Source organism: Lissotriton helveticus, chromosome 6, assembly GCF_964261635.1.
Source record: "Lissotriton helveticus chromosome 6, aLisHel1.1, whole genome shotgun sequence".
NCBI lineage: Eukaryota > Metazoa > Chordata > Amphibia > Caudata > Salamandridae > Lissotriton > Lissotriton helveticus.
Genome location: NC_136067.1, coordinates 671,253,614 through 671,541,971, shown reverse-complemented (window position 1 = coordinate 671,541,971; position 288,358 = coordinate 671,253,614).

Genomic DNA, 288,358 nt, shown 5'->3' with positions numbered 1-288,358 from the left:
GCAGTCGCCATCATGGGTGTACTTGTATGTGGTGATAACACATGCACAGTGACCATTATGACATAATAAAAGAAAACATTTCTGGAATCTTTCAATTTTACAATTATTTGCTGGGCGCTTTGTTCAGAGTCTCTACAGCATTGCTGTGTCAAATCAGATTAGGGCAGTCCATTCCTCCTGCAGTCGCCATCATGGGTGTACTTGTATGTGGTGATAACACATGCACAGTGACCATTATGACATAATAAAATAAAACATTTCTGGAATCTTTCAATTTTACAATTATTTGCTGGGCTCTTTGTTCAGAGTCTCTACAGCATTGCTGTGTCAAATCAGATTAGGGCAGTCCATTCCTCCTGCAGGTTCAATCCTGAGTTCAAGCTGTCAGTCTTCAGAATCCATTTTAATTCTTCTCTGTTTAGCATACGGGTTAGGTCGCCTCCTCTTGGTGGTATGATGATTTGTGTAATAACAGTCCAACGGATCTCATTTTCAGTATGCCCTTTGCATAAAAAATGTTCAACCAGGGGTGCGTTTGGTGTTTTGCACCTAATGCGACTGCGATGCTGTGATATTCGCAGCTTAATTTTCTGCTTTGTCTGGCCAACATATATAAGATTGCACGGACAGAAGATTGCATAAATGAGATTACAACTATTACAATTTGTGAATGTATGCAATTCATTCTTCACATTATTGAATACAAATTCTTTACTGTCAATCGAGTACTGACATACCACACTAGAGCCACACTTGGAATGACCATGTAGGGGGGGTAATGACCAATGATCATGTAGAGTAGTATTTCTAACAATTACCGGTGGCAATGCTGCCCTGACCAGTTGATCCTTCAGATTTTTGCTTTTCTTGAAAGCAAAGAGGGGAGTTTCCCAGTTGAGAAGACCAGAATTCAGAATGTGCCAGTTCTTCTTAATACATTGTTTTACACGATTAGATATGGTGGAGAAGGTGGTTACACATACTGTCTTCCCACTGGTTTCTTTAGGTTTGGGTTCAAGGAGAGTGTCACGAGGACAGTACCAGGCTCTCTTCATAGAGTTTTTTATCAGACGTCTAGGATAACCTCTAAACCTGAGCTTCTCAGATAAGGTATTCGTCTCAATAAAATAATCCTCTTTCTTAAAGCAATTTCTTGTTAGCCTGAGGAATTGCGAATAAGGGAGACTGTCCCTTAGTGCCCTAGGGTGACAGCTGTTATAACTGAGAAGAGTATTCCTTTCTGTAGGTTTGCGAAACAAGGATGTGTATAGAATCCCATCATGATGCTGGATGGTCAAATCTAAGAAGGGAATACTATCCTTGTTATGGGATAAAGTAAAGGTAAGGCCATTGCAATTGTTATTCAGCCAATGTGTTAATCCTGGAAAGTCCTCACTTGAGCCCCCCCAAATCAAAAAGATATTGTCTATGTAGCGCTTCCATGTGTGTATGCCCTGATGAAATGGGTTACTGCTAGACAGAATGATATTAGTTTCCAGTCAGTCCATATATAAAATGGCTAGGGTAGGGGCAAAAATAGCCCCCATGGAGCAGCCATGTACCTGCTGGTAATATTGGGAGTCATAGAGAAAGAACTTCTGAGTGAGGCAGATCTCTAAGAGTTGTATTATGAATAGAGTAGGCACCCTATGGGGACGCATCCTTGTGTCTAGTATACTCTCCATTACAAGTAACGAGTCTCTTTGAGGAATATTCGTGTATAGAGACTCTACGTCCAATGTGCATAGAGTCTCGTGTTCAGGGTCAAAAGAGTAGTTTTCAATAAAATTGATCATATGCATGCTATCTCTGATATAGCACGCAGTGTTAGGCACAAAGTTTTTCAAAAAGAAGTTAACATAATGGCCCAAAGGTTCCAAAACCGAACCGCAACCAGATAGTATTGGTCTGCCCGGGGGATTATCCATCCTTTTGTGTATTTTCGGCAAAGTATAAAGAACAGGAGTTCTTGGGTTTGTAATGTTTAGAAAGTTGTATTCATGTTTGCTTATAATGTCATTCTCCAACGCTTCCGTTGTAATGGCTTTGATGAGCTTTTGAATATCCTTGGTGGGGTTACAAGGTAGTCTGCAGTAGTGGTCAGTGTTAGATATCTGATGTACAAGCTCATTTCTATAATTTTCAATATCCTGGAGAACTATACCACCTCCCTTGTCTGCTGATTTGATAATCAAATTAGTGTTAGTCTTAAGGGAGTTGATTGCTAACTTTTCATCCAGCGAGATGTTGTAGGGTACAAAGAGATGGGATTTCTCTATATTAGAGATTTCCTTGAGAATTACTTTCTCAAAAGTGATGATTTCTTTTGGAATCATCCAATATGATTCCAAAAGAAATCATCACTTTCATCAAATCAGCAATTTGTATTCAATAATGTGAAGAATGAATTGCATACATTCACAAATTGTAATAGTTGTAATCTCATTTATGCAATCTTCTGTCCGTGCAATCTTATATATGTTGGCCAGACAAAGCAGAAAATTAAGCTGCGAATATCACAGCATCGCAGTCGCATTAGGTGCAAAACACCAAACGCACCCCTGGTTGAACATTTTTTATGCAAAGGGCATACTGAAAATGAGATCCGTTGGACTGTTATTACACAAATCATCATACCACCAAGAGGAGGCGACCTAACCCGTATGCTAAACAGAGAAGAATTAAAATGGATTCTGAAGACTGACAGCTTGAACTCAGGATTGAACTTGCAGGAGGAATGGACTGCCCTAATCTGATTTGACACAGCAATGCTGTAGAGACTCTGAACAAAGCGCCCAGCAAATAATTGTAAAATTGAAAGATTCCAGAAATGTTTTATTTTATTATGTCATAATGGTCACTGTGCATGTGTTATCACCACATACAAGTACACCCATGATGGCGACTGCAGGAGGAATGGACTGCCCTAATCTGATTTGACACAGCAATGCTGTAGAGACTCTGAACAAAGCGCCCAGCAAATAATTGTAAAATTGAAAGATTCCAGAAATGTTTTATTTTATTATGTCATAATGGTCACTGTGCATGTGTTATCACCACATACAAGTACACCCATGATGGCGACTGCACCCGGCACCCCTCTTCTATGTTCATGACGAAAACCACGTGTGCACTGACCTATCACTGAGCACCTGTCTCCTCTTTACTTCCTGGTTCGACTGCACGAGCACGCCAGGGAACATCCTCATGACCGTCAATACCGGTGAGTCAAGCCCGCAGTAATAGGGTCCATGCCTTGTATTTCCGATATGATCAAAGCCCTAACAATTACCTCCTGTTCCAATAGGCTTACCCTGGCGTCGCCCGGTTACGATTCAGTAACGCGGCACCCCTCGCCTCGACTGGGTAAGCTTCCTTGCATGGCACAAATTGTGCGCTGCCACGGGGATGTTATTCTCTTTTTTTTTTAAATGGCTCTTTTATTTAGGGCTGCTGATCCGGGCTATTCTGAGCATTAACTCCTTTTGATAATTATTGAACGCTGCCTCAGCAAGCGGTATGTATTCTTCAATCCGCGTTAAAAGCATGCACAAACTCCACCTTCGAGTGTATGCCTAGCCCTTTGGCACTACCGTTTCAGTTGTTCAAGTACCTGCACTGAGCCCCCGTTTCAAAACCAAGGTTATATATGCACTACTTTAATAGGCACCTAGCAACCCTCGCGGCACACACATGAATTTGTCGACGAGCCTGTCCATCCGCGTCTTCCTCATTCGTGTGAAGCATGCAACTGCGGGTATATTAGACACAATCAACAACCGTGACACAAGTCCAAAACACTGACTGGCCTGTCCCTTCGCGCCGCCGCCACCTCGTCACTTATGGTAACCATGCCTCGGTAACGTTTTCAAACACTTTGCACAAAAAGTCACTTGTTTAATAGTTAAATGGTGCATCGTTTTCAATAAGTATATATGTTTTTCTCCCTGTTCCTTTTCTTTCAGGCAAATTGAGGTTTAGCTAATAAGGCAATTATTTATTTGTCCTGATGATGGTCCCCAAGACCCTGTAGGGGGACCGAAACGCCGTCGACTTGCTTATGCACTTTATACGAATATTTGATTGCTAAATTATTGTAATGGTGCTACCTGATAATTTCTGTGAAATGAACATGTAAACAGAAGAACGCTTGTTTGCCTTACAAACCTTTCCTTTCTATCACCAACTGTTAACACCCCGCAAGTGTTGGGCAGAGGCTTGTGTACCACACAGGGTGTGCGGAAGGTATCCTTGTTTAAATTTTGGAATTCTGTTTATTGAGTAAACGTGAAGGACCTCTGTCCGGCTGGACATGTCATTCTGAAATATAGAATTGATTCTGTCTGTATTTATTGATAGTGTACTAAGACTGTACATGGGACCACTGTTGTTTGAAAAAAATATTTAACCTAAAAACATTTTGTTTTTAAAGTTAAATAAACTTTTTACATTTTGTCTTTACTTTATCATAGGGTGATATTTGCCTTCATGGCTGAGAACTCTGTTAACATGTGGAAAGTTGCTAGTGGTAACTTTACACTAAAAACTTAATTTCGAATTGCATATTTAATTAATTAAAATATATTAAATTATATAAAAATACATTTTAAATGGCACCTTAATTAAAATGTTTGTATTTACTTATTATGAAGTACAATCTACAAAATGTTAGGCATAGAATTAATTAAAAATAATGCAATACATTTTTAAACTATAAAGTTGCATTTAATTTCCGGGTTAATAAAAGAAAATATCTATTTTTAAACGAAATATGTATATATTTCTTAAGTCAAAATTGAAATAATTTATTTTAACATTACTTCCTATGGGATTCTATTTCTTTCTCTCACTTCATTATTTTATAATGGGTGCTGCAGTACCACTTGTTGGTCATGAAAATACATTATGAAACATGAAATAACTTTCTTTACACATTAATTAGGAACACAGAAGACAAACGATTTCGTCAGAGAAGTACATTTTTACTTTTTCTCTGGATCATATATTCAAGATAAGGCTGTCAAAGGTTGAGGGACATAAGTGACAGGGTGATCATAGAATTGGACAAGCCCCCCTAGTGCTATATGTATATATCTTTGTGTATTGTTGATTCACCTATGTCACTTAGTCAACCTTCGACAGCCTTAAGATTGAGACAGAAATAGACAAAGAACGATAGAGATATACAAATAGACAGAGACAGATAGAGACAGAGAGAGAACGAGACGGAGACAGAGAGAGACGGACAGAGAGAAACAGATAGACAGAGACAGACAAGAGATAGAGACAACAGATAGAGACAGAGATAGATAGAGTATAGAAAGGGAGAGGGGCCCCTTCAATCACCCAGTGGGACTGGGGCACTATGACAGTGAAAGATAGAGAAAATCCCAATGGGTATATCACTCATCCATCATTTGTATCTCATAAATTTGAGAATTTCATTCATTCCATTCACTCCGCAAAGATGTACTACAGCAATTTATACAGTGTATAACAGAGACCAATAACTTTACTTATTACACATTTTATTTGGTTGACAAAATTTCATTAAAATTATAGCATAAAAGACTGAAAATCAGCTAGATAGATAAAAACAATCTCAACATACTAATAATCACAGGTAAATACAGAAAAGAGATTTTTTGGGACAAACATAAAGAGAGTGTTTTACCAGACCTTAACAATTAGTCTTGGAAAGCTACACAAACCCTATTGGACTATATACTTAGGGGCAGATTTATGTCGGACTTGCGCCACGTTTACGCCGCCGTTGCGTCACGCAATGATGCGGAAACGTGGCGCATCCCTGCGACCTTTTTACAACGTGACGCATCTAGGCAGATGCGTCACGTTGTAAAGCCCTGCGCCACATGAAACCTGCGTCAGGTTTCATGTGGGCGTTCTGTCGCAGGGTGGGCGTTCCCTCGTAGGAAAGCCCCGTAAAACTGACGCAGTGAAATCTACAAGATTTCACGGAGTCAGTTTTACGATGCTGCTGGGCCAAATCCTTACGCCTGCTTGAAGCAGGCGTAAGGAGTGACACACCATGTTATGTATGGGTGGCCTCTGTACATTGCAGGAGTTGCGTCGCACTTGCGACGCTACTCCAGCAATGCGCCACCCGTACACCACAAGATGCGTCACGCATCTGCCCTTCCTTGCACCATGGTGCGCCGCATTGTAAATGCGGCGCATCTGTGGTGCCGCAAGGAGGGAATTGCGTGACGCATCAGTTCTGGCGCATCCCTGCTGATTTGCAGAGATGCGCCAGAACTCATAAATCTGCCCCTTAGTACATTACTTGACCTCATTTGTATATTTTTGCCGTTCAAGTAGTGTCGACTCAGGGGATTGTGTATTAGTTGATCTGCGTCTATGCGTTTCGATGGGCTCATAATTTTAAACCATCTTTATCAATACCAGGGGATCACTCTCATTTAAGCTGGATACAGTTGGATATTACATATGCACCTTATAAATTACAGGATGTAAATATTATGTTGATACCACAGCTTCTATAGCCCAAATCAGTCTGGCTATCGATTTGAAGTAAGGCTCTGAAGGTTTATTTTAGAGGGCAGCTCTATAGACCCAAGAACCATATGGTCTTCACTGCTGCTTTTCTTTTGGCACAAAATTTCTATTTGATAGTTCGACCTGTAAATATGTGTACGGCGGGCCTCCTTCTATAAAAGTGCCATCAGAGTCCTCCTTTTATATTTTGGGGGATTTTCCGGGATTGGTTGGTTCACCGCTTGTTTTTTAAAGTCAGTATCTGTATCGAGAAATCTCGTTCCTGCGTGCCGTCCTTATTTTTTTCGGGTACAGAGATAGATAGAGACAGAGACAGATAAAGACAGGGACAGAAACAGGGACAGGTAGAGATTGAGATAGAGAGATAGACAGATAGAGACAACAAACAGAGACAACAAACAGAGGCAGAGATAGATACAGAGACAGATAGAGACAATTACAGATAGAGACAAATACAGATAGAGGCAAATACAGATAGAGGCAGAGACAGACAGGGCCAAATACTGATAGAGACAGAGAAAGATAGTGACAGCAATAGACAGAGACCAATAGAGATATACAGACAGACAGAGAGAGATAGAGTCAGAGAGACAGAGGCAATACATAGAGACAGACAGAGACAGATAGAGACAGAGAGAGACGGAGACAGAGAAAGATAGACAGAGAGGGACAGAGAGACAGAGACAGAGACAGACAACAGATAGAGACAACAGTAGAGACAGAGACAGATAAAGACAGGGACAGAGACAGGAACAGATAGAGATAGAGATAGACAGATAGACAGATAGAGACAACAGACAGAGCCACAAACAGTGGCAGAGATAGATACAGAGACAGATAGAAACAATTACAGATAGAGACAAATACAGATAGAGGCAAATACAGATAGAAACAGAGACAGACAGATACAAATACAGATAGAGGCAGAGACAGACAGAAACATATAGAGATAGATTGAGACAGACACAGATAGAGACAGAGAAAGATAGAGACAGAGAAAGATAGAGACAGAAACAGACAGAGACCGATAGAGATAGACAGACAGCCAGAGATAGAGCCAGAGACACAGAGGCAACATATTGAGACAGATAGAGAGAGAGATGGAGACAGAGAGACAAAGACATGGATAGACAGAGACAAAGAGATGGAGACAGACAACAGATAGAGACAGAGACAGATAGAGACAGGGACAGATAGAGACAGGGACAGATAGAGACAGAGGCAGAGACAGATACAGAGACAGGGATAATCAGAGACAAATACAGATAGAGGCAAATACAGATAGAGGCAGACAGAGACAGACAGAGACAGATAGAGACAGGGACAGATAGAGATAGAGAGATAGACAGATAGTGACAACAGACAGAGACAACAGACAGAGGCAGAGATAGATACAGAGGCAGAGATAGATACATAGTCAGAGATAGAGACAGGGACAGACAGAGACTAATACAGATAGAGACACATACAGATAGAGGCAAATACAGATAGAGACAGAGACAGACAGAGACAAATACAGATAGAGACAGAGACAGACATAAACAGATGGAGACAGAGACAGACATAAAGAGATGGAGACAGATACAGAAAGACACAGATAGAGACAAAGAAGGATACAGACAGAGAAAGATAGAGACAGAGAAATAGACCCAGACAGACAGGGAACGATAGAGCTAGACAGATAGTCAGACAGAGATAGAGACAGAGGGAACATATAGAGACAGATAAGGACAGATAGAGTCAGAGAGGGACACCGATAGAAAGAGAGACAGAGAGATGGAGACAGAAGACAGATAGAGACAGAGACAGAGACAGATAGAGACAGGGGCAGATAGAGACAGGGACAGATAGAGATAGACAGATAGAGACAACAGACAGAGACAGATAGAGGCAGAGATAGATATAGAGACAGAGAGAGACAGAGGCAGAGATAGATCAAGAGACAGGGACAGACAGGGCCAAATACTGATAGAGACAGAGAAAGATAGTGACAGAAATAGACAGAGACCAATAGAGATATACAGACAGACAGAGAGAGATAGAGTCAGAGAGACCTCCTTTTATATTTTGGGGGATTTTCCGGGATTGGTTGGTTCACCGCTTGTTTTTTAAAGTCAGTGTCTGTATCGAGAAATCTCGTTCCTGCGTGCCGTCCTTATTTTTTTCGGGTACAGAGATAGATAGAGACAGAGACAGATAAAGACAGGGACAGAAACAGGGACAGGTAGAGATTGAGATAGAGAGATAGACAGATAGAGACAACAAACAGAGACAACAAACAGAGGCAGAGATAGATACAGAGACAGATAGAGACAATTACAGATAGAGACAAATACAGATAGAGGCAAATACAGATAGAGGCAGAGACAGACAGGGCCAAATACTGATAGAGACAGAGAAAGATAGTGACAGCAATAGACAGAGACCAATAGAGATATACAGACAGACAGAGAGAGATAGAGTCAGAGAGACAGAGGCAATACATAGAGACAGACAGAGACAGATAGAGACAGAGAGAGACGGAGACAGAGAAAGATAGACAGAGAGGGACAGAGAGACAGAGACAGAGACAGACAACAGATAGAGACAACAGTAGAGACAGAGACAGATAAAGACAGGGACAGAGACAGGAACAGATAGAGATAGAGATAGACAGATAGACAGATAGAGACAACAGACAGAGCCACAAACAGTGGCAGAGATAGATACAGAGACAGATAGAAACAATTACAGATAGAGACAAATACAGATAGAGGCAAATACAGATAGAAACAGAGACAGACAGATACAAATACAGATAGAGGCAGAGACAGACAGAAACATATAGAGATAGATTGAGACAGACACAGATAGAGACAGAGAAAGATAGAGACAGAGAAAGATAGAGACAGAAACAGACAGAGACCGATAGAGATAGACAGACAGCCAGAGATAGAGCCAGAGACACAGAGGCAACATATTGAGACAGATAGAGAGAGAGATGGAGACAGAGAGACAAAGACATGGATAGACAGAGACAAAGAGATGGAGACAGACAACAGATAGAGACAGAGACAGATAGAGACAGGGACAGATAGAGACAGGGACAGATAGAGACAGAGGCAGAGACAGATACAGAGACAGGGATAATCAGAGACAAATACAGATAGAGGCAAATACAGATAGAGGCAGACAGAGACAGACAGAGACAGATAGAGACAGGGACAGATAGAGATAGAGAGATAGACAGATAGTGACAACAGACAGAGACAACAGACAGAGGCAGAGATAGATACAGAGGCAGAGATAGATACATAGTCAGAGATAGAGACAGGGACAGACAGAGACTAATACAGATAGAGACACATACAGATAGAGGCAAATACAGATAGAGACAGAGACAGACAGAGACAAATACAGATAGAGACAGAGACAGACATAAACAGATGGAGACAGAGACAGACATAAACAGATGGAGACAGATACAGAAAGACACAGATAGAGACAAAGAAGGATACAGACAGAGAAAGATAGAGACAGAGAAATAGAAACAGACAGACAGGGAACGATAGAGCTAGACAGATAGTCAGACAGAGATAGAGACAGAGGGAACATATAGAGACAGATAAGGACAGATAGAGTCAGAGAGGGACACCGATAGAAAGAGAGACAGAGAGATGGAGACAGAAGACAGATAGAGACAGAGACAGAGACAGATAGAGACAGGGGCAGATAGAGACAGGGACAGATAGAGATAGACAGATAGAGACAACAGACAGAGACAGATAGAGGCAGAGATAGATATAGAGACAGAGAGAGACAGAGGCAGAGATAGATCAAGAGACAGGGACAGACAGGGCCAAATACTGATAGAGACAGAGAAAGATAGTGACAGAAATAGACAGAGACCAATAGAGATATACAGACAGACAGAGAGAGATAGAGTCAGAGAGACAGAGGCAATACATAGAGACAGACAGAGACAGATAGAGACAGAGAGAGAGACGGAGACAGAGAAAGATAGACAGAGAGAGACAGAGAGACAGAGACAGACAACAGATAGAGACAACAGTAGAGACAGAGACAGATAAAGACAGGGACAGAGACAGGAACAGATAGAGATAGAGATAGACAGATAGACAGATAGAGACAACAGACAGAGCCACAAACAGTGGCAGAGATAGATACAGAGACAGATAGAGACAATTACAGATAGAGACAAATACAGATAGAGGCAAATACAGATAGAAACAGAGACAGACAGATACAAATACAGATAGAGGCAGAGACAGACAGAAACATATAGAGATAGATTGAGACAGACACAGATAGAGACAGAGAAAGATAGAGACAGAAACAGACAGAGACCGATAGAGATAGACAGACAGACAGAGATAGAGACAGAGACACAGAGGCAACATATTGAGACAGATAGAGAGAGAGATGGAGACAGAGAGACAAAGACATGGATAGACAGAGACAAAGAGATGGAGACAGACAACAGATAGAGACAGAGACAGATAGAGACAGGGACAGATAGAGACAGGGACAGATAGAGACAGAGGCAGAGATAGATACAGAGACAGGGATAATCAGAGATAAATACAGATAGAGGCAAATACAGATAGAGGCAGACAGAGACAGACAGAGACAGATAGAGACAGGGACAGATAGAGATAGAGAGATAGACAGATAGTGACAACAGACAGAGACAACAGACAGAGACAACAGACAGAGGCAGAGATAGATACAGAGGCAGAGATAGATACATAGTCAGAGATAGAGACAGGGACAGACAGAGACTAATACAGCTAGAGACACATACAGATAGAGGCAAATACAGATAGAGACAGAGACAAATACAGATAGAGACAGAGACAGACATAAACAGATGGAGACAGATACAGAAAGACACAGATAGAGACAAAGAAGGATACAGACAGAGAAAGATAGAGACAGAGAAATAGAAACAGACAGACAGGGAACGATAGAGCTAGACAGATAGTCAGACAGAGATAGAGACAGAGGGAACATATAGAGACAGATAAGGACAGATAGAGTCAGAGAGGGACACAGATACAAAGAGAGACAGAGAGATGGAGACAGAAGACAGATAGAGACAGAGACAGATAGAGACAGGGGCAGATAGAGACAGGGACAGATAGAGATAGACAGATAGAGACAACAGACAGAGACAGATAGAGGCAGAGATAAATATAGAGACAGAGAGAGACAGAGGCAGAGATAGATCAAGAGACAGAGACAGGGACAGACAGAGACAAATACAGATAGAGACAAATACAGATAGAGGCAAATACAGATTGAGACAGACGGAGACAGACAAAGACAGATAGAGACAGAACAGAGTCAGATAGAGACAGAGATAGAGACAGAGAGATGGAGACAGAGACAGATATTGACAGATAGAGACAGAGAGATGGAGACAGAGCCATACAGATTGAGAGAGATAGAGAGAAAGATAGAGAGATAGAGATAGAGGGATAGAGAGATAGAGAGAGATAGATGTGTGCATGCTGGGTCGAGTGGCTCAGTGGACTAATGCGTCCGCTGCAGGGGTCTGTGTTCAACCTCATGGTCAGGTCACAGTTTTTTGTTTTTTTTGCTATGCCACCCCCCCACCCCACTGACCCCACCCCCACCGGTGTGGCCCTCGGCCACAAACCACACTGTAAATGTGGCCCCCGAGAGAAAGTTTGTGAGTACCCATGCTCTATTATTAAATTTAGTGGAGTGTTATTTTTGTAAACTATATTTAGGTCACAATATTTCTGCAAGAAAATATTTTGTTTATGGTATTCTGGTGCCTTATGCGTAATCATACACATTTTTGTGACACTGAACTAGGAATTGAACTGGTTAAAATATCCTCCTGTTCAGCATGAGCAGTAGACTAAAGTGACAGGATACTTAATAGATAGGATTTCCAAGTTTAGAGGGCACGCCGGTAGATCTCCTCAGTCCCACAAGAAAATAATAGGTTTCATACTCTTTTCAGAGAAATGGAGACTTAACAGGTATAATTCAACCCGGTCTGTAATTAGTTATGCTCCATTAGATAGGGAGTGATGGGAATCAGACAAAAATTGTCAGAGGGTTTCTTCCCTAGGAGTGTCATAGCTAAAGCCTTACCGTGGTGCCCAGAAACTAACACTCACAACAGTTGGAATTTTGCAATGATCAGTTATTATTATGCATAATTCATAAGTATGAGAATAATAATAATTATTATTATTATATAACCCTTAGCAATGGTATCTAAACTTACGGAAAACCAAAAACATGCCCAAACATATTTCATCACACATTGCTGCTCTATTAGTATTAAACCTACCTAAATTGCATTTGCATTCTGTAGATTAAACAGTTATCTAACTAAGCTTTGCTATGACCAGTCATTTATTATGCTGGGACAGCAGCCAGAAATACATCTCTAAGTATGTCACCTTTATGCAATCTGAAAAGGTGCACTGTCCATCCCTTATTCTAGAATATGTCCATCCTCTTATCTCAAAGGTTGACTATGGAAAGTAGGACGGACAATCCTGCACATCTCATATGTCGCTGCTTCGGAATATTGACAATGTCCGTTTTGCAAAAGCGCACAAAATGCAAGGAATTGTTACTATTTCTGCTTCCTTCCAAGTTAGAACCATCCAAAGCAGGATGGCCTTGGCTGTAATCACTACGTGTTGCTCTGCAGTTTTCAGAGAGCAGAACGTTTCCAATTTCTAAATCTTGTTAACGTGACCCATATCAAAATGCTGATCTAAATAAGCTATTGTAATTGAGCACATATTTGTTCGCATTACCATTATGCTGAGGTGAAATTTAAATGGCGTCGGCGATTATTAAGCATAATTCCCAAAAGTATGCCATTACGCAATGTTTCGTAATTAATAATAATAATAATAATAATAATAATAATAATACATAACTACTCAGGGCAAAATTAGAGTGTAGGAGTGCGAGAACAAAACAAGCAATAAGAATGCGAGCAGTTGTTGTTTATCTGCCATTTTTTTAAAGTGAGAAAAACGTCCTGGTGTAAAAAATTCACACTGGGACACATGTCACTGAAAAATATAGCACTAAATCATTGCTATGCATTTTGAAGATTTTGCATATTTATTTTGCAAAATGTTGATTAATTATGCAAAAACAAATTAAGCAAATCTCTTACATCCCTAATTCCTATTCAAACAGTTGGATTTCTAGGCCCTAAACCGTATCACACACACTCTAAGAAATTAGGGGCATATTACCAAGGGCATTATCGCCCTATTACCCAGCTGTCGTTAACACCAGTTAGCGACAGCTAATAGGCGATAGCGGGCATTTAGGGGCCCACTCTGCAAGTCAGCGATGATTATCGCTAATGACATGCAAAGTGGGCGTGCCAAGATGTTAGCAACTGGAAACAGTCGCTAACATCACTATCCCCTATTACCAACTTTTGGAAATAATCGCGCTAAGCGCGATTATCTCCAAAAGCTAACGCCTGCCCAGAGCAGTTCTTAGCCATGTTATCCAATGAAAGGTGGATAACATGGCTAAGAGCATTGTCATGATAATGCATGAATATTGCTGATTTTACAGCGATATTCATGCATTTCCCACGATTGTTACCACTTTTGAGATAAACCTTGATAATATCAAGGTATCTCAGCGGTAAAAATCGTTGGAGCGCGGCGATATTTTAATGCCCGCTAACCAAGCTTAGCGATAATTATCGCTATAGCTTGGTAATATGCCCCTTAGTGTGCTCATGTTGTAATACAGTTAAGCTTGGTTTGCGTTTAAGATGCATGCATTGCACGGAAAACCCTGCCACACACGAAAATGTATATCTTGGGTGATGATCATCAGATTGACAATAATTTGCCCTCATCTTTTATGCAATCTAACAATTACAAGTTACTTCTATAATCTTCAGTAATCCATTACCCCCAGGTCCCTCCTGACCTCGTCCCATTCCTTAAAATATGGAGATGACCATCTCCACGACAGAAAAAAGAAAAGGAGCATGCTGGGATACCCTACCTGCTCCCTCCCACTGGGAGTACATAAGCGGTACCAGCCCAGCATGCAGCCTGTTCTTTTTTCTGTCTTCCGACAGAATGGATGTGGAGTTTTGCTGTCTCTTACCTGCGGTGGCTTCAGGGTCGTTTCGTCAGGCTGCAGGGCTGTCCTCTCCGTCCCTGAAGTCCTCCTCTCTGTGGCACACGTCGTGCTGCTGGGCTTCTCGACGTCCTGCTGCTGCTCCGCGTTCTCCTGGCCTCCCGGGCTTGCCAGGAGCCGCGTTGGATGCCGCCCGGCCCTTTGCGGCTGGGGCGCTGGTTCTCCCGGTCCTCTTCCGGGTTGCTGTGCGCGTCTCCCTGGGGCTTGGCCGGTTGTGGGAGGCGCGCTGCTATGGGTGTTGGAGGGTCCTGGGGGCTCTGCCGGGCTTTGCTCCCTGGATTCCGACCCTCCGTGGAGTTTGCTGCAAAGTGGGAGGGAGCATCCTGCCATCACTCCCCGGCGTCTCCGGACGTTTGCCATGCTTGTCTTGGATTTTGGCATGTGGCTGGCTGGCTCTCAGGATTCTGGATGGGGTGTGCCTTGCCACAGGGATGCGATCCCCTCTTGCTGTGGGGCCTCTGCCTTGGCAGTTGCCATTTGTTTGGGGCTGTCTCTTTGCGGCCTTCCTCCGGTTGGTGCCCCATCTTGCTCCGGTGGTTCTGGTTCCTTCGGTGCTGTGGTCTCGGAGGTGTGGTCTGCTCTGCCTGGCGCTGATGTCCTGGAGGGCGCCTGGGCAGTCTCTTGGAGGGCGGTGGGCTATTGGGGCGCTCCTCCTGCCCTCCTGGTGAGTACCGCATAGCGGTCCCAGTTTCTTTCTTTTTTTACTGTGTGCCTGGGTTTCCTGCTGTCTTTCTTTTGCAGGTTCCTCCTGGGCCTGGTCCTTGGCTCCCTGCCTGAGGCCTGTGTGGATCTTGCTGTGGCCTCGGCAGGGCGGACTTCTCTGCCCGGCGCTGGTGTTATGGTGGGCGCCTGGGGGGTCTGTTGGGGGTGGTGCTGTTGGGGCCCTCTTCCTGCCCCCCTGGTGAGTTACGTGTGGCGTAAATAAAAGATGTCCCTGTTTCTTTCCTGTTCACTGTCCTTGTGTGCTGTATGGCGGTTAAGGCTGTGTATGGGCGGGTTGGCCTTGCTGGACATGGTTCTGTCTCTTGACCTGCTGTTGTCCGTGTCTATTGCTGGTGGGTGTCGTCCTCTGGGCGTCTCCCTGCCGGTTGAGTGGGGTGTGTGCTGTTTTCCTCAGTTTCATCCGCTCGTATACGCATGTCACTTGGTCTCCTGTGCTGCCTTGGCTTTACTGCTGCTGGGGTTCCTGTTCCGTGCTTGCTGCCTTGGTTTGCCCTGTTGGTCAGGCGGTGGGCTGGTGGTGCGTTCTTCCTGCCACCTTGGAGTCCTTTCTCCTCCTCTGAGGTTACGGCTTTGGGGGGGTTCTGGATTGTTTCTCCTGTTGTGGGGGCCCCCTCCTTTTGGCTCTCTAAGGAGTTCTCCGGCCTGACATTGTTGCTGGGGTGGTCCCCTGTTGCTCAGGCCCCCCTGCTCTGCGGTTGTTCCGCCCCTGGTGTGGTGCGCTTGTGCCCTTGGAGTGGTGTGCATTCCCCCCTTTTTTTTTTGGGGGGGTTGGGCTGTTCTCGCTTCCTGCGCCCTGGTCCCCTGTGTTCTTTTGTGTTCCGGGGTCGAATCTGTTTTATCCTGTGTGCCATTGGCATGCCCCTTTGGTTGACTTGCCCTTGCGTCGTGGATTGGGCTTTTTCTTCTTGTTCCCCTGGCCTGAGTGCTGTTTTAGGGGTTCCGGTTGGGCCTTGTCGGGCTCGTGTTCTGCCCTTCTCCTGCTGCTGCGGCTCCCTGTGCTTTCTGGTTCCGGGGTTCTTGCTGGCTTTCTTTGTTGTTTCCGTCTGGCCTTTCCCTCTGGTGCTTGCCGCTTGGAGTAGGTCGATTGCCACTTGTGCTGTGCTCTGCGGCTGTGTTGCCCTGTGGCTTTGGCCTCTGGTCCTCCTTCTGCCTGGCCGTTCCTGGTGGGGTGTCTTCCTGCTGGGCCGTGGCTCGCTTTCTGCGGCCTTCTGCCCTTTGGTGCCTGGCGTTCCTGTGGGTTCGGTCCTGGTGCGTGCCTGTCGGGTTCCTGCGGTTTCCGCTGCTGGTCGCATCTTGCTTCCTCTCGGGTGCTTTGCTTGGGCCCTGCTCTGGGCTTCTGGTTTTCGGCGGGTTCCTGTGTCCTCCCCTTGTTTCCTTGTTGGGGGGGCTGTTGGGCCCTTCCTATGTCCTGGTGGCGACTTGTCCTTGTTCAGCTGTTGGCTCCGGGCCGGACTGGTTGTGCTCCTGGTGGGTCCTGTTGTTGTCGGCTTTGCTTCTCGCCTTCTGCCTGGTGGGGTTTGGTTTCCTGTTGCGGTTTCCTTCTCCCCTCTTGTTTCTCTGGATGGTGGTTTGTGCTTTGGGGCTTTGCTTCACTGGCCGCTGTTGCCTCCGGTGGTGGCTGGGTCGTTGGCTCTGCCTTGGGTGGGCGCTTATTCTTCGTGTGCCTGGCTCCTGTGCCCCACCCTGTCTGCCGGTCCTGGCTGGGCTGTGCCCTTTCCCTGCTGGGGGGTTTTGGGTGTCGGTCTCCCCGGGTGTGTGGCCTCTCTGTGGCTTCCTTTGGCCCCTTGGTTCCTGCCCTTCTGTTGGTTCGAGCGGGGTGGGTGCCTGTCTGGGTGCCGGCCTGCCTGCCTACGGTTTTCGCTGTTGGGCGCCTCTTGCTCCCTTCGGGTGCTTTTGCTTGCCCCGTGCTCGGGTGTCTACCTTCTGGTGGTGTCTCCCCCTGGTTTCCGGGGGGGGGGGAGGGGGGGTTCTTGTGCCCTTCCTCTGTGCTGGTGGGCCTTGGCCTTTTTGGTGGTGTTGGCTCGGGTTTCTCCTCGCCTGCCGCCCTGTTTCCCTCCGGTGGTGGCTGGGATTTGTTGGTCTTCCTTGGCCTTTGCTTTGGGTGGCCTCTTGTTCTTGGGTTGTTCGGCTCTTCTGCCCTGCCCTGTTGGCCGTGCCTTTTCCCTGCTTGTGGGGTTTGGGTGTCTGCCTCCCCTGGTGTGGGGCCGGGTTTCTGCTTCCCACCCCTCTCGCTCAGCCTTGGGTTGCGGTTGGCTTTGCTTCGGGTCTGGGGCTTTGGGGACCTGTAGTTGACCCTGTGCTCCCGCACGGGCTGTTTTCGGCCTGTGCCCTTTGCTCTCTCGTTGGTGCTGGGGTGTTCCTTCCCGCTCCCTTGTTGAGTGGTGCGCCTTTTACTTCTTCGAGCTCCTCTCCTTTGCTTTCGGTGCCGGGGTTTTTCCCGTGTGCTCTGGGGGCCGGGGCTCTGCCTCTGTTGGTTTTGCCTTTCTGGTCCCTTTTTTGGCATCCCGTTCGCTGGTGCGCCTCTTGGCTTGGTTGTGTTGGGCTTTGTGCTGTGGGGCCCTTCTTTGCTTCGGGTACTTTTTTGGTCCCTGCTGGGGTTCTTTCCTGGCTGCTCCTTCTCTGGGGCTTTGTCGCGGTCCTGGGTTGGTCTTCGGTCCTTTCCGGGTCCGCTTCCTTCGGTTGGCTGTGGCGCTGGGTCCCTTGTGTGGGCTCTGGGCTTCCTCCCTCTGGTTCTCCTTTCTCGGGGATGTCTGGCTATGGTTGGCTTTTGTGCCTTTCCTGTGCCCCTTCCTGGTTGGGGGTTCCTTTTTGCCTCTCCTTCTGGGTCCTGGTGGTGCGATGTTGTGTGCCTCCTAGCTGGCTGGCCTGCCTGTTCTGCGGCTGGTTTCTTGGAGTTGGGCTGTGGGCCTTGTTGTCGGCCTTCTGCCTTTGGGGTTTCGCCTTCGGTGGTTCCGTGGTGTCTCCCTTTCTCCTCCTCGGGGTCGGTTCCTCCTTTGCCGGTTCTGGGGCTTTGGTTTCCCCCGGTTCCGTGTGGGCCTTTGTTGTCTTTCTTGGTTGTGCCTTGGTTTTTCCCGGGTCTGTTTTTGGGTTGGGCTTTTTGCTATCCCTGCCCTCTGTTGTGGAGGTTGCTGGTTTTTTGTCCAGGTGCCTCCTGCTTTGGGGGTTTGCCCCGGTCTTGGTTGTTTCTGGGGCGCCGGGATCTTCTGCCGGTTGGTTGGCCTTTTGGGTGCTGCTGCTCTTCGGAGTCTCTGCAGGGGTTGGCCTTTGGTCGGTCCTGCCCTGTGGCCAGGTTCCTCTGTGGTTCCCTGTTGATGCTCTCTTTTCGGGTCTGCTGGGGGCTTCCCCTGCTGTGTTGGGATCGTTCCACTGCTTTGTTCCTTCCTGTCCTTCGGCTTGTCCGGCCTGTGCGGGCTGTTCTTTTCTGCCCTTGTCCTTTGGGCTGGGTTGGCCTGTTGGTCCCTGGTTGTTTGGCGGCCTGGTGGGTCCGGGGGCTTCGCCCTTGAGGGTTTCTCGCTGGTTGGTTGCCCTTTCCTGCCTCCGTTCTCTGTTTGGGGCACGCGCGTTTCTCCTGGGCTTCCTTTGGTCGGGGGCGGGGGGTGGGGGGGAGTGGGCTTGATTTTGGCCCTTCTGCTTGCTCCCTTGGGGGCTTGGCTATGCTTCTGTGCCTCCCTTCTGGCTTGCCTGGTTGGTGGTTCTTGTTTCCGTGGCAGTCCCCTTCTGGCTTTTGGGGTCTTGGTTGGGGCCTGTGGGGTGCTGTTTTTTGGTCTGATGTCCTTGTTGGTGGGGTTCCAGAAGGCCGGGTCCTCTGCTTTGGTATTCTCCATATTTTAAGGAATGGGACGAGGTCAGGAGGGACCTGGGGGTAATGTCCTATTACTTACCGGTAATCTTCATTACTCCTGGTCCCGTTGACCTCGTCCCATTCCTTACTTCCCTCCCTCCCTCCCTTGCGGCCGGCTTTCCTGTTGTTGGCTTGGTGTTTTTAGGCTGCATGCTGGGCTGGTACCGCTTATGTACTCTCAGTGGGAGGGAGCAGGTAGGGTATCCCAGCATGCTCCTTTTCTTTTTTCTGTCGTGGAGATAGTCATCTCCATATTTTAAGGAATGGGACGAGGTCAACGGGACCAGGAGTAATGAAGATTACCAGTAAGTAATAGGACATTAATCCTATATATATCTATATGTAGTATAATGTGATATAACTTTATGTAAAGGCACTATAAACAAAAACGAGAAGCTCAGTGGGTTTAAACTGATACTCAGTGCTTCAGACCTTATGTTTTCATGTGATTATTCTTCAATAGAGTGCTGAGTCATATCCTTCACATGTTCCACAGGTCAAAAAGTCCCAGGTTAGAAGTGCTCTAATGATTGTGAACTCTGTATCAGTCACCGACGGATTAACTCTGACCAATTCTTCCACTCAACTGATCCACACTTGCACTACATTTCAGTGTACTGAGTGCGATTCATCGATTCATTCATGTTTTAGTTACTTCTCAAAAGTTTTTGAGGAGACATCTAAGGGTTCCTTTATTTGTGGGGAACTCCAGTGGGAGGAGTGAATATGACTTTTGAAATATAGAGCCTTTACGCTGTGTTTGTTGTCCCAGTCAATTTACTCCTTCACACAATATATGCCCACTCCAACAGCTCTACGCCCTCTCTCTCACTCCGTGCCCCCTTTTGCATGCTCTTACAAATGTGTCATTGAGTAACCAGACTGGAATCAGCCTTGCTTGAAGGCATGATTTCCACTGAAAGATTCACCACATCTTGTAAAAATATGATGTACCCTGGTTGCATTTGATTGATCTCTCAATCTGCAATGTTTGAATTTGGGTTAATAATGGAATAAGATATGAATCCTTCCCAAGTAATAAGTCCAAAATATTGCCAGACCCAACAAACAAATTTGATAAATAAACCTGTCTTAACCACTTGCAGTTAATGCACAGAGCAGTAGGTAAAGTATTTACCAGTACTAAGAAAATGAAAAAGTGGATGTATGACATTACAACGCATGCTTTTACCACGCATGCCTTTACATCGCAGGTTTTACAACACATGCTGTTACAACGCATAGCGTTAAGGGGTGCTGGATAGTGAATAGTTTAATTTACTATTCCAACTCCAGTCCCCGTGGATAGTAGGGAAGGTGTTGGATAGTAAATTAAATCTATTCCCTATCCTAGAGCGCCCCCCAGCGCTATGCGTTGTAATGACATGCGTTGTAATAGTTGCGTCATAAAGGCACTGCGTGGTAAAAGTTGCGTTGAAAAGGATGTTTCCCTGAAAACGTAAAGACACAGCATGATAGAAACACCACAGCCAATTTCTAAAAACAGAGAACAACTCAATATGAAAGATTATACCAAAATGACTGAAATCTCACCAAGGCAACCGAAGATATATATATTTTTTAAAGTTTTAGGGCAGAACACGGTATGCCTAACACTGGATTTTAGCAGACGTTAAAATCCAGGGTTAATGGCTGTTTAGCGCGATTTTGTTTATCGCTACGCCAGCCTGGGCATTGTTGTAAATATCGCGAAGCTGCCTTTGCGATATTTCCCCATGTAGTCTATTGAGGCATGCCTACGTTGCATCTCATTAACGATGCAATGCAAAGCAGGTGCTAAATCACGGAAACACATACTAGCGTGACCTTAATAATATTGCAATAAAATTATTGCCCCTTTTCGGCTGAAAACGGACGCTAAAGCGGCAATAATTTTATTCCGGCCTATTGATAATATGCCCCAGTGTTCATGAAATCAGTCACCTTTGCAGTCAAATCTTGCTGTAGCTCTTGAGGTCTTGGAAGTCAAAAAATCCTTGCTGTAGCTCTTGAGGTCTTGGAAGTCAAAAAATCCCAGCTTTTTTTTAGATGTTCTTGATCAGTTCTTCTTGTTCACTTTTAATGCTCCCAGGACCCCAGAGACAGTGCACTTGGGACAGGACCCACTCTAAAAAAGGTCACAAGCCGGGCAGGTTCAGCTACTACTGGTCAGCTGGCCACTCAAGTAAAAGGCCTGTTGCAGCTTGTTGTGTCCCTTTAGTCAATCAGGAGATCCACTTTTCACTCTTAGGTACAAGTGGGATCAGATCCATACCTTCAAGTCTCCACACTGATCACAGAGAGCAGGTCCAGTCCTTGTCTGTTCTTCCACAAAAGTAGGGGTCTTTCCTATTCAAAATGGATTATGTTGACAGGCTGACCAGCAGGATACGAAACCGCTGCAGTCAGACTTTACAGGAAAGATGTAGCCTTACGGCTAGAGCGGTCTACCTCGTAAGCTGGGGAACCGGGTTTGAGTCTCGACATCGACGCTAAACATTCTGTGATTCTGGGCAAATCACTTAATCTTCCTATGCCTAACAAAAATGAATGTGTCCTTCTGTAACGAAACTGGTACTGTGTAAAGCGCTCTGATACCCAAGGTCTCGGGTCTAGTTCGCGCTATATAAAACTTTAACAAAACAAAATGACTGAAGCCATGAGTTCTTTGTTAGCGTATTGAGTGGCGCAACATGTGCTGCAGTTCACTGGTGACATTTAACTTTCCATGCCATTGGTCTCAAATCAATCAACATTTTTATTTGGTTTATAATAATCAAAAAACACAATGCAACAAGATTAAAGTTATAAACACAATCAATATAGTTTAAAAACAATAAATACCATCAATCACATACAAGGTGTTAGGGCCACAGTCATAGAAACTCATGATAAATAATAATAAAAGAAACCCCTGTCATTGTTAAAAACAGCATTCAGCATGGATACAGATAAATTATATCTATAATAAAAGAATTCATATCAGAAAAAGGAAAAGGGAAAAAGATATTAAAGCTTATCACCATGAGTACGGATGAGCCAAACAGCATGCAAAACTGTTGTCATTCCAACATTAATCACCTCTCTAGTGTCAGTGTTAAGTGCATAGTGCAGGCACATAAGGACTACAACCGAATAGTTTCCATACAGGCTTTAGCCATTGTTTGCAGGGCCTAGCATATGCGGGACAAAAAAGGCAAAGTGATGATTTATTTTCTCCGATGAGTTATAAGAGAGGCACTTGCCGGAGCTACAGTACTTGATGCCGCATTTCATACAAAAGCTATTTACCAGTAGGACCCCGTACCTCGATTTTAAGAAAGGTTGCAATGAGTTGGATCCTGGGAGAATGTCAAAGTAGGATTCATTAGCAGGAGTAAGCTTTATTTCTAGAAAAAGGTCTGTTAAGTTTCCCATTTTAACATATTTCAGTTCCATCAACCACAAATGCTCCTTTACATGATTGTTAATCAAGGACCGAGGGACTAGCTTTTCTCTGTCCAGGGTACCCACAGTAAAGGCACGCCTATTTCATATACCAAAGACCTAATATAGGCGAACCAGGCAATGTTTACACAGCCCTGAAATTTTAAATGTGCCTTAATCAAGACTCTATTGAGTTCAAATTCGTCTGTTGTCCAAAGTATATGCCAATATATAATAGGGCAAGACATAATGTGATAGTTAATCAGGATACACACATCCAAAAGTTTTAGGAGGTGGGGGCACCCCGTGAGTGATTAAGAATGCTCCTCACAAACCTGTTTTGGGTTTTACAGAGATCACCAGTCCTGGCATGTCCCCACAATTCTGCACCGTACATAGCTGTACTTTTCGCTTTGCGATTATATATCTCCACCACTGGTTCAAGGGAACATGCAGGAGCCTTCTTATGCAATTTGGAAACAACACCAGCTTTTTGTTGAAGATTCAATATGCACTTCCTGATGTGCAAGGTCAAACTCAATTTGTGAGTTAAGCAGATCACCAAATACGCAAACACCTGCACATGTTCAAGAGGAACACCCTGCACTGGAATATTTGCTCTTACAGATTTGTAGGGGTTAAACGCCATACATTTAGTTTTATTGATGCTAAGCTAAGGCCTGAGCAAAAAATTAGAAAGAGGTGTAGTATTGCCTGCAAGCTACGCAGAGTTTTGGAACTTAAGACTGTCATCTGCAAAGAGCAGCGTTGCTATTTTGCGAGGGTCTAGTTTAGGGGCGTCACTTCCAGAGAAATCAAGTGCTTTGACTTAGGGCCTGATTATGAGTTTGGTGGTCAGTGGACTGTCAAACCTAGAGTGGCACACTATTACGACTCTAGCGGTGGACCTCCATGGGATCACCATAACCGCCAGGGAACCACGATCCCTGGCAGTGGAGCTGCAATATGTCTGGTGGTGCCGCTGCATCACCCCCAGGCATATTACGAGTTTCCTCACCACCAGCGCTCTCATGGCAGTACTCATGCCATGAAAATGCTAGCAGTGAGGAAATTAAGGCATGTTGCCTCTTGACCTGGGGATAAATGCGGGGGGGCACATGTCCATGCCCTGCAGTAACAGGCTATGGTGCTCTCATTGCTGTGCCTTTCTAATAGGCACCACCATGAGACTGCTGTGGGACCATCCTCCAGACCTCATCTGGGGCTTGGTGGTTCAGGAGGAATGCTGGGTAGAGTACGGTTATGTACTCCCTGTAGAGGGGGGATGTACCAGCATTCCTTCTTTTCTTTTTTCTGTTGGTAAGATAGATTATCTCACGTGTTGTATGAAGGGGACGAGGACAATGGGACCTGGAGTAATGAAGATTACCGGTAAGTAATAGAACATGACTCAAGAACTGGCTAATTCTCTGTGGTTTTATGACTGGAAAATCGGTCCCACAAGGTAATTCCTTACACAATGGGGTTTTAACCGTAATTACACAGACTAGTGTGACATTACTGTGCTATAGTAATGCTAGCGCAGTGCAACTTACAATTTGGACCGTTGTTACTAATTTTTTAGCCAGGTTTCAAACGCAGTTTTTCCTACTCTAATATCTAGTTTATTGACAATTGCGCTTAAAAACACTGGACTCTGGTGTCAAGAATTGCCGCTATGCCGCTACACCTACCTTTCCTTTCCTTCCAGGCTGTGAGGGGAATGGCAAGTCCACAGCCTTCACCTCTGCCATGAAGCCATGAGGGGAACGGCCAGCAGCAGGACTTCACTTCCCAGCGGCCCCTGGACACCGGGCGCATGGTGACGTGGAGACGGCGACATCGGGGCAATAAAGCCGCGCCGGTTCTCCGCAACGCAGGCACGCGCGGGCGCGCGCCTGGCTAAGCACGGGCCAAGGGAGGGCCCGTCTAAACCCGCCCGAGCCAGGCAGAGGCTGGGCTGGGCCACCCCCCTTATTGCTTCTGTTTCGGAGCGGACCTTTGTGCAGGTACTTTCTATGTAGGAAATCTTTCAGGATCTCCTACGAGCCATTTTTCAGGATAAGGAGTAATCGAGTTCATGTATACTCCAGCACTGTGCTTAAACTGATTTGGGAATAAGTTGTATTGTCTTCACAAATAGGTATTTACCTTACTCGTAATTACTGTGTTAGGACAGTACTGTTTTCCTTCTTCTGCTTATCTTTCACGGAAACAAATGCACAGTTGAGAAGATAACCAGTTTCAGCTTTAGCATAACTATTTTAACATTGCCTTGAGGATTATCTTATAACAAGGTTGTGATGTGTTTTCCTTTGTAACATTCTTGTGTATTGTTACGCACATATTTTAAAAGTGTGTTAGTTTTCTTATTTGTTGATCGCCAATTTGCATTAGATCAGTGTGTAGACCTTGTGCTTATAAACTGCTTAAATTATCAGTAGAATGAGTAGGCGGAAAGTAACTGCGAGAAAGGCGTAGTGGGAACTTTAGACGCCTTCCTAACCAGGGCCAAATCTGTCCTTAACAATTAAGTTCTGTTAACGGCGCATGGGCTATCTTTGGAGCCCTTTATTCCACATGGCAGGCTTTCCCTCACCCCTGCTATTCCTGTTGTTTTGCCTGCCTCCAATCAGGAGATGCCTTTAGAACAGAGTAGCCAATCTCCAATTGCTGATACATCACAGTTGCATGAAACAGTCCCTTCTATAATCGTGGAGCAGGAATCTAGTCCAGTAAAACAAAAACTGAGAACTAGAGCACAAAAAACAAAAGCAAAGTCCTCCCGCCCTACCAACCTCCCAGTTGTAAGTAAGGGAAATCGAGGGACGAGGCAGACAAAGAAATCCATGAATGGTCGCAAGTGACCCCAGACATAATCTTCGATAGAATGAAAATTGATTGTGCTGACGAACTATCTCTTTGCACAACGGAACGGTCCTCGCCGAAGGGGGTTTTGGCTGCCTTTAAATTTATCTCAGCTCAGCTAAGGTTGAGGGCCTGTTATCTGCCCCAGCAAAAGGTCAAACCTTAAGATTTGAGAGGGGTGAGATTCAGGAAGGCATAACAGGTTTAACTGCTGGAAAAGCACCTGGCCCTGACGGGATTCCCCCAGATCTTTTTAAGTGAGACCCCTCCTTTTGGGTGCCGATATTGGAGCCCGTTTTTAACGCAGCAGAACAGTATGGATGCCCCCGTCTTGTGCAACCTCCACAATAGTCGCTGTTTTTACAAAAGGCGATAGAGGCAGCTCTAATTGTTATAGACCCATCTCACTTATAGACTCAGTGGTAAAAGTGGTGGGTAGGGTCCTCCTTCAAAGACTATCATCCTGAGCAGAGGATAAGAGGATACTGTCGGAAGCTCAGTATGGGTTTCGACAGGGACGGTCCACAGTTGCTCAGTGTTTTAATCTCTTTTTAATACTGAGTAAATATACCGTTGCTCGCCCCGGGACCATTCACCTTGCCTTCATTGATTGTGTCAATAGGAATAAGCTCTGGCAGTCCATGAGGGCAATGGGCATGGAGACCAGTATTGTAAATTGTTTGGAGGACTTACATAAGTCAACCAAAGCCAATGTTAGGTTTTCACAAGACCTGCGTGTTACGAGGGATTTTACCATTAAGAAGGGAGTCCAGCAAGGCTTTATACTGGCTCCTTTCTTATTCAACTTTTATATTAATGAACTGGATAACGTTTTACAGGCATCTGGGGCTGACAGTCCAAGGGTAGGAAGGCGAGGGATCCCTGTCCTGTTATATGCGGATTATGCTGTCCTCATATCCAGGACTGAAAGGGGTTTACAATTACTGTTATCCGCCTTCGCAGGATTTATGTCAGATAGGGATCTGGCAATTAATAACACCAAATCCTATGTCATGCAAGTGGGGCAGCCGCAAAGAAGAACTTTCAATTTAGAGTGGGAGACTCAAAAATTCCCCACACAAACGTGTTTATGAATTTCCTCGTAAACGTTACCTGAGAGATAAAAGTATCTCCCTATTACCTAGCTGTCGCTAACACCAGTTAGCGACAGCTAGTAGGAGATAGCGACCATCTTGGGCCCCACTTTGCATGTCAGAGAAATGTATCACTAATGACATGCAAAGTGGGCGTGCCAAGATGTTAGCGACTGGAAACAGTCGCTAACATCGCTATCTCCTATTACCAACTGCTAACACCTGCCCTGAGCAGTTCTTAGCCATGTTATCCAATGGGAGGTGGATAACATGGCTAAGAGCATTAGCTCGGTAATGCCTGAATATCGCTGACTTTTCAGCGATATTCATGCATTGCGGCCGATTTTTATGCATTTGCGATAAACCTTGGTAATACAAATCGCCGCAGGTCGGAGATACATTTTTGTCTCTTACCAAGCAATAGCGATAATTATCGCTATTGCTTGGTAATATGCCCCTGAATTTTAGACAGATCCGACCAGCATTGGTGTATCTCCAATTATTGAAAGAGAACTGTATATTTTTTATTGCGGCTTTGTTTATAAGCAACTGTCAACTGTAGACATTATATGGACCAGTAATGAGTGTCTTCCAGGTTTTTAAATTATTTATTCACTCATTTTGCTGTTCTGGATATCTTTTTAATACACTGTCACTTATATTGTATGTTGTTGTGTAACTTTTATGGCTTACATTTTTAAACCGAATAAAGTTTTATTGAATTGACAATTGCCCATCCCCGTGGCTATGGCTTACGTTGTAATTATTATCTGACAGTATGTCCAGCAATAACACAAAAGGCAAAAAGACAATGATAAAGGAGCATAACAAGTAAGAAGTAAGAAGGTGCCCTTGGAAGTGAATTGCCTTATTCTAGCCTGCTACATGTTTTGTAGCAAAGCTGCTCTTGTATTCACACTGGTTTAAAAAAAACTCCAGACCCTGCGTTGTGCATTAACAAGACATGACGTAATAAACAAGTATGGGCCGCACCATCTTGTATGAGTAAATCCAAGTTAATACACATTGCAAACATTTTGTGGAAACTGATATCAAACCGTTTGTCATTTCTTACATGTGCCTCATTACGGACCTGTCGCAGAAGAATGTTTTGATTCAGCCTGAGATACCACATCTTATCCACACGCCAAGGGAGCCTGCTTATTTGCTTATTGTCCTCCTTTATGAATGGACCTTTTCACGTTCATATTAAGCGATGTATTCCACAAGCATTGACAACGTAGCTAAGTAAACGCAATATGTAGATTACCACGCAGGATGGAAACAACATATTGGCAAATTACGATGAGTATGACTAGCGCTCCAAACGACTAATATGGAGCTTTCTCTGGTTGACACCGAGGGACTTCCAAAATTAGAAAAGTGCGTCATTTATTCCGTGTGTCCGTTCTCTGTGCGTAAAGGTGATTACTGGTGAGATGGCAGGCTGCCTCATCTGTTCTGCTGATCAATTATTGTAGATGAATGCAAAGGTAAATGTAACCTTTCTCAGGGACACTCTAACTTAGAAGGCACTTTGGGGACCATAACTCTAGCCAATTAGTGTTCGCTTTGCTGCTTAAAGGCAAGAAGAGGCGACTAATGTGTGCTTTTCCCACTGTGTGGTTCAATATGACAGATCATAAGGAAGAGTTACTGCCAGCACAAAAGGAGATTTCCTTTTGTTTAAGGAAACAAAGAGCCAGAGGAGGCTGCCTGGACGGCAGAAATGGCCCGACAGAAAACCCAGCATCTAGTTCCAGAGACTCATTTGTCACCGATTGTTCTAATCTGGGCTCAGTGTTTCAGCAGCCTCATTTTAAGGTGGAGCAAAAACTGAAGTTGGAGCCAGCAGGCTTAAGTTTCTGTCCAAAGAAAGCAATATAAATATGCTGAAAATGTTCTTTTGCATAAAATGGCGGATGAAGACAGATGTTTATATAGTGAATTTTGGAAATAACTGTTGCAACTCAATATGCAAGTGATTATAAATGATCAATAGATTATTTACAACTCAAATTAATTGCTCAAAATATTTCTTGATTGATGACTTATTAAATGCACTCACGTCGAACAAGGATCTGAGGCTGTATGTTGTATGATATTGCATTACATCATTTGTGTAGTTGGGGCATTTGTGAGGATTGAACTGCGATTGATGCTAATAAAAACTTGGACAACCAAGTGTCTGGTTGCTATGAGTAATTGATATGAAGACATTGTTGCTGTTTCGAAGAAGTCAGTTATTTCAGGCAAATATTCTGGGCCTCATTTATGAGGCCCTGCGCCACTTTTACGCCACCGGTGCGTCACCTTTTGTGACGCACCAGCAGCGTAAAAAATGTGCCTTGTTGCACCATATTTACAAAGTGACGCATCTAGGTAGATGCGTCACTTTGTAAACCCCTGCGCTACATTATACCTGCGCCAGGTATAATGTATGCAGGGGGGCGTTCTGACGTTCTGACAATCTATAAGATTTCACAGCGTCACTTCTAGGACGCAAATGCGTCAATTTCTTACGCCTGCCTCACAGCAGGCATAAGACTGACGCAGGCCATGTGAAAGGACACATTGCTGGAGTTGCGTCAATTTTGTGACACACCCCAGCAATGCATCACTTTTGCGCCATACAGCTATGTCAAAAATACTGACGTATCTGTAACTCCTTGCGCAATGATGCGTCATACTGTAAATATGACGCATCATTGGTGTCGCAAGGAGGGCGCAATGAAAAGTGACGCATCGCTGTTTTCTCGCAGCGATGCGTCACTTTTCCTAAATGAGGCCCTCAATATTCAGACATTTAGAGACGTACTTACGAGAAAATGTCGGAGAGTGTCTCTTCCTGTATATATACAATGCCTAATGGCGATTTGTTCCTTCTACGTGTGCTGCAGACATAGAAGTAGCAAAGTGTCATTATTTAATAATTGTTTATGTGCAAGAAGGGACAGTTTCCTGCACATGAACAATCTTTAACCGCATCGATGCGGCGCATTTTCCCGCTGTGCGCTAAGAAATGCAGAATCCCGCGGTTCATGACGAGCTCAGCTCGTCATGAGCGTACAAAAGGTGTACTTCATGACGAGCTCAGCTCGTCATGAGCGTCGAAGGGGTTAATGGTGTTTTTTCTCTTTCGATGTGTGCTGCAGCCCTATTTGAAAGGTGGCGTTAAGCCATAAAAAGTAACAACCCTGCTTTGTAAATATGGAGAGGTGCATATTAACACCAGAACGTCACTAAAAGTGAAGTTCTGGTGTCGATGTCTCCTTGTAAATTTGCCCCTTGCTGTTTGCACTTTCTCATCTGTCAAACAATGTAACACTATACTGAAGCTATGCCAGTAGGAACAAACATGATGGAGACCTTTACCCTAAAGTGTGCAAGGCACCATGCAAGTATCACACATTTCTAACTTTCACAGCCCTTCCATAAGCATACGCGTGACTGTAAAAGTGAGCTATGCATCAGGACTGCTGCAGTAGAATGAAGTTCACAGATTTATATAATTGTGGATTTTTGGATATTGCACAACTTTGCTGGCAAATGACCTTTCCATCAAAACGCTTTTAGCAGAGAAATTATCAACTAATTTATTTGTTTGGGAATTCTGCTGCAAAACTTCTTGTGTCCAAAATTTTCCTTGATAAAAGCCTTTTTTTCTGGATTTTTACCCTTCGTTTTTTCATACTTTTCCATCTTGTTATATTTTAAATGTTGTTTGAAAAATACTTCATGAAGTAGAAGGTAGTGAATTTGTCCAAGAGCCATGACAATTCACAGAATGCATAGAGAAATAATTTCCTAGCCACACATAAAACACTTATGTGGAGCAAAGGACATCAATCACACAACATTTCACTAATTATAGCACTGTTACGACTTCTACCACTGCTGACCCTTGACCCTGCCTCCAGGCAGATCACTCCCCACACTGCGCAGCTCCACCTGACTACGCCGGTGCTCCCAGCCAAGCTGCTGCCGCTGTGACCAGGGCTCTACACCCGCCATAGGCTCTGCTCGTTTTCCCCTACTTGTTTCATTGCACTGTATTGCCTCTCTGTGCCATTGTATTGTGCCTATCTTTTTCTGCCTTGCATTTATAACGTTTTTCTGCCCCCACTGTTTGCCCCTTGCCTCTGCCCATCACTCACCGTTCTCCCCCATTCCCGGCTCCCGCGGCTGCATCCCCTGCGACCCCACCCCCTCGTCCTCCATTGGCCTCCCCGCTCCCGCCTCCCAGCTGCACCTCACTCCCACTTCCCCTCATATAGCGGGCGCTGCGCGGCAGTGAGAAGCAACTCTTGACCCTGCCTCCAGACAGGTCGCTCCCACCACCGCGCAGCTCCACCTGACTACGCCGTTGCTCCCAGCCCAGCTGCTGCCGCTGTGACCAGGGTTCTACACCCGCCGTAGGCTCTGCTCATTTTCCCCTACTTGTTTGCCCCTTGCCACTGCCCATCACTCGCCGTTCTCCCCCATTCCCAGCTCCCGCTACTGCGTCCCCTGCGTCCCCGCCCCCTCATCCTCCATTGGCCTCCCCGCTCCGGCTCCCAGCTGCACCTCCCTCCCTCCTTCCCTCATATAGTGGGCATTGCGCGGCAGTGAGAAGCGACCCTTGACCCTGCCTCCAGGCAGGTCGCTCCCCACACTGTGCAGCTCCACCTGACTACGCCGGGCTCTGCTTGTTTTCCCCTACTTGTTTCATTGTGCTGTATTGCCTCTCTGTGCCATTGTATTGTGCCTGTCTTTTTCTGCCTTGCATTTATAACGCTTTTCTGCCCCCACTCTTGGCCCCTTGCCTCTGCCCATCACTCGCCAGTCTCCCCCGATCCCCGGCTCCCGCCGCTGCGTCCCATGCAGCCCCGCCCCCTCGTCCTCCATTGGCCACCCTGCTTCCGCCTCCCAGCTGCACCTCCCTCCCACCTCCCCTCATATGGCGGCCAATGTGCGGCCGCGCCGCTGGCACGCCTAAGGCAAGCCCATCTGCGCCCATCCGCGCCTGGACTGCGCCCAGCACTAGAACCCTTGGCCCCAGCAAACATCACAACGCCCGACTCCGCTACGATACCTACACCCTCCATGCACTCGACCCCGGACGAGAACACACCTGCTACCAGGCCACCCCGAAGTGCACCCAAGGACCCTTCACCTACTGGAACTGCAGCTACACTAGCATCCAGCCTACCAAACCACCAACCAAAGAACCCAACTACCTCAGATGCATTCTTCTCAACACTTGTTCCGCCCACAAACACACTGACAAACTCTGGTACCTTCTCGACTCCACCTACCCAGACGTCGCCTTCCTGACGGAGACCTATATGAACCCTGCCTCAGCTCATCGCCATAGCCATCCCGGAAGTCTACAAGATCACCCGCAGGGACCACCCCAACGGCGTAGGAGGAGGTATCACCATCGTCCACAGGAACACCATCAGAGTCTCAACCAACACCAACGACACCCTCAGCACCGCCGAACACATGCACTTCCAGATCCACACCGATCCCAACACCACCCTCAGAGGAACCCTCGTCTACAGAACTCCCACACCCTGACCACAGTTCAGCGACTCCATCGCCGACTACATCAGCACACACGCCCTCGCCTCCATGGACTACATCCTCCTCGGGGACCTGAACTTCCACCGCGAGAACAACAACAACACCAACTCCACCACCCTGACCGACAACCTCCCCAACCTCGGACTCAGACAGCTCATGACAACACCAACCCACGCCACTGGCTACAAGCTCGACCCCATCTTCAGCGCAAGCCCCCACGTCTCCTTCAGTGCAAGCCCCCACGTCTCCTTCAACCTCAACACCGAACCCCACTGGACCGACCACCACTGCATCCACTTCACCTTCAGGAAGTCCACCACACACCACCGCACCCAATAGATGCCTCGAGGCTGCTGGAGCAAGGTCACAGAAGACCAGCTAACCAACACCCTCACCCAGAGCCCACCCACCGACTCCACCGACCCAGACAACGCCGCCCGCAAACTCAGACAATGGATCAACGACTGCGCCAACACCCTCGCCCCACTCAAGACACCCTCCAACAGCCACACTGACAAGAAAGCCACCTGGTTCACCGAAGACCTCCAGGCCTCCGAACGAACATGCCGAAAACAGGAGAAGAACTGGCTCTGCGAACCAACACTGGACAGCTACGCAGCCCACAAGAATGCCACTTGCAGACACTATCAACTCATCAGAGCCGCAAAATGGGCCTCATTCAAAGACCGTCTGGATAACAACACACACAACAGCAAAGAGCTCTTCAACATTGTGAAGGAACACTCCAACCCCAGCTCCAACACCAACGACATCCCGCCTTCGCAAGACCGGTGCGACTCACTGGCCACCTTCTTCCACCGCAAGATCGCCGACATCTATGACAGCTTCAACGCGACGACCGCACCGACATCCACCATCCCCATGACCACCACCTATACCAACCGCCTGCTCTCCTGGACCAGCATCAACGACAAGGACACCAGGGAGATCATGAACACATCCACTCCGGATCACCGCTGGACCCATGCCCTCACCACAACTTCAACAAAGCCAGCACAGCCATCGCACCCCATCTCTGGAAAGTAATCAACATCTCATTCGAGACAGCATCCTTCCCGGAAAGCTGGAAGCACGCCCAGATCAACGCCTTACTCAAGAAACCCGAGGCGGACCCCAAGGACCTCAAGAACTTCCGACCCATCTCCCTGCTCCCGTTCCCGGTGAAGGTCACCGAGAAAATCGTCAACAACTACCTGACCCGCTTCCTCGAGGAGAACAGAATCCTGGACCCATCCCAGTCCGAGTTCTGCAGCAACGACAGCACATAAACCGCCCTCATCGCCGCCACTGATGACATCAGGACCCTGCTTGACAATGGAGAAACAGCAGCCCTCATCCTCCTGGACCTGTCAGCCGCCTTCAACACGGTCTGCCATCGCACACTACTAACACGCCTACATGCCGCCGGGATCCAAGAGAAGGCCCTCGACTGGACCACATCCTTCCTCTCTGGCAGAACTCAGAGCGTCCACCCGCCCCTTTCACTCCACTGCCACCAAAATCATCTGCGGCATACCCCAGGGCTCTTCCCTCAGCCCGACGCTGTTCAGCATCTACATGGCACCCCTCGCTCACGTCGCTTGACAGCACGACCTCAACATCATCTCCTATGACGACGACACCCAGCTGATCATCTCCCTCACCAAAGACCCTCACACTGCCAAGACCAACCTCCACAAAGGAATGAAGGCCATCGCTGAATGGATGAGGAACAGCCGACTGAAGCCGAACTCGGACAAGACGGAGGTCCTCATCCTCGGCTCCACCCCTTCAGCATGGGACGACTCCTGGTGGCTGACAACACTAGGAACAGCCCCGACACCCACCGACTGCGCACGCAACCTAGGGGGTCATCCTCGACTCCACCCTCTCCATGACCAAGCAGGTCACGCCGTCTCCTCATCCTGCTTCAACACCCACCGAATGCTCCGCAGGATCTTCAAATGGATCCCCACCAAGACGAGAAGAACAGTCACCCAGGCCCTTGTCACCAGCAGGCTGGACTACGGAAACGCCCTCTACGCAGGAACATCGGCCAAGCTCCTGGGGCAATTGCAATGCATCCAGAACGTGTCGGCACGTCTGATCCTCGAAATCCCCCGCCGCAGTCACGCCACACCCCAACTGAGAGACCTGCACTGGCTCCCCGTCAACAAGAGGATAACCTTCAAACTCCTCATCCACGCACACAAAGCTCCCCACAAGACAAGCCCAGCATACCTCAACAATTGACTTAACTTCTACACCCCCACCCGCCAGCTTCGCTCCGCCAGCCTTGCCCTCGCCACAGTCCCTCGCATCCGAAGAACGACTGCCAGCGGCAGATCCTTCTGCCACCTCCCCGCTAGGACCTGGAACACCCTCCCACCAACCTACGACAGACCCAAGACCTACTGGCCTTCAGAAGACTCCTCAAGACCTGGCTCTTCGATCACTAGCAGCACCCTCTCAGCGCCTTGAGACCCTCACTGGTACATAGTGCGCTTTATAAGTGTCATGATTGATTGATTGATTGATTGATTGACCAGTGCTAAAGTGCTTGTGCTCACTCCCCTGAACACAGTTATCCACACCTGTTATGTTTAATTTACATAGAAGTCCCTAGTAAAGTGCACTTAATGTGCCCAGGGCCGGTTAAATTTTACTAGTGGGCATGCAGCACTGACTATGCCACCCACTTGAGTAGCCATTTGGACGTTATTCAGGCCTGCCACTGCCACACCATTTTTGCATTTTAAATCCCTTGTCAAGCCTTAAACTCCCCTTTTTTACAAGTAGGTCATAGGTAGTCCATTGGGCAGGGTGCTGTGTAATTAAAAAGTAGGAGATGCACTTTTAAGGTTTAAAATCTCCTGTAATTCCCAATTGGAAGGAGGTAGAGCTGTTATGTTTAGTACCTATGGAATTGTAATGATAAATCATCTTTAAAGCTAGAGTCAAATTTATCTTTACAATTTTAAAACTGCCACTTTTAAAAAGATGGCTTTTTTCTGCTCTTAGCCCTGTGCGCCTGCAGCCTGTCTCCAATACACGTCCTGGGTGGGTGACAACTGGGCTTTGTGCACTTCCTCTAGCCAGCCACACATAGAGTTTAGTTGTGGCTTGATGGGCCATCCAAATCCAGATGGGTCATTCTGGGCAGGATGGGAGATAGGAGCTGTACACAGCCTCACACTTACACCTGAATAGGCTGTGTCTTGTTCCCACACAAGGGGCTGCATACCTTCATGTAGTGAATCTGGAGCCAGGGAAGGAGGGGACCTCTGTGTATTTCAGAGCTTTTCTTTGAAGTCTACCCTACTTCAAAGTAGGTATAAGAACTGGACTTCTGACCCTACCACTTCAGTACACTTTTGGACCTGTGGGTACTCCACCAGGAAGAATGACTTATGTGCTGCTGAAAGACTGCCACTCTGCTGGGCTACTGCTCTGGAAGAACTTGCTGTGCTGACCTGCTGCCTGTTGTCCTCTTTGCCTGAGTGGGAAGGACTGGACCCACATCAATTAAACCCAGAACTGGAATGACTCCAGGGCTTGCTGGCTTGCCTCCTGATTGAAGGCTTAAGGACATAAAAGGCTTCCAACTCACCTGTTGCAGCACCTGATCTCTGCCATCTGTGAGTCTGCTCTGCCAAATTGTGTAACCCAGTCCTGGACCCTTGGAAGTGGGCTTAAAGTGCTACTACAACAGAACCCATGCATCGCCGTCAACGCAAGGACTCGGAACTAGCTCATTTCCTCCATTGCAGTCACATCACCACCATTGTGAGGATCGCAAAACTGCGCGATGCATCGACTCCATTCTCAATGCATCTTCACTGTTGCGCAACTCGGAACTGACGCATCGCCTACCTGTCTGGATCGATGAGAAAGCATAGCCTCACCTGCATCTGCACCTTGCATCTTGTCTTCTATGAGTGACACAACCGAGGTACTTTGCAGCAGGCCAAAGCTGGTTCCTGTATGCGACCTTCACACCATCTCATTTGGCCGGAACCAGATATCCTCTTTTGGCACTTTATGCCTTTAAGCACTACATTTCAGTTTAGTCTTTAAAAAAAAATTTCTCTGGTTTTACTTATTGGATTTCTGATGTTTCGGTCTTGTTTTGTTCCTTAAATTAGGCGCTATTCTGCTAACCAGATGTGGTATCTTTCTGTGTGGTGTTTTCACTTATTCCTGTTTGAAGTGTTGTACAAATACTTTACACATTGCCTCTTAATTCAAGCCTGACTAATCTGTGCCAAGCTACCAGGGAGTGAGTGCAGGTTAAATTAGGGTGTGTTTGTGACTTACCCTGACTAGGACTGTGGTTCCTGCTTGGACAAGGTATATACCTCTGCCAACTAGAAACCAATTTCAAACACCACTAAAACTTCAAAACTAGAGGTGTTTATGAACATTTTATGCAAAAACTGCAGATTCAGCATCACATGATCATGGTTAGATTGCATTATCAAATCAGAAGCAGCTTCTTAATGTTTGAAGCTCTTAGCAATAATCCATTTCTTAAGGGTATTAAAAATAGTATTTTGTTGGTACCCTGCATTATACGAAATCTTTGAAAGGGTTGTTGGAATGCCCATTCAAAAGTATTTCTGATTCTGCATATTCGGGTCTGAAATCTACATATTACTGGTCTGTGTTTGTGGAATTTGTTCAGAATTTACCTGAATTTTATTAGGGTTTTGTCTACATTCTCTCTTCTAGTGTACGATCCTCCCACAAAGATGGCATGCTATATTCTTTTTCAACATTTCAACAATCACATTAGTCAAATCTCTCTTACAACTTTCCATCATCTGATTCATTTCTTTCACTCCCCTCTGTACAAAATTTGTATTTGAAAACATTTGATTCCATAGCCCTTTCTCAAACTATCTTGTCTGAGCCTCATCTTCTCTTTTCACTTATTCTGCTTTCCCTCAAAGTAATCACTACTATTTTTCACCAACATCAAGATCTCATCTGCTAAAACAATTCACTCTTTTGAATATGATTACTGATCTCCGACCTCAATCTCTTCACAAAAGCAGAAATGAAACCTCGAACTCTGTCTTTCTCTGGATTTTTGACTCCACTGTGTGTTTCGTATATATGCATTAACCTTTCATTAAAAGAATTGTTTGATTCCTTGGGTTACTGTATTGCTCTCAAAATCTTATGCAATCTTATGCCAATTTACATCCTTTTCAGGAACTCGCTTTTTTCAAATACTCAATTGCTGCTTTGTATTTTTCTGCTATTACCATAGCTGGCACAATATTTGGACCATTGCTAATCATCTCTTGTGTTGGCTATCCAACAACAACCTTACATTCTAACCACAAAACTCCTGGGCTTACATTTCAAATAACAAATGTGAATCAGTCCATAACATCAGGGAACTGTGGGGCATATTACCATGCAATAGCGATAATTATCGCTATTGCTTGGTTAGAGAGAATATTTTACCGCTGAGCTGCGGCGATTTTTATCACAGATAAACCTTGGTATTACCAAGGTTTATCGCAAATGCGATAAAAAACGGCCGTAATGCATGAATATCGCTGAAAAGTCAGCGATATTCATGCATTACCGAGCTAATGCTCTTAGCCATGTTATCCACCTCCCATTGGATAACATGGCTAAGAACTGCTCAGGGCAGGTGTTAGCTTTTGGAGATATTCGCGCTTAGCGCGAATATCTCCAAAAGTTGGTAATAGGAGATAGCGATGTTAGCGACTGTTTCCAGTCGCTAACATCTTGGCACACCCACTTTGCATGTCATTAGTGATAAATATCACTGACATGCAAAGTGGGGCCCAAGAAGGTCGCTATCTCCTACTAGCTGTCGCTAACTGGTGTTAGCGACAGCTAGGTAATAGGGAGATAATTTTATCTCCACTTTCTTGGCTTTTAAAGCCAAAAAAAGCGGAGATAAACCCCCTTGATAATATGCCCCTGTGTGTACCTATTCTGGGTCCTCTTGCAAATGGCATACAAACCGGCCCTTGTCCGTGGGTTATGCACAACATTCTCTCCATGAATTTCACTTAAAGGAAATGCCAAAAGCAAGTTGATCGCTACCTCTGAATTGCTTGTGACATTTCTTGCCTTTCCCTCAATCCTTTTCATTTTCTTTTTATTTGCCTGCCCTTCTTCCATCTCTCTCAATATTTCTTCAAGTTACTCCAGTTTCATGTTTTCTCAACTGAGCCTAATTTGAATCCTTACAGTAAATACACCTATTTCTCTAATTTCATCATGTGTTAATTTCATTTTATTACTTTCTTTTACGTTTTTCATTTTGCCAATGTCAATTTCTAACTCATCAGCTTATATCCTGTTTGCCATGTGCTTCATTAGCACATCTTGCAGCTTCTTTTCGCAAACACCTCATTTCATCAGCATTGAGTCAATTGCCTATTAAAATCCATATTCCCTTGCAACATTTTGACAAGTTTTAATTTCATGATTCCAATACAAAATTCTTTAGGTGGCAGCTCTACTAACCATGTTCACACAGGAGTAAGCTGTGTTTGAATTTCTGGCAAACCACTTCCACTAGTACCAGGCATTGCTGCTGTCACTGTAACTTCTGCTGGTGCACTCAATGCCACTCCAATACAATATGGTAGTATCTCCCCAAGAACCTGTTTTGAACCTCTACAGTAGTATGAGTAGTCTGATCAATCTATATTTGGAGGAGGTCTAAAATCCAAAAGCTCACTTATAAATGTATCATCATCTGACTCCACAGCCTTCTTTTTTATTTTCTCTTTACCCTACTCTTCCTCAGTAACTAACAGGGAAGGACTTTACACATTCAATCATGTTCTCTCTCCATCTCTTCTCCTGCCTATCGAATTTGATGGAGAAGCCAATGTCTAAATTAACCCTGTACCTCTTTGGAGGTTTTCTCTTTCTCAGTAGCCATGTTATCTCATTTATTAAGCACCTCAAACTGTGCAGGTCTGGGAAATGGTTTCAGATCATTCATGATTTGTCTAAATAAATTTGACTTACTAATATTAAAAGTACCCTCTAATGAAACCTGGATATTCTTATTATGATGAATGCATTTATTTAATTCTAAAATCCAGATAAATGTATAGTAACCAACCCAGGCGGGCAACCAGAGAGAAACTTCGGGGGGGGGGGGGCTGAAAAATATTTTGGGGGGGGAGGGGGGCTAATTCTTCCAACCATAGACAGAGTGACTGAAAGAAGGGGTGAAAACACAACAAAAGTCTAATTTACAAGTAAATGGTCTTTTAAAGACCTGTTAAGTACTCAGGTGAGGCTGCAATCAGATGGTCGCCAGCCCGCAAAGCTGTGTCAGCCCAGGCTGACACACACGACGGGGGGGGGGGGCTGAAGCCCCGTGAGCCCAATGGGTGTTGCGCGCCTGAACCAACCTATCTCATCATTTCATAGGATGGCATTCCTTCGACTGACATTTACTGACCTTCTCTATGCATATCTGTTACTTTAAGCTTAGTCAACAAACTTCCCCTTGTTCATTCTCAAAACGAACACACGATAAACTCCAAAAAATACTTTAAATCCACAAGAAACTTTTTAGCTAACAAAAACCTATTGCAGCATGGTTCTTTCAAATGTCAACCTATCACATGCTAGCTTCTTCAGAAGCCAACCAATCAGAGCACTGCTATGTGAAGACGCATCATGATTCCCAGCTCATATCTCTGCCTGTGTAATCAATCACCACTCGACTTATCAGTGAAATAATTGTAAAACTTCCAGGACTGCTCCAAGCAAGCAATCCTCCTCCCCCTTCATGCACTCCCCGCTATGAAACATCAGAAACTTCATCGATTCTAATAAAATTGAAAATGTGGTATAACTATAACTATATTACATTAGCAATCACACTTTAAACCCACCTAATTAAATTGTTTTAAGGCATCTTCTTTAGTTCATCATTTACGACAATATGCATGATTAAAACCACAAATTCGCTCAAGTAATTTGTCACTAGAATTTGCACATAAGAAAACACTTTACCAGTAGCTGCAGCTGGCATTTCTCTTTTTCCAGGTATAACAGTATCATACATATGACTTAAATTGATCTTTCCACATAAGTAAAAAATACAACTTTTTTCCATGCACATATAATCTCATTCTACAAATACAATAAATATGATAAATAAAGTTAATACTCATGACATCACCTCTCATACACCAAACTATCATTGAAAATGCAGTGGCCTTAAATTCCCATAAAAGGCACAGCTATATAAATAAAATTTTAAAACGCCACCGAGTAGAACAAAGGGACATCACAATTCTTGTAATCCATTTTCAAACTGCACGAGTTTCTTCCGGTTGGAAATATTCTCCCCAGAGCTTCTCAAACTTTCTTACTCCCCCAGTTCGAATTGCATATTGTTGCTTGCTTACTCTAACTCGCCTCATCTTTTGTAGCCAATAATTTCATGAGGGAATTATCTGGTTTCGCCAACTTATACTATACTATCTTTACCCATTTATCAGAGAGGCCCAATTCAGGGTCAAACTCCAGGGCTGTCAACCAAATAGTTGGACCCTCATTAACTTTGCTGACATTAACCAGATACTGGCATATTTCGGTCCAAAATCCCTGTATTAATGAGCACTAGCTAATCATATGAGTCCAGTTTGCCGGGGAGTGTCTTACGCAGTGGGGACAAATATCTGGGACAGTGGGATTGATACGCTCTAAGAAGGCTGTTGTTCTATATAAAAGCCATTTCGAAAAGAAGAGCATCCGTCGCCAATTGGCAAAACAGAGAAATTCAATATATTGCCCTCTTTCCAGATTTTTTATGTCATATCGAGACTTTTGTCTTTCTTCCGTTTTGTAACCACCTTTTGTGAGGACTCCTGGGGGCATATTACCAACCAATAGAGATAATTTTCGTCTCTAACTTGTTTAGAGACAAAAATTATCGCCGCACATCGGCGATTTTTATCGCAGATAAACCTTGCTATTAGCAAGGTTTATCGCAAATGCGATAAAAAACGGCCGCAATGCATGAATATCGCTGAAAAGTCAGCGATATTCATGCATTATCGAGCAAATGCTCTTAGCCATGTTATCCACCTCCCATTGGTTAACATGGCTAAGAACTGCTCAGGGCAGGTGTTAGCTTTTGGAGATATTCGCGCTTAGCGCGAATATCTCCAAAAGTTTGTAATAGGAGATAGCGATGTTAGCGACTGTTTTCAGTCGCTAACATCTTGGCACGCCCACTTTGCATGTCATTAGTGATAAATATCACTGACATGCAAAGCGGGGCCCAAGATGGTCGCTATCTCCTATTAGCTGTCGCTAACTGGTGTTAGCGACAGCTTGGTAATAGGGAGATAATTTTATCTCCGCTTTCTTGGCTTTTAAAGCCAAAAATGCGGAGATAAACCTCCTTGATAATATGCCCCCTGGTCCTTACAATTAGAGAGGATTCTCCTCCATTCCCCAGGCCGTTCAAAGCCACACTACTACTTAGTGCTAATATCACCTCCTTAGTTAAAAGGATTAATCCTAGGTCTAGATCCTGTAAAACGTTCTTAAGCCGGCTAAAAGACCTGGAAAGTGGGATATCCTCTTGTGTACACTGTCTTACTTCACAAAGAGTTTGCCATCTATCTCCCCTCAGGAACACACCGACTGTCCAATGACCCGCTCGCCCCCACCTTTGAACAATTTCCGAAGCTAGCCTTATCTCTAAACCTGTAACCATCGCCACCAGAGATGTTGCTGCATGTACATGAGGGATGGAGTATTTACTGTAAAAAATCCTTCAGTTTCTTGAAGAGCCACTTCAGGCTCTCGTACCGTACTTTTTTAGGCAATTTGGTTATTTTTAACACATCCAAGATTTTAAATTCCTTAAAAATTAACTGCATGAAAATATTTATGAAAAGCCCTCCAAGAGCATTTAATTTAAATCTAGAGAAATATTGTGCAAAATAGTCATTATAATAATCTCTAAGAGTAGGATGGGCCATTCCTCCATTCTCACAAATATCATATAAAGTGCTAAGTGCTATTCTAGGTGCTTTTTTTGCCAGATAAAAGATGAAAACATCGACTCAACCTTTTTTTAAAAGGGGGTTGCTAAAGACAAATGGAATGGCAGAAATTAGGAAATTGTAAAGAGGGAGCACTGACATTTTGATTAGGGAGACTCTCCCTAGAAAAGTCAAAGGGAGGGAGATCCATCTGGAGAATAACCGCTGATCCTTCGTGAGAAGGGGAACAAAATTGAGATCAAACAAATTCTCAATTCTCGAAGAGAACTTTAAACCTAAATATCTCTTTGAAAGGGAATTAGCACACCCGACCAAGTCTGGCAAAAAGGCCTCTGGAGTGCATCCACAGAGTATAACTTCCGTGTTCCTCCGATTGATTTTATATCCTCCATGTGTCTCGTATTGAGCAAAAATCTCAGAAAGCTTTATTTGCGAAACTAGCTGACTATCTATGATCAGCATAATGTCATCCTCATATAATTGTATCTTATACATTTGAGGAATTGGTGGTTAAATGATCTTGTTTGCTCAGATTGCTCTGGACAGGGCCTCCATGAAAAAGGCAAAAAGAATCGGGGAGAGGGAACACCCCTGTCTTGTGCCTCGGAGTACCTTTATTTGGCCCACTTCAACTGAATTAATGTTAATACCTGCTTCAGCCTTACAATACAATTTATGTATAAACCCCGTGATCTGTGGTGGAATGCCAAATCTAGAGAAAATGTAGAATAATGTTACCAAGACCATGAGGTCAAAGGCCTTTTCTGCATCTCATAAAAACACTAAGGCTCGTATATTATTCGCCTCGAAGTAATCCAGAGCTTCAGCCAGTGTGCATTAGTACCAAGCTGTTTCCCTGCTAAAAAAACATTTTGGTCTGGGTGAATCAAACCCGAGGCTATTGAAATTAATCCATTTGTAAGCAGTTTAAATATAATTTTATAATCAGAATTTAATAAGGTTATAGGTCGGTATGAATTGGGGTCTTCGGAATCCTTATCTTTTTTCAGAAAACTCACTATGTTCCCTTTACAAAAAGAAGATGGTATGTCATCGCCCTGCAGCATTTTATTAGCTAACAATAAGAGACGGTAAGTTAAAAAATCCGAGAAGGCTTTAAAAAATTCCCGTTGGGAAGGTTCTTGATAACCTCCATCAATTCATCTCTAGAAAAATGTTGGCTTAAATTAGATCCCTCTTCTATGGATAAAACCGGAATATCACAATCCGATAAAAACAATTCTAAAAGGGCTTTATCTATTTTCTGACTCTTTGAGTAGATCTTCGCATAATGGTATAGCATAATTTCTTCTAATTTAACAGAGTCCTGCCTTCCTACTCCCGTAGTCGGGCATTTCAGGGCCTCCATTCGGTACTTGGTCGCTTGTTCTCATGCCTGCCATGCTAAAAATTTAACCCATTGTCCAAACAGTCCAACTCATTTTATTTCTCAGTGTCTGTGCAGAGGCCAATCTACCATTAGTCCCCTGTGGCACCTCTGGGAGAGGAGGTAGGCACCCCATAGCCACTCAACAAGATACAGCCCCAGCTCTGGGCAAAACAATAACATATTCAGCTCACCGTATGTGGAGGAAAGTGTTCTAATCATATAATGGAAAAAAACAGTAATGAAAAACAAGGGTTAGAAACCATTAAAAGAATAATCAGATCAGTAGCAAACAGAGGAGTTTGTCAGCTACACTAGGCATCACTTTGGGTAAGTGGAGACTTGCATCTTATCCAGTGGCGCTGTCAGCGACCAAGTGTGCATCATCATCAGTACTGATGGGGCCCCCAGAGCCACCTTCAGAAAGTGCAAGCATCTCCACCACTGACACAGCTCCCATTCTGCCCTCACAAGCCTGCTGCTCAGTGGGGCACACTCTAGTATGCCTAGACTCACCGTTGGGAGGTCCGGGCACCTTCTGTCTGAGAGTCATAAATATCCAGCCAGAGCCATACCTACTCTGCCATACTAAATAAGGTAGTCTACCCATCCAGGTGGATACACAGTTTGGCCAAGAGTAATAATGCATATTTTATGCCCAGCACTCGCATCTGTCAGTTTTTTGCCGTCGCACTGCTTCTGCGAAATTGGGGAAAACGTGTTGTCCACACGGAAGGGCCCATTGGTAAAAAAAACTCTTGTCTAGATATATAGTCACAGTTCCTATAGTGCTGGAGGTGGGCAATTACTAGGTGAGGGGGCACCCTTATGGCGAGTGGTCTTGCATACACCCTATGCTCGCTTTCCAGAGCATAGTGTTTAGAAAGGCCCTCGGGTGAGACAACCTCTTACAACCAGTCCCTCAAGTAGGTGAGTATGGAGAAACCCTCTATGTGCTCCCAGCAGCCAACCACTCTTAAGTTGTCCCACCTAGCTCTGCCCTTCTGATCCTTAATCTGGGTTTCTAATCATCTAATCCTGCCCATTGAAGAGTTCAGTTCTGTGATATCTACCAAGGTCAACCTCAACCAATTTTAAGCAATCTGCTACCATGCTCTGGTCATCCCACAAGAGGCCGAATCCACCACTGAGGATTACATTTTTCTCCCAAGAGAATCAGGCTTGGAGCTTATGGCAGCCAATATTGCATCCAACTTGTCCCTCAATGTGTCACACCACTCATTATGTTGTTCCTATTGCAATGAGATCCACCCATCATAACAAAAGAAGTAAGGCTTGGTTAGTAAAGTCAGGCACCAGTTCTCCAGATACACCAGGCACCTGTAAACACTCAGGAGTCATCTACTGTTTCCATGGAGAAGTGGGCATAGCCCGCACTCCCCTGAAGCAAATAGGATGTGGTGACAAGTTTCCTCAATGGACTCCTGAAGTGGGCCCTCAAAGAAATGCAGGGAGTACATCCAAATTCTTGCCCCCTATTTATGTGAAATTGACCCCTCTTTGCATGCAGTCAGCAGATATGCTGGGGGTACTCAGAGGTGGTCTGTAGGTTGTAGAGGGTAGAAGGGTTGAGAAGCAGTCATTCAATTCAGTGTCAGAAGCACCACTGGACTCTCTATACACACACAGCACTCTCTATACTTAGGGGTTATCCGCATGAGTCTCAAGTCCCTGCCTCTCTGTATCAAGGAATCAGCGGATCCTGTGCCATTCAGGCCCTTACTGCTCAGTACCCGTGGATTTTACAAGGCAGCTCCTGGAAGTCAGGTATGAAGGAAGGCTCTGCGCTACTACTTGGGTCTAACCCAGTGGAACACCATGGCCCCAGCAGTACTCAATGCTGTGTAGGGATTTCTCCGTGGCAGCTGCCACACGGAGAAATCCCTACACAGCGTTGAGTGCTGCCGCAGGAATAAATCCCCAGCTCAACATTGAGTGCTGCCACGCGCCACGTTTTCTTCAATTGGAGTGGATTACACCAAGTGCATTGAATTTGCACAAATAACACCTACCACGGTGGTAATGCGTAGGTGCTGCGTTGTGAATTCCCACCATAACTAGACCCCTGATTCTATCCAACGTCAGGATTCCAATGTGCTCACTTTTACGTCCTGATGATGATCTCAACTAATTGAGATCGAAACGTCATCGACCAGCTTGCAACAAAAAACTTCCTTAAATTGTTTTAATTTACCTATGGAGTTTTTACAATGTTGTCAATGCGATGTTTTCTTTTAACTTCACTATCACCTTCTCACCACACACTATACACTTGTTTGTTGAGCACCGGAACTAGCACATTATTCATGATATATAATTTATGAAGCTAATCAATGTTATATTGCATCTATCGTGTCTTCAAGCATCTGTCGCACAAACACTTGACCCCCATTTTTTGGTGTATCTGGACTCAACCCTAACACAAGTTGCTTCAGGTACACACCTCCCTTAGGACCCCTAGGGCCACTTTAGACCATTGTTACCTATCTTAAGCATTCACTACCCCAGGTCTTATTATTGGGGTGCCCTTGTCCATCATACATAACTTCAACTATTTAAGACATTGGTCAGCCAAAATAGCAACAACGGTCGGCGTTAAATTAGCGCTTCCAGGGCGTCATCAAGTATAAAGGTAACTTTGAGTGCTAAATTAAGACTCAGTATCTGCCACAGATTTGGACTGGCTCCTGTCTTGAATAGTTGAAAGGCTCAAACAATGCTACTTTGCCATCTTAGACAGTGGTGAAAGGTTGCTTGTCAGAGGAACATTCACAAAACATACTGTTTTTGGCAGGAAAAGCAGCAGCATTTATTTACATCTCTTAGTTAAAAAAAGGAACACTTTTGCTGTCTGGAAATGGACTATAAGAACGGGAATTTGACACAGCAAATGTTGTACTCTACCAAGCAGAGAGATGAGCTGTGTGTGGAGGGCAAGCTCTGAAACATTTCTGCCTGTGACCAGGACTGGGGGCGGGATCAAGGCCTGCTAGTCTCCCTGAAGCACCAGCACCTGCCTGCCTGCTAAGACCTGTGTACCCTGTAAGGAAGAAGAGAGCATTGGAGGCAGCAAGGTCCATTAGGGACCCTGTTGAGTGAACTCCCTGCGCGAGTTGTGAGGAAACAGCTGCTGCACCAATCAGGTTATTTCCTTCATCCAGTGTTGTGAATCTATCTAGGACCCTAATCAAGATATCCCCGATTCATGCCCTTATATGGTTATAACAAAACATATCCTTATAAAGGCATAGGAATCATGTCCATATCTAGTCATAGCCCATGCAGTCCAAATACGGCAAGGCTACTCCCATAGACTCCTAGAAAGTACAACGCGTTCTTTAAACAAACCAAGCCTCCAGCAGCCCCGGAATTCCCCCTGCTTTTGTTTTGATTTGCACAAGAACTCCTGGAGTCCAGAAAGAACTGTTATTTCTAAGTGACATCTTAGGTCCAACCTTACGTCAAACCCGGCACCTTTCAGGTATAAATATACCAATGTTGCCTTAAGCAAAGACACAGTGGTTTGGAGCAGAGCGGCTATCTACTTGCCCGACGCCCAGCTGATGCGAGTGCCGAAGGAAGCCGACCCTCCCATTTGACGCACTGAGAGAGACACTGTCTTTTCTCCTGCCGAGAAATTCCAGCTCCAGTGTTTCCAGTCACCCTTGCGGGTTGCTGGGAGATCGAGTCCTGAGAGAGAGATACAAGACCTCCTACATTCTATTACCAATGTACGGAGCTGACTAAATCCTTAAGAGAATTCTTGATTCAGATTCTTGGCAAAAAAACAACTTAACTTAAGCTGCAACTTACTTACTCCTTCCCACGTATTAGGCTTAGGTCAGGTACACCGGGGTAGGCGTATATTAGAAGCACCAGTTGAGTACGTTAGTCAATGTTTTTATGTATGTATATATTTTATCCGTTTTAAAGTATCATATGGCTAAGAAACCATATCAATGCTTTTACAGTATTATTTCATAATACTACTTTTACTGTACGCACTTTACTTCATGATAAGTATTGCAATTGTGGCAACTCATTTCTCTTGCATGAGAAAGAAGACTGCTCAATAAATAACACCTTTTATTGAAAACGCCCGTCTCTCTATTTCTCTGCACTCTGGTGAAACTAAGTATGCACGATTGACTAAGTGAAATAACTGTCTATTGTTTTCACACGACTCTAGCGATATACTCTTTATTCTGAGGGAGCAAAGTTGTCATGTTTATGCGGTTGTCAGAAGCTAATCCCTTCTTGTCTATTCAGGGAAATTAACACCTCCTTGTTTACTCGAGAACGTTTCTAGTGACCTCTGAGCTAGCTGGCAAAACTTATTAAGTCTAATATAGTAAGTAGAGACCTATATGACCTCAGTCCTACGTCTACACTGCTGTTTATATTATTCCAATGCGCAGAGCCTATTGGGAATATAGGAAATACACTACACCAGGACTAAGTCGTAGACCTCCATATGCCAGTAGAGGGCCACCATGAAGATAGTCATGCAGTAATGGCTGAAGCCTTGCGTGGGAGCGGTGAAGCTCACCCATAGGCCGAGAGGGGCTTTCGTTTTGAAACACTGCCATGCGATAAGAGCTGAAGCCTTGTGGGAAATAGTGCAGAACCCCATATGTCAGGAGGAGCTGCCAAGGATAACTTTGCCATGTTAACCGGACCAGGGCCTGCAAATATCAAGCAGTTGTGACCAGTAGATCACTGGAAGCAACAAGTGCTGTAACTGGTTTGACCCCGTTCAATGAATTCAATGAGTGAGGATGCTATGGGAGCAGCATCACCCAAGATTAGGACCATGAACGGGCTCATCATAGTCATTCCCTCCACCAAAGCCTGTAAAGACCAACCCCACAGGAGAAGCAGCAGGAACTTCCTATTGCTACAGAAGCACTGTGCCGGATGTATGACGTTACAACGCATGCTTTTACAACGCATGCCATTACGACGCAGGTTTTACAACGCAAGTCGTTACAACGACTTGCGTTGGGGGGCGCTGGATAGTGAATAGTTTAATTTACTATTCCAACTCCAGTCCCCATGGATAGTAGGGAAGGTGTTGGATAGTAATTAAACTATTCCCTATCCTAGAGCGCCCTCGAGCGCAATTCGTTGTAATGACTTGCGTTGTAAAAGTTGCGTCGCAAAGGTAGTGCGTTGTAAAAGTTGCGTTGTAAAGTATGTTTCCCACTGTGCACGCTGTGTGCATCTGCTGAGTCCTCATGTGGCTGACTAACCTCACATGGACTGGAGCCACTGAGAGTGCCCACGGTAGTGGTGTGGTCCAGGACTCTGAATGCTTCCCTTCTGCTGGTGCAGGTAAGAATTTTTATTGCCTTGAAAGTCCCAGGGAAACTTATTGGTAAATCAAGCATGTGTGTGCTGGAACGCTCTTGATTGAAATCAGAGTGGTAGTGGACTCTTGGGGAATAACCATGCTCGCTAAAAGCGAGAAGTGAGTGAGACAGGGAACCACCAGAGAGACAGTAGAGTCTCAGCCTCAGGGGAGAACTGTGTAGTTGTGTGTGTCTGTCGTATTTTTCGTTTGTATGGGTAAAGGTAGAAATAACATACTTCTCTTTTGTTTAAAAGTGAATATTTGGTTGACCCATGATTTGTTGATGCTCTTGCTTGCATTTAGAGATGTGAGCCTCTGTTCACTAACCTGTATCCACACATCCCACCCCGAGGGAGCCTTGGACTGCATATCTATCACTGAACATCAAGTACAGAAGGGGTACTTGACCCAGGTGCTCAGAATCCATAGTAGACCAGGCCCTGGAACGTAAGGAGTGAAAGGCCTCATGGTTGGGTCCAGTAGCCTAAGCGTGGCTCATCGCTCTCTGAAAGGGGTTCTGACAAATGTAATGGGAAAGTCATAATTTTACGCCATGGAAATTAATAGCACTTTAAATTCCACTCAATAACATGCAGCATTTTTTCCATTTACGACTTACGAAATTTAACTAAATTGTAAGTTCTGGGACTCATACTTTTAGACTTTTTTACAGGAATATTCTACTTCATTGTTGCATTGTTTCATTTACAAAAATGTGTTAAAACATTGCAACAAATATTCAGATAATGTTAGCTAACCAGAAATGAGGTGATTTTCATGCTGGCTCTTTTTATTCATGTTATGCAGTATTAAATGCAGAACAAGTTTAACTAAGTCTCAGACGCGAACTAAAATTCCTAGCTGGGACTTAGCTGAATAATATATCTCAGCCAGTGATGGACATTCTTACCCTAAATCGTAGAAGTCCAATCCATCTAGCACCCTCTGGGGAACAGAGTAACATGTAGAACAATTCACAGAGTTTATCATAGAAGAAACTATTTTCTCTGCTAAAACGATTATGGGAGACTTTAACTTATTTTGGAACAATATGAAATACTCTGCTCTTTTCACCTCTCTCTAATGCCAGCTATCAAGTCTGGGGACTAACCTGTTAGGGTGTGCAGTCCAAAGGTAGTGAGGTAGAGTTGCAGGAGGCTTTACTCTCCTCTGCATATCAGCCACACCCCCAATGCCATACTTGGGATTGAACCAGTCCTACACGGGGAGAGAGAGCTATCTGCTGGGTCTATCTTGTTTGCCTCAACTGTTCTGCCTCAGCCATTGTGAATGATGATTTTCCAGTGACGTTTTGTTCATCCTATATGAAGGATTGTGTCTGTTAGTCTTGCTGTGATGCAAAGGACAGGTTAGTGTGTGTAAGGGGGATATCCTGTACTCCCCTGTATCTCTTACTATACTTTGAATGTTATCCTAATTTTACCTGAGCATTAACTGCTCCCCACTTAAGTCATAGCAGCTTTAGTTTTGATTTTCAGGTCTCATACGTAGGGTGGGATTCTGGAAGGGAAACACATAGTTGTCTCCACTGTACCACACAACAACAACCCCTTCCCCAGTGTCTTTCTATGAATACCTGTTCTCCCTGCTGGAACTTCTCTTGTGTTCAATTTCAGGAATTGTCCTCATTCCTTGGAAATCTCGTTTAGAAGTGGTTTTAGAATTAATCACAGAGGAGGGGGCACACAAACCGCCCGCATGATGGCCACTGGACAGTAGTGCTCTATCAACCACCAGAGACTTGTTACAGATCAAACAACCACCGCCTGTTGGGACCACACGTCTGACACTGGCTTAAAGCAATAACGCGGGGAGGGCACGTCTCTATTTAGGCCGTATTTAGGGTCAAGCTCCCCCGCGTTGCCCTATTTACTTCAGAGTCAGAGGTTGCGGCCGCACTTTTCTGCATTTGGAGATGAGGCAAACGACAGGCTTTCCTTCGCTTGGCACCTCCCATAAACGGCTTTTACCGCTTCTTGACTCAGGTATATCCTCAGAAGTAGAACAGATAAGGCTATGCTGTTAGAACAGAGATTTACAGAATGGCCTTTCTAAAAAAGGTAGATTTGTTTCTTTGGTCCTTACTTGTATAATAAAAGTTAACAAATCGGAAAGCTAATTCCTCAGAATATTTTGGGACAATGGTTTTGGTCCCTCTGACAAGATGTTGTGATAAAGTCATACAACAGATAATTCTTTTTTCTTTCAAGAACCCTGATAAAATGCGCTATCCTCTCCTAACTTTGTGCAGTCTTCAGAATCAAGTGCCCCTACAAAATGACAGAAACAAGATCCTAGTTCTCCCACAAAGGCTCCTCTACCTCTGACCTTAGAGGATCTCATGGAAGAAATTAAACATTTGAAACGTTTTGTTATAGAGACCAATGTCACTCTCCAGCGTATTGGAGAAAAGTGATCAACCCTAGGGTCTAGAGTGTCAAATGTGGAGCAGCAGATTACTGAGGTGCAGGATGCGGCTACCAAGATTGATTGCATGGTTAAGTAGATCAAGCTTTTGAAACAACAAGCAGAAGACTTAGAAAATCGCAAAATGCGCAATAATCTCCGAGTTTACGGCATTCCGGTAGAAGTGGAGGAGTCTGACATGCTTGCATTTCTTGGCATGCATAACCCTAAATTGGGTGGCCTAAAGGATGGAACACATCTTAATCTACAACTAACTCACCGAATTGCCCAAAACGTGTTGGTACTATAAATTCTGACCGCCCCAGAGGAATATTTGTTCTTTTTCTGGAATACACTGAGCGGCAAATGGTCTTATCAGCGGCCAAGGAAAGGAAACAAATGTTGTGGTCGGGTCGGAGGGTATTTATATCCGTAGATATCGCACGGGCGACTGCGGTTCCCCAAAAGGAGTTCTTATCCTTCCGTCCTACGCTGCGAACCATGAATGCGAGATATGGTTTGGTACAGCCATGCTTTTTCAAGGTCACTTGCAAAGAACAAACTTTCTCATTTGAATATCCAGAAGACTTGAGAACATTTATACTTACGCACAAAGGCAAATCCATGGACTTCGGGAAGGCCTGAATTTCATTTTCAGGGGTGTTAGTTTACATAGTGCCTCTACTTAGGTTCCCTTCATTTGGACCATTAACTATCTCTATTTTAATATGTCTACATACTTAATCTTCTTATTTATTCTACGTTTTCATGCAAACTATTAGGGGTCTAACATGCAGTCTCTTCCTCTTGTATTGTTCCCAAGAGCCTCCCTTCATAGACCTATTGTTTCTATAACATCCAGTGTCTTATTTAAATTGGTCTTGTTGTTTTTTTGCTCTTATTTGTTTGTATATATATGCATTGCTATATTGTTGTTTACTTGATTGTATTATGGATAATAATTGTTGTCTCCATTTCTATTTTTCTTTTGCTTTTTTTCTCAATGTTTATGACTGTCTCCTTGGTCATTGCTACCCACTATCGACTGATTTTGGGCTTGTTGCTGTCTTCAATGTATTCGCTTCTCCACCCTTCCACTACATTTTCTCCATATTGGATGTGCTTAATTTTCTTATTGACTGAAGCCCTTTGGCTTTTTGTCACCCCCTCTGTCTCTATCAGACTAATTGATCCTTTCTTTATTTTTATTCCTTCTTCCTTTTTTCATTCTGTTTTTGTTTTTCTCTCTCTTTTTCTTTGTTTATCTCTTTCTCTATTCTTACTATGACACTTGGATCTTCAATTAATATAAATGTAAGACTATTGTTTGAGATATTTGTGTTGATATGGTTGACTGTTTGGGTCCCTTTATATATTTCATTGTAATTTAATAGGTATATTAACACATTGCAATGGTAAATAATCTGAAATGTTATTACTGGAATGTCAAAAGTTGTACAGAGTCCTATTAAGAAGCAATGATTGGTTACCCATTTATCCTGTCTTAAATGTAATATTGCTTTACTACAGGAAACGCACTTGGTCGAAGAAAAACAAAATTTGTTGTGTAGAAACTGTGTTGGTCAGTTATTTGGCTCTCCAGCCCTTGATCATAAAAATGGGGATGTTGTTCTGGTACATACATCTCTTCCTTCTGTAGTAGAGAGTGAGGAAAAGGACGCATAGGGGCGATGGATTATATTACCTGCTACTATTCATGAAACACCTATCTCTATTCTGAGTATTTATGGTCCTACTGGCATATATGTACAATTTTGGGTCCCAATGTCAACTATGTTATGCTCTTGCCCGAATGCAAATCTTATAGTTGGGGGGGGGGTAATCAGCTTGTAAACATCTTTTTTTAGATAGAAGATCACAGGTTAAATATGTTCTAAACAGGATGCAGAAAACATTTACCAGATTTGTTTACAGGGTTGGTTGATACCTGGAGACTTTATTCTCCGGATACACTGGAATACACCTTCTTTTCACCTACTCATAAATCACAATCCAGAATTGACTATGTATTCCTTTCCCCTCCTTTAGTTCCTACACTTGCCCATGCTGAAACTGGATCAATACTAATTTCATATCATGCTCTAGTTATAATTGCTCTTGATTTATCACCAGAAACTTCGAAACCAAGTTGATGGCGATTTAATAATAGCCTTCTAAAGGACAAATAATTTGTTAACATTTTTGAATGTTTTCCTCAAGAATATTTTTTACATACCTCACATCTGATATTCCATTCCATGGGGCAGATTTATGAAGGCCTTGCGCCACGTTTACGCCGCTGTTGCGTCACGCAAGGCGGCGTAAACGTGGCGCATCCCTACGAACGATTTACAACATGACGCATCTAGGCAGATGCGTCACGTTGTAAAGCCCTGCGCCGCTTGTGGGCGTTCCGGCGCAGGGTGGGCATTCCGGGGCAGGTGCGCCTCGCAAAAGTGGCTGAGTGAAATCTTTGAGATTTCACTCAGTCACTTTCAGGCCAATGCTGCGTCAAAAGCCTGCGCCTGCTTGAAGCAGGCGTAGGTCTTGATGCAGCATTGGTCAGATAGGGCACCCCCGAGCCTTGCTGGAGCTGCGTCGCGCTTGCGACACAACTCCAGCAATGCGCCGCCTTTACGGCACAGATGCGTCACGCATCTGTGCCGTTTTTGCCCCAGTTAACATAAATCTGCCCCCATTTACTTTGGGATGCATTTAAGGCAGCTGGCTGTGGATATATAATTAATTATCTTACGGCCAAAAAGAAGAAAGCCATTAAAGAAACTTCCCTATTACTCCATTCGATTAAACAATTAGAACTAAAAAGCATGATGAGTGACGGCGTTTAATGAGTGTTAAATTTGATTTCAACAGGAGATGAACAGAAGAAACTACAGAGGGTGTACTAATGCAGGCAAATTACTTGCTAATTATCTGAAAATCAAATCTCAGAAGTCAAAAATAGTAAAGATTACAATGAAAGTGGAACTTCTCATTTTAAAAACACTGAAATCCTAAAATGTTTAGTCTCACTTTTATACAAATCTATATACACTAGATCACTCTCCGACGGACGAGGAATTGGATACCTATTTCCATTCTCTCTCACCCGAACAATAACAGGTACAGGTTCTCTCCTTTTTAGATGAGCCCATTTAAATTTCTGAGATAAAATCCACTCTTAACATTCTACGAAAAAAAGATAAACCACCTGTTCCTAAAGGCTTTTTGGTTGAGTTCTATTCTTGTTTTTCACATTTTCTTCTCCCGCATGTAGTTACTCTATATGAATATTTTCTCTCACAAAACGATGCCGGGGTACCTTTTTGGAGGCTATGATCTTCTCAATTCCCCAAAAATATAAGCATCCCTCCTCATGTGCCAACTGAAGACCCATTTCCCCTATTAGACTATAAACTCTTTGCTAAGATTTTATCTATTAGGATTTCTCCTCTTATCTCTGATATGGTTGGGTTTAACCAAACTTGATTTATTAAAGGCACATGACTGATAATTCTAGATTGTTTTTGGATATTTTACACATGGCCTCCACTAGTAACATGCCTACGGCTGCTGTAACTTTAGATGCAGAGAAAGCATTTGACCGTGTCAATTGGAACCTTATAATGCAGGGTCTCAAATGGCATGGGTTTAATTAAACTTTCCTTAAATACATTGCTATATTATATTCTTCTCTGATGACTTCTGTTTTTTAAATGGTATTCCTCCTCTTATTTTCCACTTTTACAGGGTACCAGACAAGGATGCCATTTATCTCCGATGCTCTTTGTTTTAACTTTAGAATCTTTTTTGCATACATTGCAAAACTCCTCTGCATTTCATGGCTTCCGATGTAACGATACTGAGTTTAAATTCACAGCTTATGCTGATGATGTGATCCTATATGTTTCTGATCCAGAATCATCAATACCGGTCTTTGCTAATCTCTTATCATCCTATTTGAAATTATCTGGATATAAACAGAACTTCTCCAAATTTGAGGTACTTCCCTTAATAAATATTGTTTGAAAGACATGTTTAATGACACTGGACTTAAATGGTCTCCACAATTTATTAAATGTTTGGGAATTTAATATAATATTTTCTTGGCTAAGACTATTCTGATTAATTTAGATGATGTTCAGAATAAAATTAGTCAAATGAGGGAAAAATAGTCTCCTCTATATTTGTCTTGGTGAGGCGGGTTAGCCACACGAAAGATGAAGTTTCTGCATATCATTAATTTGTATTCGTCCATGTTACCTAACTTCCTCAAAAAACATTTACGTTTCCAAGTAGACTGAATTCTGGGTTTTTATAGAATGGGAAAAGACCTCACAGTTCCTTAGCATTTCTCTGTAAACCTAAAGAGTTGGGTGGTATAGGTTTTCCAAATGTTTAACAATATCATACTGCCTTTGTTCTGAAGCAGGTTCTGCCTTGCATCGGGGATGTAGATTCCATACCTAACAAAATTTGGCATAAATTTGAGGACTCGCTTGTCACCCTTTCCCCTATCATTCTTTAATATACTTTCCAAACCCTCCTCGGGCATTTTCTGCTCTGACTATTCAGCACTCTAGTATGCTAGCCTCCCTGGTTCTCAAAAGTTATGCATCTTCAGTGCAAGATGTTTTGAATCTCCGATCACGCATAATAAACTCATTAAAATTTTGAATTGTACTATCTTTTGGAAACATTGGGTAATTAAAGATATAATTCAAGTTAAGCATGTAATGTGTTCTATGACTCCTCTATCTTTTTCTGAAATTCAATCTAAATTTTCTATTTGCTCCACCTATGCCATTAGATACGAATCCCTTAAAGGAGTGCCTTTGCAAACTATTACCATACTTAATCAATTGCAACCCCTCCCCCTGGTTCTTCAGCTCCTGACCCAATTTCTTTGTCCACCTTACTTAAGGCATCATATATATATAAATATTTGCATTACACCATGCCTTCTAATTCCAAATCTAAAATTTAATTAATGTGGGAATCTGATTTTCATCATCCCTTTTCTTTAAAGGTCTGGCGTATGGTCTGGAACAAGATACGCCATACCTCATGTAATGCCAGTACTACACAAACTCTTTATTATGTTTATAATAGATTATATATCACCCCACTCTCTCTGCAAAAATACAACCCTACTCTTTCAAATATGTGCTGGTCTTGAATTACTCACCCCAGCACACATCTACATATGTTTTTTCATTGACCACCAATTAAGGCCTTTTAGGTTCAGTTTCCACTATTTGCTCTATTACCTTTCCCTTTGATATTAAATGTATTTTTGGGACGCTTCTCACCCCTATGGACAGCTCATTCAAAACTAGGTAAGTTATTGGATATGTTACTTGCTATTAGCATTTCAAGCTATTGGATCCAATTGGAAGAATTCCCAAAATGTCACAGTTACTGGCTGGTGGAATCTTCTTTGTTCTCATTATAGACCTGATACTGCATCAGCCACTTCTATGTTACAAATGGTTAATAAAGACCTCTTTTGGTTCCCACTCACTGGTTATTTAAAAAAAAATGTAAACTTCCAAGTATTCCACAACAGTTTTTCAATCCCCATGATTGTTTTTTTCTTTTTTCTTCCCCTTTGTTAGATAATACATACAGTTTATTAAACAATTGTCATTATGCAAGAAAAGTAATTATATGACTTGAAATTGATAGATGAAATACGTTATTATCAGACGTCAATGTTATTCTATGATACATGTACAGATTATATACTACATATTTTTGTTTATATTTTTTCTTCTCTCTTTCTTTCCTTCCCTTTTCTTCCTCTTTCTGTTGTTCCTCTTCTTTCTTTCTTTTCCTCCTTTGTCTTTTCAATTATAAAATATAAAAATGCAATTTGTATTTCAATAAGTTTATTGTACAATATATCTCTTTCTAGATTTAATATTATATATTGCATGTACTCTCTTTTGTAATGCTGTACTTCCTGACTTCGTTTTCTGTTAAGCAAAATTTAATTCTGTACATTTGTATTACATTCTAATTAAGCTGTTATTGAACTAAAAAAAGAAAAAAAAGAATTGTTCCCAAAAACACAACCACAGCGGATTTTGTCCAAATTGTTATTAACTTGTTTTCTTGATTTCAAAAGTTCATATAGTACATAAACAACCTTTTATTTGATTTCTAACCTTTTTTTCCTTCTTTTCGGAGGAGGCTCTGGACTCTTCGAGTGTGGAAGCCCTTTTATTCAATGTCAGGATGGTAAGTATATCTGCTCTACTGTGCAGCACATACTTCTATTACGGTCTGTTACCCAACCTAGGCATCTGTTTGTAAGTTGTTCTTTTCTTGTCTTACAGCTCCCGGAGTCGCAGATCACTGTGGAAAAAACCTAGGTATCTAGGTGAAACAGACTGAGGATTGGAGGCTTGAAGGATTCTGGAAACAGGTAAGTATAACAAGTATGAGTCTTTGGTCAGATGCAGCTTATGTAGCTGGTTATGTCGAATCTAGCCACTGTTGTGACATCTCGTGACAACAAGGTCTCTCTAAGTTTCCAGAATATTCTGGGCACGTTTCTGTGTGCTAGCTCCGGGTCTCTGCTCCTCCACAGCCACAATTTTTTGTGGCCAGCCTGCTTTTGTGTGTGTGCCCATACCTGGCTTGGAAAGGTTTACCGGGACCCCTTGACACAACACACAATAAAGGATCCTAATTTTCTCTCATTATAATACTGGTAGGTATGATTACACTAGACACCTGAACTTCTGTGGATGGGTGTGTCAGTTTCCTAATTATCTTCATTGTTCTTTACTCCAACATAGAATCTAAAAGACAACCCAGGAGACCTAAAATGGTGACTTGACCTCAAAAACATGAACAATTATACCTTTGAATATAAAGTGTACGCTTCTGTGCAATGATTCCTCCGGAATCAAGATGAAACTATGTCTGAACCAACAGATAGGTTAACTTGTCAAAAGCTAAAAAGTGAAAGATAGACAAAATGGCTTTCAAAATAATTTAGTTAGGATTAAAAATTCACTAGAGCTGAGAATAGTGTTGTTGTCAAACCGTCACCTCCTGGACCCTGGAAATGCCACAAAATAAAAGAAAAAATGTATCAGTAAAATGAGTTAAAAGAGGACCAAAAACACTACAATGGAGGATGATTTAAAGGGACTGAAAAATATTGCAGTGCACTTGCCTTATCAGTTCACTAAAATTAGTTATACTTTGAAGAATGCCTTGAGAAGGGGGGGCGCTAGGGAGCCCGAGGCAAAATGGCCGCACATTAGTGCTGCTCTGCCAGCCTGATAAAACAATCTGTAAATAATCCTCCAATCCCGCCTAAAAAATTTGGAAATGCAGCACTAGAGCAACTACCAAGTGGAGTCCCTTCATGATACTGATGATTTTGGATGAGCCGGCACTAAAAAGCACAGTGGCAGCCCCAGCTGGTAAACGCGCACAGAGGATGCTACGGTGAACTGGAGCTGAAGGCCACGAGTGAGGACCACGAGTTCCCCGAATAAAAAGACAAGAGCCGCTCGCATACACTCAGCTGCGACACCGGCAGCGAGGGGAGGGGTGCTGAGGCCGCTATCAGACTCTGTGCTGTGGGGGTTGTGGTAACGCAACACTGACAAAGAAAGGCCGGCCCGTGAGGCGGGCCTACTAAAATAACTGCAGAGAGACCCATTGTGGCAGAAGGTGCATAGGGAGGCGGAGGCTGGCAGGCGTCGGGTGAGGCACGGCAGCAAAGCTGCCAAGAATAGAGGCGACAAGGGCATGAAATCGCACTGTGCGCCAATTAGCAGCACAGGGGAGGAAAGGGTAATTTGAAAATGGCGGTGGTCACCGCATGCCATGCGGCCTGAAAAATAACTGGCTATTCAGGCAGGCAGTAAGGTGCCCCAATGACGACTGCAGGAAGCCTGCGAACTCTCACCATGATACCGGGCATGCAAGCAGCTGGCTCAAATCCTGTGAGTGTCTGACAGTACGTGGGGAGCCTGGATTACTGCAACAGCAGCAGACTGTGGGGGTTTGGACAAGCAAAGGCCTAGTCCTCAGTGTGCAGGCTAAAAGGCAGCAGGTACAGATCAGACCTGCGCTTGTCTGCCACGTGGAATAACTGAGGTGGTTTAGAGAGGGAAGGTGTACTGGTGGACAAAGGAAAGCTGCCAGCAGAAGGCCTAGTGACACAAAGGGATGGCACTATGTGGAAAACAGACACGAATCAGCCACGCCTCACGTTTGAAGTAAAGAGAACCACCAAAACAATGCCAGATGAGCAAAGGGAATCAGAGCCGTGACCAGAAACATAATGGGCTACGGCAAAGGAACTGACCCTACAGGCCATGCAGCAGAGCCTCCTATCTCTCGACAGCAAAATAGACTCCTTAAACCTGCATATAGATAATATCACAACCAAAGTAGGCCTCCAGAATCACAGAGACGGAGCAATGAATTTTATCGGCAGAAGACGCAATTCAGATAATGGCGACTAAATGTTCTGGACAAAAAGGAAGACATTGAGGTGTGATCAAGGTGCAACAATGTTCATATTGCAGGTGTAACAAAATTGGCGAATACAGGAAAGATAAAAATCTTTGTGGAGCAAATGTTCAAGGAGCTGTTCGGCCCGTAAGAATTTCCCCCCATAATGGTGGTTGAGTGAGCGCACATGTTATTGATGGCGAACCCCCTGCCTAGGGCCACACATAGGCCCATAATAGTGAAAATACTCAATTACCGGGATAAGGATACAATACTACGTCTGGCACGAGAGAAACAGGAGTTAAACTACCAAGGATACCGGGTTGCTGTGTACCCAGATTTCACTGCAACGGTACAGGCTGCATGGCGGGAATTTCAGGCTATTAAAAAGCAGCTGCAAAATGAAGGAATACCTATGCTATGCTGTACCCAGCTCGGCTGTGCATTGAACATTCCGGGAAGCAGACAATATGCACAACCCCGAAAGCTGCACAGGAATTCATAGAGCATATTATCAAGCCCATTATCTTAGCGCGAATATCTCCAAAAGTTGGTAATAGGAGATAGCGATGTTAGCGACTGTTTACAGTCGCTAACATCTTGGCACGCCCACTTTGCATGTCATTAGGGATAAATTACTCTGACATGCAAAGTGGGGCCCAAGATGGTCGCTATCTCCTACTAGCTGTCGCTAACTGGTGTTAGCGACAGCTAGGTAATAGGGAGATAATTTTATCTCTGCTTTCTTGGCTTTTAAAGCCAAAAAAGCGGAGATAAACCCCCTTGATAATATGCCCCAGGGTGCGCTAAATACACTGGAACAGGCAGCTATTGAGAGGATGGCTGATTTGTTCCCAGAAGAGTGGTTTTTCTCACTAGATGATGTGCAATACATACCGAACAAAACACCACTATTTATCTTTCTACACCATAGGCTCAGTATGGACTTCAGGGAACTATGGGGCACATCCATCAAGCATTTTACCGGTAGCAAACGGGCCTATTTTCAGAATCGGCCCACATGCGACCGGTAAACTGCACTTTGCGATGCATCAAACAAAATGTATTAGCAAATTAGGTCATCACAATTTTTTGCAATTACCTAAATTGTGAATGCATTTAGAGAAACGTAAATTGCGATTCCCTAAATGCGATGCATTATACATTCGTAAAATACGTTTTTGCAATTTGGAATCTCAAAGTATCATCAACTTCAAGTTGATGGTAATTTTCAATTCCTTTGAAAAATGTAAACAAATGCATTTTTCAAAGTCCATTGTGGTGCACACACATGCCCTAATGTGTGTGCACCACAAGTGTATACTATCCTTTTTTGGGGTGCATCGGGGTAGCCTTTTGGCCCCCTTCCAACCCTCAAATTGCATGCACAATTTGCGAGTACCTATTTGGTACAATCCCATTCATTCCTTTGCGCCTCTAGGCCCATAGGAATAAATGGAAAGCCATTCCTTAATTGCAATTTGCAATTAAGGAATGTGTAGGAATCGCTAATATTTAGCAAAACCTACATGCATAGGCAATTGTGATTCCTTAATAGCGATCCCTTAATAAACGCTATTAAGGAATCGCAATTGCCTAGCTTGATGCATGTGCCTCTATTTCCGATATTCCCAGTGGAACCTCCAACACTGACTACACTAAAAACCCTGCTGGTGGCACCCACACACTGTAGGCTGGTCACTAAGCTATACAAAACTGCACAAGACGAGAAAATAACCCTACCCAACCAGGCATTAGAGTGTTGGCACACACAGCTGCAACCCCAGCTCACAGAGGAGGATTGGGCAGGATGTTGTCGGCAAACTGAGTTGCTAACCTCCAATTGCTACCTCCGTATTATACATTTTAAATACATACAGCAAGTGTATTACACCCCTGCAAGGTTGGTATATGAGACAGTGATGAGTGGTAAAGAGGTGGGAGAGGAAATGCGGATTTTATGCACCTAGCATGGGATTGTGACAGGATAAACTGTTTCTGGGCGGAGGTGGTTAGATGTGTCAACAAAATGATCAGAAATAGGATACAATGCAGTCCACATACCTGCTTACTAGGGCTACTCCCAAACTTAAAGGGTGGCATATACAAATTTACACCAAGTGAAATGGGCGTGGCGCACAGCTATATATTAAAGTTTGTTTGAGGAAGGTGAACAAAGTATCAAGGTTAAGGTGCTCCTACAGGCGGCGTGACTGTTCAGGTACGTCCTGGAATAATTGAAGAGTTGAGTGCGCTACGGAGGTGTAGGCGCATCCCTGTGGTGGGCACACTTATGTGGAACTGTGTGTGGTGAGACAACACAGTGGTTTCCAGGCAATTGTAATCAATAAAGTTCCATAGTTGAATGTAGCAGGTAAGTTTTTAATCCAATTTTGCAATAAATCATATTGAGTTCATATGAATTAGCAGACCATCCATTCATTCATAACGACTGAAATTGTACATGGCTCCGATGCATTTCGGACAATGTTGTCCTTTCTCAAGGAGCTCTAAAACAAAAAGGATATATGGCCTCATCAATATCATTTAGAAAAGATATACAAACATGTAATACACTTCAAAGTTGATTCAACATGCATCAAAACGTGAGGCAAGCAGGCTATAAACGTAATAACGAAATGATGGTGTAAGGAGCCTGAGTGAGGGAACGTGAAACCAAAAAAATGGAGGTATGATAAGACAGTGGGTAATGCTGGCTTAGTAAAATAGGTTTAATAACGAGGACGGCAGAATGCTCGAGTTTTAACACGAGAGCAGGTATTGATTGGTAACAAGGTTCGCGAGCAGCGGGAAAGCGGCTCAATCAGCTAACAGTCCCCCGTGGGGTAAATGGAGCGCTAAATCACTACTGAGTAGCGCGGTTCGCTGGTTGTAAGGAAAATGGGATTAATCCAACTCACCGGGTCAGTCTTATCAGCGGGACCGGTAAATGCGGTCTGTGTGGCTGAAACTCCGCGGAGTGAATGCGGAGTTGTAGGGAGGGTGTGTAAAAACAAAAAACAGACTGGGTAATGAAGTGAATGGGTTTGGGTGTGGGAAACGAGGGTGGCCATCTTGGAAAGGGGATTGGGAACGAATCTTCCTATTTCAATGAAGTGGCACAAACATTGAAATAGGACCGCATTTACCGGTCCCGCTGATAAGACTGACCCGGTGAGTTGGATTACCTCCATTTTTTTGGTTTCACGTTCCCTCACTCAGGCTCCTTACACCATCATTTCGTTATTACGTTTATAGCCTGCTTGCCTCACGTTTTGATGCATGTTGAATCAACTTTGAAGTGTATTACATGTTTGTATATCTTTTCTAAATGATATTGATGAGGCCATATATCCTTTTTGTTTTAGAGCTCCTTGAGAAAGGACAACATTGTCCGAAATGCATCGGAGCCATGTACAATTTCAGTCGTTATGAATGAATGGATGGTCTGCTAATTCATATGAACTCAATATGATTTATTGCAAAATTGGATTAAAAACTTACCTGCTACATTCAACTATGGAACTTTATTGATTACAATTGCCTGGAAACCACTGTGTTGTCTCACCACACACAGTTCCACATAAGTGTGCCCACCACAGGGATGCGCCTACACCTCCGTAGCGCACTCAACTCTTCAATATACAAATTTACAGCAATAATGGTATTATTGGCTAAGAGACGTGTGGCAATGAACTGGGGGAGATCTGTTTCCACACTGGCACAAGGGGTAAAAGACTTGGGGCCGGTGCGTCACTTTTAAAATGGGAAAAAGTGACGCACCGGCAGCGCAAGGCCTTCATAAATAAGGCCCTTGGTATACTGTAAAGAGACGTTGGCCCTTTATGCAGAAGAGCTTCCCACAATTTCCAGGCCAAAAGACATTTGGGGGCAGTTAACCGAATATTTACGAGAAAGAAACACTGAAAGTGAAGACAGTGCTGATTAAGTGCCTAGCCTTGATGTTATTGAATGGAAGAATCTATACGGCTGCACATGTGAACCCTTGACAAAAGCAATGAAGTGTGTTACGTATGGGCTGAAGTGATGTTTTACATTGTACTGAAGTGCATTTTTTGTTTGTTGTTGAATAAAAGGATAATAAAAAAAGAATGCCTTGAGCAAATTTACTGGCTAAGCACTTTAAGAGAAAAGCAAACGTCAGCTTATCTCACCTCTAATCATCTGTTCCCTTTGGTTTCTACTCTAACAAGACATGAATGATGGTCGTTTCAAATTCTCTCTTCCATAAACCAATGCTGTTGTGCTCCTGGAATATTGGTGATCCTTTAATTTTGTGCCTCCACCTTAATGTTATAGTAGCTTCACTTTGACAAAATGGGAGCCAGAACATATTATTGTCATTCCGTAAGATTTTGGTTGACTACCCTTGGCCTTTTTTTTAATATGTTCTTCTGATACAGTTCAACAATTACCCATCAGTGTGTCTGCTGTGAGATCACAGCTGCTAACAGACATGTGAGAACCAACTAAACAAATAAACCATGGCACCTAGTATATGTGGAAAATTCAAGGAGCCACACTACCAACATCTTGCATAATGGCGACCCTCAATACTATAATGATGGCCTACATGTAGTATAATGGTAGCCTTTGGCTATTTTGCCAATCCTTGTTATTGTTATGATAACTTAATAATATCACAACAGTAGATCTTGTATATTGCTGCCATTTTCATATACCAGTGGCTCCGACATATCATTGCCTTCCTTGACATAGTGGTCTACTACCTGCATAACGGTGATCCTTGCCCTTTGTGGCTCAGCTTCCCAGTATGTTAGCTCTCAAATGTTTGGTGGGCTATGGCATGTTGTGGCCCTGGTTGACATGGTGCATTACCCTGAGCATAATGTTAAAACGCAAACTTTGACCAGCCTTGTTTTTAAGTTAGCTCTTCCCCAATGCAATGCTGTCTATAGAATAGAATATTATGACCCTCTTTGTCACTTCTAGCAAAATGGTGCCTCTTCCTGATTATGACCATGCTTGACATATTTGTGGCCCACCCCTGGCATAACATTGACACAGTCATTTTCTTCCCCTCTCCCCTGTGCTATCATGGTTGTCACTAATGTCTTAATGGTGGCCCATCCATATTGTTGACCTTTTTGGCATAATAGAGATTGCCATTCGCAACCCTGCCATATAGTGGCCAGTGTTGGCTTTAAATGAGCTTTAATGTCAAAGGTGGTCATCCTTGAAATCTGTTGACTAGACCAAGCATATAATGGATATTCCTATCATGATGGTTATACAGGTGTCTAAGACTTAGAATCATTGAGTCATAGTGTTAGGATTCATGCGTAGTCCTCTTTTTGTGACCATGTCCGTGTGCTCATGTGACCTGCTGGGGGGAGTTAAAAGCTGTCTTCTCCCTTCCCACCTTGCTTGATATCTAATTTGTGTGGTTTCTGGTCTTGGGCTTGGGACAGTTTTGGATTTGGAGCGCTGTAGCTGATGTTCACGGGCTCGTGAGCATATTTAAGCACCTTTCCTGGCTCTTTGGTTTCCCTGCCCCTTCCTATCCTGTCCCCATTTTTTCCCTGCTGTTTGGTTTTTGTAGGTGTTTGGTCCCCACCCTTGTTGTTGTCCCTTGTCTGTTGAGCCTTTTAGCCCGGATGGGTATGGGGGTTGCTGGGGCTCCAGCGCGCTCTTGAGCAATTGATAGTAGTCCGGCCGGATTACCATAGTGAACTACAAGGAGCAGTGAGAGTTACGTTACACGCACCTCCGCGTCTCTTCTACCCCATCGACATCGTTGTGCAGGGGTGGAGTGAAGTTCGGGCGCTTCCGGATCAAGTAGAAGCAGCGTTGGAAGCCGGCGGTGTACAGCGTCTTTGCCTGTTTATTTCCCTTTGTCTTTGTGTGGGTATTTTATGAATCCCAAGGAGGTTTTTTCAGTCGTCATAACGACTTTTTCCTCTTGCATTGACTGGCTCTGCGTGTTACAGAGCGTCTCCCTAGTTTAATCATCCCCTCCATTATCCTGCTCTGCAACCGATACCCCTTCAGCTCTGGACATCTCCACAAGACTTCTGACACAGCTATTGCGGGTAAGAAGGTTTCTGGGTGTTACTGGGCATGGTCACAGTGAGAGGTACTATGTTTTTGTAGTGACATAAGTGTTAGGCTGTAACCATTACCTGTTTTTGTAGGTGCAGTCACGTGGAGACAAGAACACTCTGGTCATTGCAGAAGTCCCTAGAAGAATTCCTGGGGTCCCTTATTTGTCTATTCCCCTTCCCCGCCCCCTGTCCATTGCTCCTCTGCTGACTCATTGTTTCACCTTCAGTGGGTCGCTTATGGGCAAGGGTAGTGGATCGGGTCATTCATCGCTCCTGCAGTGTATGGGCATAGTCGGAAGAAACCAACAGAATATCAAGCCCACGTTAATACTACATTGCCTGAGCGATAATGGACGATTCAACAGGGCCTACAGGCGGGACTGCTGTTGTTCCCACCTTACAAGATGTGATGGGCGCTTTAGCTGCCCTACGAGATCAAATACATGATTTAAGGCAGGAAAATGTAGCGTTGAAACAGGAAGTTGGGGCTATGATTAGTAGAGAGAAAGGACAACATAGGGCTCAGGGTCCTGTTTTGCAGCCCGCAACCTTCCAGTATGGAGGAGGGATGGGTCAGAGCTCTGGTAGTGGGGTTCCTTTAGCAGTTACCGTGAATACACCTGTTCCGGTGCCCTTAGCTCCTCCGGAGAGATTTACATCATTGAGTCAGCTAAATCGCTCGGAATCACACTAGACTGCACTTGAATGTGAAGAACCATATCAGCAATGCAACCAATGGAGTCAAACATCAGTTGAGTATACTAAGGAATCGCAAACTATTCCTTCGACAGAAAGATTTCAAATAGCTGGTACAAGCTTTAGTTTTGCTAAGACTAGACTATGGCAGTTCCACACTGTGTCGTCTCCCCAAACTGAGTATGGCCCCCTTAAGGGCTTCCCTAAATGCCGCAGTGAGACTGATTACTGGGACAAAAAGAAAAGAACAAAAAAAAAACAGTTGATGGACAGAATGTAGAACAATGTCATACATTCACCCCAGTACAAGGACCTGGGCCTAAATCCATCGTTTTTTTGCACTCCACACCACCCTGGGTTAGACACTGGCTATATGCAAATCAGCTCTGACCCTGTGCCTCATGGGAACAGTCCAGTCCGAACTACCAAGCCATGTTTTTCCCAGACCGGAATCAAGCATCCAAGGACCAGTTTCTGGCTATCAGCCTTCATCAGCCTGGATAGCTTGACTCCAGTGGTGTGGAGAGCCTGGGACTCACGTCTGAGCATACCCAGCCCACTCGGGGTAAAAATTGCAAAAAACACACAGTTGATGGACAGAATGTAGAACAACGTCATACATTCACCCCAGTACAAGGATCTGGGCCTAAATCCATCGTTTTTTTGCACTCCACACCACCCTGGGTTAGACACTGGCTATATGCAAATCAGCTCTGACCCTGTGCCTCATGGGAACAGTCCAGTCCGAACTACCAAGCCATGTTTTTCCCAGACCGGAATCAAGCATCCAAGGACCAGTTTCTGGCTATCAGCCTTCACCAGCCTGGATAGCTTGACTCCAGTGGTGTGGAGAGCCTGGGACTCACGTCTGAGCATACCCAGTCCACTCGGGGTGAAAATTGCAAAAAACACACAGTTGATGGACAGAATGTAGAACAATGTCATACATTCACCCCAGTACAAGGATCTGGGCCTAAATCCATCGTTTTTTTGCACTCCACACCACCCTGGGTTAGACACTGGCTATATGAAAATCAGCTCTGACCCTGTGCCTCATGGGAACAGTCCAGTCCGAACTACCAAGCTTTCCTAGACCGGAATCAAGCATCCAAGGACCGGGTGGCAGAGTGGGCTAAAGAACGGTGATGGATGAAACCCAGATCTTTTGACTGGGTGTGAGTCTTTGATTGGTTCAGGTGCTCCGTCCATCACCACCCCCTTTTGTACCGCTTTGGCCGCCATAAATGTGGCAGAGTATGCTCAGACATGAGTCCCTTGCTCACTTTGCCACTGGATTCAAGCAAGCCGGGCTGAAGACGGCTGTAATGCCAGAAACCGGTCCTCGGAAGCTTGTTTCCGGTCTAGGGAAGGCATGGCTTGGCAGTTCAGGCTGGACTGTTCCCATGAGGCACAGGGTCAGACTGATTTGCATTAAGCCATGTCTGAACTGGGGTGGCAGAGTGGGCTAAAGAACGGTGATGGATCAAACCCAGATCTTTTGTCTGGGTGTGAGTGTTTGATTGGTTCAGATGCTCCGTCCATCACCGCCCCCTTTTGTACCGCTTTGGCAAGTTTGGCAGGGTATGCTCAGGCGTGAGTCCCTTGCTCACTTTGCCACTGGATTCAAGCAAGCCGGGCTGAAGACGGCTGTAATGCCAGAAACCGGTCCTCGGAGGCTTGTTTCCGGTCCAGGGAAGGTATGGCTTGGCAGTTCGGGCTGGACTGTTCCCATGAGGCACAGGGTCAGACTGATTTGCATTTAGCCATGTCGGAACTGGGGTGGCAGAGTGGGCTAAAGAACAGTGATGGATCAAACCCGGATCTTTTGACTGGGTGTGAGTGTTTGATTGGTTCAGATGCTCCGTCCATCACCACCCCCTTTTGTACCGCTTTGGCCGCCATAAGTGTGGCAGGGTATGCTCAGACGTGAGTCCCTTGCTCACTTTGCCACTGGATTCAAGCAAGCCGGGCTGAAGACGGCTGTAATGCCAGAAACCGGTCCTCGGAAGCTTGTTTCCGGTCCAGGGAAGGCATGGCTTGGCAGTTCAGGCTGGACTGTTCCCATGAGGCACAGGGTCAGACTGATTTGCATTTAGCCATGTCTGAACTGGGGTGGCAGAGAGGGCTAAAGAACGGTGATGGATCAAACCCAGATCTTTTGACTGGGTGTGAGTGTTTGATTGGTTCAGATGCTCCGTCCATCACCACCCCCTTTTGTACCGCTTTGGCCGCCATAAGTGTGGCTGGGTATGTTCAGACATGAGTCCCTTGCTCACTTTGCCACTGGATTCAAGCAAGCCGGGCTGAAGACGGCTGTAATGCCAGAAACCGGTCCTCGGAAGCTTGTTTCCGGTCCAGGGAAGACATGGCTTGGCAGTTCGGGATAGACTGTTCCCATGAGGCACAGGGTCAGACTGATTTGCATATAGCCATGTGTGAACAGGGGTGGCAGAGTGGGCTAAAGAACGGTGATGGATCAAACCCAGATCTTTTGACTGGGTGTGAGTGTTTGATTGGTTCAGATGCTCCGTCCATCACCACCCCCTTTTGTACCGCTTTGGCCGCCATAAGTGTGGCTGGGTATGTTCAGACATGAGTCCCTTGCTCACTTTGCCACTGGATTCAAGCAAGCCGGGCTGAAGACGGCTGTAATGCCAGAAACCGGTCCTCGGAAGCTTGTTTCCGGTCCAGGGAAGACATGGCTTGGCAGTTCGGGATGGACTGTTCCCATGAGGCACAGGGTCAGACTGATTTGCATATAGCCATGTGTGAACAGGGGTGGCAGAGTGGGCTAAAGAACGGTGATGGATCAAACCCAGATCTTTTCACTGGGTGTGAGTGTTTGATTGGTTCAGATGCTCCGTCCATCACCACCCCCTTTTGTACCGCTTTGGCCGCCATAAGTGTGGCAGGGTATGCTCAGACGTGAGCCCCTTGCTCACTTTGTCACTGGATTCAAGCAAGCCGGGCTGAAGACGGCTGTAATGCCAGAAACCGGTCCTCGGAAGCTTGGTTCCGGTCCAGGGAAGGCATGGCTTGGCAGTTCGGGCTGGACTGTTTCCATGAGGCACAGGGTCAGACTGATTTGCATATAGCCATGTGTGAACTGGGGTGGCAGAGTGGGCTAAGGAACGGTGATGGATCAAACCCAGATCTTTTCACTGGGTGTGAGTGTTTGATTGGTTCAGATGCTCCGTCCATCACCACCCCCTTTTGTACCGCTTTGGCCGCCATAAGTGTGGCAGGGTATGCTCAGACGTGAGTCCCTTGCTCACTTTGCCACTGGATTCAAGCAAGCCGGGCTGAAGACGGCTGTAATGCCAGAAACCGGTCCTCGGAAGCTTGTTTCCGGTCCAGGGAAGGCATGGCTTGGCAGTTCGGGCTGGACTGTTCCCATGAGGCACAGGGTCAGACTGATTTGCATATAGCCATGTCTGAACTGGGGTGGCAGAGTGGGCTAAAGAACGGTGATGGATCAAACCCAGATCTTTTGACTGGGTGTGAGTGTTTGATTGGTTCAGATGCTCCGTCCATCACCACCCCCTTTTGTACAAAAAGAAAAGAAAACATTTCCCCAGCCCTAAAGTCCCTAAACTGGTTACCATACGAGGCCAGAATTCACCTAAAAATTGCCTGCATGACGCACAAAGCCCTTCAGTTCAAGACTCCCATCTATCTGGCTCAAAAACTAGAACTATTAGGGGGCTGCAGAGCATCATGAAGTGCAAGTACAATGCTCCTGAAACCACATCTTTTCCACAAAAAGAAATCGAGTAACAGAACCTTCTTTGCCATTGCCCCAAACATTTGGAACTCATTTCCGCCAGAAATCCCTACAATCTCCTTGACCTCTTCGTTCAAAAAAGAAGTAAAAAAATCATAATGCTCAAGTTCCTGCCTGAATAGGCATTGACTAGTAGACCACATTGCTGCCCTCTATTTGCTCATTTTGATTGACTTTGGACATTATTATATACCCGGGAATATCATTATTTAGCATGCATTGTACTTATACATGTTTGAATGTTCCTCACCCATTGCTGTATCCGCCCTAAGCTTCTGTGAAGGTTTTGGACACCTACAAAGACTTATTTCAGCATCCACATAAACTAAATCACCCTTGATGGACATGTGATTTTCATTCCAAGCATAAAAGTGTCTATTTGGGCAAAAACGCTTGCGCAGTTAATGTCGACCTTCAACCCCCTATATACGAGTGTGTGTAGGCAACATCACCGTGGGGTCTTCATCAGGACTATAAACCAGTATCGTACAGCCTATTTATATATTTATATTAGAGATGCTCGAGATTACAAAGTGTGATTACTTTTTTAGCTCCTCCTCACTGCAAAAACACAAAGCTAAATATGTAACTGCTGAAATCATCACTGTGCACCGTCCTCTGTTTTGTCTTTTTAGCCAACAATAAAGTTCTGCAAACATCTAAAGCCTTCTATATCCATATCTATAAACCTAAGGCTGCAATAAAAGGAAATACTTCTGAATAATAGCACATGTACTTTCGTAGTCATTTGCATCTTAGGAAAATAGGCCAGTTGCTCCTTTCTGCAGCCCGGAAATACAATGTTTGTGCAAAATAAATAATGTGCCAGTCTTCTCCATATTCTGATAGTGATGTTTGTGTTTTATTTTTTATCAATTAGGCATCGCTTAATAAAAGTTGTGAAACAAATAGTTACTGTTCATTGGTGCAATGTTATTAGACAACTTTATGATTTCACTGTATCATGATGAAGCTGGATAAGCATTGTCACACCACATGGCAGAAGCCGATTGCACCACACAAGAGGACCTGGCAGGAGATGAGAAGCGGGGGGATCAGGATGAGAGAAGCTTCTGATAGATGAGGGCTCATTGGGTCTAGATGTATAAGGTGCTTAATTTGTGCCTAAAGTTTGTTCAGAAGCCTGCTGCTGTATGTTTGAAGGTCGGGATGCTGAATACTAAGGCTGCGTAATCTTGAGTTCACCTCATGCTTCTTTAATCACTGAGGGGCATATTATCAAGGAATTTATCTCTGCTTTTTTGGCTTTAAAAGCCAAGAAAGCGGAGATAAAATTATCTCCCTATTACCTAGCTGTCGCTAACACCAGTAAGCGACAGCTAGTAGGAGATAGCGACCATCTTGGGCCCCGCTTTGCATGTCAGAGATATTTATCATTAATGACATGAAAAGTGGGCGTGCCAAGATGTTAGCGACTGGAACAGTCGCTAACATCGCTATCTCCTATTACCAACTACTGGAGATATTCGCGCTAAGCGTGAATATCTCCAAAAGCTAACACGTGCCCTGAGCAGTTCTTAGTCATGTTATCCAATGGGAGGTGGATAACATGGCTAAGAGCATTAGCTCGATAATGCATGAATATCGCTGACTTTACAGCGATATTCATGCATTTCGGCCAATTTTTATCGCTTAGGAGATAAACCTTGATAATAGCAATGCTCCTAAGCGATAAAAATTGCCGCAACACGGCGACGAAATTATTGCCGCTAAGCCAACATAGCGATAATTATCGCTAGTTGTTGGTAATATGCCCCTAACTCTTTAACTCTCGAAGGATATTTTAGATGCCTTCTGTCAACGTTTGTGATTGTTTTTCTATTTTTCTCTTCCTCCTTCTTCCTCCTTTTGGTTTTTTGTTTTCTTGCTCTGGATCAAAGTTTGTTGAGGAATAATAAATGTTGGGCCCCAAAAATGAGTGCCGGTGTTCCCCGTCCTGCAAACACCAGTTCAAACTATGTACCGGTGGTGTGATTTAACAATGTAAGGCTAAAGAAATGTCCAGTTGGACGATAACATCTGTCAGAGTGTCTCATTACCAGGGTCATTCTCAACCTTCCATGCAATACACACATCACTCCACACCTCAGGGAGTTCCGTTGTTTCCCGATACACAAATGTGCTTAATTCAAACCTTGCACCCACACATTCAAAGCACTGCACAACACAGACCCAGCCCATCTGAACAATCACATTTCCTTTACAACAACCATCCAGACACCACCACTCAGCCGAACTCCTACTACCACACATCCCACACATGTGCATAAACAAAGCTGCAGGTTGAGCCTTCTCTTACATTACACCTAAAGCATGGAATGACCTCCCTCTTCACACCAAAGCCTCCTCCTCACTTCCTGAGTTCCCGTTGAAGCTGAAGACTAGGCTCCTTGAGTAACCCTGCTCTCCACCCTATGATGCAATGTCCTCACACCTGCTCAGTGCCAGGATACCCTAATTGATGATAGCATGATCTAAAATACACATAACATAACTCTGCACCACTGTTTTCATAGCAGTGGATTCTGCTATAGGTAGTTGGTGTGAGATAGGGAGAGAACAAAGTGAGGGAGTCTGCAAGATGGGCCGGGTTAGTAGGGTAGAAAGCATTATCTCTTAAAGTACAGAGCATTCTCCCCTTTAACCAGAGTTCACCTCGCCAGGTGATTTCACTTTCCATTTAGAGAATTGTATGGATCCCGAAACTGAATTGCTGCCGCATATACCTGCCAGTGAAAGACCGCAGGCTCAGCAGGATCCTTTATGCCAGCAGTGCCGGCGGTCTGGTGTCAGTCCAACCGCTGCAGTCATGAAACTGCAGGTGGTCCTGCAGTGTGACGGTGGTCGGACCCCCACCATGGGTTTGGCGGTCTTATGGACAGCTAAACTTGTCGTAAGACCCTAAATCAGGTTCTCTATCGGACTTCTGTCCACCTATGATTATTCACTTGCCCAACGTAGTGACTTCTTACTTGGTTAAGATTTTTAGAATCAGTCGTTTTTATTGAGCAGTATAACTACTCAGAACACAGCTCAGCTGCCTACACTCGCTGGCCGGCACAGCAAATTCCAAAAGCATTAGACGCAGCGTTCAGGCCTACACCCCGGAGGGCGACCCCGCGAGGGAAAATGTAATGCTGTGATGAGCAGCCAGTGTAAACACAAAGCTACCGCTTTTAAGTATAAGAACAAGAACAAACAAAGACACAGAAAACCCCACTACCCCCACCCCCAAACCTCCCCCTGCCACCCACCTCCCACCTCCGCAACAGCCTCATCTTCCTCCTTATGTACCCTACCCCCCTAAGCCCCCCTGAAGCGCCACTCAAACCCCCTTGGCAGGTCCCCACGGCTCCAAAGGAATAAGTTGAAGAATCTGCAGGTACTTCGGGCAAGTGACCTCCCTCAAGTCTCTAGAGAGCAGATGCAGGAATGGGCCCCACAGTTCCGCGTGCTCCTCCCCCTTTCCATCCATACGCAACGATAGCCGCTCCATAGCCAAAAGATGCCATAGCCTTCGGATCCAGTCCCTAGGGTCAGGTGAGTCTTGGGAACCCCACTGCGCAAGAATGACTAGGCGCGCTGCCAGCAAGGCCAGTGCAATTTGCCTACCCCTCAGCGAGTGCAAAGGAAACGATTTCACATGTGAAAGCCCTAATAGCCCATGCTCAGGTGCTCGAGGGAACGTGATCTGAAAGGCAGCGTCCAGGTCGTCCAGGATCGCTGTCCAATACCGTTCCAGTTTCTGACAGTGCCACAGAAGGTGCGTCAAGGTGCCAGGGGAGCAACACCCCCTCCAACAGAGGCCTGAATTCTTCCGATCCCACGCTTTAATACGAGCTGGGGTATAATACCAATAAGTAACCGCCTTGTAGGTGGACTCTGTGCCCGCTACATTGGCAGTGGTGTGGTCCGCACAGTAGAAAACCTACTCCCACTCCTTACGTGACAGCGGGCGCCCAAGCTCCGTCTCCCAGCAAACCTGCGCTTTTGTACGTAAAGCTTTGGGACGCACCATGATCATACCATACAAGTCAGACATGAGCTTGCGATCATCTTTCTTGCAGACTATCCACTTTTCGAAAGCCGTCAAGGGACGGGACATAGACGCAACGTTAAGAAGCTGCGTAACCCAATCTGCTACTTGCGCATAAGGAAAAGCATCGGACTCCGAGAGAGAAAAATATTCCTGACGAAGCAGGGGGAACGGAATTAGGCCATCAAGATCAAAGAGGAAACCCACTCTCTTACAACCTTCTTCCCTCCAGCGCTGGAAGATCGGGGACGCACAGCCCAGCGGGAAGTTCGCGTTGTCTACAATGGGCGTCATAGGGGACGAGAAAGTAGTCCAACCTTTACGCTGCGCCAATTGGTCCCACGCCTTCAGTGGCGGTGACGTCACCGGGGAAGAGTAAAGACCCCAAGCTCTATGCTTTTGGGGAAGCCACAACTTGCACCAAATATTGCACCCTGCCACCGTCTGATCCATGAAGTTGCAATGCTTCCAGGACCAGGGTCTATTCCACTCAAGGACGGACCGCAGGTAGGCCGCCTGAAAGTACGCCTTCAGCAAGGGGAAACCCATCCCACCACTGGACTTAGGAGCCATGACCAATGATAAGGCAAGCCGTGACCTTTTATGGTTCCCTAAAAACGCATTATTAACCCCTTGTAACTTCTGGAGGGAACCCGGAGGGGGGCTCAAGGGGAGAATTTGAAAAAGATACAGGATACGAGGGAGCACTGTCATTTTAACTGCCGCCAGCCTACCAAACCAAGCCAGGTTAAGATGGGACCAGTCTGACAGTGATTCAGCCGTCTGGTCCACTAACAGCTTGTAATTAAGGGAAGCCGTCTTTGCTACAGATGGGGTAAGACAGATTCCCAGGTATGGAATGTCGGAATGTACCCACTGAAAGCCAAAGTCCTGCTGCAGATCTTGTACCTCAGCAGCAGGGACCGATATATTGAGTATTTGCTATTTGGTGAAATTAACTTTAAGCCCAGCAACTTTGCCAAATTCGAGAAGTTTGGCTGAAAGGTGCCGCAAGGAAGAGTGGGGCTGCGTAAGCAAAAGAATAACGTCGTCAGCATACAAGCTGATTTTGTGGGTATCAGCATCAAACGGAATCCCCGCTATACCTCTGTTGGACCGGACCCGCAGAGCAAAAGACTCCATATAGAGCGCAAAAAGCAACGGGGACAAGGGGCCCCCTGCCGTGTCCCCCTGGTGATAGAAAAAAGGGCAGATCTGCACCCATTCACCCGTACCGCCGCCTTTGGGACCGCATATAGACAGCCGACCCAGCGCACAAAGTTATCCCCCAGACTGAAGGCCGGTCGAAGGCCTTCTCCGCATCAATAGATAAGAAAAGGGCCTGCGCACAAGAATGATGAACGAGGTCCATGAGGTGCAAAAGTCTTTTAGTGTTATCACCCCCCTGACGTGACGGAATAAAGCTCGTCTGGTCCGGGTCTATGATGCCGTCCATCAACGGGCTGAGTCGTGCCGCTAAGATACTGGCAAAGAGCTTGGCATCAATATTAAGGAGCAAAATCGGGCGATATGACCCACACTCCGTAGGATCCTTCCCAGGCTTGGGAATAACTGTGATGGCTGCCTCCGACATGGAAGGGGTCACCTCCCCCACCTCCAGAAAGGAATTGAAAAGGTGTGTTAAAAAAGGAGCCAGCTCCACACAATAAGTCTAGTAAAAGGTGGCCGTGAAGCCATCCGGCCCAGGGGATTTGGCCAGCTTCAGACGCACAGTCGCAGATATGACCTCCTCAATACATATCTCAGCATCCAGAGCCTCTGCCGAGACCCTAAGAAGAGGCGTAACGCCGCAAGATGCCAAGTAGGCAGCCACCCGCTCGGAGTCCGAAGCCTCCCCCTGATGTAAATTCTGATAGAACTGCCGAAAGCATTCTACAATGAGGAAATTGGTGGTGTGCTCCACCGGGTGAGAGTGCCTAATGGATTAAATGGCTGACTGCTGCGCTTGCGCTCTCAACCTGTGCGCCAACATCCGCCCCCCCTTGTCCCCGCTAACATAGAACTTGTGCCGCGAGTGCAAAAGAGCATGTTCCGCTCAATCTAGGTCAAGGTGCTTTAGCATGCGCCTCTTCGTCTCCAATTCCCTCCATACGCGGGGAGCCCCTGTCCTCTTATCTATCGCCTCCAGATCACCCACTTCCTTCTCTAGCTTCGCGCACTTTTCCCTACGCACCCGAGCATATGTCCCAGACAGCGCAATAAACTCCCCCCGCACCACCAGTTTGAGGGCCTCCCATACTGATGCTAAGGACACACCCTCCTGGTCATTGGTAGCAAAGTACTGGATGATAGCATCTCTGATGCGAGTGACTGCTGACTCTGAATGGAGGAGAGAGTCTCGGAGACACCAGCCAGACGATGGTGGCCTCTGCCCGCTACCAGTAAGCTGAACCGAGACAAGTGCATGGTCTGAAAGAGAGCACGAAGTGATAGTTGCTGCGGACAGATGAGGCAAAATAGAGGATGTAGCCAAAAAATGATCTAAACGCGCATAAGTTTTATGGGCTGAGGAGTAATAAGTGTAATCCCAATCTAGGGGGTGCTGGAAACGCCACACATCATGCAGCCCACCTTCTTGCAACCATTGCCACCCCCCCGCAACAGGGCCCCTGTCTGGTGCGATCGCACCGCGGATCTATCCAGTCCCGAGTCCATTACTATGTTCAGATCCCCACCCCCCAGCACAAACTTGTCTGAGGAAGCTAGCACTTCGGAGAGAGCCAATTTCAAAAAGGACTCTTGATGTTCATTTGACTCATACAGTGACCCCACTGTCAAGTGTGTGTCCCCCCATTGAACCCGGACAGCTACAAACCGCCCTCTAATGTCAACTACTAGGGATAGGATCTTGCAATGGGCCCGCGCACTAAAGAGAATAGCCACCCCATGTTTTTTCACTGGACCCGAGGGCCATATCTGCCCAGGAAACTGCCTGTCCTTCGTCCTCCTAGTATCTTTAGGGAGGAGATGGGTCTCCTGCAACAAACACACATCACCGTCCGCATTCTCCAAAAAGGAAAGGATGGCCGCACGCTTGACAGGGTTATTCAGGCCCCTCACATTCAGGCTTATAATTTTTAGATCCCTAACCATAACCCGGAACAGGGATGGAAGTGCTAGCGCAACTGCCTAAGAGAGGAGCACTAGAGGAAGCACAGGAAGTGATCAGCAGGCCCAACCTAAACCTAGCCCCCGAAGAACTGATGCGGAGCCCCAAAAACAACCCCAATCCCAAAACCAACCCCCATCACCCCCACAAAAGGACTGAACCACTGCAAAAAAGAAAGGTAGCAAAAGTCTTGAGAGATGACCAATGTTCGTCTGAAGAATCATTCCGCAGGGACAACATGGCGCCATCCTAGAACCTTACCCAACCCTGATACAGGGCACGACCACACAACAAGGACGGAAAAAAGAGCAAAAGAACAGTCTCACCCCCCCATGTCCCGCCTCCGACGCCGCTATAGAACCCAGCCTGTGCCAGGTAAGCAGCCTTCAAGGGACACTCTCACTGTCGGTCACCAGCGCCACCGAGGAGACAGCGCCTCCCTCTCCAAAAGGCTCGCAGAGAGGACAGGTTTCACCAGTGGAGGCGATCTTCCAACTCTCTGCCATTCCGTAGAGCGCCTGTGCCGCCGTGAGGCGACCAGGTTGATCTAGCCTGAGCAACAGACCTCTCCAAACCTAGCGCCTCATGAGCTGCCTCCAGCGAGCGGTCCTGAAAAAGTTTACCCTTGAACTTAAAGATGATGCGAAACGGGTGCCCCCACGAGTAGGGGATGCCCTGCTCCCGCAAGTAGGTCATAATAGGCTTGAAGCTGTGGCGTTTGGCAAGAGTAGAGGCTGCCAGATCTTGATAGAGTGCAGGTTGGTGCCCACGAAACTGCACCGGATTGAGATCTTGCGCTTTCCGCAAAATCCGCTCTTTGATCTGAAAGTCATCACACAAACCAGGATGTCCGGTGGAGGAGCCTTGGCACCCCTCGGTAAGCCAACGTGGCGCACACGATCCAGTTGAATGTCCAGCTCATCCCCCTCCTCAAGGATTTGCTGAAACAGCGCCTCCACATACTCCCTCAGACTGTTCCCTTCCCCCTTCCAGGGGACAGCTCGGATTCTGATGTTGTTTCTCCGCGAGCGGTTTTCCAGGTCCTCATTGTGCGCCTGCAAATCCAAGCTTTGTTCTGTCAGGCGGAGAATGTCCTGCTGAACCTGGTGGACCTCATCAGCAGTGCCAAGGTCGTGCTCCTCCAGGGTCGCCACCCTCTCCCCAATGGCATCCACATCTCGCCGCATCTCTCGGACATCCGAAGAGAGCTGGGAATGGAGTTCCAAGATGTCCTCCTTGATGGCAGCAAAGAGCTCCAGCATAAAGGCCATAGTCGCCGGCGCATCGACATCCTCAGGCTGCGAGGACTGGACATCAGACTGATAGGCAGTCCGACCAGCCGCTTTCAGTAGAGAGTCTTTCAGGGGTTTATCTTTCTTGCCCCTGGTAGCCGACATAGTGGTGTCACCGAGAGCCCAGTGGGATAAAAACAAGCCCCAACAGCTCCTACCCCTCCTCGTTTAGCCCAGGCCAGGGCCACAACTGGAAAATGCCGCCCGCCGACACACAGGCCGATGGCGTGCCCTCCTCTATCCAGCAAGCCCCTCTCCTAAGCAGCGTCACGGCAAAGCAGTCACAGGACAGGTCCCACGCAGGTCGCCGCCTGCACACTCCTCCGCAGCCCAGGTGGCCGCATCAGTTCCCTATCCAGGGCCCCACGGGCTCCACAGAGGTCCACACAGCTAGCAGGCAAACAGGGCAGTGGGGCCCTCCAGACAAGGAGCCAGACTAATCCCGGGCCCTATGAGCTCCATAGAGTCCGCCACTCAGGTGGGTAGTCACCAGGCCTCACACCTCTCTCCCTCTCAGTTCACAAGCCCTCACACGGGCACCTCTGGCAGCCTCTCCGCACTCACTCCCCAGCGCTTTGCCCAAAGTACCAGCAGGGCACCACCGCGTTCCTCCGTCCTCCGCTAGTGGGGGAAGGCCAAGCCGCGAAATGCCGCCTGCCGAAATGCGGGTCGCAATGAGGCTCCACACCAGCCCCACGTTGCCCTCGCCCGGAGCGTTCCAGCCAGAGCCCGCGTAGCACACCAGCCGCCCCGGGGAAGACCCCCGTGCCGTACAGAGACTGGCGCAGCTTCGAGCCCAGCAGCAGCTGCCCTACTCTTCCGCCGCCACCAAGTCAGCTCCGCTCACTGCACCTGCTGCCAGAAAGCAGCCGCCCACAGCACTCCAGGCGCCGCACCTCGGCGCACAGGCCTCCACCTCTCCCGCCATGAGGCGTGCCGGGCCCAGGAGACATCAGGGCCGCACCTTCCCAAATCGGCGAGTCATCCCAACCCAGCGCAAAAATGAGGGCACCGCCGGAACCAGGACAGCGAGAGGGCACTGAATCTCACCGTCAGCTGCATGGATGGACACCAGGTAGGGCGATGTTCAACGCTAGATGTCGGGCGGCGCCGGAGGGACTTGGAAGCATGTTCTACTCGGCTGCCATCTTGACCACACCCCCGGTTAAGATTTTTAATGCTATATTTAGCTCAGGACTTTTTCCTAAACAGTGAAAATCAGCCTCAGTCCTTCCTAAATTAAGACAACCTAACTCAAATGCACTGGACCTGAACAGTTATCAGCCCATTTCCAGGCTTCCCTTTCCTGCCAAACTGTTAGAAAAGGCCATGAATATTCAGTTGGCCCTTTTTTGGGAAAGCAACCATTTCTTAGATGACCTAATGTTTGGCTTTCGAAGTGGTCCCAGCACTCATTCAGTGCTAATTGTGGCCACTGAGGAAGTCAGGGACTAGGTGGATAAGGGCGGCAATGCAGCCCTTATCCACTTGATTTTTCTGAAGCATTTGACACTGCCATTCATTATCTTTTGATTGACCAGTTACAAAGATTGGTAACCAAGGGTGGTTTACCCCTATCCCTGTTGCATTACTTTCTCATGACTCACATTCACTCTGTCTTCTTTGAAGATTTTACATCTGAGCCCTTTACCCTGCCATGTGGAGTTCCACACAGCTTTTCATTGACCCAATCCTGTTCAATCTGTATGTTAGACCTTTGCCACTTTTGATCAAATCTTTTTGGTTGTCTTTAGAATTCTATGGTGACAACACCCAGATTGTGCTCTTACTCTCCAACAAGGGCCCCAATATGAGTGACACCTTTCGGAACTGCATGAGTGCAGTTAGCCAATGGATTGACAACAAGTGTCTTGAGTTGAATTCCTCTAAGACAGAAGTCATCCAATTTGGTAACAATACCTAGTTCTGGCCTCCTTCGTGGTGGCCTAATGAGATAGGTTCCCTTCTGACACCTGTCAAGAAGGTCAAAGACATCGGCATCTTGTTATATGACAGACTAATCTTTAAAGAAACAAGTTAACAAGGTTATTTCTACATTTTTTTCAACTTTACAAATCATCCAGAAAATCGCTCAATTCCTTCCCTCTGATCTGTAAAGGTCAGTTGTTATTGTACTAGTTGTATCCCAGAATAGACCATTGCAATGGTCTCTATCAAATCCTCCTTAAAGGTTTGTTGAACAAACTGTAAATCCTTCATAACTCTGCTGCTCGGATGCTTCTGAAAGTTTCCAGATTCCATTCGACCTTTCAAGCAATTAGTGAGTTACTGCTTGTGAAGCAATTGATTCTCTTCAAGGCTCTCGGTATCACCTTTAAAACACTTCGGGGCATATTACCAACCAATAGAGATAATTTTTGTCTCTAACTTGTTTAGAGACAAAAATTATCGCCGCACATTGGCGATTTTTATCGCAGATAAACCTTGCTATTAGCAAGGTTTATCGCAAATGCGATAAAAAACGGCCGCAATGCATGAATATCGCTGAAAAGTCCGCGATATTCATGCATTATCGAGCAAATGCTCTTAGCCATGTTATCCACCTCCCATTGGATAACATGGCTAAGAACTGCTCCTGGGCAAGTGTTAGCTTTTGGAGATATTCGCGCTTAGCGCGAATATCTCCAAAAGTTGGTAATAGGAGAAAGCGATGTTAGCGACTGTTTTCAGTCGCTAACATCTTGGCACGCCCACTTTGCATGTCATTAGTGATAAATATCACTGACATGCAAAGCGGGGCCCAAGATGGTCACTATCTCCTATTAGCTGTCGCTAACTGGTGTTAGCGACAGCTTGGTAATAGGGAGATAATTTTATCTCCGCTTTCTTGGCTTTTAAAGCCAAAAAAGCAGAGATAAAGCCCCTTGATAATATGCCCCTTCATGTCATAGATCCAGCGTATCCAAACGAAAATTCAAATGGTAGGTGCCAAACAGGACCCTCCCTTTTAGCTCCACCAGTAATTTCATAGTACACTCTCGTAAACGCTTTTCTTGGGGAGGCGAGGGTGGGCACGAGTTTTGTTATCTGCACAGTTCAAAACTGGAGCTTGCTGCCCCAAGATTTGAAAGTGACCACCTCTCTGCCAGCTTTCAGGAAATCTATAAAAACCTTCTGTTTAGTCACTAGATGCTGTAGATGCCTGCCAAATTCTTGTCACTTGCAGTGCCAAGATGGCCCAGGGAATGTGTTGTGCTATACAAATGTAAACTTTGATTCAATTCAATTCAATATTACAATCATGCACTTCTGGAAAGTAATTTACTTTCAGGAGTGCCTAACTAAAACTTGATTACCACAAGTACACAGGCTAATTTACTCAACCACACCCAAGAAAAAAGCAAAAGCATGTGCTCATGCTAAATTTGATAGATGGCTTATGAAACTAAGGGCCAGATGTATCAAAATTGGATTTTGCGAGTCTATAATAGCGAATTTTACCCATTCCCTTTTATAGACTTGCATAATGCAATGTATGTAGGTTTCTGCAAATATTTAGCAATTCCTATGTATTCCTTAATTGCGACTTGCAAATTGCGTGTCGCAAATAAGGAATGGCTTCTCATGAATTTCTGTGGGCCTGGAGACCCATGGAAATGAATGGGAATTGCATGCGAGTACCCAATAGGTACTCGCAAATTGAGCATGCAATTTCAAGGGTGCCAAAAAGACACCCTGTTGCACCTGTGAAATATGCATGTGTGCACATGTGGTGCACATACATGTTAATGTTAATAATGCTTATAAAGCGCAATGCTACCCGAAGGTTTCCTGGCGCTGGGAGCTGCCTACTTGGTTACTGAGGAGAACTGACTGGTCAGAGAAAGTCCCAGGTTTTAAGTCCCCTTCTGAAAGAGAGGAGCTCAGTTGCATTTCTGAGGTGGAAGGGTAGGCCGTTCAAGGCTTGGCGGCACAGCTAAAAAAGCTCCTACCCCCCCCCCCAGTTGGTCTTTTTGACGTGGAGAATAATTATTTGTTTTGCCACGGCCAAGCGCAATACTCTGCCTAGAACATACCATTGCAGGTGTTGTCTCATATAAGCAGGACCATACCCCTTTATTGCCTTAAATACAGTACAGAGAGCCTTAAATTCAATATGTTGTTTCACCGGGAGCCAATGAAGGTTATGGAATCCGTTCTTCACTGAGACAAACCTTGGGGTGCCCAAAAGCAGTCTGGCTGCTGCATTTTGTACGACCTGGAGTCGGTAGAGGTGTCTCTTTTCAATGTTAAGATAGAGGCCATTACAGTAATCCAGGCGTGACAAAAATAGAGCTGTGACTACTGTGCTGAGACTGTCCTCAGGAAAAAGAGATTTTATTTTTCTCAGTATCCTAAGAAGGTGGAAACAAGAGGATATGACCCGGCTAATCTGGTCCCCAAAGGAACAATTTTGAGTCCACAATCACCCCCAGATTCTTCACATTCTTGGAGGGTGCTGGGGGTGGGCCCATAGCCTCAGGCTACCAGTCAGGTGTCCAGAGATTAGTGGCATTACCAAAAATTATAACAACAGTTTTCCCTGCATTTAGCTTACGGCACTTTGCTGACATCCAGTTCGCTACTGCTTGCATACAGTCATGGCGGCCGCATCCTGTCTCAATCTCTTTGCCCTTTTGTATTGACAACACAATTTGCGTGTCATCGGCATAAGAGGTCAGCTGGAAGATCTTATAAGGGCTGCCAGCAGAAACACGTACACATTAAATAGTGTAGGGCTAAGCGCAGACCCCTGCAGTACCCCGCAAGGCAGGGAGAATGGCCTTGATTGATCTTTGCCCAGGTCCACCGTTTGGGTTATATCGTTGAGGAATGATTTTAGGAGGTCGTAGGCCTTGTCTTGAACCCTCCTTTCGACCAATAGGTCCATCAACACTTTGTGGTGGACTGTGTCGAAGGCCGCAGAGAGATCCAGCATAATCAAAATTGCGGCTCCTCCCTGATCTAAAGCTTCTCTAATCTCTTCTGTTGATTTAATCAGAGACAATTCTGTGCCGTGTTCAGCATGGAAGCCAAATTGCGTTGTGTCCAGTAGACTGTTAGACTGAAGAAAATACCTTAAATGGGAGTTCATTTCCTTTTCAATCATCTTAGCCAGCAGCGGAAGAAGAGATATGGGTTTGTAGTTGTTTGGCTCTTTGGGGTCTAAATTAGATTTCTTCAGAAGTGGGAGGATTGAGGCTATTTTCCAGGGTTTAGAAAACTGACCTGAGTCAAAGATGGTATTAAACACCGGGGCAAGAGCAGACCCGATAGTGTTCGGGACAAGTTTGACCACTGATGTTGGACATGGGTCTAAAGGGGAACCAGATTTATTTACCAGCATGAGTTTGGTAACATCTTGAGCCTCCAGTTTCAAGAATCTATCTAAAGTGGAAATTAATTTGGTGTCCCTTGGTGATCCCCATGTTCCAATCTTGGGGTCCTCTTTTGGCAGATTGCAAAAGGAGGAAAAAATGGTATCTACTTTTTGCAGCAGAAAAAAGGAGGCTAGGGTTTCACATATTTCAGGGTCACTCTGTGTTATGGGACTCATTGGAGTTGTAAGTTTGGATATAGTTTTAAATAGATCTTTTGTGGAAGATTTGGCTTTACTAATCTGTTCCCCGAAGTACTTCTTTTTTGTATCTAGAAGCACTTTTTTATAACTAGAGATACTTTCCCTAAGTTCATGTTTATGCACCAAATGGCATTTAGATTATGCTAAATTGTGCATTTTTCTAAGGATTTGCAATTTACCATCAACTTAAAGTTGGTGATAAAATGAAAGTCCTTAAAGCAGCATCGCAAATTTAAAAGTGATTCCTCTATTGCATTTAGGGAATTGCAAATTGTGATTCTCTAAATGCATTTGCAAAATAGGTAATCGCAAATATTGCGATTCCCTCTTTTGCATTACCTTTCGGGATGATGCATCCCAAAAGGCTTTTTTCCTGTTCGCAAATGGTCCGATTCTGCAAATCGGCCAGTTTACGAATGGGAGAATGCTTGATACATCTGGTCCTCAGTTCCTTATTATGAGTTTGGGGGTGCAGGAGTAGAACTACCCTATTTCTGCACGGCCAAACCGGTGTAGGAACGGCCCATCAGATCACTAGTTTTCTCCTGGTCTGGCGGGTGGTTGTTTGGCATTCCCAGGGCAGTGCCAATGAAATGGGCAGCACAATGGAGACATCAAAGGCAGTACCTGCATGGCATGGACTGCGGCCGTCCATGCTGTGGAGGTACTTGTGTGAATGCACACAGGAAGGCACATGTGTGCATCCACATCCATGAAAAGTGTGGCAAAGAGGCAACTCATAATGCCCTACCAAGCATATTGCGACATCAAGACCACTGCGCCACAGGCAGGAATCTCTGATCCATGGTATTTGCAGTGGTCCCAAGGTGGCCTGACCATCCTGGTCTTAATGTTGTTGGAAGACTGCCACCGCCGTGCCCCTGTGAGTCTGGTGATCCATGGACAGCCAGACTCGTAATAAACACCTAAGCTAATTTTATACATGGTTTATAATGTTCAAAATTCTCCATGAGCATCGATTACTAAATTTAAGGGACTGATTACAAGTTTGGCAATCTTACAGGGACAGTGCAATGCGCCGTCCACTGTAGGACCACCAAACCCGTGGTGCAACTGCCTGCCAGATTAGGAATTCATAGAAGAGTCACCCAGGCAGACCCCTGCTCTCAGAGCGCTGCCTGCACCTTCCTGCATGGTGTGGCATAAATGTCACATTGCGCAGGAACTGAGGGTGCAGATCTATAGGGGCACTCCAGTTGCCCCCTCCCCTGCATGCAACCCCCGGGCCCTGATGCAATACCCTTTAGTTGCCATACTACCCCCCATTTTATAGCGGGCTCACTGCCATGAAAAGGGTGGTGGTGAGGCAAATCAAAATATGCTTGGCTGAACCGCTCCAGCAGCTCCAGCATATTTCTTCCTTTTAATGCTGTGTGACCACAGGATCCTGAATCCCTGGTGATCGTAGCGGTCCTGGGTCGGTCTGACCCCTGCACTCGTAATACTGCAGGTGGTTGCACAGTGCATTTGTGGTCAGACCATCACCGCTGGTATGGTGGTCCATAATCAAGCCCTAAGAACTATTTACAGTTCTGGCATGCATTACAAGAATTCTACGAGAGTGTTGCAAATCCCTCTTGCCGGACCTTAACAGATATAAGAAGTAACAGATGGACAGAGAGAGGAACAGCTGGGTGTTTTTAGAGAACGTATAGCAGAGAGATGGAGGACTGAAGCATGGAAACAAAGCAAAGAAGACAGAACGGAGGACAGGAATGACGGAAAGAAAGAGGGAGGGTGGACATTATAGATGTGATGGAACACAAATGGTCATGTAAAGAGGGTTCATTAAAAAATCACGTCGTGGGAGTCTGGTTATATTAAATCTGGCACAACACAATTATAATATTATCTCGCAATTTTTTTAACAAATAGACAAGTTGATGACTCAACATTAAAAATGCTTTGTTAGCGCTCATCTATGCGACCCTAATCGAAATCAAAAGACACTTTAATCTGATTCCGCACTCCCCAAGTTTAGACTTATTTACGCTTTTTATCAAGTCACGTCTATTATTAGAGGCTACATTTTTATATCTTTTTTCATAAAAGTGCATTATAGCATTAAACTTTAATCCATAAAACTTTCATCTTCAAAAGACCTTAATCCCTAAAGGTACAAAAGAAACACATCTGGCATTTAAAAAGATCCCGTGTATTTCACACAAATCCGTGGCTTTAATCGTTAAGTGATCTGCAGTTGTTTCTTTGCATGTAAACTGCTTTGAAGTTTTATTTTGGTGAACATTAACATTTTAACGACGTTTACGGTTCAGTTGTGAAGTCATTCTGTAGACTAAACATATTTACTTAATCCTTTACGACAACGAGCTCTTAAATATTCAAATAATTTGCACTTGGGTGCACTTTTTCAAACACTTTGTTCAAGAGTGAAGCAAACAGGGTGAATGAACTTGAGTTCTGCTTTTAGATGGAAATGTCTGACATGCTCTTTCCAAAGCTCCTTTCATTATGTTGTGCATTTAAAAGACTGAGGGCTTTAAAATACACAGCAAAATCTATGTAAAATCTGCGCAACTTACACGTAACTAAATCTTACCTGCGAAGAATGCTGCAATTATTTATAAGATATAAATAATATATAATAAAACATTTTCCAACTAAACAGCAGAGGGCAGGAGGGGTACTAAATTAAAAAATGCGTTGGGGACAGATTGAAGGCCAGTAGTGGTCTTAAAGTAAAGACGGGGACAACGACTACTATGGTATCATGTAGAGGTTGGCATGTGGCAATGCTGAATCTACTATCAAATGCTGCTATCTATATTATGGTCGTTCCATTTTTTGTTTGGGTGTTTTTGCACCATCTATTTCGCCACTAGAACAAAGACTGCTGGTGTTTTTTGCACCAGCCCAAAATAGTGAGCCAGAATCAGTAGCTAAGCCGTATTTAAAGGAAAACCCACCCATAAAAATGAGATAAATTATGGACAGACGCCCACAGCTCTGAGAATGTCATACATTATGGATCTAAAATTACAAATTGCGTCCTGCCAATACATAAAACTAGCAAAAATCTCTAAAAAAAAAACACACATTGAAACATGCCTTAAAGTAGACCTATCTGACTTTATCTATGCCACCCTAAGTCTACCAAATATCATGCTGCAACATCTGTGCAAACGTTAAAAGCACAGACATCACAAGTTCTTCTGTGTGGAAATCAACAACAACAGCTGCAAAGAGATGCAGTTCACTGATGCAGCACATCTAAAGAAGCTGCGGAAGACACCTCCTCAAAGGAAACAACAGGCAGGTTGCTGCCAGCACATCCTTGTGCCAGATCAGTTTCTGAAGCATGCCATGTCGTACGAAGAGAAGGATTACCAGGTTTACAGTCCTTATCTGACAACTAGGCAGTTCCATAAGAGGGAGATCGATAGGGTCCACTACACTTGGCTGTATTGCACCAAGAAGTTAAAGACCTATGTGCGCGCTTTACATGGACCAAATAACACAAATCATTAGGATCACTGAAGAGAACCTGCAAACAATCATCAACATCGTAACTCCCATACTTCCTACAGTAAAAGTGCTAGCTTGAAGCCAGTGTTCTGCCGGCAAGGCATTTCAGCACACAATGTTCCTAGCCCCTGGTTTGCTACTTCCGGCATTCTAACAAACACGGTCACAGGTTATAGGTTCCTTGCCAGTGGTGGCTCCTCCGCTAAGACAGAGGAGCGTCGCCCCACTGCTCTGCAGCAGTGAAATGAAAATAAAATAAAATGATAATCACTCAATAGCTTTGCAGGGTAGGGTGGAGCTACTCTGAAAACAGGAGCAGTGGAGGAGTGGTCAGCACACTTTGAAAGTGTGCATGAATGTTTGGCCGGTCCGCCCGGGTCAGCCAAACATTCATGCGCACTTTGCATGTTCGCCATCCAGGCTGCATTACAGCCTGGGTGGAGAACATGCCCAGGCTCTCATTCCCTGGCTGAGCGCCGAACCACGGCGCTCAGACCAATCACAATACTGCATTGCAGCATTGTGGTTGGCTTAGGGGAGCCTGGTGGGCTTCCTCTTCCTCTGTGCAGCTGTGCAAAGGAGAGAGGAGGTGAGACAGGTACGAAACATGGTGGTAGGGTACATTTTTGTTTATCCCCACTCCCGCACCCCACTACTTCCGATCTGTGCCGGCCACCACTGGTTCATGCTAAGGCATGATAATCTCTCTAAATGTTATGCAACACAGTCTATTTTCTCACTCCCCCTCTCGGCCTAACACATCTCCTTCAAGTTGCTCTAATTGGATCCACATAGAAGCATTAATTGTGCATATTTAGGAGACTTTTGGATCAAGACCCCCAAAACCTATTTTTACACACCAAAATGAAGTCAAGTGGCCACATGGTTCCAGAAATATTACATCATCACTGCAACCATAAGCCATTTTTTTCATGTCAACGAGAAAAATTCAGCCAGGATTAGCAACATCTACCCAAGCTAAATTATTTCTCTAAAGATACAAAAACGCATATCAAAAATGTAAATCTCTGGACAACAATTTTTTGGGGGAGATATATCAAGGGGTCAGGACAAACAACATATGTTTGTGGTTTGCGGTTTTTGTTTCGTGATCACAATGGCTGCACACCGAGGAAATGTATCTTTTCAGCAGAGACTTTTATTTGAACTAGTGTTTGACTATGTATATATAGTTTACCATCAGTAATAAGCTCATTTGATGTACTCCAGACATAGTAAAATATATTTTAGGAGTTGCATGAAGTAGACATTAATGCTTTGGATAGAATTTCCTTGAAATAAAGACGGTTACTTGAGCGGGCACTGAAACATGTTGCTAGATGATTACTTCATCTCTTACAAACCAGTGGCAGCTGGCATCTACATGGATGGGAGGCCAGGGGTACAAACAGTGGGAAATATTATTAAAAAAAAACCTTACCTGACTAGAAGCAACTTCCTCGCTCCGGACCTCTCCGTCACTGCAACCAAATGCTTTAACTCCCCTGCCCAATCCCAGCGATGCCCACATGCAGCATGTAAGCAGCACCGGAATTGGTGGGAGTGGCCTCACTCAGTGCTCCACAGTGACCTGAAGGCCTGCACTGTTTCTCAAGACAGCTGGGTTGAAAGGATTTAAGTGTGCATGTGCGACTGGCCAATGCAAGACGGCCAGCCAAAAATACATGCACACTTTACACAGTGCACAGCTAGCCCACCCTTCCTGCTGAGTGACATGCTGCTGTTACTCAGCAGCAGTCTCGTGGCCGTCCTCATGCCCGGGACGGGGGATGAGAAATAAAATGGTACTTAAGTACCATTTTATTTTTCATCTTTGTGGGGATTTATAATTGGGGTGACATTCCTCTGCTCTAAGGGATGAGCCTCCTCTGTTACAAACTAGCTTTGCTGCACTCTACTGAGGCATCCAGACAGGCAGAAATGAGTATTAGAAGTTGCATAAAAAAAGGATGTGAAGGTATGTTTACCAAATGAATAAATAAAATGATTCTAACAATTTCAGGCATGGGAATGTGACCTGTTTAAATGTGAAAATGTGATGGAAAAGGGAAAGTGTGAGATACACAAGCTTCCCAAGGAAATGGCAGACCAGCCATGGAAGAAAGGCTATTAAAACTAGGAGGCTCATTATGATGCCGGACGGAAGCCCATCCATAGTATTGGCGGTGGCGGAAAACGTCTTTTTTCCTGCCCCTGATGAGAATATTGTGACCATCATATTACAATGGGCCAACAGAGGCCATTCTCCGTCTGACGTGCTTTTACCAGCTTCACATGTTTTCTCGGTACACAAGGGCGGCAGACAGAGCCTATGGAGCAAGACCTGTGTGCAGAATCATGTTCCGTCCACCAACCAGATTACAATGTAAACAAACAGCCCTTCCCACCGTGGCGAAAAAACCACCACATCGCGGATGGCGGAAGCACAACTACGGAAAGGAGGAGCCGACCCAGAACACATCCAGACCAGCTGAGCTGCCGTGGATCCAGCGCTACAGGCCTTTCCGCTGCTCTACCTGGTAAACCTCCGGCAGATAAGACGCCGGCGCGCCCAACAGCAGAGGTACATCCCAAACACCTCCACGCATGTAACCCCTGTACAACTACAGCTCCCAGCAAGCGTGCAGGCCAGGCCGGCCCCACAATGTATGTGGCAACCTGCCAACTACAATGTGGGAGGCCCCCCAATTCACATGAGTGACACCCTCTGGTCCCCTAAAAGCAAGTGGAGCCAATGCCGTGCCCCGCCAATGCAGAGCGCCCAACCCGCAACAGTCAAAAATGTAATCCAATGGCAGCTCTCATTGGCAGATGGCGCATTCGCATAGGCGGTGCCACACCGCGTCAGCCAGGGAGCACTGTCCACAATCCCGCATCACTCAGTTGGGGCCAATGCATGTTTACGCTGTGGACGCCAGCGACCGCGCCTGTAAACAAATCAAGCATTTGCATTGTCGCCATGCAAATTGAATTACACATGGCAAAACATCAGCCGAAAGTAATATGTGCACCCACTGAAGGCATCCTAGAGTGTGACCTTTGATTCAAGTTGCACACACAGGGCTTGTCCAAGAAAAAGAGAGTGAAATTGCATTCTATGTCATGCCTCATGGCCAGCATGGTCCTCAATGAGTCATGCAGTCTAAAAAACCAAAGGGCTCTCGCACTGTACCAATGTAGTGTAATGAAACTAACAACCTGTTAACACTGCCTATATTTCTGTTGCTATGTGCTTAGCGAATCCCTGGCCATGGGCCGTCTTCTGAAGGGCCAGTTATGTAGGCTGACCAATCAAGGTGTCCATTTAGGGCAACTCAGACACACTGGTAATCCCTAGTACTTACAACACATGTACTGATGTGGCATGCAGTGTGTCTAGCTGCCATTTCCTGTAAATGTCTCGCACTTGTTATAAGAGTGCACATGTGTAACAAAAAACTAATTGGCTGGATGACCTCATCTGTCATTCACAGCCATGTGTGCATGTATACACAATCCATGTGTTTATGTACCTCATGAAGGTGAACATGGCAATGTCTGTCACGTGAAATCACCACACAGTCACAAAGTACTGACCCCATAATGTTCACATTTGTCTGCTCACCGTGCTGAATATACATGTATCATTGTCCAGCTGAAACTCACTGCCCTCATTTCGTAATGTGATTGTGTATTGTGGGACTGTAGTCTGAGGCCGTGCAGTGACCGCAGCCACATGGAAATCTGCATGGAAATCTGCATAGATGCTGCGAAACATAAGTGCTGTGGCATCAACCACAGGGCAGACCAACCTTGATGTAGCCACATGGAAATCTGCATGGAAATCTGCATAGATGCTGCGAAACATAAGTGCTGTGGCATCAACCACAGGGCAGACCAACCTTGATGTAGCAGTATACTATATGCCTTACACATCAATCTACTGTGGATGTTGATCTAGTGAGTATGTTGAGTGAGTCAAGAAAAATAACGTCTGTATGCATGTCACTTGTGCATGTCACGTGTTCAAAATTCAAGGCAATGTTGTGCTTGTGTGAGTCTTCGCCTAAGCTGGGTCCCACATCTCCCTTTTTTGACTCATCTCATGCATGTGTACCCTAACAGGATACGTAGGAGGAAACCACCTATCTTTCTACCTGTCCCACACCTTGCAACGATGGAGGACATCGACATCATCAGGAAATTTTGTTTGGATCGCCTCACACTGCGAGAGCTATGTGCTCATGTGGAGCCCCATTTGAAGCCAAAGCGAACATATCCTGCTGCATTGTCTAGTGACAGTGAAAGTGATGGCTGCACTACATTTCTTTGCCAATGGGTGTTTCCAGTACAAGGTATCCGGTGCCGGTGGGATGTCACGGCCCATGTTCAGCATGGGGTTCAGGGTATCACAATCGTCCATGGTTGATGACCCCACTGAGGAATCCAACAACACCTGGGAAGTCCACTACAATGATGCCATGGGGACAACACGTTGTGTGGTGAAGCGCACTTTTCGGCTGCTCAAGTCTAGATTTAGGTGTCTAGACAAGATTGGTGGTGCACTACTCTACTCCCCACAGAAGGTGTGACAGATTGTAGTCACTTGCTGCATGCTACACAATCTGGCTTTGCGCAAGAAGATTCCCCTGATTCTGGACGATGATGAGCAGCAGTAGCAGACCCTTGCTCCAAACCCACCCATGCCCGATGACGATAACAGTGGTGAGGAAGAAGGCCTTGATGTGAAGGCCTTGATTTAGCCCGACGCATTGATTAGCCCGACGCATTGATTTCAAGGTTCTGATTCTTGCCTTTAGGGCAATTAATGGCACTGGCCCTGGCTACTTGAGCAAAAGGCTTAAGATATCCTCTTCAGTAAGGCATCTGAGATCCAACAGTCTACGCCTTCTGTCCGTCCCTCGTTTCAGACTCACCCGCACTGGTGGCAGAACTTTCACCGTTACGGCCTCAAAGCTCTGGAATAGCTTACCTACAGACCTTAGGTTCTCCGAGTCTGAACAAGTTTTCCGTCGTAAATTGAAAACTTGGCTGTTTTCCAAGCACTAGCCAGCAAGATCCCTGCAGACCTGCTCTTCTGACAGATAGACATGTACTAGGCATCCCTCTCTGTGATAAACAAGTAGTCTTAGCGCCGGGACACCCCCGCTGGAGGTAGCCGTGCGCTCTATAAGCTTCCTAATAAATAAATAAATAAATGTGCGTCAACATCTCATCGCCAACTACATCCGTAGAGTGTACATTGACAATGAACAACTATGGCTTTGTCTGTGTGCTATGTTGTTGGCTCCCTAACTTTGAGCATTGTTTCAGGGATTCTGTCCGCACACAGAACTATGCGCAAGATTAGAGGACTTGGGCAGGACGGGACCGAGTCATCCGACCACCTGAGCACCCTTAAGCACTGGACCTAATAGCCATAGTGCCTCACTAGCTCAATCACTCACTGTCAGTGATAGAAGCGCACAGACACCCCAGGACACAACACTCTCAGATCCCACAGGAATAGCATTAACAGGATACACCCTGTCACCCCGACTCTTATTCTTGTCCACAAGGGGTTCATTTGAAGACAAAAAACAGTTCAGAAGTTTTATTACAACTACCCTGTAAGAACATGCAGTATACCACCCCAAAGTATATGAGAAACGCATTTTGCACAGAAACATTTAGCAGAGTAACATGTCCACATGTCTTTAAGAAAGATGGTATATCAATAAGCACTCTAGGTGAAGACCCACCAACCCATCCCCCCTACCACTGCTGGAAGAACCTGTATCAAATGTCCCTAAACTATGGGCTTTGTCAGCAGAACACACTCCTCAGCCCATATATGGTCAAATGTACATCACATGTGCTGTGTCGCTCTTCTCTCTGGGTAGTCCCCTCCCCTAGTGTGGGGCACCTAGCCTGCTGCCCCATAACATCTAAGAGGCACCCATGGTCATTCGCAGCTGCGAGATTCTGTTGAGTCGTGGTGATAGGGCCTGACCTGAACCGAATGACAAGGGACATTGTTCGCCGACCACAGACAGAATGTGCAGACAGTACTCCAGGAGCGCGGTGAGATCAAGCTCTGTGGACAGTTCCCATGTGACAGACATTACCAAGCTACTTGCAAGACTTCAAAGTCAGGGATTTACAAGTGCATCAGTTGCATGATGGAAGACGGACCCATTCCTCTGTTCTGTGATACCAAGCGAAACAGACAGCAGAGGTCAGCAAATTCAAAGCTAATGCAGACAGGGCCAAAGTCAGAGATGGCTGAGAACCTTTGTCAGAAGGAGGCGATAAATGTTGAGTCAATGTTGAATTAGTTGCCAGCAGTTCCAGATGCTGGTAAGTAGTTACGGATCCAAGAAGGCACATGCAGCTTCGAAAGCAACCAGTTTCAAAAGACGATCTGATCCAAATCAGCTTCAGCAAAAGGGGCCGCCATCCAATCCAGTAGCACGAAGGAACAGATGTGTTCCTCGCACCACGAGGACGAAATTAGCATTTCATGGAAAGCTGGAAGTGGCTCAATATAGGCATGGCACAGGAGCCGTTGCACAAATGCACAAGTGAAGCTGGCAGCCTGTCTGACACATTGAAAGGCATCCCATAACCGGCTATCCCCAGAACAGTCCTGGTCGTGGGCCAACAAAGGACTCCCCCACAGGTCATAATCCAGATCAGCAAGAGATGTGTTGGAAAGCCAGAGATCCATGGCCCATTGAAAGGGGCATTGGTGACAGTAGGACACAGGTTGCTAGCAGGTGAAATAGGCATATCGGAAGGGCAGCCTATAACTGATGCGGAGCACAGCCAATGGTATACATCCAAAGACAAGCTGCATCCATTCACGGTACAGTTGCAACTGACGGGTTGGCCTGGACCACAGGACGGGCTGCCAGTGCATGAGAGGAGCCGGAAAACCAGCAATCTGTTGTACTGGCAAAGGGTTGATGTGAAAACACCAAATGCAGTCAGAAAATATGAGGAGTGACACCCGGTAGGGCTCCATTAATAGTGTGCAAGACAGTGACAAGGCCAAATCCAACAAGTAGAAAAAATGTTCAAGGTCTTCAGTATCAGATGCTATTGATATTTGGTGTGTCAGTAGCCCAAAAACAAGTGGTATTGTCTTGTCTAGCAGACAGTTAATCGTGCAGGACGGTCAAGGCACCTGGGAATTGAACGTCTCATGGCCTGATGTAAGAGCGACTACTTGTTGAAACAAAAACCCATTGAGCCTACATCACTAATATAAGTTTGCTTTCCTTGTGGGAATGTGAGGCCACAACTACGTATCTAGAAGCACATATGAGGGAGTAAAGAGAACATTGCTACAGCAAGGAACACGTAGTGCAAGTGTCCCTATTTACGGGACACCTTCCCGTAAACCGCGCCAGTTGGGGTCATTCAGGATGAGACAACTTCCATTGAGAAGGAGATTTGGCTTGTGTATGTCATCAGTGACTGTTATTCATGTGGAAACAAATGCAAAAAGACAGGACATGACCCCTGAATAGCCCTGTGTAACTGTACTTGAGTTTGTGAATGTGACAATATCACCTTTGGCCACACGACAGGATGTGTATTGATGCTGGCTCTTGTGGGATTCATTGATTGGTGCTGTGTTTGTTGTAACTAATGCAAAACAACAGTTGATGGACAGAATGCAGAACAATGTCATACATTCACCCCAGTACAGAGATCTAGGCCTAAATCCATCGTTTTTTTGCACTCCACACCACACCAGTTCAGACATGGCCATATGCAAATCAGCCTTGACCCTGTGCCTCATGGGAACAGTCCAGCTCGAACTGCCAAGCCATGTCCGCACACCTCTGACCTATGCCAAAAGGGTTTTCTTGCAACACATGTCAAGGGGCACCTTTTGGACGATATCTATAGTAACTTAGACAGTCTAACGGTCGAGACCCCTATCCCATTACCTTGGACTGATCATTTTTTAATACCTTTCACATGGTACATAAATCCCCCCTTCATTCCTCAATATCTCAATAAGCACTGGGGAAGGAAATGGTCCTCGCTTTCGCTTCCTGATTGGGAACTGGCTCTCACCAAATATCCTCCTCAGAAGGCGACGGATCCTAACACTGCCACGATGAATTTTGATAACTGGATTTCCAGCACCCTGGATCAAGTTCTCCCCAAGAACCCTTTAAAATCAATAATAAGACCTAAAGTTGCTCCATGGTATACACCCGCCCTTAGAATAATGAAGCAAGCTTGTCGCAAACTGGAGAGAGCTTGGAGGCAGGACCACTCACAACAGAGGAAGGCTGGGTATAGAGCTGCTATAAAGCTCTATAAAAAGGAAATTAAATCTGCCCAATCTCATTTTTATGACTCAAACATTAATTTGGCTGCCAACGCCCCGAAGGAAAATTTTAAAATAGTTAAATCTTTAATCTCTCCCCCTCCTGAGCGGCCGTCATCACTCGGCGCTCAAACTCGTTGTAATGATCTTGCCACTTTTTTTTTCCAGAAAATCCAGACCATCTACTCTTCATTTACCACTGGCAGTGATGACCTCACTCCCACAGTTTCCGATCATCCTGTTCCCTGTTTGCTCGACAAGTTTTCACTCCTTGACCTCACTACATTAGATAGGCTGATTCGGAAGACCACCTCGGGCTCTCCTAATGACCAAGCACCCCCTCAGACCCTCACCAAGGTCATTGATATCATCTGTCCGGTTATTCTGGATGTCCTTAACGCCTCCATCACTTCTAAATCCGTTCCACCTCCATGGAAGTGCGCGATGGTGAAAGCGTTATTGAAAAAGTCCACACTGGACCAGAATAACCTGGCTAACTATCGCCCTATTTCTTTACTGCCGTGGATGAGTAAACTGCTTGAGAGGCACGTTAATACAATCTTAGTAGACTATTTAGAGTCCAATAGTCTGCTTCATGCCTCTCATACAGGGTTCCGCCCTCGGCATGGATCTAAAACTGCCCTTCTGGCAGTGACAGAAGAAGCTAGAGCGGTGCTGGACCGAGGAGGAAAGGTCGCCATCATATTACTCGATCTCAGTGCCGCGTTCGACACGGTTAACCATGCCACATTATTACAACGATTGAGTGGTTTGGGTGTGTCGGGCCCGGCCCTGGAATGGCTAGCCTCCTTCCTCGATGAACGATTCTTCCAGGTAATTGAGGGTGACTCAGTTTCCCCCAAGCATCCACTTAGCTGTGGGGTGCCCCAGGGCTCCTCCCTGAGCCCCACTCTTTTTAACGCCTACATGGAACCTCTAGAAGGGATAGTCCAGCCCTTTGGTGTGCGTATTATTACCTACGCCGACGACACCCAACTGGTGGTCTCTCTTGACCACTCTGAGGGATCGTCTTCCACCTTAGGCCCCTGTCTCGAGGCTGTGGCCAAGTGGATGCAATCCTCCCATCTCAAACTTAACGGGGAGAAAACTGACATCATGTTGTTGGGCAACCCTCTTCCGTCCGCCCTATTATCCATCTGGCCCCCTTGTCTTGGCACACCTCCCCCTCCCAAATCCCAGATAAAGAGCCTCGGAATTTGGTTGGACAAAGCGCTTGACTGCTCAGTCCAAGCTACTAAAACTGCCTCTACATGCATCGGGCTGATGAAAATGTTTCGCAAGGGGCTCCCTTTGCTCCCATTCCAGGCTAGGAGGATCATGGTACAGGCCCTGATACTCTCCCGCCTGGACTATGGGAATGCCCTATATATAGGAGCCCCGGCAGCAGTGACCCACAGGCTTCAAGTTACACAAAACTGTGCCGCCCGACTATTGTATAACATTCCTCGATGGCAGTCAGCCAAGAAAGCTCTGAAAGAACTTCACTGGCTTCCAGTAGCGGCCAGAGTGCAGTTCAAGGCCATGTGCATTGTGTTCAAGTCTTTTCATCGCACTGGCCCGGCAATGCTGCACCCTATATCTATGCCTTATGCCCCGGCCAGAGCTCTGCGCTCTAGTTCCTTACTGCTTGCGACTACTACTAAAGTGAACAAAGCCCGCTGGGGCGGTCGCTCCTTTTCCCATACTGCGGCCAAGCTGTGGAACTCTCTCCCCCTCTCCCTTCGAGAGAACAATAACTCTATGTCTTTCAGAAAGGCTTTAAAAATGCACTTGTTTGCAAAAGCGTGCTAATTTACCCTGAGCCAGCCACAAGCAATCAGTCTAAAGCGCTGCGAGGCCTCCGGGTAGTTACGCGCTATACAAGTGCAATTTTCATTTCATTTCATTCATTCATTTCATTCATGTCTTTCCTGGACCAGAATCAAGCATCCTAGGACCGGTTTCTGGCTATCAGCCGTCTTCAGCCAGGATAGCTTGACTCCAGTGGTGTGGAGAGCAGGGGACTCACGTCTGAGCATACCCATCCCACTCGGGGTGACAAATGCAAAACAACAGTTGATGGACAGAATGCAGAACAATGTCATACATTCACCCCAGTACAGAGATCTAGGCCTAAATCCATCGTTTTTTTGCACTCCACACCACCCCAGTTCAGACATGGCCATATGCAAATCAGCCTTGACCCTGTGCCTCATGGGAACAGTCTAGTCCGAACTGCCAAGCCATGTCTTTCCTGGACCGGAATCAAGCATCCTAGGACCGGTTTCTGGCTATCAGCCGTCTTCAGCCATGATAGCTTGATTCCAGTGGTGTGGAGAGCAGGGGACTCACGTCTGAGCATACGCATCCCACTCGGGGTGACAAATGCAAAACAACAGTTGATGGACAGAATGCAGAACAATGTCATACATTCACCCCAGTACAGAGATCTGGGCCTGAATCCATCATTTTTTATGCACTCCACACCGGCCCGGTTCAGACATGGCCATATGCAAATCAGCCTTGACCCTGTGCCTCATGGGAACAGTCCAGCCCGAACTGCCAAGCCATGTCTTTCCTGGACCGGAATCAAGCATCCTAGGACCGGTTTCTGGCTATCAGCCGTCTTCAGCCAGGATAGCTTGACTCCAGTGGTGTGGAGAGCAGGGGACTCACGTCTGAGCATACCCATCCCACTCGGGGTGACAAATGCAAAACAACAGTTGATGGACAGAATGCCGAACAATGTCATACATTCACCCCAGTACAGAGATCTGGGTCTAAATCCATCGTTTTTTTGAACTCCACACCACCCCAGTTCAGACATGGCCATATGCAAATCAGCCTTGACCCTGTGCCTCATGGGAACAGTCCAGCCCGAACTGCCAAGCCATGTCTTTCCTGGACCAGAATCAAGCATCCTAGGACCGGTTTCTGGCTATCAGCCGTCTTCAGCCAGGATAGCTTGACTCCAGTGGTGTGGAGAGCAGGGGACTCACGTCTGAGCATACCCATCCCACTCGGGGTGACAAATGCAAAACAACAGTTGATGGACAGAATGCAGAAAAATGTCATACATTCACCCCAGTACAGAGATCTGGGCCTTAATCCATCGTTTTTTTGCACTCCACACCACCCCAGTTCAGACATGGCCATATGCAAATTAGCCTTGACCCTGTGCCTCATGGGAACAGTCCAGCCCGAACTGCCAAGCCATGTCTTTCCTGGACTGGAATCAAGCATCCTAGGACCGGTTTCTGGCTATCAGCCATCTTCAGCCAGGATAGCTTGACTCCAGTGGTGTGGAGAGCAGGGGACTCACGTCTGAGCATACCCATCCCACTCGGGGTGACAAATGCAAAACAACAGTTGATGGACAGAATGCAGAACAATGTCATACATTCACCCCAGTACAGAGATCTGGGCCTAAATCCATCTTTTTTTTGCACTCCACACCACCCCAGTTCAGACAGGGCCATATGCAAATCAGCCTTGACCCTGTGCCTCATGGGAACAGTCCAGCCCGAACTGCCAAGCCATGTCTTTCCTGGACCGGAATCAAGCATCCCAGGACCGGTTTCTGGCTATCAGCCTTCTTCAGCCAGGATAGCTTGACTCCAGTGGTGTGGAGAGCAGGGGACTCACGTCTGAGCATACCCATCCCACTCGGGGTGACGAATGCAAAACAACAGTTGATGGACAGAATGCAGAACAATGTCATACATTCACCCCAGTACAGAGATCTGGGCCTAAATCCATCGTTTTTTTGCACTCCACACCACCCCAGTTCAGACATGGCCATATGCAAAACAGTCTTGACCCTGTGCCTCATGGGAACAGTCCAGCCCGAACTGCCAAGCCATTTCTTTCCTGGACCGGAATCAAGCATCCTAGGACCGGTTTCTGGCTATCAGCCGTCTTCAGCCAGGATAGCTTGACTCCAGTGGTGTGGAGAGCAGGGGACGCACGTCTGAGCATACCCATCCCACTCGGGGTGACAAATGCAAAACAACAGTTGATGGACAGAATGCAGAACAATGTCATACATTCATCCCAGTACAGAGATCTGGGCCTAAATCCATCGTTATTTTGAACTCCACACCACCCCAGTTCAGACATAGCCATATGCAAATTAGCCTTGACCCTGTGCCTCATGGGAACAGTCCAGCCCGAACTGCCAAGCCATGTCTTTCCTGGACTGGAATCAAGCATCCTAGGACCGGTTTCTGGCTATCAGCCATCTTCAGCCAGGATAGCTTGACTCCAGTGGTGTGGAGAGCAGGGGACTCACGTCTGAGCATACCCATCCCACTCGGGGTGACAAATGCAAAACAACAGTTGATGGACAGAATGCAGAACAATGTCATACATTCAACCCAGTACAGAGATCTGGGCCTAAATCCATCGTTTTTTTGGACTCCACACCACCCCAGTTCAGACAGGGCCATATGCAAATCAGCCTTGACCCTGTGCCTCATGGGAACAGTCCAGCCCGAACTGCCAAGCCATGTCTTTCCTGGACCGGAATCAAGCATCCTAGGACCGGTTTCTGGCTATCAGCCTTCTTCAGCCAGGATAGCTTGACTCCAGTGGTGTGGAGAGCAGGGGACTCACGTCTGAGCATACCCATCCCACTCGGGGTGACAAATGCAAAACAACAGTTGATGGACAGAATGCAGAACAATGTCATACATTCACCCCAGTACAGAGATCTGGGCCTAAATCCATCGTTTTTTTGCACTCCACACCACCCCAGTTCAGACATGACCATATGCAAATCAGCCTTGACCCTGTGCCTCATGGGAACAGTCCAGCCCGAACTGCCAAGCCATGTCTCTCCTGGACCGGAATCAAGCATCCTAGGACCAGTTTCTGGCTATCAGCCGTCTTCAGCCACGACAGCTTGATTCCAGTGGTGTGGAGAGCAGGGGACTCACGTCTGAGCATACCCATCCCACTCGGGGTGACAAATGCAAAACAACAGTTGATGGACAGAATGCAGAACAATGTCATACATTCACCCCAGTACAGAGATCTGGGCCTAAATTCATCGTTTTTTTGCACTCCACACCACCCCAGTTCAGACATGGCCATATGCAAATCAGCCTTGACCCTGTGCCTCATGGGAACAGTCCAGCTCGAACTGCCAAGCCATGTCTTTCCTGGACCGGAATCAAGCATCCTAGGACCGGTTTCTGGCTATCAGCCGTCTTCAGCCAGGATAGCTTGACTCCAGTGGTGTGGAGAGCAGGGGACTCACGTCTGAGCATACCCATCCCACTCGGGGTGACAAATGCAAAACAACAGTTAATGGACAGAATGCAGAACAATGTCATACATTCACCCCAGTACAGAGATCTGGGTCTAAATCCATTGTTTTTTTAACTCCACCCCACCCCAGTTCAGACATGGCCATATGCAAATCAGCCTTGACCCTGTGCCTCATGGGAACAGTCCAGCCTGAACTGCCAAGCCATGTCTTTCCATGTACCAGAATCAAGCATCCTAGGACCGGTTTCTGGATATCAGCCGTCTTCAGCCAGGATAGCTTGACTGCAGTGGTGTGGAGAGCAGGGGACTCACGTCTGAGCATACCCATCCCACTCGGGGCGACAAATGCAAAACAACAGTTGATGGACAGAATGCAGAATAATGTCATACATTCACCCCAGTACAGAGATCTGGGCCTTAATCCATCGTTTTTTTGCACTCCACACCACCCCAGTTCAGACATGGCCATATGCAAATCAGCCTTGACCCTGTGCATCATGGGAACAGTCCAGCCCGAACTGACAAGCCATGTCTTTCCTGGACTGGAATCAAGCATCCTAGGACCGGTTTCTGGCTATCAGCTGTCTTCAGCCAGGATAGCTTGACTCCAGTGGTGTGGAGAGCAGGGGACTCACGTCTGAGCATACCCATCCCACTCGGGGTGACAAATGTAAAACAACAGTTGATGGACAGAATGCAGAACAATGTCATACATTCACCCCAGTACAGAGATCTGGGCCTAAATCCATCGTTTTTTTGCACTCCACACCACCCCAGTTCAGACAGGGCCATATGCAAATCAGCCTTGACCCTGTGCCTCATGGGAACAGTCCAGCCCGAACTGCCAAGCCATGTCTTTCCTGGACCGGAATCAAGCATCCTAGGACCGGTTTCTGGCTATCAGCCGTCTTCAGCCAGGATAGCTTGACTCCAGGGGTGTGGAGAGCAGGGGACTCACGTCTGAGCATACCCATCCCACTCGGGGTGACAAATGCAAAACAACAGTTGATGGACAGAATGCAGAACAATGTCATACATTCACCCCAGTACAGAGATCTGGGCCTAAATCCATAGTTTTTTTGCACTCCACACCACCCCAGTTCAGACATGGCCATATGCAAATCAGCCTTGACCCTGTGCCTCATGGGAACAGTCCAACCCGAACTCCCAAGCCATGTCTTTCCTGGACCGGAATCAAGCATCCTAGGACCAGTTTCTGGCTATCAGCCATCTTCAGCCAGGATAGCTTGACTCCAGTGGTGTGGAGAGCAGGGGACGCACGTCTGAGCATACCCATCCCACTCCGGGTGACAAATGCAAAACAACAGTTGATGGACAGAATGCAGAACAATGTCATACATTCACCCCAGTACAGAGATCTGGGCCTAAATTCATCGTTTGTTTGCACTCCACACCACCCCAGTTCAGACATGGCCATATGCAAATCAGCCTTGACCCTGTGCCTCATGGGAACAGTCCAGCCCGAACTGCCAAGCCATGTCTTTCCTGGACCGGAATCAAGCATCCTAGGACCGGTTTCTGGCTATCAGCCGTCTTCAGCCAGGATAGCTTGACTCCAGTGGTGTGGAGAGCAGGGGACTCACGTCTGAGCATACCCATCCCACTCGGGGTGACAAATGCAAAACAACAGTTGATGGACAGAAGGCAGACAATGTCATACATTAACCCCAGGACAGAGATCTGGGCCTAAATCCATCGTTTTTTTGCACTCCACACCACCCCAGTTCGCATATGCAAATCAGCCTTGACCCTGTGCCTCATTGGAACAGTCCAGCCGGAACTGCCAGGCCATGTCTTTCCTGGACCGAAATCAAGCATCCTAGGACCGGTTTCTGGCTATCAGCCGTCTTCAGCCAGGATAGCTTGACTCCAGTGGTGTGGAGAGCAGGGGACTCACGTCTGAGCATACCCTTCCTACTCGGGGTGACAAATGCAAAACAACAGTTGATGGACAGAATGCAGAACATTGTCATACATTCACCCCAGTACAGAGATCTGGGCCTAAATCCATCGTTTTTTTGCACTCCAAACCACCCCAGTTCAGACATGGCCATATGCAAATCAGCCTTGACCCTGTGCCTCATGGGAACAGTCCAGCCCGAACTGCCAGGCCATGTCTTTCCTGGACCGGAATCAAGCATTATAGGACCGGTTTCTGGCTATCAGCGGTCTTCAGCCAGGATAGCTTGACTCCAGTGGTGTGGAGAGCAGGGGACTCACGTCTGAGCATACCCATCCCACTCGTGGTGACAAATGCAAAACAACAGTTGATGGACAGAATGCAGAACAATGTCATACATTCACCCCAGTACAGAGATCTGGGCCTAAATCCATTGACCTGGCTTGGCAGTTCGGGCTGGACTGTTCCCATGGGGCACAGGGTCAAGACTGATTTGCATATGGCTGGGTCCAAACTGGAATGGCATGGTGAGTAAAAAAACGATGGATTTAGTCCCAGATCTCTGTACTGGGGTCAATGTATGACATTGTTCTGCATTCTGTCCATCACCTGTTGTTTTTGCTTTTGTGTTTGTTGTAACAACCTACGTCATATCCATATTGATGTTATTAGGGGGATGAGAGCACACTACTTCACCTCCCAGCACGGTTCACCCCTTGGCATTCTGTTAAATGCAGTTCAGTAAAAATGCTTACTTGCAATGTATCTTTGAGTGTGTCACCTGAGTTGGGCAGTGAGAGGTACAGAGACATTCGTGTATTGTAGCAGCTTTCTCAGCAGACACCAATCTCAATGGCATAATTTTGTACAACATATGAGTCTAGGGATTGACAGCACTGACCTGCATCCTGCCGTGGTAACTCATTTCCACGGAAAAAGAAGTAAGCATTTAAACTGCAGTGATTTTACCAGGAGGCTGAGGGGTAAACTGTGCTGGGAGGTGAAGTTGTGGGCTCCCATCCCCCTTCTGTCCATGTTGATGGTGTAGACCTGTGTTAACTGTTATGCATCTTGTACAGTGTTGCCTAGAGCAGTGATTTTCCTGTGCTGCCATCATATGTCAAATCACTGTCTTTTTTTGTGTGGTTCCAGGTTCCTCTACTCTCTCAATGGATTGTCGTATTTATGTCTCAAAATACATTGCAATGTGAGTTAACATGCTACTTACTATGATAAACATTCCTCTTGACACAAAGGCATGCAGGTGTGATTTGTGTTTATTTGTAAATGAGTGATAGCTGAGGGTTGAATTTGAAAGTGATTGTACATGGATGGTTTGGGAAGAACACACAATGGTGGGATTCCACAGTCCAACAGTACACTCCCATTCTTCAGGCAATGTGGGATCAGATTTACAACAAAGTCAATGTTCGGTGTGACACGGTGACATCAGCGTTGGCTCCGAGAACTGGTATGGCACGGTGCTTTGCCACGTGATGCTCCCTGGGACTTATTTGGATGCCCCATCAGCCGTTTGGCTGGGGGGAACCTGCTGCATGCTCAGAGGTGTCTAAGGATTCACTTTGATTTGACTTACCCCTGCCTGTGGACGCTGCTGTGGTGTTGTGACTATCATCCGGCTGGCCACGAGGGGGTCAGCTATTTGTTGCATGTCCCTCAGGACACCCACAAGCTGGCCCATGTACTCTGCAATTTGTCCCAAACGAGTGTCCATGGACCTCTGCAGGAGGTGGAGTTCATGCAGTTTGTTAAGGACCTGGCCCATCTGTCCCTGGTTCTGCTGGTATGCCCCAAGGACAGTTTGCACAGTGGCCTGGGTCTCAGTCTCATTGTCCTCCTGTGACTGTCCATTGCCTTACCACCTGCCCTGCTGCCACGGACCTGTGGCGGCGCCTGGCGATGCTGCTGCACACTGTACCCAGCATCCTGAGGCTGCCTGGTGGTATTAGCTACAACTGGCACAGGGACAGTGTTGGAGGCAGCGGTGGTGATGGTGACAGTGGCAGCCATACAGGTTGGAGCTGCAGGGGTCAGCATTGTTGTTGCAGCTGTTGTGGGAGTGGTGGTGGTTGTGGTGGGGGTGGGGACAGTGAGGGCTGGAGACTGAGCTTGCCCAGGCATGCTGGAGGGGCCAGGTCAGTCTTCTTCATCCATAAAAACCAGGGAGTCTGCATCCGAGGGTTCTGCTCCTTGGGTGGGAGACTGACTGGGCTTGTTTATTGCACGGGTGCCTGCTGGCGAGTCACCTGTTGAACAGAGGTTGGATTGTCAGCATGGTTAGTACACTGCACAACTTTGATGTTCATGTTTGGCACATTTCGATTGAGACTACATGATTTTTCCTCTTGGCATTACCTGTCATTCCTAACAGTTTGGTGAAAGGTGTGCATCCTTTTCCCTTCACTGATCAGTATCATATGTTGCCCTACAAAAGGATTACGCCCAAGGAAAATAACGGGCAAAAGGAATAAATGTTTAAAGGAACGGGATCATTCACACGCAAGATGAAATAACTGGGTTCGTTAAGCCAGCCAGTATTGGTGAATAGGGAAACGGACATGAACTAAAAGTTAATTACCTAATGCAAATTAGTATATTATGTGTCAAACATTGTTTTCACTGGTACTTACGTGGTTGGATTCCGATCACATTCATTACACAATTGTTAATCACTCGGTCGACCCGATCGGGATGAATCCATTGCATCATGGCATATGTAGTAGGTAAATGTGAGGGGAGGTATAATTCAGTGGTGAATGACGTAAATCTTGGAGGGGAGGAACGGAATGGGATTATAACGGACGGAAGTAAGGACATGGTGAACGTGCTTTTGATGATGTGAGATGGAGGAAGAGGACTTGGCTTTTAAAGACCACGGCAGCTTTTAAACACCACGGCAGGTATTAATTATCTCTGGTGGGGGATTGATAAATAGCACAAACAGACGTTAAAATCTAAGGAGAAGGATAAAACGGTAATGAAGGAAGATTATAGAAGGGAGGGATGAAAGAGAGGAGGTGATTATTAAAAAAATGGAAGAGGTCACATAGCCAATGGTGATGAAAATATTGTCATTTCAAAAGGGGGGGAATAGTTTTCTAAGTTACTTAACATTAAGGTTGAGCATGACTGCAATCGAAAGTGGTACAAGATATTAGTAATGAGGTGAGGAATTGAACAATGTATAATTAACAGTTTACAACTTATACATAAAATTGATGTACTGTTCATACTTAAATGCATTATATAATAATGGTAAATATTTTATTGTTACCCATAGTTACCCCTGAAGAAGGGCTTTGGCTTGAAATGCATCGTGTTTTTAATAAACACTACCTGAAACAAACAATGCACTATTCGTGTTCCAGTATGAAGCCCGGTTGGGCACTACAGTAACATAATAAGCTTGGGAAATGGCATAAATATGTCTGCGTGTGAATCGGATTAAACGCATGAAAGTTAGTTTGCAATATGAAAATTGGACAACATGGATTAGTTGTGGAAAACCTTAATAAACTGGCGCGAAAAATGTAGCGCATCGCAGTGCAGGTTAGTGGTGGCATGGGAGGGCCACCACCAGATCTTTGGACTGCCTCATGGTTCCTCTGGCGCCGATACTTGACCCGGGCCTTGAGGTTGACCCACTACCTTTTGATGTCACACAGTGTGCCTAGGGTGGTCCCTACTGCATTGACTTTGTTGTAGATCCTTGTCCACATCTGGTTTGTGCATGCAAGTGGGTTGTGTTGGACCAGGCTCCCATACAAATGTGGTTCTACCCTTATTATCTCGTCTACCATCACTTTCAACTCACTGTCTGTGAATTTGGGCATTTTCTGTTTGGCCATGGTGCAGTTATGTGAAGTGTGTTAGGTGGGAAGTGGTGTTTTGTGGAGATGGGTGTATGTGATGTTGTGCTGTGTTTGTAAATGCTGCCCTGTCTTTCTGTGTCAGCTTCCGGTGTGTAACGGATGCTGGTCCAGGAAGGGGTTGGTTTTGTGCTGTTCTATGTGTGTGTGTCCAAATGAGTGATGTCCTCCAGGTGTTTCTTCTATGCTGGGCTTGGCTTACACTACCAATGGACATTTGGGGTGTATCATTGTGGCGTGTGTGATGTGATTGAGGGCAGCATCGAGTGCAGGCACACTTTGTGCATCGCTGTTCAGTTTGTTACTAGCACCATTCATTTGGTCTATGCACGAGCAGGGAAATCAGAATGCAATGATTCGTCCTCCAGCTCTCGGTTTTATCGTAATTGGTCATGCGGCATTCAGCGGCAGGAGCAGCCTTTTTAGTCCCTTGATCTACTTTGCCCATCTGCCGCGGTCAGATTTGTAACTTTTCCAAGCATGGCGGACGGTAATTTGTGAGTTCCGTCCACCGTGTTAGGATTTTCCGTGCATTGAATCATAATTTGACCGACCGAGATGCGGAGGGTCATGCAGGTGGATTTTTCCCACGAGCACCGTGGACGGAAGCCTTTTCCGTCCGGCATCATAATGGGCCCTTAAGCTACTAGCTGCAGATATTGATTCTGGTTTGATGGAGTGCAGACACATCAAACCAGGTTTCAGGATTTTGCATTCTCGTAGCTGTTGGCAAACAGCGGGCAAAAGTTTGGTTGCAGCACAGAATCTATTTGAAATGTCTATCAAAGCATCACAATGTGTGAACGTTTTACTGCTAACTACCGAAAGCACAACTTTGATGAGTTTCAAACTGAGTGGAATGTGTGATAGAGGCTGCACTGAATCACCATCTCACGAACAATTTCCATATGAATATCTATAATGACAATAATGCATTGTGACATATTTGTTTTCACTATTGGGAACTGAATTCTTGATTAAAATAAAGAAACTCTGAATCATACTACTACTAGGGTGTACAATGCAGTGGAAATTTTAAAAACAGAGGGAGAGGGATTAAATCCACGGTACACACCTGATAGTGATGCTGGTTTGATGTATTGTGACGACAAAACAAAGTTTGAGATTCACGTTTTTGCTGGAGTCGATGCTCGAGGGAGATGCTCTTTTGAAGGCCAGGTTGCTATTACAGATAATGCAGCATTATGCCATGTGGATATTTCATTGTTTACATCCCAAAACTAATACCTATCACGATATGCCTGAAAGCCAGATGTGAGGAAATGTTTACGCCGTGAATGACTGCAAAGAAGATAATGCATTTAGACATGCACATTTTGGCTAATAAAACCTGTAATTCAAAAGAACATATGAGCTGCCATATAAACATCAATGACGTGTGCAATGAAATGGGAGACCAGAAACAGAGAAAGGGCCTTTAACGCTGTGGAACACTTGACAGTCATTGATTCTAATTAGTTGGCGTGGAGCTACAACCAATGTGCTGCATTAGTTAGTAAATTCACAATGTTGAAGGATTTAGCATAATTCTTGAGAAAAGGAACACACATGGCAACATGAGACTAGGCTTCAGAAGGTTGTAAAAAAAGTCAGTGTAATTGTGTCCCAGGCCAAAGGGGTGAGGAGAAGATAAACAATGGATTCAGACTTCAAACTGATTTCGGCTTGTGACTGTCCACAGTTTTTGGAATAGTGAGAGTTATGTCCCTATTTAAAACAGATCCTTTGTAGAGGACTAGTAGAATCACATCTTAGTCATACGTGTGATGAACAGTGCATGCCATATATGTGTACCTACAACAGAAATGTGTCATCGTGGTCTTTAACACAGTGCATGTACTAACCCAAGAAAAATTGACGCCAGTTATATGAGATCTACAAAGTAAGGCTTGATTAACATATCAATTAGTCAGTATTTGTAAAGCACTGATAAGCACCCACAAGAGAATCCAGTTGCTAGGTTGCTATGCTCAGTTGAAAAACCAGGTCTTGAGTCTCTTCCTGAAATCCAACAGTGAGGGTGATGTCTGGAGGTGGAGAGGAAGGCCATACCAGGGCTTGGCGGTGAGGTAGGAGAAGGAATGGCCTTCACTGTGGCTTCGTCGGATGTCCTTGTCTGTGCAAGGGAGGCAGAGGGATGGTCTCTGGATGTTTGGTGGAAGTTCAGGGGGTGGTTGAGGTATACTGGTCCTAGGTCGTGGAGAGCTTTCTAGGCGGGTGTCAGTATCTTGAATTTAAATCTTTCCTGGATGGGGAGCCAGTGGAGGTCCCTAAGGTGTGGGGTAATGTGGGTCCATATGGGCAGGTTAAGGATCATTCTGGTGGCTCCATTATGTATTGTCTTGAGCCTCCTCATGAGCTCGGTGGTGGTTCTAGCATACAGTGCATTGCCATAGTCCATTCGGCTGCTGTCTCAGGCTTGAGTGACAGTTTTCCTCATTTTTTTTTTTTTTTTTAAGACCAACGGTCCCAAACTTTATTTAGTTTCACAGATGAGGTAAGCAGTAATCATACAGTGTCATACCAATGAAACATTACTACAAACGGTACTTGGCTATCAGCACAAAATGACATGTCAATTATATACAAGTGAAAATAAACAGTAGCCAGTGGAGAGGCATTAGTTCACAAGTGGCAGTGCTAGGAAATGTCTCGTGTCGCAGTGCTCGCGACTCGTAGCACTGCGCAAAGGCCAGGGTGTCCAAGAAGTCCAACAGTCATTGTATGAAGTTGCGTTCCCTGGTTATCAACAATCTCTGCGTCAACCAAAAGATATAACTGGGAAATAAGAGAAGAGGGAAAGGGAAAAATATTTCAACAACTGTTGGACTAGTATATGTGTGTGTGGTAGTGTGTATCTAGGTCCCTAGCTGTATGTGGTGCACCCTATGTGGGCTGCGCGGGGGCGGGTGTAAATGAGGATGTGGGGTCGCTGCTGCTGCAGGGCGGAGGGAGGGGGGGGGCGGCGGGGGGGGGAAGGGCAGCGGCGGGGAGCGGCAGGGGACATCCCACGTTGTGTAAAATCTCAGCAGTCAGGGCAGGCGGCGGGGGGGAGGGGGGAGGGGGGGGCGCGGCAGCGGGGGGGGGGGGAGGGGGTAAATTCCATGCCCTACATGGACAGCAATGAACTGGGTCCTGTCTAGTCTGCGTCCAGGCGGCATTCTATACCGGCCTGGGCGCACGCCCGATGGTACGCGATCAGGGTAGCGTCCCAGTCTTGGGCGATCGGGTATTTCCGTAGGCCAGCGGTCTCCTCCCTGTGCAGTGACACACTCTCCGCACAGGCCCAGTTGCCAAAAGAGCGACGCCAGTCCGCAGGGCGCGGTGGAGTGGCGCTTTTCCACCGTTTCGTTATGAGGCGCTTGGCCGTGATGAGGCCTAAGTCCCAAAAACGTGCCCGCAGCTTGGTCTGCTTGGATCTCTTGTAGAGTCCCAATAGGCATACTTCCCACGTCCTGGGGAGAGTTTCGCCTGTGGCCGCTGACAGCGTGTCAGTGACCGCTGACCAGTACGAGGCGAGGTGGGCACAATTCCAGAGTGCGTGTAGGAAGTCTGAGTCCAGGAGGCCGCATCGGGGACACGCCGGCGAAGTGAGTCCAAAATAGCGATTCAGTTTGTCAGGAGACAAATACGCTCGGTGAACGATATAATACTGGATGGTTTGAAATCGCGCGTTGTGGGGAACATTTCTAGCGCCCGCTAGTATCGCGACCCATTGTTTGTCCGTCCAGCCGGAGCCCCGGTCGGCCGTCCACTTCTCCCTCAATCTTTGGGAGGAGAATTGGGTATGGGTGTGTAGAGCCTGTGCCAGCCAGTGCACTATGTGAGACCCATTGCCCATCACGTGTAGGTACTGGATGAGCAGATGAGTGGGCGGTTCTTGGCTCATGTCACCCCATGCCTTCGTCAGCTCATGGAGGAGTCTGGCATGCGTCAGGAATTGACCCACCGGTAGCTCGGTATCTGCGGCCAGGGTCTCGAAGGGCAGCAGCTCTCCGTCGCTATACAGGCCGCTCAGGTCGTCTAGGTCTGCCGCAGTCCAGCTGCGTAGCTCAGTCGAGGACAGTATGCCCATGCCCAAGGGAGTCCCTAGTAGAGGTAGGTTCGGGGCATAGGGTATGGTACCTTTGGTGAGTCTGAGGGCCCGCGCAAAGCACCGCCTTGCAAGCGCCACATGGACTTGTGTGAGGTGCCGTCCCTGCGTTAGGGGGTGGAAGAGTGTTAGCACCCGCACGGGGGACAGGATGGTGTCGGCCGTGGCCGTGTCCATCAGGTTCTTGCCGCTCAGCCAGTAAGCGACCCATTGTAGCTGGGCCGCTAAGTAATATAGCTCTTGATTGGGGACTGCCAAGCCTCCAGCGTCCGTGGCAGCATATAAGGTCCTTAACGCTACCCGGGGCCTCCCTTTGTTCCAAATGAGGCGCCTGGTGAGAGTTTCCAGTCCTCTGAAGATGTGCGTTGGCACATGCACTGGCAGGTTAGCAGCCGGGGGAGCATTATCATTTTGGTCAGCGCCACTCTGGCCGGCACATTCAGTGGGAGGGAGTTCCAGAACGTGACCTGGGCCGTGAGCGAGGATATAGCTCTCACCAGGTTACCCTCCAGGAGATCCACGGGGTCTCAATATATCAAGATCCCTAGGTACCTGAATACCGTCGGGTGCCACCGGAGCGTCTCCCCCATCATGCGCACCTCACATTGCGGCTCGCTACTGAATGCATAAGTTCCCGATTTGGCCCAGTTAACGTGGTGGCCCGACATATCCCCGAATGTACGGAAGATGTCCGCGATTGCCTCGGGTACATGCGTGAGGTCCCTGACATACAGTAGTAGATCGTCGGCATACAGAGACACCGAGTGTACGCCGTCCGCTAGCGGGATGCCCCATGTGGCGCCGGAGGTGCGGAGCAGCTCCGCCAACGGCTCCATCGCCAGGGCGAATATCATAGGGGAGAGGGGGCAGCCCTGCCTGGTACCCCGCCCTATGCGGATCCTGTCAGAGAACAACCGTCCAGTCCGGACGCGCACCTCGGGCGCCTGATAAAGGAGCCCCACCATCTGGATATAGGCCTTGCCTAGTTCGTATTTCTCGAGGACTCGGAGGAGATACGGCCATTCCACCGAATCAAATGCTTTTTCCAGATCGAGCACGATACACCCTGAACGTGGCCAGGTGGGGGTTGCATACCGTTGGATCCTAAAAAAGCGGCGTAGATTGTAGGACGTGCTCCGGGTGGGCACGAAGCCATTTTGATCAGCGTGTACCAGCGTGGGGACTAGCGGTGCAAGTCTCCGAGCCAGCGTCGCGGCCAATATTTTATAATCGGTGTTGAGGAGTGCCAAGGGTCTATATGAGCCAAGTTCGGACGCGTCCCTACCCGGCTTCAGTAGAGAGACCACATTAGCTTCGTTTAGGGACGCCGGGAGCTCAGCATCCTCCAATGCCGCCTTATACATTTTCAGCAGTTCCGGTATCAAAACCAGTGAGTAGGCTTTATAGAATTCTGCCGGGAGCCCGTCAGGGCCCGGCGCTTTGCTATTGGAAAGGGAGAAAATCACTTCCCGTAATTCCTCACCGGTGAGCGCAGCGCCCAATTCAGTCTGGTGGGCAGCAGTAGCTGTTGGGAGCCGTAGAGTCGTTAGATAGTCCACAATCTCCACCACAGTGGCCCGCAGCCGTGAGCTATACAGGGACTTGTAATGTGACGTGAACGCCTCGTGGATCTGCGTCTGGGTATAGACCTCGACGCCCTGGGTCGTGCGGATCGACAGGACCGACGCGGATTGCGTGTCCTGCCGTATCAGCCACGACAGCAGCCTACCAGGTTTGTCCCCCGCGTTGTGAGTGCGCGCGGAGTGGCCTGCGAAGTTAACGTTCTTTAGGCGCTCTAGCAATACAGCGTGAGCCGCTCTGGCCGAAATCAGTTGGGAATCGTCGCCCCCCGTCGCCTCCCGCTCCTTATCCAGTAGTGCCTCCTCCGCCCTTATCAGATCCCTCTCCACCTGACCTCGTATGCCCGCCTGCACACTGAGGCAGCTTCCCCGGGTGACCGCCTTGAAGGCGTCCCACACAACTCTCGGTGAGGAGGTCGAGTCGTCGTTGTCTTCGAAATATTGTATGATTCTCCTGGACATCTCCTCCCGGAAAGGTGTGTCAAATAGGAGGTCCGGTTGCAAGCGCCATGTGGGTACGGGCGGACGCGGGCGCCGCCATCCATAGACCAGTGTGTGCGGGTTATGGTCCGAGTGCGTCCGTCCCAGATAATCTGCGTCAGTCACGGAGGAAATCAGGGCGCGGGACAGCATGTATCGATCCAACCGGACATGTAGTGAATGGGCTCCCGAGTAATAAGAATACACCCGGGCGGTGGGATTTCTGACTCGCCAGGCATCGTGTAAGTTCCATTGCGTTGCCCAATCAAGCAGGGCCTTGGAAGTTGCTTGCGCTGGGGCGATCGCTGCTGGGGGGACGAGCGGTCAAGGGAAACATCCAGTACGCAGTTGTAATCCCCACCCACCAGCAAAGGTACGTCCGGCCAGGGCGCAATTACTGCTGACAAGCGCGTGAAGAATTTCCCCTGCTCTACATTAGGTGCATATATGGAGGCTATGACAATCTGTTGCCCGTCTAGCCTGCCCTGTATGAAGACGTAATGTCCCTCAGTGTAAATATTGATGTGTGTTAGTGCGAATGGAACCCCGGGTCTGACCCAGATCAGGGTCCCCCGTGCAAACGCTGAAAAGGTGGTGGCGAATATCTGCCCCCTCCACCTACGGTGAAGTGCGGCTACCTCAGCGGTGACCAGGTGCGTCTCCTGCAGTAGTGCAATCTGGACCTGATGTCGCCTAAGGTATGAGTACACCTGGTATCTACGTGAGGGTGTGTGCATGCCCCTGACATTCCAGGTACAAAATTTAACCGTAGCCATCACAGTGTGCCTCGTGCCCAAGCGCCCGCCCCCCCCAACCCCCAGCCCGCCCCACCCACACACGCACAGCAGCCGTGAACAGCGACCATTGTTTCCCCTCGCCCACCCACACAGGCCCAGGGATGCACGTCGTAACTTATCAATGTCCACACTAGTCTCATAAGGAAGAACTTTAACAGAAACATAATACCAAAAGGGCGACAACAGAACAAGTCGCCGCCCAAACGCTCAATCGAGCTCAATCAATCCGTGAGTTCAATGGGGGGATGACGAAGTTGAGCACTTGGATGAACAAGTCAGTTCAAGTCGCCAAGAGAGCCGTGGCGGCTCCCCACCACGGGCAGTGGGTCAAGGGTCACCAAAAGTCAGTGGCAGTGTCCGCAGACAGATCAGAGTTCCCAATGTCACTGGTCTCAGACAGTCCACCCCAGAAGGGGGATCCCATCTGCCATTCCCTCGGGGGGGACACTCACCTCTGGGGGTCCGTCCACCCCTTCAGACACTCGCACCCGGTGATGTGCCATAGGGACCGCTCCGGCTCCGCTCTCGTTGTCACGGGGGGTCCGTGACGGATCGGCAGGGGGGGGGATCAGGAGTGGAGCTCAGATCCCGGAGAAGGGGCTGAACATAGCTGCCGTGGTTCCCAGTAGTGCCGTCGTGGACCTCCGGCCGAGCCTGCCTTAGAGGTGATCAAGCTGTTCCAAGATGCCAGTTGCAACGGCCTAGCCCGGACTAGGTTGAGGGGAGTGGCTTATACAATCTGATCCGATGTTTGGGGTGTGACATCCGGCAGGCCCTTCGTGGTCGTGTCATCTGGCAGTCCGTACATGAAGTCGTCGTCTTCGCTCCCGCGTGATCTTGGGCTTGCGTTGGAGATCAGGATGGGTGATTGTGATCCACTGATCTCAGCTACTATTCGAATGGCCCCCTGCTGTTCAGCGTGTATTTGCTCCGGAGTGGGTCCGATTTCCGCGTCCGTGGTTGGCGACCCGGCCCTCGAGGCGTGTCGTTGTCTCCGCCTACGAGTACCTCGATTTCGGCGCTGCTCCTTCGGCGTGGGTACGTGGTTCGCATCTATTCCTGAATCCAGCCAGGCCGCCGCCGCCTCTGGAGTATCGAAGAAGTGGGTTTTGTCCTGCGCCACCACTCTGAGACGTGCTGGGAACAGCAAGGAGTACTTGAGAGCCAGGCGCCTGAGCCGATGTTTCACCTCGAGGAACGATTGACGCCGACGCTGGACTTGGATGGTGTAATCAGGGAAGAACATCACCTTGGCGTTGTCTACCTGTATGTCCGATAGTTTCCGCGTTTCGCGGAGAATGGCGTCCCGGTCACGGTAGTTCAGCACCCGCATAAGCATAGGCCTCGGGTTGGAGCCCTCCGGGGGTGGACGGGATGGTACCCTGTGCGCCCTTTCCACCACAAAATGTGGAGACAGTGTGCCTTCTGGTAGGAGCTCTCTGAGCCAGGTCTCCATATGTTCCGCCGTCTCCCTCCGTTCCCATCGTTCCGGCAGGCCCACTATGCGCACATTGTTCCTTCTGGCCCGTCCTTCTGCATCCTCCGCCCTGTCCTCGAGGAACTCCACCCGGTTGAGTAGGTCACGGACGTGCTTCTCCGTCTGCGACAGCTTGGGCGTGGTCTCCGCCATCGTCTGTTCCAAGGTCGTGGTGCGGTCGGACAGTTTCTTGTGGTCCGCGCGAAGGAGCGTCAGGTCCACAGCCACCTTATCGATCCTGTTCTCCAGCGACGTACGGGTCAGCTGCATGGATTCCTCCAGGCGTTCCATGGCCGCCAGCATAGTGTCCAGTTTGGAGGTGGTTTGGTCAGTCTCTGTGTTCTTCACCATCTTCCCTTTGCTCAGTGTCCCACCGGTGCCGGACTTTGCTCTGGTCCCTCTTGACATGAGGGTGGTCGTCACGGGTAGGCAGCCGAGTGGGCAGGCACTTGCGGTGAACGCTGACGGGGTCCGTGTGCTCTGGTCTCTCCCGGTCAGGCCGTCAGCTCCGCCCTTGCCGGGTGGCGCGCAGGATTCTAGACGCCACCTAGCGATGTGTGGGGCACCGTGGAGGTCAGCACCGGGGCAGCCGGAGTGGAGAATGCGGGGCTGTCCTGGGGGCACACCCGCGTGGGCCCGCGTAGGCCACTGTGGACAGGGCCGACTGTGAGATGGGCCATTGCAGCGTGGCCGCAGTTCGTGTGTCGTGCGGGCCGGGCTCTTCGGCGCTGGATGGGTCCTGCGTCGACCAGCGGCTATACTTGAACAGCGGGTGGGTGCTGGTGTCTAGGAGTTGGGGCCGCACAGTCTCCGTCGCTGGTTGTTCAGGCCCAGGGGGGGATGTCGCCAGTGCGGGCCTCCAAACAGTGGAGCACGACCGACCTCCGGTATCCGCTAATTGTGGCGGGAAGTCCCCAGTGCCGGCAGGCAAGGCGGGTCAGTGGCACAGGGCGCCGCGGGCCAGAGTGGTGTGCCCGCTGGTAGCTTCTGGGATCCCTGCGCTGTGGGTTCGCCGGGGGGCACCGGGCTTGTGGGACGGTCCCTTCCCTCTTGCTGGGCCAGCGTCGAGGCGGTGGGCGGGTGCAAGGGCCCAGGGGGCAGAGCGGGTCAGTCCTCGCTGTAGCCCGTCGGGAGCCAGGGGCAATGCTGTCCAAATGGGCCCCCAGAGACCCGAGTGCAACCCTTCTCTGGTGCTCACAGGGCTTGGCAGGATGCCTCCAGAGCCGGTGGGCAGGGCGGGCCGATTTCACCGCCAGTTGCAAGCCAGGGTGGTGTGCCTTACAGTAGTGGCTGGGGCTCCTGCGCAGCTGGTGCGCCGGTGGGCAGCCGGCGTTGCGGCGCGATCTCCTTCCCCCACTTGAGCGCGCCGGGGAGTGCACACTTGTCGCGGCCTACCTCGATGGGTTGGATCCCCGGTCTCGAGTAGATGGGGCCGCCGACCGGAAGTGAGCCCCGGGCGGGTAGGCGCCGTGGCAGTCGGCGGTCGGAGGGTCAAGTACTCCGATCCTTCCGAAAATTTCGGTGATGGCTGACCAGGTCCCCAGGTGCACTCGGTTCGGGTTTGAGCCCGGTAGCACTAGAAATGGAGGAGAAATAGCCCGTGGAAGGGGAGCCGCGCTCGGAGCTCAGCTCGGGCACGTCTCCTCACATCGCGTACTTGGCCACGCCCCCGAGTGACAGTTTTCCTCATACTGATGGGGGACCATCTGAAGGCTCTTCAGGGCATTTGGAGAGTGTGGAAGCAGGTGGAGGAGGCTGCGTTGATCTCCTGTTTCATGGTGAGTTTGCTGTATAAGAGGATGCCGAGTTTGCGAGCATGGGCTGTCTGTATGGGAGTGGGTCTGAGTTTGGTGCTACCAGGCGTCCTTCCAGCGGGAGGCATTGGCAAGGATCAGCACTTGGTCTTGTCAGAGTTGAGTTTCAGTCAGCTGTCCTTCATCCAGTTAGCAACATTCTTCATACAGTTGTGTAAGTTGGCTTTCGTGGTGGTGGTGGGGTCTGCTGAGAGCGAGAGTATGAGATGGGGTTCTGTCAGCATAGGATAAGATGTTGAGATTGTGTGAGAATATAACTCAAGATGTATAATTGTGTGAATATAACTCAAGATGAGTGAGCCAAAAAAATATGTTTGTCCTACATGCGGATTAACATTATCAAGAAATTGATCACAATTATTTAAAGAAAGCACAACTTTATGGAGACATGCTCTGACTGAAAATCTTCTTGAACTTTTTCGTGGACCTTCAGCTGAATGCTGTAGCCAAGCCTTTACTGTCTGCTTTTCATTGCAGAGAAAAAGAAAAAAAGTGATGAGTAAAAATCTTAAATGTATCTGTAATATTGGTAATTACTCTCGGCCTCATTCCAGTCCATAATTATTTTGCTCAAAGGTATTACACCAGACATGGGGCAAACATATCAAAACTAGCCTTTGTCCTACTCCAACACAAACACTTCATTCCGAGCTAACGGGACGTCACCAGTGAACAGACAGGGGCACAACCCCATACCAGTGTCAGCCTGATTTCTGTGAAACAGTGAGCATGGAACCCACGTCTCCTATTGAAATTGGATGGTTGAATTGAACTGAAAATTGTGCTCTGTTTGTTATAAGGCTGGCTTTTATGCATTTTAAATGCAACACATTATAAAATGCAAATGAGTTGTGCACTCAAAATATGTATTCCAATGTGAAAAATAAAGCCTGTCCTAGATCACTCCAAGTTTTCCAGAAATTTTCACAAAAAGAATCCATCCGTGTCATGCTGCTGAGCTAGTGCTTCTTCACAATGAACAGTGTTTGTCTGTTCTAGGGTATGAAGAATGAAGAATTCACTGACATAGGCAACGAGATAAAACAGAAATAGATTGATTTAGGTTAAAGATCTCTTACAGTACTGTCCCAGGATGCACTGATTTCGTTATCATCATACAATGCTTTGTAGAACCGCAGTTTTTAATACTATTGCTAATTTGTATTCCAACCTCTGCGGACATATGAGATTATTTTTTCGAAATATGTGCAGATTATATCATATCACATTGCTTATTACTGCTTCCTCATTTCCTGACAACAAAGTTTCTTTACTGTAACAATGTTTTACCATGGTAAAATGCACACCATGTCACCTAGGTTTGGACCCAGCTATATTCAAATCAGTACAGGTAGGACCTGGCTTGGCAGTTCAGATTGGACTGTTCCGACTGGAGCAGGCTCAAGACTGATTTGATTATAGGTGGGTCCAAACTGAGGTGATATGGTTTGCAAAATAATGATGGATTGGAACGCGGCCCACAGTAATCACCAGTGGCTGAGATTAATTCAAACATTCCATCCATTACTTTTTTGTATACTTTTCTTTGTATTACTTAGCATCAAAAGGGCATTCCGTGTTGGGGGGGTGGGGGGGGGGGGCGTGATGCATGGTCATCCCCATGCAACCACACATGGGTTTTGATGTAAAATCCTATCTATGAAAAAAAGGACCTCCCATTTTTTATATATATACAGGGTAGGGGATACACCAGTCAATAGCCCACCTTAAAAAGCCCGTCTCCTTATCTAGACTGGCTTTTTAAGGTGGGCTATTGACTGGTGTATCCCCTACCCTACCCTGTATATATATAAAAAATGGGAGGTTTTTGTAATTGATTGCGACATGAGATACCCCAGCTCGATTAAAATTGATTGCCCTAGACCTAGGTCATTTTTGTAGTTGTGACTTCTCGAGTGGAGGGCGACCTAGGCCTTTATTCCCCTCTTAGCTCCAGTGTTGGTGTGCATATGAAAAAAAGGAGACAGGGCTTTACATCAAATAACGTCCTTTTGAAATAGCTGCAATCAAGGACAAATGCTTTTTTTTCTACTTTCTTTTCCGATTTTGCATGTGCTGTACTACACAGCACACACACAAAGTAGGAAACCTTTTAAAGTTACTGCAAGCATAGTACGTTTTACTGGAAGGGTAGCCTTCCAGTACAAAGTCTGTTCTAGGCTAATGCAGACAACTGTGCACTGTGGTGCAAGGATGTGTGTGTGGCACTTTGCAACCTCATTTTGCACCATCACTAGCTTGAGGGGAGGTGAGAGATATATCTCTGTAGAAATAGTGCTGTCCTGATCTCTCCTTCTTACGCAGCACAACATTTTGGCTGCTTCACTGCGTTACAATTTAGTAAATAGACTCCTATATGTACTTGAAAAACATCCAAATAGTTCACTTTTATTATATTTCCAGGATGGTTCACAGACTAATGCTCCAACTCCAGAGCAGAGCACATATTTACACTTCTGTAGGCATATATCCAACACAGTGAAAATTCCTTCCTTTTGTAACCCTCTACATCACCAAAACATGTAAAATCTAAGAGCCTCCAAGATCTATACCAAAGTTAATATGATATTGAAAAAGGAATATTTCCCAAAATTATGGTGTAAATGTGATTTGAAACAGAATTTTCTATATACACCCTGTTGGTGCCACAATATCACAGTATCTGTGCTACACCCTTCAGTTTGTTGGTCGGCTGTGTATTTATTATTTGCAGCTACGAGGTAATGTTACTAACAAGGTAATGTTACTAACAAACAAGGAGTCGGCAGTCCCGCTTCGCTAATTAGGATGCAACCGCCTTCACTGTGGGCCTAAAGTACATACTTCCTATTGCAGCTTTTTAAACAACCATGCACCTTGTGGCAGGCACCATGCGGTGCCCACCACACAATGCATGAATGTTTGAGGAGGCACTACAGGTACCCCCTGCCCTCATAGGGGAGGCCTCCAAAGTCAGACTTTTTATTGTTGCCAGCCCCCCATAGTAAGGCTGTCGGAAACGTGCATAGTAATCCTTACGGCGATGCCTGAGCAGGCACTGCCTCCATTTTGGGGATTGCATTCCGCTCCTCTCTGCCCCGAAGGGCTACTTGAACCCATCCCACCCGCAGGCATCAGTTGGACCACCTGTATCCTAATACGGTGGTCCCACTGATCCCTCAGATGTCGGGCGGACTGCCCCGAAGGGCTACTTGAACCCATCCCACCCGCAGGCATCAGTTGGACCACCTGTATCCTAATACGGTGGTCCCACTGATCCCTCAGATGTCGGGCGGACTGCCCCGAAGGGCTACTTGAACCCATCCCACCCGCAGGCATCAGTTGGACCACCTGTATCCTAATACGGTGGTCTCACTGATCCCTCAGATGTCGGGCGGACTGCCCCGAAGGGCTACTTGAACCCATCCCACCCGCAGGCATCAGTTGGACCACCTGTATCCTAATACGGTGGTCCCACTGATCCCTCAGATGTCGGGCGGACTGCCCCGAAGGGCTACTTGAACCCATCCCACCCGCAGGCATCAGTTGGACCACCTGTATCCTAATACGGTGGTCCCACTGATCCCTCAGATGTCGGGCGGACTGCCCCGAAGGGCTACTTGAACCCATCCCACCCGCAGGCATCAGTTGGACCACCTGTATCCTAATACGGTGGTCTCACTGATCCCTCAGATGTCGGGCGGACTGCCCCGAAGGGCTACTTGAACCCATCCCACCCGCAGGCATCAGTTGGACCACCTGTATCCTAATACGGTGGTCCCACTGATCCCTCAGATGTCGGGCGGACTGACCACGATGAGCTGTAAGATAGCCTTCCACCCGACATCGTAATGGGGCCTATAATGAAGAAGGACATGCAAGCTAGAAAAGGTGTATTTTAATCTTTTCTTTAAGTTCAGATACTTTTCAGTGAAAAAATTATTAGAGAACATCCTTCGACGACACCAGGCAGAAGAAAATCCCCTTTGCTGAATCTCAATCATAAGGAAAACCATTTCCTTGGAAAAATTGAAGATGAATAAAGAGAAGAAAAAGGGGACCGAAGATTTAAAAAAACAGTAAGGAGAAAAAGAGGCAAGAATTATGGCTCTATGGTATAATTTGGGATTGAAGTGCCAGAGTAGAGTATAGACATAAATAGAGGTGCTAGGTTGTGGGGATGGTTGGATATTATTACTTAGGCATAGGTAGGGTGGAGGTAATATGGTATAGGTTCTGACAAATGAACTAGGGTATACGGAGGGGTACTGTTAGTGTAAATGCAAGCATCTTAGTAGTGATAGAGGTAAACATTCTAGGGTGCAGGTGTGGTATAGATACTGAGATACACAAAGGAGCAAATAGATTAGTTTATAGACAGGAATAGAGGCACTGGGGTTTAAGTAGGGTTTCAGGATTGAAGGTATAGATTGGGCCAGAGGTAGTATTTTATAGCAAGGAGTGCAGGCACTATGGTGCCAGTAGTGTTGGGGTTTAATTAGAGAGCTACGGTCAGAATTATTAGTGTGTAAGGAGTTTAAGGTGTTGGTGTATATACAGGGATAGACATGTTAGGGGCAGATTTATGTTGGGAATGCGCCACATTTGCGTCACGCAACTGCGGCGTAAACGTGGCGCATCCCTACGACCCATTTACAACGTGACGCATCTAGGCAGATGCGTCACGTTGTAAAGCCCTGCGCCACTTGTGGGCGTTCCGGCGCAGGGTGGGCGTTCCGGGGCAGGTGCGCCTCGCAAAAGTGGCTGAGTGAAATCTATAAGATTTCACTCAGTCACTTTCAGGCCAATGCTGCGTCAAAACCCTGCGCCTGCTTGAAGCAGGCGTAGGTCTTGACGCAGCATTGTAAAGGTGGGGCACCCCCGAGCCTTGCTGGAGCTGTGTCGCGCTTGCGACGCAACTCCAGCAATGCGCCACCTTTACGGCACAGATGCGTCACGCATCTGTGCCGTTTTTGCCCCATGGTGTGCCGCATTGTAAATGCGGCGCACCATTGGTGGCGGAGCAGCGGCGCAAAATAACTGGCGCATCCCTGGGGATGCGCCAGTTATCATAAATCTGCCCCTTAGGGTTTAGTCAGAGGCATATATAGTTCAGTATCAGTAAGGAAGAGTTTCTTGGGCACGGATTACCAAAGTAGGCACAGATAGGCCAGATCTATGTCAGATTTTCATAATACACTAAAAGCGCTGACCTCAAGGAATGAAGGGCGTCTCCGACTTCCACTCGGTGAGGACTTGTAAATCAATTATTCCAATCTTTATAAAATTCTTTTTAAATGTCTTTATTGTGTTGTCACATTTTCTTCATTCATTTCGTTCATTATTCATTACGATAATTTCCACCTAAATACATATGTTTATGTTTTACATATGCTCATGTGCCCAATGCATTTCGGGCTGTTGTCGTTTATCAGGAGCTTTATTCTGAAAGATAGAAGAAACCTGAGCAAAGTATAGAATGGCGAACATCCCAAAGATCATGTTGAAGTTAAGAAGTGTATCTACCTAAAATGCAATTTATTGTGTGGAAAGCGGGTGAGAATTTACTGAAGGTAAGTGCTCTCATCCGTGATAATTAAATGGTGAATACTGAGTCAACATGCGAGTATTGTGATGCCGAGTGTAGTAAAAGTTTAATAAAAGGGTACATAACAATGTGGGACAGACTCTCATCGATCTCATGAAAATTGTTTATCGGAACAAGGTGATAAAAAAACATGCATTTGCCACAGTGTCACCGAATTTACAAAAGTGATATGGGTTAATGTTAACTTTGGAAGTCATGCCTGAGTTCAAATAGTTAGTACAGTGCTTCCAGTTATGCGTACATGCGAGTATATTAAAACAAAGATTTCAGTAGTGTCATATCCCGCGTGTACAATGTAACTCCAAACTAAACATTCAATCAATCAATCAATCAATCAATGTATTTATAAAGTGTGCTACTTACCCGTGAGGGTCTCAAGGTGCTGAGGGGAGGGGGTGCCGCTACTGCTCGAAGAGCCAGGTCTTGAGGAGACTTTTGAAGGTGAGCAGGTCTTGGGTCTGCCGTAGGTGAGTAGAGAGGGTGTTCCCGGTTTTGGCGGCGAGGAAGGAGAAGGATCTACTGCCGGAAGTTGTTCGCTGGATGCGGGGGACAGTGGCCAGGGCGAGGCTGGCGGAGCGGAGCTGGTTGGTTGGGGTGTGGAAGATGAGTCTGCTGTTGAGGTAGGCTGGTCCGGTGTTGTGGAGTGCTTTGTGTGCGTGGGTGAGTAGCTTGAAGGTGATCCTCTTGTTGATGGGGAGCCAGTGTAGGTCTCTCGGGTGGGGCATGATGTGGCTGCGACGGGGGACATCGAGGATTAGTCGGGCGGAGGCATTTTGGATGCGTTGTAGTCGTCGCAGGTGTTTGGCAGGGATACCTGCGTAGAGTACTTGCCATAGTCCAGCCTGCTGCTGACAAGGGCCTGTATTACCGTTCTTCTTGTTTCGGTGGGGATCCACTTGTAGATACTGCAGAGCATGCGGAGGGTGTTGTAGCAGGAGGAGGAGACAGCGTTGACCTGCTTCGACATGGAGAGGGAGGAGTCGAGGATGATTCCTAGGTTGTGTGCGGGGTCGGTGGGTGTCAGTGCTGTTCCCAGCGTAGTCGGCCACCAGGAGTCGTCCCAGGCCGAGTGGGTGGATCCGAGGATGAGGACCTCCGTCTTGTCCGAGTTGAGCTTCAGTCGGCTGCTCCTCATCCATTCGGTGACGGCCTTCATTCTCTTGTGGTGGTTGGTTTTGGTGGTGTGCGGGTCCTTGGTGAGGGAGAGGATGGGCTGGGTGTCGACGGCGTAGGAGATGATGTTGAGGTCGTGCTGGTGGGCGACGTGGGCGAGGGGGCCATGTAGACGTTGAACAGCGAGGGGCTGAGGGATGAGCCCTGGGGTACGCCGCAGATGATGTTGGTGGCTTCGGAGCGGAAGGAGGGGAGGCGGACGCTCTGAGTTCTGCATGAGAGGAAGGATGTGGTCCAGTCCAGGGCCTTTTTTTGGATTCCGGCTTCTTCGAGGCGTGTCTTTAGTGTGCGGTGGCAGACCGTGCCGAAGGCGGCTGACAGGTCCAGGAGGATGAGGGCTGATGTTTCGTCATTGTCTAGTTGGATCCTAATGTCGTTTGTGGCGGCGATTAGGGCTATCTCTGTGCTGCGGTGTTTTCGGAATCCGGACTGGTACGGGTCTAGAATGTTGTTGACCTCGAGGTAGCGGGTCAGTTGTGTGTTGACGATTTTCTTGATGACCCTTCGCCGGGAACGGGAGCAGGGAGATGGGCAGGACCTTTTATAGGTCCTTGGGGTCCACCAAGGGCTTCTTGAGAAGGGCGGTGATCTCGGCGTGCTTCCAGCTTTCCGGGAATGTGGCTGTCACAAAGGAGATGTTGATTACCTTCCATAGTTGGGGTGCAATGGCTGTGTCTGCTTTGTTGAATATGTGATGTGGGCAGGGGTCTGGCGGAGATCCTGAGTGGATGGAGTTCATGATCTTGCGTGTTTCATCGTCGTTGACGTTGGTCCAGGAGGTCACGCCATTGAGGCTGGTGGTGTCTGTAGGGGGGGTGGAGTCTGGCGTTGTCGGGGCGTTCTGGTGTTGAAACTGTCATGGATGACCGCGATTTTGCAGTGGAAGAAGGTGGCCAGCGAGTCGAACAGTTCTTGCGAGGGGGGGGTGTCGTTGGCCTTGGCGCTGGAGTTGGAAAGTTCCTTCACGATGCTGAAGGGCTCTTTGCTGTCGTGTGCGTTGTTGTCCAGGCAAGTTTTGAAGGAAGATTTCTTGGTTAATCTGATGAGGTGGTGATGTCTGCAGGTGGTGTCCTTGTGGGCTGCGTGGCTGTCTGGTGTTCGTTCGTGGAGCCATTTCTTCTCCAGTTTCCAGCATGCTCGTTTGGAGGTCTGGAGCTCTTCGGTGAACCTGGTGGCTTTCTTGCTGGTGCGGCTGTTGGAGGGTTTCTTGAGTGGGGCAAGGGTGTTGGCACAGTCGTTGATCCACTGTCTGAGGTTATGGGCAGCGGCGTCTGGGTCGGTGAGGTCTTCGGTGACTTTGCTCCAGCAGCAGCGGGTCAGCTGTTGGGTGCAGTGGTGCGTAGTGGGCTTCTTGTAGGTGAAGTGGATGCAGTGGTGATCGGTCCAGTAGAGTTCGGTGATGTGGTCGAAGGAGACGTGGGTGCTTGTGGAGAAGATGGGGTCAAGCGTGTGGCCGGTGGCGTGGGTGGGTGCAGTGAAGAGTTGTCTGAGGCTGAGGTTGGCAAGGTTGGCAATCAGGGTGGCGGATTTGGCGTTGCTGTTGTTCTCGAGGTGGAAGTTCAGTGGTAAAGTGTAAAACACTCAATAACGTCCTAGAAAAGTGATCATTGATTTTGAATTAATCATGATTAACATCATTACTAAATTATATCCTGATGCCCAAATTCAAGGATGTTTTCTTCACTTTTCACAGGCATATTGAGAAAAATTAAAAAACAATGTACGTTGGGGATTACATTTCAGACAGTAATCTGCAGTATGCATTAAAGAAACTAACTGCTTTATGAGTATTTTACAGCTAACAATAACAAATTGGCACCTTTACTAAATTGCTTTGAGGGCCCACAGATTGGCCATTTAAGCAGGTCAGGTTGCAGGAGAAAACCAAGGATCTTTGTTGAATGGTGGTACTGTTACACAACCTGCTGAGAGGGATGTGCAAAGATTAATGATGCCATAGAGAGATAGCACAACTCCTTCAACAAATCAATCGGAAAAACTCACCCAAACCTTTATCATTTCCCATACATTTTGAGGAAGGAGCAAAGTTTTTAAGAAATGAGAAAGAGCAATCATTGACAGGTAGTATGAACCTGCATGTTTCAAAAAGATCAAAAGAAATGTCAGAGCAACTATTGGGCCGCTGAATAACTTTGTCGAAAACACGGCTCGGGGTAAGTTTGCACGATTACACTCTTTGCTTGCAGGCCGGGTTGCTCCTCTCGCCGCACAGCACCACCTGTGCGTCTGTGCCTTCCCCCAGTGTTGCCACCACTGCCGCGAGTTCGCAGCTGCTGTGCCTGCCGGTCTCCGTGCCCCCGATCCCTGCTGCCTGGTTTGTTATATTATATTGAGTCTGTACTTTTATTTATTTTCTGTACCCCTGTCTGTTATGCTTATTTGTGTTGCCTAATTGTATTGCCCCTCTGCGGTTTGTCACTCCCCCCTTTTTCTTCTGTACCCATACCGCGCCGTTCCCGCTGCTGCTCCCCTGCGGCCCCGCCCCCTCGCTCATCCATATGCTGCCCCACTCCTGCCTCCCAGCTACTCCTCCCTCCCACCTCGCCTTAAATGGCGCACTAGAGGCGTGCCAGAGGCAAGCCCGTCTGCGCCCGTCCGCGCCTGGACCGTGCCCAGCGCCAGAACTCCTGGCCCCCGCATACGTCATGACACCAGACTCTGATACGATGCCAACACCCTCCACGCACTAAACACCGGCCGAGACCACAGCTGCTTCCAGGCGGCCTGAAACTCACCCACGGACCTTTTTCCTGCCGCACCTGCGGCTCCACCTGCGACAGAACAACAAAACTACCAATAACCGGACACAATCCCCTCCGCTGCATACTCCTTAACACATGCGTGCACCCAAACACGCCGTCGAGCTCTGGGACCTGCTCAACACCTCCTCACCAGACGTTGCCTTCTTGACCAAGACCTGGTGGAATGACTCCTCGGCTCCCAACATCGCCATAGCCGTCCCGGATGGCTACAAGATCTCCCGCAGAGACCGCACCAACGGAATTCAAGGAGGAATAGCCATCGTCCACAAATCTACCCTCAAGGTCTCCACCCACTCAGACGACACCCTCAGCACCGCCGAACACCTGCACTTCCGGATCCTCACTGACCCCAACACCACCCTCAGGAGAACACTCGTCTACAGACCCCCCGGATCCCGGCCAAAGTTTAGCAACTCCCTCACCGACCTGGCCAGCACCCACGCCATATTGCCATTAATAGTGATATTTAGGTGAATGGATAGAGTGTGGATTTAAAAGGTCCCATCCATCATCCACATATCACTATTCTACAAAGTTACAAGGTAATGGGGTGTGCTAAAGATTAATATCCTTTTCTGAGGGTTTTTGTTGTTATGCAAAAGAAAAGCTTAGGGGGTCATTAGGACATTGGGTGGATCGCCACCGCCGGCCCAGCAGTGGCGATCTGCCTGCCAAATGTCTCTGGTTCACCCCCACCATATTAGTATGGCAGGGTTACCGTGGCGGATGGAAAGACTGTCCGCCGCTTTTCCATCGGATTGCCGACCGGCGGAAAAGGGACACTATATGGTGGCGGTGCCTTGCAGGCACTGCCATCCATATTACTCTGCCTGCGGTGGGATGCATTTCCATGGCGGAGACTCCGCCATGGAAAGGCATGCAGTTAAAACTTTGCGGGCCCCTGGGGGGTGGGCTAGGGTGGGTTCACTTGGGGGTACCTACGGTACCCCCCTACATTGGCATGCACAAGGTGGAAGGCACTGCGCGGAGCCTGTCACGTTGTGCATGCCAATGCACAACACGCATTTTTGACATTGTGGCGGGTGCTACACAAAGCACGGCCTGCCACAATGTTAAATATGCGGGACACGACCGCCAGGGTGGCTGTCGCATCCTAATAGGCGCAGCGGGACGCCGCCACTCTAGTGGTCGGTCCCATTTACCGTTACGATGTCCGCCCGCCATCATAAGGGTAAAGGTTACAGTAAGTTCATGGGAAATGTTAATGTCTGGGTAGGTCTGGGATGTTACACGTTGTGGGTTACTTGCTTTTTTTTTTCATTTAATAATTCTGCGGAGGTTACAAATTGTGGGCATAGAACTTACTACATGCATAGGAATGTTTTAGAATACCTATCTCTAAGCTGAGCCACATGGTTCGTAGGAGGTGGATTGCAAAGTTTTGATTTGCTGGATGTTCTATTTAACCTCAATCTCAATTGCAGAGGCAGAGTGGTTATGCTTGGTGTTTTTTGTCTACAATGTCACCAAGACTAACTGCTCTGCCTGTGCAATAAGTGAACATAAAAATACTGCACACACCTCCAATGACTCTTGGGCTCAGTTAATCTCTCCTTACAATAAAGGTAGCCACCATACTTTACCAGTCGATTGCCTCTGTTAGATTTGATGTTGGTTGCCTCTCTTCCTGTTGCCATATTGAATTTGTCACTAAAACAGGGGAGGAAAAGTACTTTTGTGTCAGAGTTTTTAGAAATAGAAAGGTTTATTACTAAAAACATGTATAGAAAATGTGGATATTATTTCTTGGGTGGCTAGTGACTTTTCTAAGAGCATGTTATTTATTTCATTGTTGGACTCTAATTTTTTCACTATGGGTCTGATTAGGACTTTGGTGGTGCTGTGCCAGCTTTGCGCTGGCACAGCACCACCAAAACCACGCAATGACCACCCACCTGATTATGAGTTGAACTCATGCAGGCAATCAGAGATTTTGCCGCTCCCATGGCAGTGTCCTGAAAAAGGGCACCACAATGGGAATGGCAAAAGTTTTGAGCACGGCATGCACTGTGAAGTACATGCTGTTCTGTAACTGGTGGTGCAGGCAGGTTGTGCCCCCCTGAATGCATCCTATTGGCAGGGGGTATTGGGACCCTGTAGGACCCCCTTTGTTTCCTCACCCCCAGCCTTTTCATGGTGACCTCACCACCATAAAAAGGCTGGCGGTGGAAGAACTCGAAATATGCTCGGTGGAACTGCGCCAGGCTTGCTCAGCATATTGTATTTCCCCTCTGCTGTGCCACTGCCGGGGAATGGCAGTTTCCTGGTGCAGCTGATGGTCCACCACTGGAATGATGCAGAAAGTCATGATCTGGCAGTCAAACCACCGCCACTGGGAGTCTGGTGTTCCATGGACCGCCAGACTTGCAATCAGCCCCTAATATTTTGTACTGTGCTTTGTAGTTGACCTCTGCAACAAGAAAGACAGGTTTTATGAATAGTATGGTCTGTGTTTTTACATTTGTTAGTTTCTTTGTTTGACCCAATAGTTTTTTGGGTGGTTCAGGACTTTTTTCAGGTCATATTGTTGAGTGGGGTTACTCACTTCTTGGTGTAGTTGGGTTGCCCTGTAAGCGAACAAAAGTTGACATAAACAGAGATTTTCAAATTGATTGTTATCTAAAGTTGGGCACTTTATTACATTTTTTGCTTTCTTTTCTTTAAACAGGGAACTTAAGAGAAATCTTCTGGTTAGTTTGGGCTGAGCTTCGGCTGAGAAATAAGGTTTTGCAAACATTTTACCTTTCAAGGTATTTCAGTTTTTGAACAAGGGCTGGAGTAGATGGATTTGAGTCATGATGCTGTTTTTGTTTGGTCCTTTTCATGGGTAAATTGTAAGTCCTGTGGAAAAAAGTATAATGTCTGTATGTTTTACTGTAAATGCATTACATTTTATGACGAACAACTGACAAGCACCTTCCCTGAGGCAAGCACCCGGTGGAGTTGGAATAGTGTTTAGCCCTTCCATCACTGACACACACATTCCCTAAGACAAGCACCCAGTGGAGTAGGAATAGTAATGTTGCTACCCACCACTGGCCAGCACCTTCTCTGAGGCAAGCACCCAGCTGAGTTGGAATAGTAATTTTGCCCCACACCACTGACCAGCACCTTCCCTGAGGCAAGCACCCAGTGGTTGGTGATGGAATAGTAATTTGCCCCCCACCACTGACCAGCACCTTCCCTGGGGTAGAGGGTAAAGGTCACCTTTTTTAACAAAGTTTTTTTTGTTTTAGTAAAAAAAAAATATTCAACTGATTTGCCTCCAGGTAATGTACTTCAATTTTAAAGCTGTGAGTTTGTTAGAAAATTTGAAATAATATTAGGTTTGGAAATTATTGATCTTCTTATTAAGTGTGTTTTAAGTTAACGTTTCCCTTACCTGAGTCAATAGGTGGAAGTGTCTGTATAGGAAACTGTTATTTTTCTCCTCACATCTCAGCAGCGTGTGGCCACCAGGAAAGTCAGTTTACACCTGAGCACAAAATGGTTGTCAGCTGAATTTATCGATTTTCAAAAATATTAAAGAAAATATGTTTTGAAGTGTATTTTTTCACGTGATTCAGACTCTGACAGAATGTATATTTATCATGTATTGTGAAAAAAGAAGGTTCTTTTCGTTCCTTTTTAGAACAACAGCCATTTTGTGTAGACCTTGGCTGTATTGCTAGAGTGAAAATAGAGAAAGGACACCAGTTTTTTTGTATTTGGAATGCACACACTGCTTTTAGTATTGCAGGTACTGTGTTTTTAAATAGGTTACTTTCCAAACTCTGCCGCCACCGCCGAGAGTCACTTGTTGGCAGCCAGGAAGGAGCGGGGACACCCATAGAGCGCGCCACAGCGCCGCAGGCCACAGCATCGCCGCAGCCACGCTGGGACTACATTTCCCAGCAGTCCTAGCAGCGCGGCGCAACGGACTGACGCAACGAGATCACGCCAGGAGGCGCACTTAACCGGGGCAGCCCGCCAAGGAGCGGGGACTTTCCAAACTCTGCCGCCACCGCCGAGAGTCACTTGTTGGCAGCCAGGAAGGAACGGGGACACCCATAGAGCGCGCCACAGCACCGCAGGCCACAGCATCGCCGCAGCCGCGCTGGGACTACATTTCCCAGCAGTCCTAGCGGCGCAGCGCAACGGACTGACGCCACGAGATCGCGACAGGAGGCGCACTTAACCGGGGCAGCCCGCCAAGGAGCGGGGACTTTCCAAACTCTGCCGCCACCGCCGAGAGTCACTTGTTGGCAGCCAGGAAGGAGCGGGGACACCCATAGAGCGCGCCACAGCGCCGCAGGCCACAGCATCGCCGCAGCCGCGCTGGGACTACATTTCCCAGCAGTCCTAGCGGTGCGGTGCAACGGACTGACGCCACGAGATCACGCCAGGAGGCGCACTTAACCGGGGCAGCCCGCCAAGGAGCGGGGACTTTCCAAACTCTGCCGCCACCGCCAAGAGTCACTTGTTGGCAGCCAGGAAGGAGCTGGGACACCCATAGAGCGCGCCACAGCGCCGCAGGCCACAGCATCACCGCAGCCACGCTGGGACTACATTTCCCAGCAGTCCTAGCGGCGCCGCCCAATGGACTGACGCCACGAGATCGCGACAGGAGGCGCACTTAACCGGGGCAGCCCGCCAATGAGCGGGGACTTTCCAAACTCTGCCGCCACCGCCGAGAGTCACTTGTTGGCAGCCAGGAAGGAGCGGGGACACCCATAGAGCGTGCCACAGCGCCGCAGGCCACAGCATCACCGCAGCCGCGCTGGGACTACATTTCCCAGCAGTCCTAGCGGCGCGGCGCAACAGACTGACGCCACGAGATCGCGCCAGGAGGCGCACTTAACCGGGGCAACCAAGCCCGGGCCAAGGGCGGGCCCGTTTGAGCCCGTTAGAGACCGCTAGTGACCGGACCGGGCCCCCTCTGTTGGTTTCCCGGTATTTGTTCTGTACCCGCTTTGGAGACTTGACGTTTGCACGTTTCTATAAGGTACTAGTTGATAATATGTCCACAAGGGGAAGCAGAAGTAAAACTGCGGCGGGAGGAGGTCAGATAATTGGGCCATTGGACACCTTTATAACAAGGGTGAATGAAACTATACATCAGAGCATCATTCTCCTTGAACGCAGAGTATCCCAAGACCTAGAAATAGCTAGGCGCTCATCCTTGGGACCCCTCGCACTAGCAAGAACCCCAGTACAGACCCAGAATTCAGGTGCCTTGAATGATGTCAGAATAGAAAGATTTAGTTTGCCTAATATAGTTGACCTGTCTGCATCCCAACTCTTATCAAATTCCCAACTAAGTCTGGCTTTAGAAAAATCATCTGATCTACTCATCAATCATACGCCAGACGAAGTAGGGAACAGAAAGTCACGGGGTAAGAGAGAGGGTGCTATACCAAAGCAAAAGAAACAAGCTAATGCGGCATTGGCTAAGGAGAAAAATGCACCAACGAAAAAGTCTAGCAAAGTAAAAAAATCACCAAACAAAAAATGGGAATAGCAGATTAACCCTTGGTGAGACTACTGAGGATTTGGAATTAGGAACAATAGAGACCCTTGTAGTACGGGGGGACACGCATAACTGTTGTGAAGCAACCAGCAGCCTGCTAGTAAAAATTGGGGAACGTTTTAGATCTTATTTTACCCCAATAGAGACCAGACTCTCAACTATTGAAAAACAACTAGCTGGGCTGCATGCTTCATCAAAAATTAGCCCTAAGACTGCCATGAACACACCTAATCCCGGGCCCTCTTTAACAGGTGGGACTAAAACGAAAACTGGAAATAACAATACTGTAGGTCCAGGGCCCAAGAAGACCACAGCACAAGTGTTGAGTACTACCGTAACAACTAGGACATCAACAGCCCAAGTAAATAAAAACCCAGCGAAACCGACAAATGATTCCGCACCTCCCCAACCCACTAAACTAACAGAAAGCCAAGTTAAGTCAACACCTCTGCCCCCGGATAAGGACCAGAAGAAGGGAGAAAAAGAGCATAGACGCACGGTTCACCTCCCTCCAGAGGCGAGCTCATTGGTTGTAGTCATGACCGGGGTCCCAGAGGTAGCTGATCACATCACTGAAACCAGCTGGTCTCTAAAAAATAAAGTACAACATTGGCTTAATGTCAACCGACCACTACCTTTACACTACACTACTAGGATTCTAACAGTCCGTAGAGTACCCTGGATAGGAAAAGAGCGCAAAACTACCCAGGGTGACTGTGTTATAATTAATTTTGAGGATCCTCGTACTGTAGACTACATATGTTCTTGAAATACACAGGGCTCCTATAAACACATAGAAACAAAACGACTCTCTTTTTTCTATCCTCCCAGGAGCCGTGTGTGGCCAGGCAATGATAGGAATTGGAGTAGATCGGGCTACCAAGACTGGGGTGAAGAATGGGGAAGCTGGGGAGGGAACTTGGGTAACTGGGGAGGAAATATGGGAAGAGATGTTGGCCCCATGGATAATTTCATGGGGCTTCCTACCTACAATAGATATAGCTGTTTAGAGATGGTCGACTGGCTGATACCAACCATCAACCCATATAAAGAACAGGGTGGTTATAGCAAGTACAACAGTAGAAATAATCAGCAGCTCAATGTCTATCAGACTCCCAACCCCCCACCCACGAGGATAAATAATGATAAACAGAAAATAATAATACCAACAACAAGCAGCAGCGAGGGTATAGATAGCATGCCACCCGCAAGGGAAACCCCGCCAGAAAGAATTGTAATTGCTGAAAGCACTATAGATGTCAGTACTAATATACTTAACATACCAACTAAGTCTAATTCTGATCTAGCGATCCTTAGTTGGAATGTGGCCGGCCTGGAGCCAAGATTGTCTGACCTAAATTGGTTAGAGACTCTTTCTAATATAGACATAATTATGCTCCAGGAAACATGGGCCACTACTAACCTGCACATTGATGGCTTTCACTGTAACAGTGTAATTGCGGGCAAACCTGATTTTGGTAGACCGATGGGCGGATTGTTAACTGGCATCAGGGTTACTGCAGGTGGGAATATCAAGGTAATACCAACTAAAAGCCCTAATATTCAGATTATCGAATATAAAAGAAAGGTCCCCTTTTATATTATTAATTTTTATAATAACGATTTTCATTCAATCCCAAACACTAATTTCATTGAATTATCCAAAATTTTGAGCAGCTTAACTGAATCCCCAGAAAATATTATAAGTAAAAAGATTATTCTAGCTGGGGATTTTAACGCTAAAATTTCTAATCCAGACAGACCATGGGCAAATATTCGTAATGACCGAGCAGATAAAAGGGGGCAAGAATTGGACTTGCTTATCCGTGAACATATGTTAACTAACATCATGGATGCAAGCCCAACTCTTAATGATAACTATGTCCCCACATTTAGAGGTAGAGATCATTCCTCAACTATAGACTATATCTTTATGTCACCCGAACTTATTGAGAGTCTTACGATGGCCAAGGTTATTGAGACTGCATTCGGGATCATAATGCACTGGTTGCGAATATAAGACAAGGGGCCCGCAGTATTTAAAACCATTATGGGGGCCAGAGATATAACCCCCGTTACAAATAATTTAAGATTGAAATGGAGGAAGGTGGAAAGTGGTAGTATAACTAACCAACTCACTACCAAGCATCAAAATTTAATAGATTCATGTACAACTGCCGATGGGAATCACCAAAGGGTGATCTCAGATTTTACTAATCTGTGCTTAGTTATAAAAACAATTTTAACTGTCCCTAATCGTAAAATTAATACGGACCCTAAGTGGTTCGATAACAACTGCTCTGCCGCAAATAGGGCCCTACGTAATGCACTGAATGCTAAACCTAGATGTCAAATTAAGGTCAGGGAGGCAAGAAAGAGTTATAAAGCTGAAATAGGGAAACGTAAGGCAACTATTTTGTCAGAACGCTGGGAGGAGTTATCAGACTCAGCCTCTGGGAAAAAAGGCACAATTTTCTGGGCTGCTGTAAAAAACCTGCGCAATATGGGTTCACAAATGTCAGCAACAAGCTGTACCATTTCCAGCCATCAATGGGAAAACCATTTCTCTAAAGTGTATGCAACACCACCAAATGTTAATAATAACTTTGTATTAGGTGACTTGTGCCCCTTAGAGATTAGCCTGGGAGAGGTTATCGCCGGTATTAAACAAAGCCTCGGCAATAAAGCCCCAGGGCCGGACGGCCTCCCAATTGACATTATTAAATGGAAACCAGAACTTTGGGCACCCATTCTGACAAACGTATTTAACAGCCTACCTTTAGTGCCTATACCCGACACATGGTCTACAAGCATAATAGTGCCTATATATAAAAAAGGAGAGAGAACAGACCCAACGAACTATAGACCCATCTCCCTCCTAGATAATACTCTCAAAATTTTGGGAAGAGTATTATATAATAGAATTAATGAGTGGGCAAATGAAACAGGGATCTTAGACTCCTGCCGAATGGGGTTTAGGAGTGGGGTTGGAACGACCGAGCAGTGTTTAAATTTAAATCTAGTAATTGGTAAATATACTATTGCTCGGTCTGTACCAATCTTTCTAGCTTTTATGGATTTATCGTCCGCATTTGACCTAGTAAATAGGCCTAAATTGTGGGCAATTCTTTTAGAATATGGTCTGGATGAATCACTTGTTTATTTTCTTGCGTATTTTCACACTGACACAAGGGCACAAGTAAGGATCGGGATGGGGGGGGGAGTGTCAGAACCCATAAAAGTAGAAAGAGGAGTCAGGCAGGGGTGCGTTTTAGCACCCCTGTTATTTATTATTTATATAAATGGACTAAACAAATCCCTAAAATCGATAACCCCAGATGTCCCGAAAATAAGGGGGAGACTGTTACCGACTCTGCTTTATGCAGATGACGCGGTGCTCATGGGCCTAACCCCGAACGCCCTGCGTAGCCTGGTAAAAGACTTTGTGCAATATATGGAAAAACTCGATCTTAAAGTAAATTAAAAAAAATCTTATATTATGTCCTGTGGCCCGGGTAAGAGACAATTAAGTGCTATCTCAGTGGGTGTTGATAAACTTCATTCTACCAACACCTTTCCCTACTTAGGAATGGTTTTTGCTGCGAGCGGCTCGTGGAGTGGACATTTAGCCCACGCCACGAGCAAGTTCTCAAAATCTATTAACTCTATCCTTAGCCTTCCACGGCCTAGGAAAGTAGACGCTATAAAGGCCATTTTAAATTTTTTTAAATCACAATGTGTACCAGTAGCCACTTATGGGGCAGAGATCTGGGGCCTGGGAAAAATACCGAGCATCCAGACAGAGGAAAACGGCTTCTGTAGAAAAATCCTCGGAGCACCCATTTCCTCCTCGGAATACATTTGCCACTGCGAACTAAATTTGTATTATATATCAGATTTTATTGCGTCCAGACCGGCAATGTTCTGGCTTGCTATTTGGAAAAATGATATGGCTGGCCTAACCCAGGACATCATAAGAGATTGCCTTTACTATGATAAAGGGATGTTAATCCCCTGGCTCTCTGGAGTGTTCAAAAAATTAAGTAGCGTAGGCAAAGGATACCTTTTTCTTGACCCCAGCAAAATTAATTCCAAAGATAAAAATGATTTAAAATCTGCACTGTACGCACTTTATAGAGAAGAAAGATTGGCAAGGGAATTAAATAAACCTACAATCCAGGCTTATGTGAGCAAAGATCTGTATATACAACTAATCCCTCTTTATCTCACGCTTCCAATGACAAAGTGGGAAAGATCCTGGCTTTTCCGCCTCAGGGTAGGGACTGTGAGATTCTTATTATGTTTTCCATTAGGCTATACCTTTTTAAAATCTGGAAACAATTTGTGCCCATGCGATGATACGAGCTCGCAAACTGATTTACATTTCTTTTTCTTTTGTAAATTTTATCAAAAATATTTTAAATGGTTTTTAGCACCCTATTTTAAAAAGCACAGACCACTTTCTTTGGAGGAATCAAATTCGATGTTGTTGACTCTAAATAATGAAGAGTTGATTTTCCGCACTAGCACTTTTCTAAGAGTCATTACCCATGTTCGTAAAACAATGGAGAACCCTTAGTAAATCTGGGAATTACATTCATAATTGTTTCTTATACTGCTGTTTTTTAACTACTGTAAATATGTTATTTTATCTGGGATTGTCTGTATTGCTTTTATGAATTTGCAAAAATTCGAATAAAGATTTTGAATTGAAAACATTGAAATAGCTTACTTTACTTCTTTTTAGGAGTACTTTAATCAGGAAATGTTTTGCGTTCTGTAAATACTTTTTTATTTTTTTCCAGTATTCTTTTGGGGGTATAAAAAACCATATTTAATAGGTTTTGTAATAAGCTTTGTAATAGTATGTGTCGTATTGGTATGCATGGTAAAGGTATGCATTGTAATGGCGCTTTTAATGTACCTCTATGTAGATGTGTTGTAATGGTGTCAAGCAACCAGGGAAACAGATAAAAGAATTACTTTCCTACAGAGGGGGTTGCATGTTTAGCTGCTCTCGGTGTGTGAAAGCAATGCCGACTCCTGTAAAAGGCCTGAAACCATAAGGGTATGTGGGGGCCTTGAGGCTCTGCCCTGCGGTCGCATAGCACACTGGGTGCCTCTACATTCGGGACAAATGAGCAGGCCCCAGCGGATGGTGTCTCTGGAGCCAAAATACTATTAAAAATGTTTTAAAATCTAGGCCCTGGGGATGGGACGCCGGGGATGAAATCAGCCAAGAGAGGGGCTATGAGGCCCCCTCTCTCATTTGCATATGGCCAAGATTTGGGAAATGGGGTCCCCTGGTTTGAAAACAGCCTGGGGAGGGGCACATGGCCCGCTCCTTCATTTGGCCTCATGCACACACTCACAGCCCTCTCTGAGACTTATGCAGTCACTCACTGACCCATTTAGGCACTTATGCAACCACTCACAGACCCACTCAAATACTCATGCAGCCAATCATAGACCAACTCAGCCACTCATGCACCCAGCCACAGACTCACTGAGACAGTGAAGCACCCACTCACAGACCCACTCAGTCGTGTTCCCAATCAAAGACATATACAACAGACACTGACACACCCACTCACAAACCCACTCACACACCCGCTCACAGACCCACTGAGAAACATGCACCCACTGACGGACCCACTGAGACACACACCACTCAGACACTCACATACCCACTCACAGACAAACTCATAGAGTCACACACCTACTCACAGACCCATGAGAAACTCATGCAGCCACTCACAGAACCAGTGAGACACTTATGCATCCACTCCTAGACCTCTACAGACGCTCATACACCCACTTACATACTCATTGACACACCACCTGAGACACTCATGCACCCAATCACACACTCACTCTCAAAGGTTACAGGTTCAGTAAGGAAATAAAAAAAACCTTAGACATTCACTTAAAAAAACAAAGTTTGCAGGGATGTTATATTAAGGCAATAGTATAGTTAAAGTTAGGAAATAGAATTAAAAGAACCTTAAACATTCACTGAAAAAAGCAAAGGTTATAGGGACATAATAGTTAGGCTCAAATTTCACCCATACAAAACCAGAGAAAATCAGCAGTTATGCCCCAGAAATGCACTACTTAGGACCTCACATACTGCATCACTCATGATATGGTTGGTGAAATCACTGATAACATCACTCATGATATCTCAAATGGCATCACTGATGACATTATCCACATAACCGCTCACACATTCACTCACACACCTATACAACATCCTATTCGTCCACACACAGTCACACAATCACTCACATACCCATTCACAGACCCATACAGGTACTCAATAACCCACTCACTGATCCATAGAGCCACTCACAGACCCACTCCCTTAAACAGTCACTCACACAACCACTAACTCACCCATATAGCCACTCATGCACCCACTTACTGACCAATACAACCACTGACACATCCAGTTATTTAGACATACTGACACTTACACACCCACTCATACACCCAAACAGCCACTCACACACTACGTCAGTCACCCATACAGCTACTCACACACCTATTCACTCACCCATATAGTTACTTATATCTACATTGACTCACCCATATATTCGCTGACACACACTCCCTCACTTACTCATACAGATATTGATACCTAATACTCCTGAGGCGTGAGCCGGGAGAACTCGCTCAAATTTACTTTTTAAAAAACACTGCATTCTACTGCTTTTAAATCACTGGTCACTTACCCTTGGGCACTTTCCCCCGCAAATCTCTGCCGCTAGTTACCCTGCGCAGCGGATCTTAGCGCTGCTGCGGGTTTGGGACAGACACCGCCGCCATCGCGCGCCAAGCCCCCTGGCCACATCCCCTGGCCACGTCCACTTCTTGAGGCCACGCCCACTTCACCCCAGCTACTTAAGTCGCGCTGAACACTAGACGCGCCATTGATACCTAACACTCCTGAGGCGTGAGCCGGGAGAACTCGCTCGAATTTACTTTTAAAAAAACCCTGCATTCTATTGCTTTTAAATCACTGGTCACTTACCCTTGGGCACTTTCCCCCGCAAATCTCTGCCGCTAGTTTCCCCGCGCAGCAGATCTTAGCGCTGCTGCGAGTTTGGGACAGACATCGTCGCCATCGCGCGCCAAGCCCCCTGGCCACGCCCACTTATTGAGGCCACGCCCACTTCACCCCAGCTACTTAAGTCGCTCTGAACACTAGACGCACCATTGATACCTAACACTCCTGAGGCGTGAGCCGGGAGAACTCGCTCGAATTTACTTTTTAAAAAACACTGCATTCTATTGCTTTTAAATCACTGGTCACTTACCCTTGGGCACTTTCCCCCGCAAATCTCTGCCGCTAGTTACCCCGCGCAGTGGATCTTAGCGCTGCTGCGGGTTTGGGACAGACATCGTCGCCATCGCGCGCCAAGCCCCCTGGCCACGCCCACTTCTTGAGGCCACGCCTCCCACCACCCTTTATCAATGTGCATTCCCCGGGTGCGCAGCGGGCGAGCGCAGCGGGCGCTTGGCCAGCGCGCCGAAGGCGCGCCAAAGGCAAGCCCGTCTGCGCCCGTCCGCGCCAGGCCGGGCCCTGGGCCCCAAACCCCTGGAGGAAACACACCGACATTGAGGGTCTATCCCGCGGACATGCTACTTTCCCTGCGACTCCCTGTCAAGCACAACTTTAAGATCTTACAGAATGACAGGCAGAGCTCCATCTCGTGTCCTTCCTGCAACTTTCAGCTTGAGGTCCCTCAGCTTTGCCGACACCTTCCTACTGGTTGCAAGCCGTTACACCGGTGGCTTTTTGGTAGTCTGAATTGCCGGTCTCTCAGCAAACACAAAAGAAACATCTTCGACCTTCTGTCTGACGACACACTGGATGCTTTATTTCTTACAGAGACGTGGCTAAACGATAGTACGGGCCCCGACCTGGCAGAAGCCCTACCGCCAAATTATGCGATTGTTAGAAAAGATAGACCAACTGGAGTGGGGGGTGGCATAGCAGTTATTTTTAAAAAATCATTTCAATGCACTTTGGAGCCGGCCTCCTTAAATGCCTGCGAGATGACCCTTTTTAAACTTCAACTACACCCGAATTTCACTTTCACTGGTCTTCTGATCTATCGACCACCCGGTCCCGCTCAATCCTGGGCCACTCAATTTGTGGACTGGACTGCATCGGTTTGGGTAAACTATAGCAACCTGTCCATCATAGGAGACCTGAATATACACTTTGACGACCCTCTGAATAAACCAGGTATTAATTTAATTCGTGACCTTGCTGCCATGAACCTTACTTTGTGGAACTCGGGAGCAACACACATAGTAGGTCATCTTTTTCCAGTATTTCCTTGTCACACTGCTTGCCAGCCCTGCCCTTACACTGGTCAGACCACTTCCTAATCAAATTTAGCGTGCCTGATCCAAAGGCTTCTATTTCTCTGTGGAAAAGTAAATTTTGCCATGTTGTATGTGCCTACGTGTTCCCCATCTTATGTTATATGTGCATGATCGATATGCATGTATTCCCCTCTGATCGATTAAAGACGCAATTACAGTTGTGTCCATCTCTAGTATGCCAGTTTCCAGTCCTCGTGAATACAACGAATATCAGGCCTATGTAAAGCTACGTTGCCACGTTTTACAGTGTGCACGTTAATTCAGAATAATGTCCCCGTTTCTAGGCCTCAAAAGGGCCCGGACTCAGATTCAGCTCCTGTCTCCTGAACACTCTCCGAGGAGCGATACAGCCCCCACCTATATCCCTGACCCTTAGCTTACTTTCATGCCTCGCAGTGCCCGGCCCGGCCTGGCTCTGCCTCCCAGTCTGCCAAGAGTATGTTATGTTTCTAGTTATCAGTCCAGCCCTCCTTCTCTGCATTCCTAAGCTACTGAATCGCATCAATAGTTTCCGTCATGGTCTAGCCTTTATGTCTCCATGTAAGAGAAATACTGTATTAATATTCATAGAATATTCCTCGCACACGCACTACATATAGAATAATGCATGCACCAGTCTTAGTGTCTGTTAGCCTTTACCCTGATAACTTTTGGATTCTATCAACATGTACTATAAACACCAGATACTAGATATGCCTAGGTACATGTCGCTCTGACACTCCAGACTTTCGTCTCCTCTTCTAGTGCAGAAGTCATAGCCCCCAGTTCTCCCTGGTAACACGTCATTGCCCATTTGCGCGCACCACTAGGTTAGAGGTCCCAGCTGCTCAGGTAGCCCCCTCCATGTTTCCGCCCCGTTTATGACATATTCTGTTACGTTTGCATCACATGTCTATGTATACGCCCTGTACACACCTCTTGTTACACCCACTTTATGCCTTATCTTTCGCGACTGCTACAAACCACTCCTACTGCTACGCCTACTGTATTGAATGCAATGTATTTTGTTTAACTATAAATATTGTACACTGTTATTAAAAGTTATGCGCATCATTCCCAGATCCTGCCCGGCAGCTGCCGGGCCCTGCCATCCCATTCCCGTACAGGCTGTCCTGTTCCTGTCCTTTTATGCTTAATTAAAGCCTGTCAACTTCAGCTACCTCGTATCTTGACTCTTATTTATTGAGCTATCTGTTTATATTGTATCCAGTCAAAAATAGAACCGGTAATTAATTATTTATTTACCACATAATAGCGCCCGAATAGGGACTTGCCCTTTCCCCACGCGCCGGAGAAGCCACGCAGGCCCCCTGATCCTCTGCAGCCGTGACGGAACCATACCGTGCACGTGCAGATATTTCTGCTTCAAGTATCCCTCAGGCCCACGGAGGAGACGGAGGTTGCGGTCCAGCATCCAGACGAGGCGGTGGAGGAACGCGGCGAGTCCCGACCAGAGCCCAAGCCGAGAGTCCAAGGTCCGAGGTATCCGGAGGCCCACCTGTAACTGAAATCCGAAGTTCGTCCGTCCGTCGTCGTAGCAGTCCAGTCCAGTCCGAGGCCTTCCGTTCTTGCTGCCCGGTGAGTACCGTTGCTGGGGTAGTATCTAGACAGGGTCAATTAATTTGTCTCTGGTCCGTGGGTTTGGGTACACAGATCCAACACGAAGTGTCCACTTAGGTGGATGCGGGTCCTGACGTGTCTCTTTATGGGACCGGTAAGTTTCGTACTGTTTCAGCAGTGCATCTGGTAATTCTAATCAGTTCTGTTCTCGAGAAATTCATGTGTTCTGTTCTCAGTATTTCAGGTAGTATTCTGTCCGAACTGTTATTTTAAATGTTATTTCATGTGTTTTCAATGTCGTGGTATGAGTGATTTGTTTTCTTAAAGTTATTATTGTGTTTATCGTGTATTGTACTGTGTCCAGACTCTAGCCTAGTTATGCCTCTGTTCTCGAAGTTACGTCAGTTAAAAACTAGAAAAGGTCTGCTCGAGGAAGCAGTCCCTGTCCCGCCTAGGGACAGTCCAGGACATTTTATGTATCATAAACATGGCATAAGTGCCATATTATATCTAGATTTATGGGTAGAGTACACCAAGGAATTAGAAGAGAAATATAGATGGCCTGTATCAGGTACATGGGATGCCGAGTGCATCATGCGAGTAGAAGAAGCATTATGGAAAAAGAAATCCAGACAGTCCCAGAAAGATGCCATCGAGTTATGGCGCAAAGAATCTCACAAAAGAACAGAAAAAGAAATCAGAAAGTCTGAGTTAAGTAGAGAATCCTCAGAAAGAGCCCAAGAAAGGGAATTAATCGAAATAGGTGAACGAGTTAAAGCCGAACAGTCAGACAGACAGAGAAATGCCCTCATTAAGGGTATGTATCCTCTTCTTGCCGAGGGCTTGTCGAAAGCAACCCCGGAAGCACCATGTAATTTTCCGCCGCCATTAGTTCCGATTAAGCTACGTCACAAACCGACCGCAACTGATATTTTTCTCTCGTCCTACTTGGACGACACAGTCCCAGAATATGCAAATCCTGTTCCGCCAGTTCCTGTAAATAATGTAATTCCTGTTCTTCCAGCCACCGGGGCACCTGTTACAGCACCTGTTACGGTACCCCCGGTCCAGCCCATAGTACAAGTTCCCGCTACATCGGTCACTCTGCCAGCACGAAGAGTATCAGTCGACGATTCCAGTTTAGGGGCCGCGGGGGGAGGTCTTCCTGGTACCCCGCCGCCACACAAACGTGTAACGTTAGTCGAGTTACATGAACGTGCGTTACAGCGTACGCCCAAATATCAGTCCGTTGCAGATATCAGACGAGCTCTCACCGAATGCCGTTATGATCCAGTCCCAGGCGATGATAATATGGTTATATATTCATTGCGCGTAAGACGGGTGACCGAGTATTTGGACACCCTACCGAATATGAAAGAAGATCTAGACAGAATATATCGTTTCATCCGTACAGGGGACGATCCAGAAAGTATTGGCGAAATCATGTCTCTAAGGAAAGCTGAGACTCAGCTCATGCTATTAACATTTTTAATTAATTGTTTAATAAGGGAACAAGATTGTCCGACTAAGGATCCGATCGAAATGAAAGTTCTGACAAGGTGGAGTGATAATATAGCCGAGGGTAGACACAAGACACTCAGTAGTATAGAAAGTATGTACAAGAAAATTCGTAAGGAAATAATAAGGTTACACGACAATCGTAAAGCAGCACAAGTAAGCGAGAAGGAAAACGACTCTTCTACTGAAGAGGTAGACGACGAGAATCCTACCAGAATAGCGTATGTAGGTAAAACTAGACTTCCAGACCGACATTCACGTCTAGAACACAAGAAAGTTTTACCCCTTCCAGCACTAGAACAAGAGAATCTTGAACAAGTATTTCAAGCTACCGATCACATTCTGAAATCACGAATCGGTTATAGTGAACTTAGTACCATGCATGAACAAGAACTAGCCCGATCAGCAGTCCGATGGGCTACTGATTCTACCACTTTTCCAGACGAAATAGTGGCACAAATGTTTCTGAAACTGCCCCCAGCCGAGCAGCGACTGGTGGGTATGTATATGATCCAGCACCTCATTACACTGTATGAGGGTCAACATTCTGATCCAGGTCCGTTACATGATGTCCTGAACGAGTTACTCCAGTATAAATGGAAAGGTTTAGGTACTGATTTAATTAGTGTCATTCTAGAACAGCGCCATAAATATAGAACGTTTCTGAATCCGCATTTTGTTCATGTCTCACCTCCAGAAAGTAAACCCTTTTACATAGATAGACAACATCCGTTACGAGAAGTACACCCAGTTAGGACAGAGGGTGGTGAAATGCAACGAGTATTTGTTTACACCCCTATCACCAAGATGGAACTCTTAGAGATGAAAAAGTTAATTCCCTGTCATGACAAAGATCCAGCAGGGTTCCATCGAGAATTAAAACACATGCTCCGTATGGGAGAATACACGTATCCAGATATTATTAAAATGTTAAAGGTCCTGTTGCCCGCAGGGGTATATGAGAAACTCAAGGAAAAAGAATGGGAGGTGGGAGAGAAAAAGATTGATTGGACAGCTCTAGAAGCTGAAGATAAAATACGAGTACCAGGTACCGGTCTTGGGGACAAATGTAAAGAATTGCCAGAGCTATTGATTCAGGTTTTGCCAAGATTATTAGCCACGAAAAAGGAAGATTGGGATGCAATCTCAGCATGCAAACAGAAACAGGATGAAGACACTAGTGATTTCTATTCTAGATTTGAGAAATGTTTCATTATTAACAGTGGTTTGAAGACAGGTAGCGAGTCATACCCTCATCTTTTTGTTACTAAACTAGTCGAGAATTCAAGCCCACAAGTTAAAAATCGAGTTTTAAAAGTCGAAAGTACTTGGCAAGCTAATACCCCGTCACAAATGCTCCAGATGCTCCAGTATCACCAGAACAGAATCAGGGAAGAGCAAGAATACGAAAAGAGACGTATGAAAGACACGAAAATGAAAGTATTAGTTGCACAATCTGTTCCACAAGACAGTCAGAAGAGGGGTCCGAATCAAGCCAGTCATCCTGCAGCTCCCGTTAAAGGGACATGCAATTATTGTAAACAGCCAGGTCATTTTATAAACGAGTGTGCAGTTCTGAAACACAACATAGCTACTGGTAAGACTAAAGAAAGACCACGTCCGCCTAGACAAGAACAAGTTTCACAGACTTCTCAGCCACTACAGAATGCACAACAGACAGTTCCAGCACCGCAGCCTATCGCTGCAACACAGCATGTTACACAGCAGATGTACCAGTATGCCCAGACAGAGTATCCAGAGTATCAACAGTATTCATGAAACAGCCTAGAGAGGGAGGTAGGCTTGCCTCTCATCGAGATACCTGTAGATCAAGAGGGTCCCTATGTACACAGTCAAGTATTAGGGAAAGACAGAAAGTTTCTGATTGATACAGGGGCAAGTAGGACTACTATCAGTCATGACGAGGTTCCAGGGGCTCCGCTCTCAGGCTCTAGAAATGTTTCCCTTGGATTTTCAGGAAAGCCTATTGTAAACGAGATATCAAAGCCAGTTACTCTAGAAGTTGGTCCATTGTCCCGAACTACTGATTTATTACTTACGAAATCATGTCCAGAAAATTTGTTAGGCATTAAAACATTGAAAGAATTAGGTGCAGTTATTTGCTGTTCCCCAGAAGGAATACGTTTGTTTTTAAGAGACTTTAAAGGTCACTATGTATTACGTGATTTTGATCCAAGATTGTCAAATGTACCGCAGCATTTATGGGCGCAAGGTCCAACTGATGTAGGATGTATGCAAATCACACCCCATCGTGTGACTCTCAAGCAAGGTATAGTCCTGCCACGAATCAGACAGTACAGATTGCCACCTGAGGCTGTAACAGCCTTATCCAAAATTATTGACGAGCTTATTGCTCAAGGAGTGGTTGTAGAAACTGACTCCAATGTATGTAATTCTCCTATCATTCCAGTCATGAAACGTATATCGATTAGTGATTGACCTTCGAGAACTTAATAAATGTATCATACCTCAGTATCCAGTAGTCCCAGATATTTCATCCCTATTGACAGCCATTGATTCTGAAGCTACATTTTTTACTGTAATAGACCTCAAGAATGCATTTTTCAGTGTCCCGATTCATCCAGACAGCCAGTACCTTTTCGGTTTTTGTTTAAATGGAAGGAGCTATAAATTCACACGAGCTCCTCAAGGTTTCACAGAAAGTCCTAGTATTTACAGTCAAGCACTTAAAAGACAACTAGACAATATTCACATGCCAACTGACACTGCCCTGCTCCAGTATGTCGATGATCTACTGATCACAGCCCGTTCTGAACGTGACTGCGAGCGTGCGTCACTTACAGTTCTGTATTTCCTAGCCGAGATGGGGCACAAGGTGTCCCCTTCGAAGCTCCAGTTCTGTGTCCAGCAAGTGATCTACTTAGGCCACTTACTGTCCAAGTGGGGTAGGCAGTTGACACCAGACCGTATCCAGTTAATAGCGAGTCTTCCACAGCCCAAGACACAGAAGGAGGTACGTGCTTTTATTGGCCTCACTTCTTACTGCAGACAATGGATTCCTCAGTATGCATTTCTAGCCAAGCCACTGATACAGTTAACGACACAGGAGGCAGCCGTATCGACTGTCCTCCCTTGGACATCTGAACATACACTTAGTTTTAATGAATTAAAGAAAGCTTTATGCCAAGCACCTGTTCTAGCTACACCGAACTACAGTAAGTCTTTTACACTTTTTGTCACAGAACGTGATGGTACTGCATTATCTGTTCTCACACAAGATCAAGCAGGACAGTACAAGCCTTGTGCTTATTTTTCGAGCACATTAGATCCAGTAGCCCAGGCTTTGCCTGCGTGCCTCAAGTCAGTTGCAGCCACAGCTCTAGCAATCAGACAAAGTGATTCCATAGTATTAGGACACTCCTTGACAGTACAAGTTCCACACTCCGTGGAAGTTCTTTTAAACCGAACACAGACTCAGCACTTGACTATTGCACGTTTAACAGGTTACGAACTGACACTGTTTCAGCCACACATAGAAATCAGACGCTGCAACATTCTAAATCCTGCTACACTGTTACCGTCAGTTACTTCGAATCCTGCCACACATGACTGTGTGGAAGTCATTAACACTATGACTAAGCCAAGACAAGACCTGACAGACATTGCATTACCTAATCCCGACCTGACACTTTATGTGGATGGTTCATGTATGAGAACTAGTACAGGAGAACTAGTAGCCGCGTATGCAGTGACTACTGAAACCGAAGTTATTGAAACACACCGTATTGACACCCTGTCTGCTCAAGCAGCAGAGCTAGTTGCTCTGACCCAAGCCTGCATACGTGCCAAGGACCTGAAAGTAAACATATATACAGACTCACGTTACGCATTCGGAGTTGTACACGACTTCGGAGTACTCTGGCAGGAGAGAGGTTTCATGACTTCTCATGGAACCAAGATTCAGCATGGTCTCCTCATTCAAGCTCTGTTAGATGCGATACATTTACCGACAGCTATCGCTATCATGAAGTGCAAGGCACATACGAAAGTTACTGATATCATTTCCCAAGGTAACGATCTAGCAGATCGAACAGCCAAGCTTACAGCTCAGACACCAGACATTCCAGTTAACAAGACACAGACATCCACTCCAGAACAGACTACTTGTATGACAGTTAAGGACCCTACACAAGATGTCATAGACATACAGTTACATGCTACTCCCGAAGAAATAAAGAAATGGTCCGAACAAGGAGGGGTCCAGACAGATCAGGGATGGTTGACGAAGGGAAAAGCCACATGGTTTCTCCCCGACTCTATGGTTCAAGTCATTATTAATACCGCACATAGTCCAGCACATCTAGGAGAAAAAGCTATGTTAGACAGTATACAGAACCTTTGGTTCAACAAGCATTTACGAGCTGCAGCCAAGCAGAAAGTCCGTACTTGTATGATATGTTGCCAGTTCAATCCAGGTAAAAGTGTTCCGGTGGAACAAGGTGGATTCCAACCTCCTGACCACCCTTTTGAAGTCCTCCAGATGGATTATATTCAGATGGAGCGATGTCGAGGTTTCAAGTATGTCCTCGTAGTTGTATGCGCTTTGTCCAGGTGGACAGAAGCATATCCAGTTCCAGATTATACAGCCGCGACCACTGCCAAGCAGTTGGTTCGTGAATTCTTTCCCCGCTATGGACTCCCTAGGGTCGTGTATTCTGATAACGGCCAGCCATTCTCATCTGAACTCATGAAACATGTTTCCCTTTTGTTAGGGTACCAGTGGAAGTTCCATTGTGTGCGCCATCCTGAAGCAGCCGGTCTCGTAGAGAGACATAATCAAACCCTGAAAATCCGTATTGCTAAGACATGTAAAGATAAAGGTGTAGACTGGCTAGTTGCCCTGCCAGTTGCTTTATTCTTTATGCGCATGGTCGCACATTCCAGATCAGGTCTGTCCCCTTATGAGGTCGTATTCGGCCGCCCCCCAAACATGTGGGGTACACCTAGACCCCGCAGTATTACAGATGTTTCCAGTAATATGTTGACAGATTACCTAGCTTCCTTGATGTCTGCCCTACACTCTTGTCGTTCACAGGTTGCCGCTGCATTTCCAGACAATACCGAGGTGAAACCGCATGAGGTCATTCCAGGGGACCTCGTTTTTGTAAGGAACTTTGATCGTTCAAGTCCGCTGGAGCCTCGTTGGAAGGAGCCGAGACTTGTCCTCCTGACCACCCGTACGGCCGTGAAGTTGGAAGGCCGCAAGGGTTGGGTCCATCTGTCCCATGTAAAGAAATTCCATGGAGTCCGGAAAAAGACATTTTTAAAGGACATTTCTAAAGACTGCCTGAAACCAGATATTGATCTAAATCCTGAACTGAAAGTTCCTCTGTTAGAGAAAACTCCGCAACAGGAGTATAAATTAAAGCTCCGGTCTAGTAAAATAAGTCAGCCAGTTTAATTGTCTAAGTCCCCCTCGGGTGAAACGGTTAGACAGGTATCTGACATGTATGAGATAGACCCCCATAGTGAGAGAGTTAGTCAAAACTCTATGAGATGTATCGTTTTTCTAAGTTTCTTATTGTTTCTAAGTTTGATGTTTACCTGCACAAGTTATGCATTACATTTATGTTTTCCAATTTCTCATGTAAATAAGTTTTCTAATGCCACAGTAGAGCACACATTTAGTGATCTGCCTCCTCACGAGTTATCCTATCGTCTTGCTATGAGAAATAATACATTTATAAGAATGTTACACTATTCACACCAGACCAGCAATGCCACTAATTGTTGGGTGTGTGGTCGACTCCCCCCTTTCCAGACACCGAAGGGAGTTCTGCCACTCTTTCCTTATCCGTTTTCACATAATGGTTCGTGTGGAGCATGGTCCACGTTAACGTCATCCTCCAATGATATGTCCCTTCTGAATAGAACATGTTTTCCAGACAAGCAAGGTCTCTCCCATAGAACAGGGATAGATCTAGAAAATGAAGTTTATGATTTAGGTAATTATTCTTCGAATTTTATGGTCCTGAATGTTCAGTCTGATACTACTCCAGACTTACCTGCTATTTTAGTACTACCAGTAAAAGGCGAATCATGTGTCCGAAATAATGGTTCCGCACATGTAGGACATAGTGATTGTACTACTACTGTCGAGTATAGTGACAGTGGGAAAGCTATCTTCAAAGCCTCACGTCATTCTTATTTTGTTTGTGGTCAGACCGCATATGTTCGTCTGCCCCTCGATTGGGATGGAACATGTTACATTGCCTTTCTACTGCCACCAGTATTTCTAGCCCCATCTGATTATCACAGAAACACACATCTAGTACACGTCAGACATAGAAGGGAGATCGAGTCCCCAATTGTCGATCAAACTGAAACTGCTCTAGAACAGTATACAGATTTCAATAAAGGTTTCTTCTTCTTTATAGGACCTGTCCAGAATAGTAAGTTAATACGTAGATTAACCAGAACCCTTGAAGCAGTAGTGAATGAGACTACTTCTGCTCTAGGTAACTTAACCAAAGAGCAATCTGCTATGAGATTTGTCGTGCTCCAAAATCGTCTTGTTCTTGACGTCATACTGGCCGATAGAGGAGGAGCATGTAGAGTCATCGGATCTAGTTGCTGCATTTTCATTCCTAATAACGCGCCGTCTGTTTATTCAGCTATAACCAGACTTCACAAAATTGCCCATCAGTTACACCAGAATCCAGGCACCTGGACATGGTCCGGTTGGCTCTGGAGTATCATATCTGCCTGGGGATGGAAAGTATTATCCTTTCTAGGTATTGCAGTAATGATCATATTCAGTTGCTGCCTCTGTATACAATGTGGCCCTGCGATTTGCGGCATTTGTGCTACCTCTTGTATTCCTAGTCCTAAATCCCGTTCCCAGACAATTCGAGACGAGCAAATGATGCTATATGAAATGATAGATGGTATCATGAATATAGATGTTTCCTGATGGAAACGTAGGACACAAGGAGGGAATGTGGAAAAGTAAATTTTGCCATGTTGTATGTGCCTACGTGTTCCCCATCTTATGTTATATGTGCATGATCGATATGCATGTATTCCCCTCTGATCGATTAAAGACGCAATTACAGTTGTGTCCATCTCTAGTATGCCAGTTTCCAGTCCTCGTGAATACAACGAATATCAGGCCTATGTAAAGCTACGTTGCCACGTTTTACAGTGTGCACGTTAATTCAGAATAATGTCCCCGTTTCTAGGCCTCAAAAGGGCCCGGACTCAGATTCAGCTCCTGTCTCCTGAACACTCTCCGAGGAGCGATACAGCCCCCACCTATATCCCTGACCCTTAGCTTACTTTCATGCCTCGCAGTGCCCGGCCCGGCCTGGCTCTGCCTCCCAGTCTGCCAAGAGTATGTTATGTTTCTAGTTATCAGTCCAGCCCTCCTTCTCTGCATTCCTAAGCTACTGAATCGCATCAATAGTTTCCGTCATGGTCTAGCCTTTATGTCTCCATGTAAGAGAAATACTGTATTAATATTCATAGAATATTCCTCGCACACGCACTACATATAGAATAATGCATGCACCAGTCTTAGTGTCTGTTAGCCTTTACCCTGATAACTTTTGGATTCTATCAACATGTACTATAAACACCAGATACTAGATATGCCTAGGTACATGTCGCTCTGACACTCCAGACTTTCGTCTCCTCTTCTAGTGCAGAAGTCATAGCCCCCAGTTCTCCCTGGTAACACGTCATTGCCCATTTGCGCGCACCACTAGGTTAGAGGTCCCAGCTGCTCAGGTAGCCCCCTCCATGTTTCCGCCCCGTTTATGACATATTCTGTTACGTTTGCATCACATGTCTATGTATACGCCCTGTACACACCTCTTGTTACACCCACTTTATGCCTTATCTTTCGCGACTGCTACAAACCACTCCTACTGCTACGCCTACTGTATTGAATGCAATGTATTTTGTTTAACTATAAATATTGTGCACTGTTATTAAAAGTTATGCGCATCATTCCCAGATCCTGCCCGGCAGCTGCCGGGCCCTGCCATCCCATTCCCGTACAGGCTGTCCTGTTCCTGTCCTTTTATGCTTAATTAAAGCCTGTCAACTTCAGCTACCTCGTATCTTGACTCTTATTTATTGAGCTATCTGTTTATATTGTATCCAGTCAAAAATAGAACCGGTAATTAATTATTTATTTACCACATCTCCTAGCTCGTCAGCACAGTCCGGTAAAAGGAACTGGAAGAAGCTGGATATAAATCTCTTTATTTCCGTCTTAGACTCTGCACCCCTGGGTGAGATATTTGACACGGAGGACATAGAGATAGTAGCCACAAAGATCAACAAGTGGCTTTTAGGAGCTTTAGACACATGCCTGCCTCTGGCTCACAAAAAATATGAAACCCATAATTCCCCAGCGTACAATGAGTCATTGAAGGCTGCAAAATCAAAGTGTAAACGTCTGGAACGCCTCTGAAGGAAAGATTACTCCCCTGCGGCTGGCTCAACTTACAGAAATGAACTCAAGCTCTACCACAAATCTTGCACTACAGCTAGAGCCAAGTACGTGGTGAAGACAATTTCTGAGGCCACAAACAAATCAAAAACATTGTTCAATCTGGTAAAGGAGTTAGCGGGCGCCAACACCACAGCCAAACCCCTTCCACTGAATAACGTTCAATGTGAAGAACTGGCGCAGTTCTTCACAAACAAGATTGAGACCATCTATCAGGACATCGTTAAACAGCACCAGGCACAAGCCGCAAGGAACTTAGATCCTGGCCCGAGGGAGGATGGTTTCTCCCTTTCACCAGATCTGTCCTACGAGCCACTCACATCCTGGCCGGGGATAAATGTTAAGGGCCTTTAAGATATCTTAGGGAAAGTGAAATCTGGCTCTCCAATCGACCCTCTCCCAATCTCTGTATTTAGACTCTTGGACACGCCACACCTTTCCGTAATCTGCCAGACTTTGAATTTATCCCTTTCCACGGCAAAGGTCCCATCAATGTGGAAACATGCCATGGTCTCATCCTGGCCAACTTTCGTCCTATATCCCTCCTACCTGCTTTCTCCAAAGTTTTGGAGAAACACGTCCATGGTCACCTTGCTAGGTATACGGAGGCTAACGACATACTTCACCCCTCCCAATCGGGCTTTTGCCCTGGCTTTTCGACAGAGATGGCATTGCTTGGGGTGATGGAAAATCTTCGCCTTCTGGTAGACAGAGGGGATTCCGCTGCGCTTTTTCTACTCGACCTCAGCGCAGCGTTCGACACCATCTCTCACAATATTTTGTTAAAATCGCTCTCTGATATGGGCATCAGGGGTAAAGCACTGGACTGGATTGCATCATTTCTGACACTAAGGACATTTCAGATCACTTCCAACACCTCGGCCTCAAATGTCCATATATCCCCCTATGGAGTCCCCCAGGGCTCGGTGTTGAGTCCTTTACTTTTCAACCTATACGTAACCCCTCTCACCCAGATCGCTGAAGCAGCAGGTCTAAACATGTTCGCCTATGTGGACGATTCGCAGATTGTTTTTTCACTCTCTAACGGAGATCATGACTCCTCCTCTCTCCTGCAGCTAGGCCTCAGGAAAATTGCAACTTGGATGAGTGACAATCTGCTCAAACTGAATAGTAGTAAAACAGAGGTTTTAATACTGGGTCCAAATCAGAATCTCTGGAACCCTAGACACTGGCCCTCTGAAATGGGTTCCTTACCCACTCGGTCGCACCAAGTACGTATTCTGGGCATTATCATTGATAATGGCCTAACCATGGAGCCCCAAGTCACTAACTTAACAGCTACCTGCTTTACCATTCTGAGGTGGCTCAGGAAAATCATCTGGATGTTGCCTGACGACACACAGAAATCCGTGGTCAATGCTCTAATCACCTCCCGTTTAGACTACGGAAATGTCCTCTACTTGGGGGCATCACAGGCAGTCATGAGACGCCTGCAACTTGTGCAGAATGCCGCTGCAAGACTACTCTGCAAGTGCCACAGAATGGAACGCATGTCCGGTCATCTTAAGGCACTCCATTGGCTAAGAATAGAAAACAGAGTCAAATTCAAGACACTGAGCCTTATGCACAGAATCAAATGGGGAAATGCCCCCAGATACTTACAAGCCCTTGTGCACTCTTATACGCCGGCTCGTTGCCTCAGATCTTCATCCCAAGGCCTTTTCTGTGTGCCCAAAGTGCGCCGAGCTAGGCCCGGGGGAAGATCATTCTCCCTGTTGGGCCCAAAGCTCTGGAATTCTCTCCCTTTGAATTTACGCTTGGAAACTTGCTACATCCATTTCCGCAGAGCTATAAAAACATTTAATCAGTAACTCGCTCCCGCCTCTCCCCTGAGCTTTACGTTCTGTTCATTGGTTTAGTATCTTTTAGCGCCGGGAAACCCTTTTTGGGTAGCTGTCGTGCTTTAGAAGCCCAATAAATAAATAAATAAATAAATAAATAAACACATATGCTCGTTAGCTTATGCTTTCATTGACACAAGTACACACTCACCCATACCAGCACTCTCACATTCACTCACTCACCAATACATTCACTCACACCCACTCACTCATCCATACCAACAGTTATGCACCTGGTCCCTCACCCATACAGTCACTCACACACCCCTTACCTTTACATGCTTCGCACATATCTACACACTCACATATACACCCCTGACACATCCATTCATTCACCCATAAAGCCACATACACACACTAACACATGGATACAGCCACTCACACCCACCTATACAGGTACTCACACAGCCACTCACTCCACTCACGTATACAGCCGTTCACGCAGCCACTCAGTCACTCTTACAGCTAGTCACACAGCCACACACTCACACATACAGCCACTCATACATCCACTCAAGCACCCATACAGCCACTCAGACACGCACTCACATATGGATCCAAACAGACACTCACATAATGTATGTTCGAAAAAGTATCACTCATTACTAGGACACAAACTATACTAATTTAAGTAATGTAGTTTACTATATATATATACACTTAACACACATAACAATTTATAGAACCCCTACACTTAATGGATGATGTCATCAGTCATTTGAGATGTCATCAGTGATGTCCCTGACCATGTCATGAGTGATGTGATATCTGAGGTCATAAGCAGTGCATTGCAAGGGTTTCAGTTATAGTTAGTTGAGGGAACTATAACTTCTGAAATTCTCTGGTGTTGTACAAGTTAAATCTAAGCCTAACTATGACATTCCAATAACCTTTGTTTTTTTTCAGTGAATATGTATCTACATAGAGATATACATCCATATATATCTCTATATATGTCTCTCTCTCTCTCTCTCTTTCTCTCTCTCTCTCTCTCTATATATATATATATATATATATATATATGGAAACCAAAAGCCCACTTAAACAAAAATGAGCCCGACATATGCTGACTTCCCACCAGGATTTATTCTGCAAAAAACAAAAGGTAAAGCACCGTTCAGGAAACGCCAGGCAGACGCGTTTCTAGCGAGTGTGTTAGCTTTCTTCAGTGCCGGTTCCTGTTTCCTCTCAGAGCCTCGCACCTGGGGATACTTGCAGTGTCCTGAGCAGTCTCTGGCCATGCTTTTTCAAAACTGGTGATTACTCCCCGCCTCCGCTCACAGCTGCAGTGCCTCCTGTGAAGGTTTTGAGACCAGGAGCACGCTGGTACTTCGAGTCCATGTGACAGCCAATACAGTGAGAGGCTGGCAAACGCCCAGTGGCTTGTCTCGATGTCACCGCATCCTTCCAATTCATCCACAGGGTTGCATTTCACAGTACCTGGTGGGGGCCCCTGCAGACATGCTGCAGCCTCCTTCCCCGAAATAGTGAGTCACAGCCTCATACCGTAAACCAACTCGGGGGGGTGAAGCGCTTGTAGTTTGATACGGAGTCCAAAGGTTGCTGCCTTTGCGCTTCACACCAGATCAGGAGGGCATGCCGGTTGACCAGTAAACAGCAAACTGGTCTTTGATATGGAAACCAAATGCCCACTTAAACAAAAATGAGCCCGACATATGCTGACTTCCCACCAGGATTTATTCTGCAAAAAACAAAAGGTAAAGCACCGTTCAGGAAACGCCAGGCAGACGCGTTTCTAGCGAGTGTGTTAGCTTTCTTCAGTGCCGGTTCCTGTTTCCTCTCAGAGCCTCGCACCTGGGGATACTTGCAGTGTCCTGAGCAGTCTCTGGCCACGCTTTTTCAAAACTGGTGATTACTCCCCGCCTCCGCTCACAGCTGCAGTGCCTCCTGTGAAGGTTTTGAGACCAGGAGCACGCTGGTACTTCGAGTCCATGTGACAGCCAATACAGTGAGAGGCTGGCATATATATATTCACTGAAAAAAACATAGGTTTCACACCAGTTATAGTTAGGAATTAGCATTTAAAAAACCTATTAAATTCACTGAAAAAAACATAGGTTTGACACCAGTTATAGTTAGCTGGAAATTTTACTGACATAAAACCATTGAAATTCCCACGTTATAGTTAGTTGGATTCACTATATCTTGCGCGCCTGCAATGCACTGCTGATGACGTCACATATTACATCACTGAGTCATGACATGGTCAGTGACAGCCCCCGTGCATGTTTGAAGGTGTAATGAGGCTATGCCTCTTTTTACACCTCTCTGCAACGCAGGCCACTGGCGCGTTTGCAGAGGGGGGACTAATTCCCCTTGCATACTGGGGGTCCCTGGGTCATATCTGCCCAAACACCGATATTCCTAACGATTGAAAATGACTTTTCTTGAGAAACATTTGGATTTGGATTATCATGTCCTATACTTTGGAATTTTTGAAAAACTGACTTTGAGGATGCAATAAATTACTCAAGTCTGCCCGAATTGTGTGGGTAAAATTGATACCTAGTCACTTTGAATAAGAATGTACTTACGTCTCGTCTAACATTTGGAAGAAATATCTAGTTATATCACAACAGGATACCGACATAACTTGAAGGAAATAAGAACGCCCTGAAGAAGTTCTGTTGTACAGAACGAAACGTTTCGGCTGGCTGTGGTACATAAACTTAAGGAAAATAGAAGCATTTGAATATACACCAAGATTCAGCGCTTCAATAAGGACTCTAAGTGATATGATTTGATTGGACTTATTGTGCAAGTGGTGCTGTGCCAAACTTTGGAATATTCTCCACTACTCTCTACTACTTACTCTCTCCTACTCCACTACTCTCACATACTCACTCTCTACTACTCATTCTCTACTTCTCTCTACTACTCTCTCTCTCTACTACTCACTCCCTACTACTCACTATCTACTACTCTCTACTACTCACTCTCTACTACTCTCTCTCTACTACTCACTCTTTACTACTCACTCTCTACTATTCTCTACTACTCACTCTCTACTTCGCACTCTCTACTACTCTCTACTACTCACTCTCTACTACTGTCTCTCTACTACTCACTCTCTACTGCTCACTCTACTACTCACTCTCTACTACTCTCTACTACTCACTCTCTACTACTCTCTCTCGACTAATCTCTCTCTACTAATCTCTACTACTCACTTTACTACTCACTCTCTACTACTCTCTACTATTCTCTCTCTCACTCTCTTCTACTCTCTACTACTCACTCTCTACTACTCACTCTCTACTACTCTCTACTACTCACTCTCTACTGCTCTCTACTACTCACTCTACTACTTACTCTCTACTACTCTCTAGTACTCACTCTCTACTACTCACTCTCTACTACTCTCTACTACTCACTCTACTATTCACTCTACTACTCTCTACTAATCACTCTCTGCTACTCTCTCTACTGCTCTCTACTACTCTCTACTACTCACTCTCTACTCTCTATTACTCACTCTCTACTCTCTACCTCTCTACCTCTCTCTACTTCTCTCTCTACTAGTCTCTACCTCTCTACCGCTACCTCTCTACCTCTACCTCTCTACCTCTACACCTCTACCTCTCTACCTCTCTCTACACGCACACATATACACATATATATATGCATATATATGCATATGCATTTATATATATGTATGTGTATGTATATATATATATATATATATATATATATATATACATATATAAACATATATAATCTGTATATCTATATAAATACAAATATAAATGCATGCATACATATACATATATGCATACAGATGCATGTTATTTACATGAAAGTTTAAAAAACACTAATAAAAGCAAAGCTAAAAAGCCACCTCATTACAAACAGAATGGTTTTAACTTAAACGAGGGCGAGATCTATTGCATTTTCAATGCTTGTTTACTTTGGTTCCATCAAGAAGGCATTCAGATGTGTCACACATTTGCCATAAATTCTGAATGTTAGCACTCTAGTTGCTCATTAGATCACTGTAGTAAAGCTACTGCTCACCAGGGAAGTCTGCTGCTGGTATTCAAAGTGCATGTTTCAGTCTGCATGTCAGAATTTCTTTAATGAAATAGAAGAGGATTTGAGAAGTCACTCAAAATGATCCCTAATTTTTCTTTCTGAAGCACTAATCATACTTTTCATGGCAAAATGAACCCCCTCATTTTGTTCCTTTTTAAATTAAATGTTTTCAGACTTACCACTTCATTCTAATCAAGATGGCTTCTGGTGTGCCATACTTTTGTCATAAGTAAGACTGTTAGCGCTCTAGTTGTTCTTTAGAACACTCTGGGACATTCTGTCATTGGGCTATACTTGGGCTACATCTGGGTGATATTTGGGCTACATTTGGGCTCTTTTGTCTCTGGTGGCCATCTTGGGAGACTGCATGTCAGAATGTTTTAATGAAATAGAAGAGGATTTGAGAAGTCACTCAAAATGTGCCCTAATGTTTCTTTTTGCAGCACTAATAATACTTTCTATGGCATAATGTACCCCCTCATTTTGTTCCTTTTCAAATTAAATGTTTTAAGAGTTACCACTTTATTCCCATCACGATGGCTTCAGGTGTGCTATACCTTTGTAATTAGTTGAACTGTTAGCGCTCTAGTTGTTCTTTAGAACACTCTAGGAGGCTGCAGTAGAACACAAAGGAAACAACTGACAGTCTCTGTCCTTGTTGGATGTACATGTTTTACTGAGAATGTCAGACTTCATTCTCACATGACTGAGAAAGAGAATGTGAATTTACAGAAAATATGTTTTCAGTTTAGCTTATAGATCCCCTTCCAAACCACTGTGGGAAAATCATGAGATATTAGTTTTCTTTTAAACATGATTCATGATATCACAGCAGAAGGCTTTTTCACATGGTAAAATCACCTTAGAACACACCACAATTCCTAAAATGAGTATGGTACCATCAACAAATGATTTATAATGTAACTAAAGTCCTAAAACCCTCTATTAACTACAATGCTTTTTAATGAGGTGCTATCATGTATATTGGTCCTAAGATGGCAGCCAACACTTCTTGGCTGAAGTGCTGACAGCCAATCAGATCAGATGTGTGGTTAGGCTCCGCCCAGATATATATATATTTTTTAACCTAAATTACTCAAAATCCACTGGAGCACATATCTTGAGACATAGCAAAGGCACATCGGGCTACCAGTCCCTATAATTTTGCCAAGTTTTGTGGAAATCCATTCAGCCGTTCGGGCTAAAAGTGAGTCCAACCGCCCTATGGAAATTAACATGGGGAAAACACGTTTTGGGACCCCCCTTTTATCTCGGCCCCCACTTGACGAACTTTCAGGGAAGGAGCAGAGCGGAGCAGGCCATCTTCTTTGAGAAATTTGCGGAGACACACGTCCAGGAAGCGAGAGATCCTTTAAAAATAGGCACGCTTTCCCTATGCAGTAACAAAAACATTCCTCGTTGTTGTGCACAGCCAGCATATTAAAATGCATGAAGCAATGCGAAGTGATAATTAATTTAAACTACAAGTACCAGCATGCCCCAGCCAATCAATGGGATGTCCAATGTTATAAATATAGAAAGCGAAAAGGGACGAATCACAATCACTACCGTGAACAGGAACTACGGTTCGAAACGCGTAGGAGGTGTTGTGTCACGGCTGAATAAATAACTGCGTTTAAACCAAGAAGTGTGCCACGATCTTTTTTCTTGCATTTGATTAATGAGAGACACTGCCCTGGTCTCTTCGCGTGCACCCACCGGAACAGAGCTCCCGTTGCGACAGGACATTTGTTTGGTTATATATATATATATATATATATATATATATATATATATATATATATATATATATATATATATATACACTGAAAAAACCATAGGTTATAGACCATATATAGTTAGGAATTAGCATTTAAAAAACCTTATTTTACTCACACAAAACCATTGAAATTCCATATATAGTTAGTTGCACTAACTATATATCGCGCACCCGCAATCCACTGCTGATCATGTCACATATTACATCATTCATGACATGGTCAGTGACATCACTGATGACATCACTGATGACATCTCAAATGACATCACTGATGACATCACTGATGACAACATCCAGTGACTGTATGTTTCTGTAAAGTTAAAATATGTCTTACATATTGAAGAATGAGTGGATGTATAAGTGTCTGGATGAAGGATTTAGTAGGTGCGTGACTGACTGTATGAGTGAGTGATTAAATGTGTCTCACTGAATGCATGGGTTAGTGACTAAACTGTCTTAATTTGTGCATCATTATGTCTGTTGTGATGTAAACTGCTGCATGTGTTGATCATTAGCTATACAAGAGGCTATATGTGTTATTAATTGGTTGCCCAAGTATTTCTATGGGAGATTGAGTTTGTGTGGGGGTGGCTGGAAGGTGTGTGACTCTGTGCATAGATGTGTGAGCAGTTTATTCACTAGGTGTATGAGTTCAAGAGTGCATGTGGAAACAGCTACATGGGCAGTTGACTGTGTGCATGAGTGTATTGATGAGTGAATGGATATCTCAATGCTACATGTCATAGTAAGTACATATGTAAAACACAGTACATGTGAGAGTTGGCATATATAAATAACTGTGCATGAGAGCCACTGAATGAGTGAGTGGTTGTATCGATCATTGTGAACTTGTATCAGGGATTGTATAAGAGAGTAAATATGTGTTAGTATATGTTTCAATAAGTAAGGTGTGTATAACTGTATAGTTGAGGAAATGGAGGTGAGATTGTTTCTTTGCATGACTGACTGGGTGTGTGAGTAACTCCATGGATGAGTGGCAGTGTGTGAGTGTCTGTATACACTGAGTGTATCTAAGGTTATATTAGAGTCTGAAGAGGTTTATCGTATTAGCACAAAAATGATGTCAAATGAGACGTCATCAGTGATGTCATCAGTGATGTCATTTGAGATGTCATCAGTGATGTCATCAGTGATGTCACTGACCATGTCATGAATGATGTAATATGTGACATGATCAGCAGTGGATTGCGGGTGCGCGATATATAGTTAGTGCAACTAACTATATATGGAATTTCAATGGTTTTGTGTGAGTAAAATAAGGTTTTTTAAATGCTAATTCCTAACTATATATGGTCTATTACCTATGGTTTTTTCAGTGAATTTTCAAGGTTTTGTAAAAGCTAATTCCTAACTATATATGGTCTATAACCTATGGTTTTTTCAGTGAATTTTCAAGGTTTTGTAAATGCTAATTCCTAACTATATATGGTCTATAACCTATGGTTTTTTCAGTGAATTTTCAAGGTTTTGTAAATGCTAATTCCTAACTATATATGGTCTATAACCTATGGTTTTTTCAGTGAATTTTCAAGGTTTTGTAAATGCTAATTCCTAACTATATATGGTCCATAACCTATGGTTTTTTCTGTGAATTTCATTGGTTTTTTAACAGCTAATATCTGTAGCTGTAAAATGTATTCTTCTTTAAATCCAAAAATATATTTTATATGTTTATGAAGAATTTTTTTTTTTAATATTTTTTTTTCTTCGTTCCCGCTTCGCAAATCGGGAAGCTTCCCGTTAGCTGACCTTGATGCCGCGAAATAGACCGCGAGCCGGTAAACGTTTCTTTAGCGCAAGTGCCGCGTTACAAAACAACATCGTGACGCCTCCCGTCCGCATGACGTTTCACGTTGTCGCGTGATACGTCATATGATGTACTACGTTAGCGAACTGGTACGCGAAGCGAGTCGCAAAGCGCAGGTTTCTGGAAGCAAACCGGGAGGCCCTGCAAAGCGCTTAACGTAAACACAGCAAGTCATGTGACTTGGTAATAACACTTTTCATTGGTTCATTTCACTTTTGGTTTCCTAATGATGTAAGACTAGGTCATATAATCTAAAATGAACACTTTTGATTGGTTGAGAACTCTTGTTTTTCCCAAATGATGAAAATCCCTCCTTCTTTCCTCACTCTGACTTTCATCATTGTGAGAGAAAGACCCTTTGTGATCACTGAGCAATGGCTTCTTTAGTAGCTTCAGCTGGTGCTTCCCCACCACCTCCACCACATCCAAGGAAGAGTGGACCACCTGCTCAAGTTATAATTCAACAAGAAGAAGAAGAAGAGGAACAGGAGGACGAGCACGAAGAGAGGCAGTTTTTGCCTGAGCAGCCCAGGACGTCTCACCGGAAAGAAAACTTCATTTGGCAATTTTTTAAAATTCCCAAAGGTCAGAAAAAAGTAAATGCAAGATACGTAACTTGCCTTATATGTCAAGATAGACTGTCCAGAGGGACCGACAAAAAATACAGTTTCGGAAACTACACAATGCATCGCCATATGACTAGGTGGCATCCTAACAACTACAGTGCTGCACAGTTTCGGAACGACCTAGATAATCTCCCTATTATGGCCAGAAGATCTGTTGTACCGGAAGTAACGGGACCAGAGGGCAGGGAGATGGTGCCAAATATACAAATGAGATTTGGTGATGTAAAACACATCTGCGTATTTTGCGATGGATTCATTTCCTACGGAGAAAAAAGCATCACTCTGATCAACAGAGCTATTGACTATCATATGCAAGTTTGTACGAAACGCCCAAAATAATAAATACTTCTTTTTTTTGTTTTGTTGCTCCTGTTGAGCCCTTTACAATGAATCGTTTTCATTGCCCCCTCCAAGAAAAACCCAAAAAAATATAAAACTGTTCCGAAAAATTCAAAAAAAGTAAAAAAATGTTCAGAAAAATAAAAAAAAAAGTTCTTTTCAGAACTACCTCCCCGTTATTAAAAAATTGGTACAATATTTGGAACTGTGCCAACCTCTATTTCTCTTAGTTCGCTTCCCAGTTCGCTCGCCGGTACGCGAACCGGAAGCGAACCAAAAACAGTAAGTATAAGGGAAGGAAACAGACACTTATGTTAAAAGAAAGACAGCTATAGGGGAGTAAACTAGAGATACTATTACCCGTAATCCACTGCTGATGATGTCACATATTACATCATTCATGACATGCTCAGTGACATCATCAGCAGAGGATTGCGGGTTTTTTGGCAACATGCCTTATCCACGGTTTAATAACGCTGCCTTTTGCTTTATATAAGTTTTCAAATTGTATGAAATATATACCAATAGGTCGTTATGAACCTTTAGGTAGTGCTTTTCTTCATGAGGTCTGGTCGCTTCCATACACATACAGATGTTTCAAAGATGATCAAGAAGTTTATCTGAATGGAGAGGAATGCACTGAGACGCCAGATCATTCACTAATGTGTAGGCACATACAGTTACACGGTTCATGCAACAAACACCGACCAAATATGGCTTGCGTGTTGCAAGGCACGCCAGTTCCTGCTATCATCCCCACGTTCAAGTTGTTGGAAAATGGTAGTTATTTGATGCTCAATAATGAAGATTGTTCTGAGTTAATTAAAAGTATTCCTTTTATCGTAACAGTAAGTGAACGGGTTATTTGCTGCAGAAATGTTCTATTTCCTCCCACACATGAACATAGGGAGTTTTCAATCTGGCCACAAATACCAACCTTGGGACACGTTTCAACGGCATGGCAAGAATAAGAGCTCTTTTGTCTCCGAGAGAGGTGGCCTTGAGTTCGGCCCGTGAAACTTTCGTACTTCACATAGCGAACACTCGTACAGAGGTGCACACCCTTTTCAATTAAGATTTGCCTTTCAATTTCAGCAACATGTTTCCGACTATCTTTAACGCATCCTCCACAAAGTCCCTGGCGCACTTTTTTAAAGTTGTTACCAGTGGTCTCGTGACTTCATTTGAGAAAATCTTTGGAGTCATCCCTGCTTCCTTTCATTCTATTTTCTCCACTCTGGTTCGTGGATTGGCATTTTTACTTGCATTACCAGCGGACGCTCTTGTGCTTTTTTACATTTTTAAATATGGATGTCCCTCCTATGCAACCTCCCACCCTGCAGCTGCTGACACTGTTCCGCAATCGCATGCTAGAATATTATGGCACAATGCCGTTGGCGATATTAAGCACGGCATATGGATTATCTTTTCGATTCTCCTACTTCACCTGTGTCCAGCCTGTATTTCACTGCCTGACCTGTGATTTCGATTGGGCCATTGATTTGTGTCTCTGCGGACCGGTTTCTCCTGACGTCGACTTTAATCAGCTGATGACTCCTATCATTACTCACGAGTTGGTTTGTCCTGGCAAAAGGATTATGGCTGTGGCATTGATGCATGGACTACTTGGTCCCTGGAATTTACTGGCGGCAGCACAGTCTTTCTTGGAACAGAGCTTTCTTGAAAACACACCGAGCTGTCCTCTGATGGTGATAGAGGATCCGGTGCTGGGAGAGCACGTATGTTCTTTTCCGCTTTTAAATTGGATGGCTGAACTGTTTTCGGATGAAGACGGTGACTTCCTATTGGAGGCTGTTGCAGCTTATTTTGCATACACAGTTATGTCATAGACCTTTTTCATGTTTGATATGCTGAGTACTAGCATTTCATTGACAATTCATTGACTTATTTGTCAAGTTTTTATTATTTACCTTGCCTATTGGCTTAAGACTCGATAAAGTACTTGGCTGTTTTATTTTTCCTTAGCATTAAATTTTCCTAGTTTTTAATGCTTTACCTTGCGGACCGTCCACATATAAACTTGCAATCTGCTCTCATGAGATGGCACTTCTATTATCTTATTCAGTTCGTTTCCGGATCATGGGGAGGTGTCATCTAGGTCCTGGATATCTTTACACCGTGTTAAGTTAGCCTGGGCTCATTACCGGTTTAAACGCCATTTTTCCTTTTTTGCAACTTCTGCACACGACACTTAGTTGTTGCTTTAGCTTTCCACCTAGTAGTTCATCGTGGTTTACATGAGAATAATATGTTATTGCTCTACTATCTGCTTTGCTTGTTAAACTATATCTGTACAGCGAGTGCTAAAGTTTCAAGAACAACACGATACAGAATTGTTATGAGGTCTGATCTCCACGACTTCATACTCATAACATAAGTGCAACTTCTGCCAATTCTGGGCATGAGGCGGGTTTTATATTGCTTTGCCGAACACACATACACAACAGTTGATGCGGTTCACATGAAGAGAGAGCTGGTGTATGCTGATGTGATTCCTTCAAATCTAAGACACTAAAGTATGGGCACGCCCTAAACCAACACAAAGAGACCTTCTTAGCAAATAATATAATATGTGTATTAGGGAGGGTGAGATATAAGCAGCCGCGGGCCGTGGAGGGAGTTACGATGGTGCAGGGAGGCGGGGAGGGGGAGAAGCAGGGTGGAGCCCTCTCTACCTTGCCCCTCCCCCTCCCCGCCTCCCTGCCCCACCGTAACTCCCTCCACGGCCCGCGGCTGCTTATAAGTGTTGCTAACTCTTATTCATTTACAGCATGTTAACATACTGTCACCATTCGCTTTTTATGTACTAGTAACTATGCTGGTAATTTTGCTACTGATAATATGTGTACTTGTATTCTCCACCCTGCCCCTCCCCCTCCCCGCCTCCCTGCCTCACCGTAACTCCCTCCACGGCCCGCGGCTGCTTATAAGTGTTGCTAACTCTTATTCATTTACAGCATGTTAACATACTATCACCATTCACTTTTTATGTACTAGTAACTATGCTGGTAATTTTGCTACTGATAATATGTGTACTTTTATTATCTAAGGTACTACGCCTGAGAAGACGGCATTAGTAAATAAACATTTCAAATACACATCTGTTCTTCTTAACTCCATGTTCTGGTTTCTAAGAAATCTATAACGACCGACTGTTCATGAGTTCCACGTATCCTGAGGTACTATAAGTTCATATTCTGGATTGTCTAAACATTGAGAGTTTGTTATATCCAATGTGACACTGTACCTAGCTTGCTAAGGAGTTTTTCATTACTAACGTGAGTTTTGGGACACCCTAATTCGCCGAGGTTCCAATCCTCTGTCCACAGTTCTGTGTGAGAACAGAAACCCTGCGACAGGGGCACCCCCAACCCTTGCTGGAGCTTCATCACACTTGCGATACAACTCCAGCAATGCATTCGCCGAGGTTCCAATCCTCTGTCCACAGTTCTGTGTGAGAACAGAAACCCTGCGACAGGGGCACCCCCGACCCTTGCTGGAGCTTCATCACACTTGCGATACAACTCCAGCAATGAGCCACCTTTACGGCACAGATACATCACGCATCTGTGCTGTTTTTGCCCCATGATGCGCCGCATTGTAAATGCAGCACACCATAGGTGACGGAACAGCGGCACAGAATGACTAACACATCCCTGGTGATGCGCCAGTCATCATAACTGTATCCCTATGCTTCTTATCTTGTTAGAGATGAACCGCCATATGTATCATCAAAGTTTTTTGCATTTCCTAAATAGCGAACTTTAAGGAATAAATAGCGATTCTTTACCATTCCTAGTTTGCGATGAGCTATTTGCTAATTAGCCGAATGTAGCCCAATGAAGCCCAATGTAGCCCAATGTAGCCCAAAGATGGCCGCCAGACACACAAAAAAACAAATGTAGCCCAAATATCAGCCAGATGTAGCCCAACTATAGCCCAGTGACAGAATGACCAATCAGCTTCGCAAACCTCCGTTACGCGAAGCGGAGCGCTGTTACAGATATATATCTTTTTTTGAACGTTAATTTCTCAAAATCCACTGGAGCACATATATTGAGACCTAGCAAAGGCACATCGGGCTACCAGTCCCTAATATTTTGCCAAGTTTCGTGCAAATCCATTCAGCCGTTCGATTATTATTATTATTATTTTTTTTGCCCCGCGGGGCCCTTTTAAAACCTCCACATCAAACCTAGGGGGTCAGCGAGGATCTACTATGCCCCCTTATAGTTATTTCCCCCTTTGTTTTGACCTCCTCTTGTCTCTCGATCCTACCGAGAGACAAGATGGCGGCCGCTACGGACTGTTTGGAATGTTGACAGACGCCGGAGAACCAATCAGCTTCGCTTCACAAAGCTCCGTTGCGCGACAAGTACGCGTCCTGGGCCGCTGCCCAGTCCGCTGTTACAGATATATATCTTTTTTTAAACGTTAATTTCTCAAAATCCACTGGAGCACATATATTGAGACCTACAAAAGGCACATCGGGCTACCAGTCCCTACAATTTTGCCAAGTTTCGTGCAAATCCATTCAGCCGTTCGGGCTAAAAGTGAGGCCAACCGCCCTATGGAAATTAACATGGGAAAAACGCGTTTTGGGACCCCCCTTTTTTCTCGGCCCCCCCTTGACGAACCCCCCCAAAATTTTCAGGGGCTGCTCAGAAACAAAATGTGCCATTTTCCTGAAACTTTCAGCCAATTCCGTCCACAAACGCCAAAGTTATTAGACATAGAATTTTCAAAAAACCCATAGAGAAAAAATCCTAACTATATATACCTACTGGCGACCGCCAGTAGGTAATATATATATATATATATATATATGTATTACCTACTGGCGGTCGCCAGTAGGTATATATAGTTAGGATTTTTTCTCTATGGGATTTTTGAAAATTCTATGTCTAATAAGTTTGGCGTTTGTGGACGGAATTGGCTGAAATTTTCAGGAAAATGGAACATTCTGTTTCTGAGCAGCCACTGAAAATTTTGGGGGGTTTCGTCAAGGGGGGGCCGAGAACAAAGGTGGGTCCCAAAACGCGTTTTTCCCATGTTAATTTCCATAGGGCGGTTGGCCTCACTTTTAGCCCGAACGGCTGAATGGATTTGCACGAAACTTGGCAAAATTGTAGGGACTGTTAGCCTGATGTGCCTTTGCTAGGTCTCAAGATATGTGCTCCAGTGGATTTTGAGAAATTAACGTTCAAAAAAAATATTTTTTTTCTTTGTTTTTGCGTGGGGAGCGCCCGGTACGCGCACCGGGAAGCGGTCCGAGGAGCGTACTATGAGGAAAAAAGAAAGACAGGGTATAAAAATGTGGCCAATTTTGTTATAAATGGAAGGTAGTTCTGAAAAGAACAGTTTTTTTATTCTTTTTATTTTTTTTATTTTTTTAATACATTTTCTGAACAATTTTTATGTTTTTTTTTTTTTTTTTAAACTATTTTGTGTTTTTTTTGTGTTTTTTTAGAGGAAATAACAAAAAAGCAGGGTTTGAACATGTCTCAACAGGAGCAAAAAAAAATAAAAAGGATTCATTGTTTTCTCATCTTGATGCATTTATGATTTTCTCCAGCTCGGTTAATCAAAGTAATACTCTTCTCTCTATAACAAATAGTTCCTCCACAATATATACAAACTATTTTGTTGTGTTCAAAAGGAGCTTGAATATTGTCTGGTCCGGCGAATGAGCTTTGTCCACTGGAGGTGCTGGGGATGACATTTGGGGGATTGGCAGCAAGATGGCTCTGCCTTGGTGTTTTTGGCAGGAACTGCCTTACTTGCTCTTCCTCCTCCTCCTCCTCTTCGTCCTCATTATCTTCCTCTCTACCAAAGTCGAGTGTTGGAGGTGGTCCTTTTGGTGGTGGTGGTGGTGGTGGTTACTGAGAAGCACCAGCTGCAGCTATTACAGAAGCCATTGTGAAAAATAGGTCTTGCTCTCTGGAAGTAGAAAGTAAGAATGAGGTAAAAACAAGGAGGGGTTTTCATCATTTGGGAAAAAAAAATAGTTCTAAACCAATGAAAAGTGTTATTTTTAGGTCACATGACCTAGCCTAACAACATTAGGAAACCAAAAGTGAAATGAACCAATGAAAAGTGTTATTAACAAGTCACATGACAAATCACATGACCTGTTATGCTTACGGTACGCGCTCCGCGCCGCGCCCCAGATCGCTTCCGGGAAGCTGCGCTTCGCGGACCGGAGCGCTTCCGGGTGCGCTGAAGCGGCGCGTCATATGACGCATTACGCAACAACGCGATACTTCGCTATTACGCGATGCGTCACGATGTTGTTTTCGAACGTGGCAGTTGCGCAAACGGAACGTTTACCGGTTCGCGGACCAGGTCACGGCAAGAAATTGAGCTAACGGGAAGCTACCCGGTTCGCGGACCGGAAGCGAAACAAAAAAATATATTAAAAAAAATACATTAAAAAATTGTATTAAAAACATATAAAATATATATTTCGATTTAAAGAAGAATACATTTTAAAGCTTTTGATATTTGCTATTAAAAAACCATTGAAATTCACTGAAAAAACCATAGGTTATACACCATATATAGTTAGGAATTAGCATTTACAAAACCTTGAAAATTCACTGAAAAAACCATAGGTTATAGACCATATATAGTTAGGAATTAGCATTTACAAAACCTTATTTTACTCACACAAAACCATTGAAATTCCATATATAGTTAGTTGCACTAACTATATATCGCGCACCCGCAATCCACTGCTGATGATGTCACATATTACATCATTCATGACATGGTCAGTGACATCACTGATGACATCACTGATGACATCTCAAATGACATCACTGATGACATCACTGATGACATCTCATTTGACATCTCAAATGACATCACTGATAACATCATCCAGTGACTGTGTGTTTCTGTAAAGTTTAAATATGTTTGATATATTGAAGAATGAGTGGATGTATAAGTGTCTGGATGAAGGATTTAGTAGGTGCGTGACTGACTGTATGAGTGAGTGAATAAATGTGTCGTACTAAATGCATGGGTTAGTGACTAAACTGTCTGAATGTGTGCATCAGTATGTCTGTTGTGATGTAAACTGCTGCATGTGTTGATCATTAGCTATACGAGAGGCTATATGTGTTATTGATTGGTTGCCCAAGTATTTGTATGGGAGATTGAGTTTGTGTGGGGGTGGCTGGGAGGTGTGTGACTCTGTGCATAGATGTGTGAGCAGTTGATTCACTAGGTGTATGAGTTCAAGAGTGCATGTGGAAACACCTGTATGGGCGGTTGACTGTGTGCATGAGTGTATTGGTGAGTGAATGGATATCTCAGTGCTACATGTCAAAGTAAGTACATATGTAAAACAAAGTACATGTGAGAGTTGGCATATATAAATAACTGTGCATGAGAGCTAGTGAATGTGTGAGTGGCTGTATGGATCATTGTGAACTTGTATCAGGGATTGTATAAGAGAGTAAATATGTGTTAGTATATGTTTGAATAAGTAAGGTGTGTATAACTGTATAGTTGAGGAAATGGAGGTGAGATTGTTTCTTTGCATGACTGACTAGGTGTGTGAGTAACTCCATGGATGAGTGACAGTGTGTGAGTGTCTGTATACACTGAGTGTATCTAAGGTTATATTAGAGTCTGAAGAGGTTTATCGTATTAGCACAAGAATGATGTCAAATGAGATGTCATCAGTCATGTCATCAGTGATGTCATTTGAGATGTCATCAGTGATGTCATCAGTGATGTCACTGACCATGTCATGAATGATGTAATATGTGACATCATCAGCAGTGGATTGCGGGTGCGCGATATATAGTTAGTGCAACTAACTATATATGGAATTTCAATGGTTTTGTGTTAGTAAAATAAGGTTTTGTAAATGCTAATTCCTAACTATATATGGTCTATAACCTATGGTTTTTTCAGTGAATTTTCAAGGTTTTGTAAATGCTAATTCCTAACTATATATGGTGTATAACCTATGGTTTTTTCAGTGAATATATATATATACATATATATATACATATATATATATATATATATATATATATATATATATATATATATATATATATATTCACTGAAAAAACCATAGGTTATACACCATATATAGTTAGGAATTAGCATTTAAAAAACCTTATTTTACTCACACAAAACCGTTGAAATTCCATATATAGTTAGTTGTACTAACTATATATCGCGCACCCGCAATCCACTGCTGATGATGTCACATATTACATCATTCATGACATGGTCAGTGACATCACTGATGACATCACTGATGACATCTCAAATGACATCACTGATGACATCACTGATGACATCTCAAATGACATCACTGATGACATCACTGATGACATCTCATTTGACATTACTGATGACATCACTGATGACATCATTCATGTGATAATACGATGAAGCTCTACAGACTCTAATATAACCTTAGATACAGTAAGTGTAAACAGACACTCACAGACTGTCACTCATCCATAGAGTTACACACACACCTAGTCAGTCATGCAAAGAATCAATCACACATCCATTTTCTCAACTATACAGTTATACACACCTTACTTATTCAAAGATATACTAACACATATTTACTCTCTTATACAATCCCTGATACAAGTTCACAATGATCCATACAGCCACTCACACATTCACTGGCTCTTATGCACAGTTATTTATATATGTCAACTCTCACATGTACTGTGTTTTACATATGTACTTACTTTTACATGTAGCACTGAGATATCCATTCACTCACCCATACACTCATGCACACAGTCAACCGCCCATACAGCTGTTTCCACATGCACTTTTGAACCCATACATCTAGTGAATCAACTGCTCACACATCTATGCACAGAGTCATACACCTCCCAGCCACCCATACACACTCTCAGTCTCCCATACAAATACGTAGGCAACCAATCAATAACGCATATAGTTAATCATATAGCTAATGATCAACACATGCAGCAGTTTATAGAACAACAAACATAATGATGCACAAATTGAGACAGTTTAGTCACTAACCCATGCACTCAGTGAGACACATTTAACCACTCACTCATACAGTCAGTCATGCACCTAATAAATCCTTCATCCAGACATTTATACATCCACTCATTCTTAAATATGTAAGACATATTTTAACTTTACAGAATTATACAGTCACTGGATGACGTCATCAGTGATGTCATCAGTGATGTCATTTGAGATGTCATCAGTGATGTCATCAGTGATGTCATTTGAGATGTCATCAGTGATGTCATCAGTGATGTCATTTGAGATGTCATCAGTGATGTCATCAGTGATGTCACTGACCATGTCATGAATGATGTAATATGTGACATCATCAGCAGTGGATTGCGGGTGCGCGATATATAGTTAGTACAACTAACTATATATGGAATTTCAATGGTTTTGTGTGAGTAAAATAAGGTTTTTTAAATGCTAATTCCTAACTATATATGGTGTATAACCTATGGTTTTTTCAGTGAATTTTCAAGGTTTTGTAAATGCTAATTCCTAACTATATATGGTCTATAACCTATGGTTTTTTCAGTGAATTTCATTGGTTTTTTAAAAGCTAATATCTACAGAAGTAAAATGTATTCTTCTTTAAATCCAAAAATATATTTTATATGTTTATTAATAATTTTTTTAAATATTTTTTTTGTTTCGCTCCCGGTCCGCTAACCGGGAAGCTTCCCGTTAGCTCAATTCGATTCCGCGATCCGGTCCGCGAACAGGTAACAAATCAACATAGTGACGGTATCGCGTTGCCGCGTAATGCGTCTTATGACGTACTGCGTTAGCGCACCCGGAAGTGCCCCGGGGCGCGGACCGAGGTGCGAAACGCAACTCCCCGGAAGCGATCCGCGGCGCGAAAGCGCGACGTATCGCGTTGCCGCGAAATGCGTCTTGTGACGTATCGCGTTAGCGCACCCGGAAGTGTCCCGGGGCGCGGACCGAGGCGCGAAGCGCAGCGAACCGGAAGCTAACCGGGGAGCGTTCCGCAGCGCGTAACATGAACGTTAGAGGTCATGTGACTTGTTAATAAAGCTTTTCATTGGTTCATTTCACTTTTAGTTTCATAATTATGGAAGGCTAGGTCAGGTGACCTAAAAATAACACTTTTCATTGGTTGAGAAGTATTGTTTTTTCCAAATTATGAAAACCACTCCTTCTTTCCTCACTCTGACTTTCATTATTGTGAGAGGAAGACCTATTTTGCTTCTTGGAAGACCTATTTTGATTGTATTAAAATGGCTTCACTGATTGCTTCAGCTGGTGCACCCCCACCACCACCTCCACCTCCTCATGGGAAGAGAGGACCACCTCCCCAGGTGGTTACCAACACTGAGGAGGAAGATGAAGAGATGGATGAGGAGGGAGAACAACCACAATTTCTTGAAGAGTTGCCCCGGGTTTCAAGAAAGAAACCCAGTTTCATCTGGCAGTTTTTTTCCATCCCTCGTGGCCAAAAAAAGGTCAATGCCAGGTACGCAACATGCCTCATATGCAAGGAACAATTGTCCAGAGGGACGGACAAAAAATACAGCTACGGTAATCATACCATGCATAGGCACATGACGAGGAAACATCCCTTAAATTACAGCCGGGCGGAATTAAGGGATATGATGGACAATCCTCGACCAACTCCTGTGACGAGACCAGCAACATCGGTTTCTTTATCACCAGAGGAGGCACGGGAAACTGTGCCAAATATCCAACCCAATTTTGGGAACATGATACACTTATGTATGCGCTGTCGTGCATTATTAGCTTGTGGCAACATGAGCATCAATGCACTGAACCTGGCGTATGAACACCATGATTGCCCTAACCGCCCCCAGTAATTTTTTTTTGCTCCTGTTGAGCCCTTTTCAACGCCTGTTTTTTGTTGTTTCCCCCCCCCAAAAAAACCAAAAAATATATAAAATCGTTCAAAAAATACAAAAAAAACAAAAAATGTTCAAAAAATACAAAAAAAATATAAAACAACAAAAATATAAAAAAAAAAAGTTCTTTTCAGAACTACCTTCCCTTTCCAAAAAAATTGCTACAATGTTTAGCACTCTGGCAAGCTCTCTTTCTTTTGGTTCGCTCCCGGGTTAGCTTCCCGGTACGAGGACCGGGAGCTAACCAAAAAAAATTTTTTTTTTTAAAAAAAGAGTAGGTATAAGGAAAGTAAACAGAGAGTGATGTTTCAAGAAAGACAGCTATAGGGAGTAAAGAAGAGATACTGTTTAATAGATCTATTTACCAAAGAACAGACAGAAGAGGGTATAATTGTGAAAAACAAAATAGATAACGAAGTGAAAGAAAAACAAGCATTGGCATAGCCAATAGGTATCGACTTTGGGACCTTCTAAGTATTTAGTTATGCAGCATAATATCCTTGGTGCAGCAACATCAACTGTTGCATGGCTAAACACGTATAAGGTCCCAAAGGCGAGACCTATTGTCTATGCCAATGCTTGTTTCTTAAGTAGAATTGCAATACGTATGGCTCTTCCATGTAAAAAAATCTTATCTTGTGCTCTAAAGATTGCTAAAGTCTCGACAGAGAACAGGCTAGATTGTAAGTAGGGTAAATTGCGCTTGGTGATCTGTTTGAGGGAGCGTCTGCTTTGCCTGGTGTCTTTGGAGAGCAATTTTGATTGTTATACTGGACAATATAGCCCTAATGTAAATAACATAGGGGCATATTATCAACATAGGCAATAAAAGTTTTGCAGCTTTTATCGGCAGAAATGTGTCGCTAAAGCTGCTTTTGCGGCAGAAAACTGCCGCTAAAGCCGCTTTTGCACCAGTTTTCTGCCAATAAAAAGAGCAATAATTTTATTGGCTGCATTCATAATATGCCCCTTAGTGTGCTTCAACTACACAGAGAAAGCATTATGAACAAATAGTGATACAGTGATCAGTCAAAGACACTAAGAGTAATAGAGACGGAGTGAGTGAACAAGAGTGAGGAACTATGAGAAGAGAGGGACTGAGAAAAAGAGTGGAAGGAGTTGAGTAAGTAGGTAATAGAGAAAGGAATGAGGGAAGTAGCAAAGGCAGGAAACTGAGGATTAAAGAAATGAAGCAGTGGAACTAATAGTAGTTCAATGTGATAGAAATGTAACGAAAAGAGTACAAAATACTTACCTTATAATTGTCGTTAAATTCCTCACTTTTTATTTTTATACTTTCAATCTGTGAAAGAGAGAACAAACATTTGAAAAATATAAAAACATGTATTAAAAAATTACAAAAGACAAGGGCAAAGATTGAAGGACAAACAGTTTTTCAATAACTTTGACACTTACAGAAGCTACACAGTCCTAAAGATATACATTTTAAACTAACACTATCTTGATGCAGATGAAGTGAGGCCTATCTTAAAACATGGTGCATCTTTTGCATTGCTGTTGTCTCAGAAAAGTGTCGCAAGACACTAAAATTTAAAATAATTGCTTCAGGATGCCAATAAGATGTCTACTATCCAGAGTTTTGTTTCAGGTGAGGCCTACTCAGGGTTGCAGATGAAATTTCGAGTTGTTGAAGAGAATAGAGGACATAATACATGTGAAGGTCTACCAATGAAGTGAGTCATGTCCACTGCAATCTTCAACAAAGTCCAAACCTCCTATGTTTCCCTGGACAGACCTAAACTTGATCTGCACAATGTGATTCGTAATGATAGGAAACACAGGTGATGTAATTGAAATACATGCAATTTATTTTGCTCATTTCCCAATCACATCACTTGTGTTTCCTTTGCTTAGGTATCTCATTGTGCAGATGTAGTCTAGCATATGAAAGAATACGCAGAAGTGCAGCACTGCATGCAACAACTTTGACACTTACAGAAGCCTCACCTTCTCCATGCCTCCTACACAGTTCTACATATACATCATAAATGCAAACAGTACAGAATTAAATATACATGTTAAATGGTTTATTTTTGCTGTTCTCAGAATGTATCAAAATTCACTAAAAACAGTGACTTGAAGGTATTCATCATGTAACAGCGGGGAAAAAAAAACACAATCAAAATGATTGTGTTTAAAAAACCCATACAACATCAGAAATGAAAATTCAGAACTCCTTAAAGTTAACTTACTTTCCATGACGTCCAAGGATGTCCTATGAACAGCTTACACTCTTTTGTGCTGTTATTACTTTCAGCCCGCCACTTTCTGAAAGAAAATCTCCATCGTTTTTAAAAACACGTTACATACAATAAATGACTTCTTGCTCTCTACCACAAGATTCCACAAGGCCAAATCTGGTCAGAGCCATGTATAACTCTTGGATTTCTTGTTAGCCAATCCCATCATTTGGCATTTCCGCAACTTTCAGAATTAAAATGTTGAAGATCATTTTCACAATCCAGGAATAGTAATATCTTCCCCTTCTTGCTCAGTCATGTTCTACATTTCCTATGACACTGATACTGCTTAATATGAAGCAGACTTACACTACCTCTATGACTACAACAATTATTTAATTCTCTACATCACTTTTAATCACAAAGCAATGTAAAACAGTAGACAACATTGCAGACTTACATTCCCTCTACTCCATGTTTTGATTGGCTGCTTCAATTAGCTTATAAAAAGAAACAGTTTTTCTGAACTCATTCAAAGTGCACATATATCTCCATGATGTCCAGTCCTATGATTAGAAGTTATGTCTCTGAACTACACTTATCCTCAAGGCCAAATTGTGTAGGAGCCATTAGAACTTCTTGAAATTCCTCAAAATGTCGGTACTGTTTGGCTCCTTTTCCGCCAAATACTCAATTTCCCGCACAGGTTTGAGAACTCGATTACGCGTTGCAGCAAGACCAAGACTCGCCCAAACGATACTCCTGGACTTGGCATAGAGACTTGCTGAAGACAACCGGTCAGAACATTCGTACGCTCCGATTTCTCGATGCGACAACATCTTCAGACTGAAACTGTACAACTTCTTGCTGAGGCTCTTTTCATGGGAAATGTCCTCCCACATATCCTTCAATTCTGTCTTCTCTTTTTTGGTGATGTAAGACGTCACATACCGCGCCACAGCCATACAGTTATCAGCCACAAACTGTATATCCATGTTAGCATTCCACATGGACAAAATCACCGGGTTGTAGTCGTTGATGTACTTGGACTCTTCGTTCCTCTTCAAATTGTAAGTGTTTTTAGGTGATTTCTTCATGACATTGTGTCGCAACGAAGACATCAAACTGTTTACTCTTCCTTTAGAAATCACCGGTCGTGGAAAGCCGAAACGACATTTAGTGTAGAACTTGTCTTTGTTTCGGAATTTACGACGGCAGTACTTTCCACATCGATGGCTTTGGAAACGCAGAACTTTTTCTCTTAGGCTTTTCTTCTCCTTTGCGTTTGGAACAGCACACGTAGAATACTGTTGGATGAAACTCATCACTGAGTCTTCTGGATCCGTTCCAAATTTAGGTGCATCCTTGATCCACAGCAACATATGTATATGAGGAGCACCTCTTGCTTGATACTCCTTTCTCCAGAAGAAATCCAACACCTCTCCAAGAGGTGGATTCTTCTTATTCATGATGAAAGACATCATAGCTTCAAATCTATGATTGAAGTACCTACATACATTGACTGGATCCAAAGAGCACAGTTCTCCGGGTGTCTTGAATTCGATGTTATCTACGTTAGCATTTGCCTCTCGTAGAAATTCAAGTAAGTCTTCCCAGCCATACTCGGCACAGCTCAGAGTGAGGAACCATGTGGGAGTACCTAAGTTCCTCAGCATACATTTTAAATCACCATGACGACGGTACCAGTACTCATTAGTACCACGCTGACACACCATGAGATTAATCAGGTGAGAATCCAAAATACTATCTTGGACATTGACTTTATCCATAAAGTCACTTGCCGAGATGTTTTGCATGTGTATACCACTTTTCAAGATGTGGTTCACTGCATATGACAGTCCAGACAGATCGCTTTCAAACAGGAGATGAAACAAATAAGGAATGCATTGTCGAAACCTAGCATCTCCTGCATACAATCGCAAAGTCCGGTATTCAGAAGCAGGAATTTGATGAGGTCGCTCATCATATCTTCCTCCCTGACCTGTTGGAAAAAGCTGTGGGAAACACCGAGCTTCCAAACTTTCCTCCCAAACACTAATGGGACTCCCTTTGGCTTGTTTCATTTGAAACAACTCAATAGCATTCCCCATGACTTCCTTGGAATGCAAAGGATGAACACTATAATGTTCATATATTTCTTCACTAGTAGAGGGTTCTACTTTCTCAATTTGACCAGCACACAAATCGCTATCCTCTTCCTCACTTACTTCCTCTTCTGCAACATATACATTCTTGTAGTATTTATTATTTTTTTTCAAATACAATGTTGCCTTTTTGACTTTCCTAACATCTACTAAATCTTGCCATATTTTCTTATTCTTTGTCGGAACCCCATTAACTAAGATAACCAGAGGTTCCTCTTCCACTTTTTCTACTCCAATTGTGTTAATGTTTTTTTTGAAATCTAGAGGCAAATAAACAACTCTTCCCTTTAATCCTCTCTGTAAATCTGATGGAAGCAATTTCCCTGTCTTTGGCTCCATTCTTACAATAGCCTGAAAGGGATGGATACTTTGAATCAAAATAGATTCATAAGTATTTAAGTCCTTCAATTCAGAAGGAATCTCAACCAATTCCAGATTATTATGAACTGCTCTAGCAGGCATCTGGTTTTGTTTTAATTTGTTACAACAATAAGTACACACACGTTGATCCAATCCCAAATCAAAACAATTTTCTACCATCAAGTATGTTGCAAAATCCTTCCATTCACTATTATTTTCCCTTTCACTTTTTGCATATAAATCCACTAACTTAGTCTGATTCTTATAATAAGTGCGTCGACAACACACACAAGTGAAATTAGGCCTCTCACTTGATTTCACCTCAAACGTCGCAATTTCCCTCTGGAAATTATCTGTACTGGAAACCTGTACACTATCTTCCACATGACCCTCTACTTCTTGCTCAATTTCAACATTCTCCTCTTTACTTCCAAAGTAACAAAACTCAATTTCTTCACATATATTCTTCACATCTATTTCAGAACCATGCAAAAGAGCAGCGCATAATTGTTTCAGCATAATTGCTGGACTCTTAGCATAATACAACATTCTAACTAATTTCCTCACTTTGTTATGATGCACTGCTAGCATCCTGAAATGATGAAAAACACTCTGACATACTCTCCTGGAAAGACAAGCCAGTGAATGACCATGCAAACCTGTCACTTCTCTTACTCTGCAAGGATCTAATTCTTGCAACAACATCATTTTCTGCTTCAAACTTTTTTTGTTAAATGACCGTACGAAATCACAAAGCAAATTGATGGAATCCTGTCGCACACTGCAAATACTACTACACTTCCAGGTGTACACAGGACCCTTAGCACGTCTTCCTAAAACCTCATTACCTAACACCTCTTCTGCCTCTGTTGTCACAAGTTTTTCTTTTTCAACTGGACAACCATCTTTCACTTCATAAGCACGACCACTGGTGTCAACTGCATGCACCAAATCATTATCCTGGAAGTAACTCTCCTCATTAAAAAATGCCTCACAGCTTGAACTATGCATCCATTCTCCAGAAAAAACTTCACAAAAATTACTACGATTAACTATTCTCTTCCATCTACTATTTCTTTTGAAATCAAAAATTGCCTTGTTTAGCTTCCTAATTCTATTGATTATCAAAATAAATAACTTACGTTTAATTTCAAATGCCTGATCAATAACTTTCTCAACTTTTTTTTTTCTCTTATAAAAAAATAGTTTCTGTTGACCTTTCTTAATATTTTTTAACAAATTGCCAATTATCCTGTTGCGGAACATTCGTTTACGAATCTCCCTAAACTGTTGTTTCCTTCTACTATCATGCACAGATTTATCTCTTGCTCTAGCAGTAACATTTTTCATTGTCCTTTTCTTTCCATTTGATTTCCTTCTCGTGTTATGGACTGAAACATTTTCTGTAGTAATATTTTTTTTATTACAAATATTTCTTATGAAATATTTAGAGCTCTTACCCGGTGCTTTCTTCGTGTCTTGAGAAATCTTTTTGTTAGAGGACTGCTGGGTTTTTGTTTTCACCTGCTGTCTTTGACGTTTTGCAGCCTTTATCTGTCTTTGTATTGTAGGCATGTTGAAATCTTGAAATGATCTGCAGTTGAATCTGAGGAAAAATATAATCAAAAATGTTAATAAACATTATTACCAAACAGTAAATCAGTAACAGTGATCAAAAACTTAACACACTACTTGACATTTTAATTTGAAGATTTTTTAGTCATTGGCAATCTTACAATACAGAAATACCAGAAAAGAAATGACATTTATATTTATGTTACCTATGCTATTTTATATGTGAATCTGATCTAATTTTATGAACATATTTTAATATTTTATTGAAGACACTACACATAACCTGTTTTTGAAGGTGTCTTTATTTTTAAATTAAACGGTTTACCTTTTTACTTTTTATTAATTATAAAATTTAAAAATAAATGTTTATATTTCCAAAGGCTCAAGCAGGTCAGCTTCCCATCCTATATCATATAGTTCGGACAAATCTGCATCCTCATCACGCTCTTCTTCATCCTCAGGATTTAAATCATCCAAAGGATCAACATCCACTGATGTTTCAATTACAAGTTCAATGATGAGGTCAAAATCAACTGATTGCAGATTGTCGCTCATGTTGAGGTTGTCTTTATCTTTAAAGAAAGATAACAACAATGAGATGTTGCAGAGTAAGAGACAAATCTCAGAGATTATAATAGTAAAATTGTTTAACAAGATTAACATTTAGCAGCTATTATTTAGCCATGTCCAGCAATGCTGAGCAGGTGAAGCCTATGTCTAATTTTTCACTTAACAGGACTCATCTCTTCTTAACCTTGGATAAGCCTCACCGACTCTGTGTCCCCTGCACATACTTAAATGTAAAGGGGCAGATTTATATTAAATGGCACATCCCCAGGCATGCACCAGTTAATGTGCACCACTGCTCTGCCACCCATGGTGTGCCGCATTTACAATCAGATAGGAGAAAGCTGCGTCAAAACCCTGCGCCTGCTTGAAGCTGGCATAGGTCTTGACGCAGCATTGTGGAGATGGGGCACCCCTGAGCCTTGCTGGAGCTGCATCGCACTTGCGATACAACTCCAGCAATGCGCCACCTTTACGGCACAGATGCGTCACGCATCTGTGCCGTTTTTGCCCCATGCTGCGCCGCATTGTAAATGCAGCACAACATGGGTGGCGGAACAGTGGCGCAGGATGACTGTCACATCCCTGGTGATGCGCCAGTCATCATAAATCTATCCCTAAGCTTCTTATCTTGTTACAGATGAACTGCCATATGTATCATCAAAATATTTTACATTTCCTAAATAGCGAATTTTAAGGAATAAATAGCGATTCTTTACCATTCCTAATTTGCAATGAGCAAATTGCTAATTGCAAGTTACCCATTCATTTCCATGGGCTAGGAGGCTCATAGGAATGAAGGTTGCAATTTGCGATTAGCAATTACCTCATCACAAAATAGGAATTTTTTCAAGGGTGCAGGGGTATCTCAAGAACACCCTGCTGCACCCCTGAAAAAGAAATTTGGGGGCATATGGCGCACATACATGCCCTAAGGGCATGTATGGGCGTCATATGTCACCTTTTGTTTTTTGGAAAAAAAGCTTTTTGAAAAGAATTCACAAATTACCACCAATTTACCACAATATGCGAATGGTAATTACCTTCATACATATGGCCCCAAGTGAGGCCTGTCTTGCGGCATGGTGCATCTTTTGCATCACTGCTGCTTGGGTTTTATGTGGTACGTTTTTTTTACACCATGACATATCTGCCTAAATGCATCAATTTGTAATGTTGTCGCCTCATAGCAAATCTTTTGCACCACCGCTGCATCATAAAATTGACGCACAGTGGCACAAAAGAGGCATACACCTATCATAATCTGTCCCTACCATTTTAAATGATTAATCCAGGATGACAATAAAGTGTGTCCTATCCAGAGGTTTGTTTAAGGTGAGGCCTACTCAGGATTGCAGATTAAAGTTACGCTTGATGAAGAATACAGAGGAGATAATACATGTAAAGGCCTACCAATGAAGTAAGTAATGTGCACTTTTTTGCGCTAGTCATCATAAATGTATCCCTAAGCTTCTTATCTTGTTACAGATGAACCACCATATGTACCATCAAACTATTTTGCATTTCCTAAATACCAAATTTTAAGGAATAAATAGCAATTCTTTACTATTCCTAATTTGCAATTAGCAAATTGCTAATTGCAAATTAACCATTCATTTCCATGGGCTAGGAGGCTCATAGGAATGAAGGTTGCAATTTGTGATTAGCAATTAGGTCATCACAAAATAGGATTTTTTTCAAGCGTGCAGGGGTATCTCAAGAACACCCTGCTGCACCGCTGAAAAAAAAATTTGGGGGCATATGGCGCACATAAATTTTAACAAAATTCCTTTACCTCAACAACGATTTTCAAATCATAACTTCAAAACACTACACATGGGAAAATTACTTAAATTGTCCTTAAGACACATAAAAGCATTTTTTGATTGGCTTTCCTGCATGGTAGGGTCACTTTTAACATGGCTATGTAACACAAACATTCAAAATCTAAATTTTCCATGCACACGTGGAAGCATATTTACAAGCAATTTGCGCCACAGAGAAAGGTCTTACACTAAAATGAGAAAAATAACATCAGGGACAGTCAATAGCCTTATAAAGAAGTATACACCATTATCTCCTTGTCATGATTTTAAAAACAATTCCTTTTCCCCAAAAACGATTTTCAAATCATAATTTCTAAACACTGCACATGGGAAAATGACTTAAAATGTCAATAAAACACATGAAAGCATTTTTTGATTGCCTTTCCAGCATGGTTGGGTCACTTTTAACATGGCTATGTAACACAAACATTCAAAATCAAAATTTTCCATACACATGTGAGAGCATATTTACAAGCAATTTGCGCCACATAAATCATAATTTTCTCCTTAAAGCACACTATTCTCTATCTAAAGTAAAGAAATATTTTCTCACCTTAGCAAATACTTTGAGTTTGAAAACAGTCTCAGAAACACACCAATTTGTCTGCAGCAGAGCAAAAGGTATGCACTCCAGTCTGCAGCTATGAAAAGCACAGAAATGCTGTAATTCTTCACACATATCTCTCGTGTCACCCAATCAAAAGTCTTCCCTCACTTTTTTCAAATGAAAACCCATCCCCCCTCTGCCCTTTCTGCTTTATCTGCATGGCAACCACCTCCTGGAAGAACTCTGTTGTTTGCAAGTTCACACAACAATGTTGCAATTGAACTCTGAACTCTCAGTGCACCTGCATATCCAGTGCATTCTTTCATTTAATGATTTTTTATTGACCACTCAAAATACATCTTTCAAAGAACACATCCGTGCACCCTAACTTTTTGTTTTCAGCAATCAAAATCCACCAATCACTGTTACTGCTTCATGAACACAGAAACTCCACAGTTTTTTTCATTTCAAACTCTCATTTTTTCAACTGCCATTTCATTGCCACACTTCATCTGACTGCAGGAGAACCTTCTCTCACCATGTTTTCTGTCTGGATTGTTGGTCATAGTTATATTCACTGGGCTCAAAGGTACGTTGAAAGCAGGAATTTACCTAACCTCAATTTACAAGATGTGGAAATTAAGTGGTTTGGCCACAGAGGATTAAAATGTCACCAATTGATACCATTGGTGAAAACCTTTATGCATTTGCCCAAACCTGACCTGTTAATTGTGCACTGTGGAGGTAATGACTTGGGCACTTTGACTGGTGTAGGTCTGGAAATGCTTTTAAAGGACACCTTTGAGCAATTAATGGCACTTTTTCCTCAGACTGCCTTGGTATATTCAAATATATGCCAAAGACAGAAATGGAGGTGGTCAAACCAATTTTGTCCACAAATTGAGAAGTCGAGGAAGCATGTAAACAAATCTGTTTCAGCTTACATGAGAGACCATGGAATGGGCTCCCTGTACAACAATAACTTGCGTTACTACATGCAAGATATCTACAGAGGAGATGGAGTTCACTTCTCAGATGAGGGCAACAGAATTTTCACTCTGAATTTAAGAATGTGCATTGGTACCTACTTATAAGTACCTAAATGTACCATAAACCCAAAAGCTCTTCTCAGAGCTACCCTACATCTGATCACTCACAATTATTATTTAACTCTAACATTTTTCACTAATTTTCAACAAAATACGCTACCGGGGCCGCTACCCGGTACGCGAACCGGGAGCTAACCTCGCGAATTTTTTTTTTTAAATGTTTTTTTTTCGCACATATAAGCCTCCTCAGCCACCCTCAGAAAACCTAGGGGGTCAAGATAACTCTACCGTGCCCCCTTCTACCCATTCTGAACATTATTTGCCCTCCATCTTGTATCTTAATTCGACCGAAACACAAAATGGTGGACTCCCGGAACGCTTAAGGTCCGCGAACCGGGGCGCTCAACTGTTCGCGTACCGGGTCGCTCCCTGGGAAGCGCACCATCAAAAAAGGTGGGAAAGTAGTTCACACAAAAGCCACTTGAGACAATTTCACCAAATATAGATTAGCTCATACTACATACCAATCCCTACCATTTTCACAAATTTGATTGGAATTCCATTTAGCCATTTAGCCTGTAGACCTCTCTAAATACCGTGAGGTAAATTACTTCACAAAACACATCTGAAGTGTTGGAATTGACAACCAATTAAAATGTTACTTTCATTTTCTACTTTTTTTACCTGACATTTGATTGGTTATGTACCCGAATATATATAAAGGAAGAGAAGGAAACACAGCCATTTTGACTACTACTTCCTGGTGTACATTTCAATAGGATTTTCATTAATAACTTCAACTTCTTTTTAAAGGTAAGTTGTTATTTTTAAAACTGAAGTATATTGTGCACTTTAAGTTAATATGGCAAACTTTTTCTGTTAGTTATATACTATCCCTCTGTAGTACTTATAAATTTAGATACAATTTTTTATATTCCTACTTCCACTCTGATACTATACACTGCCCAAAGATAAATTCACTGTTAAAAACTGCCTATCTAAAATTAATCCCAACAGTGCCCTACTTCTACTAATATATATTTTTTTATGCAAATTTCAGGGAAAATGGAAAGCGAACAAAAAATTTCATTTGAAATTGTCCTTCCAGAGTCCAACACAGAAATCATTGATCCAAATGAGATTGAATTTATGGATGAAACTTGGGACCAAGAACTACTGCAATGTGTACAAGCAGTAGATAACCTCCTTGCAAATGAGGACATTTTACAACCTCAGAGACTACAATGTATATTCCACGATAATTATGAAATTTCTGACAATGAAATGTTAGAAAGTTTAATAAATTATGAAACACAATAAAAAATGCTTAAAAAATAAAAAAAAATAAAAAAATAATCAACAAAACCAACAATCAATTAACATACAGCATTTGAAAAGTCTATCATTCATTTTTCATTGCAGTACGCTGCCCAGAACGCTTCCCGGTTCGCGGACCGGGCGCTACCCACGCAAAAAAACAAAAAATTTATTTATTTTTTTTTGCCCCGCGGGGCCCTTTTAAAGCCTCCACATTAAACCTAAGGGGTCAGGGAGGATCTACTATGCCCCCTTATGGTTATTTCCACCTTTGTTTTGGCCTCCTTTTGTCTCTCAATCCTACCGAGAGACAAGATGGCGGCCGCTCCGGACTGTTTGGAATGTTTACAGACGCCGGATAACCAATCAGCTTCGCTACGCGAAGTTTTGGTACGCGCCCCGGTCCGCGAACCGGGAGCTGCCCAGTCCGCTGTTACAGATATATATCTTTTTTTAAACGTTAATTTCTCAAAATCCACTGGAGCACATATATTGAGACCTACAAAAGGCACATCGGGCTACCAGTCTCTACAATTTTGCCAAGTTTCGTGCAAATCCATTCAGCCGTTCGGGCTAAAAGTGCGACAGACCGCCCTATGGAAAACTCAATGTTAAAAACACGTTTTGGGACCCCCCTTTTTTCTCGGCCCCCCCTTGACGAACCCCCCCCAAATTTCCAGGGGCTGCTCAGAAACAAAATGTTCCATTTTCCAGAAAATTTCAGCCAATTCCGTCCACAAACGCCAAAGTTATTAGACATAGAATTTTTAAAAATCCCATAGGGAAAAAATCCTAACTATATATACCTACTGGCGACCGCCAGTAGGTAATATATATATATATATATATATATATATATATATATTCACAGAAAAAACCATAGGTTATAGACCATATATAGTTAGGAATTAGCATTTACAAAACCTTGAAAATTCACTGAAAAAACCATAGGTTATAGACCATATATAGTTAGGAATTAGCATTTAGAAAACCTTATTTTACTCACACAAAACCATTGAAATTCCATATATAGTTAGTTGCACTAACTATATATCGCGCACCCGCAATCCACTGCTGATGATGTCACATATTACATCATTCATGACATGGTCAGTGACATCACTGATGACATCACTGATGACATCTCAAATGACATCAATGATGACATCACTGATGACATCTCAAATGACATCACTGATGACATCATGACACACCAATACCAGTTACTACATACGCACTCACTGATTCCTACGTCTACACACACATTCACTCATTCACCCATACAATTACTCATACATACAGTCAGTTATTATTAGAACACTATCATATGCACTCATACACCTAGTCAGTCCTGTGAAGAATCAATCACACTTCGATTTCCTCATCTATAGTTAAACACAGAACACCATACTTTTCACACATATACTAACACATACTTACTCTCTTATACAATCACTGATACAAGTACACATTGATATGCACAGAGTCACACACCTCCCAGCCAGCCACACACACACTCAGTCTTCCATACATCCAGTCATTCTTCAATATGTAAACGTATTTAAACTTTACAAAAACACACAGACACTAGATGATGTCATCAGTGATGTCATTTGAGATGTCATCAGTGATGTCATCAGTGATGTCACTGACCATGTCATGAATGATGTAATATGTGACATCATCAGCAGTGGATTGCGGGTGCGCGATATATAGTTAGTGCAACTAACTATATATGGAATTTCAATGGTTTTGTGTGAGTAAAATAAGGTTTTCTAAATGCTAATTCCTAACTATATATGGTCTATAACCTATGGTTTTTTCAGTGAATTTTCAAGGTTTTGTAAATGCTAATTCCTAACTATATATGGTCTATAACCTATGGTTTTTTCTGTGAATTTCATTGGTTTTTTAACAGCTAATATCTGTAGCTGTAAAATGTATTCTTCTTTAAATCCAAAAATATATTTTATATGTTTATGAATAATTTTTTTTTTAAATATTTTTTTTTCTTCGTTCCCGCTTCGCGAATCGGGAAGCTTCCCGTTAGCTGACCTTGATGCCGCGAAATAGACCGCGAGCCGGTAAACGTTTCTTTACCGCAAGTGCCGCATTAGAAAACAACATCGTGACGCCTCCCGTCCGCATGACGTTTCACGTTGTCGCGTGATACGTCATATGACGTGCTACGTTAGCGAACTGGTACGCGAAGCGAGTCGCAAAGCGCAGGTTTCTGGAAGCAAACCGGGAGGCCCTGCAAAGCGCTTAACGTAAACACAGCAAGTCATGTGACTTGGTAATAACACTTTTCATTGGTTCATTTCACTTTTGGTTTCCTAATGATGTAAGACTAGGTCATATAATCTAAAATGAACACTTTTGATTGGTTGAGAACTCTTGTTTTTCCCAAATGATGAAAATCCCTCCTTCTTTCCTCACTCTGACTTTCATCATTGTGAGAGAAAGACCCTTTGTGATCACTGAGCAATGGCTTCTTTAGTAGCTTCAGCTGGTGCTTCCCCACCACCTCCACCACATCCAAGGAAGAGTGGACCACCTGCTCAAGTTATAATTCAACAAGAAGAGGAAGAAGAGGAACAGGACGACGAGCACGAAGAGAGGCAGTTTTTGCCTGAGCAGCCCAGGACGTCTCACCGGAAAGAAAACTTCATTTGGCAATTTTTTAAAATTCCCAAAGGTCAGAAAAAAGTAAATGCAAGATACGTAACTTGCCTTATATTTTAAGATAGACTGTCCAGAGGAACCGAGAAAAAATACAGTTTCGGAAACTACACAATGCATCGCCATATGACTAGGTGGCATCCTAACAACTACAGTGCTGCACAGTTTCGGAACGACCTAGATAATCTCCCTATTATGGCCAGAAGATCTGTTGTACCGGAAGTAACGGGACCAGAGGGCAGGGAGATGGTGCCAAATATACAAATGAAATTTGGTGAAGTAAAACACATCTGCGTATTTTGCGATGGATTCATTTCCTACGGAGAAAGAAGCATCACTCTGATCAACAGAGCTATTGACTATCATATGCAAGTTTGTACGAAACGCCCAAAATAATAAATACTTCTTTTTTTGTTTTGTTGCTCCTGTTGAGCCCTTTACAATGAATCGTTTTCATTGCCCCCTCCAAGAAAAACCCCAAAAAATATAAAACTGTTCAGAAAAATTCAAAAAAAGTAAAAAAATGTTCCGAAAAATAATAAAAAAATATAAAACAACAAAAACAATAAAAAAAAAAGTTCTTTTCAGAACTACCTCCCCGTTATTAAAAAATTGGTACAATATTTGGAACTGTGCCAACCTCTATTTCTCTTAGTTCGCTTCCCAGTTCGCTCGCCGGTACGCGAACCGGAAGCGAACCAAAAACAGTAAGTATAAGGGAAGGAAACAGACACTTATGTTAAAAGAAAGACAGCTATAGGGGAGTAAACTAGAGATACTATTACCCGTAATCCACTGCTGATGATGTCACATATTACATCATTCATGACATGCTCAGTGACATCATCAGCAGAGGATTGCGGGTTTTTTGGCAACGTGCCTTATCCACGGTTTAATAACGCTGCCTTTTGCTTTATATAAGTTTTCAAATTGTATGAAATATATACCAATAGGTCGTTATGAACCTTTAGGTAGTGCTTTTCTTCATGAGGTCTGGTCGCTTCCATACACATACAGATGTTTCAAAGATGATCAAGAAGTTTATCTGAATGGAGAGGAATGCACTGAGACGCCAGATCATTCACTAATGTGTAGGCACATACAGTTACACGGTTCATGCAACAAACACCGACCAAATATGGCTTGCGTGTTGCAAGGCACGCCAGTTCCTGCTATCATCCCCACGTTCAAGTTGTTGGAAAATGGTAGTTATTTGATGCTCAATAATGAAGATTGTTCTGAGTTAATTAAAAGTATTCCTTTTATCGTAACAGTAAGTGAACGGGTTATTTGCTGCAGAAATGTTCTATTTCCTCCCACACATGAACATAGGGAGTTTTCAATCTGGCCACAAATACCAACCTTGGGACAGATTTCAACGGCATGGCAAGAATAAGAGCTCTTTTGTCTCAGAGAGAGGTGGCCTTGAGTTCGGCCCGTGAAACTTTCGTGCTTCACATAGCGAACACCCGTACAGAGGTGCAGACCCTTTTCAATTCAGATTTGCCTTTCAATTTCAGCAAGATGGTTCCGACTATCTTTAACGCATCCTCCACAAAGGCCCTGGCGCACTTTTTTAAAGTTGTTACCAGTGGTCTCGTGACTTCATTTGAGAAAATCTTTGGAGTCATCCCTGCTTCCTTTCATTCTATTTTCTCCACTCTGCTTCGTGGATTGGCATTTTTACTTGCATTACCAGCGGACGCTCTTGTGCTTTTTTACATTTTTAAATATGGATGTCCCTCCTATGCAACCTCCCACCCTGCAGCTGCTGACACTGTTCCGCAATCGCATGCTAGAATATTATGGCACAATGCCGTTGGCGATATTAAGCACGGCATATGGATTATCTTTTTGATTCTCCTACTTCACCTGTGTCCAGCCTGTATTTCACTGCCTGACCTGTGATTTCGATTGGGCCATTGATTTGTGTCTCTGCGGACCGGTTTCTCCTGACGTCGACTTTAATCAGCTGATGACTCCTATCATTACTCACGAGTTGGTTTGTCCTGGCAAAAGGATTATGGCTGTGGCATTGATGCATGGACTACTTGGTCCCTGGAATTTACTGGCGGCAGCACAGTCTTTCTTGGAACAGAGCTTTCTTGAAAACCCACCGAGCTGTCCTCTGATGGTGATAGAGGATCCGGTGCTGGGAGAGCACGTATGTTCTTTTCCGCTTTTAAATTGGATGGCTGAACTGTTTTCGGATGAAGACGGTGACTTCCTATTGGAGGCTGTTGCAGCTTATTTTGCATACACAGTTATGTCATAGACCTTTTTCATGTTTGATATGCTGAGTACTAGCATTTCATTGACAATTCATTGACTTATTTGTCAAGTTTTTATTATTTACCTTGCCTATTGGCTTAAGACTCGATAAAGTACTTGGCTGTTTTATTTTTCTTTAGCATTAAATTTTCCTAGTTTTTAATGCTTTACCTTGCGGACCGTCCACATATAAACTTGCAATCTGCTCTCATGAGATGGCACTTCTATTATCTTATTCAGTTCGTTTCCGGATCATGGGGACGTGTCATCTAGGTCCTGGATATCTTTACACCGTGTTAAGTTAGCATGGGCTCATTACCGGTTTAAACGCCATTTTTCCTTTTTTGCAACTTCTGCACACGACACTTAGTTGTTGCTTCAGCTTTCCACCTAGTAGTTCATCGTGGTTTACATGAGAATAATATGTTATTGCTCTACTATCTGCTTTGCTTGTTAAACTATATCTGTACAGCGAGTGCTAAAGTTTCAAGAACAACACGATACAGAATTGTTATGAGGTCTGATCTCCACGACTTCATACTCATAACATAAGTGCAACTTCTGCCAATTCTGGGCATGAGGCGGGTTTTATATTGCTTTGCCGAACACACATACACAACAGTTGATGCGGTTCACATGAAGAGAGAGCTGGTGTATGCTGATGTGATTCCTTCAAATCTAAGACACTAAAGTATGGGCACGCCCTAAACCAACACAAAGAGACCTTCTTAGCAAATAATATAATATGTGTATTAGGGAGGGTGAGATATAAGCAGCCGCGGGCCGTGGAGGGAGTTACGGTGAGGCAGGGAGGCGGGGAGGGGGAGAAGCAGGGTGGAGCCCTCTCTACCTTGCCCCTCCCCCTCCCCGCCTCCCTGCCCCACCGTAACTCCCTCCACGGCCCGCGGCTGCTTATAAGTGTTGCTAACTCTTATTCATTTACAGCATGTTAACATACTATCACCATTCGCTTTTTATGTACTAGTAACTATGCTGGTAATTTTGCTACTGATAATATGTGTACTTGTATTATCTAAGATACTACGCCTGAGAAGACGGCATTAGTAAATAAACATTTCAAATACACATGTGTTCTTCTTAACTCCATGTTCTGGTTTCTAAGAAATATATAACGACCGACTGTTCATGAGTTCCACGTATCCTGAGGTACTATAAGTTCATATTCTGGATTGTCTAAACATTGAGAGTTTGTTATATCCAATGTGACACTGTACCTAGCTTGCTAAGGAGTTTTTGATTACTAACGTGAGTTTTGGGACACCCTAATTCGCCGAGGTTCCAATCCTCTGTCCACAGTTCTGTGTGAGAACAGAAACCCTGCGACAGGGGCACCCCCGACCCTTGCTGGAGCTTCATCACACTTGCGATACAACTCCAGCAATGCGCCACCTTTACGGCACAGATACATCACGCATCTGTGCTGTTTTTGCCCCATGATGCGCCGCATTGTAAATGCAGCACACCATAGGTGACGGAACAGCGGCACAGAATGACTAACACATCCCTGGTGATGCGCCAGTCATCATAAATGTATCCCTATGCTTCTTATCTTGTTAGAGATGAACCGCCATATGTATCATCAAAGTTTTTTGCATTTCCTAAATAGCGAACTTTAAGGAATAAATAGCGATTCTTTACCATTCCTAGTTTGCGATTAGCTATTTGCTAATTACAAATTACCCATTCATTTCCTTCATTTCCATAGGGCGGTTGGACTCACTTTTAGCTCGAACGGCTGAATGGATTTCCACGAAATTTGGCAAAATTGTAGGGACTGGTAGCCCGATGTGCCTTTGCTATGTCTCAAGATATATGCTCCAGTGGTTTTTACGAAAATTAACTTTGAAAAATATATATTGGGCTACATTGGCCTATATATATGTTGGAGCCCAAATGTAGCCCAATGTAGCCCAATGAAGCCCAATGTAGCCCAATGTAGCCCAAAGATGGCCGCCAGACACACAAAAAAACAAATGTAGCCCAAATATCAGCCAGATGTAGCCCAACTATAGCCCAGTGACAGAATGACCAATCAGCTTCGCAAACCTCCGTTACGCGAAGCGGAGCGCTGTTACAGATATATATCTTTTTTTGAACGTTAATTTCTCAAAATCCACTGGAGCACATATATTGAGACCTAGCAAAGGCACATCGGGCTACCAGTCCCTAATATTTTGCCAAGTTTTGTGCAAATCCATTCAGCCGTTCGATTATTATTATTATTATTTTTTTTTGCCCCGCGGGGCCCTTTTAAAACCTCCACATCAAACCTAGGGGGTCAGCGAGGATCTACTATGCCCCCTTATAGTTATTTCCCCCTTTGTTTTGACCTCCTCTTGTCTCTCGATCCTACCGAGAGACAAGATGGCGGCCGCTACGGACTTTTTGGAATGTTGACAGACGCCGGAGAACCAATCAGCTTCGCTTCACAAAGCTCCGTTGCGCGAAAAGTACGCGTCCTGGGACGCTGCCAGGTCCGCTGTTACAGATATATATCTTTTTTTAAACGTTAATTTCTCAAAATCCACTGGAGCACATATATTGAGACCTACAAAAGGCACATCGGGCTACCAGTCCCTACAATTTTGCCAAGTTTCGTGCAAATCCATTCAGCCGTTCGGGCTAAAAGTGAGGCCAACCGCCCTATGGAAAACTCAATGTTAAAAACACGTTTTGGGACCCCCCTTTTTTCTCGGCCCCCCCTTGACGAACCCCCCCCAAATTTTCAAGGGCTGCTCAGAAACAAAATGTGCCATTTTCCTGAAAATTTCAGCCAATTCCGTCCACAAACGCCAAAGTTATTAGACATAGAATTTTCAAAAATCCCATAGAGAAAAAATCCTAACTATATATACCTACTGGCGACCGCCAGTAGGTAATATTATCTACTGGTGGTCGCCAGTAGGTAGTTATAGTTAGGATCGATTTCCATAGGGAAATCGCAACATTCTATTTGGAATAACTTTGGCGCCGGTTGAGGAATCAGCCTGAATTGTTCAGCAACCTTGCCTCGCGGCGCTCCGCTCCTTTGGGGGGGATTCGTCAAGCGGGGGCCGAGATAAAAGGGGGGTCCCAAAACGTGTTTTCCCCATGTTAATTTCCATAGGGCGGTCAGTCGCACTTTTAGGTCGAACGGCTGAATGGATTTTCACCAAACTTGCCAAAATTGTAGGGACTGGTAGCCCGATGTGCCTTTGCTATGTCTCAAGATATGTGCTCCAGAGGATTTTGAGTAATTTAGGTTAAAAAAAATGTATATATCTGTAAGCGCGCCCTGGTACGCGTACCGGGGAGCGCTCCGGGCGCGCCACGCGACCTGCGCACGGGAAGCTGATTGGCTCTCGGGTGTCTGTAAACATTCGAAACAGTCCGCAGCGGCCACCATCTTGTGTCTCGGTAGGATCGAGACACAAGAGGTGGCAAAAAACAAAGGGGGAAATGACCAAAAGGGGCAGGGTACACCCCCCCTGACCCCCTAGGTTTGATGTGGGGGCCATAACAGGGTCCCTCGGGTAAAAAAAAATGTAATTTTTGTTCGATTTTCGCGGGGGGAGCGCCCGGTACGCGCACCGGGGAGCGTACTTTGGTGAAAAATAGTGAAAATAATAGTGTAAAATAATCATTTTGAGTGATTACAGGTAGGGTGGCTCTGAAAAGAGCTTTTGGGTTCTGTGGCTGTTTTAGGTACCTACAAGTACGTCCCACACACACCCACATGCACACAACCCCACACCCACACACACCCCACACACACCTCACACACGCACACCTCCACCCACACCCAAACACCCCACAGCCCCACACCGACACCTTACACATCCACACCCACAACCACACATCCCACACACCCAGACACACACACACACCTCACCCCCAACACACACACACACAGACACACCTCACACATCCCACACACCTCCCCCCCACATACACACACACCTCACAGACACATCCACACATCCCACACATACACACACATCCTATACACATACTCCCCACACCCACACACACTCCACACACACCTCACACACCCACACTTCCACCTACACCGAAACACCCCACACACACACTTTACACACCCACATCCCCACCCACACCCACATACCCCACACAGATATACACCTCATCCCCCCCAGACACACACACACACACATACACACCTCACAGACACACCCCGCACATCCCCCACACACACCTCCCCCACCCCCACACATGGGGAAAACTTAGTGAAACACTAAAATAATAATTTAAAGTGCTTAGAGGTAGGGTATCTCTGAATAGAGTTGTTGTGTTGTGTGGGTGATTTAAGTACCAACATGTAGGTACCAATGCAGAGTCTTAAATTCAATGTACACCGTTTACTCTTTAGATAATTTGCATGTTGTTATAGAAGTTATTGTGGTATATATGGAATCCATACCATAGTCTGTCAGGAAAACATAAAGAACATGGAGGCAGGAGATGAAAAAGAGATGTCAAATACACTTTGGAGATAATATAGTGGAAGAAAGGAAGTATCTATGAGCAAAATTACTATGTAAAACAAAAAAGTTGCACAGTATACTATAAGTTTGACTTTACATTATAATCAATTTGGTAGTAGTTTAAGATTTACATATAAAAATGAATAATGTCTCCAACAATTTTAGAATTAATAAATATAAATTTATTTTTGAGATTCATTTTCAAAATTTGATAGAACGTCTAACATTTGACTGTCCGAAATGTCCTCTTTTTGAGTGAACATAACTTCCAACATTTGACTGTCAGAAACGTCCTCATATTGAATTAACAAATCCACAGATTCTACACATTGTAGAAGTTCATGGTCCCGTGATTCATCCATGAATTCCAAGTCATTGGGTTCAATGATTTCCTCATTGTTCATCTCTAGGACAATTTCAAAGGAAACGTTCTGTTCTCCTTCCATTTTTGTGCTGAAATTTACATTAAAAAAAATCAGTAGAAATATGGCACTGTTGGGTTTAAGTTCAGACAGGTAGTTTTGATTTTTTAACAGTGAAGTTAACTTTGGGCAGTGTATGGTTACAGGCAGGAAGTAGAAATATAAAAAAGTGCCTGTGAAGAAACGTAAGTAAATTCATAATTATAGCAGAGAAGCCTAAGTCAATCCCTAAATATAACAGAGGAGCCTATCTCTATCTATAACTATAGCAGAGGGACAGTAAATAACTATCAGAAAACGTTTTTAAAAAATAACTTAAAGTGCCCCTTACAAATTATCAACTTACTTTACAGAGAGGTGAAGAAGACAAAATGCGAAAATCCTTTCAAGATGTACCTCAGGTAGTTGTAGTCAAAATGGCCGTATTTCCCTCTCATTTTTCATTTATATTCATGTACATAACCAATCAAATGTCAGGAAAAAAAAATAGAAAATGAAAGTAACATTTTAATTGGTTGTCAATTCTAACACTTCAGATGTGTTTTTGTGAAGTAATTTACCTCAGGGTATTTAGAGAGGTCTACTGGCTAAATGGCTCAATGGAATTCCATCGAATTTGGGAAAATGGTAGGGATTAGTATGTAGTATGAGCTATTCTATATTTGGTGAAAGTGTCTCCAGTGGTTTTTATGTAAATTAACTTCTAATTTTTTTTAGAGCGCTTCCCGGTGCGTGCCCCGGTACGCGTACCGGCAGCGCTACGGGAGTCCTCCATTTTGTGTTTCGGTAGATTTAAGACAGAAAATGGAGGACAAACAACGTTGGGAATGGGTTTAAGGGGGCATCGTAGGCACTCCTTGACCCTCTAGGTTTTCTGAGGGGGTCTTAGGAGGCCCAAATAGGCAAACAAAAAAAAAAGTTTTTATTTTTCGCGGGGGGAGCGCCCGGTACGCGCACCGGGAAGCGTAGCGGGGAGCGTACTATGGTGAAAAACAGTGAAAAAAGTTAGAAAAAGATAATCATTTGGAGTGATCAGAGATAGGGTAGCCCTGAAAAGGGCTTTTGGGTTCTGTGGCTGAATTTGGTACCTACAAGTAGGTACCAATGCACAGTCTTAAATTCAGGAGGAATATTCTATTCCCCTCATCTGAAAAGTGCACACCATCTTCCCTGTAGATATCTTGCATTTTGTAACGCAAGTTATTATTGTATATTGAACCCATTCCATCGTCTCTCTTGTAAGCAGAAACAGATTTATTCACATGTTTCCGTGCTTTCTCAAATTGTGGACAAAATTGATTGGACCACTTCCATTTCTGCCTTTGGCATATATTGGAATATACCAAGGCAGTGTGAGGAAAAAGTGCCATCAATTGATCAAAGGTGTCCTTTATAAGCATTTCCAGACCTACCCCAGTCAAAGTGCCCAAGTCATTTCCTCCACAGTGCACAATTAAAAGGTCAGGGTGTGGCAAATGCAAAAAGGTTTTCACCAATGGTATCAATTGGTGACATTTCAATCCTCTGTGGCCAATCCATTTAATCTTCACATTTGGTAAGTCAAGGTTGTGAAAATTTCTGGTAGTTGCATACCTTTGAGCCCAGTGGATATAGCTATGTCCAATAATCCAGACAGAATACATGGTGAGAGGAGATTCTGATGCAGTCAGATGAAGTGTGGAAAAGAAATAGCAGTTGGAACAATAGGAGTTTGCAAAAAAAAACCTGTGGAGTTTCAGTGCTCTTGAATCACAAGCAATGATTGGTAGAATGAGATAGTTGAAATCTGAAAGTTAGGGTGCATGGTTGTGTTCTGTGTAAGAAGTAATTTGAATGGTTAAAAAAAGTCATTTAAAGAAACCTTGCACCAGAAAAGCTGGTGTATTCGCAGGTCAAACATCCTTGATGAGCTGATTTGCAACATTGTAGAATAAACTTTTAACCCTGGGAGCTCAGTGAGGAGGGAGTTGCTATGGTAACAGGTAGAAAGGGCTGAGGGGGGAAGGATGTTGGTTTGAAAATACAGAGGGAAGAGATTTGATTGGTTACCATGAGCAATATGTGTGTAGAATTAGAGGTTTTCTGTGCCTTTATGGTTTGCAGTGTCTGGAGAACATACCTTTTGCTCTGCTAAAGAAATATTGGTGTGTGTATCTGACACTGTTCTGAATCTCCTAAAATATTTGTAAAGGTGAGTTATGATTCATTTAATATACATAGAGACTTGTATACTCTATGGAGAAGATTTGGAAGCAAATTGTGTTTTTTTAATGTTGCTTTGTGTCATGCTTTATGCTTTTTGATAATGCTTGGTAAAAAGTTTTTACTGCATAGAGTAATTGTATTTTGTAAAATTGTGAAGTTTTAGTCGTGACATGGAATGCTTCTACATAGGACCTGTGCTGTGTTTTGTAAATGAGATGTCAAAAACGATTGTGGGGAAAATAAATGTTTTTTACATTTTTTAAAAGGAATAAAGAATGTGTGCATGTTTCATAGAAATACATTTGACTCTTTACAATGATGTTACCTGTGTTAACTCAGTGTAGGAAGCATATTGAGTTTGTTTACATAGAGGAATTGTATTTTGTAAAATTGTGAAGCTCCATGTGAAAGCTTTTGCCTCAGTCTTATCCCTGCTGTGAGGCAGATGTTTGTAAATAGGATCTGTGCTATTTTGGGGGAAATGAATGGTTTTTACATTTTTGAGTATAATGTGGCGCAAAGGTTTAAAAAGTGACGCATCTACCTACATGCGTAACTTTTTAAATATGGGGAAAAAGGTACATGTTTGGGCTTTCCTGGGGAGCCTAGGTGGTGAGGCTTGTATCTAAGTGTGCAGTGGACTAGGCTTCATGAAGCATATCCCTGTCTGCATTCTTAGACACAGGTGTCAATTTGACTCTTTACAATGATGTTAGCTGTGTTTTAAATCAGCGTAGGAAGCATATTGAGTTTGTTTGCATAGAGGAATTGTATTTTGTAAAATTGTGAAGCTCCATGTGAAAGCGTTTGCCTCAGTCTTATCCCACAACAGGAATAAGACTGAGGCAAACGCTTTCTCATGGAGCTTCACAATTTTACAAAATACAATTCCTCTATGCAAACAAACTCAATATGCTTCCTACACTGATTTAAAACACAGCTAACATCATTGTAAAGAGTCAAATTGACACCTGTGTCTAAGAATGCAGACAGGGATATGCTTCATGAAGCCTAGTCCACTGCACACTTAGATGCAAGCCTCACCACCTAGGCTCCCCAGGAAAGCCCAAACATGTACCTTTTTTCCCCATATTTAAAAAGTGACGCATGTATGCGTCATTTTTTAAACCTTTGCGCCACATTATACTCAAAAATGTCAAAACTATTTATTTTCCCCAAAATCGTTTTTGACATCACATTTAGGAAACACAGCACAGATCCTATTTACAATCATCTGCCTCACAGCAGGGATAAGACTGAGGCAAAATCTTGCACCTGCCTCACAACAGGAATAAGACTGAGGCAAACGCTTTCACATGGAGCTACACTATTTTACAAAATACAATTCCTCTATGCAAACAAACTCAATATGCTTCCTACACTGATTTAAAACACAGGTAACATCATTGTAAAGAGTCAAATTGACACCTGTTTCTAAGAATGCAGACAGGGATATGCTTCAGGAAGCCTAGTCCACTGCACTCTTAGACACAAGCCTCACCACCTACGCTCCCCAGGAAAGCCCAAACAAGTACCTTTTTGCCCCATATTTAAAAATTGACACATGTAGGTAGATGCGTCACTTTTTAAACCTCTGCGCCACATTATACTCAAAAATGTAAAAACCATTTATTTTCCCCCAAATCGTTTTTGACATCACATTTAGGAAACACAGTACAGATCCTATTTACAATCATCTGCCTCACAGCAGGGATAAGACTGAGGCAAAATCTTGCACCTGCCTCACAACAGGAATAAGACTGAGGCAAACGCTTTCTCATGGAGCTTCACAATTTTACAAAATACAATTCCTCTATGCAAACAAACTCAATATGCTTCCTACACTGATTTAAAACACAGGTAACATCATTGTAAAGAGTCAAATTGACACCTGTTTCTAAGAATGCAGACAGGGATATGCTTCAGGAAGCCTAGTCCACTGCACTCTTAGACACAAGCCTCACCACCTACGCTCCCCAGGAAAGCCCAAACAAGTACCTTTTTGCCCCATATTTAAAAATTGACACATGTAGGTAGATGCGTCACTTTTTAAACCTCTGCGCCACATTATACTCAAAAATGTAAAAACCATTTATTTTCCCCCAAATCGTTTTTGACATCACATTTAGGAAACACAGTACAGATCCTATTTACAATCATCTGCCTCACAGCAGGGATAAGACTGAGGCAAAATCTTGCACCTGCCTCACAACAGGAATAAGACTGAGGCAAACGCTTTCTCATGGAGCTTCACAATTTTACAAAATACAATTCCTCTATGCAAACAAACTCAATATGCTTCCTACACTGATTTAAAACACAGCTAACATCATTGTAAAGAGTCAAATTGACACCTGTGTCTAAGAATGCAGACAGGGATATGCTTCATGAAGCCTAGTCCACTGCACACTTAGATGCAAGCCTCACCACCTAGGCTCCCCAGGAAAGCCCAAACATGTACCTTTTTTCCCCATATTTAAAAAGTGACGCATGTATGCGTCATTTTTTAAACCTTTGCGCCACATTATACTCAAAAATGTCAAAACTATTTATTTTCCCCAAAATCGTTTTTGACATCACATTTAGGAAACACAGCACAGATCCTATTTACAATCATCTGCCTCACAGCAGGGATAAGACTGAGGCAAAATCTTGCACCTGCCTCACAACAGGAATAAGACTGAGGCAAACGCTTTCACATGGAGCTACACTATTTTACAAAATACAATTCCTCTATGCAAACAAACTCAATATGCTTCCTACACTGATTTAAAACACAGGTAACATCATTGTAAAGAGTCAAATTGACACCTGTTTCTAAGAATGCAGACAGGGATATGCTTCAGGAAGCCTAGTCCACTGCACTCTTAGACACAAGCCTCACCACCTACGCTCCCCAGGAAAGCCCAAACAAGTACCTTTTTGCCCCATATTTAAAAATTGACACATGTAGGTAGATGCGTCACTTTTTAAACCTCTGCGCCACATTATACTCAAAAATGTAAAAACCATTTATTTTCCCCCAAATCGTTTTTGACATCACATTTAGGAAACACAGTACAGATCCTATTTACAATCATCTGCCTCACAGCAGGGATAAGACTGAGGCAAAATCTTGCACCTGCCTCACAACAGGAATAAGACTGAGGCAAACGCTTTCTCATGGAGCTTCACAATTTTACAAAATACAATTCCTCTATGCAAACAAACTCAATATGCTTCCTACACTGATTTAAAACACAGGTAACATCATTGTAAAGAGTCAAATTGACACCTGTCTCTAAGAATGCAGACAGAGATATGCTTCAGGAAGCCTAGTCCACTGCACTCTTAGATACAAGCCTCACCACCTAGGCTCCCCAGGAAAGCCCAAACATGTACCTTTTTCCCCCATATTTTAAAAGTGGCGCATGTAGGTAGATGCGTCATTTTTTAAACCTTTGCGCCACATTATACTCAAAAATGTAAAAACCATTTATTTTCCCCAAAATTGTTTTTGACATCACATTTAGGAAACACAGCACAGATCATATTTACAATCATCTGCCTCACAGCAGAGATAAGACTGAGGCAAAATCTTGCACCTGCCTCACAACAGGAATAAGACTGAGGCAAACGCTTTCACATGGAGCTTCACAATTTTACAAAATACAATTCCTCTATGCAAACAAACTCAATATGCTTCCTACACTGATTTAAAACACAGGTAACATCATTGTAAAGAGTCAAATTGACACCTGCGTCTAAGAATGCAGACAGGTATATGCTTCATGAAGCCTAGTCCACTGCACTCTTAGACACAAGCTTCACCACCTACGCTCCCCAGGAAAACCCAAACAAGTACCTTTTTGCCCCATATTTAAAAATTGATGCATGTAGGTAGATGCGTCACTTTTTAAACCTCTGCGCCACATTATTTTCAAAATCGTTTTTGACATCACATTTAGGAAACACAGCACAGATCCTATTTACAATCATCTGACTCACAGCAGGGATAAGACTGAGGCACAATCTTGCACCTGCCTCACCACAGGAATAAGACTGAGGCAAACGCTTTCACATGGAGCTTCACAATTTTATAAAATACAATTCGACGTAACTATATAACTCAATACTTTCTCGGGAAGCATAGGTGGTGAAGCCTGTGTATAAGAGTGCAGTGGACTTAGACATAGGTCTGATCTTCTTTGTACTTGTGAACAGAGCTGTCTTCCACTTTACTCTTCAATACAGGCCTCACCTTTTGTGCACCCCTGGAGAATCCTCACCTGATCTGTAACCCTGTATAGATCATTTGCTTTTTGTCATTGCTTTGTTGTTTGGTAATAGTGGTCTATAACGTGCTACTTTTTTCTTTAACACATATTGAAATCGTTATTTGAAGAGTAAGCAAAGATGCCCACAAGGGAAAGGACAAAGAAACAACGTAACCGGGAAAAATCAAAAACAGCAACGGAATTACAGCACTCTTCCACAACAAATACTTCAAAAAACAGGAACCAAGCTCCTGGTAAGACAACTAAGTCTTTTTTACGTAACATATGTACATCCCCAAAAAATGATGGACAGCATGTAGAAAAAGAAAATGAGAGAGTAAAATTGAAAAGGAAGGAGAGAACTTCAAAGAATCCTAAAACTGGAGCAGGAGAGAATAATATGTATAGGAATAGAAGGCAGAATCAGTTTGGAGACATTCGTAGACGAATGTTTCGCAATAGAGTGGTTTTAAATTTGTTAAAAAACATTAGGAAAGGTAAACAGAGAGCTGCTTTTTATAAGAAAAAGAAAAGTGTAGAGAAGATTGTTGATCAGGCTTTTGAAGTTAAGAAAAAACTTATTTATTTTAATAATCAATAGAATTAGGACACTTAACAAGACAATTGATGTTTTCAAATCAAACAGTAGATGGAAAAGAGTAATTAATCGGACTAATTTTTGTAAAGTTTTTTCTGAAGAATGGATGCACAGTTCAAGTTGTGAGCCCTTTTTTAATGAGGAGAGTTACTTCCAGGAGAATGATTTAGTGCATGCAGTTGACACCAGTGGTCGAGCGTATGAAGTGAAAGACGGTTGTCCGATTGAAAAAGAGAAACTTGTGCCTAGAGAACCAGAAGAGGTGTTATCTGATGGAGTTTTAGGGAGACGTACTAAGGGTCCAGTGTACACTTGGAAGTGTAGTAGTATCTGTAGTGTGCGACAGGAATCAATTGATTTGTTTTGTAATTTCTTACGTACATATAGTAAGAAAAGTATAAAGCAGAAAGTGAAGTTGTTGCAAGACTTAGATCCTTGCAGAGTGAGAGGAATCACAGGTTTGCAAGGCCATTCACTGGCTTGTCTTTCTAGAAAAGTCTGTCAGAGTGTTTTTCATCATTTTAGGATGTTAGCAGTGCATCATACCAAAATGAGGAAATTAGTGAGAATGTTGTATTATGCAAAAAGTCCCGCACTTAAGATTAAACAATTAAACAGTGCTCTTTTGCATGGAACTGAATTAGATGTGAAGAAGATTTGTGAAGAAATTGAGATTTGTTATTTTTGTGAAAAAGAGGACAGTGTAGAAATTGAGACAGCAATTTAAGGTAATGTGGAAGACAATGTACAGATTTTAAATATAGAAAAGTTTGAGTAGCAAATTACCAGGTTTAAGGTGAAATCAAGTGAAAGGCCGAATTTTACTTGTGTGTGTTGTCGACGGACTCATTATAAGATTCAGACTAGGTTAGTTGATTTATATGCAAAAAGTGAAAAGATGGATAATTATGAGTGGAAAGATTTAGCAACTTATTTGTGGGTGGAGAATTGTTTTGATTTGAGTTCTGATCAGCGTATTTGTAAATATTGTTATGATAAATTAAATCAAAACAGAATGCCTGCTAGAGCTGTTCATAATAATCTGGAGTTGGTAGACATTCCCCATGAATTGATGGATTTAAATACATATGAGTCTATTTTGATTCAATGTGTCCATCCTTTTCAGGCAATTGTTCGCATGGAGCCTAAGATAGGGAAATTGCCTCCTACAGATTTGCAGAGAGGATTAAAGGGAAGAGTTGTTTATTTGCCCCAAGATTTGAAAAAAAATATTGATACAATTGGTATAGAAAAAGTAGAAGAGGAACCTTTAGTTATTCTAGTTAATGGGGTTCCAACAAAGAGTAAAAAAATTTGGCAAGATTTAGTGGATGTTAGGAAAGTCAAAAAGGCAACGTTGTATTTAGTCAAAAACAATGAGTACTACAAAGATGTATGTGTTGCAGCAGAGGAAAAAGCTGCAGATGAAGACAGTGATTGTTCAGGCGGCCAAATTGAAAAAGTTGATGTGTCTAGAAGTGAAGAAATATATGAACATTATAATGTTCATCCTTTGCATTCCAAAGAAGTAATGGGGAAGGCAATTGAATTGTTTCAAATGAAAACAGCAAAAGGAAGTCCCATTAGTGTATGGGAAGAAAGTTTGGAAGCTCGTTGTTTTCCACAGCTATTTCCAACAGGTCGAGGTGGACGATCGACCACTTCAAATTCCTGCATCTGAATATCGAACTGTAAGATTATATGCTGAAGATGCAAGGTTTCGTCAATGCATTCCCTATTTTATTCATCTACTGTATGAAAGTGACTTGTTTGGGCTTTCTTATGCAGTAAACCATATTCTGAAAAGTGGAGCACATCTGCAAAATGTTTCGGCGAGGGACTTTATGGAGAAAGTGAATCTGCAAGATAATATTTTAGAATCTCATCTAATCAATCTCATGGCATGTCAGCGTGGTACCAATGAGTATTGGTACCGTCGCCATGGGGAATTGAAATGTATGCTAAGAAACTTAGGAACTCCTACATGGTTCCTCACTCTTAGCTGTGCCGAGTATGCATGGGAGGACTTACTTCAATTTCTACGAGAGGTCAATGCTAATATACAAAATATAGAATTCAAAACACCTGGAGAACTGTGTTCTTTGGATCCAGTGAATGTATGCAGATATTTCAATCATAGATTTGAAACTATGATGTCTTTTATTACCAACAAAAAAAATCCTCCCCTTGGAGAGGTTTTGGATTTCTTTTGGAGAAAGGAGTATCAAGCGAGAGGTGCTCCTCACATACGTATGTTATTATGGATTAAAGATGCACCCAAATTTGGAACAGATTCAGATGAGACAGTGATGAGCTTCATTGAAAAGTATTCAACATGTGCTGTTCCGAAAACTACCGAAGAAAACAGTTTAAGGCAACAAGTTTTACGCTTTCAATCCCATCGTTGTGGAAAGTACTGTCGTCGAAAATTCTGAAACAAGGACAAGTTCTACACAAAATGTCGTTTCGCTTTTCCACGACCAGTGCTTTCTAAAGGAAGAGTAAATAATTTAATGTCTTCTCTGCGACATACTGTGACGAGAAAATCACCAAAAAATACATACAATTTAAAAAGAAACGAAGAGTCCAAGTACATCAATGACTGCAACCCAGTGATTTTGTCCATGTGGAATGCTAACATGGATATTCAATTTGTTGCTGACAACTCTATTGCTGTAGCTCGATATGTGACGTCTTACATCACAAAAAAAGAAAAGACAGAACTGAAGGAAATGTGGGAGGACATTTCACATGAAAAGAGCCTAAGCAAGAAATTGTACAGTTACAGTCTGAAGATGTTGTCGCATCGAGAAATTGGAGCATATGAATGTTCTGATCGATTGTCGTCAGCAAGTCTCTATGCCAAATCTAGAACCATCATTTGGGTGAGTCTAGGTCTTGCTGCAACACGAAATCGAGTTTTGAAATCTGTACAAGAGATAGAGTATTTGGCGGAGAAAGAACCAGAAAGTACAGATATTTTGAAGACAAACATGTTGGATACATACTATCCAAATAGAAGTCCTCACCTTGAGAACGTTTGTCTCTATGAAGTTCTGCAAAGATATATTTATAAAAGAAACATCAGAGAAGATATCAATAATGGAATATATGGAATCATTGGATGTGAAGGATGTCTAGTGAAACAGAAAAAAGGTCATTTGATTAATCATCGAAAATTGAGTTGTGAAAATCCAGACAAAAGAGAATTTTACTATTTGGCTCTTTTGCAACTCTTTAAACCATGGCGAGAAGAAGAGGAACTACTTGGAGATTTTCTCTGTTATGAAGACTCTTTTAATGCTACGAAGGATACAATAGAATGTCCTGTTTTTCCAAATTATCTGCAAATGTTGAATGAAGAAATAGAGCAAGAATCAACAATTGCTAAAGAGATTGCGAGAGATAGTTCTCAAGGCAGTCAGAGTTCTGCTTCATTGAGTCAGGATCCACTAGGAGGACCAATTATCCAAAATGAAGCTGCCACTGCCATGGATGAAGTGGAAAGAGCTATGGAGCAAGCTCAAGAGGATGTAATTCATTTAGAAGATTTGGTGAAACAATTAAACCTTGAGCAGAAACTGATATATGACGAAGTCACAGAACAGGTTGAACATGGATTGAGTCATGAGAAGAAAGAGTGCTCATGTACATCATTTAAGCCTGTCCAACTGTACGTGAGTGGAGAAGCGGGAACTGGAAAAAGTTTTCTGATTAAAGCAATTGCATCTTATCTGCAGAAAAGGACTGAATCACTGCTGTCTTGTGTTGTTACCGCTCCAACTGGGCTGGCAGCACATAATATTAAAGGGATTACTTTACATCATTTACTGATGCTGCCAGTGGAGCATGATAACAAATTGCAATATCACAAGCTATCTGGAAATGCGTGTTCCGAAGTTTCGAGAGTCCTGAAGAAAATGAAACTTCTTATCATTGATGAAGTAAGCATGGTGTAAAATATAATGCTTGCTTTTGTGCATTTGAGAATGCAAGAAATTCTTAGAACAGACTATGATGTTTTATTTGGAGGAAAACATATTATTGTTTTTTGAGATCTTCTGCAGTTGACTCCAGTGAAAGGACAACCTGTGTTCAAAATGCTCACACATGAAGATACCAGGAAGTCCCTAGGAAGCATTGGAAACGTTAATATATGGTTAAACTTCAAATATGCAGAACTGCTTCAAAATATGCGGCAGGCAAAGGATGAAGATTATAAAAATATTTTACAAGATGTAAGAGTAGGAAAAATAAGTCAACAAGGGAAAGAAGCTTTACATGGACGGTTCATTTCTAATTTGTACCCAAATGAAAACATTCTTCCAGAGATTATTTTTAAGAAAATTAACGAGAAGAAATCTGGCATATGTTTGATGCCTACTCTGAAAGAATGTTCCATGTTCAACAACAAAATGCTGAAGTTAGAAAATGAAGAGATAGTGAAACTGGAAGCTATAGAAAAAATAGAGCATATGGGAGCAACAATTATTTTGTCAGAAAATTTGAAATCAAAATTGGATTCATTGGAGAAGACTATATCTAAAACTGCTGGTTTTGAAAAGACTCTGAATGTGTGTTTAAATTGTCGTATTATTTTGAGAAGGAATTTAAATGTTGAAAGAGGTCTGGTAAATGGAGCAATGGGTAATGTTGTTGGTTTTGTGAATTACAAAAATAGAGATGGAATTGAAATTTCAAAAATTAAATTTGATGGCATTGACGAAATAGAACAAATTTGTCGTTGTTCAGCTAGATTTTTCCTTGTGAAAGACTTATATGTTCGCCGAAAACAGTTTCCTGTTTGTTTGGCATATGCAGTGACAATTCATAAATCTCAAGGTTTAAGTGTAGATAGTGCTTTGGTGAACATTGGAAGTTCTGTGTTTAAAGAGGGTATGGCATATGTGGCATTATCACGAGTGAGAACTTTATCAGGATTGTACTTGATTGAGCGTGATGAAACAAAGATTTGTGCTGATCTAGATTGTGTTAAAGAATACAATAGGTTAAGAAGAGAGTATGCTACACATTTGCCTCAATATCCTCTGATTGAAAAACGTGTGGTAGGCCGAAAAAGAAGAAATGAGAGTAATTGCAGTAATGTAGTAGCAAAAAGACAAAAAATAGATGAAACTGTAATTGTAAGCAGAAAGAAAAATGATTCTGTTGAAGATGTTGTTGGATTTCAGTTTGAAAACAGTTCTGGTGTCAACTGCTATGCTAATGTAGTAGTTAATGTTGTTTTTTTTCTTCAAAATTTACAAAAACAGATTGTCGAAAATTGGGAACAAACATTGTGCTGTTTATTGAATTCTGTGTTAGAGAAATGTAGTAGTGATAGAGGAAAAATAGAAAGTGTTTCAGAATTTAGGAATCTTGTAGACATATGTTCAGGTCAAAATCAATTTTCACAGATAATTCAGCAGGATTGTCAGGAATTTTTAATGTATATGTTTGATGTATTGGAAGATGAAGGAGTAGATATAAAAAATCTTTTTAATCTTTCTTATTAATGGCAACATGACTGTGATAACTGTGCTTCATCAAGTAGTACTAGAATAGACAGTGAAAGATTTATATATTTGACTTTACCAGACTGCAAATCAGTGCCTTTTAATAATCTAGTTAAAGCAGCTGATCACAATATGGTGTGTACCCAATGTAAGTCTACAATGCTGTCCACATTATTTCTACAAAATTATGGTCATTATGTGGAAAAGTAAATTTTGCCATGTTCTGTGTCCCTACGTGTCCTCCATCTTATGTTATGTGTGCATGATTAAATATGCATATGTATCCCCCATGTTTGATTAAAGACGCAATTACAGTTGTGTCCATCACTAGTATGCCAGTTTCCAGTTCTCGTGAAAGCTACGAGTATCAGGCCTATGTAAAGTTACGTTGCCACGTTTCTCAGTGTGCACGTTATTTCATTGTAAAGTTCCCGTTTCTAGGCCTCAAAAGGGCCCCAGATTCAGCTCCTGTCTTCTGAGTCCTCGCTGAGGAGCGATACAGCCCCCACCTGTATCCTCGACCCTTCACTTACTTCCTGCCTCGCAGTGCCCGGCTCGGCCTGGCTCTGCCTCTGAGTCTGCCAAGAGTATGTTATGATTCTAGTTATCAGTCCAGCCCTCCTTCTCTGCATTCCTAAGCTACTGAATCGCATCAATAGTTTCCGTCATTGTCTAGCCTTTACGTCTCCATGTAAGAGAAATACTGCATTTAATGGTCATTTAATATTCTTCATCACGCACTACATGTAGAATAATGCATGCTCCAGTCTTAGAGTCCGTTAGCCTCTCCCCTCCTGACTCTTAGTTTATATCAACATGTTCTCTAAACATCAGATACTAGATACTGTTTAGGTACATGTCGCCCTGACTCTCCAGACTTCAGTCTCTGCTCCTAGCACAGAGTTCATAGCCCCCAGCTTCTCCTAGTAACACGTCATTGTCAGTTTGCGCGCACCATTAGGTTAGTGGTCCCGGCTCCTTAGGTAGCCCCCTCCATGTTTCCGCCCCATTTATGACATATTCTGTTACGTTTACATCACATGTCTATGTATACGCCCCTGTTACACCCATTTTCACCCTTATCTTTCGCGACTGCTATTGACCACACCCACTGCCCGCCTACTGTAATTCATTGTAATGTAACTGTTTTAGTATATATATTTGTGGACTGTTATTAAATGTTACGCCGATTCTGATCCTGCCCCCGGCAGCGCTGCCATCCTGTTCCCGTGCAGGTTGTCCTGTTCCTGTCCTTTATGCTGTATTAAACCTGCAAACTCCTACTACCTCGAATCTTGACTCTTATTTATTGAGCTATCTGTTATTGCTATGTCCAGTAAAACCTAGATCCGGTATTATTTATTTATATACCACATAATGGCGCCCGAATAGGGACTTGCCCTTTCCCCACGCGCCGGTGAAGCCACGCCGGCCCCCTGACCCTCTGCAGCCGTGACGGAACCATACCGTGCACGTGCAGATATTTCTGCTTCAAGTATCCCTCAGGCCCACGGAGGAGACGGAGGTGGCGGTCCAGCATCCAGACGAGGCGGTGGAGGAACGCGGCGAGTCCCGACCAGAGCCCAAGCCGAGAGTCCAAGGTCCGAGGTATCCGGAGGCCCACCCGTAACAGAAGTCCGAAGCTCGTCCGTCCGGCGTCGAAGCAGTCCAGTCCAGTCCGAGGCCTTCCGTTCTTGCTGCCCGGTGAGTACCATTGCTGGGGTAGTATCTAGACAGGGTCAATCTAATTGACTCTGGTCCGTGGGTTGGTGGTACACAGACCCAAAACGAAGTGTCCACTTCGGTGGATGCGGGTCCTGACGTGTCTCTTTATGAGACCGGTAAGTTTCGTACTGTTTCAGCAGTGCATCTAGTTTCTGTTCTAGTCAGTTCTGTTCTCGAGAAAATTCATGTATTCTGTTTTCAGTATTCCAGGTAGTATTCTGTTCGAACTGTTATTTTAAATATTCTTCATGTATTTTAATGTCGTGGTATGAATGTGAAGTAATTATCGTGTTCATTGTGTATTGTATTGTGTCTAGATTACAGTTCAGTCATGCCCTTATTCTCGAAATTACGTCAGTTAAAAACTAGAAAAGGTCTGCTAGAAGCAGCAGTTCCTGTCCCGCCTAGGGACAGTCCAGGTCATTTTATGTATCAGAAGCATGGCATAAGTGCCATATTATATCTAGACTTATGGGTAGAGTATACCAAACAGTTAGAAGAAAAGTATAGATGGCCCGTATCAGGTACGTGGGATGCCGAGTGCATCATGAGAGTAGAAGAAGCATTATGGAAAAAGAAAGCCAGACAGTCACAGAAGGATGCCATCGAGTTATGGCGCAAAGAATCTCATAAAAGAACCGAAAAAGAAATCAGAAATTCAGAACTAAGTAGAGAATCCTTGGAACGAGCCCAGGAAAGGGAACTGTTCGAGATAGGTGAACGAGTTAAAACAGAACAGTCAGACAGACAGAGGCATGCCCTCATCAAGGGTATGTATCCTCTTCTTGCCGAGGGCTTGCCAAAAGCAACCCCGGAGGCATCCAGTAATTTTCCGCCACCATTAGTTCCGACCAAGCTACGTCACAAACCGACCGCAGCTGATATTTTCATCTCGTCCTATTTGGACGACACAGTCCCGGAATATGCAAATCCTGTTCCGCCAGTCCCTGTGAATCAGGCAATTCCTGCTCCCCCAGACACCGGGGCACCTCTTGCAGTACCTGCTACGGTACCCCCGGTCCAGCCTACATTACAATTTCCCGCCGCGCTGGTACGAAGAGTATCAGTCGACGATTCCAGTTTAGGGGCCGCAGGAGGAGGTCCTCCTGGTACCCCGCCACCACACCAACGTAGAACGTTGGCCGAGTTACATGAATGTGCGTTACAGCGTACGCCCAAATTTAAGTCCGTTGCAGAAATCCGACGAGCTCTCACTGAATGCCGCTATGATCCAGTTGCAGGTGATGATAGTACAGTAATATATTCCATCCGTGTAAGACGGGTGACCGGGTATTTAGACACCCTACCAGATATGAAAGGAGATCTAGACCGAATATATCGTTTCATCCGTACAGGGGATGATCCAGAAAGTATTGGCGAAGCCATGTCTCAAAGGAAAGCTGAGATCCAGCTCATGATATTAAAGTTTCTGATTAATTGTCTAATAAGAGAACAAGATTACCCGACTAAAGATCCGGCCGAAATGAAAATCCTGACAAGGTGGAGTGATAATATAGCCGAGGGTAAACACAAGACTATCAGTAGTATAGAGAGTATGTACAAGAAAATTCGTAAGGAAATACTAAAGTTACACGAACAACGTAAAGCAGCACAAGTAAGCGAGAAAGAAAATGACTCTACTGAAGAGGTAGAGGACGAGAATCCCACTAGAATAGCGTATGTAGGAAAATCTAGATTTCCAGATCGCCATTTGCGCCTAGAACACAAGTCAGTTTTACATCATCCAGCACCAGAACAAGGTTCTCTGGAACAAGTATTTCAAGCTACCGATCACATTCTGAAATCACGAATCGGTTACAGTGAATTAAGTACTATGCATGAACAAGAACTAGCCCGATCAGCAGTCCGATGGATTACTGATTCTACCACTTTTCCAGACGAAATAGTGGCACAAATGTTCCTGAAATTGCCCCCAGCCGAGCAGCGACTGGTGGGTATGTATATGATCCAGCACCTCATTACATTGTATGAGGGTCAACATTCTGATCCAGGTCCGTTACACGATGTCCTGAACGAGTTACTCCAGTATAGATGGAAAGGTTTAGGTACCGATTTAATTAGTGTCATTCTAGAACAGCGCCACAAATATAGTATGTTTTTGAACCCGCATTTTGTTCATGTCTCACCTCCAGAAAGTAAACCGTTTTACATAGACAGACAGAATCCGTTACGAGAAGTACACCCAGTTAGGACAACAGATGGTGAAATGCAACGAGTGTTTGTTTACACTCCGATTACAAAGATAGAACTCTTAGAGATGAAGAAATTAATTCCCTGTCATGACAAAGATCCAGCAGGGTTCCACCGAGAATTAAAGGACATGCTCCGAATGGGAGAATACACGTATCCAGATATAATTAAAATGTTAAAAGTCCTGTTGCCCGCAGGGGTATACGAGAAACTCAGGAAAAAGATTGGGAGGTGGGAGAGAAAAAGATCGATTGGGCAGTTCTAGAAGCTGAAGATAAGATACGAGTACCAGATACCGGTCTAGGAGAGAAATGTAAAGAATTACCAGAACTGTTAATACAAGTTTTGCCAAGATTATTAGCCACTAAAAAGGAAGACTGGGATGCAATCTCAGCCTGTAAACAGAAACAAGACGAAGACACTAGTGATTTTCATTCTAGATTCGAGAAATGTTTTAGTATAAACAGTGGCCTCAAGACAAGTAGCGAGTCATACCCTCATCTTTTTGTTACTAAATTAGTCGAGAATTCAAGTCCACAAGTTAAGAATCGAGTTTTGAAAGTCGAAAGTACCTGGCAAGCTAATACCCCGTCCCAGATGTTACAGATGCTTCAATACCACCAGAATAGAATCAGAGAAGAACAAGATCATGAAAGGAAACGTATGAAAGACACAAAAATGAAAGTACTGGTTGCACAATCTATTCCACAAGACAGTCAGAAGAGGGGTACGAATCAAGCCAGTCATCCTGCAGTTCCCGTTAAAGGGACATGCAATTATTGTAAACAGCCAGGTCATTTCATAAACGAGTGTGCAGTTCTGAAACACAATATAGCTACCGGTAAAACTAAAGAAAGACCACGTCCGCCTAGACAAGGACAAGTTTCACAGACTTCTCAGCCACAGAATGCACAACAGACAGTTCCAGTACCGCAGCCTATTGCTGCAACACAGCATGTTACACAGCAGATGTACCAGTATGCACAGTCCGAGTATCCAGAGTATCAGCCATATTCATGAAACAGCCTAGAGAGGGAGGTAGGCTTGCCTCTCATCGAGATACCTGTAGATCAAGAGGGTCCCTATGTTCATAGTCAAGTATTAGGGAAAGACAGAAAGTTTTTGATTGATACAGGGGCAAGTAGGACCACCATCAGTCACGCCGAAGTTCCAGGGGCTCCGCTCTCAGGCTCAAGAAATGTTTCCCTTGGATTTTCAGGAAAGCCTATTGTAAATGAGATATCTCAGCCAGTTACTCTAGAAGTAGGTCCATTGTCCCGCACTACTGATCTGTTACTTACGAAGTCATGTCCAGAAAATCTGTTAGGCATTAAGACACTGAAATAATTAGGTGCAGTCATATGCTGCTCCCCCGAGGGAATACGATTGTTCCTAGGTGACTTCAAGGGTCACTATGTATTACGAGATTTTGATCCGAGATTGTCCAATGTTCCGCAGCATCTATGGGCACAAGGTCCAACTGATGTTGGCTTCATGCAAATCACACCCCATCGTGTGACTCTCAAACCAGGTGTAGTGTTACCACGAATCAGACAGTACAGATTGCCACCTGAGGCTGTAGCAGCCTTATCCAAAATTATTGACGAGCTCATCGCTCAAGGAGTAGTTGTAGAAACTGACTCCAATGTATGTAATTCTCCGATCATTCCAGTCATGAAACGTACTGATCCAAATGCACCCCCAGTATATCGATTAGTGATTGACCTTCGGGAGCTTAACAAATGTATTATTCCCCAGTACCCAGTTGTCCCAGATATCTCTTCCCTATTGACAGCCATTGATTCTGAAGCCTCATTTTTTTCAGTCATAGACCTCAAGAACGCGTTTTTTAGTGTCCCCATTCATCCAGACAGTCAGTTTCTTTTCGGATTTTGTTTAAATGGAAGGAGCTATATGTTCACACGAGCTCCTCAAGGTTTCACAGAAAGTCCTAGTATTTACAGTCAAGCACTTAAGAGACAACTAGACAATATTCACATGCCAACTGACACTGCCCTGCTCCAGTATGTCGATGATCTACTGATCACAGCCCGTTCTGAACGTGCTTGCGAGCGAGCATCCCTTACAGTCTTGTATTTCCTTGCCGAGATGGGGCACAAGGTGTCCCCTTCTAAGCTTCAATTCTGTGTCCAGCAAGTGATCTATTTAGGCCACTTACTGTCCAAGAGGGGTAGGCAGTTGACACCTGACCGTATCCAGCTAATAGCGAGTCTCCCTCAGCCCAAGACCCAGAAGGAGGTACGTGCTTTTATCGGCCTTACTTCTTACTGTAGACAATGGATTCCTCAGTATGCATTTCTAGCTAAGCCACTGATACAGTTAACGACACAGGAGGCAGCCGTATCGACTGTCCTCCCTTGGACATCTGAACATACATTTAGTTTTAATGAGTTAAAGAAAGCTCTATGCCAAGCTCCAGTTCTAGCAACACCGAACTACAGTAAGCCTTTTACACTTTTTGTCACTGAACGCGAAGGTACAGCATTATCTGTTCTCACACAAGATCAAGCAGGACAATACAAGCCCTGTGCTTATTTTTCGAGCACATTAGATCCTGTAGCCCAGGCTCTGCCTGCGTGCCTCAAGTCAGTTGCAGCCACAGCACTAGCTATCAGACAAAGTGATTCCATAGTATTAGGACATTCCTTGACAGTACAAGTTCCACACTCCGTGGAAGTTCTTTTAAACCGAACACAGACTCAGCACTTGACAATTGCACGTTTAACAGGTTATGAACTGACACTGTTCCAGCCACACATAGAAATCAGACGCTGCAACGTTCTAAATCCTGCTACACTGTTACCGTCAGTTAATTCAAATCCTGCCACACACGACTGTGTGGAAGTAGTTAATATTATGACTAAGCCAAGACAAGATCTGACAGATATTCCATTACCAGATCCAGACCTGACACTTTATGTGGATGGTTCATGTATGAGAACAAGTACAGGAGAACTAGTAGCCGCGTATGCAGTGACTACTGACACTGAAGTTATTGAAACACACCGTATTGACACCCTGTCTGCTCAAGCAGCAGAGCTAGTTGCTCTGACACAAGCCTGCATACACGCCAAGAACCTGAAAGTTAATGTTTACACAGATTCACGTTATGCATTTGGAGTCGTACACGACTTTGGAGTGCTCTGGCAGGAGAGAGGTTTCATGACTTCTCATGGACTCAAGATTCAGCATGGTCTCCTTATTCAAGCTCTGTTAGATGCCATACACCTACCGACATCTATTGCTATCATGAAATGCAAAGCACATACGAAAGTTACCGACACTATTTCTCAAGGTAATGATCTAGCAGATCGCACAGCCAAGCTTACAGCACAGACACCAGACGTTCCAGTAAATAAGACACCGACATACACTCCAGATCCAACTACCTGTATGACAGTTAAGGACCCTACTCAAGATGTCATAGATATCCAGTTACATGCTACTCCCGAGGAAATCAAGAAATGGTCCGAACAAGGAGGGGTCCAGACAGATCAGGGATGGGTAACGAAGGGTAAAGCCACATGGTTTCTCCCCGATTCTATGGTTCAAGTCATTATCAATACCGCACATAGTCCAGCACATTTAGGAGAAAAAGCTATGTTAGATAGTATCCAGAACATTTGGTTCAACAAGCATTTACGAGCTGCAGCCAAGCAGAAGGTCCGTATCTGTATGATATGTTGCCAGTTTAATCCAGGTAAAAGTGTTCCGGTGGAACAAGGTGGATTCCAGCCCCCTGACCACCCTTTTGAAGTCCTCCAGATGGATTATATTCAGATGGAGCGATGTCGAGGTTTCAAGTATGTCCTTGTAGTTGTATGCGCTTTGTCCAGGTGGACAGAGGCATATCCAGTCCCAGATTACACAGCCGCGACCACTGCCAAGCAGTTGGTTCGTGAATTCTTCCCCCGCTACGGACTCCCTAGAGTCGTATATTCTGACAACGGCCAGCCATTCTCATCTGAGCTCATGAAACATATTTCCCTTTTGTTAGGGTACCAGTGGAAGTTCCATTGTGTACGCCATCCAGAAGCAGCCGGTCTCGTAGAGAGACATAATCAGACCCTGAAAATCCGAATTGCAAAAGTATGTAAAGAGAAAGGTGTGGACTGGCTAATAGCTCTGCCAGTTGCCTTGTTTTATATGCGCATGGTCGCACATTCCAGATCAGGTCTTTCCCCTTATGAGGTCGTATTCGGCCGCCCCCCTAACATGTGGGGTACACCTAGACCTCGAAGTATTACCGATGTTTCAAGTAATATGCTGAAAGATTACCTAGCTTCCTTGATGTCTGCCCTACACTCTTGTCGTTCACAGGTTGCTGCCGCATTTCCAGACAATACCGAGGTGGCACCGCATGAAATCGTTCCCGGATCCATGGTTCTTGTCCGAAATTTTGATTGTTCAAGTCCGCTGGAGCCTCGCTGGAAGGAACCCCGACAGGTCTTCCTGGCCACCCGTACTGCCGTCAAGCTGGAAGGCAGGAAGGGCTGGGTGCATCTGTCTCATGTGAAAAGATTTTTTGGATTGAAACCTGTTTCAAAGAACATTTCCGAGGATCTTAAAGACTGCCAAAGTACTATTCTTAAGGACTGTCCCGCAAAAGACATTGCTACGAACCCTTCCCTGTTAGAGAAAACTCCGCAGCAGGAGTATAAGCTTAAACTAAGGTCTAGTAAAATAAGTCAGCCAGTTTGATTGTCTAAGTCCTCCCCTAGGTGAAACGGTTAGACCGGTTTCTGACATGTATATAATAGACCCCCACAGAGAGAGAGTTAGTGAGAACTCTAGAAGTTGAACTATTATTTTATGTTTTCTGCTATATTTCAGCATTATAATTTCCTGCACCAGTTATGCATTTTATTTGTATTTTTCAGTTTCTCATGTAAATAAGTCTGCTAATGTTACAGTTGAGCACACGTTTAGTGATCTGCCTCCTCATGAACTCTCATATCGTCTTGCTATGCGTAATAACTCTTTTATCCGCATGTTACATTATTCACACCAGACCAGCAATGCCACAAATTGTTGGGTGTGTGGTCGACTCCCCCCTTTTCAGACACCGAAGGGAGTTCTGCCACTCTTTCCTTATCCATTTTCACATAATAGTTCGTGTGGAGCATGGTCCACGTTAACGTCATCCTCAACAGATATGTCTTTTCTGAACAGTACATGTTTCCCAGACAAGCAAGGTCTTCCCCACAGAACAGGGTTAGATCTAGAAAATGAAGTTTATAATTTGGGTAATTATTCTTCGAATTTTATGGTCCTGAATGTTCAGTCTGATTCTACTCCAGACTTACCTGCTATTTCAGTACTACCAGTCAAAGGTGAATTATGTGTCCGAAATAATGGTTCCGTACATGTAGGCCATAGTGATTGTACTACTATTGTCAAGTATAGTGACAGTGGGAAATCTATTTTCAAAGCTTCACGTCATTCTTATTTTGTTTGTGGTCAGACCGCATATGTTCGTCTGCCCCTCGATTGGGAGGGAACATGTTACATTGCCTTCCTACTGCCACCAGTTTTCCTAGCCCCACCTGACTATCATAGGAATTCCCACCTAGTATATACTAGACACAAGAGAAATTTCCCGATTGTCGATTATACTGAAACTGCTCTAGAACAATACATAGATATCAATAAAGGTGTCTTCCCCTACTTAGGTACTGTCGTGAATAGTAAACTGATACGTAGATTAACCAGAACACTTGAAGCAGTAGTGATTGAGACTACTTCTGCTCTAGGTAACTTAACCGAAGAACAATCCTTTATGAGAATTGTCGTGCTCCAGAATCGTCTCGTCCTTGACGTCATACTGGCCGATAAGGGCGGGGCCTGTAGAGTCATCGGATCTAGTTGCTGCATTTTCATTCCTAATAACGCGCCGTCTGTTTATTCAGCTATTACCAGACTCCATAAAATTGCCCATATGTTACACCAAGATCCAGGCACCTGGACATGGTCCGGTTGGTTCTGGAATATAATTTCCGCCTGGGGATGGAAAGTATTGTCATTTCTGGGTATTGCAGTAGCGATCATATTCAGTTGCTGCCTCTGTTTACAATGTGGCCCTGCGATTTGCGGCATTTGTGCTACATCATGTATTCCTAGTCCCAAGTCCCGTCCTAAATCCAGTTCCAAGAAAACTCGAGACGAGCAAATGATACTGTATGAAATGATAGATGGTATCATGAATATTGATGTTTCCTGATGGAAACGTAGTGACAAGGAGGGAATGTGGAAAAGTAAATTTTGCCATGTTCTGTGTCCCTACGTGTCCTCCATCTTATGTTATGTGTGCATGATTAAATATGCATATGTATCCCCCATGTTTGATTAAAGACGCAATTACAGTTGTGTCCATCACTAGTATGCCAGTTTCCAGTTCTCGTGAAAGCTACGAGTATCAGGCCTATGTAAAGTTACGTTGCCACGTTTCTCAGTGTGCACGTTATTTCATTGTAAAGTTCCCGTTTCTAGGCCTCAAAAGGGCCCGGACACCAGATTCAGCTCCTGTCTTCTGAGTCCTCGCTGAGGAGCGATACAGCCCCCACCTGTATCCTCGACCCTTCACTTACTTCCTGCCTCGCAGTGCCCGGCTCGGCCTGGCTCTGCCTCTGAGTCTGCCAAGAGTATGTTATGATTCTAGTTATCAGTCCAGCCCTCCTTCTCTGCATTCCTAAGCTACTGAATCGCATCAATAGTTTCCGTCATTGTCTAGCCTTTACGTCTCCATGTAAGAGAAATACTGCATTTAATGGTCATTTAATATTCTTCATCACGCACTACATGTAGAATAATGCATGCTCCAGTCTTAGAGTCCGTTAGCCTCTCCCCTCCTGACTCTTAGTTTATATCAACATGTTCTCTAAACATCAGATACTAGATACTGTTTAGGTACATGTCGCCCTGACTCTCCAGACTTCAGTCTCTGCTCCTAGCACAGAGTTCATAGCCCCCAGCTTCTCCTAGTAACACGTCATTGTCAGTTTGCGCGCACCATTAGGTTAGAGGTCCCGGCTCCTTAGGTAGCCCCCTCCATGTTTCCGCCCCATTTATGACATATTCTGTTACGTTTACATCACATGTCTATGTATACGCCCCTGTTACACCCATTTTCACCCTTATCTTTCTCGACTGCTATTGACCACACCCACTGCCCGCCTACTGTAATTCATTGTAATGTAACTGTTTTAGTATATATATTTGTGGACTGTTATTAAATGTTACGCCGATTCTGATCCTGCCCCCGGCAGCGCTGCCATCCTGTTCCCGTGCAGGTTGTCCTGTTCCTGTCCTTTATGCTGTATTAAACCTGCAAACTCCTACTACCTCGAATCTTGACTCTTATTTATTGAGCTATCTGTTATTGCTATGTCCAGTAAAACCTAGATCCGGTATTATTTATTTATATACCACAGTCACTATGTCATTTTAATGTTCCAACGATGTAGACCTGATGGAACTAAATTGACAACTTCTTTTAAAAATTTTGTGGCTTCTCAGTTATCGATATCAGGAAGAACCTTTGCAACTGTAGCTATTATTTTTCATGATGGTCCTTCTACAACATCAGGGCATTACACATGCTATTTAAAAACTTCTAAAGGTTGGACCCAATGTAACGACACTCATTTGACTTTCAAACAACGTTTGCCTTTTGGCTTTATAAATTTATACCTAGTGTTTTTACAGCCAAAATTTAGGTAAAAGTAATTGGCATATGAAGACAGGAGTAGTTTATAAAGGTTATTTTGCTGTTTAAAAATATATTCTGAGTAAAAGTGTTCCAGGCAATATAAAAAATTGACTTGTCATATAGGTACTGTAATTGGATCTCATAATAAGTGAGGTTAGTATTATACAAAATGATGAACATGAGTGAGTCAGAGATGGTTTTACAAATATTTAAATGTTGTGAAAATGTTGTAGAGCCTTTCTTTCGGAATGTCGGGAAAAAGATCATTTCAGAGTGCCTTAGAATCAATTTGAACAAATACTCATACATCTGACACTATTTGGCCAAATGGAAAGGTGCAGGAATGAGTTAAGAGTCATGACTGAAAAAAGGAGTATATGAAAATATTGAAAATATTTCAGATGTTCTTGGAGCTTTTCTTCTAGAAAGTCGATGAAATGGATTTTTAAGTGAACAGCAAAGTACTTTCCAACGCGAAAAGGACCACCATGATACAGTATTTGGCCTCAAGGAAAAGTAAGTCAATCTAAGATTAGCGTAGATTTGTGATTTGTCAGTATCTAAGGTTTTTTTTAAAACACAATCTTTTAGATTGTGTTTTTTTTTCCCGCTGTCATATGATGAGTAATTTAAACTCACTCTTTTAAGTGAAATTCAATATATTCTGAGAACAGCAAAAATAAACTTTGTAACATGTTGTACAAGTTATTTTATACTTTGGATTGTGTTAATTAATCCCTTCCACGCTCATGACGAGCTGGGCTCGTCATGAGGTAGCCTCCTCGCACGCTCATGACGAGCCCAGCTCGTCATGAAACATGGGAATGATCAAATCCCAGCCCAGGAGGGGAAAATGCATAGCATCGATCTGGTTAAATTGTATTCCATTCTCTCACATTTACTTTCCTTTTTCCATCCTCTTTCACCTCTTTTTACTCACTTATAATGTCTTTCTCTCACTCTCTGTAACCCCCGTTCCCTTACTCCACTTCTTTGACAATCCCTCATTTTCATTTCAACTGTGTGTATCCCGTCTCTCCCTTGCATAACTTTTCAGCTTTCAGTCTTTCTGCTTTTCTTTTCTTTTCCGTATTTTCCTCCTTTGCTCTTTTAGTAATTCCTGTTTACTCACTCAGCAGTATTATTTCACTCTATCACTATAAATCACCCACTCTCCTTAGCTTATCTTTGTTTGCTCCTTACTTTTGACCTCTTCTCTCTGTTTTTCGTTCACTACTTCTATGTGCTCAGTGCCTCACTCTACTTGTGTTATGTTCACTTGTGTTTATATACCTTCTATCACTTCTTTTACAACAACTTCACTGCTCCTTTCTCATCGTTCTTCATCCCATTTCTTTTACTCTGGTTCCATTACTATCCTTCATTTCCTTTCTATCAATGTCCTTCTCTTTACTTTCATCACCAAATTATTTTTTCTCAGTACCACTGTTTTAGTCGTCTTCTCCTCTCTTTCCTTCTTTTTCCTCACTTACTCATTTCCTTTTCTCACTCATTGTACTCCACCTCACTCAGTTTTTCTCTTAGTGTGTCTATCTTATAACTTCCTCAGTCCATTTCCTTCAATCGTTGTATATTATCCTGTCTCCCTTCATCCTTTCACTCTATGACTGTTCTTCACTTACTCTCAGTTATCTTCTATTCCTCATTCTTCTAAATGCATCCTTAATTAGACTGTTTTCTGTCTCAGTCATTATCTTTTTACTTACTTCTGTTTCCTGATTTAGTTTTGCTAACTCACATTGTTTTAGTATCTTTCTTACCTTCAGTTCATTTCTCTGTTCTTCTCTCTCTTTTTCTCAGTGAATCTATATGCCTTACTCTTTGTAATGTGCTCTCCTTCTATTTCTTTTTCCCTCTTTTTGTCCTTCTACCTTAGTTTATTTCCCGTTCTGTGTTCTTCACTCTAAATTTATTTCTAAATAGAGTGTTATGATTTTTAACCTCTTCATTTGTATCTTTTAATTTAAAATACATATTTTACTAATTATAACCTATTTTTTCTTCTCTCTTTCACAGATACCAAGTGTAGTAAAAAAAAAATAAAGTTACATTTATTAAATGGTAAGTATGACTAAAAAATGTAGTTTGTTATCACCCTTTGCTTTAAGGTCACTAACATTTTCTCAATCTACCTCACTCCTGTGTTTGTACTCTGCTTCTCTCACTTATTCTTATTCTCCATGTTTACTCCCCTTTCACTATTTACCCTATCATATTCAACTTCTTTTGATCCCTATTCTTTACTTCACTTACCCTCTGTTCCCTTCCTTTGCTTCTTCACTCGTTCTCTTTTTCTTAATTATTTACCTTACTCCTACACATATACCTCATCCCCCTCCCAACACATACACACACCTGTAACATACACCCCACACACACACCACACACACACCTCATATACACAAAAAATCCTCCCACACACACTCCTCAAACACACACACACATTCCATACACACACATACATCGAACACATATACACCCCACACTCATACACTTCTCACACATATTTCACACACCCTCATCTCTACCCACACCAAAACACTCCACACAACCACACCCACAGACACACCTTACACACCCACACTCCGACCTACACCCACTGACTCCCTGTAAGTCACACACACTGCATTACTTATCTTTTTTTGCTGTTTTACTCAAGCCCATTCAGGTACTGTTTCCTTTACTCTCTTTGTCCTCTCTCTTTGTCACTCCCCATGTGTTATCCTAATTCAATATTTCTCCCTCTTTAGTTATGCACACTACTTTTTTCTCTCTCTCCCTCACCAGTGTTATTTAAATCTGGTTCCGTTATTACCTTTTATTTGTACATAATTTTTTCTCTTTCCTTTTACTCTTTACAGCCACTCACATTCTTCATGTGCCTCTGCTTTAGTATTCTTCTTCTCTCTTTCTTTGTTTCACAGCCTTATATTTTTTTCATTTTCTCTCTTACACTTTCTTATATCTTTTACACTGTTTTACTATGTATTACACAGTACCTCTGTGTTGCTCCCTCTTGCTGTCTGTCTCTTAACATTACTCTCTCTTTCTCTTTCTCTTATGCTCTCCTTCTCTTGTGTTTTTTTTTCTTTATTTTTTTTGGATTGCGCTAACGGGGCGCTTACTGGTGCGCGCACCGGGAAGCGAACCCATGAGAAAAATGAAGTCAAGAGTGCTAAAAATGTTAGTAATTTTTTTTAAATGGGAGTTAGTTCTGAAAAGAACTTTTTTTAATGTTTTTGTTGTTTTATATTTTTTTTATTATTTTTCTGAACTTTTTTTTGTTGTTGATTTTTTGAACACTTTTATAATTTTTTGGGTGTTTTTTTGGGGGAACAACAAAAAAAGGAATTACAAATGGCTCAACAGGAGCAAAAAAAAAAAAGTTTTTTTGCTTCTTCTTTTGGTTACATTAATGGTTTTCCACCGCATTGCTTATTAAGAGCACGCTTAGTTCCCCATAGCACAGTGTCTTGCCACAGAAGACACATACAAATTTGAGACTGCCAAAATTTTTTTGAACATTGGGCACCATTTGCCGTCCTTCAGGTGCTGCATTTGATACTTTGGCAGAGGAGGTGCTGGGCTGTGGATTCTTCTGATTTTGCGCCATGGCACGAACCTCTGCTTGAGCAAGATTATTAGGATGCCACCTTTGCATGTGGCGCAACATAGTATAGTTGCCGAATGAATATTTCTTCTTGGAATTGCCCCTGGAAAGAATATCTCCGCAAATAAGGCACCTAACCTTAGGGGCATTCACTTTCTTCTGCCCAGAAGGGTGGGAGAAGAAGTCCCAAATAAAATGCACTTTTATGTGACTCTGTCTTGGCTCTTCAGGCAAAAATTGCCTGGGTTGTTCCTTCTCCTCCTCCTTTTCTTCCTCCTCATCCTCTTCTTGTTCAGGGACAAGGAACTGGGATGGTGGTCCTTCCTTTCTAGGTAGTTGTGGTGGTGGAGGGGGTCCACCAGCTGCAGCTACTAATGATACCATCGTCAGAATCAGATACAGGTCTTCCTCTCTCAAAGTAGAAAGTCAGAGTGAGGAAAAAGGTGGGGGCTTTCATCATTTGAAAAAAAAAGTGTTCTGGACCAATGAAAAGTGTTATTTTCAAGTCACATGATCCAAGCTTTCATCATTTGGAAACCAAAACTGATCTGCACCAATGAAAAGTGTTATTTTCAGATCACATGACCCGACGCGCTTACGCTACGCGCCCCGGGGCGCGCCCAGGGGCACGTTGCGTAAGCGCGTCATGACGTTGCGCGATCGTATGCGATCGCGTGGTTCCGGGTGCGCTTACGCAGTGCGTCATATGACACATCACGCGACTACGCGAAACGTCATGATGTTGTTTTCGTTCGCGGGAATAGCGCTCTCGGGACGCTCCCCGGTACGCGCCCCGGGGCGCGCCGTAACATTGCGCTCGCCCGTGCGTTCACCGGTACGCGCCCCGGGAGCGCCCCGGGGCAAACAATAAAAAAAAAAAAAAATACATATTTACACAATATAAAATTCGTTATAAAAATTATTACTTTTCATACCTATAGAGATTTGCTATTAAAAAACCTATGAAATTCACTGAAAAAACCATAGGTTTCACCCCAGTTATAGTTAGGAATTAGCATTTAAAAAACCTATTAAATTCACTGAAAAAACCATAGGTTTTACACCAGTTATAGTTAGCTGGAAATTTTACTCGCATAAAACCATTGAAATTCCCATGTTATAGTTAGTTGAACTCACTATAACTTGCGCGTGTAATGCACTGCTGATGACGTCACATATTACATCACTCATGACATGGTCAGTGACATCACTCATGACATCACTGATGACACCATCCTTGTGACAGAGTGACAGACCTCCTTTCACTGTAATGTAACCCTAGAAACACATATTCAAAAATAGAAACTAAGGGGCATATTACCAACAACTAGCGATAATTTTTGTCTCTAACTTGTTTAGAGACAAAAATTATGGCCGCACATCGGCGATTTTTATCGCAGATAAACCTTGCTATTAGCAAGGTTTATCGCAAATGCGATAAAAAACGTCCGCAATGCATGAATATCGCTGAAAAGTCAGCGATATTCATGCATTATCGAGCAAATGCTCTTAGCCATGTTATCCACCTCCCATTGGATAACATGGTGAAGAACTGCTCAGGGCAGGTGTTAGCTTTTGGAGATATTCGCGCTTAGCGCGAATATCTCCAAAAGTTGGTAATAGGAGATAGCGATGTTAGCGACTGTTTCCAGTCGCTAACATCTTGGCACGCCCACTTTGCATGTCATTAGTGATAAATATCACTGACATGCAAAGCGGGGCCCAAGATGGTCGCTATCTCCTATTAGCTGTCACTAACTGGTGTTAGCGACAGCTTGGTAATAGGGAGATAATTTTATCTCCGCTTTCTTGGCTTTTAAAGCCAAAAAAGCGGAGATAAACCCCTTGATAATATACCCCTAAATTTTTCAAAAAAATGGACATACCCATACCAGTTACAACAACCAATTCAATAATTCCACCATCTATATATACATCCACTCATTCACCAACAGTTCTATATAGTCACTCATACATATACTCACTCATCATATGTAGTGATACACCTATACATCCTGTTACACACTGACAGGCATCCAAAAGTTACTCACACACATACTCACACATGCAAATAAACTATTGAACATCCATTCATTAGCATATACAGCTATACACACACTACCACTTTACTTCTAAGGAAACTTACACATACTTACTCTCTTAAACAATCACTTATAGAAACACATACTAATTTAAACAGGAACTCTTAGAATCCCTCACTCTCACATATACTCACTTATATACATCAATATTCACATATACTAGATTAAAACATATGTAGTTACTGATAAAGACACTAGTGAGACAGTCATTCACTCACTAACACACACATATACACACTCATCCACCCATACAGTCCTGCACATATGCTGTCTTCAAAACACATACAAAGAGAGAGTCAGTCATTCATGCATCTATGTGCTAAGTAACACCCCCACCAAACATATAGACACTCATATTGATATTAAAAAAAATCTAATAACCCATATACCTACACATGTAGCTACTCACCAACCCATGCAGCCACTTATACACAAAGTGAAACATTAATACATATATTTAAATATTTAAACATTACTCACTAATATTTATTTTTCAAAAAGACACACATTCACTGGATGGTGTCATGAGTGATGTCATGAGTGATGTCACTGACCATGCCATGAGTGATGTAATATGTGACGTCATCAGCAGTGCATTGCACGCGCAAGTTATAGTGAGTCCAACTAACTATAACGTGGGAATTTCAATGGTTTTATGCGAGTAAAATTTCCAGCTAACTATAACTGGTGTAAAACCTATGGTTTTTTCAGTGAATTTAATAGGTTTTTTAAATGCTAATTCCTAACTATAACTGGTGTGAAACCTATGGTTTTTTCAGTGAATATATATATCTATATATATATATATATAGATATATATATATCTATATATATATATATTCACTGAAAAAACCATAGGTTATAGACCATATATAGTTAGGAATTAGCATTTACAAAACCTTGAAAATTCACTGAAAAAACCATAGGTTATAGACCATATATAGTTAGGAATTAGCATTTAGAAAACCTTATTTTACTCACACAAAACTATTGAAATTCCATATATAGTTAGTTGCACTAACTATATATCGCGCACCCGCAATCCACTGCTGATGATGTCACATATTACATCATTCATGACATGGTCAGTGACATCACTGATGACATCACTGATGACATCATCTAGTGTCTGTGTGTTTTTGTAAAGTTTAAATACGTTTTACATATTGAAGAATGACTGGATGGATGGAAGACTGAGTGTGTGTGTGGCTGGCTGGGAGGTGTGTGACGCTCTGCATATCAATGTGTACTTGTATCAGTGATTGTATGAGAGAGTAAGTATGTGTTAGTATATGTGTGAAAAGTATGGTGTTCTGTGTTTAACTATAGATGAGGAAATCGAAGTGTGATTGATTCTTCACAGGACTGACTAGGTGTATGAGTGCATATGATAGTGTTCTAATAATAACTGACTGTATGTATGAGTAATTGTATGGGTGAATGAGTGAATGTGTGTGTAGACGTACGAATCAGTGAGTGCGTATGTAGTAACTGGTATTGGTGTGTCATGATGTCATCAGTGATGTCATTTGAGATGTCATCAGTGATGTCATTTCAGATGTCATTAGTGATGTGTTTAACTGTATAGATGAAGAAATGGAAGTGTGATTGATTCTTTACAGGACTGACTTGGTGTGTGAGTAACTCCATGGATGAGTGGCAGTGTGTGACTGTCTGCATAGGTGTATGAGTGCATATGATAGTGTTGTAATAATGAGTGACTGTATGTATGAGTGATTGTATGGGTGAATGAGTGAATGTGTGTGTAGACGTAGGAATCAGTGAGTGCGTATGTAGTAACTGGTATTGGTGTGTCATGATGTCATCAGTGATGTCATTTGAGATGTCATCAGTGATGTCATCAGTGATGTCATTTGAGATGTCATCAGTGATGTCATCAGTGATGTCACTGACCATGTCATGAATGATGTAATATGTGACATCATCAGCAGTGGATTGCGGGTGCGCGATATATAGTTAGTGCAACTAACTATATATGGAATTTCAATGGTTTTGTGTGAGTAAAATAAGGTTTTCTAAATGCTAATTCCTAACTATATATGGTCTATAACCTATGGTTTTTTCAGTGAATTTTCAAGGTTTTGTAAATGCTAATTCCTAACTATATATGGTCTATAACCTATGTTTTTTTCAGTGAATTTCATTGGTTTTTTAACAGCTAATATCTGTAGCTGTAAAATGTATTCTTCTTTAAATCCAAAAATATATTTTATATGTTTATTAATAATTTTTTTTTTAAATATTTTTTTTTCTTCTTTCCCGCTTCGCGAATCGGGAAGCTTCCCGTTAGCTGACCTTGATGCCGCGAAATAGACCGCGAGCCGGTAAACGTTTCTTTACCGCAACTGCCGCGTTAGAAAACAACATCGTGACGCCTCCCGTCCGCATGACGTTTCGCGTTGTCGCGTGATACGTCATATGACGTGCTACGTTAGCGAACTGGTACGCTTACCGAGTCGCAAAGCACAGGTTTCTGGAAGCAAACCTGGAGGCCCTGCAAAGCGCTTAACGTAAACACAGCAGGTCATGTGACTTGGTAATAACACTTTTCATTGGTTCATTTCGCTTTTGGTTTCCTAATGATGTAAGACTAGGTCATATAATCTAAAATGAACACTTTTCATTGGTTGAGAACTATTGTTTTTCCCAAATGATGAAAACCCCTCCTTCTTTCCTCACTCTGACTTTCATCTTTGTGAGAGAAAGACCCTTTGTTACCAGTGAGCAATGGCTTCTTTAGTAGCTTCAGCTGGTGCTTCCCCACCACCTCCACCACATCCAAGGAAGAGTGGACCACCTGCTCAAGTTATAATTCAGCAAGAAGAGGAAGAAGAAGAACAGGACGATGAGCACAAAGAGAGGCACTTTTTGCCTGAGGAGCCCAGGACGTCTCACCGGAAAGAAAACTTCATTTGGCAATTTTTTTAAATTCCCATAGGTCAGAAAAAAGTAAATGCAAGATACGTAACTTGCCTTATATGTCAAGATAGACTGTCCAGAGGGACCGACAAAAAATACAGTTTCGGAAACTACACAATGCATCGCCATATGACTAGGTGGCATCCTAACAACTACAGTGCTGCACAGTTTCGTAACGACCTAGATAATCTCCCTATTATGGCCAGAAGATCTGTTGTACCGGAAGTAACGGAACCAGAGGGCAGGGAGATGGTGCCAAATATTCAAACGAGATTTCATGAAGTAAAACACGTCTGCGTACATTGCAATGGATTCATTTGCTACGGAGAAAGAAGCATCACTCTGATCAACAGAGCTATTGACTATCATATGCAAGTTTGTACGAAACGCCCCAAATAATAAATACTTTTTTTTTGTTTTGTTGCTCCTGTTGAGCCCTTTACAATGAATCGTTTTCATTGCCCCCTGCAAGAAAAACCCAAAAAAATATAAAACTGTTCAGAAAAATTCAAAAAAAGTAAAAAAATGTTCAGAAAAATAATAAAAAAAATATAAAACAACAAAAACAATAAAAAAAAAGTTCTTTTCAGAACTACCTCCCCGTTATTAAAAAATTGGTACAATATTTGGAACTGTGCCGACCTCTATTTCTCGTAGTTCGCTTCCCAGTTCGCTCGCCGGTACGCGAACCGGAAGTGAACCAAAAATTAAAAAAAACAAAAAAAAACAGTAAGTATAAGGGAAGGAAACAGACACTTATGTTAAAAGAAAGACAGCTATAGGGGAGTAAACTAGAGATACTATTACCCGTAATCCACTGCTGATGATGTCACATATTACATCATTCATGACATGCTCAGTGACATCATCAGCAGAGGATTGCGGGTTTTTTGGCAACGTGCCTTATCCACGGTTTAATAACGCTGCCTTTTGCTTTATATAAGTTTTCAAATTGTATGAAATATATACCAATAGGTCGTTATGAACCTTTAGGTAGTGCTTTTCTTCATGAGGTCTGGTCGCTTCCATACACATACAGATGTTTCAAAGATGATCAAGAAGTTTATCTGAATGGAGAGGAATGCACTGAGACGCCAGATCATTCACTAATGTGTAGGCACATACAGTTACACGGTTCATGCAACAAACACCGACCAAATATGGCTTGCGTGTTGCAAGGCACGCCAGTTCCTGCTATCATCCCCACGTTCAAGTTGTTGGAAAATGGTAGTTATTTGATGCTCAATAATGAAGATTGTTCTGGGTTAATTAAAAGTATTCCTTTTATCGTAACAGTAAGTGAACGGGTTATTTGCTGCAGAAATGTTCTATTTCCTCCCACACATGAACATAGGGAGTTTTCAATCTGGCCACAAATACCAACCTTGGGAGCACATTTCAACGGCATGGCAAGAATAAGAGCTCTTTTGTCTAAGAGAGAGGTGGCCTTGAGTTCGGCCCGTGAAACTTTCGTGCTTCACATAGCGAACACAAGTACAGAGGTGCAGACCCTTTTAAATACTGATTCGCCTTTGCATTTCAGCGACATGGTTCGGACTATCTTTGACGCGTCCTCCACAAAGGCCCTGGCGCACTTTTTTAAAGTTGTTACCAGTGGTCTCGTGACTTCATTTGAGAAAATCTTTGGAGTCATCCCTGCTTTCTTTCATTCTATTTTTTCCACTCTGCTTCGTGGATTCCCATTTTTACTTGCATTACCAGAGGACGCTCTTGTGCTTTTTCACATTTTTAAATATGGATGTCCCTCCTGTGCAAGCTCCCGCCCTGCAGCTGCTGACACTGTTCCGCAATCGCATGCTACAATATTATGGCACAATGCCGTTGGCGATATTAAGCACGGCATATGGATTATCTTTTCGATTCTCCTACTTCACCTGTGTCCAGCCTGTATTTCACTGCCTGACCTGTGATTTCGATTGGGCCATTGATTTGTGTCTCTGCGGACCGGTTTCTCCTGACGTCGACTTTAATCAGCTGATGACTCCTATCATTACTCACGAGTTGGTTTGTCCTGGCGAAAGGATTATGGCTGTGGCATTGATGCATGGACTAATTGGTCCCTGGAATTTACTGGCGGCAACACAGTCTTTCTTGGAACAGAGCTTTCTTGAAAACCCACCGAGCTGTCCTCTGATGGTGATAGAGGATCCGGTGCTGGGAGAGCACGTATGTTCTTTTCCGCTTTTAAATTGGATGGCTGAACTCTTTTCGGATGAAGACGGTGACTTCCTATTGGAGGCTGTTGCAGCTTATTTTGCATACACAGTTATGTCATAGACCTTTTTCATGTTTGATATGCTGAGTACTAGCATTTCATTGACAATTCATTGACTTATTTGTCAAGTTTTTATTATTTAGCTTGCCTATTGGCTTAAGACTCGATAAAGTACTTGGCTGTTTTATTTTTCTTTAGCATAAAATTTTCCTAGTTTTTAATGTTTTACCTTGCGGACCGTCCACATATAAAGTTGCAATCTGCTCTCATGAGATGGCACTTCTATTATCTTATTCAGTTCGTTTCCGGATCATGGGGAGGTGTCATCTAGGTCCTGGATATCTTTACACCGTGTTAAGTTAGCATTGGCTCATTACCGGTTTAAACGCCATTTTTCCTTTTTTGCAACTTCTGCACACGACACTTAGTTGTTGCTTTAGCTTTCAACCTAGTAGTTCATCGTGGTTTACATGAGAATAATATGTTATTGCTCTACTATCTGCTTTGCTTGTTAAACTATATCTGTACAGCGAGTGCTGAAGTTTCAAGAACAACACGATACAGAATTGTTATGAGGTCTGATCTCCACGACTTCATACTCATAACATAAGTGCAGCTTCTGCCAATTCTGGGCATGAGGCGGGTTTTATATTGCTTTGCCGAACACACATACACAACAGTTGATGCGGTTCACATGAAGAGAGAGCTGGTGTATGCTGATGTGATTCCTTCAAATCTAAGACACTAAAGTATGGGCACGCCCTAAACCAACACAAACAGACCTTCTTAGCAAATAATATAATATGTGTATTAGGGAGAGTGAGATATAAGCAGCCGCGGGCCGTGGAGGGAGTTACGGTGGGGCAGGGAGGCGGGGAGGGGGAGGGGCAGGGTGGAGCCCTCTCCACCCTGCCCCTCCCCCTCCCCGCCTCCCTGCCCCACCGTAACTCCCTCCACGGCCCGGGGCTGCTTATAAGTGTTGCTAACTCTTATTCATTTACAGCATGTTAACATACTGTCACCATTCGCTTTTTATGTACTAGTAACTATGCTGGTAATTTTGCTACTGATAATATGTGTACTTGTATTATCTAAGATACTACGCCTGAGAAGACGGCATTAGTAAATAAACATTTCAAATACACATGTGTTCTTCTTAACTCCATGTTCTGGTTTCTAAGAAATATATAACGACCGACTGTTCATGAGTTCCACGTATCCTGAGGTACTATAAGTTCATATTCTGGATTGTCTAAACATTGAGAGTTTGTTATATCCAATGTGACACTGTACCTAGCTTGCTAAGGGGTTTTTGATTACTAAGGTGACTTTTGGGACACCCTAATTCGCCGAGGTTCCAATCCTCTGTCCACAGTTCTGTGTGAGAACAGAAACCCTGCGACAGGGGCACCCCCGACCCTTGCTGGAGCTTCATCACACTTGCGATACAACTCCAGCAATGCGCCACCTTTACGGCACAGATACATCACGCATCTGTGCTGTTTTTGCCCCATGATGCGCCGCATTGTAAATGCAGCACACCATAGGTGACAGAACAGCGGCACAGAATGACTAACACATCCCTGGTGATGCGCCAGTCATCATAAATCTATCCCTATGCTTCTTATCTTGTTAGAGATGAACCGCCATATGTATCATCAAAGTTTTTTGCATTTCCTAAATAGCGAACTTTAAGGAATAAATAGCGATTCTTTACCATTCCTAGTTTGCGATGAGCTATTTGCTAATTACAAATTACCCATTCATTTCCTTCATTTCCATAGGGCGGTTGGACTCACTTTTAGCTCGAATGGCTGAATGGATTTCCACGAAACTTGGCAAAATTGTAGGGACTGGTAGCCCGATGTGCCTTTGCTATGTCTCAAGATATATGCTCCAGTGGTTTTTACGAAAATTAACTTTGAAAAATATATATTGGGCTACATTGGCCTATATATATGTTGGAGCCCAAATGTAGCCCAATGTAGCCCAATGAAGCCCAATGAAGCCCAATGTAGCCCAATGTAGCCCAAAGATGGCCGCCAGAGACAAAAAAAACAAATGTAGCCCAAATATCAGCCAGATGTAGCCCAACTATAGCCCAGTGACAGAATGACCAATCAGCTTCGCAAACCTCCGTTACGCGAAGCGGAGCGCTGTTACAGATATATATCTTTTTTTGAACGTTAATTTCTCAAAATCCACTGGAGCACATATATTGAGACCTAGCAAAGGCACATCGGGCTACCAGTCCCTAATATTTTACCAAGTTTCGTGCAAATCCATTCAGCCGTTCGATTATTATTATTATTATTTTGTTTTGCCCCGCGGGGCCCTTTTAAAACCTCCACATCAAACCTAGGGGGTCAGCGAGGATCTACTATGCCCCCTTATGGTCATTTGCCCCTTCGCTTTGGCCTCCTCTTGTCTCTCGATCCTACCGAGAGACAAGATGGCGGCCGCTACGGACTGTTTGGAATGTTTACAGACGCCGGAGAACCAATCAGCTTCGCTTCACAAAGCTCCGTTGCGCGAAAAGTACGCGTACTGGAGCGCTGCCCGGTCCGCTGTTACAGATATATATCTTTTTTTAAACGTTAATTTCTCAAAATCCACTGTAGCACATATATTGAGACCTACAAAAGGCACATCGGGCTACCAGTCCCTACAATTTTGCCAAGTTTCGTGCAAATCCATTCAGCCGTTCGGGCTAAAAGTGAGGCCAACCGCCCTATGGAAAACTCAATGTTAAAAACACGTTTTGGGACCCCCCTTTTTTCTCGACCCCCCCTGGACGAACCCCCCCCAATTTTCAGGGGCTGCTCAGAAACAAAATGTGCCATTTTCCTGAAAATTTCAGCCAATTCCGTCCACAAACGCCAAAGTTATTAGACATAGAATTTTCAAAAATCCCATAGAGAAAAAATCCTAACTATATATACCTACTGGCGACCGCCAGTAGGTAATATATATATATAGATATATATATATCTATATATATATATATATATATATATATATATATATATATATATATATGCTCAGAAACAAAATGTTCAATTTTCCTGAAAATTTCAGCCAATTCCGTCCTCAAACGCCAAAGTTATTCGACATAGAATTTTCAAAAATCCCATAGAGAAAAAATCCTAACTATATATACCTACTGGCGACCGCCAGTAGGTAATATATATATATATATATTTATATATATATATATACATATATATATATATATATATATATATATATTCACTGAAAAAACCATAGGTTATAGACCATATATAGTTAGGAATTAGCATTTACAAAACCTTGAAAATTCACTGAAAAAACCATAGGTTATAGACCATATATAGTTAGGAATTAGCATTTAAAAAACCTTATTTTACTCACACAAAACCATTGAAATTCCATATATAGTTAGTTGCACTAACTATATATCGCGCACCCGCAATCCACTGCTGATGATGTCACATATTACATCATTCATGACATGGTCAGTGACATCACTGATGACATCACTGATGACATCTCAAATGACATCACTGATGACATCACTGATGACATCTCATTTGACATCAATGACCACATCACTGATGATATCATTCATGTGACAATACAATGCATCTCCTCACACTTTAATATAACCTCTGTTACACCCAGTGTTAAATACAGAGTATAATTTTTGAAACCATTGACACACCAATACTAGTTACTACATACGCACTCAGTGATTCCTATGTTTACACACACATTCACTCATTTACCCATACAATCATTCATACATACAATCACTCATCTTTACAACACTATCATATGCACTCATACACCTATACAGACTCTCACACTCTGTCACTCATCCATGGAGTTACTCACACACCTAGTCAGTCCTGTAAAGAATCAATCACACTTCCATTTTCTAATCTATACAGTTAAACATAGAGCACCTTACATTTTGAAACATATACTAACACATAATTACTCTCTTATACAATCATTGATACAAGTACACATTGATCTGCACAGAGTCACACACCTCCCAGCCAGCCACACACACACTCAGTCTCCCATACAAATACTTGGGCAATCAATCAATAACCCATATAGTTACTCATATAGCTACTGATCAACACATGCAGCAGTTTACAGAACAACAGACATAATGATGCACAAATTAAGACAGTTTAGTCACTAACCCATGCACTCAGTGAGACACATTTAATCACTCACTCATACAGTCAGTCACGCACCTACTAAATCCTTCATCCAGACACTTCTACATCTACTCATTCTTCAATATGTAAAACATATTTAAACTTTACAGAAACACACAGTCACTGGATGATGTCATCAGTGATGTCATCAGTGATGTCACTGACCATGTCATGAATGATGTAATATGTGACATCATCAGCAGTGGATTGCGGGTGCGCGATATATAGTTAGTGCAACTAACTATATATGGAATTTCAATGGTTTTGTGTGAGTAAAATAAGGTTTTTTAAATGCTAATTCCTAACTATATATGGTCTATAACCTATGGTTTTTTCAGTGAATTTTCAAGGTTTTGTAAATGCTAATTCCTAACTATATATGGTCTATAACCTATGGTTTTTTCAGTGAATTTCAATGGTTTTTTAATAGCAAATATCATAAGCTGTCGAATGTCAAGTACGTGGTAAGTAAAAACATTTTCGTGTTTATGCACACTGATCTGCTTTGAATGCTGCCCCCCACCCCTCATTTCTATTAGGAGTACTCTCTCTTTGCAGATAGTGAAGGGTAGTTAACGCAGCCCTTTGCCCCCTTTGTAATCCGTCGTGCCTGCTTCTCTCTCCATTTGATTGATTGTTCTCTTTGGTTCATTCTCTATTTACAAACAAGCACAGAGTCAAAATACTCTGTTTAGTCTTTGCAGATAGCGAAAAACCGTGTAAAAAAACAAAAGGAATCGAGCAAAATCAGTAGGCCACTAATGGGATCTCTTTTTGACCTCGCTAAAATAGAAACATTAGGAACAACCTGTTGAAAATAGCAATGCGTATGTACATAAGCGGCGTTCATTTGTGTTCACAGTACCCCTTGTTGATTGTTTGAATCGAGCATTGAATTGTTCGAAGTTGGTTCTCTTAAGGATCTTCTCTGCCTGCAAACGAGGAAGAATAGGAATATTCTCTCTCCCTTTGCAGATAGTGAAGGGTAGGTAACGCAAGCCTTTAACACGTCGTACCTATTTCATTCCTCATTGATTGATTGATTGTCCGAACATTGACTGTTTGGGAATTAGTTCTTTTTGGAGGTATTCCCTGTTTGCAAATAAACGTAGGAAAATCTTTGCAAGTAGTGAAAGGGTACGTAATGCGGACCTTTCTCCCCCGTTGTAATCTGTCATGCCTATCTACTCCCCACTGATTGATGCACCTGTTTCACCCGGACCATTTACTAGACATACGTCATCTGGCCCGACCAGAGAGCACCCCTAGTGAAAAGGACATATGCAATAATAACGAAGTGATCACTGTATCCTGTTAACAGAAACTTTAGCATGAAACAACCTGGAAAGAAAAGAATAGGAAAACGAAAATCAGTAGGCCACTGATGAACATGAACTTTTATTAAACAACGAACAAAGAAACGATAACATAACGTAATGATAAAACCTATTAATGTCCTAGAAACAAGAAAACGTTAAAATATGCCAGTGGTGAGAGACCAGAAAAACAGTAAGAGAAACCAAATCACCCCTCGCTGTCCCACCGCCTGCCACGCCAAAAAAATCGATAGACTAGGGAAAATGCAAGTCAGTAGAACATCCGCCCCCACTCTGGAAACTTCCAAGGTGGGGCAGGGTTCCGGCTACGCCCAGCCGGGAGCAGCCCATATAAGGCAGGTCCTGCTGCCACGCCTCGGCCAGGAGATCCTAACGTAGGGTGTAGCCGGAGGAGAGGCCGAGACCAACGGGACCCGGCCAGGGGATTGCCTTTACAACGCTGAACAGTTGCAGGGGGGGGGAATGTCTCCTCGACCCTCCCCTCTCTCTCCCAGTCCGGCCGCGGTGGCCCTTGAGAGTTGCAGGTAGTCCCGCCACATGCTCTTCCGGTCCGGCCACCAACGGTCGGGGGGCCGAGGCCGACGGAATCCGGCTGCAGCCGATAAACCAAGAAACCCGTTCATGGGGCCAGAGCCAGGGACGTCCGGCCGACATCTACCGGAAGCCCGGCCCGAAGACGGACGGGACACTTCTTCTTTCTTGTATAATTGCTGCAACAACCCTGGGGGGGGATGTCTTGCACATGCCTCCGACCCCCCCCCCTCGTCCTCATCGCCTGGTCCGGCCATAACAAATCTCAAGCGAGACGCCGTGGGGTGCACTGGGAGGGAGAGACGGTGCGAACAGGCCTCTCCCGCCTCCCCAGTGGAGGCTTCCCAGCTGCACCCTCAGCGCTCCAGGCGCCCGGAAAAGAGTTCTTCCACTGTGGCCATGCTGCAACGTCTCGCCCGGCAGGGTGGAGCCCGTCCGCTCATTTGACCCCGCGATCGCCAGTAGCTACCGAACTCTCAAAATGGCGGTCGACCTGGCAAGAGCGGGCCCAGCATAAAGAAATGGCCCGGTCACTGGTTGACTCCACCACCGTAGTCCTCCACGACCTTGAAGATTCTAGAGGAGCCGCGGGAGTCTCCGACCCCCGATGGGGAATGACTGCCATGATCACCCGTGGAGTGACGAAACTGTATCCGCGGGACGTCGGCGCCAGCCTCACTTTGAATTACTAGAATCCTGCAGACCTCACTTCCGGTGAAAGCACAGTGTGACCCGGTAGGAAAAATTGTTGCACCCCCTCCCCTTTTTGACTGATAGTTCAAACCACCGATCCTTTCCTTTGCCCTTTTAACGGAACTTTGGACTGCCTCCCCCTCTTTTACATTTTCTAGAGAAAACAAAACATTAACCACTACATTAGCATAGCAGTTGACACCAGAACTGTTTTCAAATTGAAAACCAACAACATCTTCAACAGAATCCTTTTTGTTTCTGCTGTGACCCTGCTCCAGCACAGGCATTGTCCCCAGCAGTAATTCTGCAATGCCGGTAAGAATAGCTGTGGTGCCTACTGGACTCACTCACCCCCGCGGCGCCCCACGCCGTTATTTGCTGGGCGGCAACTTGCTAGACATCACTTTCGTGCCATCTAGATTTCAGCGCGTTCTGCTGCCTTGGAACTATTCGCACAACAGACCGCTACTGACAAGAATATTTCATTATTGGTGCTGTCAATTTCAATAAATCTATTGGATAATTCAAAAGAAATTGCCACGGTCTCTTCGTTGTTTAAATGTTTTTACTGTTTTTGTTTTGTTGTATATATTTATATGTTATTAAAGTTTTATATTCCTACTACTTTGTTGGAGTGCTATATATTTTTTATGTGACACATAATTGTAAAAACTTTGATGTACAAAGAGTCATTCCTGGAATCTTCCGCTTCAGGCTCGGTCCCCTCCCCAATCACAATACAGGATAGTTTTCAGATAGTAGGAACACGTGTGGTGTGACGGATCTCATCGGGTGTGGGCCTTGATCTACTATAACTCCTTTGAAGAGGGGTGATTCTTTACAGCTGGGGCCATAAACTACATCTGCAGGGCTAGCTGATAGCCTGGACAATCGGACACAGAGGAAGAGGAGTGTCAGAGGGTGCGGTAGTGAATAGGGCGAAAGGGAGGTGTCGGGCGGGCACAGTGTGATTCTCAGGGAAGAGCAGCGCAGATGGGGGGAGGTTTATTGCCCATGCATAAGACAGAGAGCGGGGGTGACCAGTGCCTGGGGAAGATGCTTGCGAGGGTGAGGAGCCATGCTACGAATCGACAGCGTGCAGAGAGTGGGTCTGGTCAAGACATCTAAAATGGCTGCCGTGCACGACAAAAGTGTGGCATTTCAAAAAAGGCAAGATGGCGCAGACAATGTTTTTCAACACTTCCTCATTTCCTTCGAATCGAACGTTAACAGACGTTGGGGCATATTACCAAAGTTAAGCGATATTTATCGCTAACGATGCTTACCAACCAATTTTTTACCACTAAGCATCGTCAGAAATTATCGAAGATAAACCTTACTATTATCAAGGTTTATCGCAAATGCGATAATAAACGGCCGCAATGCATGAATATCGCTAAAAACTCAGCGATATTCATGCATTACCGAGCTAATACTCTTAGCCATGTTATCCACCTCCCATTGGATAACATGGCTAAGAACTGCTCAGGGCAGGTGTTACTTTTTGGAGATATTCGCGCTTAGCGCGAATATCTCCAAAAGTTGGTAATAGGAGATAGATATCTTGCATGTTGTAATGCAAGTTATTGTGGTATATGGAACTCATACCATAATCTCTCAGGAAAGCAGAAACTGATCCTTTTGGGACCGCCTAAAAAGGCCTAGGGGGTGAGGAGTACTCTACTTTGCCCCCTTTTCACGTTCCGAACTATTTTATTTTACTCTCTTCTGTAATTACACAAAATACCAGCGATAAGATGCATCGGAGACACACAGTGAGAGAAAGGAGGCCGGAGATGAAGAAGACATGTCAAATACACATTGGAGATAATATAGTGGCAGAAGGGAAGTAAATATGAGTAAACTTACCATGTAACATAAAAATGTTGCACTCTATACTATAAGTCTCATTTTATACTACAATCACTTCGCTACAACCTCATAAATTAAAAATAAAAATAAATAATGTCTCAAACAATTTTTGATTTCTAAATATAAATTTATTCTTCAGAATTTTCTAAATTTGAAACAACTAGTAACATGTCCTCATCAGTAATTTCCTCTTCAATCATCTCATCTGGAATCTCCTCATTAAAAGTCTGCAATGATGATTCTTGTAACTCTATGGTCTCCAAACACTCGATAAATTCGCCATCAAGAGATTGATCAAAAAAATCATTCAAGTCATCTCCTCCTTCTGACAATATTTCATTATTGGTGCTGTCCATTTCAATCAATGTAGTGGAATCATTCAAGTCATCTCCTCGTGACAATATTTCATTATTGGTGCTCTCAATTTCAATCAATGTAGTGGAATCATTCAAGTCATCTCCTCCTTGTGACAATATTTCATTATTGGTGCTGTCCATTTCAATCAATCTAATGGAATCATACAAGCCATCTCCTCCTTGTGACAATATTTCATTATTGGTGCTCTCAATTTCAATCAATGTAGTGGAATCATTCAAGTCATCTCCTTGTGACAATATTTCATTCTTGGTGCTGTCCATTTCAATCAATCTAATGGAATCATACAAGTCATGTCCTCCTTGTGACAATATTTCATTATTGGTGCTCTCAATTTCAATCAATGTAGTGGACAATTCAAAAGAAATTGCCACGGTCTCTTCATTGTGAGCCATTTTATTTTGAAATTGCTTGCTGTAAATTGCAGAAAAAAATAATCACTTTCATTTATCGTTTTTAGTAATACATAATATAAAACTAACTTCATCAAGTATTTAGTATAACAGAAGGACTGCAAATAAATAACAGAAAACATTTTTCAAATTATCTTCAAGTGTACAACATAGTTCCCCTTACAAATTAACAACTCACCTTTTTAAAAGTAGCAGAAGTGTTAGTACTGTGTAAATCAAACACCAGAAATTCACCACCAAAAATTCCTCACAAATGTACCTCAGACAGTAGTATCACAAAATGGCTGTGGTTTCCTCTCATTTGACATATATACATAACCAATTAACTTTCATCACACACAAATACAAAACCAAAGTAACATTTTAATTGGTTCTAAATTTCAACACTTTCAAATGTGTTTTCCCCATGCAATTTTCCATAGGACATTTACATACGTCTACAGCCTGAATGGCTGAACGGAATTACACCAAACTTGGCAAAATGGTACATCAAACCTAAGAGGTCAGGAAGGATCTACTATGCCCCCTTATGGTCATTTCCCCCTTCGCTTTGGCCTCCTCTTGTCTCTCAATCCTACCGAGAGACAAGATGGCGGCCGCTACGGACTGTTTGGAATGTTGACAGACGCCGGAGAACCAATCAGCTTCGCAAAGCTCCGTAACGCGAAAAGTACGCGAAGCGGAGCGCTGTTACAGATATATATCTTTTTTTGAACGTTAATTTCTCAAAATCCACTGGAGCACATATATTGAGACCTAGCAAAGGCACATCGGGCTACCAGTCCCTAATATTTTACCAAGTTTCGTGCAAATCCATTCAGCCGTTCGATTATTATTATTATTATTTTTTTTTGCCCCGCGGGGCCCTTTTAAAACCTCCACATCAAACCTAGGGGGTCAGCGAGGATCTACTATTCCCCCTTATGGTCATTTGCCCCTTCGCTTTCGCCTCCTCTTGTCTCTCGATCCTACCGAGAGACAAGATGGCGGCCGCTACGGACTGTTTGGAATGTTGACAGACGCCGGAGAACCAATCAACTTCGCTTCACAAAGCTCCGTTGCGCGAAAAGTACGCGTCCTAGGACGCTGCCCGGTCCGCTGTTACAGATATATATCTTTTTTTAAACGTTAATTTCTCAAAATCCACTGGAGCACATATATTGAGACCTACAAAGGCACATCGGGCTACCAGTCCCTACAATTTTGCCAAGTTTCGTGCAAATCCATTCAGCCGTTCGGGCTAAAAGTGAGGCCAACCGCCCTATGGAAAACTCAATGTTAAAAACACGTTTTGGGACCCCCCTTTTTTCTCGGCCCCCACTGGACGAACCCCCCCCAAATTTTCAAGGGCTGCTCAGAAACAAAATGTGCCATTTTCCTGAAAATTTCAGCCGATTCCGTCCACAAACGCCAAAGTTATTAGACATAGAATTTTCAAAAAACCCATAGAGAAAAAATCCTAACTATATATACCTACTGGCGACCGCCAGTAGGTAATATATATGTATATATATATATATATATATATATATATTCAATGCTGAATCCTGACCGCCAAACGTGGCGGAAACAACAGGCGCGGACCTCGTTTGCAATCCAGAAGTGTTTAGTTGAATCGTAAACACGAACACGAACAAAGCCACAATACGAAAGTCAATGCCAGCAATCCATTTTAATTGCAGTTAAAGTGTAAGAGCCAGTGCCCTCCCTGACGCGTTTCGCTCCGCGAACGGAGCTTGATCACATGACGCGTCAGGAGTAGGACGTGCATTAAATTAAAATAAAAGCCCAAGCGCCTAAAGAAACAGGACGCAAGGGTAGCAAGAAAGCAAATGGGCATATAAATCACCATTGGAGTGGTCATGTCACTCAAAAATGTGTTTTACATCAATTGAGACAGGGGAATACAAAATCACTGCATAGTGCGCAAAAAATTGTAACTAGAATTGGTATAAATCAGTATAGCAAATAATAATACAGAATCAAAACCAATTGTGATTTCAACACATTTACCTGAGGACTAGAACAATAAAAAACCAAACAGAACATGTATACCGCAACTGAAACATCAAAGATGATAAAAAATCAATCTGTGGGAACAGTTCATTGCAAGTGCATTCATAATGGTCTATTTTACCTCAGTCCCAAAGGTGTTGATTATATTCTTGCTAGACCCAATTCATAATATTCCCTTGTCATACATGCCACATTAATTGAGTGATGATGAGAAGTGCCTTCGTGCTAAAGGGCAAATGCTTTAAAATTCATTGCGTGATACAATGAAATACATGGTACTGACTGCGGAAGAGCTAATATGAAAACTACCCATAATAACATACAAAATACAGCAAACAAATTCATTAGAACTCATGAAACAATGCCAAAAAAAACAGAATTTTAAATATTCAATGTAAGGTCAGAGGAAAGATATGTAAAGCTCATAGAAAATGGTGTAATTCATCAAAAGCATTAAGCCCATTAGGGGCCCGGGTGTCGAATAACAAAATGAAAAATGCCTCTTTTTGACGCAGTAATTTCTCACGATCCCCACCTCTACCTGGGTTGGCCACGGAACACAACAAAGTATACTTTAAATCTTTTAATTTTTTGTCGTGTACTGCTCGAGCCACCGGGTAATTCATATCCGAGTTAACAATAGCTCGGATGTGTTGCAGAATGCGCTGATGTGCAGGGAGTTTAGTGCTCCCAATATATGATAAAGAACATGTGCAGGTAAGTTGGTATACTACATATTCACTGCGGCATGTCAGATGTTCTTTTATGGGGATCAACCTGTCGTTGAAAGCCGATGTATAATGGGTTCCATTCACTGCAAATGTACAAGCACGACACGACGTGCATCTGAAAAAACCAGATTTCTTTAGCCAATTAGTTTTGGGGGGCAATTCTGGTTGAGTTCTATCTAATGCATCTTTCATAGATGGGGCCCTCCTAAAAGTAATGGCTGGTAATTTAGGAAGAAATGGTTCTAGAATGACGTTGGTTAATACAATGGGCCACTCAGATCGAATGATGTTACTGATCTTAGATATCTGAGAAAAAAAAGTGGTGATAAACCGAACAGAGCCCTGTTCAGTAGGATCCCTCATCTCCTTGTTTTTGGGAGTAAGGAGGTCCTCTCGTGAACGAGTATGCACTTTGGCCATTGCCTGATCAAGAATGGCTCTACTGTAACCCCGGCTAAGAAATCTAATCCTAGATTCCGTTAAACAATGTTCTAAACTGTCAGGGCTGCTGCAAATTCTTTTGATTCTAATGAATTCACCCAAAGGTATGCTGTTGATGGTATGAAGTGGGTGAGCACTGTGGGCATGCAAGATGGAATTGCCCGCAGTGCTTTTTCTATGGAGTTTGGTCTGTATGGTGTCCTGGTCAATGTAAAGCTGGACATCCAAGAATTCAGCCGTATCAGATGTAATACTGGCCGTAAACTTCAGATTCCTATCATTGACATTGATGTCCCTGACAAATGACGCAGCCTGGTCTTTGGTACCTCGCCATATGATGAAAATGTCATCAATAAAGCGCCAGTAATGCACCAAATGAGGGAGCCAATGTGCGTGAGTGACCCCGAGAACATGCCTCTCCCACCAGCCAACGTGGAGGCAGGAGTAGCTGGGGGAGAAGCATGAACCCATGGCCACCCCGCGTTCCTGATGAAAGAATTCCTTACCGAATTGGAAATAGTTATTGAACAGGCATAACCGAATCATTTCCACAAGCATACGGTTGTGGTTTCTGAAACCTGCCTCTCTGCTATCCAAAAAGTATTTTACTGCCTCTATATCCATCACCAGAAAGCAAAAATCAGGACACCAAGTGATATGACTGACCTTAACCAAAAAATCTGTAGTGTCTTTCAAAAATGAGGGGAGAGAAAACATATGTGATTGCAGAAAAAAATCAACATATTTGGAGATGTTCTCATTCATACTGCCTTGAGCTGAAATGATAGGACGACCTGGGACAGGAACGGTGCATTTATGAATTTTGGGCAACAGATAAAACAAAGGAGTGATGGGATGTGAAACATTTAGGAACTTGGTTTCCTCTTTAGTAAGTAAGCCATTTCTAAACCAGAGATTGATGTTTTTTCTTGTATTTTCATGGCTTTTTAGCATCATAAATTTGGTACACTTAGTGTAGCACAAAAGATCACCAAGTTGCCTGTTTGCTTCAACGATATAATCTGATTTGGCCCATAACACTGTGTTTCCTCCCTTGTCGGAACTTTTCACGATAACTTGATCATTGCCCTGAATTCTCTTTACAAGTCTGGTGTATTGCATATTGTTAAAATCAACCTGTCTTTTCTTTTTCAGCACCTTTTTGTTTAGGAATTTAAATTCTGTTATAATCCTATCACTAAAGACATCTATAGCGTCTTTAGGCATCAAGGGTAAGAAGGTGGATTTCCCACGGAAAGTGGTGGGCGAAGAACAATTTACTTTAATAACTTGGCTTACTGTCAAATCAGTTTGTGTGTTGTTCTCATGATCAAGAGACAATAATGACTGTAAGCCCTGTAGATGTTTCACTTGAAAAGACTCGACATTGGATGTATATATATGTATCCAATAAAGAATCCTTCCTTGTTGAGAGGACACACGGAGCGCATTCTCAAAAGGTTTTTCAAAGGGTATTTATAGTTCCCAAATCAGTTTACACAGGTTTAATCCACAGTCTCTACCAACGCGATTCGGTCTCCTTGAGTCCTTGGTCACGGTTTGATTGGCAGCGCATTACTGGGCTCTTTATTTTGAACATAGTCACATGACTTCCTGCCCCAGAAAAAACATTTTTGTAAAACTGACAATCTCAAAATGGGCGCTTGGCATTCTGGTAAATGTAGTGCACAACATAATAGTCACAGAAATAATCAGTATTTCGCAAATCACATTAGTCATAATTACCCCATACTTTTTGTGAATGATATTTCTCCCCTCTAGTGGGGTTATACCGCATCTGGTAATGTTCAACTTTTTATACTTGTGAAATTCAAAAAGCTCAAACTCCACATTGTTACACGACTACGTTTGTGCATATGTTATAACCCTCTGGTGGGATTATTAGCGTGGAATTTGGACAAAATTATTCACATTTTTACAAAAACAATATTCTTTCAGAATTGTATTATTCTTTCCTTTTAACTCCCCAATGGGATTATTCTTATGACTGTATGCAATATTTATAGAAAGTACATTGTTCCAGTTTTGTCATTGGCCAAAATAGAAAAATTAAAATTCAAAATAAAAAATGAAATTGGTTAAAATTAAGGGCGATGCCTCAGATTCACAGTCAGCGAAAACTTGTCAATTGAATGTTATTTACAATTGTACGTAAAGTTCCTCGTCCTGGTTAAGACCGTGTGGCATGTATGTTCGAAGTGCAAGTATTTGCCATGATTCTTTTTGCCGCAAATACTTCTCCCTGTTACCACCTCTTACATGTGGCTCCACTGATTCTATACCGTAAAATCTCACTTTCTTCCAATCACTGTTGTGTGCTTGTTCCATATGCTTTGCTACAGCATTACTCCTGTATTAAGCAATGGTGGCTCTGACATTTTCCATAATTCGTTTTTTGAGCTCACTAATTGTACTCGCAACGTATTTGAGATGACACGGGCATTCTATTACATGTACCACAAACTGTGTTTTACACATTATTAGTTTCAGTATTTTCCAAACTTTCTTGTTTGCCCAGACTACTTCTTTTGTATTGCGTGCAATCTGGCATACTTTACAGTTATAGCATTTATTGAAGCCCGTTGTTTGTAACCATTGAAATTATTTTCTTTTCTTCTTCCAAAAATGACTTTGTACCAAAGTGTCTTCTAAATTTGGAGCTCTGCGGAATGTCACACTTGGATGATCCCCTATGATGGAAGCTACCGTTGGATCCAATTTAGAATTTTCCAATGTTTTTTTCAAAATATTTTTTAACTGTTTTGTTTCTTGAGACAGTGTGGTAATAAGTTGAATTTCATTCTTTTCTTTTCTTGCAATGTCTGTTTTTCTTTGATTATTTCATCCTTTGATTTTAATTCCGCTCTTTTGCAACATCCATGTCATGAGTGATGTAATATGTGACGTCATCAGCAGTGCACTGCACGCGCAAGTTATAGTGAGTCCAACTAACTATAACGTGGGAATTTCAATGGTTTTATGCGAGTAAAATTTCCAGCTAACTATAACTGGTGTGAAACCTATGGTTTTTTCAGTGAGTTTATAGGTTTTTTTAATGTTAATTCCTAACTATAACTGATGTGAAACCTATGGTTTTTTCAGTGAATTTCAATGGTTTTGTAATAGCAAATCTCTATAGGTATGAAAAGTAATATTTTTTATAACAAAATGTATATTGTATAAATATGTAATTAAAAAAAAAAAAAATTTTAATATTTTTTGCCCGGAGCGCTCCCAGGGCGCGTACCGGTGAACGCACGGGTAAGCGCAATGTTACGGCGCGCCCCGGGGCGCGTACCGGGGAGCGTCCCGTTAGCGCTATTCCCGCGGAACGAAAACAACATCGTGACGTTTCGCGTAGTCGCGTGATGCGTCATATGACGCACTGCGTAAGCGCACCCGGAAGCACGCGATCCCATACGATCGCGCAACGTCTCGACACGCTTACGCGACGCACCCCGGGGTGCGCCTACGGGCGCGCCCCGGGGCGCGTAGCGTAAGCGCGTCGGGTCATGTGATCTGAAAATAACACTTTTCATTGGTGCAAATCAGTTTTAGTTTCCAAATGATTAAAGCCTGGATCATGTGACTTGAAAATAACACTTTTCATTGGTTCAGAACAGTTTTGTTTTCCAAATAATGAAAGCCCCACCTTTTTTCTTTATTCTGACTTTGTCTTTTGACTGAGGAAGACCTGTTTGGAGTTCTATCTGTACTCTTTACTTGAATAACTTGGCTACAGTAGCAGCAACAGCTAGAGCATCTGCCCCACCACCACCACCACCACCACCATCTACAAGACCACGAGAAGATTATCTTGGTGGTCAAGAGGAAGAGGAGGAGGATGATGAAGAGGAGGCACAAAGAAGGCAGTACTTGCCTGAAGATAAACAGCCCTACAAACCGAAAGAACACTTTGTATGGGAGTTCTATAAAATCCCAAGGGGTTTTAAGAAAGTCAACGCGGCAAAGGTAACTTGCTTGATTTGTGGTGCTAAATTGTCTTCGGGAATCACACCATGATTCGCCACATGATGCGTTGGCATCCAAATAATTATGCTAATGCAGAGTTAAGGGACCTCTGCAGTAAACTACCCCCATCAACGTCTAGACCCTCAACATCAAAACAACCCACTCCATCAGGTTCGGGGGCAAGAGACACATTGGATACTATCCAACCTAAGTTTGGCAATTACAAAATTTTATGCAAATTTTGTAACAAGGCACTTTGCTACGGTGAGCAAAGCATCGAACTTATTATGGTTGCTGGTGATAACCATAAGTGTACAAACAAAACCTAATTTTTCCTGTTTTTTTATGCTCCAGTTGAGCCATTTACAATTCCCTGTTTTTGTTTCTCCCCATAAAAAATACAAAACAAATATAAAAGTGTTCAGAAAAGCCCAAAAAAGTACAAAATGTTCAAAAAAACATAAAAAAATATAAAACAACAAAAAGAAGAAAAAAACAGTTCTTTTTAGAACTACTTTTACTTTATAAAAATAAACCTATATTTTTAAAGAATCTCTGTCAATTTTTTTTCCTCAGGGTACGCGCACCGGGGCGCGTACCCAAAAAAAAAAGAAAAAAAACATTTATGAAGGAGTTAGCATGAGGGAAGAACACAAAGAGAGTAATGTTAAGAGAAAGAGAGCTAGAGGGAGAAACACAGAGGGATTGTTTATCACATAGTAAAAAACAGAAAAGATGTAATAGGGTGAAAGTGAGAAAAGGAAAATGAATAAGGAAGCGAAAGAAGGGAAGAGAGAGGAAGAAGACTAAAGTAGACATAGTGAGAGAATGTGAATGGGTGTTGAAAGACAAATAAAGAACAATAAAAAATGGGGAATGAAGAGTAGTGACGGATCCAGGATAAATGAAGAACGGTGAGAGAGGGTAAGTAAAGAGCAGTGAGTATAAGTAAAGAGGGGTGAAAGAGGGTGAAAAATTGAATTAGGATAACACATGGGGAGTGATAAAAAGAAAGGACAGAGACAGTAACGGAAAGACTGTCAGAATGGATCTCAGTGAGACAGCAAAGAAAGGTAAGTAATGCAGTATGTGTGACTTATAGGGAGTCAGTGGGTGTAGGTCCGGGTCTGGGTTTGTAAGGTGTGTCTATGGGTGTGGGTGTGTGGGGTATTTCAGTGTGAGTGGAGGTGAGGGTGTGTGAGATATGTGTGAGAGGTGTATGGGTGTGGGGGGTATGTGTGTGGGATGTATGTGTGTGTATGGAATGTGTGTGTGTGAGAGTAGTGTATGTGGGGGAGTTGTGTGTATGTATGAGTTGTGTCTGGGGTGTGTATGTAGGGTGTATGTCAAAGGTGAGTGTATGTGTTGGGAGGGGGATGAGGTGTGTATGTAGGAGTGAAGTAAATAATTAAGAAAAACAGAATGAGTGAAGAAGCAAAGGAAGGGAACAGAGGGTAAGTGAAATAAAGAATAGGGACTGAAAGAAGTTGAATATGAGAGGGGAAATAGGGAAAGGGGAGTAAACAAGGAGAATAAGAATAAGTGAGGGAAGCTGAGTAAAGAAACAGGAGTGAGGTTGGTTGAGAAAATATTAGTGAGCTTAAAGCAAAGGGTGATGACAATCTAAATTGTTGTAGTGACACTTACCATATAATAAATGTAACTGTAATTACATATTTTTACTACACTTTGTATCTGTGAAAGAGAGAAGAAAAAATAAGTTATATTTAGTAACATATGTATTTTAAATTAAAAGATACAAATGAAGAGGTTAAAAATCATAACAGTGTATTTAGAAATAAAGTAAGAGTGAAGGACATAGAAAGGGAAATAAAGTAAGGTAGAATGAAAAAAGAGAGAAAAAGAAATAGAAGCAGAGCAAATTACTAAGAGTAAGGCATATAGATTCACTGACAGAGAGGAAGACAAGAACAGAGAAATGAACTGAAGTTAAGAAAGATACTAAAACAATGTGAGTTAGTAAAACTAAGTCAGGAAACAGTAGTAAGTAAAAATATAATGACAGAGATGGAAAAGAGTCTAATTAAGAATGCATTTAGAAGAATGAGGAATAGAAGATAACTGAGAGTAAGTGAAGAACAGTCATAGAGTGAAGGGATGAAGAGAGAGAGAATAATATACAATGATTGAGGGAAATGGAGTGTGGAAGTTAGTAAAGAGACACACTAAGAGAAATACTGAGTGAGGTGGAGTACAATGAGTGAGCAAAGGAAATGAGTAAGGGAACAAAAAAAGAAAACAGAGGAGAAAACGACTAAAACAGTGGTAATGAGAGAAACTAATTTGGTGATGAAAGTAAAGAGAAGGACATTTAAAGAAAGGAAATGAGGGGTAGTAATGGAACCGGACTAAAAGAAATAGGTTGAAGAACGATGAGAGAGGAGCAGTGAAGTTGTTGTAAGAGAAATGATAGAGGGTAGATAAACACAAGTGAACATAACACAAGGAGAATGATGGACTGAGTGCATAGAGGTAGTGAACAGAAAATAGAGAGAAGAGGTCAAAAGAAAGGAGGAAACAAAGATAAGCGAGGGAGAGTGGATGATTTATATAGATAGAGTGCGACAATACTGGTGAGTGAGTAAAGAGGAATTACTAAAAGAGCAAAGGAGGAAAACAAGGAAAAGGAAAGTAAAGCAGACAGACGGAAAGCTGAATAGTTATGCAAGGGAGAGCGTGGATGCTGACAGTTGAAATGAGAATGAGGGGTTGTGTAAAGAAGTTGATTAAACAAATGGGTGTGAAACAGAGTGAGAGAAAGGCAGTGTGAGGGAGTAAAGAGAGCTGAAAGAGAGAGGAAAAAGGAAAATGAGTGTCAGAGAATGGGAATACAATTTAATTTACACAATCCAAAGTATAGATTAACTTGTACAACATGTTACATAGTTTATTTTTGCTGTTCTCAGAATATATTGAATTTCAGTTAAAACAGTGAGTTCAAATTACTCATCATATGACAGCGGGAAAAAAAAACCACAATCTAAAAGATTGTGTTTTAAAAAAAACCTTAGATACTGACAAATGACAAATGTACACTAATCTTTGATTGACTTACTTTTCCTTGAGGCCAAATAGTATATCATGGATGTCCTTTTCTCGTTGCAAAGTACTCTGCTGTTCACTAAAAAATCAATTTCATCGACTTTCTAGAAGAAAAGCTCCAAGAACATCTGAAATATGTTCATTATTTTCATATACTCCTTTTTTTCAGTCATGACGCTTTACTCATTCCTGTACCTTTCCTTTTGGCCAAATAGTGTCAGATGTATGAGTATATTTTCAAATTAACTCTAACAAACTCTGAAATTACCTTTTTTCCGACGTTCTGAAAGAAAGGCTGACACAACATTTTCATAATATTTAAATTTACCTAATTCCATCTGTGACTTACTCATGTTCATCATTTCCAATAATACTAATATCACTTCCTATAAGATCCACTTACAGTATCTATATAACAAATCAATTATTTATATTATCTTGATCACTTTTACTCTGAATATAATTTTAAATAGCAAACTAACCTTTATTAACTGCTCCCGTCTTCATACGCCAATTACCTTTACTTAAATTTCGGTTCTAAAAACACCAGATATGAATTTTTTAAGTCAAAAGGCAAACGTTGTTTAAAAGTCAAATGAGTATCGTTACAAAGGGTCCAACCTTTGCAACTTTTTAAATAGCATGTGTAATGCCCTGATGTTGTTGAAGGACCGTCATGATAAATAATAGCTACAGTTCCAAATGTTCTTCCAGAAATGGATAACTGAGAAGCCACAAAATTTTGTCAATTTCGTTCCATCAGGTCTACATCGTTGGACCATTAAAATGACATAGTGACCGTAACTTTGTAGAAATAATGTGGACAGCATTGCAGACTTACATTGGGTACACACCATATTGTGATCAGCTGCTTTAACTAGATTATTGAAAGACACTGATTTGCAGACTGGTAAAGTCAAATATATAAATCTTTCAGTGTCTATTCTAGTAGTACTTGATGAAGTACAGTTATCACAGTCATGTTGCCATCGATAAGAAAGGTTAAAAAGATTTTTTATATCTACTCCTTCATCTTGCAATACATCAAACATATACATTAAAAATTCCTGACAATCCTGCTGAATATTCTGTGAAAATTGATTTTGACCAGTAGATATGTCTAGAAGATTTCGAATTTCTGAAACACTTTCTATTTTTGCTCTATCACTGGTACATTTCTCAAACACGGAATTCAATAAACGGCACAATGTTTGATCCCGATTTTCAACAATCTGTTTTTGTAAATTTTGAAGAAAAAAAACAACATTAACTACTACATTAGCATAGCAGTTGACACCAGAACTGTTTTCAAACTGAAATCCAACAACATCTTCAACAGAATCCTTTTTCTTTCTCTTTACATTTACACTTTTATCTACTTTTTGCCTTTTTGCTAGTACCTCACTGCAATTAATCTCATTTCTTCTTTTTCGGCCTACCACACGTTTTTCAAACAGAGGATATTGAGGCAAATGTGGAGCATACTCTCTTCTTAATCTATTGTATTCTTTAACACAATCTAGATCAGCAGAAATCTTTGTTTCATCACACTCAATCAAGTACAATCCTGATAAAGTTCTGACTCGTGATAATGCCACATATGCCATACACCCTTTAAACACAGAACTTCCAATGTTCACCAAAGCACTATCTACACTTAAACCTTGAGATTTATGAATTGTCACCGCATATGCCAAACAAACAGGAAACTGTTTTCGGCGAACATATAAGTCTTTCACAAGCAAAAATCTAGCTGAACAACGACAAATTTGTTCTATTTCGTCAATGCCATCAAATTTAATTTTTTAAATTTCAATTCCATCTCTATTTTTGTAATTCACAAAACCAACAACATGACCCATTGCTCCATTTACCAGACCTCTTTCAACATTTAAATTCCTTCTCAAAATGATACGACAATTTAAACACACATTCAGAGTCTTTTCAAAACCAGCAGTTTTAGATATACTCTTCTCTAATGAATCCAATTTTGATTTCAAATTTTCAGACAAAATAATTTGTTGCTCCCATATGCTCTATTTTATCTATAGCTTCCAGTTTCACTATCTCTTCATTTTCTAACTTCAACATTTTGTTGTTGAACATGGAACATTCTTTCAGAGTAGGCATCAAACATATGCCAGATTTCTTCTCGTTAATTTTCTTAGAAATATTCTCTGGAAGTGAGGTTCCGTGACAATTTTAGGTGATGTTTTCGACTCGCACGAATATGGTCGAGTCTGGTATCTAAGAACCGTAAATGACGAGTTTAGTAAGTGTGCGCAGTTTCGCTGTGCTAACTTAAACCATTCATTTGATATGTGAGTTTTCCATCTGTACCCACGGGTTCCATCTTAGATACGGCATCCATTTTGTCTCTTGCCCTCAAGTAGCCAGCGAACGGACACTGTCCGCTTCGCGACCCTGGGACTCCCACGATATTTGCGGAAGACACATGTTCTTTGTAAGTGTCTTTATGATGAGGGGGATGATACTGTAAGGCAGATGGCCCCGCTCGAGGCTCATCTTGCCGTGCCAGTTTATTGTCTCAGCCGTGCATCTCATTAGGCACGTCCCTTTGATGCCTGTATCTCGTGTTTCCCGATACCTCCCCTTTACACCCTTTTCGACTCTCTCACTGTTTCCATCTTCCTCTTCACCTGTTTTAGTTCCTATTTCGATCTGTTTTACTGCCGATTGGAATTCACTAATGTTGGGAAGATGGGTTTTTACAGTTGGGAACCGCCAAATGTTTCCGCACTTATGTTCCGGACCTTATGTGTATCAAAGTGACCAAAGCGACCCCTCTGAGGGATAATTATGGGAACCGGGTTGTAAACTTTGTGTATCATGATGTCCTATGGGTAAAATCTGTATAAAAGGAGCGATCCACAGAACCAATTTGAAGCAGTCTCCCCAAGTTGCACGTGTTGTACTTGTCGTGACTTCTGTGTTCCCTGCAGTAATAAACCTTGAATCTTTGACGCCGAAGGAAGTGTCCCGTGTCTCTGTAGTTTGTGCGCCGAAACAGGTATCCCATGAAGGTTATAGGTGTTGTTCCCTGGCACCGCTGGTACTGATAAAAGTCCAGTCCTTCAGTTGGCGCCCAACGTGGGGCGACTTCAGTGGTACCGGTCCGGTCCAAAGCCTGATGTTCGTGAGGAACTTCGTGTGAAATCTCCGAGGGAAGGTGCACCCCGCTTCATCGATCCTGTTGTCGAAATAAGTGGCCCGAAGTTTTTCCCTGCGAAGATTCCCGCCTCCTGACGGCTGCGACGGACCGATGCCCTGACTGTCGACCTGTCTTCGACGCCCGGCGTAGACCTTTGTACAAAGCGAGACGATAGACGGGCCTTCCTGGTGACGCCATTGAAGTTCTGAGTTAAGTATTTGTGGGTCGCTCCCAGTCCTTAGTGATTGTTTTTAGCTTTTTGAAAGCTTTGGTGTTAACCTTTAAGGTTTTTGTTGTAATAGCTCATTGAGCTTTGTAATAGCCTCCTCAGGCTTTGTGGTAATAGCTCTCCGAGCTTTGTAATAGCCTTACGGCTTTGTTGTATTGCATGGTTCCATTGCATTTGTGGTTCTTAGTATTGGATTCTTAGTATTATTTGACAGTTGCAATTGCCAAAAACCGAGGGTTTTGACTTACACGAGGTTTTATTGCTTCGGTAATCCTTGAAGTTTGATACTAGGTTAGTGTGCACGATGCCTAGCCATAGTGATTTGTTTCGTATTTTCAAATGTTGCGCAATGGATTCCCGGTTGGAGGACTCATGTCCGATACCTCCAGTTGGAACTCCTATTCATGATCTATATAGTCGACACGGTGTGGGTCCCATAATCTATAATGATTACTGGATCCGCTACACAAAGAAGGACGGTGACCTTAGATGGCCACCACATGGGACTTTTGAACTTTCGATTTTAGATAATCTTGAGGCTAAATTATTTTTAAAGAAAGCTAGGCCAGCTATGTTTGATTCCTTTCGGATATGGCGTAAAGAGGCCAAACAGAAAGAAATCAAACAACTTAAAAAGGATAAAAAGCAAGAATTTGTTCCGATAATGCAAGCTATAAAAGAATGTAGACAAGACAAAGAAGAAAAAGATATGGAAATAGCTACTAGATTACATCATATGAGAATAGATAAATGTTACCCAGCTTTACCGAATAATCTAGAAAAGAAAGAAGAAGATATGAAGGAGGATTGCTTGCTATCATACTTGATGAAATCACCACCTCCTTATGTACAGGGTGCTACTGCTCCTGTAGTTCCTCCTGTAATACCTCCTGTTGTTCCTCTTGTTGCTCCAGCGGCTGCGGGTCAGCCCGCTGTTAACCCTACGTTTGTTCCACCACCTGTCCTCGTTCCTACTGCTCCTGTACCTGTACCTTTGCAGACTGTTGTTTCTGCTACTCCGACTATCTTGTCTGTTCCTACTATGCCTTCTTTTACCTCTCGTGTTGTTGCTCCTGTTTTTCATTCTCCTTCTGTTCGTAAGCGTGTTCCTAATTCTGTTGCTACCCTTTATTCACCTCTTCCTGGTCCGTTATTTTCGTCGGATTCATCTGATACTCCTCAGAGACGGAGTCAGATCCCTAGTGGTAGGGAGAAAGAGACGTTAGTAACAATGGCACATAACTGGATAAGACATCCTGCCACTTACACTCCACGTGTAGTGTTTGATACGTTTTCTCAGTTTAATGAGCCTACGCAGAGATTCGTATTTGAGGAGATGTGTAACTTTTTGAAAGAAGAATGGTACAATAATGATGTAGATGATGTACCGTCCGACATAATTGAACTCCAGAGTCACTTTTCGAATGGTATGATTATAGGAGACGATGTACGACGTGCCGTGGAACGCTTATTAGCATTCAGACCCACAGCACGTTCTCGTGCGTCATTAGATGATACCACTGAGAACTGGAAAGCAGTTCCTGGTCAGTATCCTATGAGAGAGGTTCCGCCGCTATGGGTCCCTGGTGACCCCGGTGCAAACCCTCCGGTTTTACCACATTTCCAAAGGGTGTGGATACATCTTCCATGGAAACGATCGGAAGTTTTGCAAGTGAAGCAATCCTTACCCGATCCGCGTAAAAATCCGGCTGGTTATTATAAGGAGTTATCACAACTGGTGGAAGCTTCTATTATGAATATTGCCGACATCGACATGTTGTTTGGCAATGTTGTACCGCAACCAGTTTGGGCTAAAATTCGTCAAGCTAATCACGCAGTTGAATTAGGGGGTGATTGGGTTGCACTGCTAGCAGCTGATGCATTACAAGTTGGTGGGGCTAAACCTGAACAGTTGATCTTGGATTTGCCTCAGAGAATCATTGCGCTCATGAAAACTCTCATGCCCGCAATGAAGGTGAACTGGGATAAGTTGTCAGCTTGTAAGCAAAAGAAAGACGAGAGTGTCTCAGACTTCTTTACAAGGTTTGAGGAAGCGTTTATCGACCACAGCGGCCAGGACATGGGCGCTGAGGGAGGTCAGCGGTTATTCGTTGACAAATTTGTGTCAAATTTGCTGCCTGAGCTATGCAACAAATTAAAGAATTCAGAAAGTGCGTGGGCAGTCTCAACCCCTGCGCAAATATTGGCAACGGCTCAGTATTATGAGAATAGGGAAAAGGAAGAAAGTGATCGTGTAGAAAAGAAAACGAAAGAACTCAAAACGAAGGTTTTGTTGCAGCAAGCATACCCTCCACGATCGAACCAAAATGATGCGCAACAGCAGTATCGACCACGAGCACAGACTGATAGGATGCAGCAGCGTTCTGACAACTTTGATCCCAGATCTACACTTGGATATAATCAGTGCGCATATTGTAGGAAAGAAGGACACCTAAAATATGAGTGTCTTGCTTTAAAAGACCGTTTAAATGGTGTGTCAGCTCGAGGAAATCGTGGCAGTGGTCCTCAACAGGCACCACGTGGTAGAGGTCGTGGTACATTCCACAATCAGAATGACCGTTATCAGAATCAATCGGATGCAAATAATTGCTTTGACCAGCGAAATACGGGATCAGTCCGGTCTGCACAGTATAATGTGGATGATTATTATGTAGAGCATGACACTGTTGCAAATGACCACTATTAGGACAGCCAACGACAAAGAGAGGGAGTAGTGTCAGTTCCGGTCGATCAGAGTGGGCCTTACGTTGCAGTGACTACATCAGGTATAGTTGAGCCTTTTCTGTTAGACACTGGTGCAACGAAAAGTTCCATCATGCATTCAAAACTCCCTGGCGCACCTTTGTCTGGCTTAACGAATGTTTCCGTCGGATTCTCTGGCGCCCCTGTTAGTAACCCAGTCTCTAACCCTTTGCCTCTTATGATTGGATCTCGTGAGCTAACGGCTCCACTGATTCTATCTACAGGTTGTGGCGAAAATCTTTTGGGCATGGATTTGTTGAAACGATTATATGCAACATTGTATTGTTCCCCTGAAGGAGTGGAGCTTACATTAGGAAGGAGAGTGATCTCTCCCATATATTTATCGGTTGATAAATTCCCACCGGAATTGAATTCCCTTCCTGCGTCCTTATGGGCCACAGGTCCCAATGATGTGGGCCTGTTAGACATTCCACCCTATGTGATTCAATTAAAACCGAATGCGCGATTACCGCGTTTACCTCAATATCGTATTTCCCTTGAAGGCGAACGAGCACTGTTAGGAATCGTTTATGATCTCATTGGAAAGGGTGTTGTTGAAGAAACTCGTGGAAACGTGTGCAATAGCCCTGTATTGCCAATTCTGAAACGAACTGACCCAAATAAACCTCCTGTGTATCGTTTTGTTATAGATTTGAGAGAGGTAAACAAAATAGTGGTTCCGCAGTTTCCTGTGGTTCCTGACATTACGGCTTTACTAACAATGATTCCGGCATCTGCCTCCTGGTTCACAGTGATCGATTTAAAGAATGCTTTCTTTAGTATTCCGATTGCAGAGGAAAGCAGAGACCTGTTCGGATTCTCATTAGGAGGACGCAGTTTTAGACTGAAACGCGCTCCACAGGGTTACTGTGAGAGTCCATCAATCTACAGCCAAGCACTTAAAGGTCAGCTTGATGCCTTTGTATTGCCTAAAGGTGCAGCTTTGATTCAATACGTTGACGATCTTTTAGTGGCAGCTGATACAGAAGCCATTTGCAAAACGGCTACAGTATCATTATTGCACTATCTACATGACTTGCACCACAAGGTATCACCTTCGAAGCTACAGTATTGTTGCCAAGAAGTTACCTATTTAGGTCACTTATTGTCAAAAGAAGGGAGAAGGTTGACCCCAGAGAGAATTGCAGCAATTTCCCGAATGACTGTGCCAAAAACCCAGAGAGATGTTCGTGCCTTTTTAGGTATTACGTCCTACTGCAGACAATGGATTCCAAATTTTTCATTATTGGCGAAACCATTGATAGCCCTTACGTGCAAAGATGTTTCATCCCCAGTACCTTGGTCTGAAGAATGTCAGAAAAGTTTTTCTGAATTGCGTGATGCGCTGTGTTCGGCTCCTGTGTTGGGTACCCCTGACTACAGTAAGCCGTTTACACTATACGTTCACGAGAGGGATGGTTGCGCGTTGAGTGTTTTGACACAATCTTTTGGTGGTAAGCAACGCCCATGTGCCTACTTTTCTTCGACTTTAGACCCAGTAGCAAGAGCCTTGCCAAGTTGCTTAAGGGCAACAGCGGCAGCTGCGGCGTCCATTCGACAGTCTGCAGGTCTAGTCATGGATAATATGCTCACGGTAATGGTTCCGCATGCAGTCGACACTCTATTGAACCGAACGAAAACTCAACATCTGACAAGTGCAAGATTGTCTGGGTATGAGTTGACGTTGCTGGCCAGTCATATACGGATAAAACGATGTAATGTGTTGAATCCAGCAACATTGCTGCCGATCGACACAGAATCAAGCAGTGAAGCAGTACATGACTGCTACCTCAGAACTGAAGAGGAAACCAAGGGTCGTATTGACCTAAAGGATACTCCATTGACAGATCCCGATGGTACTCTGTATGTGGATGGTTCTTGTTTCAAATTGCCGAATGGTGATGTGACGACTGCGTATGCTATAGTTACATTGAGAACGATTGTGGAGAGCGCAAGGTTGAGTCAGAATTCGGCTCAGGCTGCTGAGCTAATTGCTCTAACGAGAGCGTGTGTATTGTCTAAAGATAAACGAGTGAATGTGTTTACAGATAGCCAGTATGCATTTGGTGTGGCACATAGTTTTGGACGGTTATGGAGAGAGAGAGGTTTTCTGACATCGCATGGTACGAAGATTCAGCATGGACAGCTTGTGAATGATCTTCTGGATGCACTTACGTTGCCTAAGCAAGTGGCGATTGTTAAATGTAGTGCGCATCATAAGGTGACGGATGATGTTGGTTGTGGTAATGCATTTGCGGATGAAACTGCTAAAGAGACTGCCCGGAACCTTAGCACTCGAATGTATGTGACGAGTTCGGTGAGGTGGCCTGCAGAATCAAGTATGTGTGAAAACACTATCGAGAGTGTGAAAGCAATTCAGAATGAGGCCACCGAAACTGAAAAGACCAAGTGGAAAGAAAGTACGGGGAAGTTGGATGTGAATGGTTGTTGGATTGACTTGTCGGAACAGAAAAGATGGATGTTGCCTGATGCGTATGTGCTGGCTGTTGTGACTATGGCACACGGGTTAGCACATATTAGCGCGAAAGGTATCTGTAAATTGCTGTTTCCTGTGTGGAAGAATGATGGTATTACGAAATGTGCTGAACGTTTGGTTAAGAATTGCATGGTGTGTTTGATGCATAATCCTGGTAAGGGCACTCCCACTCCACCAGGCCATTTTGCCCCTCCTGCATACCCTTTCGAAGTTATCCAGTTAGACTTTATCCACATGGAGAGATGTAATAACTTGAAGTATGTATTGGTTGTGGTGTGCGCATTTTCCCGATGGATTGAGGCCTACCCCCTTAAGGATAATACGGCTTTGTCCACGGCAAAAATTTTACTCAAAGAATATTTTTCCCGTTACGGAATGCCTCGGGTTGTGTGGTCAGACAACGGAAGTGAGTTTGTTGGGAGCGTGATGAAGAGTGTGTGTCGCGGATTAGGGATTGTTCAAAAATTTCATAGTGCCAACCATCCTCAGTCAGCCGGTTTGGTTGAAGGGTATAATGGCACCCTTAAACTAAAACTAGCAAAGATTCAGGCTACGACAGGTCTTTCGTGGCCTGACGCTTTACCCTTAGCATTACTGTCAACAAGGGCAACTGTACACTCCCGAGTAGGGCTCAGTCCCTATGAAATAGTGTTCGGTCGTCCTGCTAATGTTTGGGGGGTCCCTAGACCAGGTGTCTTTTGTGAACTTGAGTATCCAATGTTAATCGATTATCTTCATGACTTGACTGCTAAACTGAGGTTAATTCACCAACAGGTTTACGAAGCATTGCCAACACAGACGGAGGGTCCAGGCCACCAACTCCAACCCGGAGATTGGGTGGTGACGCGCAACTTCTCACGCAAGAACAATTTGGACCCTAGATTCACTGGACCCTACCAAGTCCTCCTTGCCACGAGAACTGCAGTTCGTCTTGAGGGGCGCAGAAATTGGGTGCATGCTACCCACACCAAGAAAGTCCCCATTCCGTTGCCAGCAGTCTCGTGGGTGAGGAAAGGCATTGCATCAACTGAAACCGAAGGATTGCCGGCATTTGTACCTTTCAGCGACGCACAACCTGTCGGAGAATCCTCAGTGCAGCAAAGAGGCATTATTGAACACTTGTCATCAGAAAACTCAAGACCAGAGCATTCAGCTGATCAACAGGGCGTTGTCCCTTCAACGGATCTTTTGTTTAACGAACAGACACGTCCTGGGAAAACCCGATATTTTTTAAGATCCAGCACTAAAGACTAATAAAAAACCCCGTTCTGTCCCTTGACAAGTGCATTATCCCGTTTTCCATGATCAGTTTGAACACTCATACCATTGTAATTATTTTGTATATATATTCATTGAGCTTCGTTCCTTACATTTTTTGTTTCCACAGCTGAGAGACAATTTTTATATATATATATATATATATTTGTGAAATAAAGGCCGTAGGGCCGCGCGTGTACTTCCTTCTGGTTAGTAGGTCTTGACGCTAGGTTAAAGACCGTTGATTCCTGGGAACTCCTAGGAATTGACTATTGCTACACAGAACGAAGTGCGTCAAGAAACGTTGCGGACGGTCATAGGGAATGGCATTCTCGAAGCTGATGGATTTGGAAAGAGCTCAAGCAAGAAGATTCAAGCTGCAGCGACTCAGTCGTACCAAATGTTTTATATTCCAAATATTCGTACTGTGTATGACTATTTCTGCATTTTTGGTAAGCGCAGTGTATTACACAATGTTTCACTTCTTGTCTTCTATCATACCCACTCCTACCCCTGACCTTAAATTCATCTCCACTGTTTCTCCTCATTCTTTTCACATCCTACCCGAACACGAGCAGGCTAGACGTGCAGAATTCCGCAATAATTCCTTTATTCAACTCCTTCATCAGCATCAGTTAGTGGTGAACACTACTAATTGTTGGGTGTGTGGGTTGATGCCGCATACTACGGATAAGGGAATTCCATATCTGGTGTTACCATATAGCTCTCAAGGGTCTGCTCGAGCATTTCAAACAATGTTTCGAAGCGCACTGGGTTTCCACCCCATTCGAGAACCACGTTCCCCTTACTCTGGTCCTACTTCGTACCAAAAATCTTTATCGATAGCAATAGAGGATTTAGATAGCGATATCTATGATCCTTCGCTTATCCCTGAAGAAGAAGTACAAGCCTATAGGGTCCTAAGTAGAGGCGAATATAGTGTGTTCACTAATGAAAAACAGCTTAAAAGCTCGCCTCCGATATGGGTCGTACCCCACATTGGTAATTTTTGTTTAATAGGTCGCGGCCGTAGATCGAAAGCCCGACTTGGAGAGAGTGCTTGCACTGAAAATTACATTCTGCCAATGGTCTCCTCCCCTGTGTTCCTGGCTGCCAAGGGTACCTACTTTATTTGTCATGATCGTGCATATGCATGGTTGCCCTCTGACTTTATAGGCGCATGTTTTATCGCAAACTTGTTGCCTCCGACGTTTACTGTAGATGCAGATTATCACAAGACTAGAGTTGTAAGAGGAGTAATTAGCGAAGAGGATACTGCCGGTCAAGAGGCAGGAGACTTTTTCAAAGGTTTTCTTCCGTTTTGGGGACCTATGGTTAATAGTAGAAACCTGAGACAATTGACTCGAGTGGTAGAATCGACAGCTAATATTACTGCCAGTGCCCTTGGTAATATCACCACAGAACTTCAGGCGGATAGACTTATGACGTTACAAAACCGTATGGTTTTAGATGTGATCTTGGCAGATCGAGGTGGGGTTTGTAAGGTGATCCATTCATCTTGCTGTATTTTTATTCCTGATAATGCTCCGACTGTCTATCAAGCCATCTCGAGGCTGCATAAGATCTCCGAATCCATACACGTGGATGTAGGGGATTGGACGCTACTTGGATGGTTTTGGGGCCTGATGTCGACTTGGGGTTGGAAAATTCTGACGATCATTGGAGTCGTTGTAGTGTTCCTGTTCACGTGTTGCCTTTGTGTGCAGTGCGGTCCTGCCTTATGTGGCCTCTGTGCTACAACGTGTATGAGACAGCCACCTATTACCGAAGGGTCTCGATTGGACAGAGCTATGCTACAACAACATCTCGAGGGTCTGATGAATATCGAATATGATTCCGATTAGTGCTTGCCTACATGAGGGCAAAAGGAGCGTCTGAGGTTCCGTGACAATTTTAGGTGATGTTTTCGACTCGCACGAATATGGTCGAGTCTGGTATCTAAGAACCGTAAATGACGAGTTTAGTAAGTGTGCGCAGTTTCGCTGTGCTAACTTAAACCATTCATTTGATATGTGAGTTTTCCATCTGTACCCACGGGTTCCATCTTAGATACGGCATCCATTTTGTCTCTTGCCCTCAAGTAGCCAGCGAACGGACACTGTCCGCTTCGCGACCCTGGGACTCCCACGATATTTGCGGAAGACACATGTTCTTTGTAAGTGTCTTTATGATGAGGGGGATGATACTGTAAGGCAGATGGCCCCGCTCGAGGCTCATCTTGCCGTGCCAGTTTATTGTCTCAGCCGTGCATCTCATTAGGCACGTCCCTTTGATGCCTGTATCTCGTGTTTCCCGATACCTCCCCTTTACACCCTTTTCGACTCTCTCACTGTTTCCATCTTCCTCTTCACCTGTTTTAGTTCCTATTTCGATCTGTTTTACTGCCGATTGGAATTCACTAATGTTGGGAAGATGGGTTTTTACAGTTGGGAACCGCCAAATGTTTCCGCACTTATGTTCCGGACCTTATGTGTATCAAAGTGACCAAAGCGACCCCTCTGAGGGATAATTATGGGAACCGGGTTGTAAACTTTGTGTATCATGATGTCCTATGGGTAAAATCTGTATAAAAGGAGCGATCCACAGAACCAATTTGAAGCAGTCTCCCCAAGTTGCACGTGTTGTACTTGTCGTGACTTCTGTGTTCCCTGCAGTAATAAACCTTGAATCTTTGACGCCGAAGGAAGTGTCCCGTGTCTCTGTAGTTTGTGCGCCGAAACAGGTATCCCATGAAGGTTATAGGTGTTGTTCCCTGGCACCGCTGGTACTGATAAAAGTCCAGTCCTTCAGAAGTATGTTTTCATTTGGGTACAAATTAGAAATAAATCGTCCATGTAAACTTCTTTCCCATGCTGACTTATTTTTCCGATTCTTACATCTTTTAGAATATTTTTATAATCTTCATCCTTTGCCTGCCGCATATTTTGGAGTAGTTCTGCATATTTGAAGCTTAGCCATATGTTAACGTTTCCAATGCTTCCTAGGCACTTCCTGGTATCTTCATGCGTGAGCATTTTGAACACAGGTTGTCGTTTCACTGGAGTCAACTGTAGTAGATCTCCAAAAACAATAATGTGTTTTCCTCCAAATAAGACATCATAGTCTGTTCTAAGAATTTCTTGCATTCTCAAATGCACAAAAGCAAGCATTATATTTGACACCATGCTTACTTCATCAATGATAAGAAGTTTCATTTTCTTCAGGACTCTCGAAACTTCGGAACACGCATCTCCAGATAGCTTGTGATATAGCAATTTGTTATCATGCTCCACTGGCAGCATCAGTAAACGATGTAAAGTAATCCCTTTAATGTTATGTGCAGCCAGCCCAGTTGGAGTGGTAACAACACAAGACAGCGGTGATTCAGTCCTTTTCTGCAGATAAGTTGCAATTGCTTTAATCAGAAAACTTTTTCCAGTTCCCGCTTCTCCACTCACGTACAGTTGGACAGGCTTAAATGATGTACATGAGCACTCTTTTTTCTCATGACTGAATCCATGTTCAATCTGTTCTGTGACTTCGTCATATATCTGTTTCTGCTCAAGGTTTAGTTGTTTCACCAAATCTTCTAAGTTACCTACATCATCTTGAGCTTGTTCCATAGCTCTTTCCACCTCATCCATGGCAGTGGCAGCTTCATTTTGTATAATTGGTCCTCCAAGTGGATCCTGACTCAATGAAGCAGAACTCTGACTGTCTTGAGAACTGTCTCTAGCAATCTCTGCAGCAATTGTGGCTTCTTGCTCTATTTCTTCGTTCAACATTTGCAGATAATTTGGAAAAACAGAGCATTCTATGGTATCTTGATTGCATTAAAAGAATCTTCGTAACACAGAAAATCTCCAAGTAGTTCCTCTTCTGTACGCCATGGCTTAAAGAGTTGCAAAAGAGCCAAATAGTAAAATTCTCTTTTGTCTGGATTTTCACAACTCAATTTTCGATGATTAATCAAATGACCTTTTCTCTGTTTCACTAGACATCCTTCACATCCAATGACAGCATATATTCCATTATTGATATCTTCTCTGATGTTCCTCTTATAAATATATCTTTGCAGAACTTCATAGAGACAAGCGTTCTCAAGATAAGGACTTCTATTTGGATAGTATGTATCCAACATGTTTGTCTTCAAAATATCTGTACTTTCTGGATCTTTCTCCGCCAAATACTCTATCTCCGGTACAGATTTCAAAACTCGGTTTCGTGTTGCAGCAAGACCTAGACTCACCCAAATGATGGTTCTAGATTTGGCATAGAGACTTGCTGATGACAATCGATCAGAACATTCATATGCTCCAATTTCTCAATGCGACAACATCTTCAAACTGAAACTCTATAATGTCTTGCTTATACTCTTTTCATGTGAAATGTCCTCCCACATTTCCTTCAGTTCTGTCTTTTCTTTTTTTGTGATGGAAGACGTCACATATCGAGCCACAGCAATAGAGTTGTCAGCAACGAATTGAATATCCATGTTAGCATTCCACATGGACAAAATCACTGGGTTGTAGTCGTTGATGTACTTGGACTCTTCGTTTCTTTTTAAATTGTATGTATTTTTTGGTTACTTCCTCGTCACAGTATGTCGTAGAGAAGACATCAAATTATTTACTCTTCCTTTAGAAATCACTGGTCGTGGAAAGCTGAAACGACATTTTGTGTAGAACTTGTCCTTGTTTCTGAATTATCGGCGACAGTACTTTCCACAACGATGGGATTGAAAGCGTAAAACTTGTTGCCTTAAACTGTTTTCTTCGGTAGTTTTCGGAACAGCACATGTAGAATACTCTTCAATGAAGCTCATCACTGTCTCATCCGAATCTGTTCCAAATTTGGGTGCATCTTTAATCCACAACAACATATGTATGTGAGGAGCACCTCTCGCTTGATACTCCCTTCTCCAAAAGAAATCCAAAACCTCTCCAAGGGGAGGATTTTTTTTGTTGGTAATAAAAGACATCATAGCTTCAAATCTATGATTGAAATATCTGCATACATTCACTTGATCCAAAGAACACAGCTCTCCAGGTGTTTTGAATTCTATATTTTGTATATTTGCATTTGCCTCTCGTAGAAATTGAAGTAAGTCGTCCCATGCATACTCGGCACAGCTAAGAGTGAGGAACCATGTAGGAGTTCCTAAGTTTCTTAGCATACATTTCAATTCCCCATGACGACGGTACCAATACTCATTTGTACCACCTGACATGCCATGAGATTGATTAAATGAGATTCCAAAATATTATCTTGCAGATTCACTTTCTCCATAAAGTCCCTCGCCGAAACATTTTGCAGATGTGCTCCACTTTTCAGTATATGGTTTACTGCATAAGAAAGCCCAGACAAGTCACTTTCATACAGTAGATGGAACAAATATGGGATGCATTGACGAAACCTTGGATCTTCAGCATATAATCTTAAATTCCGGTATTCAGATGCTGGAATTTGAAGTGGTCGATCGTCATATCGTCCACCTTGACCTGTTGGAAATAGCTGTGGAAAACAACGAGCTTCCAAACTTTCTTCCCATACACTAATGGGACTTCCTTTTGCTGCTTTCATTTGAAACAATTCAATTGCATTCCCCATTACTTCTTTGGAATGCAAAGGATGAACAGTATAATGTTCATATATTTCTTCACTTCTAGACACATGAACTTTTTCAATTTGGCCGCCTGAACAATCACTGTCTTCATCTGCAGCTGTTTCCTCTGCTGCAACACATACATATTTATAATACTCATTGTTTTTGACTAAATACAACGTTGCCTTTTTGACTTTCCTAACATCCACTAAATCTTGCCAGATTTCCTTACTCTTTGTCGGAACCCCATTAACTAGAATAACTAAAGGTTCCTCTTCTACTTTTTCTATACCAATTGTATCAATATTTTTTTAAAATCAAGAGGCAAATAAACAACTCTTCCCTTTAATCCTCTCTGCAAATCTGTAGGAGGCAATTTCCCTATCTTAGGCTCCATGCGAACAATTGCCTGAAAAGGGTGGACACATTGAATCAAAATAGACTCATATGTATTTAAATCCATCAATTCACGGGGAATGTCTACCAACTCCAGATTATTATGAACAGCTCTAGCAGGCATTCTGTTTTGATTTAATTTATCATAACAATATTTACAAATACGCTGATCAGAACTCAAATCAAAACAATTCTCCACCCACAAATAAGTTGCAAAATCCTTCCACTCATAATTATTCATCTTTTCACTTTTTACGTATAAATCAACTAATCTAGTTTGAAGCTTATAATGACTTCGTCGACAACACACACAAGTAAAATTCGGCCTTTCACTTGATTTCACCTTAAACCTGGTAATTTCCTGCTCAAACTTTTCTGTACTTGAAATCTGTACATTGTCTTCCACATTACCTTGAATTGCTGTGTCAATTTCTACACTATCCTCTTTTTCACCAAAATAACAAATCTCAATTTCTTCACAAATCTTCTTCACATCTAATTCAGTTCCATGCAAAAGAGCACTGTTTAATTGTTTAAGCTTAAGTGCTGGACTTTTTGCACAATACAAACATTCTCACTAATGTCCTCATTTTGGTATGATGCACTGCTAACATCCTAAAATGATGAAAAACACTCTGACAGACTTTTCTAGAAAGACAAGCCAGTGAATGGCCTTGCAAACCTGTGTTTTCTCTCACTCTGCAAGGATCTAAGTCTTGCAACAACTTCACTTTCTGCTTTAGACTTTTCTTACTATATGTACGCACCGGTGGTCGACACTTTTCAGTAAAAGCGTCCTCAGGATGGAACTCACTCCCCCGCAGCCTGCGTCTGGAATCCTGTTACCCCCTCTTCCGTAAAAGACTGAAAACTTTCCTTTTCCCCAAATAGTACCCCTCCCCATTCCCTCCGGTCTCCAATAATTTCACAGCGCGGGGATGCCTCCGGGTCACCAGGCGCTCTATAAATCGCTAAATAAATAAATAAAATAAAATGTACGTAAGAAATTACAAAACAAATCAATTGATTCCTGTCGCACACTACAAATACGACTACACTTCCAAGTGTACACTGGACCCTTAGTATGTCTCCCTAAAACTTCATCAGTTAACACCTCTTCTGGTTCTCTAGGCCCAAGTTTCTCTTTTTCAATCGACCAACCGTCTTTCACTTCATACGCTCGACCACTGGTGTCAACTGCATGCACTAAATCATTCTCCTGGAAGTAACTCTCCTCATTAAAAAATGGCTCACAACTTGAACTGTGCATCCATTCTCCAGAAAAAACTTTACAAAAATTAGTCCGATGAATTACTCTTTTCCATCTACTGTTTGATTTGAAAACATCAATTGTCTTTTTAATTGTCCTAATTCTATTGATTATTAAAATAAATAATTTTTTCTTAACTTCAAAAGCCTGATCAACAATCTTCTCTACACTTTTCTTTTTCTTATAAAAAGCAGCTCTCTGTTTACCTTTCCTAATTTTTTTGACAAATTTAAAACCACCCTTTTGCGAAACATTCGTTTACGAATGTCTCTAAACAGATTCTGCCTTCTATTCCTATACATATTATTCTCTCCTGCTCCAGTTGTAGGATTCTTTGAGGTTCTCTCCTTCCTTTTCAAATTTACTCTCTCATTCTCTTTTTCTACATGCTGTCCATCATTTTTTTTTTAAGTACATATGTTCCGTATAAAAGACTTAGTTGTCTTACCAGGAGCTTGGTTCCTGTTTTTTTAAGTATTTGTTGTGGAAGAGTGCTGTAATTCCGTTGCTGTTTTTGTTTTTTGGCGGTTATGTTGTTTTCTTTTCCTCTCCCTTGAGGGCATCTTTGCTTACTCTTGAAATCTTGATTTCAATCTGTGTTAAAAAAAATAGCACATTATAGACCACTATTACCAAACAACAAAGCAATGACAAAAAGCAAACAATCTATTCAGGGTTACAGATCAGGTGAGGATGCTCCAGGGATGCACAAAAGGTAAGGCCTCTATTGAAGAGTATAGTGGAAGACAGCTCTGTCCACAGGTACAAAGAAGATGAGACCTGTGTCTAAGAGTCCAGTACGAGATAGACTTCATAAAGTCTAGTCCACTGCACTCTTATACACAGGCTTCACCACCTATGCTTCCCGGGAAAGGCCTCTCTCCCACTACAGTACTGCGTCAGTTTGCGCTACTGATGCGTCACTTTTTGTGACGCATTGGCGGCAAAAAACATGTGCCTTGTTGCACCATATTTAAAAAGTGACGCATGTAGGTAGATGCGTCATTTTTTAAACCTCTGCACCACATTATACCTCTGTCAAGTGTAATGTACACAGAGGGGTCATTTCTCCGCAAAAAGCCTCGTAATAATGACGCAGTGAAATCTATGCGATTTCACTGCATCACCTTTAGGACACTGTTACATCAAAATCTTGCACCTGCCTCACAGCAGAGATAAGACTGAGGCAAACACTTTCACATGGAGCTTTCCACATGTGATAGGATTCTGACACCTGAGCAGCAGTGCAGATGAGATAAACACTGTCCAGAGGAGCACAAAAGGTGAGGCTTGTGTCCAAGAGTGCAGTGGACAGGACTAAACTGGAGTAGTGTGCAAAAAAAAAAAGAATCTCATTTATGAAGCCCTGCGTCAGTTTTGCACTGCTGATGCGTCACTTTTTGTGACGCATCGGCGGCATAAAACATGTACCTTTTTGCGCCATATTTAAAAAGTGACGCATGTAGGTAGATGCGTCACTTTTTAAACCTCTGCGCCACATTATACTCAAAAATGTAAAAGCCATTCATTTTCCCCAAAATCGTGTTTGACATCACATTTAGGAAACACAGCACAGGTCCTATGTACAAGCATTCCATGTCATTACTGAAACCTCACTATTTTACAAAATACAATTCCTCTATGCAAACAAACTCAATATGCTTCCTACACTGAGTTAACAAAGGTAACATCATTGTAAAGAGTCAAATTGACGCCTGTGTCTAAGAGTGCAGTCGGGTATAGGCTTCATGAAGCCTAGTCCACTGCACTCTTAGACACAAGCCTCACCACCTACGCTCCCCAGGAAAGCCCAAACATGTACCTTTTTGCACCATATTTAAAAAAAAACGCATGTAGGTAGATGCGTCACTTTTTAAACCTCTGCGCCATATTATACTCAAAAATGTAAAAGCCATTCATTTCCCCCAAAATCGTGTTTGACATCACATTTAGGAAACACAGCACAGGTCCTATGTACAAGTATCTGCCTCACAGCAGGGATAAGACTGAGACAAACGCTTTCACATGGAGCTTTCCCCATGTGATAGGATTCTGACACCTAAGAAGGAGTGCAGATGAGATGAAGACTGTCCAGGGGAGCACAAAAGGTGATGCTTGTGTCCAAGAGTGCAGTGGACAGGACTAAACTGGAGTAGTGTGCAAAAAAAAGAAACTCATTTATGAGGCCCTGCGTCAGTCTTGCACTGCTGATGCATCACTTTTTGTGACGCATCGGCGGCATAAAACATGTACCTTTTTGCGCCATATTTAAAAAATGACGCATGTAGGTAGATGCGTCACTTTTTAAACCTCTGCGTCACATTATACTCAAAAATGTAAAAGCCATTCATTTTCCCCAAAATCGTTTTTGACATCACATTTAGGAAACACAGCACAGGTCCTATGTACAAGCATTCCATGTCATTACTGAAACCTCACTATTTTTCAAAATACAATTCCTCTATGCAAACAACCTCAATATGCTTCCTACACTGAGTTAACACAGGTAACATCATAGTAAAGAGTCAAATTGACGCCTGTGTGTAAGAGTGCAGTCGGGGATAGGCTTCATGAAGCCTAGTCCACTGCACTCTTAGACACAAGCCTCACCACCTACGCTCCCCAGGAAAGCCCAAACATGTACCTTTTTCCACCATATTTAAAAAGTGACGCATGTAGGTAGATGCGTCACTTTTTAAACCTCTGCGCCACATTATACTCAAAAATGTAAAAGCCATTCATTTTCCCCAAAATCGTGTTTGACATCACATTTAGGAAACACAGCACAGGTTCTATGTACAAGCATTCCATGTCATTACTGAAACCTCACAATTTTACAAAATACAATTCCTCTATGCAAACAAACTCAATATGCTTCCTACACTGAGTTAACACAGGTAACATCATTGTAAAGAGTCACATTTATTTCTTTAAACATGCACACATTCTTTATTCCTTTCAAAAAATGTAAAAGCCATTCATTTTTCCCAAAATCGTTTTTGACATCACATTTAAGAAACACAGCACAGGTCCTATGTAGAAGCATTCCATGTCACTACTGAAACTTCATTTAATAACAACAAGAGAGGTAGGGCATATACACTCCTGTACCCCAGTTCAATGTATAGTAAACAACAAAGGAGTGACTGTGATACAAAGAAATAAATGTGATAGTTAAAAGATATAAACTCTGCTGTGCGCCGCATGCTCACACGCGTGCAGTGCACCCAGCGGGATGGTCTTTGAGTCCCTGATTAAGCCCAGATGGTAATCCTCAAATCGAGGAGAGTCTAGGGGCTTGCTGGTTACCCAGTCATTGGTAGGGGGAAAGGAACCTACTTCTTTGAAGGACCCTCACTCACCACTAGTTGGTGACATGCTTCATCATCGGGTCCCCGCTGGGGTGACCGAATGTCTCCCCAGCGTGCTACGACACCTGGCTACAGCGGAGCAGGATGTGGTGAGTGCAACAGTGCCCAAATTAAGGAGTGACTATCTGTGATTGTGCAAATGTGTCAAAAAATTAAAAAATGCAAGGGTTGAGCCTTTAGAAAATGTTAATAATGGCCAGCCCGCATTGATTAAAAACAGAGTGAGCGGACTCCCCAGGTTCTTAGTTAAGGAACCGGAATCCTAGATCAGAGGCATAAATTTGGTCGACATGTTTCAGCTGTTTTTTAGCTCAGCTTTCTTCAGGACCTACACAAAAAAGTCCTCCGGTGGTATGCGCGCGCTAAGGCGCACCCTCCCGAGAGGCTCTAAATGTGAAAAATATATACAGTGAGAACACCACACTACACATTTGGTAGGGATGTATTAAAAGACCTGTGGAAGAAACGGGACAAACAAGACCACAACACGTAAACATGAAGAAGGAGAGTTACTTTCTTCGTTATGAAGTATGATCAACAGTAGGTTTCACATCTGGGTAAGTCTAGGCATCATGCAGATTTTGTGTGCCACCAATGCAGGGGAGCCAACTTAGATTCCTTCATTGAGGTGCTTCTAAATTAGCCCCAAGGACCGTCCCTATAATTAGGTCCGTGTCCGAACACTGCTCGGTATTCATTAAAAACGAGCAATGTGCCATTCGCTTTTTATTCGAAAAGCGGAGGAGTTAGTAAACCACAGTGTTTAGGAAAAATCTTGCAAGTGTATTTTACGATATTAGTTAGGAACCAAGAGCCCACTTTGAGAGAAGAAAATCCCTCTCACAGCGTGGCACAAAAGTGAACGGGATTTACGAGCAAATGTAAGTAAAAAATAGAAAGGAGGTTGCTGCAGAGACTCACTTCAAAAGGGACATGGTTACGCCCCTGCGGAAAAGACAGCGTGGGATGTCTTCACGCGGCGTATCTCTGAGAGACAGAGTAGCGAGAAAAGTCAGGGACCGTTTGAGCAAAAATGCCATGCTGCGAGTGCTCGTCTCAGCGGCAGGGTGGAGTTCAACTTACTTTAACGCACGCTGCTCCCCTCCGTGTACCTACACGAACAGCGGCTGTCTCCCGGAAGTGCGGGGAGAAAGAGGCCGGACCGTTTATATCCGCAATGTCCCTAATTGGTTAAGCCGGTCCTCGTGGACCCATGACGTCGGAGACTACGCCCCGCGTCAGGGGTGATTGGCAGCAATGGTATAGGGGCTGGCGGGATTGGTTAGGTGATCCCACGTGGGAGGTGGATAGGTCCCTGCTCGTAGCACTGGCTTTAGGGGTTCGAGTCCCCGTTCCGATTGCAAACCGGGTCCGGTTTTTTAATTTTATAAACCAACGAAAACTAAGAGCATGTTACAGAGTGAGTCTGATAAAATTATATATTCTTTATACACTCTTCAGGTCACACTGAAAGGAGTTGGTTATGATCCCTCGTTTGTAATTTAGCAAAACCAAGCATTAAAAGCTAGGGTGGCACCTGATCGTTGAGTGAATGTACTGTCGGCACAAAACACTAATCTAGGTGGTGCTAGGGGTTAGTGATGAAAGGAAGGGATCGCTTGGGGTAATGATGAAAGGAAGGGACCGGGTATTAGCCTAATCCCCTGTTAATGATCTTTAGTAGTGCTCCCGCCCGGGTCAATGGTGTGCCAAGGTATTGATAGCGATTTACAAAAGCAAAATTAGTTGTCGCCATTAGTATCAATAAGGATTCCATAGAACTGAATGTGGTCTATCCCACCAATTATGCAATGGGTCCTTGACTATGGGCATAAGAACTCTTGCTGATATCCAGAAATTGAAATCTCACGATTAGACCCATCAGCGTAAAACACTGCCCCACGGTATCTCGTCATTGAGGCCTTTGGAATTAGTACCCAGGCGGTACACCCAACGCTGCTCCTTCTCGAATAGCAAGGACTCTGAGCAGCCCTCCAGATGTTCCAAAATTGTCCATTCGAGGTCATTGGGTGTGTGGCTGGTTTGCAGGAAGTGTGTGGTGAGTCTAGTCGTTGATTTCCTGCAGCGAATATTGCTGCGGTGTTCACATATTCTGGTTTGGACCAGTCTGGATGTCATCCCAACATACTGTAACTTGCATCTACATGTGATCAAATATACCACGTTTGTTGTGTTACAGTTAGTGTGGCTGCGTTGAACCCAGCGTGTGCCATCCGTTAAGTTCAGAAATTTGGTATGTGATGTCAAATGGCAGATGCTGCAGTTGCCGCAGGGGTGATGACCCGTTACTGGTGGTAGCCCCCAGGCGTTGAGAACGCTCAGTGGTTGATTCTGATTCTTGTTGTCTCTTGGTCGTGTATGGACCAAGGAATCTTTCAAACTGGTGGCCCTTTTGTAGGAAAAAAGGTTTTTTTTCCAATGCGCCTTATTGCTGGTGATAATTCTCCAGTTCCGAGATATGCATCTACTCACTGCATTAGAAAGTGGGTTGAAGGTCGTGACACAAGTTAAGGGGATCTCATTCCTTTCCGGAGGGGGATTGTCTTCCAACAGAACATCCCTTTGTTGGTTCCGTGCTCTCTTTTGGCTGGTATTCAGGATCCTTGATGGGTATCCCCTTTTCTCCAGTTTGTTGGTCAACACACTCGCTTGTTGTTTGTATGTAGACAGAGTGCTACAGTTACGTTGTATTCTCAGGTACTGTCCGTACGGGAGATTCTACCTTAGGGCCCGAGGGTGGTAACTGGTAAAATACAGCAAGTTGTTTTTTGCAGTTGGCTTTGAAAAGGTTTTCGTTTCCAGTCGATTGCCTTGCCTCATGACAGTAACATCCAGGAACGTGAGTTCATCCTGGGAGTATTCGTGAGTAAACCTCAGATGGTCATTACACGTATTAATCCAGGCGTAGAACTCGAGTAGGGTAGGTTCATATCCCTGCCAAATCATAAACACGTCATCTATGTATCGCCGCCATACGGCGATCTTACTGCCGTATGGGTTCGCGGGATTCAAGATGTACTTTGACTCGAAGTCATAAACATAGAGACCCGCTACTGATGGGGCAAAGGTACTGCCCATCGAAGTTCCTGTTGCTTGCAGATACAGTTGTCCTTCGTATTCAAAAAAATTACGTTTAAGGGCAAGGGTGGCACAGTCAACTACAAAATCCCTGGTGGTGTTGAAATCCCATACCGCTTTGTCCAGCGCTTCCTTGACCACTTTGATGGTCTCATCCTGCGGAATGCAGGTATATAAGCTCTCGATATCCATCGAGACAAGGAAACAGGGGGCATTAGGTAAAGTGATAGTATTAAGCAAAAAAAGGAAACTCTTGGTATCCTTAAGATAGGTAGTTGTGGATTGTACAATCGGTTTTAAGAAGAAGTCACAGTACTGTGAGAGAGGCTCCAAGAGGGATCCTAGGCCCGAGACAATTGGCCGTCCGGGGGGGGGGGTTGCACATTCTTGTGTGTTTTTGGTAACACATAGAAGTACGGACCCGGCCCTCTGATTGCATCAAGAAATCAGCCTCTTTCTTCGAGATCCAACCATCCCTCTCTGCTGTTGACACCAGTTCACAAATTTCATTTTTTAAGTCATTGGTTGGATCTACCTCTAGTGGAATGTAATTATCAGCATTGTTCAAAAGTCTGCGACACTCTGTGTCGTAATCGTTTTTGTTGAGAATCACAATCCCGCCCCCCCTGTCCGCACTTTTGATGACGACTTCCTTATTTTTCTTAAGGGATTGTATAGCTTTAAACTCCTCAGCGGTCAAGTTCTTAAAGGGAGTTAGCGTGAGAGCTCCTGAGGGCACTGCGGCCTAATCTTTAATCCGACGCATTAATCCGCTACAATACCCACCCGAAGCGGCAGTGATCGGGTCGGGGTCCGAAGCGGCACCGTCAGACTGACTTCTGGCAGAAACCGAGGACCGGAGCCCACCTAACCGCGCTCTGGCACACTGTGGCCTATCACCGAAAAGACAGCACCGACCTAACGTGATCCTCCGGCCCCGGCGGAAGTGGGACCGGGCCGGCTTGGCTGAAGAGACGATCCCCGGTGCCCGGCTTGGAGCGCGACACTGCCCGCATCGGACACGGGACAGTGGAGACATCATCTGCAACGTTGCCAAAAGCGGGATACGGCGTGTGTACCTGCCAGCGTCTCCACACGGCCGTGCAAAGGGAGAGGACTGCTCCGGCAGCGAGAGAGAAGCGGAGCGGCTGACGGCGCACTGCAGGACGGTAAACACCCCAGGAGAGCGGATATTCGGCCCGGAGCGTCCGTCCGTACAATCCGGCGGCCACTGCGGGTGAGACAAACCTCATTTGCCGTCGGGGGCGGTGCGGTCTAACGAACCGATACCGGGAAGAGTGCAGTGACTGCGAGTGCCCCTGGGGGACGGAGGGAGCCGGCGCTGGCGCGCACGAACACACGAGGGGACAACAGCGGCGCCGCCTAGGGGGGACGACAGTGGCACATCAGACCCACTAGAGAGGGATCGGACTTCAAACCGAAACTACTCACGCCCCGGCAGGGCCTCAACCAAATCAGTGATAATAGCACCGTGGGAAAAACATCGGTGGCGCCATGCGCACCCGATAAAATACTCTGACTGGCGGCGTGATTGCTGAGCTGATCCAGCCCACGAGCTCCACCAGACATACCACTGACCACTTACCACTGACGCAATACCTGCTCAGGGACCAGCCACAGGCAGTGAATAACACAGTGCACTGGACACTACATATAGTGGAACGGGATGTCACATTTCTCACGGCCTCCGCAGCGGCCTGCCGGACGAGAACTACACCATACCCCACAAATACAGACCTGAAGCACGACTGAAAGAGAGATTGGGGCGGTGCTGCTGGGAGGAAGAGAGGACACTCCGTCCAAACGCTAGAAATACAGGATTACACACCGACCCATTGTCCCTCTGGCCTAAGGTGAATCACTCAACGCTGACCACGGAGCGAAAACAAACGAACCTGGACCGCGCAGACCTCGACGACATGGCGGGCAGAGGAACTAGGAGTGGCAACACACAGGCCAAGCTGGATAAGTTTGCATACACACACCACGGGCCACCGCAAAGCAATGGACGCAACTCCATGGAGGCGGCCTCAGAAACGGATGGGGCAAAAAAGATAACATTGGAAGATATTATGAAAACCCTTTCAGAAGTGAAAACTACGGTGGGCTCCATCTCCTCTGAAGTCACGCTGTTGCGAGCGGACTACCAGAAAATGACGGAAAGAGTGTCCCAGGTGGAGGTGGTCACGAAGTCTCTTGTAGAGGACACGTCGGAATTACAAATAGCCATGGAACGCATGGAGAAAGTCACCAAACTCCTACAGGATAAGCTGGACGACCAGGAAGGGCGTTCCCGAAGAAATAATGTACGCATCCTTGGACTTCCAGAAACTGAGGGGAAGGGAGCAATGGACCTCTACATCGAAGATCTCATACAGACCAAACTGCAACCCAAAGGCCTATCCCACTTCTTCTCGGTGGAAAGAGCACACAGGGTTCCGGGCGGAACACCTAAGCAGGGAGCGGCGCCACGACCTGTGCTGGCCAGGCTCTTCAACTTTAGAGACAGGGATGCAATCCTACAAGCAGCGAGAGTCTCCCCGCCAGTTAAAATTCAGAATGCAACCTTGTCCTTCTTTCCGGACTACACGGCGGAGGTGGCCAGATGACGCAAATCATTCACGGAGGTAAAAAAAGCACTACTGGACAGAGACTTGCCGTACTCCATGCTATTTCCTGCCAAATTGCGGATAGTAGCCGATGGTAAAGCGTGGTTCTTCGACACACCAGAGGTAGCCCACGACTGGCTTGAAGGTTGGAGACAAGTGGGACAACGTCCTCATCAACAAAGGGATCGGCCTAATCACCGTAACGGCAAGCAGACGAGCAACCAGACCAGCCACTCGACCCATCAAGATGGCACGACGGTAGCGGTGTCCAACACTGCACAGGTCCCGCTGGACTCTGGCCAACCGGCTCCGGTCTGAGAATTGACTATATATGAAAAGAACTGGGCGGGCCGCGATGGACCTTAGACCTGTTGCAGCTGAGTAAGGTGGGCGCAGTTAGTGCCCGTAAGGGACTCACCAACCCCACGAGCAAGTAAGATAGTTGGGGAGGGACTTAAGCACTCTGCAATGTTGGGGAAACGGGCGGGGTTTTGTCCGTGGTGCAGGGAGGGGGAATGGGGGTACAGTTTTCTTGTTCACGTTTCTTTTTACGATCATCACTCACACCACACGTCATACTACCACTCTAAACTTCAGCAAACTCATACGCCTCACCACGAAAGTCGACGGCTGCACGGATCCTACCATCACACTCCACTTGACATTTTTCCACCGATTACATGGCCCAACCACTTCAGGATACGCCCTCTGAGGGTGCCCCGGTGACGGTAGAGGTCCCCCCATTACGCATGCTAACATGGAACGTCAGAGGTCTAGGGGACAAAATAAAAAGGGGGCCTGGTCCTGCAAGCCATTAGACGCCAGTGCCCGGACATAGTTTTACTCCAAGAAACTCACCTGGCAGGGACGACGTGCAAAGCACTGGATAGGCGCGGTTACACAATGGCGGTTCATGCAGAATTTACTTCTGGTTCCAGGGGGACAGGGATCCTACTGAAAAAGACATCGCCCTTTATAATTACACATCGAACAACGGATGACCAGGGGCGCTTCGCGGCTGTACATGGCCAATGGGAGGGCAAACCGCTTAATATAGTATCAGTATACATCCCCCCGGCGCTCCACTCAGTAGCATTACCAGCCCTAGGCAAATTCCTCCTAGATCTCCCTGAAGGAGACACAGTCATAGGGGGTGACCTGAATGCGATATTAGACCCTGCGATGGACGCCTTTCCTGCTAGAACCCGCCCAAGAGGGAATACATCACTACCTGACTTTTTAGAAGCACTGGGCATTGTGGACATATGGCGACATCTACACCCCACAGCGACCCAATACACTTTTTATTCCGCCGTACATAATAGCCTATCTCGTATAGACTATTTTTTGTTCCTGGGTGTGGGGCTGGGATCGGTGGACGACATAAATATCCTGCCCAGAGGTATATCTGACCATTCTCCAATCGTTATAACTCTTACCACTAGGGAAAAGAAGTGCGCAAGAATCTACCCAGTTTACCCACATTATCTAAAGGTACCTAAAATTCGGAGAAAACTTAAACTAGCGACGACACATTACTTTGCTGAAAACAGGGGTACGGTGGCTTCGCCATCACTCCTGTGGGAGGCGTATAAAACCGTCCTTCGAGGCGCTGCAATAGCCGCCATTACGGGACACAAACGAGATTCCCGACGAGAACTAACGGAAATAGAACTAGCGTTACACGATGCAAACACTGAGAATCGGACACGACACACACGCTACTGCTGCGACAACAGCAGTACCAGGCCCACCTCAAAACGACAGTACAAGGTCACATCCCGAACACACTACAGAGAATTTACGACGTGGGCGACAAAGCAGGGAAAATGCTGGCATGGCTTGATAAGAGAGGGGGAGGCGCAAGAGGTATTCAGAGACTGTGTACTAATGATGGCCGAGAATTGACTCATCCAGAAGACATCGTGCGCACTCTGGCACAACATTTTCAGAACATATATACCCCAGACCGCGTCGTCACAGCACAAACAGCGGCAATGTCGATAGCGGACATTGTCATCCCCAGCATAACACCTGCAGATGCGCTAGACTTAGAAGCAGATCCAACAGAAGATGAAATTCAAATGGCGATTCAATCACTACAATCGGGCAAAGCACTGGGTCCCAATGGACTGCCAGTGGAATGGTATAAATCAATGGCCTCAGTAATCAGTAGACCCCTACTAGACATGTATATAGAGAGCAGGGATAAGGCGGAACTGCCGCTGGATCAACGCACGGCCACAATAGTGGCTATACCAAAGCCAGGAAAAACGTCAACCGAATGCACCTCGTATCGCCCGATCTCATTACTCAATGTGGAGGCCAAGGTATTGGCAAAACTTCTAGCCAACCGTCTGCTGCCGCACCTGCGCACCCTGATCCACCCCGACCAATCGGACTTTATGCCCCATAGAAGAACGGCACTGAATCTCCGGAGGGTGCATGGAGTGCTGGCTCGCTCACACCTCCTCTCGGAAAAGGCTGTAATTCTCTCACTAGACGCCAAAATGGCTTTTGACCTTGTAGAATGGGAGTATCTCTTTGAGGTACTGGCGCATATGGGCTTTGGGCCGAAATTTATAGCCTGGATCAGACTGCTCTACACTAAACCGGTGGCGCAGGTAGTGGCTAATGGCCACATCTCGCCGACGTTCCCGTTGGGTAGGGGGACCAGACAGGGATGCCCCCTGTCGCCCTTGCTCTTTGCATTAGTGCTCGAGCCCTTAGCAATCCTGATCAGAACAACGCCCCTATTTAAGGGCATTCGCTGGGAGGAGGGGTGGGAGGATAAAATCTCCCTATATGCAGACGACATGCTCATTTATATGATCGACCCTGACGACGGCATCCCTGCCCTGCTGGACCTTTGCAATACACACGGGAAATCATCTGGCTATACCCTGAACTGGTCTAAATCAGTGATATTTATACTCAAGGGCCCGGCACCGAGGCTATGGGACGACTGCCCCCTGGCGGCACCGATGACCTCCTTTAAATACCTGGGCGTGTTCATCACACATTCTGAAACAGAATTCTTTGCTACCAACCTCAGGCCACCTCTGGAACGCTTCCGAGCGGACGTAAAGCACTGGGCGACCCTGCCCCTCACCCTTCTGGGTAGGGCAGCATTGTATAAGATGATGACACTTCCCAGGTTCTTATACATATTGGAAAACACCCCACACCCTGTCCCACCGCGATATTTCAAACAGATCGCTGCATTGGTTTCCAACCTACTCTGGAACAATGGCCCAGCGCGCATAGCCTATGACAAATTGGTAAAAAGTTGGTATGAGGGAGGGATTGCACTTCCCAATATTCAGATGTACTACTGGGCAGCCCAACTTAAAGTAATTAACCACTGGATCCACACCCCGAGAGATGACCCAGCATACCGGGCAGACTGGTCGCAACTAGGGACGGAATGTATGCTCTCGGTACTATATAATAAACCGCGACTCAAACATCTGTACGGTCCGACACGACACACAGCAGCCCTCTGGCATATAGCACAGGCACGACTGGGTTGGAAGGGAAAGATCACCAGAATGACACCATTGTGGGACACAAGATTACTTGGGAACCTTAGAACATGTAAAGGATTTGCGCAGTGGGACTCTATAGGTATCTCCACGGTGGGAGACCTCTGGGACAAGGACACGGTGATAACATTCCCACAACTCCAGCTACAGTATGACCTCAGACCCACTGAAACATTTAGGTATGTCCAAGTTAGACATGCACTACTCCAGGCGATCCCTACAGGCACTGAATTGCCGGAATCCTCACCACTTGAGGACAGACTATTAACAGAATTTATGCAACAGAGCGCGACTTCCCTCACATACAAAAAACTAATTAACAACTTAAAAGACCCCACGCTGAGACTTAAAGAAAAATGGGAGGGAGAATTAGGCGAGGCGGACGACTCAGAATGGAACGAAGCCTTAGCCTCCCCGAAAGAGGTGGGCATATCGGCAAAGTTTAGACTGGTGCAACTAAAAATCTTACACCGCATCTATTACACCAGGACACTACTCCATAAAATCAATATAGCACCACATCCCTTTTGTTTGAGGGGTTGCGGGGAGGAAGGTACACTATTTCATACACTATGGGACTGCCCGCAAATACACGAATTCTGGAAAAAAATAATGCGCACAATTTCACAGACACTCAAGATATCCATTTTACCAGAACCACGTAAATGCCTCTTGAACATCTGGGAACCCAACGACATGGACAGATGTGGGATGATTTGGGCTACACTGGCCATGACGGTGGCTAAGCGTGATATTGCGCAGAAGTGGGGGGCTCCGGACCTGCCCACTGCGACCAGATGGGCTAAAAACATGGATATCCTGATGGTCACGGAGAGAGCGGTATATGTCCTCCGAGCGTCCCCCCGCAAGTGGAACAGGGTGTGGGCGGCATGGAATGTTTATAGGGGTGAGATTTGTGAACCTTTGCCAGAAGGAGACGACCTGGACTCTGAGGGGGAGGAAGAGTAACGGATGGAATTGAGGGTGATTGCTTGAGCAAACCTAATGCAGCAACGTGGTACAGTAACTCGCCTATGTATTGTCTAAAAGGCACGGAGACTTGCTGATGGGAGGGGAAATGTGGAAATGTAAATACAAAGTGATGACAGATGTTTGAGGGGAGGGGGGGTTGTATTGTATTTATAGGATAGTTACACTTCTAAGATAACTCATACTGGGAGAAAATAGACGAACTATGATAACTGAAGTAAAGTTACATGGGAGAGCGGAAACAAACTTTGGATAAGTAATCTGAGATGCAAATGCAGAATAGAATATGCAAATTAGTAATACAAGAGATGTACCGGGCGATTGCAGTTGACACAATATGAGCGCATCATAATAAATGTGTACTATGCCTTCAAACTAATAAAGATTTTCCAAAAAAAAAAAAAGGGCGGACAAGGGGGGCGGGATTGTGATTCTCAACAAAAACGATTACGACACAGAGTGTTGCAGACTTTTGAACAATGCTGATAATTACATTCCACTAGAGGTAGATCCAACCAATGACTTAAAAAATGAAATTTGTGAACTGGTGTCAACAGCAGAGAGGGATGGTTGGATCTCGAAGAAAGAGGCTGATTTCTTGACGCAATCAGAGGGCCGGTTTCCGTACTTCTATGTGTTACCAAAAACACACAAGAATGTGCACCCCCCCCCCTGGACGGCCAATTGTCTCGGGCCTAGGATCCCTCCTGGAGCCTCTCTCACAGTACTGTGACTTCTTCTTAAAACCGATTGTACAATCCACAACTACCTATCTTAAGGATACCAAGAGTTTCCTTTTTTTGCTTAATACTATCACTTTACCTAATGCCCCCTGTTTCCTTGTCTCGATGGATATCGAGAGCTTATATACCTGCATTCCGCAGGATGAGACCATCAAAGTGGTCAAGGAAGCGCTGGACAAAGCGGTATGGGATTTCAACACCACCAGGGATTTTGTAGTTGACTGTGCCACCCTTGCCCTTAAACGTAATTTTTTTGAATACGAAGGACAACTGTATCTGCAAGCAACAGGAACTTCGATGGGCAGTACCTTTGCCCCATCAGTAGCGGGTCTCTATGTTTATGACTTCGAGTCAAAGTACATCTTGAATCCTGCGAACCCATACGGCAGTAAGATCGCCGTATGGCGGCGATACATAGATGACGTGTTTATGATTTGGCAGGGATATGAACCTACCCTACTCGAGTTCTACGCCTGGATTAATACGTGTAATGACCATCTGAGGTTTACTCACGAACACTCCCAGGATGAACTCACGTTCCTGGATGTTACTGTCATGAGGCAAGGCAATCGACTGGAAACGAAAACCTTTTCAAAGCCAACTGCAAAAAACAACTTGCTGTATTTTACCAGTTACCACCCTCGGGCCCTACGGGAGAACCGGGAGTACCTGAGAATACGACGTAACTGTAGCACTCTGTCTACATACAAACAACAAGCGAGTGTGTTGACCAACAAACTGGAGAAAAGGGGATACCCATCAAGGATCCTGAATACCAGCCAAAAGAGAGCACGGAACCAACAAAGGGATGTTCTGTTGGAAGACAATCCCCCTCCGGAAAGGAATGAGATCCCCTTAACTTGTGTCACGACCTTCAACCCACTTTCTAATGCAGTGAGTAGATGCATATCTCGGAACTGGAGAATTATCACCAGCAATAAGGCGCATTGGAATAAACCCCTTTTTTCCTACAAAAGGGCCACCAGTTTGAAAGATTCCTTGGTCCATACACGACCAAGAGACAACAAGAATAAGAATCAACCACCGAGCGTTCTCAACGCCTGGGGGCTACCACCAGTAACGGGTCATCACCCCTGCGGCAACTGCAGCATCTGCCATTTGACATCACATACCAAATTTCTGAACTTAACGGATGGCACACGCTGGGTTCAACGCAGCCACACTAACTGTAACACAACAAATGTGGTATATTTGATCACATGTAGATGCAAGTTACAGTATGTTGGGATGACATCCAGATGGGTCAAAACCAGAATATGTGAACACCACTGCAATATTTGCTGCAGGAAATCAACGACTAGACTCACCACACACTTCCTGCAAACCAACCACACACCAAATGACCTCGAATGGACAATTTTGGAACATCTGGAGGGCTGCTCAGAGTCCTTGCTATTCGAGAAGGAGCAGCGTTGGGTGTACCGCCTGGGTACTAATTCCAAAGGCCTCAATGACGAGATACCGTGGGGCAGTGTTTTACGCTGATGGGTCTAATCGTGAGATTTCAATTTCTGGATATCAGCAAGAGTTCTTATGCCGATAGTCAAGGACCCATTGCATAATTGGTGGGATAGACCACATTCAGTTCTATGGAATCCTTATTGATACTAATGGCGACAACTAATTTTGCTTTTGTAAATCGCTATCAATACCTTGGCACACCATTGACCCGGGCGGGAGCACTACTAAAGATCATTAACAGGGGATTAGGCTAATACCCGATCCCTTCCTTTCATCATTACCCCCCAGCGATCCCTTCCTTTCATCACTAACCCCTAGCACCACCTAGATTAGTGTTTTGTGCCGACAGTACATTCACTCAACGATCAGGTGCCACCCTAGCTTTTAATGCTTGGTTTTGCTAAATTACAAACGAGGGATCATAACCAACTCCTTTCAGTGTGACCTGAAGAGTGTATAAAGAATATATAATTTTCTCAGACTCACTCTGTAACATGCTCTTAGTTTTCGTTGGTTTATGCAATTAAAAAACCGGACCCGGTTTGCAATCGGAACGGGGATTCGAACCCCTAAAGCCAGTGCTACGAGCAGGGACCTATCCACCTCCCACGTGGGATCACCTAACCAATCCCGCCAGCCCCTATACCATTGCTGCCAATCACCCCTGACGCGGGGCGTAGTCTCCGACGTCATGGGTCCACGAGGACCGGCTTAACCAATTAGGGACATTGCGGATATAAACGGTCCGGCCTCTTTCTCCCCGCACTTCCCGGGAGACAGCCGCTGTTCGTGTAGGTACACGGAGGGGAGCCGCGTGCGTTAAAGTAAGTTGAACTCCATCCTGCCGCTGAGACGAGCACTCGCAGCATGGCATTTTTGCTCAAACGGTCCCTGACTTTTCTCACTACTCTGTCTCTCAGAGATACGCCGCGTGAAGACATCCCACGCTGTCTTTTCCGCAGGGGCGTAACCATGTCCCTTTTGAAGTGAGTCTCTGCAGCAACTTCCTTTCTAATTTTTACTTACATTTGCTCGTAAATCCCGTTCACTTTTGTGACACGCTGTGAGAGGGATTTTCTTCTCTCAAAGTGGGCTCTTGGTTCCTAACTAATATCGTAAAATATACTTGCAAGATTTTTCCTAAACACTGTGGTCTACTAACTCCTCCGCTTTTCGAATAAAAAGCGAATGGCGCATTGCTCGTTTTTAATGAATACCGAGCAGTGTTCGGACACGGACCTAATTATAGGGACGGTCCTTGGGGCTAATTTAGAAGCACCTCAATGAAGGAATCTAAGGTGGCTCCCCTGCATTGGTGGCACACAAAATCTGCATGATGCCTAGACTTACCCAGATGTGAAACCTACTGTTGATCATACTTCATAACGAAGTAAGTAACTCTCCTTCTTCATGTTTATGTGTTGTGGTCTTGTTTGTCCCGTTTCTTCCACAGGTCTTTTAATACATCCCTACCAAATGTGTAGTGTGGTGTTCTCACTGTATATATTTTTCACATTTAGAGCCTCTCGGGAGGGTGCGTCTTAGCGCGCGCATACCACCGGAGGACTTTTTTGTATAGGTCCTGAAGAAAGCTGAGCGATACGCTAAAAAACAGCTGAAACATGTCGACCAAATTTATGCCTCTGATCTAGGATTCCGGTTCCTTAACTAAGAACCTGGGGAGTCCGCTCACTCTGTTTTTAATCAATGCGGGCTGGCCATTATTAAAATTTTCTAAAGGCTCAACCCTTGCATTTTTTTATTTTTTGACACATTTGCAAAATCACAGATAGTCACTCCTTAATTTGGGCACTGTTGCACTCACCACATCCTGCTCCGCTGTAACCAGGCGTCGTAGGACGCTGGGGAGACATTCGGTCACCCCAGCGGGGACCCGATGATGAAGCATGTCACCAACTAGTGGTGAGTGAGGGTCCTTAAAAGAAGTAGGGTCCTTTCCCCCTACCCATGACTGGGTAACCAGCAAGCCCCTAGACTCTCCTCGATTTGAGGATAACCATCTGGGCATAATCAGGGACTCAAAGACCATCCCGCTGGGTGCACTGCACGCGTGTGAGCATTGATCACGAATGCGGCGCACAGCGGAGTTTATATCTTTTAACTATCACATTTATTTCTTTGTTTCACAGTCACTCCTTTGTTGTTTACTATATAACTACTGAAACTTCACAATTTTACAAAATACAATTCCTCTATGGAGCAAAAACTTTTACCAAGCATTATCAAAAACATGACACAAAGCAACATTAAAAAAACACATTTTGCTTCCAAATATTCTCCATAGAGTATACAACTCTCTATCTATATTAAATGAATCATTACTCACCTTTACAAATGCTTTGGGAGATTGAGAACAGTGTCAGACACACACACCAATATTTCTTTAGCAGAGCAAAAGGTATGTACTCCAGCCACTGCAACCATGAATGGCACAGAGAACCTCTAATTCTACACACATATTCCTCATGGTAACCAATCAAAACTCTTCCCTCTCTATTTTCAAATCAACACCCTTCCCCCCTCAGCCCTTTCTACCTGTTACCATAGCAACTCCCTCCTCACTGAGCTCTCAGGTTTAAAAGTTTATTCTGCAATGTTGCAATTCAACGTAGCAAGGAAGTTTGAACTCTTAATACCCCAGCTTATCCAGTGCAATGTTTCTTTAAATGACTTTTTCTTAACCATTCAAATTGCGTCTTTCACAAAACAGAACCATGCACCCTAACTTTCATTTTTCAACTATCTGAATCCACCAATCATTGCTTGTGATTCAAGAGCCCTGAAACTCCACAGTTTTTTTTGTTGCAAACTCCTCCTGTTCAAACTGCCATTTCATTCCCACACTTCATCTGACTGCACCAGAACCTCCTCTTACCATGTATTCTGTCTGGATTATTGGACATAGCTACATCCACTGGGCTCAAAGGTATGCAGCTGCCAGAAATTTTCACAACCTTGATTTACCAAATGCGAACATTAAATGGATTGGCCAGAGAGGATTGAGATGTCATCAATTGATACCATTGGTGAAAACCTTTTTTCATCTGCCACACCCTCACCTCATAATTCTGCACTGTGGTGGAAATGACTTAGGCACTTTGACTGGGGTAGGTCTGGAAATGCTTTTAAAGGATACCTTTGAACAATTGATGGCACTTTTTCCTCAAACTGCCTTGGTATTTTCCAATATATGCCAAAGACAGAAATGGAAGTGGTCCAACCAATTTTGTCCACAATTTGAGAAAGCACGGAATCATGTGAATAAATCTGTTTCTGCTTACATGAGAGACTATGGAATGGGTTCAATATACAATAATAACTTGCGTTACAACATGCAAGATATCTACAGAGGAGATGGTGTGCACTTCTCAGATGAGGGGAATAGAATATTCCTCCTGAATTTAAGACTGTGCATTGGTACCTACTTGTAGGTACCTAAATCAGCCAGAGAACCCAAAAGCCCTTTTCAGGGCTACCCTATCTCTGATCACTCCAAATGATTATCTTTTTCTAACTTTTTTCACTGTTTTTCACTAAAGTAGGCTCCCCGGTACGCTCCCCGGTGCGCGTACCGGGCGCTCCACCCGTGAAAAATAATAATTATTTTTTTTCGGCTGTTTGGGCCTCCTAAGACCCCCTCAGAAAACCTAGAGGGTCAGGGAGTGCCTACGATGCCCCCTTATACCCATTCCCAACGTTGTTTGTCCTCCATTTTCTGTCTTAAATCCACCGAAAACAAAATGGAGGACTCCCGTAGCGCTGCCGGTACGCGTACAGGGGCGAGCACCGGGAAGCGCTCCCCAAAAATTTTAAAAATTAATTTACATAAAAAACACTGGAGACACTTTCACCACATATAGAATAGGCCATACTACATACCAGTCCCTACCATTTTCCCAAATTTGGTAGAATTCCATTGAGCCATTTGAGCTGTAGCACTGTCTAAATATCCTGAGGTAAATTACATGACAAAAACACATCTGAAGTGTTAGAATTTACAACCAATTAAAATGTTACTTTCATTTTCTACTTTTTTTTCATGGCATTTGATTGGTTATGTACATGAATATAAATGAAAAACGAGAGGGAAACACGGCCATATTGACTACAACTACCTGAGGTACATCTTGAAAGGATTTTCGCATTTTTTCTTCTTCACCTCTCTGTAAAGTAAGTTGATAATTTGTAAGGGGCACTTTAAGTTAATTTGTAAAAACGTTTTCTAATAATTATTTACTGTTCCTCTGCTATAGTTATATATAGAGATAGGCTCCTCTGTTATATTTATGGATTAACTTAGGCTTCTCTGCTATAATTAGGAATTTACTTACGCTTCTTCACAGGCACTTTTATATATTTCTACTTCCTGCCTGTTACCATACACTGCCCAAAGTTAACTTCACTGTTAAAAAATCTGAACTACCTGTCTGAACTTTAACCCAACAGTGCCCTAACTCTACTGATATAGTTATTTTTTATGCAATTTACAGCAAAAAAATGGAAGGGGAGCAAGAAAATATCAATATTTCCTTCGAGATAACATCTGAGGATATTCTAAATGAAGACTTTTTTGATGAAGAATTTATGGATCAGTCTTTGGATCAACAATTTGTTGAATGTTTACAAGATATAGAAACATGCATGTTTGAGGAGATTCCAGATGATGTAATGCTGGAAGTTTTATTGAACTATGAAAATTCAAACCAATACATTT